This window comes from Myotis yumanensis, unplaced genomic scaffold (genome assembly GCF_028538775.1).
Source record: "Myotis yumanensis isolate MYYU_CA2020_CCGP unplaced genomic scaffold, mMyoYum1.0.hap1 SCAF_8, whole genome shotgun sequence".
NCBI classification, from domain to species: Eukaryota; Metazoa; Chordata; class Mammalia; order Chiroptera; family Vespertilionidae; genus Myotis; species Myotis yumanensis.
In genome coordinates, this window is record NW_027223759.1 from 91,970,442 (window position 1) to 92,234,246 (window position 263,805).

Below are 263,805 nucleotides of genomic sequence, written 5' to 3' on the forward strand. Positions count from 1 at the left end.
GCACTCCCCCCCCACCGGCGCCCCGACCCGGCCACGCACTCCCCCGCCAGCCCCGACCCGCCCGCACTCCCCCCGCCAGCCCTGACCCGGCCCCGCACTCCCCCCCACCGGGCCCCGACCCGGCCCCGCACTCCCCCCCACCGGGCCCCGACCCGGCCCCGCACTCCCCCCCACCTGGCCCCGACCCGGCCCCGCACTCCCCCCCACCTGGCCCCGACCCGGCCCTGCACTCCCCCCCACCGGCGCCCCGACTCGGCCCCGCACTCCCCCCCACCTGGCCCCGACCCGGCCCCGCACTCCCCCGCCAGCCCCGACCCGGCCCCGCACTCCCCCCCCACCGGCGCCCCGACCCGGCCCCGCACTCCCCCCCGCCAGCCCCGACCCGGCCCCGCACTCCCCGCGCCAGCCCCGACCCGGCCCCGCACTCCCCCCCACCGGGCCCCGACCCGGCCCCGCACTCCCCCCCACCTGGCCCCGACCCGGCCCCGCACTCCCCCCCCACCGGCGCCCCGACTCGGCCCCGCACTCCCCCCGCCAACCCCGACCCGGCCCCGCACTCCCCGCGCCAGCCCCGACCCGGCCCCGCACTCCCCCCCCACCTGGCCCCGACTCGGCCCCGCACTCCCCCCGCCAACCCCGACCCGGCCCCGCACTCCCCCCGCCAGCCCCGACCCCGCCCCGCACTCCCCCCCACCGGGCCCCGACCCGGCCCCGCACTCCCCGCGCCAGCCCCGACCCGGCCCCGCACTCCCCCCGCCAGCCCCGACCCGGCCCCGCACTCCCCCCGCCAGCCCCGACCCGGCCCCGCACTCCCCCCCACCGGCGCCCCGACCCGGCCCCGCACTCCCCCCGCCAGCCCCGACCCCGCCCCGCACTCCCCCCCACCGGGCCCCGACCCGGCCCCGCACTCCCCGCGCCAGCCCCGACCCGGCCCCGCACTCCCCCCGCCAGCCCCGACCCGGCCCCGCACTCCCCCCGCCAGCCCCGACCCGGCCCCGCACTCCCCGCGCCAGCCCCGACCCGGCCCCGCACTCCCCGCCACCTGGCCCCGACTCGGCCCCGCACTCCCCCCGCCAACCCCGACCCGGCCCCGCACTCCCCCCGCCAGCCCCGACCCCGCCCCGCACTCCCCCCCACCGGGCCCCGACCCGGCCCCGCACTCCCCCCCACCGGCGCCCCGACTCGGCCCCGCACTCCCCCCGCCAACCCCGACCCGGCCCCGCACTCCCCCCGCCAGCCCCGACCCGGCCCCGCACTCCCCCCCCACCGGCGCCCCGACCCGGCCCCGCACTCCCCCGCCGGCACCCAAGGGGGAAGCTCACCGCGCTCCGCCCGGTCCCGCTTGCCCATGGCGCGCACTGGGTACGCGCGGCCTCCCGGGGCTGCTCCCCGGGAACTTCCGGTTCACCCGGAAATCCTCGGCGACAACACAGGAAGTCCCGCCTCCGGGCCGTGGTGGCGACGGCGTGCGGTGACCGCGGTGTTTCCTCCGTCCCGCGCCGCCACGGAAGCCCCCTGGGCGCCTGGGAGGGTCTCGGCGGCTTCGGCCGCGCTCAGGGCGGCGAGCAAAGCCAGGCCGGCCGCCGCCCCGAGGTCCACGGAGGCCGCGGGCGCACGTAGGTGTTCGGCGCGGAGGCGACCGCTCCCCCGGGGCGGGTGTCGGGGCCCAGAGCTAAAGGAGGGAGGGCGAGTGTCAGCGTCACCGTCGGGCGGGGCCTGTCGCCAGGAATCCCCGCCTGGAGGGGGGGGGGGGTGCGCAGTCTCAAAGCGCCCGCTGGGGGCGACCCGGTGGCTGTGGGGCTCAGCCAGCGGGCCCTGGCCTGTCTCTGCCCTGCCCTGTCTCTGCCCTGCCCTGTCTCTGCCCTGTCTCTTCCCTGTCTCTGCCCTGTCTCTGCCCTGTCTCTGCCCTGCCCTGCCCTGTCTCTGCCCTGCCCTGCCCTGTCTCTGCCCTGCCCTGTCTCTGCCCTGTCTCTTCCCTGTCTCTGCCCTGTCCTGCCCTGTCTCTGTCCTGTCCTGCCCTGTCTCTGCCCTGCCCTGTCTCTGCCCTGTCTCTGCCCTGACCTGCCCTGTCTCTGCCCTGTCTCTGCCCTGTCTCTGTCCTGTCTCTGCCCTGCCCTGCCCTGCCCTGCCCTGTCTCTGCCCTGCCCTGTCTCTGCCCTGCCCTGCCCTGTCTCTGCCCTGCCCTGTCTCTGCCCTGTCTCTTCCCTGTCTCTGCCCTGTCCTGCCCTGTCTCTGTCCTGTCCTGCCCTGTCTCTGCCCTGCCCTGCCCTGTCTCTGCCCTGCCCTGTCTCTGCCCTGTCTCTTCCCTGTCTCTGCCCTGTCCTGCCCTGTCTCTGTCCTGTCCTGCCCTGTCTCTTCCCTGTCTCTGCCCTGTCCTGCCCTGTCTCTGTCCTGTCCTGCCCTGTCTCTGCCCTGTCTCTGCCCTGCCCTGTCCTGCCCTGTCTCTGCCCTGTCTCTGCCCTGCCCTGCCCTGTCTCTGCCCTGCCCTGTCTCTGCCCTGTCTCTTCCCTGTCTCTGCCCTGCCTTGCCCTGTCTCTGCCCTGCCCTGTCTCTGCCCTGCCCTGTCTCTGCCCTGCCCTGCCCTGTCTCTGCCTTGCCCTGTCTCTGCCCTGTCTCTTCCCTGTCCTGCCCTGTCTCTGCCCTGCCCTGCCCTGCCCTGCCCTGTCTCTGCCCTGCCCTGTCTCTGCCTTGCCCTGCCCTGTCTCTGCCTTGCCCTGTCTCTGTCCTGTCTCTGCCCTGTCTCTGTCCTGCCCTGTCTCTGTCCTGTCTCTGCCCTGTCTCTGTCCTGTCCTGCCCTGTCTCTGTCCTGTCCTGCCCTGTCTCTGCCCTGCCCTGCCCTGCCTGTCTCTGTCCTGTCCTTCCCTGTCTCTGTCCTGTCCTGCCCTGTCCTGTCCTGCCCTGTCTCTGCCCTGTCTCTGCCCTGCCCTGTCCTGCCCTGTCTCTGCCCTGTCTCTGCCCTGCCCTGCCCTGTCTCTGCCCTGTCTCTTCCCTGTCTCTGCCCTGCCTTGCCCTGTCTCTGCCCTGCCCTGTCTCTGCCCTGCCCTGTCTCTGCCCTGCCCTGCCCTGTCTCTGCCTTGCCCTGTCTCTGCCCTGTCTCTTCCCTGTCCTGCCTTGCCCTGCCCTGTCTCTGCCTTGCCCTGTCTCTGTCCTGTCTCTGCCCTGTCTCTGTCCTGCCCTGTCTCTGTCCTGTCTCTGCCCTGTCTCTGTCCTGTCCTGCCCTGTCTCTGTCCTGCCCTGTCCTGTCCTGCCCTGTCTCTGTCCTGTCCTTCCCTGTCTCTGCCCTGCCCTGCCCTGTCCTGCCCTGCCCTGTCCTGCCCTGTCTCTGTCCTGTCCTGCCCTGTCTCTGCCCTGTCCTTAGAGCAGAAGTCCTTAGAGTTGCTGCTCAGCTGGAGGAGCACAGGCCAGCGGGCAGCTCAGTGCAGAGGCAGGAAGTTCTATGCGGGCTTCTCCCTGGAGCGGGGCTTGCAATGAGAGGCCCGTCTGGAAAGGGCTGCTGGGCTCTGTGTTGCTGGTTTTTTCATTTGAGCCTTTTTAATAGGTGTCTCCTTTCTCAGGGTCCACACAGGTTTGCCAGTTAAGAGTATGGACCAGAATGGGGCTCTCTAATAAACCTGACAAATCCAGTGAGGAAGAGGAACCTCACGGGGTGATCTGATTACAGATTCCTGACGGCAGTCATGGTGGGCAGTGACGTCGTAAGCCAGGGATGGCGAACCTTTTGAGCTCGGCGTGTCAGCATTTTGAAAAACCCTAACTTAACTCTGGTGCCGTGTCACATACAGAAATTTTTTGATATTTGCAGCCATAGTAAAACAAAGATTTATATTTTTGAGATTTATTATATATATTTAAATGCCATTTAACAAAGAAAAATCAACCAAAAAAATGAGTTCGCATGTCACCTCTGACATGCGTGTCATAGGTTCGCCATCACTGTCCTAGGCCTTTAGCATTCTTAGCAAAGCTCAGTATTTACCTTAAGTTGGTCCTGTCCATTGTTATGCATCTAGTTTCACACACCTTTGAAATGCCTCTTTTTGCAGCACTCCAGTTGAGAAATGGCTGGCTTATGAACCCAAAGAGGCCCACAGCAAGACATAATAGTTAAAATACAGGACAAAGACAAAGAGAGAATCTTAAAAACAGCAAGAGGCCCTAACCCAGTGGTTCTCAACCTTGGCTGCACATTAGAATCACCTGGTAATCTTTTTAAAATCCTATTTTCTGGGCCTCTGATCAGGATTTCAAAAAGATTCCCAGGTGATTCTAATGTGCAGCCAAGATTGAGAACTACTGCCCTAACCGGTTTGGCTCAGTGGATAGAGTGTCGGCCTGAGGACTGAAAGGTCCCAGGTTCGATTCTGGTCAAGGGCATCTTGGTTGTAGGCACATCCCCAGTAGGAGGTGTGTAGGAGGCAGCTGATGGATGTTTCTCTCGCATCAATGTTTCTAACTCTCTATCCCTCTCACTTTCTCTCTGTAAAATATCAATAAAATATATACTTTTTAAAAATAAAACGAGAAAGGCAAGGGGACTCCCATGAGACTATCAGCTGATTTCTCAACAGAAACTCTGCAGGCCAGAGGGGTGGGCACGAAATATTCTATCAATGTAAGAAATGTCCAAACCTGTAGAGAACTTTTATATTTGAGCCAAACTGATGACATATGTTGGGGAGCAGGCTCTGAAGTGCTTCAAAGAATAATAGTTTTGCAGCATCTTTTATACATTTGAAATGAAGGCGGGAACTAAGGAAGATAACATGAAGGTGAGAGAAAGCAGGTTGGAAATTGAGTAACAAGAGACACTCGAAGATGGCGGCGTAGGGAGCGGACCTGTGTGTGCTGCTCTCTCACAGCATCATTGAAACTATCAACTATGAAGTAAACAACCGCCACTCAGAACCATGGGGAAGTTGGCCCAGTGGGAGATCTACAACTGGAGGAAAAGAAAGAAGCGCAGTGAGACTGAGTGGGAGCTACGGAGGCACCAAAACCAGAGGTACGCAGTCACACGCCACGCGGGCTGCAAATGGATTCTCGGTTTTTTACGAACCCTCGAATCCTCTGAGCTTGCTCAGGGCGGGTCTCTGAGGCCCCAGATCCCACAGGGAGAGGCGGCCACGGCCTTGCAGTGGTCGGAGAGCGAGGGAAGCTCTGACACGCGGCTGCTCGCCGGCACTGAGGGACAAGAAGTCCTGGTGTCCCGGGGAGGCGAGGGGCGCGGAGACGCCGCCATCGCTATTTCCTCCACGCTGGCGACTCCCTGTGACCCCGCCCTATCCTCCGGGCTGTGCCAGAGGCATAAGAGGGAATGACTGTGCTTTTACAAACTCTCAAATCCACTGAGCTGGTTCGGGCGGGTCTCTGAGGCCCCAGGCCCCAAGGCGAGAGACGGCACGGCCTTCCAGCGGTCAGAAAGCGAGGGAGGCTCTGGCGCTCGGCTGCTCGCCGGCACTGGGGGACGCAAAGTCCTGGAGTCCTGGATAGGCAAGGGGCCGCTGAGTCTCCGCCCCGGCGACTCCCTGTGACCCCGCCCTACGCAATTTACATTCCCATCTGGGCTGTGCCAGACTCACAAGTAGAAACGCCTTTGCTTCTGCAAACTTTCAAATCCACTGAGCTGGTTCAGGCGGGATCATGAGGCACCAGACCCTACGGGGAGAGGCAGCACGGCCTTGCAGCCATCAGAAAGCGAGGGAGACTCTGTTGCACAGCTGCTCGCCGGCACTGGGGGACACAAAACCCTGGCAGAGATTCAAGGGGCCGCGGAGACTCAGCCAGTGCTATTTGCTCCGCCATGGCGACTCCCTGAGTCTCAGCCCTAATCAATTTACATCCCCATCCAAGCTGTGCCAGGTGCACAAAAAGACCCACCTGCGCTTTTGCAGCCTATCCCAACAAATTGCAGACTTCAACTGCTCGCAGCCATGAGAGACACACTCAAGAAGCAGACCCAGGAGAACCAGGATGGCGGCATAAGGAAGAGACCTGTGCGTGCTACCTCACACAACAACATCGAAACTACCAAATATCAGACAAACACCTATCATACAGAACCATGGGAAAGTTGGCCCAGTGGAAGCTCTACAACTGGAAGGAGAGAAAGAACATTGAGACTGAGTAGGATGTGACACCAAGTACAGAGCCCAACCCAACAAACTGCAGATTTCAACTCCTCGCATAGAAAGAAGCGCATTGAGACTGAGTAGGATGTGCAGAGGCACCAAGTACAGAGCCCATCCCAGCAGGCTGCAGATTTCAGCTCCTTGCATCTGGGAGGGACGCAATCAGAGGGCGGAGTCGGGCCGGGGCAGGCCAGGGCTGGGCCTGACTGGGCCGGCACTGTGGAACTGCTGTACCAGCAAGCGCACAAACATGCCCACTGGTCCCAGTCTCTTGTGGGGCGCTGGGGGACAGCAGACAAGCAGTCTGTGCACTTGGTGGAGTGCAGGAGTGCTGGATGTTCAATCACCAGGAACGCCTGGAGATTTTGTCTAGTGGGGAGCCGCCGGCAGGGGACAGAGGGCCAAACTTCCTGTTTCCCCGGTAAGGCTGGGATGGCCCCGGTGAGGTCGGGATGGCCCCGGTGAGGTTGAAACGGTCCCGGTGTGGTAGGGACGACCCCGGTGAGGTTGAAACAGCCCCCGTGAGGTAGGGACGACCCCAGTCAGGTCAAAACGGCCCCGGTGTGGTAGGGACGACCCCGGTGAGGTTGAAACAGCCCCGGTGTGGTAGGGACAACCCCGGTGAGGTTGAAACGGCCCCGGTGTGGTAGGGACGACCCCAGTCAGGTCGAAACGGCCCCCGTGAGGTAGGGACAACCCCGGTGAGGTTGAAACGGCCCCCGTGAGGTAGGGACGACCCCGGTGAGGTTGAAACGGCCCCCGTGAGGTAGGGACGACCCTGGTCAGGTCGAAACGGCCCCGGTGTGGTAGGGACGACCCCGGTGAGGTTGAAACAGCCCCGGTCAGGTCGAAATGGCCCCGGTGTGGTAGGGACAACCCCGGTGAGGTTGAAACGGCCCCCGTGAGGTAGGGACGACCCCGGTGAGGTTGAAACGGCCCCCGTGAGGTAGGGACGACCCTGGTCAGGTCGAAACGGCCCCGGTGTGGTAGGGACGACCCCGGTGAGGTTGAAACAGCCCCGGTCAGGTCGAAACGGCCCCGGTGTGGTAGGGATGACCCCGGTGAGGTTGAAACAGCCCCCGTGAGGTAGGGACGACCCCAGTCAGGTCGAAACGGCCCCAGTGTGGTAGGGACAACCCCAGTCAGGTTGAAACGGCCCCGGTGTGGTAGGGACAACCCCAGTCAGGTTGAAACGGCCCCGGTGTGGTAGGGACAATCCCAGTCAGGTTGAAACAGCCCCGGTCAGGTCAAAACGGCCCCGGTGTGGTAGGGACAACCCCAGTCAGGTTGAAACGGCCCCGGTGTGGTAGGGACAACCCCAGTCAGGTTGAAACAGCCCCGGTCAGGTCGAAACGGCCCCGGTGTGGTAGGGACAACCCCAGTCAGGTTGAAACGGCCCCGGTGTGGTAGGGACAACCCCAGTCAGGTTGAAACAGCCCCAGTCAGGTTGAAACGGCCCCGGTGTGGTAGGGACAACCCCAGTCAGGTTGAAACGGCCCCGGTGTGGTAGGGACAACCCCAGTCAGGTTGAAACAGCCCCGGTCAGGTCGAAACGGCCCCGGTGTGGTAGGGACAACCCCAGTCAGGTTGAAACGGCCCCGGTGTGGTAGGGACAACCCCGGTCAGGTTGAAACGGCCCCGGTGTGGTAGGGACGACCCCGGTGAGGTTGAAACAGCCCCCGTGAGGTAGGGACGACCCCGGTCAGGTCGAAACGGCCCCGGTGTGGTAGGGACGACCCGGGTGAGGTTGAAACGGCCCCCCGTGAGGTAGGGACAACCCTGGTCAGGTCAAAACGGCCCCGGTGTGGTAGGGACGACCCCGGTGAGGTTGAAACGGCCCCCGTGAGGTAGGGACGACCCTGGTCAGGTCGAAATGGCCCCGGTGTGGTAGGGACAACCCCGGTGAGGTTGAAACGGCCCCCGTGAGGTAGGGACGACCCCGGTGAGGTTGAAACGGCCCCCGTGAGGTAGGGATGACCCCGGTCAGGTTGAAACGGCCCCCGTGAGGTAGGGACGACCCCGGTCAGGTTGAAACGGCCCCCGTGAGGTAGGGACGACCCTGGTCAGGTCGAAACGGCCCCGGTGTGGTAGGGACAACCTCTGTCAGGTTGAAACAGCCTCCGTGAGGTAGGGACGACCTCGGTGAGGTTGAAACGGCCCCCGTGAGGTAGGGACGACCCTGGTCAGGTCGAAACGGCCCCGGTGTGGTAGGGACGACCCCGGTGAGGTTGAAACGGCCCCCGTGAGGTAGGGACGACCCCGGTGAGGTTGAAACGGCCCCGGTGTGGTAGGGACGACCCCGGTCAGGTCGAAACGGCCCCGGTGTGGTAGGGACGACCCCGGTGAGGTTGAAACGGCCCCCGTGAGGTAGTGACGACCCTGGTCAGGTCGAAACGGCCCCGGTGTGGTAGGGACAACCCCGGTCAGGTTGAAACGGCCCCGGTGGGGTAGGGACGACCCCGGTGAGGTTGAAACGGCCCCCGTGAGGTAGGGACGACCCCGGTGAGGTTGAAACGGCCCCCGTGAGGTAGGGACGGCCCCGGTGAGGTTGAAACGGCCCTGGTGAGGCTCAGACGGCCCTGGTGAGGTTGAGACTACTCCAGTGAGGTTGGGACAAATAAAGGGGACCAGTATGGACTGATGAACAGGGGTAGATACAGAAGCAGAGCAACATTGAACAGAATGTTAAACTACAGTGGGAAGCCTGGGGAGGGTTGGGGCGGGGGAGATTAAGAGACCAACTGAAGGACTTATATGCATGCATATAAGATTAACCAATGGACACAAGACTCGGGGCCGGGGGGGGAGGGGCGGGGGGGGAGGGGCCAGGGGAATATCAAGGGGGGGGAAAAAGGAGACATATGTAATACTCTTTGTAATACTTTAAGAAATAAAAATTATTAAAATTAAAAAAAAAAAAAAAGAAATTGAGTAACAAGACAGTTAACAAGATTCTGTGCTCTCTTGAGAGTGGCTGCAGATTATTTCAAAACTGTTCCCCTAGATGCACAGAAACAACGGCCAGGGCTTGCATGAGGCAAAGACAAACCTTTTACTACAAAGTCATATGCCTGGGCGTGACTACCCACCGTGACCGGCCCAATTAGGCCTTTGTGATCAGATCACCCTGTGAGATGACTTTCCATGGGAACCCCCCCTTTTTTTGTTCACAATTCAGAGTGATGAAAAGCAAGGACCTACAACCAAGATGACTCTATTCAGAAAGGCTGTAATTCAGAATCGAAGGAGAAATAAAGAGCTTCCCAGATAAGAAAATCTAAAGCTCATCACCACTAAACCAGCATTATAAGATGTTAAAGGGACTTAACAGTAATGGAGAAAGGGGGAGAAGGAGAGGAATAAAAAATATGAATAAGAGAATATTTCGGAAAAAAAATTCTCACAGGCAAAGGCAAACTATAAAAGCAATGGATCAACCAACACTAAAGGAAGATCATGTGTAATTACAACAGTAAATTAAGGGATACACACATACACAAAAGAAGTAAAAAATGACAAGCCCTAGCTGGTTTGGCTCAATGGATAGAGCATCAGCCTGCAGACTGAAGGGTCCCAGGTTCGATTCTGGGTCTGGGTTGCGGGCTTGATCCCCTGTAGGGGACATGCAGGAGGCAGCCAATCAATGATTCTCATCATGGATGTTTCTATCTCTTTTTCCCTCTCCCTCTCTGAAATCAATAAAGATACATTTTTTAAAAAATAATGACAAAAACAAATGTGGAGAGTAAAAATGATAGTGATGTTAGAATGTGTTTGAACTTAAACCATCATCAACTTAAAATAGACTGCTATAAACATAGTTTGATATATATGAAGCATATAGTAACCACAAATCAGAGAGATACAAGAAATAAAGAGAAAGGAATCCAAATACATTATAGAAAGTCAATATACAAGAGAGAGAACAGAGCAAGAAAATAAGAAAGGAACAGAGAAAAACTACAAAAACAATCAGAAAACCATAAAATGGCAATAACTATATACCTGTCAATAATTACTTCAAATGTAAATGTGTTAAATGCTCTAGTCCAGTAGTCAGCAAACTGCGGCCCCTTGAGTGTGGCTCTTCCACAAAATACCACGTGCGGGTGCGCACGTACAGTGCAATTGAAACTTCGTGGCCACACTCAAGGGGCCGAAGAGCCGCACGTGGTTCGTGAGCCGCAGTTTGCCGACCACTGCTCTAGTCAAAAGACCAAAGGATAAAGATGTGGTGCATATACACAATGAAGTATATCTCAGCCATAAAAATCATGACATCTTAGCATTTGTGACAATATTGTAGACCTAAGGATATGATGCTGAGTGAAATAAGTCAGAGAAAAACAAATATGTGATTTTACTAATGTGTGGAATCTAAAAGACAAAATAAAACAGAAACATGTTCATAGACACAGAACAAATTGATGGTTGCCAGATGGGAGGGGCTTGGAGTACTGGGTGAAAAAAGTGAAGGGATTAAGAAGTACAAAAAGGCAATTACAAATAGTCATGAGGATGTAAAAGTACAGCTTAGGGAATCTACACTAATAAAAGAGAAACATGGTAATTAGCGTACGACCGCTACCCTTCCCATTGGCTAATCAGCATATCCTTATGCAAATTAACTGTCAGCCAATATGGCGGCCGGCAGCCATGCACTGAAGCGAACAGGGAGGCTTGCTTGCTCCAGTGACTGCGGACTCCAACGTTCCCCGCCTGAGTTGCCGGCCTCTCAGCTGCAACTCTAAGCAACTATGTTGCAAATATATAAGCTAAACAAAACCCCAGAAACCTGCGTTAGTCAGCCAGGCTTCAGCCAGCCGGACCACAACATTGTATCAAATACAGAAGGTAAAGGCCAGAAACCTGCTTTCAGCAGCAAGGCCTCAGAGCTAAAGCTGGCCCAGAATAAAAAAAAGAAAAAAAAAAGGAGCGGTTGGGAGCTTCAGTCAACCCACCAGCGGGAAAACGGCCCTCAGCCCCTCAGCCAGACTGGCCAGGCACCCCAGTGGGGACCCCCACCCTGATCCAGGACACCCTTCAGGGCAAACCAGCCGGCCCCCACCCATGCACCAGGACTCTATCCTATATAGTAAAAGGGTAATATGCCTCCCAGCACCGGGATCAGCGGAGCAACGAGGCCTCCTGGCACCAGGATCAGCGTGACAGGGGGCAGCGCCCAAACCCCCTGATCGCCCTGCGGCTCTGTGAGTGACAGGGGGCGGGGCCACAACCTCCCTATCTGCCCTGCTCATGACAGGGGAAGGCGCCCCAACCCCCTGATCAGCCCTGTCTGTGCCTGATAGGGGGGACCTCCCCAATCCCCTGATCGCCCTGTGGCTCTGTGTGACGGTGCGGCGCCCCAACCCCCTGATCGGCCCTGCTCTGTGTGTGACGGTGTGGTGCCCCAACCCGCCCCCTCCCAAGGGCCCTGCTCTGTGTGTGACAGGGTAGAGCCATAACCTCTCCATCAGCCCTGCCCTGAGTGTAACAGTGGCAGCGCCCCAACCCCCTGATCCACCCTGCTCTGTGGGTGATAGAGGGTGGTGCCCCAACCCCCCTCCACGGGCCTTGCTCTGTGTGTAATGGGGTAGAGCCATAACCTCCCCATTGGCCCTGTCCTGAGTGTGACAGGGTGCGGCGCCCCAACCCCCGATCCACCCTGCTCTGTGTGTGACTGGGCGGTGCCCCAACTCCCCTATCGGCCCTACTCTTTGCATGACAGGGGGGAGCTCCTCAACCCCCTGATGGGCCCTGCTCTGTGTGTGACAGGGTATGGAGCCCCAACCCCCTGATGGGCCCTGCTCTGTGAGTGACAGGGGGCAGCGCCCCAACCCCCTGATCGGCCCTGCTCTGTGCGTGACGGGGGGGGGCGCCGCAACCTCCCCATTGACCCTGCCTTGAGTGTGACAGGGGGCGGTGCCCCAACCCCCCAATCGGCCCTACACTGAGTGTGACTGAGGGTGGCATTGAAACCTCTCCATCCACCCTGCTCTGTGCATGACAGGGGGCGGCGCCCCAACTCCCCAATCGGCCCTGCTCTGAGCCTGACCAGGGGCTGCACCTAGGGATTGGGCGTGCCCTCTGCCACCCGGGAGCAGGCCTAAGCCAGCAGGTCGTTCTCTCCCGAGGGGTCCCAGACTGCGAGAGGGCACAGGCCGGGCTGGGGGACCCCCCTAACCCTCCCCCCCCCCCCCGCGAGAGCACAAATTTTTGTGCACCGGGCCTCTACTCTATACTAATAAAAGGGTAATATGCTAATTAGACTGGGTCAACCAGCCATCTTTCAGACATCTGACTTCCTTCTGGACAAAGCCATGGTGGTGGGGGCCGAGGCAGAGGCAGTTAGGGGCAAGATCAGGCTGGCAGGGGAGGGCAGTTGGGGGTGAGATCAGGCTGGCAAAGGGTTAGGGGCGAGATCAGGCTGGCAGGGGAGGGCAGTTGGGGGTGAGAGCAGGCCGGCAGAGGAGGGCAGTTGGGGGCATTAGGCAGGCAGGCAAGTGAGTGGTTAGGAGCCAGTGGTCCTGGATCATGTGGGATTGGGCCTAAACCGGCAGTCGGACATCCCTCGAGGGGTCCCAGATTGGAGAGGGTGCAGGCTGGGCTGAGGGACACCCCCCACCCCCATGCACAAATTTTGTGCACCAGGCCTCTAGTATAGTCAATAATATTGTAATAACAAATATGGTGTCAGGTGGGTGCTAGACTTATTGAGGGGATCACTTCATAGTTTATATGTCTAACTACTATGCTGTACACCTGAAACTAGTATAATACTGAATGTCAACTGTAATGGAAATTTTTAAAAAGTTGATTTTAAAAGAAATTGCTGGCTTTACCAGTGTAGTTGGTAGGGGTGAAGGCCCTGAACAGTGGCTCCTTTCTGAATAGATTTTGAAGATAGAGCTGGATTTGCTGACTGACTCGATATGGAAAGTGAGAGAGGAGTGAAAGATAAGTCTAAGACTTTGGGCCTGAGAAACTGCAAAAATGATGTTCTTAGGGAAAGTTCAAATTTGAAGGGTAGTTTTAGACATATTAAATGTGAGTAGCTGTATTAGTCTCCTCCAGCGTAACAACAAAATTCTGCAGACTGTATGATTCAAACAACAAAAATTTATTTTCTCAAAGTTCTGGGGACTGGAAATATATGCTCAAGGTTTTGCTCTCTTCCTGGCTTACAGATGATCACCTCTGACCCTCACATAGGGGTTGGGGAAAGGGCAAGCTCTTTGGTGTCCCTTACTCCTTACATAGGGTCATCAGCTTGGTTGGATTAGGGCCCCACCCTTATTACCTAACTTAACCTTTATCACCTCCTCACAGCCTCTGTTTCCAAATACAGTCCCATTGGGGTTTAGGGCTTTAAGAAATGAACTGTGGGAAGGGTGCAGTTCAGTCCATAGAGGTGGCCTATTAGACAATTAAATGCAGTGTCAAGAAAGCAGCTGCACAGCAGTCCGAAGCTCTGGGACCTAGAAATAGACGCTTGGGAACTGTCAACATGTCTGTGGTGCTGAAGCTGTTGACCTAATCGAGGTTGCCTGTGGGATGCCTGTGTGTGGAGGAAAGGTCTGAGGACACATCAGTGGAGAGGCTGGCAGATGAGGGAGGACTGGGCAACCCCAGCTGGGGAATAGTCAGTGAGGAAGGAAAAGCGGGGTCCTGGGAGTCCTGCTTTCAATTCGCTGTATTTCAAGGTGGAGGAACTATTGTGATTAGCTGAGCAAATTGAAGACAGATTCAGCCACAGGACTCGCACATCGAGATCGGTTCTCAGGAAGATGGTCTTCAGTAAATTGGTGTGTTGGTTCCTGCTTTACATAAATTTCACTGATTCAAGAGTGGAGGAGCCAAACCTTTAAAACCGGCTTTTGCATTTTAATATTTTCTCTGCTTAAAGTAATACATGTCATGCAAAATCCTGGAAAACAAAGGAAGGCATAGCACCTCTAACTATCTGCATTTTGGCTTATTTTCTTCCAGGATTTGTTATTATTATTATTATTATTATTATTGCCTGTAGGTGCTTTTTACACCATGAAGATATTACTTGGACATATACCATTTTATGTCCTCCTAACATAAGCTTTGTTCACCCTTCATTAAAATGAATGCTCAATGACTATTTTTCATTGTATGGCAATATTGCACTTTATTTACCCAAGCCATGATTTAAGAGTATTGGGATTGTTCCAGTTTATCTTATTATAAGTAGCTCTGTGATGAATATCACTGCATATAAATCTTTAACTGCATTTTGGGTTGTTTTCTTAAAAGCAAATTCTGAGAAATAGAAATGTTAAACATATGTCCTTTTTAAAACTTTTTAAAATCCTCATCTGAGGATATGTGTGTTTTTTTAATATATTTTATTGATTTTTTACAGAGAGGAAGGGAGAGAGATAGAGAGTCAGAAACATCGATGAGAGAGAAACATCGACCAGCCGCCTCCTGCACATCTCCCACTGGGGATGTGCCCGCAACCCAGGCACACGCCCCCGACCGGAATCGAACCTGGGACCTTTCAGTCCACAGGCCGACGCTCTATCCACTGAGCCAAACCGGTTTCGGCTGAGGATATGTTTTTATTGATTTTTAGAAAGAGAGGAAGGAGGAGAGAGAGAGAGAGAGAGAGAGAGAGAGAGAGAGAGAGAGAGAAACATTGACATGAGAAACATTGATTGGTTGCATCCCATACATGTCTCGACCTGGGACCTGAAACTTCGGCATGTGCCCTGACCAGGAATCAAACCCACAGCCTTTTGGTGTACAGGATGATGCTACCACCAACTGAGCCACATGGCTGGGACCAAACATATGTCCTTTTAAAAGCTCTTACTGACAAATCTTCAATTTTACTGAAAGAGATGATGAGGAAGAGTGACTAATATAACATTTTCATAATTAAGAAAATATTTCGTGAACTAATATTTGATAATAATACTCAATGGGTAAAAGACAGTCTCTTCAATAAATGTATTAGGAAAACTGGACAACTACATGCAGAAGAATAAAATTAGATGCCTATCTTACACTACTCACAAAGGTTAACTCAAAATGGATTAAAGACTAAAACATAAGACCTGGAAATGTGTAACTCCTAAAGGAAAATAATAGGGAAAAGAATTCTTGACATTGATCTTAGCAACATTTTTTGGATATGACAACAAAGCAATGAAGGCAAAACTAAGTGGGACTATATGAAAATTGAAAGGTTCTGCACAACAGCAAAAGATCAACAAAATGAAAAGACAACCTCAAAATGGGGAAAATATCTGCAAACCATACATCTGATAAGGGGTTAATATCCAAAACATATTGAAAACTCATATAACTCAATGCAAAAAACAATCCAACCAAAAATTGGGCAAAGGAACAAAATAGACATTTTTCCAAAGAAGACATACAAATGGCAAGCAGGCACATGAAAAGGTGCTCAACATCAGTAATCATCAGGGAAATGCAAATCAAAACCACAGTGAGATACCACCTCATACCTGTTAGAATGGCTGTCATAAGAAAGATAAGAGGTAAGAAATGTTGGTGAGGATGTGGAGAAAAGGGAACCCTTGTGCACTGTTGGTGGGAATGTAAATTGGTATAACCTCTATGGAAAACAGTATAAAGTCCTCAAAAACTGAAAAATAGATCTAGTATATGACCCAGGATATCTACTTCTGGGTATATATCCAAAGGAGATGAAAACAGAATCCTGAAAAGATAGCTGCACTCATGTTTATTGCAGCATTATTCACAGTAGCCAATATGTGGAAACAACACACACACACACACACACACACACACACACACGCACGCAATGGAATAGTATTCAGCCACGGGAAAGAAGGAAATCCTGTTATTTGTAACAACATGAATGGACTTTGAGGGCATTATGCGAAGTGAAATGAGCCAGGCAGAGAAAGACAAATACTACATGCTATCACATACATGTGAAATCTAAAAGATAATCTGACCTCATAGAAACAGAGTTGAGTGGTGGTTATGTGGGTCTAAGGGGTGGAGGAAATGGGAAGATGTTGGTGAAAGAGTAGAACTTCCGTTTAAAAGAGGAGTGAGGAAAAACCAAGATGGCGGCATAGGTTAACGCCGGAGTTTGCTGCCTCGAACAACCACTTCAAAAATACAACTAAAAGATGGAACAGACATCATCCAGAACCACAGGAAGGCTGGCTGAGTGGAAGTTCTACAACTAGGAGGAACCGAGAATCAGAGGAGGCGCAGTGCTGAAGTAAAATACTAAGGTGCGGAGTGTGCGTGGCGCGGGCTGGTGGCTGAGGGCGTGGTTGTCTGTTTCAATCCGGAGGGAGCCTCAGACTCAGAGCTCCAGATCTGGGCGAGTCTCTAGGGACCCAGACTCAAACGGGAGAAGCAGGACTGTCTGGCTACGGTCCCTCCGAGGTTTGCAGCTGTTGCTGAGACAGAGAGGCAGAACCCCTGGGCACAGACTGAGAGCAGCCATAACTGCTCCCTCCTCCGCCCTGTTGATCTCGTGGGACCCGCCGGGCCCAAGCCCTGCACAGAGGCATTTGCCGGATAGCCGCAGGCAAAGGCTAGATTAGCACCTCCCTAGAGGACACAAGTTCTTCCACTTCAGACACAGCTGATTATCACAGCCAGTCGGCCTGGAGGTCAAATCCCTCTAGTATTAACTATAACAATCAAGGCTTAACTACAACAAGACTGCGCACAAAGACCACTAGGGGGTGTACCAAGAAAGTGTAAAAAATGCGGAGACAAAGAAACAGGACAAAACTATCAAGGGAGGATATTGAATTCAGAACCACACTTTTGAGGTCTCTCAAGAGGCTTCTAGAGTCTGTCGATAAACTTGATGAGATGTACAGGAAATCTAATGAGACCCTCGATGTTGTGATAAAGGACCATCTAGAAAGTAAGCATACACTGACTGAAATAAAGAATATTATACAGACTCCCAACAGCACACCAGAGGAGCACAAGAATCAAGTCAAAGATTTGAAATGCGAGGAAGCAAAAAACACCCAACTGGAAAAGCAAAATGAAAAAAGAATCCGAAAGTGTGAAGATAGTGTAAGGAGCCTCTGGGACAGCTTCAAACGTACCAACATCAGAATTATAGGGGTACCAGAAGATGAGAGAGAGCAAGATATTGAAAACCTATTTGAAGAAATAATGACAGAAAACTTCCCCCACCTGGTGAAAGAAATAGACTTCCAAGTCCAGGAAGCTCAGAGAACCCCAAACAAAAGGAATCCAAAGAGGACCACACCAAGACACATCATAATTAAAATGCCAAGAGCAAAAGACAAAGAGAGAATCTTAAAAGCAGCAAGAGAAAGAAACTCAGTTACTTACAAGGGAATACCCATACGACTGTCAGCTGATTTCTCAACAGAAACTTTGCAGGCCAGAAGGGAGTGGCAAGAAATATTCAAAGTGATGAAGACCAAGAACCTACAACCAAGATTACTTTATCCAGCAAAGCTATCATTCAGAATTGAAGGTCAGATAAAGAGCTTCACAGATAAGGAAAAGCTAAAAGAGTTCATCACCACTAAACCAGTATTATACAAAATGCTGAACGGTATCCTTTAAGAAGAGGAAGAAGAAAAAGGTAAAGATACAAATTGTGAACAACAAATATGCATCTATCAACAAGTGAATCTAAGAATCAAGTGAATAGATAATCTGATGTACAGAATGAACTGGTGATTATAATGAATCAGGGACATAGAAAGGGAATGGACTGACTATTCTTGGGGGGGAAAGGGGAGTGGGAGATGCAGGAAGAGACTGGATAAAAATCGTGCACCTATGGATGAGGACAGTGGGTGGGGAGTGAGGGCGGAGGGTGGGGCAGGAACTGGGAGGAGGGGAGTTATGGGGGGGGGGGGAAGAGGAACAAATGTAATAATCTGAACAATAAAGATTTAATTAAAAAAAAAAAAGATTGTTCCTAATAGGAGAAAGACATAAATAATTGTCTTCATTAGGCATGGGAATGGACTAGACAGCAAATTGATCTGCTTGTGTTGGTTCTCTAAGGAGAGATTTGGAGCATTCTAAGTTTTCTTTTAAAAACAAGAGTATCTTTAATGATTCTTTCATGTCATTAAACTGCTAAAATAGGGAAAATAAATAAATAAATAAAAATAAAAATAAAAGAGGAGTGAGTTCTGGGGATGTAATTTACAAGATGGTGATAATAGTTAATGCTGTATTGTACTTGAAAGTTGCTGAGAGTGTACATCTTAATGTTCTCACCACAAAAAAAGAGATGGCAATTATGTGCTATGGTAGTAATATTGCAGTATCTGTGTATCAAATCAACGCATTGTACACCTTGAACTTACACAATATTGTATGTCACTTATATCTCAATAAAGCTGAGAAAAAGAAGAAAATATTTTGTAGTAAGCAAAAACATGCACATTTATCATACAAGTTTAAGATTACAGATAAGCAAAAATAATCAAACTCCTCCAACCACTTGAGTAACACCCAATATTTTTTCTATTCTTAAACGAAAAATGAGATCATAGTATATATCTCATGTAACTTGCTCTCTTTTAATCAATAATGTAAGAGTTCCATTATGTGGATCTCCTACAGTTTACTTGCTTAATCCATTAAGGTCAATGTGACTAGGCTACGGTGTTCAGTTGTTTTGTCAAACACCAATCGTGATATTACTCTTAAGGCATTTTTAAGATATAATTAACATTTACAATTAGTACGCTTTAAGTAAAGAACACCCTCAATAACGTGACTGGGCCTCATCCAATCAGTTGAAGGCCTTAAGAGCAAAGACAAGTTTCCCAAGAAAAACAACAATTATGCCTCTAGAGTGCAGCTCAGAAGTTCTGCCTCTCTGGAGAGCGCTGAGACAGACTTTGTTAAATGAAAGGGAGATGCTGCTGTAACAAACACCTAAAAATGTGGGAGTGCCTTAGAAATTGGGTAATGGGAAGAGGATGGGAGAATTTTGAGTTGCATGATAGGAAAAGCCTATATTGCCTTGAAGAGACTTGCTAGAAACATGGATATCAAAGGTGATTCTGCTGAGTGCTCAGATGGAAATGAGAAATGTTATTGGAAACTGGAGGAAAGTGATCCTTGCTTTAAAGTGGTAGATGACTTAAGTAAACTGTGTTCTGTTGTGTGGCAAGAACTTGTAAGTGATGGAACTGGTTATTTAGCTGAAAACTTTGAAGCACAAGTTGAAGGTTTAGCCTTGCTACTAATAGTAATGTGAGGGAAGAGATCAGTTGAAGAAGGAATTGTTAAGCAAAAAGGAACCAGAATTTGAAGATTTGGGAAATTCTCATCCTAATCATAATACAAATAATGAGAAAGCATGCTCTGGAAAAAACACCAGGGTGTGTGGCTGAACAACTATTGGTAAAGAGATCAGGCTTGGGGGGATTCAGAAGATGGCTGCCGACGGGAAGGCAGACTGCAAGACAGTGTGAGAGTGAGAGAATGAAAGGAGAGTGTGTGGATGTACCGAGAGTGTAAATTTGTGGGTGAGCGGTAGCTATACTCCAGGGGACTGTTGGAGACTGCCGGATCGGGCTCCCCTAACCAGGCAGCCTCCACTACTGCTGAAATCTCTCCCAGAGCGTCCGGCTCATCCGCGGAGACAGCGCCATCGTGAATGACTGATATCGGAAGCGTATACATCCAGAGACCCTGCAACCACAGCATCCAGGGTCCATCTACGAACTCTAAAAATCAGCCCATAGCTGGACTGGCTGCAAAAAGGCAGCCTCGGATTTTGCCAGTGTGCTGGCTGCTTTGTGCCAGGGGAGAGAGGACGTGCGGAAGAGACTTTGGGAGAATTGCGAACCCTGGCTCTTTTTTTTTCCCCTCCTTTTCTCCTTAAATCTTTGCTTTTGATTATTAAAGCCAATACATAGGATTGCCCAGTTGGGGTCACTCATAGAGACTGCAGGGGAAAGTTGTTTTTGTGGAACCTGGGAATCAGAGTGGGGAGTAACGATCAAGGAACCAGCTCTAGGGCAGCCGACTCTCCCATAGGGAAAACAAAAACTAAATACTGGCTAGAGAGGACTTGTAGCCTCGGAGGTCAATCCAGAAACACTGCCACCCAGGGGCTGAACCATGAACTGACTCTTCTGTAAACACAAATAAAGGCAGTCTGGGAAACAAATACGGCCTGCTTTAAAATCAGGACTGTGGTTTACAACACGGAGGAACAGTGTATCTAAGGGAACTTCAACAGTCTCCTGAATACCTGACAGGACTAAGGCATGCCAAACAGAAGAGTAGAGGAAATGAAGGACCTTCACTACTGCACATTTTTATTTTTTTCACCTTTTACTTAAGAAACTAAATTTTCTTTTCTTTTTCATCACCTGATTTTATCTTTTCAATTACTACACTTTTATGTTTAACCAGTATTATTACTACTACCATTTTACCTTTTTTTAAAGTATCATTTTATTTTCTCTTTTATTTTGGGATTAGTGTTCTACATTCTATTTTCATCTTTCCTTTAGGATCATTTTATTCTATCTCAACTTTACCTTTATGCCAAAACTCTCTCCCTCACTTTTCCCCTTTTGTTGTCCTGTTTCTCTTACCCTATTCATGCTTTAGATTTCCCCTATTCCTTCTTTTTACCCCCTGTTAAAATTTCACCCTACTTATATATCTAATTTCCAATCCCCTGCTCTAAGTACATATACACCCTCTCTCTTCTCTTTCTTCACTATCCAAATTTTTTTCTCTCTCTGTCATTTTATTGTTGTTTGCTTGATTGTTGATTACATTGGGGGTTTTTTATGCTTTTTTTGTGAGATTGTTTCACTTTTTCTTTTGTTGTTTTTTACTGTTATTTTTTGCTTCTGTTTTCCCTCGCCTCGCTTGATATTAGTTGTTTGTAGTTTGCAAACATCTCTAGGTATCTGTTGCTGGAATTTGTTGGGATTAGTGGCTGTTCTATTGGAGTTTTCTCCCCATATAGTTTCTTCCCCTCTTCTATTTCATTCTCTTTCTTTTCTCTCTTACTTCCCCCCCGCCCTTTTCCCAATTTCATTTTTGCACTCTTTTTTTTCTCTTTCTATTTTTTCTTTTCCTCTTCTTCTTTCTTCCTTATTCCCTAATTCTCTTTTCTCTGGTGGTCACCTTTATTTGGGGTTATTAGTATTGTGAATACATTTGTGTTCATTGCATTGTGCCTTGTTGTGTTGTATTTTAAAAAATATATACATATTTTATTGATTTTATACAGAGAGGAAGGGAGAAGGATAGAGAGTTAGAAACATCCATGAGAGAAAAACATCAATCAGCTGCCTCCTGCACACCCCCTACTGGGGATGTGCCCGCAACCAAGGTACATGCCCTTGACCAGAATCGAACCTGGGACCCTTCAGTTGGCAGGCTGATGCTCTATCCACTGAGCCAGACTGGTCAGGGCTGTATTTTGTGCCTTTAAATCAACGCAGCAGAGAGAAAACTACATAACCAAACACCTGGAGAAGAGAGATCATGGGGAGACAAAGAAACAGTCTGCATATGGAAGAAAAACAGGCATCACCAGAAAAGGAAGTAAACGAAATGGAGGCAATGACGGCAAGCAACCTGTCAGAGAAAGAATTCAGAGAAATGGTCATAAGGTGGATGAAAAGAATGGAAGACAAATTCAACAATATATGTAAGAACCAAGAAAAACTGAAGAACCAAGAAGAAATGAAAAATGACATCACTGCTATAAAGAACTCAATAGAAAGCATCAACAGTAGACTAGAAGCAGCAGAAGACTGCATCAGTGAGCTAGAAGACAAGGTAGGAAAAAATACCCAAGCAGAGCAGCTTCTAGAAAAAAAATTAAGAAGCAAGAGGAGAGCCTAAGAGAACTTTGGGACAACACCAAACGAAACAACATCTGCATAATAGATGTGCCATAAGGAGAGGAAAATGAGCAAGGAATAGGAAACCTGTTTGAAAAAATAATGACAGAAAACTTCCCTGATATAGGGAAGAAAAAACTCACACAAATCCAAGAAGCTCACAGAGTCCCAAACAAAATGAACCCCAAAAGACCGACTCCAAGGCAAACACCAACGACAAAGCAAGAATCTTAAAAGCGGCCAGAGAGAGACAAAAAGTTACCTACAAAGGATCCCCCATCAGACTAGCCACTGATTTCTCAACAGAAACACATCAGGCAAGAAGGGAATGGGATGAAATATACAAAGTCATGCAAAGGAAGGGTCTGAATCCAAGAATACTATACCCAGCAAGGCTATCAATCAAAATTGAGGGTGAAATCAGGAGCTTCACAGACAAAAAAGGACTATGGGAATTTATTACCACCAAACCAGCAATGCAAGAAATGCTAAAGGGTCTGCTGTAAAAAGAAAAAATAGGATATGAAGAAGGAACACGGGGGTAAAGAATAAAAATGACGACAAACAAGTTTCTATCAATAATAACTTTAAATATAAATGGATTAAATGCCCCAATCAAAAGACATGGGGTAACTGAGTGGATAAGAAAACATGACCCATATATCGGCTGTCTACAGGAAACCCACCTCAGAAAAGAAGACGCACACAGACTGATGGTGAAGGGATCGAAAAAGGTTCAGGCAAATGGAAATGAAAAAAAAGCTGGGGTAGCAATACTTATATCTGACAAATTAGATCTCAAAGTGAAGGACATAAAAAGAGATAAGGAAGGCCACTTCATAATACTAAAGGGAGCAATCCAACAAGAAGAAATAACTCTGGTAAACATATATGCACCCAATATAGGAGCACCCACATACATATGAAAACTTCTGGAGGGGATCAAGGGAGAGATTGACAGCAATACAATCATAGTAGGGGACTTTAACACCCCACTTTCACCATTGGACAAATCCTCTAAACAAAAAATCAGCAAAGAAACATCAATCCTAAATGACTCACTAGATCAGATGGAATTAATTGACATCTTCAGAACATTTCATCCCAAAGCCACAGAATATACATTCTTCTCAAGTGCACATGGGTCATTTTCAAAGATAGACCCTATATTGGGTCACAGGCAAAGTCTCTTCAAATTTAAGAAGATAGAAATCATATCAAGCATCTTCTCAGATCACAATGGCATAAAACTAGAAATCCACTACAATAAAAACAATCCAAAAAATCAAACACATGGAGACTAAATGGCACGCTATTAAACAGTGACTGGGTCACAAGAGAGATCAAAGAAGAAATAAAAAACATCATGGCAACAAATGACAATGAAAACACAACAATCCAAAACCTATGGGACACAACGAAAGCAGTCTTGAGAGGGAAGTTCATAGCTCTACAAGCCTACTGCAAAAAACAAGACACAATGATAATAAATTACCTAACCCTACAACTGAAAGAGTTAGAAAGAGAGCAACAAGAAAACCCCAGTGTAAGCAGAAGGAAGGAGATAATAAAGATCAGAGCGGAGATAAACGACATAGAGACCAAAAATACAATACAAAAGATCAACAAAACTAAGAGCTGGTTCTTTGAAAGGATAAACAAGATTGATGAACCTCTAGCTAGGCTCACCAAGAAGCAAAGAGAGAGGACCCAAATAAAATCAGAAACGAAAGAGGAGAAATAACAACAGACCACACAGAAATACAAAGGATTGTTAAAAAATACTATGAATGCTGTGGCCAGTTTGGCTCAGTGGATGGAGCATCGGCCTGCGGAGTGAGGGGTCCCGGGTTCGATTCCGGTCAGGGGCATGTACCGTGATTGCGGGCACATCTCCAGTGGGGGGTGTGCAGGAGGCAGCTGATCGATGTTTCTCTATCATTGATGTTTCTAACTCTCTATCCCTCTCCTTTCCTCTCTGTAAAAAATCAATAAAATATATTTAAAAAAATACTATGAACAACTTTACTCCAACAAATTAGACAACCTGGAGGATATAGACATATTCCTAGAAAAATACAACCTTCCAAAACTCAATCAGGAAGAATCTAAAAATCTCAATAGGCCAATAACTATGGAAGAAATTGAAGCAGTCATCAAAAAGCTTCCAGCAAACAAAAACCCAGGACCAGATGGCTTCACAGCGGAGTTTTACCAAACATTCAAGGAAGAACTAAAACCTATCCTCCTCAGACTATTCCAAAAAATTCAAGAGGAAGGAACACTTGCAAGCTCATTCTATGAAGCCAGCATCACCCTAATACCAAAACCAGTTAAAGACAACACAATGAAAGAGAATTACAGGCCAATATCCCTCATGAACATAGATGCCAAAATCCTCAACAAAATCTTAGCAAATCGGATCCAGCAGTACGTCAGAAAGATCATACACCATGACCAAGTAGGATTTATCCCAGGGATGCAAGGATGGTACAATATCCGCAAATCAATAAACGTGATACATCACATAAACAAATTGAGAGATAAAAACCACATAGTCATATCAATTGATGCAGAAAAAGCATTTGACAAAATCCAACACCCATTTTTGATAAAAACTCTCAGCAAAGTTGGAATAGAAGGATCATACCTCAACATAATAAAAGCCATATATGACAAACCCACAGCCAACATCATACTAAATGAGCAAAAACTAAAACCATTTCCCTTAAGGACAGGAACAAGACAGGGATGCCCACTCTCACCACTCCTGTTCAACATAGTACTGGAAGTATTAGCCATTGCGATTAGATAAGAAGAAATAAAAGGCATCCGAATTGGAAATGAAGAAGTAAAATTGTCCTTATTCCCAGATGACATGATATTATACATAAAAAGCTCTAAAGACTCCATCAAAATACTATTAGACTTAATAAATGAATTCAGCAATGTAGCAGGATACAAAATTAACGCCAAGAAATCTATGGCATTTCTATACACCAATAATGAACTTACAGAAAGAGAGACTAAAAAAGTAGTCCCATTTACCATCACATCCAAAAAAATTAAGATACCTAGGAATAAACTTAACTAAAGAGGTAAAAGACCTCTACTCAGAAAACTACAGGACGTTGAAAAAAGAGATAAAGACATAAACAGATGGAAGAACATACCATGTTCATGGATTGGTAGAATCAACATCATTAAAATGTCCATACTACCCAAAGCAATCTATAAATTCAATGCACTCCCCATTAAAATACCAACGACATATTTCACAGACCTAGAAAGAACTCTCCAAAAATTCATCTGGAATAAAAAAAGACCCTGAATAGCTGCAGTGATCCTGAGAAAGAAGAACAAAGTAGGTGGGATCTCAATACCAGATATCAAGCTGTATTACAAAGCCACTGTTCTCAAAACTGCCTGGTACTGGCACAAGAACAGACATATAGATCAATGGAATAGAATAGAGAACCCAGAAATCGGCCCGAACCAATATGCTCAATTAATATTTGACAAAGGAGGCAAGAACATGCAATGGAGTCAAGACAGTCTCTTCAATAAATGGTGTTGGGAAAATTGGACAGATACATGCAAAAAAATAAAACTAGACCACCAACTTACACCATACACAAAAATAAACTCAAAATGGATAAAGGACTTAAATGTAAGACGAGAAACCATAAAATACTAGAGGAATCCACAGGCAACAAAATCTCAGACATATGCCGAAGCAATTTCTTCACCGATACATCTCCTAGGACATTGGAAACTAAAGAGAAAATAAACAAATGGGATTACATCAAAATAAAAGGTTCTGCACAGCAAAAGAAACCATCAACAAAACAACAAGAAAGCCCACTGCATGGGAGAACATATTTGCCAATGTTTTCACTGATAAGGGTTTAATCTCCATCATTTATAGGGAACTCATACAACTTAACAAAAGGAAGATAAACAATCCAATCAAAAAATGGGCAAAGGACCTAAATAAACACTTTTCAAAAGAGAACATTCAGAAAGCCAAGAGACATATGAAAACATGCTCAAAGTCACTAATCATCCGAGAGATGCAAATCAAAACAACAATGAGGTACCATCTCACACCTGTCAGAATGGCTATCATCAACAAATCAACAAACGACAAGTGCTGGAGAGGATGCGGAGAAAAAGGAACACTTGTACACTGCTGGTGGGAATGCAGACTGGTGCAGCCACTGTGGAAGACAGTATGGAGTTTCCTCAAAAAGTTAAAAATGGAACTCCCTTTTGACCCAGTGATCCCACTTCTAGGACTATATCCCAAGAAACCAGAAACACCAATCAGAAAGGATCTATGCGTCCCTATGTTCATAGCAGCACAATTCACCATAGCTAAGATCTGGAAACAGCCTAAGTGCCCATCAGCAGATGAATGGATTAGAAAACTGTGGTACATCTACACGATGGAATACTATGCTGCTGTAAAAAAGAAGGAATTCTTACCATTTGCAACAGCATGGATGGAACTGGAGAGCATTATGCTAAGTGAAATAAACCAATGAAAGAAAAATACCACATGATCTCATTTATGGATAATAAAGACCATTATAAACTGATGAACAAAAATAGATACAGAGGCAGAGCAGCATCGAACAGACTGTCAAACTGCAGCGGGAAGGCCGGGGAGGGTTGGGGGGCAGGAGGGAGGGGGGTAAGAGATCAACCGAAGGACTTGTATGCATACATATAAGCATAACCAATGGACATAAGACACTGGGGAGTAGGGGAAGCCGGGGGGATGTCAAGGGGCGAAAAAAGGAGACATATGTAATACTCTTTGTAATACTTTAAGCAATAAAACAAACAAACAAAAAAAGATTACTTGGACAAAGTGGATTTAAGAGAAAAAGTAAAAAAAAAAAGATCAGGCTTGTGGTTTACGGGTGGGTACACGCAATGATGGCAGCAGAAACCCCGCCAGCTTCCAGAGAGAAGGGACTGAAGGAAGGAAGGCTGCCAGACCTGGACATCTGTGGGAGGAAAGGGACTGGTGGAGCTGTTCGGGTGCAAACATGTTCTACTTTAAGGAAAGGGAAGAGTGACTGGAAGGCAGTTCAAAGGCCAGCAGGCAGCTGCTGTCACAGGCTGGGAGGCACAGGCACGGGGGTGGGCCAGTGCCTTTGGGGCACCTCCTTGGTCCTGAGGGAGCAATGCCACCACCCAGTGGGCTCCTCAGGACAGAGCCAGGGGCCTATGAGGGTTTCCCTCAAGTCTTACCATCAAATGAAGTCTGTTGGCCCTGTTAGGTTTGACTTGCTTGGGACCTAGGCCCTTTCCTTCTGCTTTCTCCCTTCTGAAGTATAACTGTCTACCCTCCATCTGTCCCACCTGAAAGCAGAGTAGTCTGGTTTGATAGGTTCACAGATGAAAAGGACTTTTGCTCCAGCATGAACCATACACCAAGTCTAACCAATAATTGATTTGAATAAGTTAGATGATTTTGAGTTGTTTAGATGAATATTGGCCTTCGTGTGGATGCTGGAATTATTGACTGGTATATGGTGGGATGGGGTGAATGTATTTTGCATGTGAGTAGAATAGAATTTTTAGGGGCCACAGAACTGATTACAATGGATTTGCCTTTCCACCAAATGAGAGATTTTGAAGTCCTAACCTCGGGTACCTTGGAATGTGACCTTATTTGGAAACAGGGTTTTTCTACATAAGCAAGTTAAAATGAGGTCATCAGGGTGCGCCCTAATCCAATATGACTCTGGTGTCCTTATAAACATGGGACACACACACAGAGGGGTAGACACAAAGAGGGAGGACACCATGTGAAGACAGAAGGCAGAGAATGCAGCTGTCAGCACGAGCCACAGAGAACCTGGGGCCACCGAGAGCTGGAAGGAGCAGAGATTTCCCTGCGCTTCCACAGGAACATGGCCCTGCCGACACCTTGATTTTGAACTTCTAGCCTCCAGTTGACAAATTCCTGGTGTTATAAGCTACTAGCCCGATTGTGGTACTTCGTTACATAACCCCCACTGTTGAACATAGCCTCAATTTGGGGCTTGTATAGCTATACTAGAGGCCCAGTGCATGGACTTGTGCACTGGTGGGGCCCCTTGGCCTGGCTTGCGGGGATCGGGCCAAAACCAGCTCTCCAACATCCCCCGAGGGGTCCCAGATTGTGAGAGGGTGCAGGCCAGGCCGAGGGACCCCACTGGTGCATGAATCAATGCACTGGGCCTCTAGTATGCATATAAGATCTTTGGTTAATCTCTTCCCGCCCTCCCCTTTACCCCCTTCCCTCTGAGATCCATCAGTCTGTTCCATGTTTCCATGTCTGTGGTTTCTGCTCCTGCGTTGAGCATCTGCCCCCTGGTGGTCAGTGCATGTCATAGCTACCGGCCAGCCAGTCGCTTAGGCTTTTATATATATTAGCTATATCTTAAGCACAATTGCAATCATTGCCACAGAATTCATAGATACAGAATTGCTGGGTCAGAAATTGCTGGGGTCCAACCCCAACGGGTCCAGGGATCCCCAAAGGTGTGGACGGAGTCGGCGAAGAAGGAATGACACGGAGACAGGGTTCAGTTCATCAGCATAGCGAGGTTCTCCAGCGAGGATCTAGCCCGGATCTGTTGCCATGTTCTCTTGCCATGTTTTCTTGCTAGGTTCTGCCTCTAGGTTCTGTCTAGGATCTCCAGCCAAGTCCTGTCTCTTGGTTCTCTCTCTAGGTTCTCTGTCTTGTTGTCTTGTTACATCTGTATTTATACCAGTTGATTTTAATCCTGTCAATTTCTATTGCAAAGGTTAGGGCGTTTCTTATCTCCATTTCAGGGAGTAAAGATTATGTAGCTTAACTACCCGCCTGGCACTTAATTAAGGGGTTGTATCCCCTCCCTAACCTCAGGGAAAAATCCCCAACTGGGGAAACCACCTTTCTTGGAGAGGTGACCTTGGTTAAAACACATGGCGCTAAGGAGAGCAAACATATTAAGAACAGTATGCCATATACGCCAGGTCCCTTGAAACACATGCTGTGCAGACGTTTCTTCTCTGCAGCGACTGTGTCAAGCAGCAAGGATGGACCGGCTCTCGGCAAGAAAATAAAAAAGATTCTGAGGCTTTTATCTTGCATTGCTAAGTTGCCCTCTATATGAAAGTATTAATTTAAATGATCTCTTGGTAACAGAAGATTTAATTTTGGGTGGTGGGCACACGGTGTAACATACAGATCTTGTAACATAGAAACCCACACCTAAAACCTAAATGTTTATGTTGACCAATGTCACCCCATCAATTTAGTAAATAAACATAAAAAGAACAATTTAAATTTCTCCAATACTGTGGGAACACCCATTCCTTACACTTTGACTAAGTAGGCTTTGTTCATGCTATTTTTAAAAAGTGTACCTTGTTTTTAAAAGAGCAGTTCAGCTGAGTGCTGAAGAGCCCTTATAACAAGCCCTTGGACTCTACTCTGTTGCTTGGCTGTGAAGCTATGCCCAAGACCTGTGAGTTTCAAAGGCAGTGTTTATGCTATGCTTCATCACTGTTAATTTCTGACTTGGGTAATCAAAGTGTCCAGAAAAAGATATGCCAGAGCCTGGTGGGTAGGACTTCACAGATGTATACCCTGGCAAGATTTAGTTGCAATCTTTCTAGGTTAGTCTGTGCTTGGTCTCCTAGAAAGTGATCAACTCAGGCAAAGAAGGGACAAGTGGGAACACACTGCGTCCAAGAACAGATTTGGACAAACCAATCACAGTGGAAATAAATATTAGCTTTATTAACACTCAGAGTGCCTTTCATTTATATTCCATAACCCAGGTTACTTAGAGTAACCCTTTGCACCACAATCTTTCAAATGAATTAACATGTTAAAAAAAAAAGCAATTTTCATTGTGCTAATTATTGCAGCCTTCATGCATGATAAATCTAAAAAAAATGTGTGCCAACAATATACAAATTTCCATATAAACAAAGTCACTGATCACTAACAAAATATAAACATGGTTTCTTTCACATTAGATTTTTAAAAAGCTATTTATCAGGAAGAAAAACAAATACATAAAAACTCTGAAATTTTATACATTTTTACAAGCACAACTTTCAATGAACAACACAAAGTCAAAATATGCATGAAATGTGGCACATACCATGCTGTATCTGGCTTCTGGGAGGTTTTAATCATACTGGCTCTTGTAACATAAGCTTAGTGACATTCAACTTCAACAGTGGACTGTATTCCTAACACAAGTAATTTTAGATGGTACCGCATATTAAAAACAAGGATTTCCTTAAGTACAATAACATTGTCAGATTGGAAATTTAATTTCCAATTCTTTTTCTGCCAGTTACTTAGCATACACAGTACAGTACAAAGACATTCAATGTATGTTTGGACATTTCTAGACCAATTTATAGTCAACTGCAGAGAATCATAAATGGGGTCTGACCTTGCCCAGTGAGGAAAAAACCTAACTGTTAACATCTTTAGGGTAGGATAAAGGAAACAGTCAACAACAGTAGGACCTGCCAAGAGAGCCTGGAGACAGAAAAGTCTCCGCATCTTTTCAAGACGAGTTAGTTCTCAGTTTTTTCATAGCTGTGAGGACTCAAAGGCCATTTTAGTGGGCAGTGTGTTTTTGCTACTGCTTACGATCTCCTTTTTCCTCTGAATTTGCACTTCAGAGAATTCTCAAAAGAGAACCAATGCTCTTCCTCCCAGGAGTACTTTAACTTACATCTAAGTAAACTTGTGTCTAATTCTGGAAATACAAACGTGTTGTGAATAGTTAAAAACAAAATTTTAAAAATATTTTAGATCAGCCAGCTGAAAATATATTCATATAGTAAATAATCTCTCAGAAAGCTTTTACATATATTTAATTCTAACTAAACAGTACCCTTATAAAAAACAAGTTCATAAAAATGTAGAAACAAATGAAAACAAGAAATTACTGGAATATATAAATGTGCCTACAGACAGACAGACAGACAGACATCTCCACACACAACATCCCCTGATACATGGAGTTGCAAGCATACTTTCAACTTAGTCATGGATTTTAAGATACATGTAAAATCAGAAAGTGAGTTGAACTCCTGAGTTCTTCGACAAAGAGAGAACCAAGACGAGCATACACTGTAAAAGCAATAAGGTCCATGTAAGTCTGTGACAGCAGTGCAGTTACTGATGGCCACATGTTGAAAGAAGTTAAAACAGAGACACAGACAGTAGTTCAATGCACACATTCATGATGCTCATACACACATCAACAATTATTGGTCAAAGCAGTACATCAGTGTACAAATTAAAAACTTCCAAAAATGTGCAAAGTCAATCTTGATAGGAAAAAAACATTATTATTTGTACATTATTATAAACTGCCCAGCATTCAACTGAGATTAAAATTTTTTACAGAGAGAAACTAATAGGTTAAATATAAAGAATTTAATGGCTACATTAAAAAATGTACATTAGGCCAAAAGGTAAATTTACAAATTGATAATCATAGTTTGTAATAAAGTTTATTCTCAAACTTATCCAAGTTTACTTTTATTTATAATGATATTTGAATAAAAAGAACCATGTGAAATGTAAGAGATGTCAGACATTAAAAGTATTCTTGGTATTAACTATTTTATAATATTTCTGAATGCAGAGTAGCAAATTTTAAAACCAACAGCAATAGAAAAAATGTAAACCTTTTACTAATTAACATTGTATTAAAAACAATCATGCTTTTAAAGAAGCATTCTTACCCTTAGACACGGTGCTTTTGCTTGAATAGGGTATATTGCAAGGTTTGGCCCACTTTCCCACTTCCTTTCCCCATAAGCCTTTTCATCTCAGTGTTTCCGTTAGTCCTCCCTTCTTATTCCAGGTGGGGGGAAAAGTCTTTGGAAAAATTAGAATATGTCAAATGCCTTTTGGAGTCTAAGTATCTACTAGAGTTTAAGATGTAATTTTGTTACTTATCTCTCTCCTCTAAGTAATGCTAATGCTAAAATCACCACTAGTTACATATGCTTTTAAAATTTAAATTCTAAAAAAATTAATGAACATAAAAGTGCTTTCAGTACAATCACAAACTTTACTGTTCTCATCTGTCATTAAAGGACTCAGATATCCTTATTTGTGGACAAATGCTGCATGTAAACTGGAATGCAGACTCTTTTTTATGTTCCAAAGTGTCTATGGCACAAAGCAGACATCAGACTATAATTTGCATTTCTTCACAGCTTTCCTGATATGTCTCCCAATCAATCATAAGTTCCTAAATGTTAAGACACTAGAAGAAAGTACACTTCCAACCTCAGGCATCGCTAGTCAACGTATCTATGGCCAGCTGATGTTCAGGAGCTCGGCAGGTGTACAGGCTAAGTCTGCAATGCCTGTAGTTCTGTAACAGCTGAAGTAAATTCTGCTGCCTAAGTGCAAACACTGAGCGCCCCTCCTTTTACCTGAGGATAGACTGAGATGCAGATTCTACTAGTATCTACTTTGTCATTTTTATCCCATTAGCTTACAGGTGGGCAGAAGTAACGGTGCTAATCATTTTGGCAATGTGTGCAGGGAATAGAAAAGCTTTGGTTTAAAGTGATTCTGATATTGCAGATTGTGAATGCAAACAAGAGTAATCAGGCATAGGGAATAACAGGACTCACTAACTTAATGCCTTTGCTGTTTTATCAAACATATATTACTGTCAATTAAAATGCAGAATTATGAAAAACATGAAGAATTACATAAAAGACTGGGTGCAGGCAACAGGTACGATTCTACTCTTTTCTCTAGCTGACTCCTCCCTATACTCTGACATGACTCATGTCCACTCTCGCAATCACTGAGAGGAGTCTCCAGACTCTCCTGAGAGCGCATGAGGCGAGCGTGGGCACTGCTGGCTCTGACCTTCCTTCACCTGCTGTGGCATCCTGCTCAGATGGAGACCCTGTGAAGCAGGGCCAGTGGCTCCACAGCATGCGCTCCCTAGCCAACCAGGAGGAGGTGTAAGAGAATTTCCTTCCCAATGTTTCATAAACTAAGGAAGCTGGTTTTGATAAAGTCTGGCAGAATTTCTATCCCAAAGAGTTCATGAAGAACTATGCAAAATCAATTACTTTCTATTTAAGGGTTAAGTATAAGCTATTATACACACATACAAATTTAATTTTAATCTACTTTTAGCAACCAAGAGCTTGGCAATTTACAATAAATACCTGTATTAATTAAATAGTCATTTGTACTAGTTACTTGTGAAGAATGCTGGTATTCCTACCCAAGGGTGATTACTCATCCATCACCAGTAGGTCATACACGTTTGAGTTGTTCCTCCAAGAACAGAAACTAATCTAACTGAACATTCATACCTTTCCTCTCTTTCCATCCCTGCTCCACTACACACACACACACACACACACACACACACACACACACACACTTCACAGAAATGTAAGTTAGAGTTTTCATTACAATGTTAGATTAGAAATTTGCTATCCCTGGATTTCTTGCTCATTGCCCTACGTCTCATTGCCTGAACATTTGTAAACCATTTAAACAACCTTGTCAGGGCAAAAACAACCATTCTAGCTCTGCTATGATCATCAGAACTGAACCATGATATACAGAGACTGTGGACAGTGTCCATCTGACTGAAAATCAAGCGCCCACCGGAAGACACCTTCCTGCCTGCCTTTAGAAGGAGGACACTCTCTCCTATCTCAGCAGTCCACGTCTCGCGGAGACTGTGCTGTGTCTGTGCAGATTAGTGCCGATGTTTGTCTTCTAACATTAAAAAGAAGAGGTAGAAAAGGGTAGGAGGAGGAAGCAGGAAGTAAGAAATATTTAAGGGCTAATACACAGTCTAAGGCCAAATCAATTCTTGAAACTACTGATTTTGGAAAAAAAACTTCATTTTGGTGGGTCACATGAATTATTCATATAAAATAAAATTAAGGCATACAGAGAAAAAGGCACTACCAAAAATGAACAGTTAAATTGCTTTTCATTAACATTTAACCAATCTTAAAATTCAAATAAATATGAACATTACATTCGTAACAAAGGTCAAACCCAATATAAAACAGGAAGGTTTTAAGAAATTGTCTGGATCTTAGTATAAATAACACTGTTGATAGAATTCAATTCCTATAAAATTTCTAGACAATTTAGACCAAAATAAAGTTTTTTTTTCTTTAAAAGAAACAGAAGGAAAAAGCACTATTTATGGGATAAATGCCCTTCATGGCGGAACTGTCTGAGCAGAGGCTGGGTTGTGGGAGGGAGTCCTGAGAGAGCGGCTGCTGAACAACGGAGGTCCCTCTAATTTGGGGCTACTTTTAATTCATGTTGTTAATGACATTTTGGTTTGTAACAGCCAATAATTACCCAAAACTGCTATTTCCTTACATCACAAGAAACCGTAAAACTTTAAACATCATTGCTGAGCTCTCAGAGTGAGGGTACTGTTTGCCCATGTCTCCTCCTAGGCTGGGATCTCCTTAAGGGTAAGTGAATTAGTACTGACACAGTAGCCACAATTACTGAGTGAGCAAATAAAAAAAGATTCACCTTATTTAAAAAAACTGATTACTATACTTGACTGACACCAGATGATTTTATATCAAGCTATTGGTCCCCAGACCCCAAATGAAACCCCTGGCTCGGAACGCTGCCATGGGCCAAGGAGTTGGCATGTGGCAAACATCTTGGCTTTTGAGCCCAAGCATGGTCGTCCCTATAAACTATTCAGATTTGATTTTCTCAATGACTTCACATATCTTATCCAAACTCCACCTCAGAAATACTAGAGATCAGACCTGACACATGTAAGAGGTAAAGTAGCAGAAAGCTGCTCTAAACAAATAATTTTTCTTTTTAACATAGTTTCTAAAGAATAAGATAGAATCTCAAGTGAAAGCCAATTCAATTTACTCTAAAATAAGCTTTAATTTTTTTGTAGCTCATTCAACCTGTGCGTTTCAATTTCATATAAATATGGGAGGTTGACGATGCCTCTGAAAACTTTCTAAGGCAACAGTCTTTAACCATTTTTTCAAGTTAGAAACATGTTTTGTAAATGAGGAAAATGGAAAAAATTGTAAGATATTCATACAGAAAATTTCAAATACATTTGAAAGAATTACTAACCATTACTAAATTTCCATTAGTCATTCTATTTTTCAACCCTTTTACTCAATGCGTTTTGTTTGCGATGTAAAATCTTCTACTTGGCCAAAACCTAGGTCCTGCCATTGTGACTCCCGCAAGGCCCAAGTGGAAAGACACTTCCGGAAAAGCACGGTCAGACTGCCCGGGGACCTTTCCAGCACCAGAGTCCGCCACAGCCTGAGCGCGGCATCGTGAAGGCACAGTCAGCAGTCTGACCCTTTCCAGACTCAGCAAAGAAGCACTATCTATAGAAGAATGAGTTGTGCAGCTAAAAAACAAAACACATTTGGAGTCATCTTAAAAAGTTCAAATTTCATTTGTTGATCCATACCATTATTAGAAAAAAAAAGGGGGTGGAGTGTTATATCTAATTGCCCCTTATAAAGGTGTTTTATCTCAAAAATTTCTTTTTAAAATTTACTTTTGCTCTTCCATACGTCATCCCACTTCAAGCTTTTTTGTTCTAGTAGCTTTTATATATATTTTTTCTTGTGGTTTTGGTACCTTTACAACTTATTTAAAATAAATTCACATCACATTTTATATAATAACTCTGTAAACTATTAGTCTATTTTTAAGTCTTTACATAAAGAACAGTACTCTCCCATAGCTAATAATATTTTTCCTATAAAACAAAGGTCTTCTGCAGCAGTGTTAAAGTAGAAGTTTCTTTCAGGTGATTTGTTTTCTATGCATTTAAAAGTAAAAGGGAGACTGAAAAAAGCAAACAATTTTGCTTTGGGTGTCAGAGTCTCCCAGGATCTCTTTTCTCTAAAGAGTGTTAGTCTCAGATTCTGCACCACTGGTTACCCTGACAGACAACAAGAGTCAGAAGGAAATCACAGCCACAGAGACAAAGAACAAAGGAAAAGCCCCTTGGCCCAGACACTGTGGTCTCGCTCCAGCACAAGTGATGCTTCACCCATGAGAAGATGAGAAACGGGACAGCTCCTTGTCCTTGGGGATGGCTCCCAGCACAGGGTGCCGCTGACCTCCAGGGAGACCACTGATTCATATTCTTCCTGGTGAGCCGCTTCCGTGGATTACAGGGTATGAGAATCTTGGTGTTCTGACTTCTTCTCAGACTAGCTAGTAGAACTTCAAATTTCCTACAGGGAATGACAGATAGGACCTGATACAGTAAACCACAATCTAATGAACTTCAGAAACAGCTGAATCCCTAAAAATCATACTTTTTAGCAGAAAATGAAATATCTGCATCCCCTATGAATCCCATAAAAGGCATCACATATGGGGCCTCCAGGAAGACTACTACTTTCTAGATCTTTAAACATAAAGCACTTCGCACTTGCTTTAATAAACTGGGAAATATTGCAAGTGGCCACATCACTGATATCGTTCATATTTTTCAGTAGCTCCAGTCCATCAGGGATCATGGCTTCTCCTAGGTCTCCTTCCATTCAAAGTCCTTGCTCTTAGTGGATACATTGTACTAGAAATACCTGGCGGTTTTAACTTTCCTATAAAGTAGTTAAACCTTGTTTTGATATGCTTTGCTTTTCCCACGACTGTAAGCTGAGTTGAGGAAAGAATATATGCAGACAGCGGAGTTCAATGAGCTCTGTGTTTGAAGCCATTCTGTCTCTAGCAGGGAGTTCCAGCTTTGGGTGCGATGTGCAGCTGGGAAGGAATGGGTTGCTACTGGTGTTGAGGTCGTTCACCCTGACTTGAAGCAGTGGTATTTGCTCTTGTAAAACACTCACTATGCATCCTATCACCTTCTCTCTGAAATGACTGTTTGCAAGGAGCCTGCTTTGTAAAGGGCTGCCAGCAGTCTGTAACTGGGCTGGTCTTCACCACAGGGCTCCTGAACTTTGGCACTTTGGACATTTTGAGCAGGATGGTTCTGTCTGGAGCAGGTGTGGTCCTCATAGACCGTGGTTTGTTTAGCAGCATCCCTGGCCTCGACTCACTAGATGCCACTGGCATCCTCCTAAGCTGTGAAGCCAAAGCTGTCTCCAGGCCTTGCAGGTGCCAAGGGAAACAGCCCTACCCCTGGAGAGCCACTATCTTACTATGTTTGAGGTGGCTCAGTATTCTGTGATCCCAAGAACAAGGGTTTATCTCCCAACACTAGCTTCATGGAAACTCCAGGTGAAACTCTTAGTTCCTAAGAAATGTTACCCTATAGGGAATCAGGAGCTAGAAATAGGAAGATAGAATATACATTATTTTGATTATTTATTCTTTCTCTTAATTTTGGGATTTTCTCCCTCAGGTAAAGATCACACTTTAAAATACACTAAACAACACATACTTCTGCTTCTCATTATTTCTCTTGATTGGCAAACGTGGTCTTTTCTACTGTGCACACATTAAGTAAACAATCTGCTTTTGTCTTTTAATTTGGATTTGCTCATTGACTTCCATATCTGTTTTAAAATAAAATAGTATCTTTAAAAAAAAAAAAAAAAACCAGAAAACTATCCCACAAGGTTTTTAGATCCCCTGTAACATGGATCTTCTATAGTGTATTTGCTTATTATACTGGTTAGGATTAACAAATAAACATAGTTCTTAGAGATTCATATTTTCTATCATGATTCCTACTGAGCAAGAAGCTTGGTATACAGAGGTTAGGATCTAAAGAATACAAATATAAGGAGGAACCTATATTCTTTAAGTTGAGTACCCACTCTAGACTTAAGTTTAGGGCTCAAACCCACAAATGAGGATCTATTTTAAGTACTGTCATTAAAAACTACAAAGCAGATATCATTTTCTTCTCCTTGTTTCCATGTCTATCAGCACCGATTTGCCGGTAGCACAGAGAAAGACCCTCTAGTCCCAGGTATTCCAAATGATCTGTTTGTACTAGAAAGAGCGACCACATACTAAAGTGCTTTAAATGTCTGAACCACATCAGTACACTATAAAAATTTTTAAAAAAAGTTTCAAGTTCTTGTAAGGGAAAAAAACGATTAAATATAAAAAATTTAGGTTACTATTATTAAACAAATTTAACCAAGAATCAAGAGAAACACTTTCCCTCTTGTCTTTTTCCTCCCATCTCTCGTTTTTATAAAAAAGAAAAGTGCAGTCAGAGAGGAGGTGCAGGCAGATGGGCGCCGGGGGCAGGGGGCTGGCTGCTAGTGACAGTGCACGAACAGGTGCCTCAGCAGCTCCTCCGCCGACGGCCTCAGCTTGGCCTCGGTGAAGATGCGCTGGAGGAAATCCCGGGTGTAGTCAGAGACGTGAGGGGGCAGCTTGGGGTTTGTGGGCTGAGTGGCGATTTTAAAGATGGCAGCCATTGCTTCATATTCCGCCCACGGAGGCTTTTCAGTTAGCATTTCTACCACAGTACAGCCCACACTCCTGAAAAGGAATTTAAAAGTTACATTTACACAAACAAGATCATCATAAAGAAGGATAGTTACTACAAAATGAGAAACAGGAGTGAAGTCAATATACATTAAGTGTGATTGATTTCAAGTTTAGTTTCATTAAAAGGTTGTAACTATATATAACATAGTTTAAAGATAAAAATCAGTGAAAATAAACCACAATGTAAGGACTGACTCAAATGGTTAAGCACAAAGTATTACTTTAAGAATAGCTAAATTATAAGAGACTAACAGTAAAAATTGATTACTTCTAAGTTCTTAGGGAAATGAAAAATAGTTTTCTAGTGCTGAAGATGCTTAAGATAAAACCCTTCGTCAAGAATGGAAGTCAGTGATTAAGCTTCAATGAGGCATAATTAAAATATTCACCCTTGCAACCCTGACATCCTATTTCAAAAGCACGAAAGACCCCTGACACCTGGCCAGGCATTTCTACCTGCGGAGACAGGCCGCAGCAGACCTACCAGATGTCCGCTTTGCGGCCGTAGCCTTCCCCGCTGATCACCTCGGGGCTCATCCAGTAGGGCGTGCCTGTGACAGACTTCATTCCTGTTCCCGAAAGGCAGATTGTTTGAAGCCGTTTGCTGGCCCCGAAATCTCCTAGCTTGACGTTGCCTGTTGAATCTCGCAGAATATTCGCACCTAAAAATAAGAAACATCCTCCTTGCATTCTTCCTGTCGGCAGTTTGGAGCGTATAAAAGGACAACAGCAGAGAAGTAAAGGGAACAGACTCTTCGATCTGTCTCCAAACTGCCGCTCGCACCACCAGTCAGGACAGTGCCCATGAAGGGCTCACTCACACACTGAAGATTCGAACCAGGGAGTGCATGAAGGCCACGTGGGGACGGGGTGGGCGGAGGAGGGGCAGCACAGCAGGCTCTGGGCCCAGTGTGTCTGTCCTAAAGCAAGAGGCTGCAGCTAAAGCTCATTTCCCTGAGGAGGGATGTCCCGGGGGACCCTCATCATGAAAACTTCCAGCACTTTCCTCTCCTGCTCTAACTTGGTATTAGTTATTTTATATTTTATAGTTTCTCTAAATATTGGGTTTTGCTTTATATTGATGTTTCTTCTCAATTTCTACATATTTAAAATCTCTTCTAAGCAAGCTTCCAGCTTTGTTTTTAAATTTCATTTACTTTTATAATAAACTTGTTATAAACTGACTTTGATTGCCTAGCTTGAGGTGGTTGAATTCTCTACGGTGAAGTGCCCCTCTCCCTCGCCATGCTGTCCCGAGAGGCTGGCACACAGCCCATGAAGGAGTCGGCTGCGCTCCAGGCGGAGCGAAGACAGGAATTACTGGGAATCATTCTGCACAGGAGCTTGTCTCCTCTCTCACCGGTTTCTTTGCCCATTTGTTTGTATCACTATGAACACAAGGGTATTTATTTTATACTTTGGGTTATAAACTAATGTGCCTTTTCGTTGCTCAGATTGTTCCAGCTTTGGCCAGTGGGAACTCTTTCTCTTGGCTCCTGTGTCCCTTTGTCATAACCCCATCATTGTGTTCCTGTTTTTGGTTTGGGGTTGGTTTTTAGCATCTTCTTACTTTCAGGCACTATTCGATGCTCAAGGCCTAGAATCAGCCCTCTCTCCAAAGAGCCCTAGTTACTTTTTTTTTTTAATTTATTTTTATTGTTTCAGAGAGGAAGGGAGAGAGAGAAAGAGAGAGAGAGAGAAACATCAATGATGACAGAATCATCGATCAGGTGCTTCCTGCACACCCCACCCTGGGGATCGAGCTCACAACCCGGGCATGTACCCTGAGCGGGAATCTAACTGTGACTTCCTGGTTCATAGGTCAATGCTCAACCATTGAGCAACACCGGCTGGGACCTAGTTACTTTTAATGGTATCAGAAATCAAGATCCAGGGGCTAGGTTCATTTATTTGTTATTCTCTATTTTCCCCTTTATTTATCATTTTAAAACTCAATTTTTTCTTCTGAAATTACAAGTCTTGTTTCTGTCTTAGGTAAATTATTTCTATTCTCATTTTTAGCTTTACCTATAAACTACCAGTTTTTAAATAAGCAATTTATTTTAACTTATCCAATTTTGAAACTGTTATTTAAAAAAAATATTTTTATTGATTTTGAATGAGAGGAAGGGAGAGGGAGAAAGAAAAACACTGATGTGAGAGCAGAACACGGATTGGCTGCCTCCTGCATGCCCTCCGAGCCTGCAACCCGGGCATGTGCCCTGACCAGGAACTGAACCAGCAACCCTTTGGTGCACTGGAAAACAATCAACTGAGCCACAGTGGCCAGGGCTACTTTGTTCTTTTTAAGTCTCCTATAACCATAACCACGTATTTTTTTAAGTGGGGGGAAATGATGAAAGGTCTTTTAAATATTTTATTTTTATTGATTTTAGAGAGAGGAGAGAGGGAGAGAGAAACATCGATCAGTTGGAGGTCCACTGATCCCCACAGGACAGGCCGAGGGACCCCACCGGTGCACCAATCTGTGCACTGGGCCTCTAGTATTTTATATTTTTAAAAATCCTTTTCTTCTTCCTTTTTTTTTTTTTAATGGCCTCTAAGGAGAGTGAGTAGTGGAGAAAAGCTACATTATAGACGGGAAAGAATGCATACTGTCCAGTCCCACTGTGAACTTCCGTACTTGTCTCTGTTCTCCCAGCAAACCCCAGCCTGGTGGTGGTGGCTCTCCGCAGCTCTGCCAGTACCAGATGCCCTCCCAGCGAGCCACAGGCCTGAGGGAGGCACACACCAGTAGTCCGGCAGAACAGCACTGTCTACCCTGTTCAACATCTCCCTGTTCATCACGCAAAAAGGACTCTGTAAAAAAAAAGAGCCACTATCTCTAAAATATTTAGCCAGGGAAGGGCAAAAACAAGCCAGATTTTACTGGCTACAGCAGGGAAGGCACAGTCCCAGGCAGACCACAGACAGGCAGAGCTAACTATGGGGAGGAATCACCAATGTGGCATCAATGCCCATCCATACGAAGGGCTGAGTGAAAAATGTGTAACCAGGTTCCCAATATAGACTCCTACGTTTTCAACTTACTTTGGATACCTTAAAAGCAAACTATGAAGGAGATTTTTCAAACAAATATAAAAGCAGGTAGAATAGTATATGTATCCATGCCCCAGCCCCACCTGTGCTGCCAGCCTCTCCCTCTTCCCCCCTCATATTATTTGAAACAAAGGCAAGACTTCATGATTGATAGTTCATTAGCTTTAAAAGATAATGGCTCTTATTACACCAAACAGGATGGACAATACCTCCTTAATAATGTTAAATATATACTCAGGGGTTTTTACATTTTTATAAAAAACCAGAATCCAAATAAGGTCCATACATTGAGACTCAATGATTCATATGTTAAGCCTTTACTGATCTAAAGGTCCTTGTGATCTTTCCCATGGCACTTTAGGAGGAACCTGAGTTGTCTGCCCGTGGCTTTCCTAGTGACTAGGTCTTCGGACTCCATCCCAAGGCACCCTATTGGCCATGTTCGTCTGCTGATATGTATAGTCTACAATTCTAAAATTTGGTAGCTGAATCTAAAGGCTTGATCAGATTCAGATTATTATTATTACTTTTTGCAAAACTACTTCATAGATATGATGATGTCATCTAAAGATAGGAAGTATGTCATGCTGTTTTAGATGTCAGCACCTGTTAATCTTTAATGCTTATACCTATTAATTCATTAGTGGTTGTAAAATGGCACTATTCCATAACTCCTTCTTCATTTGTTAGTCAAAATATTGCTATAAAGACAAGTTTTCTTTCAACCACTATGTTGTCCTCAATGGTACAGTCAGTAAAAGAAAGGCAGAATAAAGGGACCCTGTTATGAAATAATGAGTTAATTGCCTAGCAACAATGATCAATTAGTTTTTCCTAGGTTTCATCAACTATCGTTCTTTTTCCCTCACAGTTTAAAAATTTCTCACCATAAAGTTTGGGAAATATAGAAAAAGTGAAAACTGTGTCAAAGAAAACAACTATCACTCATCCTGCCATTTGGAAGTAACCACTGTCAATCATATGAACACTTTTCTTCTAGGCCATACTCTCACTTTACAGACGGTATTGCATCTCTAACTTACACCTTACTTTCCTCCTATCCCTGTATTTGTACTATTAGGATTTTAAGTCAGCTTGCTTCCAGCCTCATCTGACTAGTGTGGTTCAACACTCCTGGTAAGGCCCCTCTGGGGTAGCTCCCCTTGGTCCCTGTACCTCGTCTCACTATGAGTGCTAAAGAGAAACCAGCTTGAATAGAGATCATTCCTAAAAGAATAATTCCCCAGTGTGGTTCTTCAAGCTATCAGCTGTCCTTGACACCTGAGGCCTGCCTAAGCTGGGCAGATCTTGACATGAAAGACAGGCTCCTCCCTCTTCAGGTCATGAGCCACACCCTCCTTCTCTTGTATGCTTCATTCTGGGGCGATGGTCTGGCTCAATGTTCTGTAGCAGAGTCCACTATATCACTAGACACTGGTTAGCAGCACTCTCTTTAGCCTGAATATGGCCACATTCGGGATGTGGCTCACCACAGGAAGGCAGTAAATGCCTGGGTAGCTCAACCCCTCAGTAAGACCAATAAAAAATGTATTTTTTTTATTTTTATTCATATACTAGAGGCCTGATGCACGAAATCTGTGCAACAGTAGGCCTTCCTTTCCCTGGCTGCCGGCACTGGCTTCCCTCTAGCACCCGGGACCTGGGCTTCCCTCCGGCCACTGGCCCCAGCTTCATCCGGAAGGTCGTCAGAAGGATGTCTGGTCTAATTAGCATATTGTGCTTTTATTATTATAGACTAGAGGCCTGGTGCAAGAAATTAATGCACGAGGTGGGCAGGGGGGTGTCCCTCAGCCTGACCTGCACCCTCTCCAATCTGGGACATCCCTCTCACAATCCGGGTCCATTGGCTCCTAACCGCTCTCCTGCCTGCCTGCCTGATCGCCCCTAACCACCTCTGCCTGCCTGCCTGATTGCCCCTAACTTCCCCCCTGCCCTCGCTGGTCTGGTCACCCCTTACTGCCCTCCCTGCCAGCCTGGTCACCCCACACAGCCTGCTGTTCAGTCATTTGGTCGTCCCTCACTAACCCTCCTGCCGGCCTGGTCACCCCATGCAACCTGATGTTCAGTTGTTTGGCTGTCCCTCACTAACCCCCCTGCCAGCCTGGTCGCCCCACACAGCCTGCTGTTCAGTCGTCTGGTCATCCCTCACTAACCCAGCTGCCGGCCTTGTTGCCCCAGACAGCCTGCTGGTCATTACTGTTACTGTGACAGCGTCCCGGACAATTTGCATATTCCTCTATTATTAGTATAGATTGGTTGACTGAATAGTCATCTTTTAATTTGGGGTCACAACCCAATTTTTCTAGAACCAAGCTTCAGTTTTTATAGACTCACACCTGCAGGTATGCTTTGCAGTACAGAATTTAAGCACTCTCAAATTTTACATATCTCCTCCACTCACTTTTACCTCACTTCATGCATTTACCTTACATACCTGATCCCTGAAAACAGCTGAATTTAAAAAATAGCTTAACTGAGTTGAAGTTCATCCGAGCTCAATCTCAGGCTCCCTTCCTCCTTCTTATTTCCTCCCTAGATAATAACACCCACTCCAAAGGCTTAAATTAATGATCTCAACATGAAGTACATCATCACCATAGCTATCTGAATGCTTTCTAGACACCAGACATGGTTTTAAGCATATTATATGTGTCATCTCATTTAATCCTTACAGGAACCTTATGAGTTGGACATTATCACCCTCGCTAAACACAAGGCATGGAGGCATAGAGGGACTGTGCGTGTGTGCAAGGTCACACGATTAATCACGGATAAAGCCTGAATTTGAACCAAGCCATCAATCTAGTGCCAGACTTCTCCGAACCATTATATTCTAATGCCTATGCCCTAACATGAAACATGGTCTCACTCTTTACGGTCATTTGAACTTTACTAATTCTGTGAAGCCCATAGGGGAGCGGCCTACCGTGGAGACCTGGACACCAGAACTTGCCAGAATATGACTGAGTCCTACAGTATTTTAAAGGCAGCTGTACTGATTTAAACGTTAAATTTCTTAAGTGTATTACTCTTCTTATTCACACACAAAGAAAACTGTGTATTTAAAATGAAAAGACCTCATTCCTTACCTTTGATGTCTCTATGAACAATCATATTACTATGTAAATAGTAGACACCTTCCAGAATCTGACGGGTGTATTTCCTGGTCACATTCTCAGTAAGAGCTCCATATGCTTTTAATTGGTCCTTAATTGAACCCTAAATGAAAACAAAAGAAAACTATGGTATGGTTTGAAATGAACCACCACTATATTACATCTTTATTTTTTAAAGAATCCTAGCTGAGTAGGAAAGCATGGGAATTCTCAGTAAGAGCGTATATGCCATCTCGTTTACATACAATTCAATTATATACTAGTATTCCCTGACAAGAGCTGTGTAAGAGCATGGGTCACCACTAAAGGAAGCCTTTACAATGATTCTTGATCCTCGTTTGTATTACTATCTTGGTTTTAACTGTCTCATATTCCTTGCAACTGTGTTTCTAAAAATTCTCTTGTATTTTTATATCGTTTTGCCCAGAATATATTTTTGCTTTTCCTACTTGTTCTATATATGTCCTACTTAATTATTTATTTTTTTCTTTCTCTGTTTTTAGAAGCATTTTATTATTATTATTATTATTTTATTTAGAAGTGTTTTATTGATATCTGCCAATTTATTTCTCAGGAGAAAGAATGGGTATGATTAGAAAATCAGAACACATTAAATTTTAAAGTTTTTCCTTTATATACTTAACATGCTAGTTTAAAACATGAGAAAACATATTAAAGCGGAATTTCAAATTGTCTAAGTGTTTTTAATGCAGGACAAGGTGCCATCTTGGAGAATGCTGAGTCAGTCTGAGGTGAGACAGACACGTGAATTTTACAAGAGCTGCCCTACTGGTTCCAATGTGCAAATCTGATGAATAACAAACACTTTAAAAGATGGAAAGAAAATGCTTCCTGAGGAACAGATCTTCTCTTTTAAGATTTATTGTGCCGACGGCACTAACGATCCATTGGTGTAGCTGTTTATCTTTGTGTACCTTCTTCAGCAGGAACAACTGGAATGGGTTGGGAAGCACTGTGTCAGCTAAAAATTGCATGTGGGTAGCCCTAACCGGTTTGGCTCAGTGGATAGAGCGTCGGCCTGCAGACTGAAGGGTCCCAGGTTCGATTCTGGCCAAGGGCATGTACCTGGGTTGCGGGCACATCCCCAGTAGGAGGTGTGCAGGAGGCAGCTGATCGATGTTTCTCTCTCATCGATGTTTCTAACTCTCTATTCCTCTCCCTTCCTCTCTGTAAAAAATCAATAAAATATATTTAAAAAAATTGCATGTGTGTATGTAAAATTAACAGAGATTAAAAACGACTGCTAGTCCAGGTACTGAAAATAAAAGTAGTTATAGTTCTAGTCTGAAAGTAGTTGTAGCCGGGACCGGTTTGGCTCAGTGGATAGAGCGTCGGCCTGCGGACTGAAAGGTGCCAGGTTCGATTCCGGTCAAGGGCATGTACCTGGGTTGTGGGCACATCCCCAGTAGGAGATGTGCAGGAGGCAGCTGGTTGATGTTTCTCTCTCATCGATGTTTCTGGCTCTCTGTCTCTCTCCCTTCCTCTCTGTGAAAAATCAATAAAATATATTTAAAAAAAAAAAAAGAAAAAGAAAGTAGTTGTAGATACACTAAGGAATGGGGTGCTGTGCTTGAGAAAATGGAAGAAGAGATGACAATTTTGGCAAATCTTGAATCCAGCATACTTAATTTACTGAGAAAAATTATATAGCATCATTCATAAACTTGGAGATTCAGGAAAGTCTAGGAACATGTACCGTATCCCATTGATGCCATGGGCTTACCATATTTACAATTCATTCAGATTGTCAATTAACTATAACTAATTTGGTAATGAGCTTTTCAAATTTAAGGAACTGAAATCTATACTTTGATAAGACGGCTGCTTTTACGTGATCTAACACCTCTTCCTGAATAATCCTGGTTTATCCTAAGATTGCTAACTATATAAAGATTATCCATCTCTATTTGTGAGATAAATCAGTTTTAACCAATTAATCATTTTAATTAATTGTATCTTCAACAATCTGAGTCTCTATTCACTGTTATTCATAATTATTTTCTATCTTAATTTAAATATTACACAAATAGTAATGGAAATCTGAATAAAAGAAAAAAGACAAATCACAATCCCAACATAACTCATTTTTCTAAGTTTCTCTGTCCTTGTCCAAATACAGATACTTTTAAAATATCATAATCATTATTTAAAAGCACTTTTTATTATTTTTTTCTTTCTTATGTAAATACTTCCTTCAACTTTGCCACAATTTTAATTTTTAACATTATTCTCTTGGACAATGCCATCATAATTTACTTCCACCACGGGCAATGAATTTCCATTTTTTCCATCACAGATCATACTAAAATAAATATATGCAGCTTTTTCCTTCTTTTGGATTACTTCTGTAGAATAAATTTCTGTGAGATGCCCTTGTGAGACTGAGTATGGTTAAGACCACTACTATCAGAATCTGGTCCAATTTTATGATCCATAAGCTTACCCTGCAACCTTGTACATTCTACATATAATTCTAACAAACTATTCCCTTAAAGACCCATAAATCAAACCTTTTTTCTATCATATATGACTTATTAAACTATGAGAATGCATGTATTTTTTAAATAATTTTTTATTGATTTCAGAGAGGAAGGGAGAGGGAGAGAGATAGAAACAGCAATGAAGAGAAGCACTGATTGGCTGCCTCCTGCATTCCCTACTGGGGATTGAGTCCCCAACCCAGGCATGTGCCCTGGCCAGGAATCAAACCATGACCTACTGGTTGATAGGTCGATCAATGCTCAACCACTGAGCGACACTGGCTGGACTGCATGTATTTTTAAATGCGTAAACAGACCATCTTGAAAATCATTAGTATTAGAATGCACTCTACATATTATAAAAATAACATAGAGGGATGGCTCTCTGAATGACGTTTTGCAGCTCCTAATGAAATTATTTACTGAGACGATTATTATCAAACTGTGCTATAAACATTAGGTGATGGCTGAAAAGGAACTGTGAGTCATTGCTTTAGCTCATTACTTTCTGGTCTTCAGGAAAAAACAAAACTTGACAATGGAAGAATCAGGGTATCAAGCACCTTAACCTAGCCATCAATCTTAGCATCACTAACAATGAAACAACCAAAAACTGTATCTAATGGGATGCAACATAAAGTACACAGCATGATCTATGGCGCATTCTAACAAAAAATGTTAAATTTGAATCTAACTTAGACTTTAGATCTAACCTGGAGTTTATAGAAAATAAGGGGATAAAGGAACAAATTATAAAATGCCATGAGGTGAGACTGTCAACAGAACAATAGCCTGTTAAATCTATGTCACATAAAACTGCTCTGGATTAAAAGAGGAGTGCCCGGTCAGCATGGCTCAGTGGTTGAGCGTCGACCTATGAACCAGGAGGTCTCGGTTTGATTCCTGGTCAGGGCACATGGCCAGTTGTGGGCTTGATCCCCAGTGTGGGGTGTGTAGGAGGCAGCCAATCAATGATTCTCTCTCATTATTGATGCTTCTCTCTCTCTCTCCCTCTCCCTATCTCTCTGAAATCAATAAAAACTTATTAAAAATAAATGTACTATGTGGTCCTGAACTGGATCCTGGTTTGGACAAACCAGCTATTATGAATATTTTTAAGGCTCTTAGAGAAATCTCAGTATGGACTATGATGCTTGTAACCTATTTTAGTATATATTAGAATTTTTAAAATGAGTTAAAAATACAAAGATAGATGAAGAAGATAGAATATACATTATTCATTAACCACTGAGCAACGCTGGCCGAAAATATGCTATTTTCAAAGGATATACTAACTTACCCCTGGCATATATTCCATAAATATGGAAAGTTTTTTTTCCTGGAGATCCCTCAAACAGCCATAATATTGAACAATTCGTTCATGCAGTAAATTTTTCAACAACTGAATTTCACACTCAAGTGCATTTACTTCCTGAAAGACAGAACTCATTGTTAAATCTATACAGCATTGTTAGTAAAAGTAAAAAATTAGAATTTCATTGACCATCAAGGTGATTTAATTCTGAAATTTTTACTTCCTAAGGAATAAACATTTTTAAGTCTGTAAATAATAACTGTCCTTGAAGGTATGCTAAAGCAACACTAAATCAAAATGTAACTGAGCATTAAAAGAGAAAAATCCACAGTACAAAGTAGATAAACATATTAAATTATTGATTTTGCAAATAATTTGTGTTAGGAAAAATAAACATTCTATCATGTGTTACATTTATTTTATTAAAAACACGTGTTTTCTGTGTGCAGCGAGTCTTACCTTGCTGGTCTCAGGTCTCTCGGGGTCAAACTGAACTTGCTTAACAGCCAACTCTCTTCCTGTATCGACATCATAACAGAGGTAGACCCTGCCAAAGGCTCCCTGGCCAAGCAGTTTGCCCAATCTCCAGTTTATTGGAGCACGAGGTGCTAAAAAAGAACACTTTCTTAAAATGGAATATCTAGATTGCACAAAAATGGTTAAGGACTAAATGAGTATGCTGCATTAGTAACATTCTTGATTGAATATGCTTGGATGTGAGGAAAAATCATGGTGATCCAAGTTCATAATGATCATCATGGTTTGGGTTTTTTAAACATTTTCTTTATTGATTTTTAGAGAGAGAGAGAAATGTCGATTGGCCACCTCCTGCACACCCCTACCTGGGCATGTGTCTTGACCGGGAATTGAATCAACGACCTTTCAGTGCACAGAACAACACTCAACGGAACCACATAGGCCAGTGCAAGATCACCAGCTTTGAAAAACTGCCTCTTCAGTCAATTTTCTAAGAATTCTAAACCCAAACAAGGTTCATAATCCCATAACTCATTTTTTCCAATGCAATAAGATTATTTTCTTTCTTGGTTATACATGTAATAGTATTATTTCACTCAATCTAAGATGCCACTGCTTGTAAGATAAACTACTTATGATCTTTACTGCAGCAATATTTATTGTCAGTTTTCCATCTGCCTATGATATAGAAAGCTGGAAAGAGCCCTACTCTAATTCTAACAAAAGAAAATCTTGAAAACAGCCCGAGGGAAAAAAGCAAACTACAGGCAAAGGAACAAAGACACAAACTACAGAACACTTCTCCTCAGAAAATATAAAAGCCAAAAAACTAGGGAGAAATATTTTTAAAGTGCTGAAAGGGAAAAAAACCTGCTTAGAATTCTACACCCAGAAAATAAAATCTTTCAAAAAGAAAGGAGAAACAAAGACCTTTTTCAAAAAAACAAAAGCTGAAAGAACTTATTACCAGCAGACTTGTATTAGAAGAAAGGTTAAAGTAATTATTCAAGCAGAAGAAATTTAATACCTGACAGAATCTTGGATCTACATAAAGATCTACATAAATAAACCGAAGGTATATATAAAAGGCTTTTTTTCTCTTATTTTTTAATCCTTTAAAATACAGCTGTCTAAGGCAAATGTAGTGTGAGGGCATAGATGTAAAAGTAAAACATGATGACACCAGCACAAAAGGGAGGAATTCAGAGAATGCAAATATGAACTGCAATCTTTGAGCGTGCATCTTTGTATGCACCGATTACATGATAAAGTTCAGATACTTCACAATCTGGCCTGAGTTACCATTCTAGTCCTATTTCTACTCTTCCAAGTAAGATATCCTCCACTTCAGCCAAAAACAAACTCTTCCACACCTTCAGAATATGCCATGGCCTCTGCACATGTCACCGCCTTACTGGTGAATTCTTACTCACACGTAAGATCTAGACCAGGGGTGGGCAAACTTTTTGACTCGAGGGCCACAATGGGTTCTTAAACTGGACCGGAGGGCCGGAACAAAAGCATGGATGGAGTGTTTGTGTGAACTAATATAAATTCAAAGTAAACATCACTACATAAAAGGGTACGGTCTTTTTTTTTTTTTTAGTTTTATTCATTTCAAACGGGCCGGATCCGGCCCGCGGGCCGTATTTTGCCCACGGCTGATCTAGACTAAATGTTACACTATAATTACTGCTCCAGATATCATTCTCCTTATTAGGCTATATCTGAGAGGGTGTATTTGAAATCTCAGTGCAGGAACTCAACACAGAAATGTGAAATGAATGAACGGATGACTAATAGATGACACTTCTCCCAATGAAAGAGGACAGAATCATCTAAAGTAAATCAGCAGTGATAACATGCTTTACCTGCCATTCCAATCACCTTTAGAAATACAACTTTGTTGAGAAGTTGGTCTCACTCTTGAGGACTGGCTTGATATTTATTCCTTTTAATACTATAAAATTCTGCAAAGGTTCTATTATACATTTCACTATGCCAATGACTATTACTTACAGCGGCTAGGTGGGCTGATGTCCATTACAGTTAAAGTAGGATTATCTATGTCACTTCCCCTTCTTCTTATTCGACTATCATCATACTCTGGGGTAAAGATACTGCTTCCACTACTAGTGCTTAAGGAGTGGTCAGTAGGACTGAAATTCACAGGAGACCGGAAGCTGGTCCCCTGGGTCCTTCTAGCTCTTGGAAAAGTTTTACGACCTACAAAACAAAAATATAATCACCTTAAAACTTTTATTAATATGTTGTAATTGAATGTTTTTAAAATTTGTAATGTAAGGAACAGAAATTTGTCTCATGACTAGGCTAAGAAACTGAAATAGCAATGATTATTTAATTATATGTTTTAAACCTAAAGTTAGTATTTTTTAAAGAGTTCAAGGAAAAATCCTTGTTAACAGTAAATCATAAAGTCAGTAACAAAAATACAAGGAAAAAGGTGAAAGCAGAAATGAAAAGTAGGAGAAAAACAAACAAGATATGAATACAAATTCAAATAATCTCTCATGTCAACACATATATACAGACATTCATAAAAATCATAGAACTCTCATTTTGGGGTAAAAAGTAGAAAAAATATAATTTAGTCTCATTTCTAATCACGATTTAAAATATTAAAAAAAAAAAATTGGAAAGTTAAAGATAGCAATATTTTTTTCCCTTAAAAGGGCCATGCAAGTATGAATATTATGAAGGAGTAACTTTCTGAATAATATTTTTAATTATTCCCTTCCTTCTAAGGGAAAGATAAATACTATGAGGTAAGTTGGCATAAAACTAAGATGGTATTATAATTTTAGTTATGACCCAATTTAAAAAATTTTTAGGCAGAAAGCTAAATGATTGAGAAACAAGTTTATTTATAAAAGTATTACTTAAATATGACATTTTTATTTTTATTATTTTTGAGAATTTTCACAAACTGTTCTTATCTGAATGCCAGCAACGTACCATCATTATAGTCTTGATGGTGATATGAAATATGATACCTCCTTGGATAGGTTCCTCCTTTTCCAAATTTCTCAAAGATAGGGTTATCGTAGTCTATTGAGACACATAAGAAACTTATGTTATTAAGAAAGCCAAGTACTTCTTTCAAATAATGAAAAACATATTTACATGTTTTGATTTTTTAAAAAATTCCCCTCACCTTTCCCGCTAAACCATTACTTAATAGCATAAACATTAAACATTTAGAATGTGGATAATCTAACCTGAAAATTCCTGATGATTATCTGGGTAGCTCTGTGCCCTAGGCATTCGTGATTTTGGATAGCTGTCTCTAAAAGTAGAAAATGTCACATTAAATTGAGAGAATGTAAATAAAACATTAAAAAAACTGTATGCAATATCAATAGCTGTACGTATGTGTGGAGATCATATCTATATATATAAAACCTGAATATGCAAATAGACCAAATGGCAGCACAACCGAACAACCAGTCGCTATGACGTGTGCTGACCACCAGGGGGCACGCATGGAACATGGCGGGCATCAGCAGCAGGCGGGATGGTGGAGCAGGTAAGCAGGGACGCCAGACCAAGGCAGGGCGCCAGTCGCTGTCATCGGGGCGAGCCTCTGGTGATACCTGAAAATTCTTTGCTCCCACGCGCCACATCCCACCCGGCGCTCACACCTGCTGCCGGCGCCAGCCTCAGCCCCATTTGCACCTGCTGCCAGTGCTAGAGCCACCACTCGCATCCACTGCTGGTGACTGGCGCCGGTCCCAATTGCTTGGCGCCGTCAGCGGGTGTGAGTGGTGGCTCCCAGCCCCGATCGCCCCTCAGTGCTTCTTCACCTCCCTCTGCTCCTGAGGAGCGAACGGGGCAGCAGCCGCAACTCGCACCCGCTGCTGGCGTTGGCCCTAATCACTCCACACCATCAGCGGGTGCAAGCGGGGCTGGCGCCATCAGCGCATGGGAACAGCGGTGGCGGGAGCGGGAGTGCTGGGAGATAGGGGACCGGGGGCCACGGCAGGAGGGGCCAGGTAGGGGTGCGGAGGGTGGGCCGAGACCTGCCCCTGTGCCCACCGCAGCCTCATGGCCCACAGTTCCTTTCAAGGTGCACGAATTCATGCACTGGGCCCCTAGTGTACATATAAAGAAGCTCATTCTGAAATGTTAACATAACTCAAAAAAGAGAAACTTTTCCTTAAACTCTTATTTGGTCCATGCAGACACGAAGTGTGGCTTTAAAGATGAACCCATGGAGTTCAGTGATCCGATGATGTGCTTAGGAATCACAGGTGCTCGGGGATGCCTGTGCTTTATCCTCGCTCTGTCACTTCACTAGCTGTTGTAACCTTGGAATCACCTTTCTGAGACTGTTTCCACATCTATAAAAAAAGAGGTAATATGCCCTAACCGGTTTGGCTCAGTGGATAGAGCGGCGGCCTGTGGACTGAAGGGTCCCAGGTTCGATTCCAGTCAAGGGCATGTACCTTGGTTGCGGGCACATTCCCAGTAGGAAGTGTGCAGGAGGCAGCTGATTGATGTTTCTCTCTCATCGATGTTTCTAACTCTCTATCCCTCTCCCTTCCTCTCTGTAAAAAATCAATTAAAAAAAAAAAACCCCAAAAAATAAACCACGCCATAGACACCTCATTAAAAAAAAAAGGAAGTAATTTCTAACTTATCAAGTATATATATTTTAATTACTATTTCCCTAAATTTCTTAAATGTTTTAAATGGCTGTCTTGATGTAGATGCAAGCAAAGACAAAGGCTTCATGTACACAGGTAACAGAAAATTAAATGTCTATTCCCTTACAACATTAGTTATATTTTTACAATAATGATTTTAATAAGACACTGACTCTGTGTGTCGTAATTGAGACCAGGAGAGAGGGAGCACTTGTAACAAAAAATTCACTTGATCTGCCTTATATTCTTGAACAGCTATTTTACAAAACAATAGGATTTCAATTTTACATCACAATCAACATACTGGGCCACAACTACCAAGACTGTTAAGTTATTTATAATTTGGTGCCAGAACAAACATAATTCTAAACAGGTGAAACAAAACTCACAAAATCTCCAAAACATTAATACAAAATTTGATAGCAGTTTTGCCAATACAGTTTTAAAAGTAAATGTACATAAATTCTAAGTTTGCATTTAACTTCAAAACACTATTTTGGCAAGCAGGAATACTCAAAATATTATAATAAGGTGTCAGTTTTAACGAATAATGATACTGAGTCCCATGAGGTTAAGGGATTTGTCTACACTATACAAAAATTAATTTGCCATAAGTATGTATAGACAGTATCAATTACGTTCCTCTGAATGTAGCACAAAAGTACTGATAACTCAACATACTGTACATGTATATATATGCATATTTACCCACATATGTTAAAAAACAAAAAATACAATCAACATTACCCATCCAAAGGACTATCAAGTGATGGACAACTTCCTGAGCCAGAATTTTCAGGGCTGCTTAAAAATAATGGGTCCAGCATCTAGAAAAATAGAGTTCCACCATTTGATGTGAAATAACCAGAAGTTACTGTTTTTTAAGAAACAGCTTTATTGAGATATAAGTCATGTAACATAAAATTCACTCATTTCAAGTGTACAATTTAATGGTTTTTAGCAAGTATACTGAAAGTTGTGAGACCTCCTGACAATCTCAGAACACCGTCAGTACCTAAAAAAGAAACCTACCCAATAGCAGTCACCCTCAGACCTACTCATTTTTAAATGTTTAAAATGTAGTTGTCCCTTATAGGTAGGCTACAAATTCAAAACATCCTAAGAGAAAAATGTTGTTTCTCTATGGACTAAATAATGAAAAGCTAAAAGATTTCACATAATTTTTCTTACTGTAAACCAAACAAAGGCCCCACCCAAATGAGACTAAACACCATGAGTGCTGCATTATTAGAAAATGAAACTGCAATAGAAGCAGCCAATGTAACTTACAGAAACTGCAGGAACTCCACAGAAATATTTCAGTACTACACAACTTTTCGTAACATTTTTTCTATTTTGTTCATTAGATTCCACAAAAATATGGAACGCCCCACGAGTTTGGGTGTCATCCTTGAGCAGGGGACATGCTAATCTTTTCTGTATGGTTCATTTATAGGTACGTACTGCTGGAGTGAGCACTTAGTAACTTTTTTTTTACATGTGCTTTTTAAAAAGATATATTTTTACTGATTTCAGAGAAGGAAAGGGAGAGAAACATGAATAATGAGAGAGAATCATCGATTGGCTGCCTCCTACACACCCCTTTCCAGGGATCAAGACAGAAACCCAGGCATGTACCCTGACCAGGAATCAAACCATGACCTCCTGGTTCATAGGCTGATGATCAGCTGAGCTACAGCAGCCTGGCAGCATTTAGAAACATTTAAAAATGTTTTAGAAAGTTGATAAACCTCACCTTCACAAAGTTAAATGTTTGTCGTTTTGACTATATCTTTTAAATATTAATTTAAAAATCTGAATATTAACCCCAGGATTACAAATACTGCAATCATTTATTTATGGATGGGCAATATAAAATAATCCACCTTATTGTAACTTTCTTTATGCATGAATGCACACAGGCACACATAGTGTAGGGAAATTAGGCATTTTCCTACACTTTTTACCATTTTGTTCACTTAAGGAAGATATGGGATTAAGAGGTGTAATACACACACACACACCTGCCAAACCACACTGACCTAGGCAATATCCTTTTAATAAAATAAGAAACCACATCCAACTCCTTACTTGGTCCATGCTCTCTGGAATGAACTCCCCTTCACTGTGGATGCTGGTGAAGGACCCGTTCCTGGCAACCTGATGCAGTTCATCTGGAATGTATCCTGGGGGAGGGGAGCTTTGATCTCTACTAGTGGAACCTCAAACAAGAAAATTATAGGATTTTATAAAGATCAGCATGGAATCAATTTTTGTTTTAATTAAATATACATAGAACTTCTGGTCTATATTAGCAATAATGTTAGCAACTAAAACCCATTTTTATTAAAGCTTATCAAAACATTCCTGTCTGTAAAACTTCAAATATTTTTATACCTTTCTAACTCCCACCCTACTATAATTATTGTCTCACTGTAATATTCATTCACACATATTAGGTGGTGCATTCTTCTGGCTGCTGACAAAGCACTGTGGGGTTGCTAATACAAGAAAGCTTTGTAGATGAGTGCCACTGCTCCCAAACTCCCAGAGGCCACTTGTGCCCAGGTGCTCCCCCGCGTAATGCACGGAAGGCATCCTGATGTAGTGGAGAGAACATGGCTTTAGAGTCAGACCTTGTTTTGATGGGGAAAATATTTTTTGGGGGGAATAGCACTCTGAACTTGTGCCAGTAACCTAATGTACATTCTTGATAACCTATAATTAAGTCACTGCCCCTTTCCCAGAATCTGGTCTTGCAAGACCTGAGGCCATAAACCATGAACAGCACACAGCCCCCAGAGGGGGGATTATCAGCGCTGGCGCCAGGCCAGGCCCTTAGGTATGGTCTCAAGACCCCCAACACCTGGGGCTTTTTGCAAAGCTCATGAAAGGTCCGGACGGATAATCCATATTTGGGGGACAAAGACACCAAAAGGGGATAAAAGAAGGGCTTCCACCATATTGGTTTGCTCAGAATTTGAGAGGCAACCTCCTCTGAGTCTGCCGGCGTAAGAAAGCTGTGTAACTCCATTTCTCTAAGCATTGCTTGGTTTTTCTCTGGTCTTCTACAACAGTTTAAATCCCAGTTATAGCTATTTGTCAGCTCTGTGTCTTTGGGAAAGTGATCCAATCCCCAGAAACCTGTTCCTCACTGGCAAACATGGGACTAAATCCCTTCTCTGCAAGAGTACTGTGACTATAAAATTACTCATAATGAGCATATGCCTGCACATTTGGCTCCACAGTTTTCCTTCCATTCCCTCTCTTTAATCTTTAGAAACCGAAAGTGAGATGACTTCTTAACCATTTAGTTTGTATTAGAGTGTTTTCAATTTGGAGTCCTGAATTTTATTATTGGGGACTTAAAATTAGGCTGTTGTTTTTGTGGCAAGCCATGTTCCTGAAATGTACATTTCTTTATAATTTAGAAAACTGGAGAATCTAATATAGTTTATCTAATTAATCACTTAATTTCTTATTAGACAATAATCCACTTTATTCTTACCTGGATGTACAGAAACAATGTCATGTTTATTAACACAGTTTCTCTCTGCTCCTAATTTTTTGAACTTAAACTTTAAAAAAACATATGGGGAAGTTATATGAGTATTAAAAGCTCTGGTCAGATTTAAAAACAAAATAGGTTTTACCTTACGTAAAGGGGTCATTGTAAGTATATGTCAGTATTTGTTGGTGATGAGACCCGGGAAAAGAGTGTGAAATGATTACCAAGAGATGTGCACAAAAGACGTAATTTTCTAAACTGGACTCTAAAATGAGTAGGGTCTCACCTCTAAGCCAGAGGCTGACTCAGGCTTTGTAACCACTATGATCTCATTGCCCCTAATGTTCTCATGCCTTCCATATGCCCTTGATTCTAGAAGAAGACCAATATACTCGTTACTAAAAGGAGATGGGGAAGAAAAAAAGACTGTAAAAGTGGCTTCATCTCCTTACTTAATAACCCATTTTTCTTAACTTTTGTTAGTAATGGGTGTGCCAATGCAATCGTGGTCAAGACCTCCGCACCAGTATACAATTCCATCCCAAAGGAAGTTTTTCCTCTAGCTAGCTTTTATGAAAATAATTAAAGAGAATAATTGTTAGTAAATAAGGAAAGAAGATAATGATCATATCTATCAAAGCCATTCTGAGTTTAAAGAAGTAGCAAATGGAAGACCAGTAATTTTTTAATTTTAATTTACAATTTCTTATCTAGCAATGAAATCAAACAAGAATGTTTATTACAAGAACAACAGTGAGACATTCAGTACAATTTTAATTAAAAATGAATTGAAAATGTCAAATTAACTAATGCATTTAGCTTGTTCTGTCTAATGCAACTAAAATAAATTGGCAATGTTTGCCCTGGCTGGCACAGCTCAGCTGGTTGGAGCTTCATCCTGTACATCAAAAGATAGCAGGTTCAATCCTGGTCAGGACACATGCCCAGGTTGTGGGTTTGATCCCTGGTCAGGGTGCGTACAGGAGGCAACCGATTAATGCTTCTCTCACATCAGTATTTCTCTCTCTCCCCCTAAAATCAATTAAAAAATAATTATAGATAAAAATAAATTGGGAATATTTTACTTTAAAATGATAGGTACTAAAATGTGATAAGGAACGGGAATAAAGAAAGAAATGTATAATTACTATTAGTCATGCTTCCTAGTTTGAAAAGCAAAATGTACTTGAAAGGTGCTTTCTCAATTTAATGCTATAACAATCCCATAATTTAAAGTGGACAAAGTTACCAATCTCAGATTAATCAGAGAAATGGAAGTGAAATGCAGGTATCCCTAATGTTCTTTCAACAGACTTTTAAATTACATAAAAATATAGCCAAATGAAGACAAACAATTTTTATTTTACTTGTATATTTTCTTTGTTGCTCACATTTTCAGCATTTCTGAACAGCAGAATTTATGTAAGATGATACTCAGAAGGACCAAAACAGAAGATAAATAACCGCTATTTTTGGTGATTCACATGCTAATTTAATCTCTTCTCTCGTTATTAACAAATGTCTTCTGTTACCAGTCTTAGATTCCCAATCACATCTCTTATTTTGTCATACTCTCCTGCTTCCTCCATATTCATCTGTTTTTCCTCCTCTTCTACGTCTTCCCTTCAAAACCTTCGCTCAAATATGTTTTCGTGCTATCTTTAATGACCAGTCACTGCCCAATCTGCTAAACACATTTACACCAGTGGTTTCTGAGCAATGTAATGCTCCTACAATATAAAAACGTAGCTTATCACTGTTCCACACAAAGAGAAGACTGGGGCGCTCTGAGCACCTCTGCCCACCCCATGCCCCGCTAACAGGCCTCCTGTAAAGCACGGCACACAACATCCATTTCTCTTTGCACCACAGCTTAATTGTAACAGTCTATCATTACTGAGAAATAAAAACTGAATACTACTCCTATAGGATAAAGAGCTAATATGCTAATTAGACCAAACAGCAGAACGACCCTCCAGAGGAAGCCGGGCCTGCAAGGGCCAAGCCCCTTGCACAAATTTCATGCATTGGGCCTCCAGTAAAGTAATAATAAAGCATAATCTAGAAACTCTTTATTTTGATAACATTCTTGACATTAACTAAAACTCAGAGAAAGGCTTATGAACGTAGTCCATCCATTAATTTTATTTTTTAATCCTCACACAAGGTCATGCTTTTAGAGAAGAAGGGAGGGAGGGAGGGAGGAGAAGTAGAGGACGAGGACGAGGACAAGGACGAGGACGAGGACAAGGATGAGGACGAGAAAGAGGGAAGGGAAGGGAAGGGAAGGGAAGGGAAGGGAAGAGAGAGAGAGAGAGAGAGAGAGAGAGAGAGAGAGAAAAGAGAAGGATCAAAGTGAGAGAGAAACATTGATCAGTTGCCTTCCGCATGCTCCCCGATTGGGGACCAAACCCACAACCCAGGAATGTGCCCTGACAGGGAATTGAACCAGCAACCTTTCAAGTGCAGGGACGATTCTCAACCAAGTGAGCCCCTCTGGATGGGCCATCTATTAATTTTAATACATGAAAATACTTCTTTTAATTTTTCCCTCCAGTTTATTTATATAGTTAAAATTTCTTTGAGTAATTTGAATTTGTTCAACATTAAAATACCCTGGGGGTATATAAAGAAAGAGAATGTGTAAATGGGAGACTGCTAATCCTGTAACACTTGACATAATTTTTCAAGAAATATCAGATACTAGAATATAGTTAACTTAGATAAATTACAGAGAGTTAGAGATAGCCTGCTATTTATCAGGGTTATGTTTAGGATATATAAAAGGTAAGAGGAAAAAACTGAGAAATCACCCATTTCACGATTCGGATACTAGCTCTCTTACCTATTACAGAAAGCCGTTTTTTCCTCTCTGCTTCAAATACTGTGTTATCCAAATCATCTAGTGATGGCAATGGTTCTACATTAGTAGCCTACAGAAGAAAAAGGATGATTAATGCGATTCTTCCCCTTTAAGGCTTAAACAGAATCCTAGATATTCTATATTGTTTGTGGGTCTTATCAAATCTACTCTTTAACATTTTAACATAATTCTTCCCAAGTTCTCAGTTTCTGCTAGTTTCATATATACAATATATTACACTTGTAATATTGGCTATAGAGTTTTGAGGAGTAAAGACATGAAATGATAGCAGTTACAATGTGTACGTTTTCATTTAATCATATTGAAAATATATCAATAATTATAGACTGTAACTATGTTTCATATATTAATTCACAGGCACAAATCCTATAGTCCTTACTGACAAACAATCCCAACTCATACCTGTGTACTTCCATTTACCACAAGTAATATCTTGAGGCTCTTCATATGAACACTGCGATCCAGCAGCTCCACAGCTTTGTCCAAGTCATCTTGAGTAGTTAATGGGATCACCAACTACACAAAAAGGAACATCAGGAATCATGCAGCCATCAAGTCCTTCCAGGACCATCTCATTCCTATGGGATTATAACTCAGAGCTCTCAGAATACCTGCCTCTTTGATTTGTCAATATAATGGAATTCTGAATGAATACATGTATCCAGACTGCTTTGCTCTTCCAATCTTACTACCACTAAAATCACAGAAAAAATATAAACACTTTTTTTGCTTTATGAATCATTAAATTATCCTAGAAACACATTTAAAATTAATTATCTAGGATATTTCCATAATATTGCTAAACTTAAGTTATAGTACCTTCACTCCAAAACAGCATTAAAGAGTACACACAAAAACTATCCTATCCTATGTAATAAAATCCTAATATGCAAATCGACCGAACGGTGGAACGGGGCACCTCCTGTGTTGAGCGTCTGTCCCCCGAGTGGGAGGTAACTGGCGGTGGGGCAGGCTATCCAGCGAGCGCCCTGCCGGTCGCCTCCACAGAGCAAGGCAACCAGCGGCAGTGCTAAGGGGGGTGGGGCCGGCCAGCAGGCGGTACCAGGCCCCCAGCCAAGGCAGGTGCCAGTGGCCCTTCCCCCCCATCTCCCTGCCCGCTGGTCGCCACACAGATTGGCCCTGACCGCCAGCCAGGCCTAGGGACCCTACCTTATATATTGGGAACAGTCTTAGATTTGAAAATTAAAACCTGGCAAGGCTACTCTAACATTGAAAAAAAAACAGGATGATGCAGCGATGACATGCATGGACTGTGGCTTGCACGTTTTGTGGTCAGCCCTGATTCTGACACTTATAACTGTGTGACAAAGACAATTACTTAACTTCTCTCCGCTTCAGTTTTTCCACCCATAGGATGGGGAAAATGGTACTACTGCCTCAGAAGGATCATGTTATGCACTACTTTTTATAATCAGGGCAAAAAAATGTAGCTGCCCATACAACAGCAAGATGCCTTTGACCTGTATGAAAAGTATGGTCACTGGTGCATGCAGCATCCCAGATTGCAAGAGGGATGTTCAATTGCCAGTTTAGGCCCAACATCCCCTGAGGGGTCCCAGATTGCGAGAGGACGCATGTGGGGCTGAGGGACCACTCCCTTCCCCCCATGCACGAATTTCATGCATCGGGCCTCTAGTTCTATATAATAAAGAGCTAATATGCTAATTAGACCAAACAGCCGAATGACCTTCTGGGCTGCGAAGGGCTGTGACGGCTGGCCGAGGCTGTGAGGGGCTGCGAGGGCTGGCTGAGGTTGCGAGGGCTGAGCCCCTTGCACGAATTTCGTGCATCGGGCCTCTAGTATAAAATAAAAGGTACTATTATCTTTCACTGATGAAACTTTTAATTGTTTCTTTTTAATAGGAACGATGGATTTGCATTCTCACTGGCTGTGCTTATCTACATCCCAACACAAAGAGTATCTGTGACAGCTGCAATGGAGGGGCTCATCTCCCTAACCCTGGAGACTTGAACACTACACTCTAAACCAGTGGTTCTCAACCTTCCTAATGCCACGACCCTTTAATACAGTTCCTCATGTTGTGGTGACCCCCAATTTCATTGTTACAAATTGAACATAATTAAAGCATAGTGATTAATCACAAAAACAATATGTAATTATATATGTGTTTTGCGATGGTCTTAGGCGACCCCTGTGAAAGGTCGTTCGACCCCCAAAGGGGTCGCGACCCACAGGTTGAGAACCGCTGCTCTAAACAAATGTAAGCTAAATAGTGAATCCTGAATGTGTAAATCGGCTTTCATTGGTCTTCTCCTGGATTGGATATTATACGAGACAAAAGCCCCTGGGAGTTTCTGAGAACAAGCATGACACAATTAAACAAAATCAAAATACCTTTTTCTTTTTAAAACACATTGCAAACTTAGCATAAGATGACTCTTTCAATAACCTTCAAAGTATATCCCATTTCATTAAAAGGACAGAATAAAAACTGTGAACATATCCCACACTTAGCCTGCTTTAACTAGCACAGTATATAAGCTACTCAAATGTAAAGTCCTAGTTAATTTTGGGTCCTATCCTATATAATAAAAGCCTAATATGCAAATTGACCGAATGGCAGAACAACCGGTTGCTATGACACACACTGACCACCAGGAGGCTCAACTCAGGAGCTGCCCCCAGCCCACAGGCCCCAGGCCAGCCAAGGCAGGTGCCAGCCCCCCTCCCCCCCCCCCGCCAAATCGCACCACTGGTCACCCCGCAGAGGGGGAAGGCGGCGGCGGCGGCAGGGGACAGGGCCAGCTGGCGAGTGGGCGGGGCCGGCCGGCAAGCAGGCTGGCACTGCCCTCCGATCGCCCTGCCCGTCACCTTTAAGGCAGGTGCTAGCGGCGGCTCTCCCCCCACCCACCCCCCCCCCGATCGCCCCGCCAGTCACCCCACAGATCGGCCCTGATTGCTGGCCAGGCCTAGGGACCCTACCTATGCATGAATTTCGTGCACCGGGCCTCTAGTACAGTATAAATTCCTTGAAGACAAGGATGCCGCTCCGCCCCCTCCCCCCACAAACACACACACCGCCAGTTAACATGGAGCACACAGAAGAGAGCAAACACTTGCTAAGTGTTGTTTAATAAGTATCACAGAATGAAAGCTTCATCTGCACCCAAACCCACTAGCTGATACGGTGTGCATTCATTCTCTACAGATTTATGAAAAAAATTCCTTGTTTTAAGAAAGGCTGCCAGACACAAATACACAGGTCCTGATGTGCAGGAATGTAACTCTTGTTTATATCAATTAGCCTGTGGCAAAACTGGTTTCATTATAAGTTGTTTTGCTTAAAGTCACAGAACCTGTCGATGCTATTAAGTGAGGACTCACTGGACTAATAAGAAAGAATTCACCAGGCCAGCATGGCTCAGTGGTTGAGCGTCAACCTATGAACCAGGAAGTCATGGTTCCACTCCCAGTCAGGGCTCATGCCTGACTTGCGGGCTCAATCCCCAGTGGGGGACCGTGCAGGAGGCAGCCAATCGATGATTTTCTCTCATCACTGATGTTTCTCTCTCTCTCTCTCCCTCTCACTTCCTCTCCAAAATCAATAAAAATATTTTTTTAAAAAGAAAAGAAATTCCATCATACAATCTGTTTATGTTTACTTAATCTGTGCTTGAAATTATATTCCCAATTTCTGTGTGTAGCTAATTTTATACATTACAACTTATCAACTAGCCTGACCCTTTTTTTTCTATGAGAAATTTTTTTCTAATAATAAAAAAAAATTAACTGTTTGGTATTATAGAAGGAGCCTAATCTCCTTAAATTATTTTTATTATCTATCAACTATGAACCATATTGGTACATCTTGTTCCTATCTTTAATATTCTTTTTTTATTATATGTTAAGCACTAGAAAACATTTTAAAGAAATGATGAAGATTGTTTTGGCAATTTTTCATTTGAGGGGAAAACCTGAATATTTACTTTTACTATACATTTAATTATAATTGGAATTATTTACTTCTCCATGATATTGTTGCTTTGAGGGAAAACACTGGTTTAAATTACAGTACCAAAATATTAAGGAAAATGATTTTGCTCTTCTGTTTACAAACGTGAGATGTGGACATTCTGTAGCAGGTGCCTGGAGTGCAGCCTGGACTGCTGCCTGTAGTTCTGATGGGTTCCTTGTATGTTCTAAGGCCACCTGTTACAAATTTTACAAGTCTCTGCTTGTCTAAATTATATTAAATAAATCACCCAGTATTTTCCTGCTTCATGAATTCAATTTAGGCTCATTTATGAAATCTATTTCCTTCTTGCTTCTTATTGATAAACCAGTTGTGTGTTAATATTAAACACTTCTGGAAAGGAAACTAAAAACTGAGCTTAAAAACCCACTAAATAGAAACTAAATTTGAAAGAAGTGAATTATTTTCCTGACTTTACATAGTGAAACATGAAAACAGTCCATAAAAAAGGTTTCCAAATGGAAATGATCTTAAAAATCCATTTGCTTTCTTTTTTTCCTCCTCTTTTAATCCTCACCTAAGGATATATTTTTATTGATTTTCAGAGAGAGAGGAATGGGGGGAGAGAGAAACATTGATTGGTTGCTTCCTGTACTGTCCTGATCAGGGATCAAACCAGCAATCGAACCCCCAACCTTTTGGTGTACAGGACAGGACAACGCTCCAACCAACTGAGCCAACCGGCCAGGGCAGAATATCCACTTACTTTATTTCAATGCACACCTCACATTTAGCCCAAGGCAGAGCACACAGAGACACAGAGACACCTGACACATTTGACATACGCAGGAGCCCAACTAATAAATCCAATCATTGGCTTAAAGTTACTGGTTGTTTCGATTCTGGCAAGCTAGAAGTTTATAGAATAACTAGAGGCCTGGTGCACAAAAATTTGTGCACTCGGGGGTCCCTCAGCCCAGCCTGTGCCCTCTCGCAGTCTGGGACCCCTTGGGGGATGTCCACCTGCTGGCTTAGGCCTGCTCCCCGGGGGATTGTGCCTAAGCTGGCAGTGATACATCCCTTGGGGGATGTCCACTTGCCAGTGGGCCTAAGCTGCAGTTGAACATCCACAGAGCTGCTGAGGAGGCAGGAGAGGCTCCCACCATCGCCGCTGTGATGCCGTCAGCCTGGCTTGTGGCTGAGCAGAGCTCCCCCTGTGGGAGTGCACTGACTGCCAGGGGGCAGCTCCTGCATTGAGCATCTGCCCCCTGGTGGTCAGTGTGTGTCATAGTTACCAGTCATTCCCAGTCGTTCTGCTGTTAGGGTCAATTTGCACATTACTGCCCTAACAGGTTTGGCTCAATGGATAGAGCGTCGGCCTGCGGACTGAAGGGTCCCAGGTTCGATTCTCGTCAAGGGCATGTACTCTGGTTGTGTACACATCCCCAGTAGGGGGTGTGCAGGAGGCAGCTGATCGAAGTTTCGCTCTCATCGATGTTTCTAACTCTCCATCCCTCTCCCTTCCTCTCTGTAAAAAATCAATAAAATATATTTGGAAAAAAAAAATTGCATGTGCACATTACCCTTTTATTATATAGGATAGAAGCCTGGTGCACGGGTGGGAGCCAGCTGGTTTGCCCTGAAGGGTGTCCCGGATCAGGGTGGGCAGGGGATCCCCAGCTCCCTACGATCGCCCACGCCGCCCCTGCTCACGATCTCTGGCTCTGCCCATGCTCAGGACTAACACCTCTGGCCAAGGCATTAGGCCTGGGCAAGGGACCCCCAGCACCCCACTATCACCAACTCAGCCCCTGTTCCCTGCGATTGACGGCTCTGCCCTAATGCCTCTCACCCAGGCATTAGGCCTGGGCAGGGGACCCACAGCTCTCCAAGGGACCTCCTGCTCCACCCCTTCCCAGGCCTAACACCTGTGGCCGAGGCATTAGGCCCGGGCAGCAAGGACCCCCAGCTGCAGCCGGCCCCCAATCGTGGGCTCTGCCAATGCCCGGACCTAACGCCTCTGGCCAGAGGCGTAAGGCCCGGGCAGTGGGGACCCTCAGCTGCAGCCGCCCCCCAATCGTGGGCTCCGCCCCTGCCCGGACCTAACACCTCTGGCCGAGGCGTTAGGCCTGGGCAGGGGACCCTCGCAGCTGCAGCCGCCCCTGCCCGGCTGTAGCTGTCCCCCCATCGTGGGCTCTGCCCCTGCCCAGGACCCCCAGCTGCAGCCGCCCCCTGATCATGGGCTCCGCCCCTGCCCGGGCCTTACGCCTCTGGCCGAGGCGTTAGGCCGGGGCAGGGGACCCCCCCAGCTGCAGCCACCCCCCTATCGTGGGCTCCGCCCCTGCCCAGCTCCCATCACTGGCTCCACCCCTACTTCCCGCTATCACTGGCCAGTGCGGCAAAGGCGCAGGATTCTCCGATCATGGCTGGGGGGCAGGGCAAAGGCGGCCCTGAGGGCCGCCTTTGCCCTGCCCCCCACTCTTAGCTCCCCCCTGGGTTTCCGATCACTGTCAGTGCCAGGGGGCTTCTTCCGTGCTTTCCTGCATTGTGCCTACATATGCAAATTAACCGCCATCTTTGTTGGCAGTTAACCGCCATCTTGGCTGGTGATTAATTTGCATATCTCGCTAATTAGCCAATGAAAAGGGTAGCGGTCATATGCTAATTACCATGTTTCTCTTTTATTAGTGTAGATGGCCCTTTTGGAAAAAAAATTTATATTGCACTAGAAAAAAAATATTTATAGAACTGGAATAACAACCGTATAAATGGGTTTTTGCTTATCCACAGGCCAACAAAACTAACATTCCTTTTAAGTTCTTTCCTAGTGCCCCCAATGTTCAAGGAGGGGCACTGAGTTGGTCATGATGTAAATGATGACATGGCTTATTACAGAATCACAGATTCTCACAGAATCTGAGCTGCAAGAAAATTTTAAACAATGTAATTTCATCCTAATGCCTTCTCTACCACATTCCACCCTGAGATAATGGCAGAACCACTCCCAAAAATCCTTCAGAAAGGGGGGAAGTTTTTCTATTTTTAGAACATGGAAGAGGGTTCCTAAAACAATAGATCAATTAGCTTGATGTCAGTCCTCAAGAAAACCCTACAAAAATTTATACATAAACAAATTTGGAGAACTCAGAAAAGAAACAGTAATTCTAGGAACAAGAACAAGTACAATATGAAAAAATAATGCCAAACTAACATCATTTTTCTTGATAGACCTACTTGCCTGGTAGATCAAGACAATATTGTAGTTTTAATGTACTTGACATCTGAAAATTTCCCATGAAACCATTTTAGAACAAACAAAAACAAAGATGCATCTGGGTTCCCCTAGAATCATACCATGAGATAAAGACTCAAGTTTAAGGCTGTTTACACGGTAAGATGAACTTGGAAACACTGCAGGGAAATGGGGAAGGCCAGAAAGAGAAGGAGACCCACAAGGTGTGTATTATTCAGCAAGTTATCGCTGTGGGCAAGTGGAGCCTGCCCCTCCCCACTGCCCATTCGTCCCTGTACTTCAGCCTAGACCTATAGCCATGCCCCTGAAAAGCTCGCAGTCCCAGGGGCTGGCAGCTGGACATCAGGCCAGCACAAACAGAAATAAGTGCCAAGACAGGGCAAGGCAACAAGGTGTTCATGGCTAATAAAAAGCCAAAAAGTATCTGAAAAATAAAAATTTAAGGTGTTCCAATATTGTAGTACTCATCATTTTGTTCAGGTATATTATTTCTTTGAAAAGGGATTTTTTAATCAAAATACTTTGTTTTCAGTTGTTTCTTTTTTTTTAAAAATATATTTTATTGATTTTTCACAGAGAGGAAGGGAGAGAGATAGAGAGTCAGAAACATCGATGAGAGAGAAACATCGACCAGCTGCCTCCTGCACATCTCCCACCGGGGATGTGCCCACAACCCAGGCACATGCCCTCGACCGGAATCGAACCCGGGACCTTTCAGTCCGCAGGCCGACGCTCTATCCACTGAGCCAAACCGGCCTCGGCTTCAGTTGTTTCTTTAGAAACATATTAGTATATTCTTTTGCTTTAAATTAATTCATTTGAAAACATATTTTCAAATGTTTTTATTTGCAGAATGTTTCATATGTTTTCTAAAATTAATTTTTACTAAGCTTCCTGTAGGAACCCTGTCCCAAGACAACCGGATGTTTAAGGCCACTCTGAGCGTGGGAATCCTAATCAGGGTGTTCAAGGCTAACTTACTATAAGCAGGTGCAAAAGGACGCAGCAAGCTATACACTACGCAGGCGTGCCTGCCTGTAGCCCAAATACTGAGGTCATTATTTGGCATAAAGCCTCTTTTGTTTGAGCTTATTTAAGCTGTATATAAGTTGCTCTGACCAGCCAGTACGGGGCTGTGTTATAGGCAAGATGTATTACTGACCAGTAGGTGTGTGGCTGCTTGGTCAGGCTACTTTGTTAGCAATGGTTCCTGTGTTTGCTACTATATTAGCAAGGGTTACTGGGTCTAAAATAAAGTCTCTTATACGCCTATGACTGCTCATATCTTTTCCATCCGGTACCTGACATCCAAGGAGGTCCAGTCCCTGGCCTAGGGACTCGGACCCAACACCTCCCCTGTCACTCCATTCCCACTGGGACTTCTATCCCTGGAGCACAGAAGTCTTTTCCATATTAGGGCCTTCCACTGCTCACAAACTGCTTTCTCTACCAAGAATGTTCTTTCTCTCAAACTCTTTGCAGGGTTGTCTTTTCCTACCTCAATTTTCAGTAATTAAACATTAGCACCTCAGTCAGGTCTTCCTTAGTACTATCTAAATAGAATACCTACTGCCCTTGCCTTTATTCTTTGTCACAATATTTTATGCATACCCTTCAAAGAACTTAATATATTTAAACAATTCATTTATTAACTGTCTGCTTCTCTTACTATAAGTCTATAAATTCCATAAGGGGCTGTAATTCCTAACTCATAGCATTATGCCTGGCAAATTCAACAAGTATTTTCTGAGGGGGTAAACAAACAAACAAAAAAGGTACAAATTAACCGGTAAACTACATTGTCCCTGAAAATTTTAAGGTCTCAAGATCCTGAGATCTCTTCATAGGACCTGGAAGAAACCTCAGAGATCATCAGATCGAATCCAAATTTTACAGAAGTTTCAAAAGGGGTTCCCCAGAACACAGAGCTCCTCAGGGCCACAACAAGCCCTTAAGATCATGTACCACTCCCAAATGTAAACATGATCTAATCATGTCTTAACCACCATGAAAATAATCCTGTAAGTTTTCACTAAACTCACTACCAAAGCTCTACTGCCTCTTTAGTAAGTATAGAGCATGAGAAAAGATAATTTATCAATAAAGTACACAGAGTAAAAATAAAATATAAATAAGCAGCAAATGTTTAAATAATATATATATATGTATATATATATACATATATATATATATATATATATATATACATATATATATATATATATATATATATATATATTTCCTCCTTTAATAGATTCTCATTCTATTATTCTCACAGTAGTACCTTTTAATATTTTTGACAATGGAAAAATCCATTTTAATTAAATTTACAAATTTGTGCTCTTATCATTCCTCTAACATACCATATCTGCATCAATCCCTGAATAAAAACACAACAGTCCTAAAACAATCTCTGAAATGAATACACTACTTTCCAAAACAAGAACAACTTAAAGTGAAACTTTCCATTTACCTCGTTATTGGTGTAATGGAGCTCCATGGACTGTCCAAAGGCAGTTTTAGCTTTCGACCTCAGATGTTCCAGTCTAACTGGTCTGGGGAACTGAAGGATTCTGTATAAATGGAATTTTAAAACATCTTATTTTCTGAGGAAGAATTAGCATGCCTCAACAGTTACCTTTCGGATAAACTGAAATTAAGTAAAGATATAAACGCCCACTGTACATGAGCACCACAATGGCTTGTTTTGGATCAAGTGCACTAATTCTCAACACAAAGTTCAAAAACTCTGAAGTCTGTTCTATTCTAATACAAATTACAAACAGGAAATCCTCACAAAGCTCTGCAGTTTGTAATTTGCACTGAAACTGTTATATGAGTATTAAAGGGAAGTGTAAAATGTTCGCTGAAGAAAATAATTAAACTTAACTATGTGATATCCATACTATGAAATGGAAGAAAACTGTTAAAAAGAATAAAGTCATTCTTTGGGGGTTCAAATTTTGATTTCTCATACCTTATCAACTCAACATTTAAATATAAATATTTTTAAGGAATTAAAAAAAATTAATTCTAGTATTTCTTCCTGTGTCGCAATGGATTAGCCTGTGCTGCTCCCGGGAACATGCTTCTAAGCCTGGAAACCACTCTACTAGCCTGTAAGCTCTGTCAGGCAGGGACCATCTGCCACTGACTGGTCCCTCAGGGCCCAGCAGACAACAAGCACTCAATAAATTGTGCCCCACGAAGGAAAAAAACACACTGAAAATACCCATAAAAGAACTGTAAGTAGAAAAAGCAGAATGGACGACACTTATAGAGTATATCTAGCATATCGCATTTTTAAAAACCATATCTCTGTGTAAAGCATTTTACATCTCAGGTTATATGATTTATGAGCCTTTTTAAAGTCTTTAAAATGAATAGATCTTTCATTAAATTAATGAGACACGAATAACAAACATGAAATCCCATATTCTCCAACTCCAAATAGTCTTGTTAATAATTCTGTTGTTAACCATCACCACCCACCTCTGCTACTGTAAGAAGATACAGACCCGGAAGAAGACTAGGCTTACCCCACTCCTAAATAATTCACAGCCACCATTCCAACTCATTTCCCTCAATGTTACTATTTAAGTACATGTCGTATGTTGAGAATAATCAAAATTGTGAATGTTGCCAGCTGGTGTGGCTGAGTGGTTGAGTGTCGACCTATGAACCAAGAGGTCACGGTTCGATTCCCAGTTTGGGCACATGATTGGGTTGCAGGCTAGATCTCCAGGGTGGGGGGTGCAGGAGGCAGGCGATCAATGGTACTCTCTCATCATTGATGTTTCTCTCTCTCTCTCTCTCTCTCCCCCCCTGTCCCTCTCCCTTTCTCTCTGAAATCAATAAAAAATATATATATTTTTTAAATTGTGAATGTTAAGTCCACATACATAATTCTGTAGAGTATAATATGATAAGGAGATTTATAAGGAGACTAGAGGCCCGGTGCACAAAAATTTGTGCACTCGGGGGGGAAGGGGGGGTCCCTCAGCCCGGCCTGTGCCCTCTCGCAGTCTGGGACCCCTCGGGAGATAACGACCTGCTGGCTTAGGCCTGCTCCTGGGTGGCAGAGGGCAGGCCCAATCCCTAGGTGCAGCCCCTGGTCGGGCTCAGAGCAGGGCTGACTGGGGAGTTGGGGCGCCGCCCCCTATCATGCACAGAGCAGGGCGGATCGGGAGGTTGTGATGCCACCCTCAGTCACGCTCAGGGTAGGGCTGATTGGGGGGTTGGGGCACCGCCCCCTATTACACTCAAGGCAGGGTCAATGGGGAGGTTGCGGCGCCACACCCTGTGATGCACAGAGCAGGGCCAATCAGGGGGTTGGGGCACTGCCCCCTGTCACTCACAGAGCAGGGCCAATCAGGGGGTTGGGGCACTGCCCCCCCGCCCCTGTCACGCACAGAGCAGGGCCCATCAGGGGGTTGGGGAGCTCCCCCCTCTCATGCACAGAGCAGGGCCCATCAGGGGGTTGGGGAGCTCCCCCGTCATGCACAGAGTAGGGCTGATAGGGGAGTTAGGGCACCGCCCCCTGTCACACACAGAGCAGGACGGATCAGGGGGTTGGGGAGCTACCACTGTCACACTCAGGGCAGGGCCGATGGGGAGGTTATGGCTCTACCCCGTCACAGACAGAGCAGGGCCCGTGGAGGGGGGGTGGGGGGTTGGGGCGCCACCCCCTGTCACACACAGAGCAGGGCCGATCAGGGGGTTGGGATGCCACACCCTGTCACACACAGAGCCGCAGGGCGATCAGGGGGTTTGGGCGCTGCACCCTGTCATGCTGATCTGGTGCCAGGAGACCTCTCGGCTCCGCTGATCCCGGTGCTGGGAGGCATATTACCCTTTTACTATATAGGATAGAGGCCTGGGGGCTGGCTGGTTTGCCCTGAAGGGTGTCCTGGATCAGGGTGGGGGTCCCCACTGGGGTGCCTGCCTGGCCAGTCTGGGTGAGGGGCTGAGGGCTGCTTTCAGGCTGGCGGTTTTGACTGAAGCTCCCAACCACTCCTTTTTTTCTTTTTTTCTTTTTTCTTCTGGGCCAGCTTTAGCTCTGGCTCTAGCTCTGAGGCTTCCACTGCTGGTTTGTTTGCCGTTCTATAATCGAAACAATGTATAACTTCAGCTCTGAGATCCCAGCTGGCTATATTTGTTACAAAGTTTCAAACTGCCAGCCCAGAGGCCGGCAAGGCAGGCGGGGAACGCAGGCGGGGAACGTTGGAGTCTGCAGTCACGGGAGCAAGCAAGCCTCATGTTTGCTTCCAGCTGCCTGGCTGCCGGCTGCCATCTTGGCTGACAGTTAATTTGCATAAGGATATGCTGATTAGCCAATGGGAAGGGTAGCGGTCGTACGCCAATTACCATGTTTCTCTTTTATTAGTGTAGATAATATGATTATGATAAGTAAAAATAAAAGAAAATGGTAATATTCAAAGGCTGCATTATGTAATGATCTTATTTACTTCCGAATACTGCAAAGTAAAAACATTTATCTTTCTAATGTTTAGCCTGAATTTTGATAGTTTCTATCTTAAGTTTAAATACATGTTAGACGTTATCAAGGACTATTCCATTCTCAATTTGTAAGCCACGAGCCTTCATTAAAATATAGGAAGAACCTTTAATGGCTTTAACTAGAACATGCATTTAATTAAGTTGATAATCTAAATTGTAATGTTTCTTTCCTTACCTTTTTTCTCCTCTATGTTCAAATTTGACTCGGACATCATTCTGTAATGAAATGATAAATCATTTCAGAAATCAAATAAAACTTTTTTTTTCCTTAGTCATGCATTTAAAACAGAGCAGAGGGGCCCTAGCTGGTTTGGCTCAGTGGATAGAGCATTGGCCTGCAGACAAAAGGGCCCCAGGTTCGATTCTGGTCAAGGGCATGTACCTTGTTTGCAGGCTCAATCCCCAGGAGGGGCCATGCAGGAGGCAGTCAATCGATGATGGTCCTCTCTCATAAATGTTTCTATCCCTCTATCCCACGCCCTTCCACTACTGTCTAAAAATCTAATAATAATAATAATAATAATAATAAAAACCAGAGCTGACGGGGAAGGTTTCATTTCAGTATCAACTCCAATAAATTGATAGGGTCTGCCAAAAAGCCAGGTTGAGAATTATGTTGCTGAATTTGGGGTCAAGAGGGAAGATCAACAGGATCTGTTAATGTGGCATCATGGGCATGAGACATTTGCTAATCCTGTTAGAGGGAAATTTAGCATACTGTATTTCTATTTTTTAGGGCAACATCCCAAACAAATTTTATCTATAAGAATCAAAATGGCCCTGGCTGGTGTTGCTAAATGGTTAGAGCCTTGGCCCCAACACCGAAGGGTTTTGAATTCGATTCCTGGTCAAGGGCACATAGCTGGGTTGTGGGTTCAATCCCCACCCCCTGGTCAGGGCACATGCGAAAGGCAACTGGGGATGTGTCTCTCTCACATCAATCTCTCTCTCTCCCGCTCCTTTCTCCCTCCCTTCCACTCTCTGAAAATCAATGAAAAAAATATTCTCTGTTGAGAATTAACAAAAAGAATCAAAATGATCCTCATTTGTAAATATACAGAATAGATGACTTTAAATTAAAAAAATTGCTTATCTTATGTGCTTTAAGAATGGATGAAACAACTTCAGAGAGCAGTTACCACATTAAATGTAATTCTATCATTTTTTAAACACTCACTTATAAAAAATGTTTAACAAAATATTTGATTCAAAAGTATAAAAGCTAAATACTTTAAGCAAAACCTCTATAAGATCAAGATATTCAAGAAAAATAATTCACAGAACAATATAAATTTATTAAAATATTATTGAAACAAATACCTGTTTTTTTGGTGATAAAGATTTTGTTTTTCTGTTTTCTTGTAAGGATAATGCTGGCCGACTGGCCTTATGAAGAACAGCCAAATCTTGCATGATTGAGTTCAAAGCTTGCTGATCATCTAGGTATTTTTAAAATAACATAGTCAGACTTGTAATTTCAATATGTATTTACTACTGACATCAAACACAAAATTTATAATAAAATTTAATGCAAAAATCTAGAACATTTTCAATGCCTATGCTTGTTATTTTGGTGAAATAAAATTTCCATTTAGAAACTGAAGAGCAGTAATGTTAGAATAGCACTGGACATGCGCACTAGCATCATACTGGGTGTCCATACATGAGATTTTTACAGGCAAAATAAAGTCATTCTGATTCTTCTAATGATGTAACATCCTAGAATATGGGTCGAAACAGCTTTATTATGACAAGTTCTTTTCTATGACACCTAAACAAAACATCACAAGACATCTAAAATCTTAAATAAAACAAGTGGCGGGGGGGGGGGGGGGGGGATAACTTTCTATAAATACCATCATTACTTAGCATTTCTATTCAAAGTACAGAATTCCTTTTAGAGTTTTTCTCTTTCATCAGACTTCAAGTCAGAAACAACAAAAGCTTTGCCTACTGATTTTATGACGTGTTTTCTTGAACTTCTTCTCCATAAGGTTCAATAAGATTACAAACATTTAAAGACTCTTTAATGATCTCAACCTGGAATAATTCAAAAGGTAACAATACAAGAAAAATCCATTCCCAAGGGAAAAAAACACTAAACCCATAAAACTGAGTGAAAGAATCATGAACCATAAATTTTTAATTTTTTCCAAACAGATCAAAGATTTCTTCCTAAGACTATGAGCATGAACCTCCTAGTAATGCCAATTATATACTCTGGAAAACTTCAGGGACAATATAATTGATTTTCACTAGTAAATCAATTCCACTAATAATAACCAACAATTGGTTAAAAAAAAAAAAAAAGTAATTGAGAGACTTTACAGCTTACATTTTAAAATGTAACCATTTTGGCCTGGCCAGTGTGGCTCAGTGGTTGAGCATTGACCTGTGAACCAGGAGGTCACAGTTGAATTCCCAGTCAGGGCACATGCCTGGGTTGCAGGCTCAATTCCTATTAGGGAGCATGCAAGAGGCAGCCAATCTACGATTCTCTTTCATCATTGATGTTTCTATCTCTCCCTCCCTCTCCCTTTCTCTCTGAAATCAATACAAATATATTTTTTAAAAAGTAACCATTTTGGTGAGTAATAATTTATGTTCCAAAATAGTAATAATAAAACATGCTTTATCTTGTAATGAAAAATCGTTTAAATGAATGTGCCAATTCAATGGCTTCATCGTCTTTCAAACACACAAATACCTGACTTCTCTAATGCGTTAATTTTTGTAACATTCAATATATTGTTTTGTAGTGAAAATATTTGCACATTAAAATGAAAATTAATGGCTCCAAGGGTTTTATTAATAAATTCCAGGTTTAGAGAAAATTTTATAAGTAACCTTTGTAAAATAAAATCTCATCAAAATGTTAGCTTAGCCCAAGAGTAACTGAGCCCATGGGTATAATATAATCACAACATGTGTACTGTCCATAGGTCCAAGTCAGACTATGTCATTTATTGATAATAATAAATCTTTCCTTAGAAAAATATTAGCTGAGAATGACCTCAACTGAAATGAAATTATATGATATAACCTTCTTGAGAAAGGTAAGATCCTTAATTCTGTACTGGGTGAGGGGAATTCTAATACTTAAACATATCTATGTTTTAATTACTTTCTTCATTAGAAAAAAACTTAAACACTTGAATTTAGGTATTTTTACATGTTTCATATCATAATACCAAAATAAACAAGTGACTGGGGAGGCTTTGGCTTAAATCTCTTATCACACTTACATACACTAATTTCCTGGTTTTGTTTTTTAAAAAGTACTGTTTTCTATCATACGTGTACAAAAATAAAGAGGGCTATTTGAATATAACTAACTTCTTAGAGCAGTGGTTCTCAACCTTCCTAATGCCGTGACCCTTTAATATAGTTCCTCATGTTGTGGTGACCCCAAACCATAATATTATTTTCGTTGCTACTTCATAACTGTAATTTTGCTACTGTTATGAATTGTAATGTAAATATCTGATCTGCAGGATGTATTTTCATTGTTACAAATTGAACATAATTAAAGCATAGTGATTAATCACAAAAACAATATGTAATTATATATGTATTTTGCGATGGTCTTAGGCGACCCCTGTGAAAGGGTCGTTCGACCCCCAAAGGGGTTGTGACCCAGAGGTTGAGAACCGCTGTCTTAGAGAGATGACATACTAATAAAGAGCAACTTAATTGAGTTCCTTCTTTTTCTGGCTTGAAGAAGTATCACATGGTAGATAAATACCTGATAGGCAACTTACTTTGAGGAAGCTGACAAGATGTAAGCTAACAAATCCACAAAAGATCAAGCAAAGTGTGAGCAGAAATACACCACGAGCACTTTTCTAACAATTCTTAGACTGTTTTCCTCAAGAACCTCTGTGGTGGTGATCAGTACTAGACAGATTAAGACAGGCTGTAACTATCATAAAGATCATGAGTTGATCAATAGGCAGTAAGGATAGCCAGAGGGCCCCACGGTTGACCGACAGTCACACAGACGAAGCAGTGTGTTTCTGACACATGTTGAAAGGACATTTAGTTGAGCACAAAACCAGAATATATTTGGGAAATCATTTCAAGTAAAATATTTTATTAGGCATGTTTAATTAGATACCTTATATGCTTACTCATTATATTTAAAATAATTATAGGAGAATATCCTCAATAAAAAATTCAAATATCTGTGAATCATACTTTAAAATATTCATGTTTTTCTATGACTACTTTGGTATATGTTCTTAAGCAATGGCTGTTCTTTGTTTTGTTGTTTTCTATAGTACAGTATTATTTGAGAAGGTAGAAATCAATTTGATTAACACACAGCCCAGATTGCAAGTATGACCAACCAAAATGAAAAGTTGATAGGAGTTCAGAAAAAGGATATCCAATTTAAAGCTGACAAAACTGGAGAATTTGGACCACACGATGGCACTGCACTCATGGTTACAGAGAGAAACCTCCATATTGTTTTCCATAGTGGCTACAAGTTTATCATGAATACAGAAACAAAAAAAATTTCTCCCCTATTTTAGCCTTCAATTGTAGACAAAAAATCTTTAGTTTGAACTTACCCATCATGACAACCAGCTCAACAATCTGAAAATTAGGGAAATGGTTCTCCCATCAGAATTCTTTATTGCCTTAGGAGGTAAAAGACAAACATTAATAATAAGAAACAGAAGAGGCAGACACACATACACAAAAATACCAGTATTAAAACCACTAATGAGAAACATACAATATTAATACTTTATACATTTTGCTGAAAACAAGGATTTTTATTTTTCCTAGACGCTCAATTATTGAGAACAAAAAATCATTATTATTTTAAATTAAGTTTAACTCAGTGTTTTTCAGGCTCCTGGCTTTTTAAGCTAAAAACAAAACCCAGAGTTTTTGAGAATCAAAAATTATCTTAAAGAGATAATCTAATAAACTCAAATTCCTACAGGACAATGGCAGGCATGAAGATGAGTAAAATGGGTCATGCTTAGAGATGAAGAGAACCAAAAAGCGAGGACATCAACAAACACAGTAAAGACCTACAAAAATGCTCTCTTGTGTAAAAGAAAACATTGTCAGGATGTTTCAGAACTCTGAAATTAACCAAAGGCTTGCAGCAATCTAGGCAGCAATCAAGTATCTTAATAAAAAGAGAGAGATGGCGCTGGCTGGATAGCTCAGTGTGTTGGAGCATCGTTCTGAGGCACCAAGGTTGAGGGTTTGGTCCCTGGTCAGGACACATACAAGAAACAATCAGTGAACAAATAAATAAATGGAACAAGAAATCTCTCTCCTCTCTCTCGCTCTCTCTCTCTCTCTCTCCCTCCCTCCCTCCCTCCCTCCCTCCCTCCCTCCTTCAGAGCGAACATGCAAGAGACCACCTAGTGGTGTTCTGACCCTCCCTACTCCTATCTCCCTGCCCTCTACTCCAGCGCCAAAGTAGCAATGTACACCAGCAGCCCTCAGTCCGCCTGTAAGCCACAGGAGAGGACAGAATGGGGAGGAGTGCCTTCAAAGTCCGATTCTCCCCCAAATGTCATTATGTGACCTCTCTAGTGGTTGGATGGTGAGCACCACTTGAAAGGCTGTCTATTTAACCTGACTCAGAGCTCTTTCAATGCAAAAAGCTTAGGGTGCTTGTTAAAATCAATTAGGCAATTAGTGCAATATTTTAACTGTCTGAGAAAGGGGAAAACAGTTGTGGGCAAACGAATAGTTAAGAAAAATAAAGTTCTTTAAAAGAAAAGCTAAGGAACAAATTGGACAGCATGGTTCCATATACAGGAAAAAAAGATCAACAGAAAATGACCCTTAGGAAACCTAAGTTAGAGTTAGACTAACAAAACAAAGACATTAAATCAACTATTTTAAATATGTTCAAAGAACTAAGGAAGCCATGTCTAAGGAGCTAAGGATGTCTGAGAATGATTTCTCAGCAAACAGAATATCAACAAAGAAACAAAAATTATACAAAGGAACCAGATAGAAATTTTGGAGTTAGAAAGTACAATAACTAAAACCATCAAGCATGCCAACAAATGCATAATAGGAATCCCAGAAGGAGAGGAGGAAAAGAAGGGGGCAGATATCGTATTTTAAGAGCCAAAACCTCCAAATTTTATTAAAACAATGTGTACATCCCAAACACTCAACAAAATCCAAGTAGAAAAAAAAATCAAAGTGATTCACACCTAGAAATGTCATAATCACACTGTTGAAAGACAAAGAATCTTAAGAGCAGCAACAGAGAAGAAACTCATCATGTACAAGAGATACTCAACTGATTGCTCACTGGTAACCTAGGAGACCAGAAGGCAAGAAAATGACATCTGAAGCGCTAAAGAAAAAACTGTGAAACAAGAATTCTGTATACAGCAACACCATCCTGCAAAACTGAAGCCAATATTAAGATATTCCAAGATAAACAAGCACAGAGAATTCATTACAACCAGACTTGCCTTACAAGAAATATAAAAGAAGCCCTTCAGGCTGTAATGCAAGGACACTAGGCAGAAAATCCAATCCACAGGCAAAAAGAACATCAGTAAGGATAATTATATAAGTAAAGATAAATGCCGGGAGCCGGTCCATCCTTGCTGCTTGACACAATCGCTGCAGGAAAGAAACATCTGCACAGCATATGTTTCAATGGACCTGGCATATATAGCATACCGTTCTTAATATGTTTGCTCCCTTTAGCGCCATGTGTTTTAACCAAGGTCACCTCTCCGAGAAAGGTTGTTTCCCCAGGTGGGGATCTTTCCCTGAGGTTAGGGAGGGGATACAACCCCTTAATTAAGTGCCAGGCGGGTAGTTAAGCTACATAATCTTTACTCCCTGGAATGGAGATAAGAAACGCCCTAACCTTTGTAATAGAAATTGACAGGATTAAAATCGGCTGGTATAAATACGGATGTAACTAGACAATAAACATCAGAACCTCTTCAGATCCTAACCAGAACCTAGCCAGAGAACATGGCAAAAGATCCTGAACAGATCTTGGCTAGAGAACCTATGCTGATCAACTGAACGCTGACCCCATGCCATTCCTTCTTCGCCGACTCCGTCCACACCTTTGAGGACCCCTGGACCCGCTGGGGTTGGACCCCAGCAACCAGCTTATGGCGCATCAGAACCTCATCAGTTCCTAACCAGAACTCCGACCAGAACTTTGGCTGGAAATCCTGGCTATAGGTCCTGACTAGGCTGCTGATCAACTGAAGGCTGTCTCCATGTCATTCCTTCTTCGCCGACTCCGTCCTCACCTTTGGGAACCCCTGGAACAGGATTCCCCTAGGTAAGCCCCTCCCCCCATTGAGAACCCCCACACTCGGGACGGATAGGACTCCACCAGGGTGCTACAGACCCCCCTATAGAGGATAAGTAGGGTAAGAAGGTGGATAGTACAGAACTTAGATTGAGAAGATGTGCCATACTGAGTCCAAAGAAAGAAGACTCTGTATTGATCTTTAGATTAAGAAGATGTGCCATACTGAGTCTAAAGAAAAAAAGACTCTGTATTGATCTTTTAACACATATGCTTGCTAGCAGAGGAGTTAAGGTTACGTCCAGTCAGACGGAATGTTTTATACAAGAAGTATGTCCATGCTTTTCTGAGGAAGGAAAGGTGCCAGAAAGGTAAATGTAGAGGCATGGGAGAAGGTAGGCCCAAGGAGCCTTATCCTTAACCCCACTGCAGCCTTTCCACCCCGGGAAAGTGCAGGATTGGAAAGCTCTCCCTGGGGTGATAGATCAGGACTCAGGTAATAGCAAAAAGTGCCAATCCTACTCTTAAAATGGATACAAGAGAGCATTTGGGATTTTTCTTTTTAATGCCTACTTTGGATTGAGTAAATGCATTATGTGCGTCACCACAATGGACCCAGAGAAGCTCCTTGTCTCATCGTTCCAAAGACTTAGAGTTGCCCCGATGACAGAAAAGCGGAAAAAAAGAAGAAAAGGACGGCTATGCAAGGGACTGAGGTGCCAACATAGGGTCAGCTGAAGAAGTTAACAACTGAGGCCCAACAGATGGTAGAAAAGCAAGAAGTGGAAGCTACTCTCTCAGCCAAGTCCAAGGACTCTGAGTAAATCAGCAAAAGAAACTTTCATTTAGCAGAAACTCACTTATTTCGTCAAATGGAAAGACTTACTTACATAAGCCTGGAAGGGACCTGATGTACTTTTAACCTAGGGGAGAGGAGATGCTTGTATATTTCCACAGGATGCAGACTCACCTGTGTGGATTCCAGACCGTCTAATCCGACCTTATGTCACACGACCCTCCATCTCCTCCTCATCCTCCTCCTCCCCGGTATCATCCATATCGTCCGACCCAGAGGGCACAGCTGACTCCTCCCCGGACACCGACACCACCATCAAGCATGGCCCTGATGGACCCTTTGATGCAGCCCTTCGACTCACTGACGCTTCGGGGAAGCCCGTCGCCAATGACGCTGCCCGCTAGCCAGATCAACAAGGACAACCAAACCACCAACTTGAGGACAGCTGAAATCCCTTGACTAAAGAGGCCAGCAACCTTCTACAGGAACAAGGCTCCATGTGCGTTCCATCCACTATGTTTATAGCTATGCTCGCTATCATTGCTTGTCAGTCTTCTTCCGAGTCTTAAGCAACCCAATCAGAGAGGTGGCCGCTGATTTATATGCGCTATCATTTAAAAAATAAAAAAGGGGGAATTTGCCGGGAGCCGGTCCATCCTTGCTGCTTGACACAATCGCTGCAGGAAAGAAACATCTGCACAGCATATGTTTCAATGGACCTGGCATATATAGCATACTGTTCTTAATATGTTTGCTCCCTTTAGCGCCATGTGTTTTAACCAAGGTCACCTCTCCGAGAAAGGTTGTTTCCCCAGGTGGGGATCTTTCCCTGAGGTTAGGGAGGGGATACAACCCCTTAATTAAGTGCCAGGCGGGTAGTTAAGCTACATAATCTTTACTCCCTGGAATGGAGATAAGAAACGCCCTAACCTTTGTAATAGAAATTGACAGGATTAAAATTGGCTGGTATAAATACGGATATAACTAGACAATAAACATCAGATCCTCATCAGTTCCTAACCAGAACTCCAACCAGAACTTTGGCTGGAGATCCTGGCTATAGGTCCTGACTAGGCTGCTGATCAACTGAAGGCTGTCTTCGTGTCATTCCTTCTTCGCCAACTCCGTCCACACCTTTGGGGACCCCTGGACCTGCTGGGATTGGACCCCAGCAGATAAAAGGCAAAATCAGCATACCTTTTGTTTCTAACTCTTCATTTCTCCTGACTGTGGTAAGTACAAAACTGATCCACCCTAAAGATTTCCAAGCACCAATTCCTAGAATTTCTGCATATAATCACTTTACATGACAAAGGGGACTTTTAAAATATGATAAATTAAGAAACTTTAAATGGGAAGATTATTTGGTTGGACTCCACATAAGCACAGTGGTCCTTTGACAGGAAAAGCCCTGGCTGGCTTGGCTCAGTGGATAGAGCGTCAGCCTGAGGACTGAAGGGTCCCAGGTTCGGTTCCAGCCAAAGGGCACATGCCTGGGTTGCGGGCTTGATCCCCAGTAGGGGGTGTGCAGGAGGCAGCCGATCAATGATTCTCTCTCATCATTGATGATTCTATCTCTCGCTCCCTTTCCCTTCCTCTCTGAAAACAATAAAGAAATAAATTTTAAAAAAAATGACAGGAAAAGCAGCAAAGTGAGTGTCAGTGATGCTGCATAAGAAAGGCGTGACTAGTCATTGTTAGCTTTGCACATGGAATGGGGGGGTGGGGTGGTGGTGATAATTCCATGGAGTGGATGGATGCAGGAAGCTTCTAGAAAGTGGAAAAGGCAAGAAAATGGATTCTCCTCTAGAACCTTCAGAAGGAACACAGCAATGCTGACACTTTGATTTTAGCCCAGAGAAACTAATTACAGATTTTTACTTCCAAAACTGTAAGATAATAAACTGAAGTTGTTTTAAGCCACCAAATTTGTGGGATTTTGTTATAGCAGTATGTAGGGAGTATTTAAGACCACCCCAGTTTCCTATCATCAACAAATCAATAAATGATAACTGCTGGAGAGGATGTGGAGGAAAGGGAACCCTAGTGCACTGCCGGTAGGAATGCAGACTGGTGCAGCCACTATGGAAAACAGTATGGAGTTTCCTCAAAAAATTAAATGTGGAACAGCCATTTGACCCAGTGATCCCACTTCTAGGAATGTACCCTAAGAAACCCGAAACACCAATCAGAAAGAATGTATGCACCCCTGTGTTTATAGCAGCACAATTTACAATAGCTAAAATCTGGAAACAGTCCAAGTGTCCATCAGTAGAAGAGTGAATAAAGAAGCTGTGGTACATTTACACCATGAACTACTATGCAGCAGTAAAAAAGAAGAATCTCTTACCCTTTGAGACAGCATGGAGGAGCCTGGAGAGTGTTATGCTAAGTGAAATAAGTCAGTCAGAGAAAGACAAGTATCACATGATCTCACTCATATATGGAATCTAATGAACAAAATAAACTGATGAACGGAGTGGATCCAGAGACATGGAAGCATCTCAGAGAGAACGTGGGGGGGAATCAACCAAAGACCTTGTATTCATATATGTATAAGCCATGGACACAGAGAGTGGAGTGGTGAGGGCAGGGGTGGTTTGGAGGGGGTCGATGGGGGAAAAAAGGGGACATATGTAAAACTTTCAACAATAAAGTTTTAAAAGGCCACCCCAGTTTCAATGAATTGCTAGAGGGACTCACAGGATTCAACAATGTTAGGGCTGATCATACAGACACATGATCTACCTAGCACATACCAAAATTTCCGATTCCCAGAATAAAAGCAGGTGTTCAGCATAAACTATATTGTTTGTAAGCAATTTAGGCATAGTAAGCCATTCTTATTAGTTAGGCAGGTGGGAACCCTTCTGAAATTCAAGTTCTCAGATGTCAGCCACGGGTGGACATAAGCAGTTCTTTCTAACGATAAGCAGTGAGGCCTGCTATGTTAACTCCTTCCTACACTAGCAGCAACAGGAAACTAATACGCACACAAATTTAAAGAAACTGCATAAAGTAATCATCGTAAGTGTGTTACTGGATATACAATATAAAAAATGTAATTTGTATAAAAGCAACACCAAGAAAAGGGAAAAGATGAAGTTTTATTAAACATGTTTGTATACCACTGCAATTAAGTTGATATTAATTCAATCTACACTGTTTTAATTGAGATATTAATTTTAATCACAAGGTTCAAACATTAAAAACTAAATGTAAAAAGAAGTAAAAGAAACAAGAGAATTAAAATAGCACACTAAAAATATCTAACCCAGCTGGCGTGGCTCAGTGGTTGGGCATTGACCAGAAGATCACGGTTCAATTCTCGGTCAGAGTACATGATTCCAGTCAGGACACATGCCCGGGTTGTGGGCTTGATCCCCAGTAGGGGGCATGCAGGAGGCAGCAGATCCATGATTCTCTCTCATCACTGATGTTTCTATCTTTCTCTTCCTCTCTCTTCCTCTCTGAAATCAATAAAAATATATTTTAAAAGATCTAACACAAAAGAAGGTAGCAATAAAGAAATGAGGAACAAAAAGAGACATAATACACATAAGACACAAATATAAAATGGCAGGTGTAATCCTACCTTATGCGTAATTACATTGAATATACATGGAATGAACAAACCAGTTAAAAGGCAGACATCAGCAGAATAGATTTTAAAAAGCATGGTCCAACTATATGCCATCTACAACACTTTATTTTTTTAAATATATTTTATTGATTTTTTACAGAGAGGAAGGGAGAGGGATAGAGAGTTAGAAACATCGAGAGAGAAACATCGATCAGCTGCCTTCTGCACACTCCCTACTGGGGATGTGCCCACAACTAAGGTACATGCCCTTGACCGGAATCGAGCCTGGGACCATTCAGTCCACAGGCTGATGCTCTATCCACTGAGCCAAACCGGTTAGGGCATACAACACTTAAGATTCAAAGGCAAAATAGGTTGAAAGTAAAAGAATGAGAAAAGATATACCATGCAAATAGTACCAAAAGGTATCGGGAGTGGTTATACTAAGCGCAGACAAAATAGAATCTACTATATGTAACTGGGTGGCTCAGTTGGTTGGAGTACTGTCCTGTACACCAAAAGGTTGCAGGTTCAATCTCCAGATTGGGGCAAGTACAGGACGCAACAGATTGGTTTCCCTCTCACATTGACATTTCTCTCTCTCTCTCAATCAATAAATATATCCTCGAGTGAGGATTAAAATAAAAAAAGAATATAGTATAAAAAATTTTTTGAGCCCTAGCCAGTTTGGCTCAGTGGATAGAGCGTTGAACTGCAGACTGAAGAGTCCCAGGTTCAATTCCAGTCAAGGGCACATGCCGGGATTGTGGGCTCAATCCCCCGTGGGGGGCATGCAGGAGGCAGCCGATCAATGATTATCTCTCATCATTGATGTTTCTCTCTCTCCCTCTCCCTTCCTCTCTGAAATCAATATTTAAAAAAAAATTTTGTTTTGAGGCAAAGAAGAATATTTATAATTAAAAAGACCAACTCATCAAGACAGTAATTATAAACATGTATGCACATAACCACAGACTCAAAATACATGAAGAAAAAAATGATAAACCTGAAAGTAGAAAATTCAAAAATAATAGTTAAAGATTTTAAAGCTTCTTTTCAATAATGAATAAAACAAACTGACAGAAAATCAATGAGAATACAGAAGACTTGAATAACACTATAAACTACTAGACTTAGTAGACATCTATAGAACACTCAAGTCCAAAACAGCAGAACACACATTCCTTTCAAATGCAAGTAGAACATTTTCCCCAGAGAGATCATATGTTAATACAATAAAACTAATCACAGTAAGTATACATGAAGTCATGTGAAGTATGTTCCCTGACAACAATGTAATGAAATTAGAAATTAATAACAGAAGGAATTTTGGGGAATTCATGAATACGTGAAAATTAAAAACACACTCCTAAAGAACCAATGGGTCAAAAAAAAAAAAAGTCTCGAGAGAAATTAGAAAATACTTTGAGATAAATAAAAATAAAAACAAAACATACTGAAACTTATTGAATGCACCTAAAGTACAATTTAGAGAGAAATTTATAACTATAATTGTTTATTAAAAAACAAGATCTCAAATCAGCAGCCTAACTTTCTACCTTAAGACACTGAACAAAGAAGAGCATTTTGAACCAAAAGCAAACTGAAGGAAGGAAACAGTAAGAATTAGAATGGAAATAAATAAACTATAAAGTAAAAACACAATACAATTTTTAAAGATTAATGAAACAAAAAAACAATGGTTCTTTGAAAAAATCAATAAAATCGACAAACTTTTAACCTGACTAATGAAGAAAAAAAGAGAAAAGTCACACAAATAACTAAACTCTGGGATTAAAGAAGGGGCATTACTACAACCTTAGAGAAATAAAAAAGTATAAGAGAATAGTATAAATAACTATATGTCAACAAATTAGGTCATCTAGATGAAACAGAGAAATTACTAGAAAGAAACTACAGAACTATAAAAAACAAAGAGATTGAGCCCTGGCCAGTGTGGCCCATAGAGCGCTGGCCTGCGCACCAAAGGGTTGTGGGTTCAATCCCGGTCCAGGGCATGTACTAGTACCTGGGTTGCAGGTTTGATCCCCAGCCCTGGTCAGGGCCCATGCAGAACAAAACCAATTGATTTGTCTCTCTCACATCGATGTTTTGTTTTCTCTCTCTCTCTCTCTCTCTCTCTCTCTCTCTCTAAAAATTAATGGAAAAAATATCCTCAGGTGAGGATTAACAAAACAAAAAAGCAAAGAGACTAAAGTAAAATTTTTTTTAAAGTTTCCATATATAAGTCCCTGACCAGATGGCTTCAAACATTTAAGAATTACCACCAATTATCATTATTATTTTTAAAAAAGAGAATACTGAAGCCAGTATTATTCTGATAGCCAAACCAAACAGACATTACAAGAGAAAACTACAGTTCAATACCTTTGTGACTATAGATAGAAAAATCCCTAACAAAATACTAGCAAATCTAATCCAGAACATAAAAAAAAAGTTGCCCTAACCGGTTTGGCTCAGTGGATAGAGCGGCGGCCTGTGGACTGAAAGGTCCCAGGTTCGATTCTGGTCAAGGGCATGTACCTTGGTTGTGGGCACATCCCCAATAGGAGGTGTGCTGGAGGCAGCTGATCGATGTTTCTCTCTCATCGATGTTTCTTACTCTCTATCCCTCTCCCTTCCTCTCTGTAAAAAACCAATAAAACATATTTTGGAAAAAAAAGTGGATTATGCATAATGCTTATGGGATATATCCCACAAAAGCAAGGTAGGTTCAGCATACAAAAATCAATCATTGTAAAATAAAAAGCAAAAACCATATGATTATCTCAACAGACACAGAAAATGCAGGTGCCTAAATCCAACTGCTTTTAATACTCAAAGTCTATGAATAGAAGAAATTTCCTCAAATTGGTAAAGGACATCCACTCACATTTAATATACTTAATGGTGAAAGACTGGATAAATGCCCTTAAGATCAGGAACAGACAAGGCTGTCCAATCTTGCCACTCCTATTTTGAAACATATCTAAATATATGGGAAGACATCCCATGCTCATGGACTGAAAGACAATATTTTAAAGATGGAAATACTCTCAAAGTGATCTACAGATTCAATACAATATCAAAATTCCAATGGCCTTTTTTTTGTTTTTCAGAAATGGAAAAGCTGATCCTTAATATACATGGAAATACAAGGGACCCTGAAAAGCCAAAACAATATTGGAGGGGGGAAAAGTTGGAAAATTCATACTTCCTAATTTCAAAACCTACTACAAAGCTACAGCAATCAAAACAGTGTGGGTACTGACATAAAGATAGAGACTGGTAGAACAGACTTGAGAGTCCAAAAATAAACCCCAACATCTATGGTCAAATGATTTTTCATAAGGGTGCCAAGACAATGGAGAAATAAGTCTTCAATAGTGCTTGACAAGTAGATATTCACATACCAAAACATATAGTTGGACCCTGACCTCACACAATATGTGAAAACTAATTCAAAATGGATCCAAGATCTAAATAGAAATACTAAACTTATAAAATTCTTAGAAGGGATCAGAGGTATAACTCTTCATGACCTTGGATTAGGCAATAATTTCTTAAAAGTAACATCAAAAGCACAGCCAACTGTGGACCCTGAGAAAGAAGATACCAAGACAGACTCCTGATAGCTAACTGGGCTCAAATTTTAAAAAGAACCTAGTAACCATTTCTAAACAGGGTCCTCTCACACAAACCACACTTCAGGGAGAAGCCTGCAGTGAACTGCCTTCCTTCCTGCACTATTTTTTTGCCACCTGAGCCAGCCCTTATAAAGGAGTTCCTGGAATTGTATTTCAACCAACAGGACTGAGGCTTTCCTCATCCAATTAGAGCTGCTCATCTATATTCCCACCCCATCAGCATCTCCACTGACCAATTAGAGCGGCTCCATTCTGACCAATTAGGATAGTGCTATTTGAACCAAACTATGGGGATTTGGTGAGGACTTGGTGGTGTGATCTGCAAGAAGAGGGACCAGGAGCAGGGACTTGTGTCTATTTAAGTCAGTTCCCCTCTGGCTCTGGGAGTGCACTTTCCTTTCTCCGGACTACTACCGATTGTTTCCCAGGCTGAAGATAGAGCTGAAGCAGCAAAGACATCTCTCCAGGGCACCAAGAAACAGACCTGAGCAGGTGAAACAGACCAGGGCTGTCGAGCCACACAGGGGCCTGGCCACAGAGGCTGCATCACAACCCTGCTGTTCCACAGCAATGTGTCCTCATAACTGAACGGTAACACAACTGAACTGTTCTCACGGCTGTTCTGTATCACAACTGAGTTGTCAGCAATGAATAAAATTTCCTTTATCACCACAACCCAAATTAAGAATTTCTGTTACATTGAAAAAAGAGATAGAGGAAGACATAAAGAGATGGAAGAACATACCATGTTCTTGGATTGGTAGAATCAACATCATTAAAATGTCCATACTACCCCAAACAATCTATAAATTCAACGCACTTCCCATTAAAATACCAATGGCCTACTTCAAAGATCTAGAACGAACTCTCCAAAAATTCATCTGGAATAAAAAAAGACCCCGAATAGTTGCAGTGATCCTGAGAAAGAACAAAGTAGGTGGGATCTCAATGCCAGATATCAAGCTGTATTACAAAGCCACTGTTCTCAAAACTGCCTGGTACTGGCACAAGAACAGACATATAGATCAATGGAATAGAATAGAGAGTCCAGAAATTAGCCCGAACCAATATGCTCAATTAATATTTGACAAAGGAGGCAAGAACATACAATGGAGCCAAGATAGTCTCTTCAATAAATGGTGTTGGGAAAATTGAACAGATATATGCAAGAAAATGAAACTAGACCACCAACTTATACCATACACAAGAATAAACTCAAAATGGATAAAGGACTTAAATGTACGACAGGAAACCATAAAAATTCTAGAAGAATCCAAAGGCAACAAAATCTCAGACGTATGCCGAAGCAATTTCTTCACTGATACAGCTCCTAGGGCAGTTGAAACTAAAGAGAAAATGAACAAATGGGACTACATCAAAATAAAGAGCTTCTGCACAGTAAAAGAAACCATCAACAAAACAACAAGAAAACCCACTGTGTGGGAAAACATATTTGCCAATGTCATATCTGATAAGGGCCTAATCTCCAAAATTTATAGGGAACTCATACAACTTAACAAAAAGAAGATAAACAATCCAATCAAAAAATGGGCAAAGGACCTAAATAGACACCTTTCAAAAGAGGACATTCAGAAAGCCAAGAGACATATGAAAACATGCTCAAAGTCACTAATCATCCGAGAGATGCAAATCAAAACAACAATGAGGTACCATCTCACACCTGTCAGACTGGCTATCATCAACAAATCAACAAACGACAAGTGCTGGAGAGGATGTGGAGAAAAAGGAACACTTGTGCACTGCTGGTGGGAATGCAGACTGGTGCAGCCACTATGGAAGACAGTATGGAGTTTCCTCAAAAAACTAAAAATGGAACTCCCATTTGACCCTGTGATCCCACTTCAAGGAATATATCCCAAGAAACCAGAAACACCATTCAGAAAGGATATGTGCACCCATATGTTCATAGCAGCACAATTCACCATAGCTAAGATCTGGAAACAGCCTAAGTGCCCATCAGCAGATGAGGGGATTAGAAAACTGTGGTACATCTACACGATGGAATACTATGCTGCTGTAAAAAAGAAGGAACTCTTACCATTTGCAACAGCATGGATGGAATTGGAGAGCATTATGCTAAGTGAAATGAGCCAGTCAATGAAGGAAAAATACCACATGATCTCACTCATTCATGGATAATAAAGACCATTACAAACTTTTGAACAATAATAGATACAGAGGCAGAGCTGCCTCAAACTGATTGTCAAACTGCAGCGGGAAGGCCAGGGAGGGTTGGGGGGCAGGAAGGAGGCGGGTAAGAGATCAACGGAAGGACTTGTATGCATCCATATAAGCATAAGTAATGGACATAAGACACTGGGGGGCAAGGGAGGCCAGGGGATTGTCAAGGGTGGGGGGGGGGGGGGAGGACACATATGTAATACCCTTTGTAATACTTTTAGCAATAAAAAAAATAATAAAATAAATTTAAAAAAAAGGAATTTCTGTTAGCACTGAATTGGCCCCAATGACCATCAGTTGATACACAAATGAAAAAAATAAACCAGACTTCATCACAATTAAACAAAAATAGTAAAAAGACAACCTACAGAATGAGAAAAGTATTTGCAAATCACACCTCTGATAAGGGTCTAGTATATAGAACACACAAAGAACTACTACAACCCAACAAGATAACTATGCCAATTATAAAATGGGCAAAGGATTTCAATAGACATTTCTCCAAAGAAGATATAAAAATGGCCAATTCAACTGAGTTTTTAAAAGGACAGCATCTGGGGAGCAAAAAAAGGACAATGATATAAGAAGGGGGAACAAAAAGGCTACAGGGAAATGATAGATGGCAGAAGCGGGTAAGTGGAGAATTACTAGAAACGGTTGGGCAAGGTGGTTTGGGACAGTGTCCACTCTGGTTTGGCAGCATTGCTTTTTTTCAGCAAAGACTCAGCACTGGGGCTGGGGCCACCTTTAGGGACTGCAGGGAGAAGCCAAGCTAAGGTTTAGGAAATCTCTTAGCACAAGGGTCAGACAGGCCTTCGGTGCGCCTGCGGCGTGGAGTTCACAGTTCTCTGTAACTTGCCTAAGCAAGGCCGGCAGCTAGCAAAGTCGGGAAGGGAAGCGCAAGGTGTGATGGAGTTCAGAAACACAGTCCTACACTGCCTCTACAGACGGTTTCTACTGTCCGTCCTTCCTTGTTTCAGAGCTTACACTCCTGTCTTCCCTACCTGTCAAGGTCAGCTCAATCTGTGGTTCCCAACCTGCAGGGTCAGAAATCTGACCTAATAACAAGGGTTCCCGCAGCCTGGCCTCCTCCTTTTCGGTGATCACAGCCCTGCCAGGTCAGAAATGCCCTTGGTCCTGGGTGGTCCCTCTCTCCGCACCTTCACCCCTACCTCACTCCAGGGTACCCTACGTGTTCATACCGAGTTGGGAGAAGAACATGTTTGATCTCTATCAAGGGCCCCAATGGCAGCAGGACACCCTCATTTGGCGAGGTTGTGTCAACCTTAGGAAAATGCCCCATCCGTTGATAGCAGCTGGCCTTCCCTGCCCTCACACAGAATGCAGCCCAGGCTCCTGGAAAAAAGAGATTCTCGGTGGAGAATCTGTGCAGTTAAAACCAGGCCATTTATCTCACAAGCAGTACATTGTACTTGCTTTTTTAATTTCATTTTTAGACATTTATATAATTTACAAAGCGATCCCTCCAATAAGTCTAGTACCCATCAGGCACCATACACAGTCATTACAATATTATTGACTCTATCCCCTGTGCTATAATGTACATCACTGTAAAAAACATAAAAAATATAAAATAAGAATGACCGCCGAAACCGATTTGGCTCAGTGGATAGAGCGTCGGCCTGCGGACTGAAGGGTCCCGGGTTCAATCCCGGTCGGGGGCATGTACCTTGGTTGCGGGCACATCCCCAGTGGGAGATGTGCAGGAGGCAGCTGATCGATGTTTCTAACTCTCTATCTCTCTCCCTTCCTCTCTGTAAAAAATCGATAAAATATATTTTTAAAAAAAGAATGGCCAATTAGCACTTGATAAGATGCTTAATACCATCAGTCATTAGGGGAATGCAAATTAAAACACAATGATATACCACTTCACATCCACTAGGATGGCTATAATCAAAATGACAATGAGAAATGTTAGTGAAGATGTGGAGAAACTGGTAGAATCTGAATCAATATTTCCACTGCTAGGTATATACCAAAGAGAACTGAAAATATATAAATACACAAAAAATGTGTGCACTAACATTGGATGTGGCATTATTTGTAAGAGCTAAAAAGTAAAAACTCGCCTTAGCTGGTTTGGCTCAGTGGATAGAGCTTCAGTCCACAGACTGAAGGGTCACGGGTTTGATTCCAGTCAAGGACACATACCTCGGGTACAGGCTTGATCCCTGGCCTCGGTCGGGGTGCATGGGGGAGGTAACCAATCAATGTGTCACTCTCACATCAATGTCTGTCTGTCTGTCTGTCTCTCTCTCTTTCCCCCTCCCTTCCACTATCCCTAAAAATCAATGAAAAATATCCTTGGATGAGGATTAACAACAACAACGAAAGTAAAAACTTCAACATTACAACTGCTTGAATTTCTTTTTTTTTAAATTAAATCTTTATTGTTCAGATTATTACATTGGTTCCTCTTTTTTCCCCCCATAGCTCCCCTCCACCCGGTTACCCTCCCACCCTCCTCCCTCACCGCCCCCCCACAACTGTCCTCATTCATAGGTGCACGATTTTTGTCCAGTCTCTTCCCGCATCCCCCACACCCTTTCCCCCCCACAAAGAATAGTCAATCCACTCCCTTTCTGTGCCCCTGATTCTATTATAATCACCAGTTTATTCTGTTCATCAGATTATTTATTCACTTGATTTTTAGATTCACTTGTTGATAGATATGTATTTGTTGTTCATAATTTGTATCTTGACCTTTTTCTTCTTCTTCCTCTTCTTAAAGGATACCTTTCAGCATTTCATATAATACTGGTTTGGTGGTGATGAACTCCTTTAGCTTTTCCTTATCTGTGAAGCTCTTTATCTGACCTTCAATTCTGAATGATAGCTTTGCTGGATAAAGTAATCTTGGTTGTAGGTTCTTGCTATTCATCACTTTGAATATTTCTTGCCACTCCCTTCTGGCCTACAAGGTTTCTGTTGAGAAATCAGCTGACAGTTGTATGGGTACACCCTTGTAGGTAACTGACTCTTTCTCTTGCTGCTTTTAAGATTCTCTCTTTGTCTTTTGCTCTTGGCATTTTAATTATGATGTGTCTTGGTGTGGTCCTCTTTGGATTTCTTTTGTTTGGGGTTCTCTGCGCTTCCTGGACTTGTAAGTCTATTTCTTTCACCAGGTAGGGGAAGTTTTCTGTCATTATTTCTTCAAGTAGGTTTTCAATATCTTGCTCTCTCTCTTCTTCTGGCACCCCTATAATTCGGATGTTGGTACACTTGAAGCTGTCCCAGAGGCTCCTTACACTATCTTCGTATTTTTGGATTCTTTTTTCTTCTTGCTTTTCCAGTTGGGTGTTTTTTGCTTCTTCGTATTTCAAATCTTTGATTTGATTCTTGTGATCCTCTGGTCTGCTGTTGGGAGTCTGTATAATATCCTTTATTTCAGTCAGTGTATGCTTAATTTCTAGTTGGTCCTTTATCACAACCTTGAGGGTCTCACTAGATTTCTTGAGGGTCTCATTAAGTTTATCGGCAGTTTCTAGAAAATTCTTGAAAAACCTTAAAAGTGTGGTTTTTAACTCTATATCCAGTAGTTTGCTTTCCTCCACTTCTGTCATTTGTGTCCTGTTTCTTTGTCTCAGCATTTTTTATGCTTCGCTGTGTCGATAGAGTGGCTTTCTGTGCTATAGGGCCTAGTGGCTCAGCCTCCCCAATTACCTGAGGTGGACACTCTTGGTGCACCCCCTTGTGCATTCTACTCACCTGAGAGCACAGTATCAACATCGTACTTTATTGATACCTAGCACTCTGCTATTTCCTTTGACCCTATGGTTGTAAGATTAGATAGCTTAAGATTTTTCTTGTTTCTTGAGGTAGGCTTCTATTGTGATGAATTTCCCTCTTAGAACTACTTTAGTTGTATCCCATAGATTTGAGGTCATAGTGTTCTCATTTTCATTTGTATCAAAGTATCCTTTGATTTCTTCCTTGATCACACTGCCAACTCATTCATTGTTTACTAACCTATTATTTTCCCTCCATGTATTTGTGTATTTTCCCATTGTTTTTTGTTATAGTGGTGGCGGCTATAATTGATTTCTAGTTTTACCACTGTGGTCAGAAAAGATGCTAGGTATGATTTCAATCTTCTAAAATTTATTGAGACTTGTCTTGTGGCCTAATGTAGTCAATCCTGGAAAATGTTCCATGTGCACTTGAAAAAAAACGTGTCTTTTGCTGCTTTGGGGTAAAAGGTTCTAAACATATCAATTAAATCCATCTGCTCTAATGTGTAATTTAAGGCCACTGTTTCCTTGCTAATTTTCTATCTGAAAAAAGCTATCCATTGATGTCAATGCAGTGTTAAAGTCCCCTTCTATGAGGGGTAGGGGAGGTAGAGGAAGGTAATGGGAGGTTAAATCGTGATGAAAGGAAACTTGACATGGGATGGTGAACATACAATACAATATAGAGATAATGTATTAAGAACTATACATCTGAAACCTATATAATTTTAATAACTAACTAGAGGCCTGGTGCACAAATCAGCAGTTGGATATCCCTCTCACAATCCTGGACCGCTGGCTCCTAATCGCTCACCTGCCTGCCTGCCTGGTGGCCCCTAAATACGCCCCGGCCAGCCTGATCACCCCTCACTGCTTCTGTGTGCCAACCTGATCACCCCTAACTGTCCCTCCTGCTGGCCTGGTAGCCCCCAACTGCCCCCCTCCCTGCCGGCCTGATCGCTTCCAACTGCCCCCCTCCCTGCCAGCCTGATTGCTCCTAACTGCCTCCCCCCAGCCGGCCTGGTCACCCCTTACTGTCCCCCCCTGACGGCCTGGTTGCCCCCAACTGCCTCCCCTGCAGGCCTAGTCACCCCTCATTGCCTTTGCGTACCGACCTGATCATCCCTAACTGCCCCTCCTGCTGGCCTGGTAGCCCCCAACTGCACCCTCCCTGCTGGCCTGATTGCTCCTAACTGCCCCCCACACCGGCCTGGACACACATTACTCCCCCTCCACCCCCCGCCGCCGGCCTGGTCACCCCCAACTGCCGGAAGCTGGTCCATCCTTGCTGCTTGACACAGTCGCTGCAGGGAAGAAACATCTGCACAGTATATGTTTCAAGGGAACTGGCGTATATGGCATACTGTTCATAATATGTTTGCTCCCTTTCTTAGCGCTATGTGTTTTAACCAAGGTCACCTCTCTGAGAAAGGTTGTTTCCCCAGGTGGGGATTTTTCCCTGGAGTTAGGGATTAACAGGACTAAGAAAGAGAATTAATCAGTAAAACCCCTTAACTAAGTGCCAGGTGAGTAGTTAATCACTTTAACTACGAACAATCATGCTTAAGCTACATAATCTTTACTTAGGATAATCTCCTTCAGTTACTTCCTTGTAGCTTAACAGAACAATAGAGTAGTGACCTTGGAATGCAGATAACAAACGCCCTAACCTTTGGAATAGAATGGATAGGATTAAAATCAACTGGTATAAATACAGATGTAACAGGAGAATAAAGAGAGAACCTGGCTGGAGAACCTGGAGAGAACCTGGCTGGAGAATCTGGCTAGGCTGCTGATCAACTGAACGCTGTCTCCGTGTCATTTCTTCTTCGCCAACTCGGTCCACACCTTTGGGAACCCCTGGACCTGCTGGGGTTGGACCCCAACACCCAACTGCCTCCCCTGCCGGACTAGTCACCCCTCACTGCCCCCTCTTCCAGCCTAATTGCCCCAAACTGCTCCCCCTGCAGGCCTGGTCGCCCCCAACTGCATCCCCCTGCCAGCCTGGTTGCCCCTAACTGCCCCCCACCCCCGCTGACTTGGTTGCCTCTACTGTCCCCCTCTGCTGGCCTGGTCGCCCCTAACTTTCCCTACTGCCGGCCTGGTTGCCCCCAACTACCCCCCCCCCCCCCATCCTGGTTGCCCTCACGGCCTCCCTGCTGGCCTGGTCACCCCACACAGCCTGCTGTTCAGTTGTTTGGTCATCCCTCACTAACCCCCCTGCCGACCTGGTCACCCCATGTAGCCTGCTGTTTAGTCGTTTTGTCGTCCCTCACTAACCTGCCTGGTCACCACACATAGCCCACTGTTCAGTCATTTGGTCATCCCTCACTAACTACCTGCCAGCCTGGTCATAGGCAGCCATCTTTGTGAGGGCGTGAGGGTTGATTTGCATATTATCTCTTTATTATATAGGCTATCACACCAACAAACTCAATTAAAAATAATAAAATCCCCTTCTATGATTGTATTATTCCCATCAATATTGGCTTTGTATTAGGTGCTCCTATTATCAGTGGTTCTCAATCTTCCTAATGCCGCGACCCTTTAATACAGTTCCTCATGTTGTGGTGACCCCCAATTTCATTGTTACAAATTGAACATAATTAAAGCATAGTGATTAATCACAAAAGCAATATATAATTATATATGTGTTCTGCGATGGTCTTAGGCGACCCCTGTGAATGGGTTGTTCCACCCCCAAAGGGGTCATGACCCACAGGTTGAGAACCACTGTCCTATATCAAATGCAATTGCTTACAATTATGCATTTGCTTGTTAAACTGATCCTTTTGCCATTATGTAGTGACCTTCTTTGTCTACCATTGTAGCCTTTGTTATAAAGTCTATTTTGTCTGATATAAGTTTTCCTACCCAAGGTTTTATGTTTGTTTGCATTTGCATGACATATACTTTAACATCTCTTTACTTTCAATTTGTGTGCCTTTCATTCTGAGGTAGGTCTCTTGTAGACAACATATACATGGGTCTTGTTTTCTTATCCATTCAGCTACCCTACATATTTTTTTAAAAATATTTTTATTGATTCCAGAGAGGAAAGGAGAGGAAGAGATAGAAACATCAATGATGAAAATCATTGATCAGCTGCCTCCTGCATGTCCCCTACTGGGGATCAAGCCTGCAACTAGGGCATGTGCCTGACCAGATATTGAACCCTAACCTCCTGGTTCATAGGTTGAAGCTCATCCACTAAGCCACAATGGCCTATTCTACATATTTTGACAACACTGAATCCATTTACATTTAAAGTGATTATTGATAGAATGTAGTTATTGCCATTTTATTATTGACTAGAGGCCTGGTGCACGAAATTTGTGCGGGGGGGGGGGGGGTGTCCCTCAGCCCAGCCTGCACCCTCTCCAATCTTCCAATCTGGGATCCCTCTCACAATCCAGGACTGCTGGTTCCCAACCACTTGCCTGCCTGCCAGCCTGATCACCCCTACCCACTCCCCTGCTGGTCCGATCGACACCTAACTGCTCCCCTGCCGGCCCGATTGCCCCCAACTGCCCTCCCCTGCTGGCCTGGTTGCCCCTAACTACCATCCCCTGCTGGCCTGGTCGCCTCCAACTGCCCTCCCCTGCAGGCCTGGTCCCCCGTAACTGCCCTCCCCTGCAGGCCTGGTCACCCCAACTGCCCTCCCCTGCAGGCCTGGTTGCCCCCAACTGCCCTCCTCTGCTGGCCCAGTCACCCCTAACTGCCCTCCCTTGCAGGCCTGATCACCCACAACTGCCCTCCCCTGTCGGCCATCTTGTGGCGGCCATCTTGTGTGTTGGGTCAATTTGCATATTACCTCTTTATTAGATAGGATACTAGGGGCATGGCCTGTGGGGATTAGCTCACTGTGGGAGCACCACTCATGCTGAATGAGAAAATTAGTCTGAGCTGATATTTTGGGGGTAATGTCTTGGGTAAAGGTGTGTTCTGTGTCCTGGAGGAACCTGGCAGAGAACTTTGCACCCCAAAGCCACTTGGTGAATGTACTTGATGTGTGATGCCAGGTCGATGACATCATCGGGGATGTTCAGGGCAGCCATGCTCCAGGATCCTCAGTCATCAGGACAGCCTCCTCGGGGTGGCCACAGTCACATCCTCTCTTGCCATCTGCTTATGCCAGCTCCCTGAGCTCTTTCTAGAACACACCTTAGAGGGCCTGCATCAGCTGGTGTGGTCAGGCCAGAGTCTGACTGTCTCAGGTATTTGATAGGTTCAGAGACTCAGCCTCACCCTGGGCCTACTAGCGGCCACTGTGTGAGTGCACTGACCACCAAGGGGAAGCTCCTGCGTTGAGCATATACCCCCTGGTGGTCAGTGTGCATCATAGCGACTGGTTGATCTAGTCATTCCACCATTCAGTTGCTGGACTTTTATATATAGACTAGAGGCCCGGTGCACAAAAATTTGTGCACTGGGGGGGGGGGGGGGGGGCCCTCAGCCCGGCCTGTGCCCTCTTGCAGTCTGGGACCCCTCGGGAGATAACGACCTGCTGGCTTAGGCCTGCTCCCGGGTGGCAGAGGGCAGGCCCAATCCCTAGGTGCAGCCCCCTGTCATGCACAGAGCAGGGCGGATTGGGAGGTTGCGATGCCACCCTCAGTCACACTCAGGGTGGGGCCGATTGGGGGGTTGGGGCACCGCCCCCTGTCACACTCAAGGCAGGATCGATGGGGAGGTTGCGGCGCCACCCCCTGTCATGCACAGAGCAGGGCCCATCAGGGGGTTGGGGCACTGCCCCCTATCATGCACAGAGCAGGGCCCATCAGGGGGGTTGGGGCTCCGTACCCTGTCACACTCAAGGCAGGGTCGATGGGGAGGTTGCGGTGCCACCCCCTGTCACTCACAGAGCAGGGCCCATCAGGGGGTTGAGGAGCTCCCCCCAGTCACCCACAGAGTAGGGCTGATAGGGGAGTTAGGGCACCGCCCCCTGTCACACACAGAGCAGGGCGGATCAGGGGGTTGGAGCCCGCCCTCTATCACCCACAGAGCAGGGCCGATCAGGGGGTTGGGGCGCCGCCACTGTCACACTCAGGGCAGGGCCAATGGGGAGGTTATGGCTCTACCCCATCACACACAGAGCAGGGCCCGTGGGGGGGGGGGGGGGGGTTGGGGCGCTGCCCTCTATCACCCACAGAGCAGGGCCGATCAGGGGGTTGGGGCGCCGCCACTGTCACACTCAGGGCAGGGCCAATGGGGAGGTTATGGCTCTACCCCATCACACACAGAGCAGGGTCTGTGGGGGGGTGGGGAGGGTTAGGGCACCACACCCTGTCACACACAGAGCAGGGCCGATCAGGGGGTTGGGACGCCCCACCCTGTCACGCACAGAGCCGCAGGGCGATCAGGGGGTTTGGGCGCTGCCCCCTGTCATGCTGATCCGGTGCCAGGAGGCCTTGCGGCTCCGCTGATCCCGGTGCTGGAAGGCATATTACCCTTTTACTATATAGGATAGAGGCCTGGGGGCCGGCTGGTTTGCCCTGAAGGGTGTCCTGGATCAGGGTGGGGGTCCCCACTGGGGTGCCTGGCCAGCCTGGATGAGGGGATGATGGCTGTTTGCAGCTGGTCACACACCCTTCAGGGTGGGGGTCCCCACTGGGGTGCCTGGCCAGTCTGGGTGAGGGGCTGAGGGCTGCCTTAAGGCTGGTGATTGACTGAAGCTCCCAACCGCTCCTTTTTTTCTTTTTTTATTCTGGGCCAGCTTTAGCTCTGGCTCTAGCTCTGAGGCTTCCGCTGCTGGTTTGTTTGCGTTCTATAATCGAAACAATGTATAACTCCAGCTCTGAGATCCCTGCGGTTTTGTTTAGCTTCTATATTTGTTACAAAGTTTCAAACTGCCAGCTCAGAGGCCGGCAGCGCAAGCGGGGAACCTTGGAGTCCTCCTTCACTGAAGCAAGCAAGCCTCATGTTCGCTTCCAGCTGCCTGGCTGCTGGCCGCCATCTTGGCTGACAGTTAATTTGCACATACTCACTGATTAGCCAATGAAAAGGGTAGCAGTCGTACGCTAATTACCATGTTTCTCTTTTATTAGTGGAGATTTATGTTCCTTTCCTTTTACTTTTTCTTAAAGAAGTCCCTTTAACATTTCTGTAATATTGATTTGGTGGTTATGAACTTCTTTAATCTTTTCTTGTCTGGAAGCTTTATTTCTCTTTCACTTTTACATGGCAGCCTTTATCGTCAAGTAGTTTTGATTATAGGACCTTTATTTTCATCACTTTTGACATTTATTTCCAATCTCTTCTGGCCTGAAATGTTTCTGTTGAGAAATCAGCTGACAGTCTTATGGGAGCTTCCTTGTAGGGAAATGTCTTACTCTTGCTGCTTTTAAGGTTCTCACTTTGTCTTCAACCTTTGCCATTTTAATTTATTTTTAAAATTTATTTTAATTTATTTTAACCCTCAACCAAGGATATTTTTCCACTGATTTTCAGAGAGAATGGAAGAAGAGAGAAGAGGGGAAAGTAAGGGGGGCGGAGGGGAGAGGCGAGAGAGAGATAGAAAGAGAGGAAGAAAGAGAAAGGAAGAGAGAGAGAGAGAAACATCAATGTAAGAGAGACACAACTGGTTGCTGGGAACCAAGGCACATGCCCTTGACCGAGAATTGAACCCATGATGACGCTTCAGTGCATGGGCCCATGCTCTAACCAGCCAGGGCAATTATGATGTGTCTTGGGGCCTTTTGAGGTTCAAACTGTTTGAGACTCCCTGTGATTCCTGGACTTGTGTTTTTCCTTAACCAGGTTAAGGAAGTTTTCAGTCATTATTTCTTCAAATAGGTTCATAATCCTTTGCTCTCTTCTCCTTCTGTTACTCCTCTGATGTGAATGTTGTTATGTTTAATGTTCTAGAGGTCCCTAAAATTATCCTCATTTTTTAAAATATTTGCTTTTTGCTCTCTGGTTGGGTGTTTTCTGCTACCTTGTCTTCCAAATCACTGAGTCAATCCTCTGCTTCATCTAATGTAATGCTAATTCCCCCCAGAGTATTCATTTCAATTCTTTTATTCTTCATTTCTGATTGTTCTTTTTTATGGTTTCTTATGCTTACTACCTTGAAGTTCTCACTGAGTTCATCTATTCTTCCCTTAAGTTCTTTGAATATCCTTACTACCAGTATTTTGAACTCTGTCTCTGGTAGATTGCTTGCCAACATTTTATTTAGTTCTTTGTCTGGAAATTTCTCATTTGGCCATGTTTCTTTGTCTCCCCAATCTGGCTGTCTCTCGATGTTTGTTTCTATGTATTAGATCTGTTATGTCTGCCAGTCTTGGAAGAGGGGCATTACGTAGTAGGTGTCCTGTGGGGCCCAGTGATGCAGTCTCCCTGATCACCTGATTTGGGTGTTCCAGAAGTGTCCTTTGTATGGATTGTGTATGCTCTCATGTTTTAGTTGAGCCCTGATTGCTGTTGGCACATCAGTGGGAGAGACTGACCCTAGGGTTGGCTGGGTGTGTCCACAAGCAGAGAATATGAGCTGCTCTGCAGGGGCTGGCCCCATGAAGCAGATTCATCCCAGTGGAGTCTGGTGTCTACTGAGATCAACCCTTTGGGTGTGCCACTTGTGGAGCTAATCAGTGGTGCTCTGTTGTCTGAAGCCGACCACTAGGTGTGTTGATTCTGGGGCTTCTCGGAAGGGTCTTCGTTGCAGGTCAATGTTAAGATGCTACCTGTGACTGGCCTGGGGCTACCTGTTCTTAGCTACAAAGTGGTCTGCTGTTGGTAGCTGGCTGTGCTGGGCACAGACACTCATGGCAAGGGCCATACTAAGAACTGAGGCTTCCGGTGTGGTAGGGACAACCCCGGTCAGGTTGAAACGGCCCCGGTGTGGTAGGGACAACCCCGGTCAGGTCGAAATGGCCCCGGTGTGGTAGGGACAACCCCGGTGAGGTTGAAACGGCCCCGGTGTGGTAGGGACAACCCCGGTCAGGTTGAAACGGCCCCGGTGTGGTAGGGACGACCCCGGTGAGGTTGAAACGGCCCCCGTGAGGTAGGGACGACCCCGGTGAGGTTGAAACGGCCCCCGTGAGGTAGGGACGGCCCCGGTGAGGTTGAAACGGCCCTGGTGAGGCTCAGACGGCCCTGGTGAGGTTGAGACTACTCCAGTGAGGTTGGGACAAATAAAGGGGACCAGTATGGACTGATGAACAGGGGTAGATACAGAAGCAGAGCAACATTGAACAGAATGTTAAACTACAGTGGGAAGCCTGGGGAGGGTTTGGGGGGGGGATTAAGAGACCAACTGAAGGACTTATATGCATGCATATAAGATTAACCAATGGACACAAGACTCGGGGCTGGGGGGGGCGGGGGGGTAGGGGCCGGGGGAATGTCAAGGGGGGGGAAAAAAGGAGACATATGTAATACTCTTTGTAATACTTTAAGAAATAAAAATTAAAAAAAAAAAAAAAGAACTGAGGCTGGCTGCCACTATCACTGGGCCTTGGGAAGGTCAGCAGAAGGCCAAGGCACCTGAGATCCGCTGCCACCTGCTGGCTGCCCATAAGGCTCAGCCGCTGACAGAGCCTCAGGCAGTATGCAAGTTGGGTTAGGCAGGTCTTAGGGAGTCTAAAGAGTAGAATGAGTGGTATCACCAGGTTAATACAGATTCAGATTTGGAACCAGTGCTGGGCATGAGGCTACTTCACAAAAGTCTCAGGGTACACCGAGGCTGACAGCCATCCACCTGTTGGGGAGCACACGAGACTTGGTTGGAAAGTTCAAGGAATAATTAGGGGTGCCGCCTTTGACACTCCCCGAAGTCAGAATTCCCATAAACAGGGCAGGTGGCCTTCCACACACTTCCCTTTTCTCAGAATATCCTCCTTACAAACTTTCCAACCAAGTCTCGTGTGCTCCCCAACATCCGCCTGGTGCCTGTGGAACTTTGCAGTGGGATGGCCTCTTAGGGAGTCATCAGGGTACAGCTAGTAGAGTTCACCAAGATAATGTAGATTCAGATTTGGTCTCTTGGGGGGAGGGCTCAACACAGGGAATATGGTGGTATTTTGAACTTTATCTGGTAGATCCCTCTACCCCTTGCCCTGAAGCCAAACAACTCTGTATGTCTCCGGCACTCCTCCCCCACCCGAGCTTGACAAAATCCATCTAGACTTTTTAAAGAAAGACTGTAACATGGGCCCAGGCTGGCTGTCACCAAAAGAGCTTCATGCTGGGTTGGGTAGGGATAGATATAAGGGAGTCACCAGGGTGGAGCTAGTAGAGTTCACTAGGCTAATGCAGATCCAGATTTGGCTATGTGTGGGGGAGGCTCAACACAAAAAAAATGGTATCTGTCAGCCGTGCAGGAAGAAAGCCAATGCTGGTCATCCCTCCAGCCCTTGCTCTGAAGCCACACAGAGCAATTTCTCCGTGTATGTCTCTGGTGACCCCAAGTCACTGTCGTCTACTGGAATCCAAGGTGACTGCCTGCAAGTGAGAGTTTATATGCTGGTCCTTTAAAAGAACACCTGGGCCTGGCTGGTGTGGCTCAGTGGTTGAGCGTTGACCTATGAACCAGGAGGTCAGTGTTTGATTCCTGGTCAGGGCACATGCCCAGGATGCAGGCTCAATCCCCAGTGTGGAGTGCGGGAGGCAGCCAATCAGTGAGTCTCATCATTGATATTTCTATCTCTCTCTCTCCCTCTCCCTTCCTCTTTGAAATCAGTAAAATATATATATTTTATATATATATTATATATATATATATAAAGACTTTTTTATATATATATAAAGACTTCTGGGTTTTAGTCTTACCAGGACAAACAGAAGCCCCACTAATTTTCATAGCTAGATGTCATGTGGGCTCCTTTTCCTGGCACTGGTGTTCTGAGCTGGGGAGCCCAGCGTGGGGCTAAGACACGCTCACTCCTTAGGGCAACCTCTGCAGCTGAAATATCCCTCCAATTTCTTTTTTTTTTTTAATATATTTTATTGATTTTTTTACAGAGAGGAAGGGAGAGAGATAGTTAGAAACATCGATCAGCTGCCTCCTGCACATCTCCTACTGGGTATGTGCCTGCAACCCAGGTATATGCCCCTGACCGGAATCGAACCTAGGACCCTCCAGTCCGCAGGCCGACGCTCTATCCACTGAGCCAAACCGGTTTTGGACCTCCAATTTCTTAACCACCACCTATGGGTGTGGGACCAGCCCATTTCACATCTCTGCTCCTCCTATCAATCTCAACATGGCCTCTTTATATTTTTAGTGATAGGACTTCTGTTCAATAAGTCTTCAAATGATTATCTAGGTTGATTGTTCTATAATTTAATTGTAATTTTGATGTGGTCATAGGACTAAAAAAAAATACAAAAAAAATTTATGAAACCAAGAGCTGGTTCTTTGAAAAGATAAATAAGATTGATAAACCATTAGCCAGACTCATCAAGAAACAAAGAGAGAAGACACAAGTAATTAAAATCAGAAACAAAAGAGGTGAGGTAACAACTTTCACCACAGAAATACAAAAGATCATAAGAAAATACTATGAACCACTATCTGCCAACAAACTGGACAATGTGGATGAAATGCACCAATTCCTAGAAAAATACAATCTCCTGAAACTGAAAAAGGAAGAATCAGAAAACCTGAATAGGCTAATAACAATTGATGAAATTAAAGCAGTAATAAAAAAAAACTCGCCGAAACCGGTTCGGCTCAGTGGATAGAGCGTCGGCCTGCGGACTCAAGGGTCCCGGGTTCAGTTCCGGTCAGGGGCATGTGCCTGGGTTGCGGGCACATCCCCAGTGGGGTGTGTGCAGGGGGCAGCTGATCGATGTTTCTCTCTCATCGATGTTTCTAACTCTCTATCTCTCTCCCTTCCTCTCTGTAAAAAAATCAATAAAATATATTTAAAAAAAAAACAAAAAAAAAAACTCCCATAAAACAAAAGCCCTCATCCAACACCGCCTTATTAAAAAAAATAAAAACTCTCGCCCTAACTGGTATGGCTCAGTGGATAGAGCGGCGGCCTGCGGACTGAGGGATCCCTGGTTCAATTCCGGTCAAGGGCAGGTACCTTGGTTGCGGGCACATCCCCAGTAGGGGGTGTGCAGGAGGAGCTGATCAATGTTTCTCTCTCATCGATGTTTCTAACTCTCTATCCCTCTCCCTTCCTCTCTGTAAAAAAATCAATAAAATATATTTTAAAAAAATAAAATAAATAAATAAATAAAAAATAAATAACTCAGCAAAGTGGAAATAGAGGGATCATATCTCAACATAATAAAAGCCATATGTGACAAACTTACAGTTAACATCATACTCAATGGGCAAAAACTAAAACCATTTCCCCTAAGAACAAGAACAAGACAGAGATGTCCACTTTCACCACTCTTGTTCAACATAATCCTGGAAGTCCTAGCCACAGCAATCAGACAAGAAAAAATAAAAGGAATCCAAATTGGAAAGGAGGAAGTAAAACTCATTATTTGCAGATGACAAGATACTGTACACAGAAAACCCTAAAGACTCCATAAAAAAATACTATATTTAATAAATGAATTCAGGAACACAGCAGTATACAAAATTAACAGCCAGAAATCTATGGCATTTTTATACACCAATAATAAATTATCAGAAAAAGAAACTAAACAAATAATCCCATTTGCCATTGTAACAAAAAAAATTATGATACTTAGGAATAAACTTAACCAAGGAGGTAAAAGACCTATACTCAAAAAACTATAGGATGTTGAAAAAAGAGATATAGGAAGATATAAATAAATAAAAGAATATACTGTGTTCATGGGTTGGTAGAATCAACATCATAAAATGTCCACACTACCCAAAGTAATCTATAGATTTAATGCAATCACTATTAAAATACCAAAGGCACCCTAACCGGTGTGGCTCACTGGATAGAGCATTGGCCTGCGGACTCAAGGATCCCGGGTTTGATTCCGGTCAAGGGCATGTACCTTGGTTGCAGGCACATCCCCAGTGGGGAGTGTGCAGGAGGCAGCTGATCGATGTTTCTCTCTCATCGATGTTTCTAACTCTATCCCTCTCCCTTCCTCTCTGTAAAAAATCAATAAAATGTATATTAAAAAAATAAAAAGTAAATAAAATACCAAAGGCATATTTCAAAGATCTAGAACAAAAACTCCTAAAATTTTTATGAAACCAAAAAAGACCCCTAATAGCTGCAGCAATCTTGATAAAGAAGAACAAAGATGGGGGGATCACAATACCAGATATGAAGTTATGCTACAAAACCACTAAACTCAAACAACCTGGTGCTGGCACAAGAACAGGCAGATAGATCAATGGAACAGAACAGGACAATAGAGCCCAATGCATGGGAGACCATATTTGCCAATGATACATCCAATAAGGGGTTAATTTCAAAAATATATAAGGAATTCATACAACTTAACAAAAGACAATCTGATTTAAAAATAGACAAAGGACCTAAAGAGACACTTCTCCAAGGTGAACATACAGAAGGCCAAGAGACATATGAAAAAATGCCCAAAGTCACTAATCATCCAAGAGATGCAAATCAAATAGACAGTAAAGTATCACCTCACACCTGTCAGAATGGCTATCATCAACAAATCAACAAATGACAAGTGCTGGCGAGGATGTGGAGAAAAAGGCACCCTCATACATCGCTGGTGGGAATGCAGACTGGTGCAGCCATTGTGGAAAACAGTATGGAGTTTCCTCAAAAAATTAAAAATGGAACTCCTATTTGACCCAGTGATCCCACTTCTAGGAATATATCCTAAGAAACCTGAAACATCAATCAGAATGAATATATGCACTCCTATGTTCACAGCACCACAACTTACAATAGCTAAGATCTGGAAACAGCCCAGGTGTCCATCAACAAATGAGAGGATAAAACACCTGTGGTACATTTACACGATGGAATATTATGCAGCTATAAAAAGAAAGAAACTCTTACTATTTGCAACAACATGGATTTACCCGAAAAGCATTATGCTAAGCGAAATAACCCAGAGAAAGATAAGTATAACATGATCTCATTCATATGTGGAATCTAATGAAATAAATTGATGAAAAAAAATAGATCCAGAGACACAGAAGCACAGAACAGACTGTAGAACCTCAGAGGGAAGAGATTTAAAAAGAAAAATGATGGCAGCATAGGTAAAGAAGCATTCACACTCTCCATCAACCACATCAAAATTACAATTAAACCACAAAACAACCATCATTCAGAACTGCCTGAAATCTGGCTGAACAGAAGTCCTACAACTAGAGAATTAAAGAAGCCACATTAAGACAGGTAGGAGGGGTAGAGGCATGAAATGGGCTGGTTTGATACCCAGATATAGTGTGGTTTTTTTAATTGGGAGGCATATCTTGGTTGTGGAGGTCCATGTAAGCAGCGAGGGGTCCCAGTCCTACATCAGACCCCTCAACCCAGGTTCCAGTGCCAGGAAGAAAGTCCCCATAACTTTGGGTTGTAAAAAGAAGCGGAGATTATGGCTGAGTGACATGTAGGCTGCTGGAGATCCAGGCAGTTCCCCTTAAAGGGCTGGCACATGGACTTACTTGGACTGAATCCCTCTGGGCTCCAGAGCTGGGGCTGAGGCTTGAAAGGATCCAGGGACATATGGGGAGGAACTAAATTGTCTGGCATCAGGGGTGGGAGGGTGACAGCCTTCTCCTAGACAAAAGTGAAAGCAGAGGTCATTGTTCCTATGTTGAGACCTCCCCCACCAAAGAGCTGACTGACAGGCGCCATATCTGAGTTTCCATTAGCCTGGCTGACACTGTTCACCTGGTCCTGGTGACTCTCTGATACCCAGACTCACCCAATTTTAAACGCCACCCAAGCTGTTTGCAGTGGTCTTTCCATTTGAATAGACTGTCCTGGCTCATCTAAAATCTTTCAAACAAGCAACAGCTGACCTCAGCATGCCCCATACCTCTCCATAAGATGCCCCAGGCTCGGTACTAGCAGCTTGCCTTAGTTCACAACTTGGCCTCTCCTGGGCACCTCCAAACCCAACACAAGTAGCAGCCATCTGCAGATCACTCTGCAGCTTGTGCCGGGTGGCCCCAGGGAGGGCACAAGCAGTAGGTGACTTTGCACCACCCTGGAGGTCACAGAGCCAGTGCACCCAGTGGTCAGCTTCAGACCATGCCAGATTACAAACCTACCATATCCACAAGAAACACACTCAAGGGGAAGACTTGGAGAGCACCAAAGCCCCACTGAAGCAAGTCCTGCCCCATAGTGGTGTCTCCTGCACAGCAGCTCTTCCCCTGTAGTCACAACTGAACCACACAGCCCATTGATCTGAGGTCAATCCCTCCCAGTGATGCCAATAACAAGAAAGGCTCAAATACAACAGGACAGTGCATAGAGGCCACATATGCGTGCACCTAGAGTGCCCAGCACAGGTGACAGGGGAAGCTGAGCAACTGGACCCTAGAGGACACCTACAACACAAGGCCATTCCACCAATTCCAGGAGCTATAGCAGTTCTACCTAATACAGAGGAACAACCAAAGGAAAGTAGCCAAAATGCATACACAAAGAAACATGTCACAAATGAAAGAACAGAAGAAATCTCCAGAAAAAGAACTAAATGAAATGGAAGCAAACAAACTACCAGATACTGACTTCAAAACAATGATTACAAGGATGTTCAAGGAACTTAATGAGATATTCAAGGAAGTTAGTGACAACTTCAAGGAACTTAGAATATCAACGACATAAAAAGGACCAGACAGAAATGAAGGATACACTAATTTAAATGAAGAATAATTTATAGGAAATCAACAGTAGAGTAGAGGACACAGAGAATCAAATCAGTAATTTGAAATATGAGGAAGCAAAAAACACCGAATCAGAACAGCAAAAAGAATAAAAAAATATGAATATAGCCCTAGCTAATTTGGCACAGTGGATAGAGTATTGGCCTTCGGACTGAAGGGTCCCGGGTTCAATTCTAGTCAAGGTCACATGCCCAGGTTGCAGGCTTGATCAATAGTGTGGGACATGCAGGAGGCAGCCAATCAATGATTCTCTTTCATCATTGATGTTCCTATCTCCCTCTACCTCTCCCTTCCTCTCTGAAATCAATTTTTAAAAGAAGTATTTAAAAAATAAACAGTGTAAGGAGCCTCTGGAACAACTTCAAGTGTACCAACATTCGCATCATAGGGGTGCCATAAGAAGAGAGGGAACAAGAAACTGAAAACCTAGTTGAAAAAATAATGAATAAAGTAAACTTTCCCTGCCTGGTGAAAAAAATAGATTTACAAGTCCAGGAAGCACAGAGACCCAAACAAGAGAACCTAAAGAAGACCACACCAAGACACATCATAATTAAACTGCCAAAGGTTAAAGACAAAGAGAGAATCTTAAAAGCAGCAAGAGAAAAACAGTTAGTTGCCTACAAGGGAGTGCCCATACAACTGTCAGCTGATTTCTCAACAAAAACTTTACAGGCTAAAAGAAAGTGGCAAGAAATAGTCAACGTGATGGAGAGCAAGGACATATACCCAAGATTACTCTACCCAGCAAAGCTATCATTTAGAATTGAGAGTCAGATAAAGAGCTTCACAGACCAGAAAAAGCTAAAGGAGTTCATCACCACCAAATTTGTATGACATGAAGTGTTAAAATGTCTTCTTTAAGAAGATAAAAATATGAACAATAAAATGGCAAGAAATACATATCTATCAACAACTAAATCTAAATATCAAAATAAACAAACAAGGAATCTAATGAACAAAATAAACTGATTAATAAAATAGAACCAGAGGCATGGAAACATGGAACAGACTGATGAATCTCAGAGGGAAGGGGGGAGGGAGGATGGGGAGAGATTATCCAAAGATCTTATATGCATACTAGAGGACCGATGCATGAAACTTGTGCAAGGGGCTCGGCCCTCACAACCCCAGCTTGGTCCAGAAGATCGTCCGGAAAGTTGTCCAGACGGCTGTTCTGCTGTTCAGTCTACTTAGCATATTAGCTCTTTATTACATAGGATAGGCATTACCTATGGGGCAGTGCACCCAGGGGCGGGAACCAGGTGGGGAGAGACCATGGGGGGGAAACAGGAGAACATCTGTAATACTCTCAACAATAAAGAAAAAAAAAGAACCATTGAAAGTAAATTAGGGATCACCCAGGGCTGGGAAGATAGAAGGATAGGGGGGTGGGTGGAGAAAGGAGAGAGATGGGAGAATTTGGGGCCGATGGCAAAGTATTCGAGGCATCTTTCTGATATAATGAAAATGTTCTAAAATTGACTGCAATGATGGTTGCATAACTCTATAAATATTACTAAAAACTACCAGAATTATACACTACAACTGGTAAAATATCTACATATTTATAAAGAGTCTGTAACATCCAAAACGAACAAAGGGATGACCAAACGCCAGGCTGCGTGCACAGCAGACACGGGTGGGCAGGGACTGGAGAGCAGGCTGAACTGCTGACTTCTCGGAGACAGAGAGAGGTGGGGCTGGCCAGGAGCTGCCGCGGCTGCTGGCAAGGCCCAGAGAGAGAAGCAGGGTCTGATCCGCAGCCTCCGTGGCAGCTGCTGATCAGCCCTTGCCTCTCTCTCTTTCCAGGCCTCACCAGCAGCCACGCCTCTCTCTCTCTCCAAGAGGTCAGCAGTTCCCGCGGCTGCTGATCAGCCCCACCTCTCTGATCAGGCCTAGAGATAGGCCTGGAGACACTGAGTGGCATAGAAACTGACCAATCAGAATCAAATCTGGGTGAACTGTGAGGAGCCAATGACTGCCTAGGAGGTGGAGCTTTTGACGCTGACTGGCATAGAAACCAATCAATCAGAACCTAACCTGGGTGAACTGTGAAGGCAGAACCTAAAGTGGGAGCTGAGGAGGGATTTTAAGGGCAACAACTGCTTGGTGAAAGGTGTAAGAAAGCAGTTCAATTTTTTAATGACCGGTTTGGCAGTATAGTGCATATGGCTGGCTATCAGTCCAGATATAGGGATTATGTATTTTTGTCTGCCAAGAGCATCTCCTCCTGCTGAAAAAGGCTCCCCCCGCCATTTAACACTACGGTGTCGGGTGAATTTCCCGCCAAAATATAAGATGGCGCGGGCAATTATTTAGGTTTCCCGCGCAAAATCAGGGATTTTTATGATACCTATTACCCCAATGGGTATGAAACGGTTCGCATACGCAGGTAGGTATCTTTGTGAACGGCAAACAAACAAATATTTGGTAATACGCAGTTACAATCGGCCCGAGTTTACACGTTTCCCGCACTCCACCGCAAATCTATATGAACCGAGTTAAGACGGCTCCCGCGGAGTACGCGCAATTCACGCGAGCCGACTTAACTCGTTTCCCGCACTCCAAGTGTTAAGTAATCGTATCCTATATAATCTATCTATACTAATAAAAGGGTAATATGCTAATTAGACCGGGTCGACTGGCCATCTTCCAGACATCCAACTTCCTTCAGACAAAGCTATGGTGGTGGGGGCCAAGGCAGAGGCAGTTAGGGGCTATCAGGCTGGCAGGGGAGGGCAGTTGGGGGTGAGATCAGGTCGGCAGGAGAGGGCAGTTGGGGATGACCAGGCCAACAGAGGAGGGCACTTGGATGCCACAATCAGGCCGGCAGGGGAGGGCAGTTAGGGGCGATCAGGCAGGCAGGCAGAGAGGTTAGGGGCGATCAGGCAGGCAGGTAGAGGCAGTTAGGGGTGATCAGGCAGGCAGGCAGGCAGGTGAGCGGTTAGGAGCCAGCGGTCCCAGATTGTGAGAGGAATGTCTGACTGCCGGTTATCCCCCAAGGGGTCCCCGATTGGAGAGAGTGTGGGCTGGGCTTAGCCCTCCCCCCCGCCGCCCGCTACCGTGCACAAGTTTTGTGCACCGGGCCACTAAAAAATTGTAGGTCAATGACAAGGTGCTAGAGTTATGGGGAAAGACAAATATTTTCTATAAGTGGTGGCAGAACAATTGGAAACCTCAGTCCTTACTTCATAACATACGAAAATTAACTCATATACATCACAGATCTGAATATAAAAAACTAAAATGATAAAACTACTGAAAAAAAATGTGGTAACTTTGGGTCTGGCAAAGATTTCATTTTCTTGGTGTCTTTTGAAGAGCAACAGTATAAATTTTAAAAGAAAAATGCATTCTACTTCATCAAAATTAGTAACTTAGCCCAGCCGGAGTGGCTCAATGGTTGAGCACTGACCTATGAATCAGGAGGTCAGGATTCGATTCCCAGTCAGGGCACATGCCTGGGCCTGCAGAAAGCACTGATTAATGATTTTCTTTTATCATTGATGTTTCTATTTCTTTCTCTCTCCCTCTCCCTTCCTCTCTGAAGTCAATTAAAAAAAAATTAGTAACTTACGTTCTTCAAAAAACACTATGAAAAAAATAAAAATGCAAGCCACACACTAGGAGAAAATATATACAAAACATATATTTAACAAGGAATTTGTATCTAAAATTTGTAAAATATTCTTACAATCTAATTAAAAATACAAACAACCTAATAAAGAAAGGGCAGAAGATTTGGATATACATTTCACACACAAAAAAGATACATAAATGACAAATAAACATATGAAAGATGCTCATCATCATTAGTCATTTTGGAAATGCAAATCAAAACCACAATGCGATTCCAAAAGATTGGCTATCCAGTGTTGGCAAGGATGCTATGCAACTAAAATGCTCATACACTGCTGCTGAGAATGTCAAATGGTACAATCACTTTGGAACACAGTCTCTCTCTTTGTCCTGAACATTTGCCATGGTAATTATGATGTGTCTTGGTGTGGGTCTTTTCGGGTTCACCTTGTTTGGGACTCTCTGGGCTTGTGTGACTTTTTTCTTCCCCACCTCAGGGAAGTTTTCTGATATTATTTCTTCAAATAGGTTTTCTAATCCTTATTCCTCTTTCTGTTGTTCTGGCACCCCTATTATTCATATGTTGTTTCGTTTCATGTTTTCCCAAAGCTCCCTTAGGCTTTCCTCCTGTCTTTTAATTTTTTTCTCCAATTGCAGTTCAGTTTGGGTGTGTTTTGCTTCCTTGTCTTCTAATTCGCTAATTCTGTCCTCCGCTTCTCCTAGTCTACTGTTGAAACTTTCAATGGTGTTTTTTATTGCAGCTATATCGCTCTTCATTTCTTCTTGGTTCTTACATAAGTTATTGATTTTTTCATCTGTTTCTTCTTGCTTCTTGCATATGTTGTTGATTTTTTCCTCCATCTGGTTTATGCACTCTAGGACCCTTAATCACAATTCTTTTTCTGTCATGTTGCATGCCTCTGTATCACTTAGCTGCTTTTGTGGCGAGGCCTCCTTTTCTTTCCTTTGGGCGTTTCTTTGTCTACCCATGTTTGATCGTACCCCCATATCTAGATGTTCAGTCGTTCAGTGGCTGCTCCCTGGGTGGCAGTGGCTCCTCGGGCTGTGGTTGCTCCTCGGGCGGTTGTGGTTGCAGCTGCTCCTCATTTGGCAGCAGCTCCTCTGGTGGGTGCTGTTCACAGCTGTGGTGGCTCTTCTGGCTGGTGGGGGGAGGTTTCATGTACAGCTGCTGTTCCTCAGTCAGAGGGTGTGGTCATCAGGAGGCTGCTGTTGCTTGGATCTGCTGCGTTGATTCAAAGGCACAAAATACAACACAACAAGGCACAACGTACCAGGCACTGAACACAAATGTATTCACGATATTAATAACCCCAAATAAAGGTGACCACCCGAGCTAAGAGAATTAGGGGATAAGGAAGAAAGAAGAGAAAAAGAGAAAAGAGAAAAAAGAAAAAAAAAGGAGTGCAAAAATGAAATTGGGAAAAAGGAGGGAAAAAAAAGTAAGAGCGAAAAGAGAGAATGAAGTAGAAGAGGGGAAGAGACTATTTATATGAGGAGAAAACTCTGATAGAACTGCCACTAATCCCAACAAATTCCAGCAACAGATCCCTGGAGATGAATGCAAACTACAAATAACCAATAATATTAAGCGAGGCAAGGGAAAACAGAAGCACAAAAATAACCGGGGGGGGGGGGGGGGGGGGGGCGGGACCAGCAGAAAAAGAAAAAGAAAAACAACCTCACAATCCTAAAAAAAAAACACCCAATATACTCAACAATCAAGCAAACAACAACAAAACAATAGAAAGAGAAAAGAAAAAAAAATTTGGATAGTGAAGAAAGATAAGGGAGAGGTGTATAAGGATTTAGAGCAGGGGATTGGAAATAGGATATATAAGTAGAGTGAAATTTTGACAGGGGGTAAAAAGAAGGAGTAGGGAAAATCTAAAGCAGGAATAGGGTAAGAGAAACAGAACAAAAGGGGAAAAGTGAGGAAGAGGGTTTTAGCATAGAGGTAAAATTGAGGTAGAGAAAAATGATGCTAAAGGAACGATGAAAATAGAATGTAGAACACTAATCCCTAAACAAAATAAAGAGAAAATAAAATGACACTTTAAAAAATGGTACAATGGTAGCAGTAATAATAGTGGTTAAAAATAAAAATGTAGCAAGTAAAAGGTTAAATCAGGTGATGGAAAAAGAAAAAAATTGGTTTCTTAGTTAAAAGGTGAAAAAAGAGTAAAAATAAATAAATAAAAATTTGCAATGTGAAGGTCCTTCGGTTCTTCTACTCTTCAGTCTGGCAAGCCTTAGTCCTGCCAGGTATTCAAGAGAATGTTGAATTTCCCTGTGATACGCTGTTCCTCCTTGTTTGAAACCACAGTCCTGATTTTAAAGCCGGCCATATTTGTTTCCCAGACTGCCTTAATTTGTGTTTACCTAAGAGTCAGTTTGTGGCTCAGCTCCTGGGTGGCAGTGTTTCTGGATTGACCTCCGAGGCTATACGGCCTCTCTATCCAGTAGTTAGGGTTTATTTTCTCTATTGCACTTAAAACTGGTTTGGGGAAGTCCCCTGTCCAGAGCTGGTTCTTTAATCGTTACCCCGCTCTGTGTTGTTGCTGGGACTCTATATGCCTATTCTTGTGCCGGTCCAGGCTGTTTTGATTATGGTGATATCTTATAATATAACTTGAAATCTGGTATTGTGATTCCCACAACTTTGTTTTCCTTTCTCAAAATTGCTGCAGCTATTCGGGGTCTTTTCTGACTCCATATAAATTCTTGGAATATTTGTTCTAGCTCTGTGAAATATATAGTTGGTATTTTAATAGGGATTACATTGAATCTGTAGTTTTCCTTGGGTAGTATGGACATTTTAATGATGTTGATTCTACAAAACCATGAACACGGTATTCTTCCACTTTTTTTTATCTTCTTCTATTTCTTTCTTCAACGTCCTGTAGTTTTCTGAGTACAGGTCCTTTGCCACCCAAAAGGAGAAGATTCTGAGCAAGGACAGAAAACTTTCCTAACGTGGTAAAGGAAAAAATCACTCAACTTCAGGAAACACAGAGTCCCAATCAAGATGAACCCAAAAAGACTAACACCTAGACACATCATAATTAAAATGGCAAACATTAAAGACAAAGACAGAACCTTAAGGGCTGCAAGAGAGAAACAGAAAGTTACCTACAAGGGAACTCCCATTAGCCTGTCAGCTGATTTCTCAATAGAAACACTTCAGGCCAAAAGGGAATGGCATGAAGTATACAAAGTTCCACAGGTTGAGAACTGCTGTGCTAAACTGATTGATACAACATGAGGATATATCCCTGATAAACATATATGCACCCAACAAAGGAGCACCCAAATATGTAAAAAATCTTCTGGAAGATTTTAAGGGAGAGATCGACAGCAATATAATCATAGTAAGGGACTTTAACACCCACTGACATCACTAGAGAGATCTTCTAGACAAAAAAAATCAACAAGGGCCGAACCGGTTTGGCTCAGTGGATAGGGCGTCAGCCTGCGGACTCAAGGGTCCCGGGTTCGATTCCGGTTAAGGGCATGTACCCTGGTTGCGGGCACATCCCCAGTGGGGGGTGTGCAGGAGGCAGCTGATCGATCTGATCTCTCTCATCGATGTTTCTAACTCTCTATCCCTCTCCCTTCTTCTCTGTAAAAAATCAATAAAATATATTTTAAAAAAAAATCAACAAGGAAATTGCAATACTAAACAACATATGGATTTAATTGACATTCACAGAATATTTCATCCCAAAGCTGCAAAATACACATTCCTCTCAAGTGCACATGGGATAGTCTCACACACAGACCACATGTTAGGACACAAACTCTCTACAAAAGCAAGATTGAAATCATATAAAGCATCTTCTCAAACCATAATGGCATAAAACTAGAAATTAACCACAATAAAAACAACCCAACTTACAAACCTATGGAGGCTAAATAGCATGTTATTAAACAATGAATGGGTTACCAATGAGATCAAGGAAGAAATAAAAAAACATCTTGGAAACAAATGAAAATGAACACACAACCCCAAATCTATGGGACACAGCAAAGACAGCCCTGAGAGGGAAGTTCATAGCACTACAGGCCTACCTCAAGAAATAAGAAAAAATTTCTAATGAACAATCTAACCCTACAACTTAAATAACTAGAAAGAGAACAACAAGAAAAGCCCAGAGTAAATAGAAGGAAGGAAATAATAAAGATCAGAGCAAAAATAAATGGCATAGAAACTAAAAAAAATAAAATAATACAAAAGAGCAATGAAACCAAGAACTGGTTCTCTGAAAAGATAAACAAGATTGATGAACCTCTAGCCAGACTCATCAAGAAATAAACAGGATTCAAATAAACAAATCAGAAATGATAGAGGTGAAATAACAACTGACACCACAGAAATACAAAGGACTGTAAAAAAAAATACCATGAGCAACTCTAAGCTGACAAGCTGGACAAAATAGAGAAATAGCTAGAAAAATACAATCTTCCAAAACTGAATCAGGAAGAAGCAGAAAATCTCAATAGGCCGGTAACAATTGATGAAACTGAAGCAGAAAAACAAAACAAAACTCCCAGAAAACAAAAGCCCTGGTCCGGATGGCTTCACAGGGGAGTTTTATCAAACATTCAAAGAACTAACACCTACACTCCTCAGACTATTCCAAAAGATCCAAGAGGAAGGAACATGTCCAAGCTCTTTTCATAAGGGCAGCATTACCCTAATTCCAAAACCAGATAAAGACACTACGAAGAAAAAGAATTACAGGCCAATATCTCTGATGAAACAGATGATAAAATCCTCAACAAAATATTAGCCAATCGGATCCAGCAATATATTAAAAAGATCAAATCCCTATGACCAAGCAGGATTTATTCTGGGGATGCAAAGTTGGTACATTATTTGCAAATCAATAAACATGATACATTACATAAACAAATTGAAAGGCAAAAATCAAAAGATCATATCAATTGATGCAGAAAAAGTATTTGACAAAATCCAACACCCTTTTTGGATAAAAACTCTCAGCAAAGTGGGAATAGAGGGATCAGACCTCAACATAATAAAGGCCATGTATGACAACCTACAGTCAACATCATACTCAATGGGCAAAAACTAATACCATTTCCCCTGAGAACAGGAACAAGACAGGGTTGTCTGCTTTCACCACTTTTATTCAATATATTACTGGAAGTACTAGCCACAGCGATCAGACAAGAAGAAGAACTAAAAAGCAACCAAATTGGAAAGGGGAAAGTAAAACTGTCATTATTCACAGATGACATGATACTGTACATAGAAAACCCTAAAGACTCCACCAAAAAACTACTAGGTTTAATAATTTGGCAATGTAGCAGTATACAAAATTAACACCCAGAAATCCATGGCATTTTCCTATACCAATAGTGAACTCTCAGAAAGAGAAACTAAACAAACAATCCCATTTACCATTGTAACAAACAAATTAAGATACTTAGGAATAAACTTAACCAAGGAGGTAAAAGACCTGGACTCTGAAAACTACAGGACATTGAAAAAAGAGATAGAAGACATAAACAAGTGGAAGAGTATATTGTATTCATGGATTGGTAGTATTAATATAATTAAAATGTTCATACTACCCAAAGCAATCTATAGATTCAATGCAATCCCTATAAAAAAACCAATGGCATATTTCACAGACCTAGAACAAATACTCCAAAAATTTATATGGATAAAAAAAAAAAAAAGATCCCAAATAGCAACCTTGAGAAAGAAGAACAAAGTTCGAGGGACCACAGTACCAAATATTAAGTTATACTACAAAGCCACTGTGCTCAAAACAGCCTGGTACTCGCACAAGAACAGGCATATAGATCAATGGAACAGAACAGAGAGCCCAGAAATCAACCCAAGCCATTATGCTCAATTAATATTTGAAAAAGGAGGCAAAAACATACAATGGGGTAAAGACAGTCTCTTCAATAAATGTGTTGGTTTAACACGTTAAGTGCCATGTCAGTTACCAGTGACTGAAACGAAAAGAAAGACAAAAAGGCTTGGCACTTAACATGTTAATTGGATAGGTACATGCAAAAAAATAAACTAGACCACCAACTTATGCCACACACAAGAATAAACTCAAAATGGATAAAAGACTTAAATGTAAGTCATGAAACCATAATATCCTAGAAGAAAACGTAGGCAGCAAAATATCGGACATCTCACAGAGCAGAATTGTCACCGATACAAGAGCAAGAGAAACAAAGGAAAAAATAAAGAAACAAGACTACATCAAAATAAAAAGCTTCTGCACAGCAAAAGAAACCATCAAGAAAATGAGGAGAGAACATATTTGGCAATGATATATCTGATAAGGGGTTGATTTCCAAAATATACAAAGTACTCATACAACTCAACAAAAGAAAGACAAACAACACAATTAAAAAATGTGTCTGATCCGCAGCCTCAGTGGCAGCTGTTGATCAGTAGTTGCCTGTCTCTTTCTCTCCCTCTTTCTTACGGAGCTTTGCCAGCAGCCGGGCCTTTCTTTCTCTCCCGGCCTACGCAGGGGCTGTTATTCAGCCCTGCCTCTCTGATCAGGCCCAGAGATAGGCCCGGAGATGCTGACTGGCATAGGAACCAACCAATCAGAACCAAATGTGGGTGCTGTGAAGAACCAATGGCCGTCTAGGAGGTGGAGCTTTTTAAAAATATATATATATTATTGATTTTTTACAGCAAGGAAGGGAGAGGGATAGAAAGTTAGAAACATTGATGAGAGAAACATTGATCAGCTGCCTCCTGCACACCCCCTACTAGGGATGTGCCCGCAACCAAGGTACATCCCCTTGACCAGAATCGAACCTGGGACCCTTCAGTCTGATGCTCTATCCACTGAGCCAAACCGGTTAGGGAAAGGAGGTGGAGCTTTTGACGCTGACTGGCATAGGAACTGACCAAGCAGAACCAAATGTGGGTGCTGTGAAGAACCAATGGCTGCCTAGGAGGTGGAGCTTCTGATGCTGACTGGCATAGAAACCAACCAATCAGAACCAAATCTGGGTGCTGTGGGGAGCCAATGGCTGCCTAGCAGGCGGAGCTTTTGACACTGGGATAGAAACTGACCAATCAGAACCAAATTGGCCAGCAGAGGAGGGCAGTTGGAGGCGAGATCAGGCTGGCAGGGGAGGGCCGTTGGGGGCAACCAGGCCGGCAGGGGAGGGCAGTTAGGAGCGATTAGGCAGGCAGACAGAGGCAGTTAGGGGTGATCAGGCAGGCAGACAGACAGGTGAGCAATTAGGAGCCAGCAGTCCCAGATTGCAAGAGGGATGTCCGATTGGAGAGGGTGTAGGCTGGGCTGAGGGAACCCCCCCCCCCCCCGTGCACGAATTTCATGCACCGGGCCTCTAGTTAACAATAAATCAACAAACAAGAGTGAAACCAAGATGGCGGCATAGGTAAACACGGGAGTTTGCTGCCTCGAACAACCACTTCAAAAATACAACTAAAAGACGGAACGGACATCATCCAGAACCACAGGAAAGCTGGCTGAGTGGATGTTCTACAACTAGGAGGAAAGAGAAAAGCATACCGAGGCTCAGAGGCGGTGCAGTGCTGAAGTAAAATACTAAGGTTCGGAGTGCATGTGGAGCGGGCTGGAGGCTGAGGGCGCGGTTGTTTTCAATCGGGAGGGAGTCTCAGGCTCTGAGCTCCAGTTCCGGGCGAGTCTCTAAGGACCCAGACTCATACGGGAGAAGCGGGACTGTCTGGCATCGCTCAGAACCCTAGGGCAGCTTTCTCTCCGTGGGGCTTGCAGCGACTACTGGGACACTGAGAAGCAGAGCCTCTGACGGCAAGACTGAGAGCAGCCATAATTGCTAACCCCGCCCTGTTGATCCCGTGGGACCCACCCCGCCCAAGCCCTGCAGGGAGGCTTTTGCTGGATAGCCTCAGGCAAAGGCTAGATTAGCACCTCCCTAGAGATCCAGGAGCCAGGAAGCCCAGAGGTCAGAGTGGGACCATCCAGCTTTAAGCTCTGTGGAACCATAAAAGACACACTCAGGAGGCAGACTCAGTGAGCACCAAAGCCCCATCGAAGCAAGTCTAGCCCCGGAGGGGTGTCTCCAGCACAGAAGTTCTCCCACCGCAGACACAGCTGATTCTCACAGCCAATTGACCTGGAGGTCAATTCCTCACAGTGATAACTACAACAATCAAGGCTTAACCACAACAAGATTGTGCACAAAGCCCACAAGGGGGTGCACCAAGAGTGTCTACCTTAGGTAATTGGGACACTTAGCACAGAAAGGCACTCTATCGACACAGCGAAGCATAAAAAAATGCCGAGACAAAGAAACAGACACAAACGACAGAATTGGAGGAAAGCAAACTGTTGGATATAGAGTTCAAAACCACACTTTTAAGGTCTTTAAAGAACTGTTTAGAAGCCCTCGAAAAGACTGGTAAGACCGCCGATAAATGTAGTGAGATCCTCAAGAAATCTAATGAGACCCTCGATGTTGCGATAAAGGACCAACTAGAAATTAAGCATACACTGACTGAAATAAAGAATATTATACAGACTCCCAACAGCAGACCAGAGGGTCACAAGGATCAAGTCAAAGATTTGAAATACGAAGAAGCAAAAAACACCCAACCGGAAAAGCAAAATGAAAAAAGAATCCGAAAATATGAAGATACTGTAAGGAGCCTCTGGGACAGCTTCAAGCGTACCAACATCCGAATTATAGGGGTGCCAGAAGATGAGAGAGAGCAAGATATTGAAAACCTATTTGAAGAAATAATGACAGAAAACTTCCCCTACCTGGTGAAAGAAATAGACTTACAGGTCCAGGAAGCGCAGAGAACCCCAAACAAAAGGAATCCAAAGAGGGCCACACCAAGACACATCATAATTAAAATGCCAAGAGCAAAAGACAAAGAGAGAATCCTAAAAGCAGCAAGAGAAAGAAAATCAGTTACCTACAAGGGAGTACCCATACGACTGTCAGCTGATTTCTCAACAGAAACTTTGCAGGCCAGAAGGGAATGGCAAGAAATATTCAAAGTGATGAATACCAAGAACCTACAACCAAGACTACTTTATCCAGCAAAGCTCTCATTCAGAAGTGAAGGCCAGATAAAGAGCTTCACAGATAAGAAAAAGCTAAAGGAGTTCATCACCACCAAACCAGTATTATATGAAATGCTGAAAGGTATCCTGTAAGAAGAGGAAGAAGAAGAAAAAGGTAAAGATACAAATTATGAACAACAAATACACATCTATCAACAAGTGAATCTAAAAATCAAGTGAATAAATAATCTGATGAACTGGTGATTGTAATAGAATCAGGGACATAGAAAGGGAATGGACTGACTATTCTTGGGGGGGGGAGTAAGGGGTGTGGGGGTGAGTGAAGAGATTAGACAACAATCGTGCACCTATGGATGAGCACAGTGGGTGGGGAGTGAGGGCAGTGGGTGGGGTTGGAACTGGGTGGAGGGGAGTTATGGTGGGAAAAAAGAGTAACTAATGTAATAATCTGAACAATAAAGATTTAATTAAAAAATAAAAAATAAAAAAATAAAAAGATTTCAAAAAAACAAAACAAAAAAACAAACAAGTGCTGGTGAAGATGTGGAGAAAAGGGGACCCTAGTACACCACTGATAAGAATGCAGACTGGTGCAGCCACTGTGGAAAAGTGTGAAGTAAGCTAGAAACACCAATCAGAAAGAATATATGCATCCCTGTGTCCATAGCAGCATTATTTACAATAGCTAAGATCTGGAAACAACCCAAGAGCCCATCAGTAGATGAATGGATTAAAAAACTGTGGTACATTTACATCATAGAGTACGATGCAGCAGTAAAAAAAAAAAAAAAAAAAAAAAAAAAAAAAAGAAGGATCTTTTACCATTTGAGACAGCATGGAGGGACCTGGAGAGTATTATACTAAGCAAAACAAGCCAGTCAGAGAAAAGACAAGTACCACATGATCTCATTTATATGTAGAATCTAATGAACAAAATATACTGATGAACAACAACAAAAAAAAATCCAGAGACATTGAAGCATGCAACAGACAAGTATTTCAGAGGAAGGGGAAGGAGGGGACAGAAAGAGATTAACCAACGAACTTATATGCATATGTGCATAGTCCATGGACAGATAATAGGGTGGGGACAGCCTGGGGAGGGGGCAGGAGTGGGATGTAGGGAATTAATGGGGGGGGGGGAGGACATCTGTAATACTTTCAACAATAAAGATAAATTCTTTTTTAAAAAGGAGTCAAGTTAAAATAATTGAATAAATTATTTCCAAAAAGGTAAAATACTAAAACATTAATTGTTAATAGTTCTACTTTGACTTCTTACAGAAAAACTGAAAGATAAATTTGGCTCTGTTATAGAAAACATTTTGTACTTTATTGGAAAAGCATGTTTCTAAAAAAGTATAAATATATTTGCCAGTAAAAGAACCTATATTTCTAGAGGATATGAAATGTATTCATAAATTTGTCAATCTAAGAATGATGACTGCTTGCTTTTTAGTTATCATTAGAAATTAAGGTTTCTAAGGTTTAAATATTCTAATTAATATGGCAGAAAATAATACGTGCTTTCAGTAAAAGAAGGCATAAGGCATGGAAATGCATTTTTGAAAGAATTCAAAGAAAATGGTTTATCCTAATTAAGTTGGTTATTTCCAAATAAGTAAGAAGAGACAAAGTCACCCTAGCTGGTTTGGCTCAGAGCGCCGGCCTGCGGACTGAAGAGTCCTGGGTTCGATTCTGGTCAAGGGCACATGCCTGGGTTGCGCACTCGATCACCAGTAGGGGGCATGCAGGAGGCAGTCGATCAATGATTCTCTCTCATCATTAATGTATTTATCTCTCTCTCCCTCTCCCTCTTCTCTGAAATAAAAATATTAAAAAAAGAAGAGACAAGAAAAGTTGTAAGTTTTGTGGGAAAAAATCTTTTCTTTATTCCGTTTTTTTTTTTTAGAAATGGGGGTAGGGGGGCAGAAGGGGGGGAGAGAAAGTGTGTGGTGTGTGTGTATGTGTGTGCGTGTGTGTGTGTGTGTGAGAGAGAGAGAGAGAGATTGATTTGTTGTTCTGCTTATTTATGCATTCATTGTTTAATTTTTTTATGTGCCCTTACTAGAGATCAAACCTGCAACCTTGGTATATTGAGACAACACTCTAACCAACTGAGCTACTGGCCAAGGCAGGAAAAGAAATCTGGAGAAAAAAGTTTGTGTTGTGAGAATAAACGAAGTAATATTTTCTGCCAGAGTAGGGAGTTTAGGCAACTGCCATTTTGAAACTGCAAAGGTCAGCCTCTCCCTTTTTCCTTTAAATTAGCCAATCACACAAGAATGAGAGCCTAAACTCTGGCCAATCAAGAGTGTCAGAAATAAAACCTCAAGCAGACCCCCTACTCAGTGTCGTGCATGCTTGCCCAGACCCTGTGTAGGCTGTGCACCCTCTGCAGAAGTAAAGATATTTGCCTTGCTGTCTGGCTCCCGAGTTGCCTTGGCATTTTACCAGGACCCCTGGCTTGGGGCTCGTCTTCTTTCTAACATGTGCGACCAGCAAAATATGATTAAAATGAATTAAAATATCAAAAGCTGATGCAAACTTAGAGTTTGGTTCTTTCTCTCTTCGTTAAAATGGCAGTTTTCCTGATCTATTAGTATGCTCTTAATAAGAAACTATTAAAAAGAGGTGTAATGTCTTACTAAAATTATTTCCTTTGCTCAGCACCATCCAGTCTTTTATTGCTTAGGTAAACCTTAATTTTAAAAGCTAAATTTTGCTTCTAACCATTTACATTTCTGGAACAATTAAACGGATAACTAAAGTAAGGGAATCTCTTTACAAAAGGGGAAGATGAAACTAATGGCTTGTGATTTGGAAAGTGGCTTTTAATCCAATTGCCCCCTTTTCAAGGAGAACAATGGACTAGTGATAGTTTGCATGTATTCTCACTGGGTAGAGCATCCCCATGTTGAAGGGCCACAGCTGCAGCAGTTACTATAATACCGCAAGAAAGCATTTTCCTGCTTGAAAAATCCCTCCAGAGCCTCACAGCAATTGGGGAGCCCACTTTATTTTAAAGTCTGGATTGCAAAGTATACTATTCACCATTGTCCCAATTTGTTTAATGTACCTCATTATCAAGCTGTTGTTCTGTATCACCAGGTGAATAAAACCCCCTATAAAGACTCAAGTTGATGGTCGCACTAAGAATGAAAATGATATACCAAGTCACTACCTCCTTTAATTTAGAATGGTTTGAACTCTTTTCCTGCTATAAATAAGTTGCCTGAATATATATCTGGATCAAGAAGATACAGGCTAGCCCCGACCAGGTGGCTCAGTTGGTTGGAGTGTCATCCTGTGTACCAAAAGGTGTGGGTTTGATTCCGGGTCAAGGCACATACCTAGGTTGCAGGTTCCATCCTCAGTCAGTAGCGTACAAGAGGCAACCGAGTGATGTTTCTCTCTCACCTCTTCTCTCTCTCTCTCTTTCTCTCTCTCATCAATAAACATATCCTTGGGTGAGGGGGTAAAAGAAAGATACAGGCTAACTAGACTCCTAAGTATAATTGTCTTTTGCCAATTGATTTACCCAATGTTTGCAGAATTAATGCCTGTACCTATTTTTCAACTCCTTTTTACACTATTTACTAGTGGCCGTTGCACGAAGATTCGCGCAAAAGGCCTTCCTTCCCCTGGCTGCTGGCACCCGGGACCCAGGCCTTTGGTCCGGCCACAGCAGCGAGGCTTGGCTTCTCCGCTTCGGCTTCTCACAGCCCCTCCTTTTTTTTTTTCCAGCTCCTCCAGCGGAGGCCAGGGCAGACTGGAAGCCTGGGTTGCCCCCTGCGACCCAGGCCCCCAGCCACTCCTTGAGCAGAGCCCAGGGCCAGCGGGAAGCTTGGCTTCCTCAACCCTCCTGTGAGCAGGCTGATGCTCTAACCATTGAGCTGCTGGCCACAGCCATATTATCTCATTTAAAACTCACAGAAGTCTATGAGTTAGGTATATTATCTCTATTTTACAGATAAGGAAAGTGAGGCTTAGAGAGATTAAACAGTAGAGCTGGGACTCACATTCAGATTTGACTCCCAAGTTCATACTCTTAACTGCTTATTACTTTTATTTTCTCCCCTATCTTTTCTCTATTTAAGGTGTGTTTTTTCAATAAACATTATAATCACAATCATTTAATATGTTTGCTAATTTAGTTCAACTCTTGTTTCATCTGCAAGGCCTTCTGAAAGTGCTCTTTCCACTCGAGTACATAGTAGGTACTCCATGCATGATATCATTACTTTGGTAAAGCAAATCCAGTTTTTGGTTGCCCTGATACAGCATGGTACAACTGCTCAGAGCCTAGATTCTGGAGCCGGACTGCCTGCCTTCAAGTCGCAGCTCCATCACACACAAGCAGTGTGAGCATGGCCAAGTGACTTCCTGCCTCAGTGTCTCAGTTCCCTCTTCTGTAATATGGGTGCAGTAACAGCAACAATGATGTAAGTAATAATTCACTGGGTTGCTGACAAGGATTAAACGAATATCTTTAAAGTAGTACTTAAAACAGTGTCTAGAATGTAGAAATTGTTTTACGTTTGCTAAATAAAATGAATATTACCGAGAGAGAACAAAGAAAACCAGTAAATTAAAAAAAAAAACTTTTGTAAATCATCAGTTGATTTGGTAGGCATCACCTTTTTAAAAAAAATTATCTTTATTGTTGAAAGTATTACAGATGTCCCCTTTTTTTTCCCATTGGCCCCCGCACGCCACACCCACCCCTCCCAGGCCTTCACTACACTTTTACCTGTGTCCATAGGTTATGCATATATGCATATACATTCCCCTGGTTCATCTCCCCAACCCGCCACCTTCCCTCTAAGATTCGTCAGTCTGTTCCATGCTTCTGTGTCTCTGGGTCTCTTTTGTTCATCAGTTTATTTTGTTCATTAGGTACCTTTTAAGAACCTTGAAACACTGTAAAGGATGGTCTCTTCTGTTTGCCAATACTCCATTTAATAAACATTTGGCTCCAAGCACTGTTCTCGGTGTTGGGGGACCAGCATTAACCAAACACTGCCTCTGTCCTTGAAGAGCCAACTTCTTAGTGGAGGACACAAAGATGATACAGAGTGCAATGTGGTGAGAACAATCTGAGAGGCAGAGTCAGCGCTCCAGGAGCATCTGGCCTGACGTGATGGCCATCAGGGGTCCTAATTTGGGAATTGTCAAAAGAACACTAATAAAATCACGCCTTAAACTATTTTTTGATTTGTCATTATTAAAGTCCACACCAAGTGATTACCTGCATAAACAGGAGAAAAAATACCTTTAGAAGAAACTTCTAATGTTTACAAACCACACAGTGATTTTTAAATTTATGGCCCTGAATCTCAAACAAAACACTCGAGCATGTTTAAGAAAGGCAATGTGCTAGTTATAGGAGGGACTCCAAAGATTCTATTCCTATCCTCCTGTCAATTGGGAAGGAAAAAAATAACCAAAAAATTAAGAAACAATCTAAGAGTCAAGTAACAACAAAGGCAACAATTCAAGATGTTATAAAGGAATCATGTAATTTTAACCACCACGAGAAAGGAAGTCAACCAATATTCCCAACAAATCTCAGGAATATCCAAAACAGAAGATCAAGTTATACAGACACATTTCTTCTACCTGTGTGGGTGTATATAGAGATATACCTCACACAACATTTCAGGATAAGAAGAAGGTTTTCTATCTCCACATAGACAGTTCATCCTGATTTACAAAAGATGTATGAAAAAATTCATGTGAACTGTCTCATTAATTAAATCACATTATTTGGAGAAACCAAGATGGCGGCATAGGTAAACACCAGAAATTGCTGCCTCACACAACCACTTCAAAGATACAACTAAAAGACAAAACGGACATCATCCAGAACCTCAGGAAGGCTGGCTGAGTGGAAATTCTACAACTAGAAGGAAAGAGAAAAGCACACTGAGACTCAGAGGAGGTGCGGAAGTAAAGTGCAGAGGTACCGAGGCGCACGTGGAAAGGGCTGACAACTGAGGATGCGGTTGTCTTTTTCAATCGGGAGGGAGTCTCAAGCTTCCGACTACTCTGAACTCCAGTTTTGGGAGAGTCTCTGGGGACCCAAACTCATATGGGGAGAAACTGGACTGTCTGGCAGTGGGTGGAACTCGAGGGCGGCTTTCTCTCAGAGGTGCTTGCAGCGATTACCGCGGGACACTGAGACCCGGGGCCTCTTAGGGCAGGGCTAAGGATCAGCCATAGCTGTTTGCTCCGCCCTATTGATTCCCTGAGACCCCGCCCCACCCAAGCTGTGCACAGAAGCTTCTGCATATGAAAGGCCTGGCCCTTTGCAAACTGAAAATTACCTAACAAACTGCAGCTTGGTCAGAGACACCCAGAACTTCCAAAAGAAGGCCCAAGGCCCCACAGCAGCTTGCATTGCTGCACAGCTGGGCCTCATCTGGGCACCTCCAAACCCCAAACAAAGAAGAGGAATCTGCAGATCTCTCCATAGCTCCTGCTGGGTAGCCTCAGGCAGAGGCTAAATTAGCACCTCCTTAGAGATCCAAGAGCCAATGTACCCAGTGGTCAGAGTGGGACCATTCAGATTACAACTCCTCAGATCCATAAGGGACACACTCAGGGGGCAGACTCAGTGAGCACCAAAGCCCCACTGAAGCAAGTCTTGCCCCAGAAGGGTGTCTCACAGAAGTTCTCCCACTGTAGACACAGCTGATTCTCACAGACAATTGGCGTGGAGGTAAATTCCTCCCAGTGATACCAACTACAATCAAGGCTTAACTACAACAAGACTGTACACAAAGCCCACAAAGGGGTGCACCAAGAGTGTCCACCTCAGGTAATTGGGGAGGCTGAGCCACTGGGCCCTATAGGACACCTAGCACACAAAGCCACTCTATCAACACAGGGAAGCATAAAAAATGCGGAGACAAAGAAACAGGTCACATATGACAGAAATGAAGGAAAGCAAACTACTGGATATAGAGTTCAAAACCACACTTTTAAGGTTTTTCAAGAATTTTCTAGAAACCGCCGATAAACTTAATGAGACCCTCAATAAATCTAGTGAGACCCTCGAGGTTATGAATAAGGACCAATTAGAAATTAAGCATACACTGACTGAAATAAAGAATATTATACAGCGTTCCAACAGCACACTACAGGATCCGAAGAATCAAGTCAAATATTTGAAATACGAAGAAGCAAAAAACACCAACCAGAAAAACAAAAAGAAAAAAGAATTCAAAAATATGAAGATAGTGTAAGGAGCCTCTGGGACAACTTCAAGCATACCAACATCCGAACTATGAGAGAGAGCAAGATATTGAAAACCTATCTGAAGAAACAATGACAGAAAACTTCCCCTACCTGGTGAAAGAAATAGACTTACAAGTCCAGGAAGCACAGAGAACCCCCCAAAAAATGAATCCAAAGAGGACCACACTAAGATGCATCATAATTAAAATGCCAAAAGCAAAAGACAAAGAGAGAATCTTAAAAGCAGCAAGAGAAAAACAGTTAGTTACCTACAAGGAAGTACCCATACGACTGTCAGCTGATTTCTCAACAGAAACTATGCAGGCCAGAAGGGAGTGGCAAGAAATATTCAAAGTGATAAATAGCAAGAACCTACAACCTAGATTACTTTACCCAGCAAAGCTATCATTCAGAATTGAAGGTCCGATAAAGAGCTTCACAGATAAGCCGAAACCGGTTTGGCTCAGTGGATAGAGCGTCGGCCTGCGGACTCAAGGGTCCCAGGTTCGATTCCGGTCAAGGGCATGTACCTGGGTTGCGGGCACATCCCCAGTGGGAGATGTGCAGGAGGCAGCTGATCGATGTTTCTCTCTCATCGATGTTTCTGACTCTCTATCTCTCTCCCTTCCTCTCTGTAAAAAATCAATAAAAATATATTTAAAAAAAAAAAAAAAAAGAGCTTCACAGATAAGAAAAACCTAAAGGAGTTCATCACCACCAAACCAGTATTATATGAAATGCTGAAAGGTATCCTTTAAGAGGAAGAAGAAAAAGGTAAAGATACAAATTATGAAGAAATACACATCTATCAACAAGTGAATCTAAAAATCAAGTGAATAAACAATCTGATGAACAGAATAAACTGGTGAATATAATAGAATCAGGGGCATAGAAAGGGAGTAGAATGACTATTCTCAGGGGGTGGGGGAAGGAGTGTGGGGGTGTGGGAAGAGACTGGACAAAAATCGTACAACTATGGACGAGGACAGTGGGGGGAGGTGTAAGGGCAAAGGGTGGGTTGGAACCGAGTGGAGGAAAGCTATGGGAGGAAAAAAGAGGAACAACTGTAATAATCTGAACAATAAAGGTTTAATAATAATTTAAAAATTCACATTATTAATGAGAGAACATGTTAGTTAAGTAAACCCTATTATAAACCCTTCTTTAAAACAATCACCTACCAAATGTCAGTTAATTAGTTGGAAAATAAATTCAACTTTATATTACATGTATTTGATTTACTTCTATCTTGCTTAATTAAAATGAGGTTCACCTCTAAATGTAATCAACACATTTCATAATCAGAAATTCTGATAATGATAATTCTGAAAATGTTTACTAATTTAACCATTATGAAATGAGAACAGAGTGAAGTTTAAAATAACTTATAAATCTTTAACTTCACATAGTGGTAGAATTAGGACAATTTAGATCTTCTAACTCTTAATCTTGTGCTTCTTCCATTACACCAGAAAATGGAGCATTTTCTCAAAATGTTTTTTAGTAAATCCACTCTTCCTTTATTGTATTTTTGGCTATTCCTTTGCAACAAATATCGCCTAAGAAAAACTTAAAAGAAACACACTCCTTGAGGAAAATAACTGCATTTAATTTTTCCCATTTTTCTCATGCCAGTTTTTTAAAAATTTATGTATAACAGGAAACACTTTAAATTCATAATTTAAAATCCACAAAATCAGAATGTGCTTATTACATATAGCTGCACTGGATATTTTACGAAATCCTGTCATTTTGTTTCTATCTATAGACCAACAAATGATTGTTAACACTGAAATTCAAAAGCTAGCTGTACAAAGATCAGCAAGAAATGCTACAACTATTAGGTGAAAGATTAATGGACAGAGATTACAGTGCTAATTTATTATGCCACAGATTACGTGCTAATTGTAATAAAGAAAAAATACCTTACTCCAATAGCCAAGTGATCAAACTCAGCATTACAAATAATAGGACTTGATAGTTTATGTCTCCTGATGGGAAGTAATATGAAGTACACAGCATCACTTAGTAGTTATTCTTGTCCAAAAATACTTAATTTGAAAATAATCAACCCTTTAAACCTAGCTTACAGTTAGCTAATAAAGGAGGAAAGAGAGGAACACTGTAACTCAGCAGTTCTCAACCTGTGGGTCGCGACCCCTTTGGGGGTTGAATGACCCTTTCACAGGGGTCGCCCAAGACCATCAGAAAACACATATATAATTACATATTGTTTTTGTGATTAATCACTATGCTTTAATTATGTTCAATTTGTAACAATGAAAATACATCCTGCAGATCAGATATTTACATTACAATTCATAACAGTAGCAAAATTACAGTTATGAAGTAGCAACGAAAATAATTTTATGGTTGGGGGTCACCACAACATGAGGAACTGTATTAAAGGGTAGCGGCATTAGGAAGGTTGAGAACCACTGCTCTAAGTGATACCATGAAGGGGGGAAAAAAATCAGACAAATCAAGAATGTGATTCATTCTAGATTAGAAGAGATCAGAGATTTAACAAATCCTGGTTTGGTGGGGTTGGGGGTAAAAAGCCATAATAGACCTTTTAGTACAAATGAGGAGATTTAAATATGGATGAATATTAGATTATATTAAGGAATTAGCAATAAGTGACTATTAACTATCCTATACAATAAAGAGCTAATATGCTAATTAGACCTTCTGGAACGACCTTCCTGAACGACCAGTGGGGGGGAGGGGCCCAAGGCTGCAGGGGCTGCGAAGACCAAGCCCCTTGCATGAATTTCGTGCATTGGGCCTCTAGTCAATAATATTAACTAAGAAAATTAACATAATGGTATTTTGTATATGTAAGAAATGTTTCAAATAATTCAGTCAAAAATAATATACACATCTTTATAGATGCAGCAAATATGGCAAGATGTCAACAAATACTGAATCTAGAGGGTCATCATATATGGATGTTCACTGTAACCAATTTTCTGTATGCCTGAAATTGTTTCATAATAAAAGGGGGAGGCTAAAGAGTGCCAATTTTACAAAGGGAAGAAAGAAGGAAAAATCCTGAAACCAAAGCTGTGGGAACTGTGAAGAGCCAAACATGACTTCATTTTTAGCATCTGTTAAATACAGTTTATCCCTTTGGTAGCAATAAGGTTAACAAGGAATGAAAGCTCCACCTAAAACATTGCTTAAAAGATTGAGTCTACAATGTAATCCAATTATTTGAGATAAACCTTTAACTGCTAGTAGTTCTCTCAAAAGACACATGGAGCGCATGACCAGAAAACCATTCTTTAATGGTATCATATTCAACAAAATTTAACAAGGCTCAACATGTTTATATTTTAATCAAACAACAAGTTAATCTGTGAGACATCCACTTGTTAACTTTATAATTTGATATTCCATTCAACTACAAATTTTCTCAAACCTGGTAATATACTAGAGAAAATTATACAGTACTATAATTGTGCATTAGATTAAGCATTTGTAACTATGCAGAAAGCTTCAATTACTGAAATAAATTTATCAACACTTTTTACTATAAAAAGAAAAGGCTCTTTACTTTTTCACTAACCATAATCAAAGAAAATAATACAGGCCAATGCCAAAATGAGAATTGGTAGTTTATAAACATTGATTGGTGGCCACACACAAATGAAAGAAAAAAATCACGCCATTAAAATGTAACTTTCTTCAATATTCTATACTGTAAATTTTTGACACTCAACTCAGAAATATTGCATAAGACTACACAAATGACAAGTGTGTCGCCATTGCCACATAACCCAGCAACAAATTTTGCAATAAGGAAATATCAAGCAAATAACCCATCTGCAAGTTCCCTGCATGCTCCAATAATAAACTGCACAACTACAATTGTAACTTTTCTTTTTGTTAATCCTCATATGGGATTTTTTTCCCATTGCTATTCAGAGAGAGTGAAGTGGGAGGAGAGGCGGGGGGAGACATATCGATGTGAGAGAGACACATCGACTGGTTGCCTACTGCATGGAGAGCGAACCGCAACCCAGGTACGGGCCCAGGACTGAAATCGAACCCCGACCCTCACGGTGCACGGGATGACGCTCCAATGAACTCGAGCCACACCGGCCAGGGCATAGTATTTTTTTTTTTCCAAGCCAAGAAAATGACTTGTCTAGGCTGCAGCAAAACACATCAAATAGTCTATGATGGGGCAAATAAGCTACATCTACCTATATATTAAGAATTTACTCCCAGGAAGAAACTCTCCAGCTATATACTTATTTTTGCAAGACGCAGAAATACAGTTCTGCAGAAAAGTCATCGTATTCCAATCAAGGCTTCCCAGATTATCAGCTGCATGACCTCGGTCCAATGCCTGGGTCTAAGCCTCAAGCTGTTTATCTGTAAAATGGGAAACACGTACCCACCTCCCCGGCAGAGAAGACGAGGGAGACGCTGCACGACAGCTCCCAGCGCCCGGGAGGCTGGGTGCTGGCTGAACGCTCCGCCAAGAGAAGCGGACTCAACCCTGCTCTAGAGGTGACCACAAAGTGGGGCGCAAAGACAGGCCCTTCGCTCACTGCAGGGGACGTCCCGGCTCCTCCCAGGGACCCCGCTCCCCGCTCCTCCCAGGGACCCCGCAGAGCACAGCCCAGCAGCCCGCTTCTCGCGGGCGCGCGCGCGCACACACGTACACACAAACACACACACACACGTACACACTCACACACACACACACACACACACACAGGCACGTACCGGCCGCTCCGCGGGACGTGGGGAGCCGCAGGCCCGAAGAGTGGCTCCGCCGGCCTCTGCACCCGCCCCTCGGCCCCGTGCGGCCTGTCACCGCGCCCCCGTCGGGGAGGCCGCGGGCCGGGGCAGGAGAGGCGCGCGAGGAGCCGGGCGCGGGCCGGGGGGCCGGGCCGTCTCTCCTTCACATGGAGTCCGGGCTGAGCCGGGCGGCGGGCGCGCGGAGATCCGGGCCGCTCGGCGCCCCTCGGCCCGCGGGAAGCGGGGCCGGAAAGAAGGAAGCCGCGGGCCGGACGCCGCCAGAAGCGGAGAAGGGGCGGGAGGGTCCGCTCCTCGGCCGTGGGCGCCGGGCCTCCGGGTCCCCGTCCTCGTGGTCGCCGGGCGCCCCCGAACGCGCAGTCCGCGGCCACACCGCCCAGCCAGGCGCCGCCGCGGAGGGCAGCCCGGCCGCCGCTACACACGCACCCGTGACGTCGGCGTAGCGCGGCCCACGTCACGACCGGCCGCGGGGAGCGGGCCGAGCCCGCGCCTGCGCACGCCCGCCGCTCCCGGCAGCCTTTTCGGCCGGAGTCCGCCGGTCCGCGGCCTGGCCGGCGCCCCGCCTCGCAGCCAGTCCCGGGGAGCTTCCGCGTGGGGCGCGGGCGTCGCGGGGAGCCCGGCGCCGGCGGGAGGGGTCGACGGGGTGGCCTCGGCCCAGAGGGGGCGCCCCCGGGCTGGTGGCGGAGCTCGCCCGTCGCCCGCTGGAGGCCTCTGTGCTGGGGCTCCCTGCGCTCCATGTTGGCACCCCATCCCCTCTCACCCCCAAACTACAGCACCTTCCCCGCCACAGGCCCCGTCCTCACCCCCGGCGTCTCCCCGGGGCCTCGGTTCCCTCGCTCAGCGCGCATTTGGACCCACCCCATCCTGCCCGCTCCAGCCCCAACGGGAGGCGGAGGAGCGGGGTTGGCCTCGCGGGGCCGGGCCGGGCCTCCTTCCTGGGTTTATTGCAGGCCCCGCGGCGGAGGCGGCGGAGGCGCGGGGCCAGTGCTCGTCGCCGGGAAAGCCCGCGCGCAGCTCCAGGACTGTCGGACCCGCTGGCGGGTCTGCTCCGCCGGAAACGGCAGCGCAGAGACGGGCAGATGCCGATCCCGCGGCCTCGTAACTGCGGAGCTCAATAGAAACCCCTGTTTGGAAAGTGGGGCCGTTAGGGTCTCTGGACACATAGAATCAAGGTCCTTAAGATGCCTCTGGGCCCCACCATTCTAGGCCCGAAACGGGTGGGGTTCCCACTGAGCCCCCGCTCCCCACGCCCCCGCCGGCCGGCCGGGGGTCCACAGTTGCTGGCTGAGTGACCTCCAGGGGTCCCCTCCCCAACCGGACTCTCACCACTGGCTCCTGAGAAACTCCCCTCCCGTCGTGTATATTTAAAATAGTCTCTCTCCTTTTCATTCTTTTTCCTTTGGTGAGTTTTCCTCCTCGTTAGACATTAAATCCCCAGCATCCTTGGCTATTTTAGTATATATGACTACAAATTAGTGATCTTGGGTATTTTTTTCTTGACGAAACTCTCAGTCGATAGGTTTTGCCTTCCTGCTCTGCCTGGTGCAGTGACAACACGGTAGTGCGGCTACCTCCCTCCCGGAAGCGCAGAGCTGAGGACAGGAGGCTGGTGAGTGGATGGAGGTCGTGCCTCGCGCAGCAGGTGCGTGGAAGTGGTAAGGAGATGCCACAGGCGTGCCTGGGGACAGAGGGAAGACCTCAGAGAGGCAGCTGCATTCGTTTTCCAGGCTGCATAAGACTGCCACCGGCTCGGTGCCTAAAACAGCACCTCCTTGTTCGCTCATAGTTCTGTAGGTCAGAAGTTTGCAGGCATCATGGCTGAAGTCAAGGTGTCAGCTGGGCTGAGTTCTCACCTGGAGGCCCTAGGAAAGATCTGCTCCCAGCCTATTTTTGTTGTTGGCAGAATCCAGTTTCTATGGTTGGGTTTAGATGCCCATTTTCTTGTGGGCAGTCAGCTGTTGACTTCGAGACCCACCGTCTTCAAAGCAGGCAACAGATAATTTCTTCTACTTCAAATCCCTCTCACACACTGAATTTCTGACTTACTCTTTTACTACCAGCTGGAGAATACTCTGCTTTTACCCTTGGTTGCGCAGGCCGCCACTCTAACCACTGATCACACCAGCCAGGGCTACCCTCTGCTTTTTTTTTTTTTTTTAATATATTTTATTGATTTTTTACAGAGAGGAAGGGAGAGAGAGAGTTACAAACATCAATGAGAGAGAAACATCAATCAGCTGCCTCCTGCACACCTCTTATTGGGGATGTGCCCGCAACCAAGGTACATGCCCTTGACCAGAATCGAACCTGGGACCCTTCAGTCAGCAGGCTGCTGCTCTATCCACTGAGCCAAACCAGTTAGGGCTACCCTCTCCTTTTAAAGCAGTGGTTCTCAACCTTCCTAATGCCGCTACCCTTTAATACAGTTCCTCATGTTGTGGTGACCCCCAACCATAAAATTATTTTCATTGCTACTTTATAACTGTAATTTTGCTACTGTTATGAATCATAATGTAAATATCTGATATGCAGGATGTAATTTCATTGTTACAAATTGAAGATAATTAAAGCATAGTGATTAATCACAAAAACAATATGTAATTATATATGTGTTTTCTGATGGTCTTGGGCGACCCCTGTGAAAGGGTCGTTCGACCCCCAATGGGGTCATGACCCACAGGTTGAGAACCCCTGTTTTAAAGAGTTCATATGATTAAATTAGGCCTGCACAGATAATCTGTTCTTAAAGTCAACTGTGTTTTGCTAAATAATGTAATTATTGAGTACCATCCTATATAATAAAAGCCCAGCGACCCAACAGCAGAACAACCAGTCGACCAGTCGCTATGACATGCACTGACCACCAGGGGGGCAGACACTCAACGCAGGAGCTTCCCCCTGGTATCAGTGCGCTCCAGCTGTGGGAGTGCTGCTAGCCCCGAGCTCCCACAACAGGCCGATCCCGGCAGGCCACGCCCCCCCCACCAGTGCCCAAATCTGTGCACAGGGCCTCTAGTTTACTATATTTACAGTACCTACAGTTATGCAGGCTATGTTCAACAGTGGCTAGGGATCTCCAGGGAAATGAGAATCCTTCATACCACACATGGTAAGCTGAAACTTGATTCAGAGCTAGTTATTTGCTGGGAGAAATAAGGATGGAGGAGTGGACATCCAGGAAGAGGGAATCAAGTGTGCACAAGTTTGGAAGTGTGAGAGAACATGCCCTGTCCTGGAAGTGATAAGAGTTGCTGGCCTCCAGGTAGCTGGAGAAATGCAGGCAGTGGGTAAAGCCAGAGAAGGAAGACAGCAGCCAGATTAGGATGAAGGGAGTGTTGGAGTAGGCTAAAGAGCTTGGTTAAGAAATGAAGGTCTAAACAACCATACTGGCCAGGAAAGTGATAGATATAAGGAGTGTTGGTTGAGATGCATTCAGCTGCAAGGAATAAGACCCCTGGCCCCAAACAGCTTAAACTGAACTTTATTTTCACAAATAACAAAAATCCAGCACATGAATTTAAAATTGGTAAGGGTTGTGAATTGTCATCTCTGCAGTCAGGAGATGGCTGCCTCAGCTCTGAACACTATGACCTCCCACACAGGAAAGGGGAAGGATTCATTCATTCTCATTCTCCCTCTCCATCTCTCTCTTCCAAACTTTTCATTTTAGACCAGTTTTAGGTTTATTAAAAAAATTGAGAAGCTAGTACAGAAAGTTCCTATATACTTCATACCTAGTTTCCCCTATTATTAACATTCTACATTAGCATGGTACATTTGTCATAATTAGGGAACCAATATTGATTCATAGTCATTAACTAAAGTCCATACCTTATTCAGATTTTCTTAGTTTTAACCTAATGTCCTTTTTCTGTTTCAGAATCCCATCCATGATATCACATTATATTTAGTCATTGTGTCTCCTTAGGCTTCTCTTGGCTGTGAATTTCCTTGTTGTTTCTTATTATTGTTGTTTTGTTTTACTTATTAATTTTTAGATTTGTTGTTCCACTTATTTATGAATTCATTGGTTGCTTCTTGTATGTGCCCTGACCAGAGATTGAACCCACAACCTTGGCACATTAGCACAACACTCTAACCAACTGAGCAACCCCTCCAGGGCAGACTTTCCTTGTTTTTGATGACCTTGACAGTTCTTTTTCAGAATATTTTTATTTTTAAATTAGAGTTGACATGCAATATTATATTAGTTTCAGGTGTACAACCCCATTATTAGACATTTATATACTTACTAAGTTATCACCATGATAAATCTAGTAACCATCTGACACCATACATTTATTACAATACTAGAGGCCCAGTGCATGAAATTCGTGCACCCGGGGCCGGGGGTGGGGGTGGAGGGGAGTCCCTAAGCCCTACCTGCGCCCTCTCGTAGTCCGGAAGCCTTCGGGGGATGTCAAACGGACCACTTAGGCCCGCTTTCCTAGGGAGCGGGCCTAAGTCAGCAGTCGGACATCCTTGGCGCTGCCCCGGAGGTGGGAGAGGCTCCTGCCATCACCACTGCACTCGCCAGCTGCTAGCTCAGCTCAGGGCTTCTGGCTGAGCGGCACTCCCCCTGTGGGAGCACACTGACCACCAGGGGGCAGCTCCTGCATTGAGCATCTGCCCCTAGTGGCCAGTACACGTCATAGTGACCAGTTGTTCTGCCATTCAGTCGATTTGCATATTAGCCTTTTATTATAGATGATTATTGACTATATATTCCCTGTGCTGTACTTTATATCCCCATGACTATTTTGTAACTACCAATTTGTACTTAATCCCTTCAATTTTTTCATCCATCCCCCCTCAACACCTCTTCAATCTGGCAACTATCAAAATGTTCTCTGTGTTTCTGTTCTGCTTGTTCATGTATTTTGTTTTATAGATTCCACATATAAGTGAAATCATGTCATTTGTCTTTCCCTGTCTGACTTCTTTCACTCAGCACAATACCCTCTAGGTCTATCCATGCTGTTGCAGATGCAAGATTTCATTCTTTTTTATGTCTGAGTCCTATTCCACTGTATATATGCACCACTTTTTCTTTATAAATTCATCTATTGATGGACACTTAGGTTACTTTCATTCTTGGCTATTGTAAATAATGCTGTAATAAACACTTGGATGTATGTTTTTTCTATTTAATGTTTTGGGTTTCTTCGGATAAATACCCAGAAATGGAGTTGCTGGATCCTTCTTCATTGTTGTAGTCTTTGTTTTAAAATCTCTTTTGTCTGGTAGAGGTATTACTATCTCAGCCTTTTTTTTTTCTGTTTCCATTTTTAAAAATTAATTTCAGAGAGGAAGAGAGAGGGAGAGATAAGAAACATCAATGATGAGAGAGAATCATTGATCGGCTGCCTCCTGCATGCCCCCTACCAGAGAACAAGTCCACCACCCAGGTATGTGCCCTGACTGGGAATCAAACAGTGACCTTCTGGTTCATAGGTTGATGCTCAATCACTGAGCCATGCCCCACCAGGCTCCATTTTTTAAAATATTTTTTTAATTGATTTCAGAGAGAAAAGGAGAGGGAGAGAGAGATATTAGTCAACCCCTGAGCCACACCAGTTGGCCTTCTGTTTCCATTTTTTTTCATTTTCATTAGATATATTTTTCCATTCCTTTACTTTCAGTCTGTATGTGTCTTTCAATCTGAAGTGGGTCTCTTATAGACAGCATATGTAAGGATCTTGTTTTGTTATCCCTTCAGCCACCATATGTCCTTTGATTTGACCATTTAATCCATTTGCATTTAAAATAATTATTGATAGATACTAGTATGTATTTATTGACATTTTTAATTCATAGTTTTGGTCTTTTTCTACTTCTAAAAGATTTGCTCTTTGTCTTTAACCTTTGGTATTTTAATTAGGATGTGTCTTGGTGTGGGCCTCTTTGGGTTGGTTGTGTTTGAGACTCTGAGCTTCCTGGACTTGTATGTCTATTTACTTCACCATGTTGGAGAAGTTTTTGGTCATCATTTTTTCACATTGGTTTCCAATTTCTTGCTCTCTTTCTTCTCCTTCAGGCATCCCCATAATGTGAATGTTGGTACACTTAAAGTTATACCATAGGCTCCTTACACTATCCTCATTTGGGAGGGGGGAGTTCTTTGTGCTGTTCTGATTAGGTGTATTCTACTTCCTTATCTTCCAAAATGCTCATTTGAGCCTCTGCTTTACCTATTCTACTATTGATTCTGTGTAATGTATGCTTCATTTCAGATATTGTATTCTTCATTTCTGACTGGTTCTTTTTATGTTTTCTATCTCCATTTTTGTTTCCTACTTCTTTGTTGAAATTCTCACTGTTTCTATATTCTTCCCCTAAGTTCATTGAGCATCCTTATAACCAGTGTTTTGAAGTCTGCATATGGTAGATTGATTATCTCCATTTAGTTTAGTTCTTTTTCTGGAGTTTTGTTCTGTTCTTTTATCTGGGACTTGTTTCTTTGTCTCCTCACTTTGGCTGCCTTCTTGGTGTTTGTTTCTGTGTATTACATAGAACTGCTGTATCTCCTGGATGTGGTAGAGTGGCCTAAAGTAGTAGTGTCCTGTACAGCCTCCTGATCACCTACCAGTACAGCTGGGAACTCCAGGTGCACCCCCTATGTGGGCTGTGTGCACCTTCTTGTTCTAGTTGAGCCTTGGTTGATGCTGGCACATTCATGGGAGAGATTTAATCCCAGGCCAATCAACTGCGAGGACTGGCCATGACAACAGTGGAGGATCTTCTATCAGGAGCTGACCCCATGGAGCAGCACTCACTTCAGCATGGCTCATGTACCTGACAAGTCCACACCTTGAGTGTGTCACTTGTAGAGGTGGTTGGGAAGTGTTTCCGTGTGATACGTAGCTGTCCAAAGAGTACGCTGTCTCTGGGGCCTCCTGGGAGGTACAGACCAAGGTCACCTGCTGCCTGTGCTTTGCCCAGGGTCAGCCAGCATGAGCTACAAAGTAATCTGCAGATGGCTGCTACTTGTGCTGGGATTGGAAATGCCCAGGAGAGGCCAAGCTTAGAACAAAGGCCCGATGCCACTAGTGCTGGCCCATGGCCATTTAGCAAGAGGTAGGGGTATGCAGATGCCAGATGCTGCTTGTTTTAAAGATTTTAGAAAAGTGAAAAGCATGAGCCAAGACAGGCAATTTATATGAAAAAAAAAAACAACAACAACAACACTGGAAATGGCTTGTGTGGGCCTGAAACAGTGTAAGGAAGGGGCAAACAGTAAGCCAGATTCAGATATGGTGCCTGCCTGCTGGCTCTGTGGATGGAGAGCTCAGAAAAGGAACAATGGTTTCCACCAGCACTTCTGTCTGTGAGAAAGCTGCCCCTCCAGCTCTTGCCCTGCTGCCAAACAATTCACCTTCCCTTATGTCCCTGGTGAGTAAGTCTGTGCACTGGCCCTTTAAGAGGAAAGTCTGGGTCTCCAGCAGCCTCCATGTCACTCAGCCACAATCCCCCTGGTTTTTACTGCAGAAGTTATGGGGACTTCTCTTCATGGCACTGGAACCCTGGGCTGGGGTTGCTGGTGTGGGGCTGGGATTCTTTGCTCCTCAGGAGAGACCTCTACAGCCAAGATATTTCTCCCCATTTCTGTCTGCCACTCATGGGTGTGGGGCCAGCCCGGTTCACATCTCAGCCTCTGCTCTCGGTCTCAATGTGGCTTCTTCAGTATAACCTTCACTATAGGACTTGTGTTCAGCTAGATTTCAGGACATTCTGAATGATGGTTGTTCTGTAGTTTGCTGTGATTTTGCTGTGTTTGCTGGAGGTTCTGAGTACCAAATTTATGCTGCCATCTTGATTGGAGACCTGACAGTGAGGGGTACTAGTCAAGTGCTTGGTAGAATATTCTTCTATTGTTGCTTGTCTGATATTGTTCTCATGATTAGACTAGAGTTATGGGTATGGAGGATGAAGAGCACAGAGGTAAAGTGCCATTCAAGGGTACATTCTATCAACATGGTTTAGGACTGTTAAGGTTGACCTTCACTGCCTGTTTGAGGTATTGTTTTTCAGGGTTTTCCAGCCTTTCCCCCCTTTTCTGTACTATACTTTCCCCCAAAAAACTCCCTGTGCTCACAGCTAAGGATTGGGGAGTTATGCTTCACTTTCTTGAATGAAAAATGTCCACATAAATTTCTAAGAATTCTTCTACATGGGAGACTTGCCTCTTCTCCCTCATTTAAGTATTTTAATATGTTTTTTTACTTGATTTCAGAGAGAGGAAGGGAAAGGGAGAGAGAGATAAAAACATCAATGATGAGAGAGAATCATTGATTACCTGCCTCCAGCATGACCCCAGTGGGGATCAAGCCCAAAACCTGGGCATGTGCCCTGACCAGGAATGAAACCACAACCTCCTGGTTCATGGGTCAATGTTCAACCACTGAGCCACACCAGCTGGGCTCCCTCATTTACTTATTATGCAATCATTGATTTAAATTAAAATGGATTAACATTTATTTTATACTTTGGGTTATAATCCAATACTATATAAATGTATGTATGTGTGTGTGTGTGTGTGTGTGTGTGTGTGTATGTATGTATTAGAGGCCCAGTGCATGAAATTTGTGCACTTGGTGGGGGTCCCTCAGCCTGGCCTGTGCCCTCTCGCAGTCCAGGAGCCCTCGGGGGATGTCCGCCTGCTGGCTTAGGCCCGCTCCCTAGCTGTCAGTCGGACATCCTTAGCGCTGCCGTGGAGGTGGGAGAGGCTCCCGCCACTGCTACTGCACACGCCAACTGTGAGCCCAGCTTCTGGCTGAGCAGTGCTCCCCCTGTGGGAGCGCACTGACCACCAGGGGAGCTCCTGCATTGAGCGTCTGCCCCCTGGTGGTCAGTGCATGTCATAGCGACCAGTCATTCTGCCATTAGGTCTATTTGCATATTAGCCTTTTATTATATAGGATATGAATAGTTTAAGAAAATGCTATTGATTTTTTTTGAGAGAGAGAAGGGGGAGAGAGAGAGAAACATTGGTGTAATTGCAGAGTATGGATGGCCTGACTCCTGCACAACCCCTACCGGGGATTGAGGCTACAACCCAGGCACATGCCCTTGACTGGGACTCAAATCAGCAACCTCCTGGTGCACAGGGTTACACATAACGAACTGAGCCACACTGGCCAAGGCTACCTTATTAATATTTTTGTCCAAATTTTTTCAGGTTTGACCATAGGCACTCTTTCCATTGATACCTGTGACCCTTTGCCATACCCTATCATGTGGGTTTTTTATTTTTATTATTAATTTTTTTTTTTTTTTACTTTTGAGCACTTGCTTTCTTTCTGGCACTACCAGATGTGCTAGACTCATCTTGAATATTTCCTGCCTCAGTCCTAGAATCAGCCATTTCTTCAAGGAGCCCTGCTTCCTTTTATTGGAGAACTAGAGGCCCGGTGCACAAAATTCTTGCATGGGGGGGAGGTCCCTCAGCCTGGCCTGCTCCCTCTAGCAATCTGAGACCCCTTGGGGGATGTCCAACTGCCAGTTTACGGGCCTAAACCGGCAGTCGGACATCCCTCTTGCCATCCTGGATGCTGCATGCACCAGTGACTATACTTTTCATACAGGTGGAAGGCATCTTGCTGTTGTATGGGCAGCTACATTTTTTGCCCTGATTATAAAAAGTAGTACATATTTTTTGGCTTTGTCACACAGTTATAAGTGTCACAATCAGGGCTGACCACAAAATGTGCAAGCCACAGTCCATGCATGTCATCGCTGCATCATCCTGTCTTTTCAGTGTTAGAGTAGCCTTGCCAGGTTTTAATTTTTAAATCTAAGACTGTTCCCAATATATAGGGTCGGGTCCCTACACCTGGCTGGTGATCAGGGCCGATCTGTGGGGCAACTGGTGAGCGGGGCAATTGGGGGGCTCCCGCAGGCTCCCACCTTGGCTGGTGGCCTGGTGCCACCTGCTGGCTGGCCCGGCCCTGCCCCCCCACCGACCAGTCATTCCTCCATTTGGTCAATTTGCATATTAGGGTTTTATATAGTAGTAGATAGATGACATTAGAAACCAAGATCTCAGGTTAGGTATGCTTCGGATTCTCCTTTCATTAAGGACAGTCTCAAGTCACCCCTCAGCAGACTTCCCTTTTGTTTTTGCAGCAGAGTCTGCTAATAGTACCCCCAAGTCCATTCTCTTCTTCCCATAATAATCAAATTTTAGCTGAGCACATAGCCCCACTCCCCATAACGAAGAGTTCATTTTCCACTCTGGCCAGGTAGCTCACTTGATTAGAGTGTTAACCCCATACACCAAGATTGCAGATTTAATTCCCAGTCAGGGCACATAAAAGAATCAACCAACAAATGCATAAATAAGTAGAGCAACAAATTGATTTCTCTCAAAACAAAACAAAAAAAGAGTTAATTTCCCAGCCTCCCTTGCAGCTAAATATGGCCATGTGACTAAGTCCTGGCAAAAGGAGAATCAGTAGAAGTGTCCATCCAGGAACCTTCCTGAGAGACCCTTGCTCAAGAGACCACTGCTTTTACCCCTCTGTTTTTATCTCTTCCTCCATCCTGAAATACCTACAGGCTAATTGGAAAAGTGAGGACAAGGGACAACCCCCTTCCTAGTCTGGCCCAGAGGGCTCCCTACTTTCACATGAGAGAGAAGTAGATCTGTGTTACTGGTAGCTGAACCTACTACTAAGCATCTTATTGGCTGGAGCTGTTCCTGGAAAGGAGTTAGCATTCCCATGATGGCTTCAGCCTACAGGAGGTTGCCTCCGGGTTGGCACACTGCCAGGCCATGTCTAGCTAGAAACTGAGGCTAGGTGACAAGGAAGATGGGGGGTGGAGTGACCCCCCCTGAGAAGCACATGGAGAAGCAGGAAGTGGGGAACCAGAGCAGGACCCCTCAGGTGGACAGGGCTGTATAAATGATCTTTGGCAAATCTATTATGCTTTTACTCCCAGGGGAGTTGAGTAGAAACTCACTTTACTGTTTCAAAAACCAAAGATAAAAAGTGCTTCCACAATCAAAGAAAAGTCGCATCTGGGATTTCTGCTGTTTGAAATGGCCCAGGAAGTACTCTGCGTGTGGGAAGAGTCCTTATGACAAGATTTCCAACAGAGAATTCATAGTCTTGAGTTTTCTATGATCTTGATCATCTCTAATTTTTTCATCAGTTGCCAGTATGTATATTTTTAAATAGTTTGTTACATATTGTACTTTATGTTATACATATTAATAATAGAATATGTGGAGAAACTTCTCACTCCTTCTGTAGCTCTGTTTCCATCCAATCTTTGCTGTATGCATACTAGTAGATCTTGGTTGTGCTGGTATTTTTACTTTTAGATACATTTTTTAATTTTTTTAGGTAGCTTTAATCATCCTATGAATGCATTTTGCATCCTGCTTTTTCACTTACACAGAACAAATAGTTTTACTTTGTTTTCTCTTATAAACAAATTTGAATATCTTATATATATTCTTAAAATTTTAACTTTATTCTAATTTTTTATTAAAGATATTCATAAAACAGATACAGAGTTCATGGCAGTTTCTGGGTGCTGGGGGATGCAATGGAGAGATTTTTTTGCCCTTAGTGTTTGCAGCAAAATTAGAATGACCATGTGAGACACCAAAGCTAACTTAAATCTGAGAAGTGAAACTCACATAGGGAATGACAGTCCCGTTCACCCTCCGGAGTGCTGGTCCCAGTGCTGGCTGGTTCTCTCTCTTTCCTGATACAAGGCAGAAGGAGTATTACAGACTACGGTTGGGGGAAAGGACTTAAAGGTGCTTAAATCATATGGGTTATATAAGTTAGTGCATTCTAAGACTTTATACTAAAAGATATGCTTTTAAAACATCAAACTGCTAATATTTTTTTAATATTGTATTTTTTTTTAACTTGGCTGTTAACTTGGGGCCCCTGGTGGTTCCCACTACTGCAGCATCACCCTGCTGGTCAGCCTTTTGCTTCTGTCATGTGTCTTATCGTTCTCCTGTTTATATTGTCTGTTTATTCTCTTCTTGTTCCTCTTTTTTCTTCTCTCTCTACCTCATCTCCAGTCTCTTTAATTTACCATATTTTATTAGTTTTCACAAACATCCTGAAAAATGAGTCAGCAGAATTACTATTCTCATTTGCATAAGAGGAAAAAGTGGCAGAGAAAGGTTGGGTGGCTGTCGCCAGGCCCCTGGGACACCTAGTGGAGCAGCCTTGAAGGGGTCCATCAGTCTGGCCCTCCTAGTGCCTGAGGTCTCAGGGTTTCTCCCTGAAGCCAGGTCCCACATCTCCTCACTGGCTGCCTAAGGCCCCAGGGCACCACTCCCTGCCTGCCCCCTCCAGCTGCCCTCAGTCCCTGGGCCTCTCCCCTCGAGGCTCTGCTTACCTTTCTTGAAACCACTGGTTTTCTTCACTCTCAGCCCTCCCATCCCCCTCTAGGGCTGGTTTGCAGCCCCCTAAACCCCCTCAATATGCCATCAGGGGGATGGCACCAGCAGAGAAGAGTAAAGAGTTAAGTCATTCTCATACTTATGACTCATTCTACCCCTCACCGGATGTGAGGTGGCACCTTTTACTGTGGTTTCTAGAAGTCAAGTCACAGGATTGGTGTCCTTTCTTCATCATAGGTCAGCCTGGCTGAAGTGGGCGGAGCCGGGCTCAGTACCCTGTGAGGGAGCAATGCCAGGAGCCCTCAGCCCACAGGCTGCTCAGGCCAGCCTCGGAGTGAAGGGGGAAAATAAGACATGTGGGGGACTAGCTATCTGAATCTGTGCCCGTAACCTGCCTTCTGACGAACACCCTTGCTTGCTGATAAACTCCATTCTTATCTGTGATGCCTGTCCTGCCTTAAGAACCTGTTTCCTGGAATACTCCCATTTTACAGAGGCCATAAACCATGAACCATATACAGCCCCTGGAGGGGCTGGTGCCAGTGCTGGCAGGCCTCTGGGTGTGGTCTCACTTCCCCCATCCCAACTCCCGGGGCAGGGGGCAAGGAGGGGGGGCTGCAAAGCCTACTAAGGGTCCAGAAGCCTGATCCATATTTGGGGGACAAAGGAACTAAAGGGTATAAAGGGAAAGCTTCGCCCATATCCATCACTCAGGATTTGGAGACTGACTCCCCTGAGTCAGGGCACTAGGGCAATCTGTAATAAAGGCTACTTTTCTGAATATCCTCCGAGTGCCCAGCTGATTAATTCTCCCACGCCACCTGGCAGCTTATCTGCAACAAGAGAGTGGGACTGCCTGTGCCTCAAACAGTGGCTGCCCTGCTGTGGCAAGGCCTGAGCCCTCGCCAGGCTGGACTGAGAGCACTAGAGTCAGCAGAGACGGGTACCTGCCCTTCTCGGCCTCGCTCTCCTCAGCATCTTCATCTGGAAGACAAGGCCTGCTGCCCTGGGACTGTGGTGGACACCAGTGGGCTAAGCATGTGAAACCTGTGGAAACACATGACACTGGTCCCCATCTGCTGCCTGCAGGGGCCCAGCACTGCCCTGCCCAGCAGCCCGCAGAGCTGACTGGCCCTTCAGAATGCAGGTGCCCAAGCATGACTGGAAGGCAGTTATTTTCAGGGAAACCAGCTCTGTAATTGTGGCCCCACATTATGAATCACACCTTTAATTCCTGGAGTTCCTTCCAATGATCAGGCTCCCATTAGCCAGCCGGCCAGTCAGCCTTGAACACAGTGCAGGATCTGTGCCAGGAAAAATCCATGCAATTTTCTGTTGCTATGGAGACACACTCTCCTACTGAAGCCCCTGAGGCCACCTTTCCCCTGCTGTACCTGCCCCTCCTTCCCCCCTCCACCGCTGTCCATGAGAACCAGCCTCCCTCCGTCCTCCGCTCTGGAAGAGATTCATATCAAAGCAAGAAGAGCTGAGAGATGTTACCCCCGTGGATGAAACACGGGAAGGAGTTCCACGGAAAGTAACTTCACGGGTGATCTGATCATGCATTCATGGTGGGTGGTCATGCCCCAGGCCTATGACTTATTTAGTGAACAGTTTTAAGCAGTCCTACCCATTGTCCTTGTGCATCTAGGTTAACACACCTGCGAAAAGGAAAACCATCCCCAGGAGAGCACATAATCTTGCTAACTATCCTGTCTTCCACCTCCATGAAGGTCCTCTCTAATTTCAAATGCATGAGAAAAGCTGCAAAACGGTTTTTCTCTGGAGCAGTTGAGATCTTGCTCCCTGATATGTCATCAGTTTAGTTCAAATTAACTCATTAAAATTATCTACAGGTTTGGACTTTCTTACATTGATACCCCCCCCCCCCAGGAGTTTTATGAATTTGTGAAATTTGTGGAGACTTCTGAGCAGAGAAACTGCACTGCCTGGTTGGCCTGGCCTAGGTCCCCGACCCAGAGAACTTGCTCTAAGTTCTCTATAGTCTTCAAAGATCACTTGCTGAGCCTCACAAGTTCTGTGTCTTGGCCTTACCTTCCCCTTAACCCTTTGAGTGCCAACCAATATCCTAGGAACTGTGCTAAAATTGCCAAGGCATTTTTGCTGATTTTACAGCAGTTTAGGAAGAAAATTATGAATCGCAAGTAAATGAAGTTACATATTCAAAAACGTAAGGAAACCTTTACTACATTGACATATTTAGCAATATCATCATCACTAATAAAAGCAGACTTAGAACTGGACGCCATTTCGAAGCTTTGATAGCGCTCCCGGCACTTTTGGCGAAAGACAGGAGGAGCGCGATCGTGCTCCCCAGCAATCTAGGGGTTAAACCCCTGTCAGTTAAGGGAGCCGGAAGCCAGGACGCACCCCAGGAACAAGGAGTACAGCCAGGGCCCCCATCGGGTTCTGAATCCCACTCTCCAGCCCAGCGGAAGGACCAGGTGCTTCAGAAGTACCAGAGCCGGGAGCATCTTGGTCACAGAGTGAGCCCATGCTCTGGGCAGCGGGCGGGGTGGGGGAGAGCGGCTGGCGGTGGAGGGGTGCAGGGTCAGCCCCAGGAGACTGCCTCTGGCCGGCTGGAGAGGGGGCGCTGGTGGGTATGCATATAGAAAGCAATCCCCGAGGCACGCTAATCTAAACAAGGAGGAGGAGAAGGCTCTCCCTGGTGGGAAAAGGCCAGTAGAGGAATGGTGGGGTTAGGACATTGACCCCACCAGGAAGCCCAGTGGTGAAGCTGGATGGGGAACCGGATACTTAAAAAGTCTCTGCTCTCTGCCTGACTGGTTTGGCTTAGTGGATAGAACGTCGGCCTGTGGACTGAAGGGTCCTGGGTTCGATTCCAGTCAAGGGCATGTACCTTGGTTGTGGACATGTCCCCAGTGGGGGGTGTGCAGGAGGCAGCTGATCAATGTTTCTCTCTCATCGATGTTTCTAAATCTCTATCCCTCTCCCTTCCTCTCTGTAAAAAATGAATAAAATATATTTTTTAAAAAAGCCTCTGCTTTCAAGAACTAATCACGAAGGGAAAACTGAAACTTTCGAGAGGAGCAGTGGTTCTCAACCTTCCTAATGCCGCGACCCTTTATACCAGTGATGGCGAACCTTTTGAGCTCGGCGTGTCAGCATTTTGAAAAACCCTGACTTAACTCTGGTGCTGTGTCACATATATAAATTTTTTCATATTTGCAACCATAGTAAAACAAAGACATATTTTTGATATTTATTTTATATATTTAAATGCCATTTAACAAAAAGAAAAATCAACCAAAAAAGTGAGTTCGTGTGTCACCTCTGGCACACGTGTCATAGGTTCACCATCACTGCTTTATACAGTTCCTCATGTTGTGGTGACCCCCAACCATAAGATTATTTTCGTTGCTACTTCATAACTGTAATTTTGCTACTGTTATGAATCGTAATGTAAATATCTGATCTGCAGGATGTATTTTCATTGTTACAAATTGAACAGAATTAAAACATAGTGATTAATCACAAAAACAATATGTAATTATATATGTGTTTTCCAATGGTCTTGGGCGACCCCTGTGAAAGGGTCGTTCGACCCCCAAAGGAGTCCCGACCCACAGGTTGAGAACCGTTGGAGTGGAGAAACCTGGCAAACACCACCTTCACAAAGGGAAACAGACCCTACAGCCTGCCTGCGCTGAGGCTTCCAGAAGTCACCCACTGCCCGCGGCCCGCCTGCCTGCCCGGGGAGTGACTGGGCACAGCCGGCTGCCGCCTGTGCTCCCAGCCCGCCTGCTGCTGCAGCCACGGCCTGGACACCGCTGGGCTCAGCGTGGACGCATCCCTGCAGTCATCACCGACCAGAGAGGACTTTTAACTCCCAAAGTGCCCATCTCCTGGGGGCGACCCCTGGCATAAAGGTCAGCTTGGCTGTGACTTCCTGCCGTGCTGTGTGAACTCAGGCGAGCTGCTTAGCCTCTCCGAGCGTCAATCCTTCGCCAATGAAACGGAGAGAGTGACACCTTCTTCACGAAGCAGCAGTTCCACTGCTAGAAGTTTCCTCAGGAGAAGTGAAAACACTTGCACACAGACTCACTCACCTGTGTTCATGGCGGCCTCTTTCCTCAGAACCCCATACTGAAAACAACCCAAATATCTATCACCTGGTTATCAGAGAAGGTAACAAATGCACGATAACAGAGTGAGTTTGAAAAGCCAGGTGAAGGTCTCCATAGCATGACTGCAGATGGTGTGTGTGGAAGTCTAGGAGAGGGGGAGGGCTGTCCACAGGGGCACACAGTGGGGGGAAGACTGTATACTTTTGTCAAAACTCATCAAATTGTACAACTAAAACTGGTGATTTTATTGCCTGTAAATTAAGCCCAATGAAGCAGATAAAAAGATGATACCTACATCACAGTGTCATTTTGAGAATTACTGGGATGATATGCATGTGGCCCAAGTTCGGCGCCTGCTCACAAAGAGGGTCCTGCAGGAACAGCTTAGTGCAGTGGTTCTCAACCTTCCCAATGCCGCGACCCTTTAATACAGCTCCTCATGTTGTGGTGACCCCAACCATAAAATTATTTTCGTTGCTACTTCATAACTGTAATTTTGCTACTGTTATGAATTGTAATGTAAATATCTGATCTGCAGGATGTATTTTCATTGTTACAAATTGAACATAATTAAAGCATAGTGATTAATCACAAAACAATATGTAATTATATATGTGTTTTCTGATGGTCTTAGGCGACTCCTGTGAAAGGGTCGTTCGACCCCAAAGGGGTCGCGACCCACAGGTTGAGAACCGCTGGCTTAGTGAGTGGCTGGCGACAGTTCTGCATTTCCATTTGCCCAAGTTAAATCACAGGGAATTCCCCAACTGGACGAGCAGGCAGGCGTGCAGGCCAGCGGCTGCCCAGGGCGCCCTTGTGACGCTCTCGGCTGCACGGAGGGACCAGGCCATGGGGGAGAAGGCTCCCGAGCAGCCTCAGCGCCGGCGGGCAGCGGAGCCCCCTGTCCCCGGAGCGGACGTGTCCTCTCCTCAGCAGAGCCTTTCTCCCTCCTGTTTCCGAGGCCCGCCCACCGATGGTGGAAGTCCAGGCGGTGAGCGGCGGCCCCACGCCTCCAGCTCCCGCCCGGCCCTGCCTCCTGGCCCCAAACCTCCACGCAGAGCGGCACCGGCGCCCCTGCCTGGAGCTCTGGGCGCAGGAGGAGCAGCCCTGCGGCCAGGAGCAGCTGGGGAAGCTGAAGCCGCGGGGAGACGCAGGGGAAACAGCGGCGGAGAAGCACGCCTCCGGCCCGCAGGGGGCTGCGTGTGTTTGCAGATGTTTGTCTCGTTGCTGGGCAACGGGTCACCGCCGCGGCGGGGGAGGCGGGGCTCCGGGTGAGCGGTCAGGTGCTGCGCGGCGCCGCCCCGGGGCTGGGAGCGGCCCGAGGTCTCCGGTGCCGTCCGCGCTCTCCGTGCTGTGTGGGCGCCGAGGCCGGCAGCTCCCCGAGGGGACACGGGCTGCAGGAGTCAGACCTCCGCTGGGCTCCGGGGCGCAGGCAGCCTCGCAGAACATGCTTCCTACACACACGCCCCCCTCTGACCAGGGAGCGAGGGCCCAGGGCAGAGGTAACTTCCTAAGGCACCGATTTGCAGTGGCAGAGACCGGCCACCTCCTTCTCGGAGCCACAGGGCGAGTGTGTCCTTCTCATCACGCCCTGCTCTCCAGCCCAGGCCCGGGTCTCTTCACGCGGCCTTCCCTCTCCCCCACGCCCTCTCCAGGCCTCCGGGGCGCTCCCGGAGCCCGCCCTGCCTGGCTGTGCTGGGTGCTGCCCAGCAATATGACTCAGAGGCCGGCCTCACCCTTCCCCGTTTGGCAGGCTCGGGAAGAAGACTCTCCCAGGTTTCACTCCCAGGCGCCGACTGAGAGCCCCCCGCCCCCTCCCCAGCTCTGTTAACTGCAATGTCCTCTGCGGGCGACACTGAAAGCGCCCGCAGGCAGGGCCCGCACACCTCACTCCCACCTGCGCCCGCCCGCACCACCTAGCGTGCTTCTGAGTAAGTGGATGATGGACAGGGGAAAGCAGAAGATTCACTCTATTCAGGCCTCTAATATGAGGCATTCGGGACTGTTGAGTAAGGGCAGGAGATCTCTGGTTCAAGACTCTTAGCCTAATTTCTACCAGCTCTTAAAACTTAAAAATATCTTATTATTCGGACCCATTTCTTCCCAGTAGCTACGAAAATGTCGCATTGATTTAAAGGTCAGAAGTGACTGTATCCTGAAAGCCACGGCACTGTGAGCACTCCCTCCCTTCGAATGAGTGTCCCTGTTTGTAGGAGATTGGCCCAAACGGGTGTTTTACAAACGGCAGGTCCTGATCTGCCTGTTAGCATGTTGTGAAATCAAACTAGCAGGAAATCAACAGCAGTGGATAGAAAGTAGAATGTGTCAACATACTGAGTGAATATGGTGATGTGGAGGTTTGAGTTGAATATGTGTATGTATGGCAGGTCATGTTGTAAAACATATTGTTTACTGTGGGTGACAAGCAGGAGAGGCCTCTCCCTCTGAGCCGGAGGGGTCTGTCACTCAGGAGTGCGGCTGGACCCTGCCCAAAGGCCCTGTAGGCTGAGCCCACCACAGCCGCCCTTCCCCATCTCCACTGTTCATCAGTTGGAGAAAGGAAAACAATAAATGTAGACATTGTTAAAGAAAAAATTGACAAGTAGACCTTATCTGTGCTACTTTAAAATGAATAGAGGCTATGTGTGTGTTCTTTAAATAATCATACAGTACTAATGCAAGGTAGAAAATAAAACTCGTCCATATGGGGGAAAAAAAGAACATCTGTAATAATCTGAACAATAAAGATTTATTAATAAAAAATAAAATACTTGACTTTGGAAATGGGAAAAAAATAAAAATAATAATAATAAAAAATATTTCTACCAAAAAAAACAACAACTCGTCTTCTTGCTCCTAAATTCAGGGCATACCTCCGAGGCAGGGTCTGCTGGATCCCAGCGGCCCACGGGCGCTGCTGCCCTGAGCCCATTCTTTTATTTGCACAGACACCTCGCTTTCCACAGTCCGAACCCAGCTGCCCTCCTATGGGCTCCCTCAGTGTCCGAACCTGTTTGTCCCCCTAACTCCCTGTCAACCCCATGCTACCCCAAGGTCAGGCCAGTTCTGCACTTCCATTTGCCCAAGTTAAATCACAGGGAATTCCCCAACTGGCAATTATTTTTTTCTAATAAAACTCCACCTGCCATTAAGGCTACTGCTGTCCTGCAAGGGAATGCCTCCCCCAGCGAGAGGACCGACACACCATAGCTAACACATATTTGCAGACTTGAGGTGGGGGCATGTAGATAAAATCCAGTGGCCATACCTCAGATGGACCTACAAAGGGTGGGAAGTGTCCCTGGGACCCGGGAAGTGGTTTTCCAGGCCATCCTTGGGCAGACAGGACTTCTGCTGTACATTCCACGCCCTGCAGTGGAGAAGGGTTCCTGCAATGTTTACTCCACTAAATCATCTTTTTAGAACCCCAATATTAACATTGGAGGTTAGATTGATTTCTCAGTGGGTCCAAGCCATATATCTGCTTGTCTGGATCGAAGGCCCCCCTCTTTGTTAGCATATCTCCTTTTCTTCTTCTGCAGCTGGGACTGTAAAGGGAGTCTCCTATTGATCTAGCGAGGGGCAAAGAACCTTCTCAGATCTGGGTAATTTGATTGCTCAATTCTTCCTATTTATCTGCAGCATCACTAAATGATTTCCCTTTGCTTCCATGATGGCAGCTTTAGAATATTCTGGAATTTTGATACCTGTCAATTGTCTCAGTTACTGTGGTGTCTAATAATTCTACAACCAGTTTCCTTCCAAAGTCATGAGCTACACCAAATGCATAGTGACCATCAGTGTAAATATTGGCTACTTGATCTTTGGCCAATTGACAAGCCTGAGTTAGAGTTAGTTCAGCTTGCTGGGTGGATCTTATTTCAGGTAGATAAGAACGTTCAGTTACGTCCACCATGGAAGTTTCTGCGTGTCCAGCTCGGTAATTTCCCTGTTCACCTTTCAGATCAGATCCGTCTGGGAACCACAGTAAGTCAGCATTATCAACAGGAGTTTCCTGTAAGTCATTCCTAGGAGCAAGAAGGTGGTCAGTAAGTAAAATGCAATCAAGGGTCTTCATCCTGTAAAGAAGGTAACAAAGTTGCTAGGTTAAGACTGTTACATCCAGTCAAAGTAATATTAGGTGCAGGAAGCAGGAATACTCTATAATAAAAGCATAATAATGCTAAGTGTCTGACTGATCCGTCTGCCACTTGACCATTCACTATAACGCACACTTGACCACCAGGGGGCAGACGCTCCGACCGGTAGGTTAGCTTGCTGCTGGGGTCCAGCAGATGAGGACTGGGCGAAATGGGCCAGACACTCCCTGGAGCCCTCCCGAGGTCCCTCCGAGTACCGGGTCTCTAGTACCCTATAAGAAACTAGTCACTGACTGAGTAATGCTGAGCATGGGGGGATTTTATCAAAGATTCAACAGAATGAGGAACCTAAATGGTTAAAGAAAAACCCACAACTATCTCGTCTGTTTGGTTGTATATCATGGCTATAGCATGCAGGGAGAGAGCCCTTTGCCACTGAGTCTAGTTGCTGACTATAATATCCTGTAGGTCTGTGATGGCCTCCATGGTTCTGAGTTAGAACTCCTTTTCTCCCATGCATGAAAAGGAAGAAAGTAAGTTCATAACTAGGGTGCCCCATGGTTGGAGCTTTCAATACTCTTCTGTTAGAGCTCTACAGCTTGTTTGCCTTCAGAGTTCCACTGGGCGGGATCAGGTCGATCTGATTGTAATAGGACATATAGAGGCTGAGCCATTAATGAAAATTTGGAACCCAGTTGTGACAGTATCCAGTCAACCATACAAAACCTCTAAGTTTCCTCTGAGTTCTTGGGAGAGGATAGGATAGGATTCCTCTGAGTCTTTCAGGATTAATCAGTAGCCCATCTGTAGGTATAAGATGACCAAGGCGTTTTCCTTGGGGCAAACAGAATTGAAGCGTGTCCTTTGGGACCTTATACCCCTTCATAGCTAGCCATCGTAATAGGTAAATTATGTGCCCTTGGGAATCTAATGATGCCCTGGAGCAGCGTTTCTCAACCTGTGGGTCGCGACCCCTTTGGGGCTCAAACGACCCTTTCACAGGGGTCACCTAAGACCATCGGAAAACACATATATAATTACATATTGTTTTTGTGATTAATCACTATGCTTTAATTATGTTCAATTTGTAATAATGAAATTGGGGGTCACCACAACATGAGGAACTGTATTAAAGGGATGTGGCATTAGGAAGGTTGAGAACCACTGCCCTGGAGCATAAAAGTAAATCATCCACATACTGGACTAGAGTGGAATTGCTGGGAAATTTAACATCATTCAACTCAGCCTTTAGTATCAGAGAGAAATAGGTGGGCTCTCTGTATATCCTTGGGGCATTACTGTCCAGGTAAATTTGCAATCTTCCAAGGTGAAAGCAAAATGCATTGACTGCCTTTTTCTATAGGAATGCTGGGAAAGGCACGACATAAATCTATCACTGATAAATATTGACAGTTCACAGGCATGGCTGATAATGGTTTCTGTGGATTTGGAACCACAGGATGTCTGGGAATAACTATCCTATTCATAGCTCTGAGATCCCGTACAAATCTCCATCCTTTCCATCTGGTTTCTTTACTGAAAGGATAGGAGAATTACAGGGGCTTGTACATGGAATTATAAGTCCCCCTTTTAAGTAATCAATATATATAAAAGGCTAATATGCTAAGTGTCCGACTGTCCTGGTGACGATGTCACGTAGCAAATGCCAACTTCCTCTCCCTAGCGACTAGCTTCCTTGCAGTTTCCTCAGCCCAGGAACACGACTTGCTTTATAGCCAGGTGGAAACATTTCACACAGTAACCAAATGTCTGTGAGGCATTTTCCCCATGCCTCATCTCATTTGACCCTCACAGAAATCCTGGAGTAGGTAGATAGGAGACTCAGTGGAATCCTATTTTCTTTTCATTAGCCAGAAAACGAAGATTTAGAAAGCTTAGAAACTTGACCCGACTAAAAAGAAGTAAGAAATGGTGGACCTTGAAAATGACTTCAGGTTTTCTCACTGTACAGAATATAGTCAAACACTGCTGCAGTTAAATATTTCACCCTTTGTTCTCCCTGTGTGATCTACAATAATAATCTGCTTCATGTTGATATTTACTGCTGTGTTGCTGACAATTACCTGAAAGAGAAGTTGGGGTGCTTCACTAGGCTTGAAAAAGTTCAGCTAATCAGAAAGCAGGTCTAATTAAGCAAGTTTATTTTATATCTATAAAAGGCTAAGTTGACTTGCACATGCACAATACATATAAAGCTCTCGCTGGTGCTACTCACATGCATGTGTTTCGACCTGTCATTGTCAATCATGATTTTGGCTGACACTTCTATTATAGAAAAAGGGCGAATAGCGATATTAAAATATTTCTTCTAATTAATTTCCATTCAATGTGCACAAATTCATTCACTGGGTCACTAGTCTTGTGTGATGGGCTTCATTCCAGCTAGTGCAGCAGATCTTAGAGGATATTAGCGAATATTGGGTAGAGGTGAAATATTACTAATAGTTATTGTAATGGGAGTGGCTGACTCGATCTTTCCAATATCTGTCCTGGGAAGGGCCCAGACCTCTTTAGAAACACACAACAGCCCTGACCAGTGAGGCTCAGTGGATAAAGCATCAGCCTGCAGACTGAAGGGTACCGGGTTTGATTCCAGTCAAGGGCACATGCTCCATCCCTAGTAGGGGCCATGCAGAAGGCAGCTGATCAATGACTCTCTCTCATCACTGATGTTTCTGTCTCTCTCTCCCTCTCCCTTCCTCTCTAAAATCAATAAAAATATATTTTAAAAAATACGCTGCAGCAAATGTTCAGTCTCAATATTAGTTTCCTTTTTGGAGGTTACTTTAAAATCATTACTTTTTCAATCAGTTCAGCATCCAATTCATTTAGTTCTACATACATTTCACCCTTCTAAGAAAAAAATATGTGGCATCATGGATTTCAATAAAGTCCCTCCCAGTCAGGTGAATTGGGGCAGATTTGATGAGCAAAAATAGACCTTGCTCTATAATATTCCCTAGTTGACAATGAATGGGTTCTGATTAGAAACTGGATGTTGGTTGATTAGCAATCCCTACCACTTATATAGGAATTTTAACCTGAGGGAGAGGGTAGGATTAAGAACAGATAGAGTCTTCAAGGGCCTTAGTAGTTTCCCCTTCTATGGTAACTTCAGTTTCTCTTAAAGCAGCGGTTCTCAACCTGTGGGTCGCGACCCCTTTGTCGGTCGAATGACCCTTTCACAGGGGTTGCCTAAGACCATCCTGTATATTAGATATTTACATTACGATTCATAACAGTAACAACATTACAGTATGAAGTAGCAACGAAAATAATGTTATGGTTGGGTCACAACATGAGGAACTGTATTTAAAGGGCCAGAAGGTTGAGAACCACTGTTAAAGTATGGGTCAGGATGCCCTCACCACCCTGGGAGCAGCCCTGTGCTCTCTCTCTCCCTCTCTCTGTTTCTGTCTCTTTTTGCTAGAGTGGGCAGTAGGTTGATATCAAGAAGAGAGGAGGGAGCGAATGGAACCAGACACCTGATTAAGTAGGAAAAAAGAGCTTTACAGGCACCCTAGGGGATAACCCACATCCTTCTGCCAAAGGGAGCAAACAGGAAGGGTGGCTTTCGGTCACCCGGGAAGTGTGTTGACTAGCGGGTGGGGAGGGAGAGACTGCAGAGAGGGGCCTGCACAGTAGGAACCATAATGGTGACCATAAACTCGGGAGGGCACAGGCCTGGGAAGATCTGGGGGGAAAGATTAAATAGGGATGGGGCACAAGCCCGGGAAAATCCAGCAAAGAGATCGGATGGTTTGAAAGAAAGCCTGCTCTTTCCCAAATCCAAGGAAATGTGAGGAAGCTTCACCAAGACCCCGGGCTGCCCTCCAGCCGCCAGTGCTGTCTCCCCGGGTGCACTTCACTTTCCCTGCAGTAACCTCGCCAGTCGCTTAAAACCCCTCCAATGCGTGTCCCTGAACGTTTTTCTGCGACCTGGCCGACATGGCCGGAGAACCGATTTCCTCTGGTCGCCTTCCTTTTTCTAAGTCCTGTTTGTGTTTTCTGCAGTCTTTCCTAAGATGACCTGCTTCTGCAGTAAGAGAGGCCCTCCTTCCCTCATGGGACAGGCTTCTGCGAGGGCTGCCCTCATTGCTCAGATCTGGAGCTGCAAATTCATAATGTTAGTAGCTTATTCCTTTTCTTCATTTTGAATCGTTTTAAATAGTTGACCAGCAGAGTTTCTAGCTTATCAGCATGTGTAGTCGGACAGTTTAATCCATGTTGTTCAAACAGAGTTAAAGTTCCTCACCTAACCCTTCCATCGATGCCGAAGAACACTGCCTGCGTAATTGTGATCATCCTTAAAACTGTCCAGAGACGATCCTGAGTATTGTTTGAAAGTTTTCTCAAAACGTTCAATGGAAGCAAGTACAGTTCCATGAGGATTTCATCTCCGTCGCTGGGTTTTTGTAGCCTATTTTCCAGGGAAAGCACGTAGGGGGTGGCTTGGTGAAGCCTGTGGCTAATTCCATGCATGTCCTGGTCTCTCTTTGTTCTCAAAAGTTCTCTGCAGAAGTTTTCCAGCCGACCGCGCCGAGGCATGCTGCTGCTTTGCCTTCAGAAACCAGTCGGTGTATCAGTTGGAGCAGGTCAACATATCAAGAGCATATATTTTAACTATTAAATCGGATTCCTTGGTAAACCCATCAGGGTCCTGGAGAGGATCCCAAAAAAGTCTTCAGTGAGAGTCCTTGGTTCTGTTTTAGTCCAAGGACAGGAGATGATTGCTAGTCCCCTTGTCCTGAGACGGGCTCTCCTCTAAAAGGAGCTGCCAGAATTCCTGGTTCTTCTAGCCCAAGCGTGTCAGACTCACACGCTAACGGGCCAAATAAACAAGGTTAAGTGTGTGTGGCTGCAAAAAACAAAAGCTTCAATTTTCATAGAAACGGAGGTTTATTTTGATAGAGACATGCTGAATACGAAGGGCTGAAATAAATAAGTCATCGTTCACATAAAATAATATAACATTTTAAAAAATATTAATATTTTTCCTTGAACATTAACTTACCAGACACTGAATAACTGCACAAATTAATAAGCGTAATGCAAATAAATCTATTTTTCTTGTTCTCCAAAAGCGAAATATTTCCTGTTGTGCACACCAAACAAGTCAGTCCAAGACTAATGATGTGGCCATCGGCTGCTGAAATATTTGTTGCTGGTATTAGTGGAGAGAAATGGTGCGCCTGCGTGTAAGGTGCCACGATTATAGAAATCAGTCATTAGCGAAAGTTGTAGTTCATCATTAATAATTATGTATAACAGGATATTGCAAAATTAAGTTACGAAATTTTTATTAAAACGTTTCTTACATACCATTATATTGGCTGGGCTGCAAAAATATTTATTGTGGACGGAAACCAAGATGGCGGCATAGGTAAACACCAGAAATTGCTGCCTCGCACAGCAACTTCAAAAATACAACTAAAAGACAAAACGGACATCATTCAGAACTGCAGGAAGCTGGCTGAGTGGAATTCTACAACTAGAAGAAAAGAGAAAAGCACACTGAGACTCAGAGGAGGTGCGGAAGTAAAGAGCAGAGGTACGGAGGCACACGTGGAAAGGGCTGGCAACTGAGGATGTGGTTGTCTTTTTCAATCGGGTGGGAGTCTCAAGCTCCCGACTGCTCTGAACTCCAGTTCTGGGCGAGTCTCTGGGGACCCAGACTCATACGGGGAGAAACTGGACTGTCTGGCAGTGGGTGGAACTCGAGGGTGGCTTTCTCTCAGAGGTGCTTGCAGCGATTACCGCGGGACACTGAGACCCGGGGCCTCTTAGGGCAGGGCTAAGGATCAGCCATAGCTGTTTGCTCCGCCCTGTTGATTCCCTGAGACCCTGCCCCACCCAAGCTGTGCACAGAGGTTTTTGCATATGAATGCCCTGGCCCTTTGCAAACTGAAAATTACCTAACAAACTGCAGCTGGGTCAGAGAGACCCAGAACTTCCAAAAGAAGGCCCAAGGCCCCACAGCAGCTTGCATTGCTTTACAGCTGGGCCTCATTTGGGCACTTCCAAATCCCAAACAAAGAAGAGGAATCTGCAAATCTCTCTGTAGTTCCTGCTGGGTAGCCTCAGGCAGAGGCTAAATTAACACCTCCTTAGAGATCCAAGAGCCAGTGTACCCAGTGGTCAGAGTGGGACCATCCAGATTACAACTCCTTAGATCCATAAGGGACACGCTCAGTGGGCAGACTGAGTGAGCACCAAAGCCCCACTGAAGCAAGTCTTGCCCCAGAAGGGTGTCTCCAGCACAGAAGTTCTCCCACTGAAGACACAGCTGATTCTCACAGACAATTGGCCTGGAGGTAAATTCCTCCCAGTGATACCAACTACAATCAAGGCTTAACTACAACAAGACTGTGTACAAAGCCCACAAGGGGGTGCACCAAGAGTGTCCACCTCAGGTAATTGGGGAGGCTGAGCCACTGGGCCCTATAGGACACCTAGCACACAAAGCCACTCTATCAACACAGGGAAGCAGCCAAAATGTGGAGACAAAGAAGCAGCTCACAAATGACAGAAATGGAAGAAAGCAAACTACTGGATATAGAGTTCAAAACCACACTTTTAAGGTTTTTCAAGAATTTTCTAGAAACCGCTGATGAATTTAGTGAGACCCTCGATAAATCTAGTGAGACCCTCGAGGATATGAAAAAGGACCAACTAGAAATTAAGCATACACTGACTGAAATAAAGAGTATTATACAGAGATCCAACAGCAGACCAGAGGATCGCAAGAGTCAAGTCAAAGATTTGAAATATGAAGAAGTAAAAGACACCCATCTGGAAAAGCAAAAAGAAAAAAGAATCCAAAAGTATGAAGATAGTGCAAGGAGCCTCTGGGACAACTTCAAGCATACCAACATTAGAATTATGGGGGTGCCAGAAGAAGAGAGAGAGCAAGATATTGAAAACCTATTTGAAGAAATAATGACAGAAAACTTTCCCTACCTGGTGAAAGAAATAGACTTACAAGTCCAGGAAGCGCAGAGAACCCCAAACAAAAGGAATCCAAAGAGGACCACACCAAGACACATCATAATTAAAATGCCAAGAGCAAAAGACAAAGAGAGAATCTTAAAAGCAGCAAGAGAAAAACAGTTACCTACAAGGGAGTACACATAAGATTGCCGGCTGATTTCCTTCTTTTTTATTAATATATTTTATTGATTTTTTACAGAGGCCAAGGGAGATGGATGGAGAGTTAGAAACATCGATGAGAGAGAAACATTGATTAGCTGTCTTTTGCACACCCCCTACTGGGGATGTGCCTGCAACCAAGGTACACGCCCTTGACTGGAATCGAACCCGGGACCCTTCAGTCCCCAGGCCCGACACTCTATCCACTGAGCCAAACCGATCAGGGCTGTCAGCTGATTTCTCAACAGAAACTTTGCAGGCCAGAAGGGAGTGGCAAGAAATATTCAAAGTGATGAATAGCAAGAACCTACAACCAAGATTACTTTACCCAGCAAAGCTATCATTTAGAATTGAAGGTCAGATAAAGAGCTTCACAGATAAGAAAAGGCTAAAGGAGTTCATCACCACCAAACCAGTATTATATGAAATGCTGAAAGGTATTCTTTAAGAAGAGGAAGAAGAAGGAAAAGGTAAAAATAAAAATTATGAACAAAAAAGTGACAACAAATACATATCTATCAACAAGTGAATCTAAAAATCAAGTGAATAAAAACTCTGATGAACAGAATAACTGGTGAATATAATAGAATCAGGGGCATAGAAAGGGAGTGGACTGACAATTCTTGGGGGGGGAAGGGGTGTGAGGGGTGTGGGAAGGGACTGGACAAAAATCATACACCTATGGATGAGGACAGTGGAGGGAGGTAAGGGCAGAGGGTGGGGTGGGAACCGGGTGGAGGGCAGCTATGGGGGGAAAAAAGAGAAACAATTGTAATAATCTGAACAATAAAGATTTAATTAAAAAAATAAATAAAAGGCAGTTTCTTAGGGAAAAAAACAATTATTGTGGGCTGCATGCGGCCTGCGGGCTGGCTGCGAGTTTGACGTGCTTGCTCCAGCCTATCTGTTCTAGCCTATCGCGGCCTGGCTCTCTAGCCTCCGTCTCCCCTAAGCCAGGAGGGGGCAGTGGTGGAGAAGGGAGAGCCGAGGGAGGGGAGAAAGGCCGGCAAGTCAGGAAAACAGAGCTCAAAAGCAGTGGTCCGGTTGGAGAAAGCGGGGAGTGGGATGTTGGCGCTGAGCAGTTTTAGAAGCCGCCTGTAGTTCAGACACAGTCTCTCAAAGTTTATTAACGTCCTGAAGCAAGGAAGTTTGATCTGAGAGTTCAGAAACAGTCTTCAAATTTTTCTTAAGAGACAAAAGTTTGTCTGTGTTCCTTTTAGAGGCTTCTATTTTCAATCAAGGTCAGTGTTAGGTCTGATCAAATAACTGAATCGATGCCCCTCCCCCGGGAACTGACCTTCAGGCCATTTCACTACGGATGTTCCCTTTTGCTGGGACCACATCCCATTATCTCTCCCCTCCGGACCTGCGCAGACAATTCTCCGCCTAGAAGAAGCCGCCCAAAGTCCTTTAAAAACCACCGACCCCTGTCACCGGGGGCTGGAGCCTTCCTGGCTCAGCCACCTGGTGTGCAGATGACCGAATAAAATCGTAATCCCTCACCACTCTGGCCTCGTGCGTTCCTCCTTCAGCGACCTAACATTTGGTGCCGAGACCTGGGAAGGTTCCGCGAGAATGGGGAGCCATCGCCCTGGCTTCGGTCACCCCGAGTTTGCTACTCGGAGAGCAGTAGGCAGCAGCAGTTTGACCTGGGCTTACCTCTGCATCCCGCTTGGGTAACTCGATTGCCGGCCTCGATTAGGCCTCCCTCCCTTACGGGGTCTCCCCCCAGCCAGCCAAGGAGGACGCTGGAGCGGGACTCTCTCCTCCATCGCTGACCCTCCGTCCCACACGGGCCAGGCTTCTCCAGGTGAGTGACGTTCCACTGTGCCCCTCATGCTGAGTCTTCTGCCCACTTTCTCTCACTGACTTCTCAACAGTCCTAGCGCTGGGCCAGAAGCCTCCTCAGCCGTTCGGCTAGGGTCCTTCTGGATGGGGGACACCCAGTCCAGGGGCTCGCCTCTCGTTTCTCGTGGTGGTTTGTTAGCAGCAGGGACGCCTGCCCTAAGCAGTCCCCTTTGGATCTGTGGTCTGTCACTCACCCTTCCTCCCTCGTGGGCCACGCCCACTCCCTCTGCTCACTCGCGGGGGAGATCACGCCCAACCACCTCACTTTATTCTGTAACACTGTTTGGCCACAACATAAACTAGATACTAAGTCTCAATGGCCTGAAAACAGCGCTTCCCATTTTAACACACTGAGCAACTTAGATCATTGCTGTCACCTCAATGGAGAATGGTCAGAGATTCCCCACAACCAGGCCTTTTTCACCCTCAGTCCCAACTCTCTCTCTGTCAATCCTGCTCTACCCATCAGATCTTTCTCCTTCACACAAAACATCATATCCCTAGACAAGACTGGCGAATTGACTTCACTCACATGCCCCATACTAAAAAACACACAAATATCTCTTAACCCTCGTAGGGCTGGGCAGAAGCATTCCCCACTGCGTCTGAAAAATCCTCTGAGGTGACACAGCTCCCATTCAGCACATCATTCCCAGATTCAGCCTCCCCACCTCACTGCAATCAGATAATGGACCTGCTTTCATATCTCAAATGACTCAACAGGTCTCCTCCACTCTGAACATCCAGTGGAACTTACACCCCGCTACCAGCCCCAATCTTCAGGCAAAATAGAAAAGGCAAATTCCTTAAGTCTCACCTAACTAAATTAACTCTCAAAACTAAAGAACCTTAAACTACTCTCCTACCTCTAGCTCTTATGCACATCAGGGCAACCCCCCACGCACCCTCCTTTCTTAGTCCCTTTGAACTCATGTATGGAAGACCCTTCTTATTAAGAAACTTCCCTCCACAGAGACCCCTCTTGGAGACTAAGTCCTCATTTTAAATCTCATCATACAATTACTGAAGAACAGTTCGACCTGGGCTTACCTCTGCATCCCACTTGGGTAACTCGATTGCCGGCCTCGATTAGGCCTCCCTCCCTTACGGGAGGGACCTCGACCTTTTACAGAGACATCCCCCTACTCCTCCTAAAGGAAATCCATCAATAATTTACAGCCCTGATGGCAAGGCCCTTATCAGGTACTCTTAACCGCCCCAATTGCAGCTAAACTATCAAGGCATACCCCATGGTTCCACCTTTCCAGACTAAAACCCACCTCAGGAACACCTCCATCACAGGAACTGGAGTCCCCTAAGTATCATAGCCACCAGGTCGGGCCCACCAGACCCCGCCTTGCCCACATCCCAGAGGAAGACGCATGAGTGAGCACCCCTGCACGTGCCCCCTGTCTACTGACCCTACAAACCCTGCCTTCCCTGGAAGCCCTGCTCCTCTCCCAGGACAAATCCTACTACTGCCCCCTCCCCCTTCGCATCAAGACTCTCACCTTCCTATGGAACTCCCTTCTCCAAGGGACTTTTCTTACCTATGGGACAAGATTTCCTTCTTTCTAGATCCTAAACATACCCTTTCCCCCCTTGGGACCATCCCTGCCCTGGAAGTGGGGCTTAGCTCTCCTTCTCACCCTATCCCAGCCCTCCTCTCCTACTCCCATAAGGAACTTTCTCACCTCCATTCATCTCCAACGAACACTTAACCTCGCCCATTCCCTCCTAAGCCAGACCAATCCAGCCTTAGCCAGGGCTGCTGGCTCTGCCTTTCCCTCTCCTCTTCAGCGCACACCACCATCCCGATACCAATCCAGAGATGGAATCGGGCAAAAATCGCTCTTGCTTATAAAAAGGAAAAGGGAACTATGTTTCTCGAAAAGGCAGACACCCTTCTAGGTAATTATCCTGCAGCCCCGGCATCAAGCTTCCCTTCTTTTCCGTTCTTATTTCAATCTCTTGCTAAGATAGCTCCTTCCTCCACCCCAGTCACAGGTCCTATCACCCTACACACCCCACTAATCGCCCAAGCCCCTTTATGCTTTACAAGGTCACAGGGCAATATACTGGTATCAATGGACCACCTCCCACCATCAGCTTGTAGCCCCACAGTTAACCTAGAACTACCAAACGGCATTGGTCCCAACGGGTTGACTACCAGGTCTCCCCGGAAGCCAATGGTTATTTCCTACAGCCAGTCTTTTTACATCTTATCCAACCATGCAGGTCCCAGGCTTCAACTGCTCCCTTCCTTCCCTTTCTCTTTTCCCTTAGATAACAGCCCATCCTAGAATTCCCTCCCACTTTCACTGCAATAGACTCTCAACCACTCATCTGTCACCCCTTATCAGTAGTGCCATGGTGACGACCTCTCACCTTGGAGCAAGGAACCAGGAAAAGGAACCTCATACCCTTTAGTCACCTCTTCTCCCTACACCTTTCAGCTTGTCTCCATGATCAGGGATTCTTCTTCATCTGCCTCCCACCAGCTGGACAGGGACCTGTACTCTCATCTATCTCTCACCCAGTGTAGATGTGGCCCCCAACAATCAGTCTTTACCTGTCCCTATAACCCACCATGTCTGACACCAAAGGGCAATCCAGATAATCCCTCTCCTCATAACCCTCGGCATCACAGCAGGGGTTGGAACTGGCATAGGGAGCTTAACCACTGCTCAACCTATTTTGAAACCCTGTCTCAGGACCTACAAGAAAGCCCTAGATGCCTAGCAAGGGGCAAAACTGGAAAAATAAAAACCTCACCTCCAGGGTAACCTATCCTCCCCTTTCATATCACTAGTCAAGCAACTTACTAGTAGACCCCTGATCTTTTCCTTCCTAAAGATAACATCTAGTGTTGTAATGTCCCACGAGTGACACACAGGACGCAAGATCAAATCAATGAGTCATTTAATCAATAAAGCCGGCGGCGACTGTGAGGGAGAAGCGGCTCCAAATCTCACAGTGCCCTCTTGGCCGAAACATCAGACTTATATAGGCAATTATCACAAAGGTATTGATTACATCTTGAGGTTTGGCATGAGGAACCTGGTTTGCAAAAAGCAGTTTGTTACAGAAGTTAGATTGAGCAAGTTAGTTATCTACAAAGATTAATTATAGTTTCAGGTCTTAGGACCACTGAGTCAACGGAAACACATTATCTCGAGCCACTGAGGCAATTTAAAGTAATCGTACTGTCCTGGTCTCCAGGTGCAGAGGAATGTGTTTTGAAAGACCAGTAAGACCACAATCAATGGGGTATTCAAACCACAATCAATGGAGTATTCAATCGAATGGGATAAGTTATATAAGTTCAGAAAATCAAAATAACTTTTCTATTATTTTAGCAAGCAAATAATTACAGAAGCCAAATCAGCAGGGTTAAAATATTAAACAGCAATTTTTACCCAAGATGGTTGCTACCATGCTTCACTAGGCCTCAGTTGTATTTCAGCTCCAGGCCCAGAAAAGCAGCAAAACCAGACAAGTGACGCTGTGGCAGCCTCAGGGCCAGCTTTTACCTCCCAAGTCACTCAACAGGATGCTCTCAAGACTTCACCAGCCAGTCTCTGGGGGAAATCATGCTGCTGCGACCCCTCATCCAGCTGACTACTATCACAGTCCATCCATCTATGATCTCCATGTCCCCTCTTCGCAGGAAGTAAGTACGGAAGACATGACCTTTGTCCCTATTCTATAAAACAAAAAGGCTGGAATGCTAGGTCTGATCAAATAATTGAATTGACACTCCCTCCCCTGGGAACTGACCTTTAGGCCATTTCACTATGGACATTCCCTTTTGCTGAGACCACATCCCACTATCTTACCCTCCTGACCTGCACAGAGAATTCTCTGCCTAGAAAAAGCCACCCAAAGTCCTTTAAAAGCCACTGACTCCCATCACTGGATGCTAGAGCCATCCAGGCTCAGCCACCTGGTGTGCAGATGATCGAATAAATTCGTAATCCCTCACCATTCTGGCCTTGTGTGTTCCTCCTTCAGCGACCTAACAGTTAGCATTCCCATTCATTCAGTTCAGTTTTAGAGCCTGCTTTTTCCTAATTGAGTTTACACAAAAAATAATTTAGAGGTATCAAACTGATACTATTGTAATTAACTAGTTATTAATAAGGAGTTATTAATAAGGCAAGGGAGAGGCCAGGTATTATAGGCATTCATTTAGGCAGCTTCACCAGGAAGCTGCAACTTTACACTCCCCAGCGGTCCAACAAAGGGAAGATAGAAACAGGCCCAGTAAAGTTGGGAAGACTAGGGAAGGTGCTTTCTGTCTACCACACCGGAAACAGAGGTCATTGGCCAGAATGGGCATGGCCACTGCAAGTGCACACACATTTGGGATACTCAATTCCCTGAACAAAGAAGCTTGCTCTCTTGAGTTCTCTTGGGCTCTCTTGGTTCCCCTTGGCTTGCTTGGCTCATGGCTCACACTTGGCTTCCTGGCATGTGCCCACATGGCATACAGCCTTGTGGACCTCACACGCAATGGACTAATGGACTGCAGCTGGCCTCATGCTCAACTGGACCTGGTTCCAAAGTGGGGAAAAACTCTGGACACTGGCTCTGATTTTAGCTCCACCGAAACCCCAGCTACATGTCTATGACTGGACTAAGGGAAATTGAACTTTAGAAACCCAGAGGTGTAATTCCATGGAAGTAAAGCTTTCCGCCATATTTCATCGTCCTGTGGGGGACTCTGGAAATGCTTATTCCAGGGGTACCCCAAGAACCCCATTTCCAACCAAAACAAAAAGAGCCCCATTTCATCCACCGTAAGCTGATATCACTTTTTATTAAATCTTACATTTCTCTAGATACTCCCACGCTGAGGCTCTACATGATTTGTACATAAAAACTCACGAGTACTAAAGGGAGGCTGACTGCTGTGGAGCTTTTTGGCCTTGGCTGCACAACTTTCCGTGTTAATTTTAATTTTTCTTTTGAGTCAATTTTTTTTTATATTAAATCTTTATTGTTCAGATTACATTTGTTCCTCTTTTTTCCCCCCCATAACTCCCCTCCTCCCAGTTCCTGCCCCACCCTCCACCCTCACTCCCCACCCACTGTCCTCGTCCATAGGTGCACGATTTTTGTCCAGTCTCTTCCCGCATCTCCCATTCCCCTTTCCCCCCCAAGAATAGTCAGTCCACTCCCTTTCTATGTCCCTGATTCATTATAATCACCAGTTCATTCTGTACATCAGATTATTTATTCACTTGATTCTTAGATTCACTTGTTGATAGATGCATGTTTGTTGTTCATAATTTGTATCTTTACCTTTTTCTTCTTCGTCCTCTTCTTAAAGGATACCTTTCAGCATTTCGTATAATACTGGTTTGGTGGTGATGAACTCCTTTAGCTTTTCCTTATCTGTGAAGCTCTTTATCTGACCTTCAATTCTGAATGATAGCTTTGCTGGATAAAGTAATCTTGGTTGTAGGTTCTTGGTATTCAGCACTTTGAATATTTCTTGCCATTCCCTTCTGGCCTGCAAAGTTTCTGTTGAGAAATCAGCTGACAGTCGTATGGGTACTCCCTTGTAGGTAACTGAGACTCTTTCTCTTGCTGCTTTTAAGATTCTCTCTTTGTCTTTTGCTCTTGGCATTTTAATGATGATGTGTCTTGGTGTGGTCCTCTTTGGATTCCTTTTGTTTGGGGTTCTCTGCGCTTCTTGGACCTGTAAGTTCATTTCTTTCACCAGGTGGGGGAAGTTTTCTGCCATTATCTCTTCAAATAGGTTTTCAATATCTTGCTGTCTCTCATCTTCTGGCACCCCTATTATTCTGATATTAGTGCACTTGAAGCTGTCCCAGAGGCTCCTTACACTATCTTCGTATTTTCGGATTCTTTTTTCATTTTGCTTTTCCGGTTGGGTGTTTTTAGCTTCTTCCCATTTCAAATCTTTGACTTGATTCTTGCGCTCCTCTGGTCTGCTATTGGGTATAATATTCTTTATTTCAGTCAGTGTATGCTTAATTTCTAGTTGTTTTTTTATCATAGCATCGAGGGTCTCATTAGTTTTTGTGAGGCTCTCATAAAGTTTATTGGCAGCTTGTAGCACATTATTGCAAGCCCTCAAAATTGCGTTTTTTAGCTCTATATCCTCCATTTCTGTCATTTTTTTTGTCTCCGCATTTTTTATGCTTTCTTGGTGCACCCCCTTGTGGTCTTTGTGTGCAGTCTTGTTCTAGTTGAGCCTGGATTGTTGTAGTTAATACTAGAGGGATTTGACCACCAGGCTGACTGGCTGTGAGAATCAGCTGTGTGGAAAACTTCTGTCCTCTGGGGAGGTGCTAATCTAGCCTTTGCCTGAGGTGACCCGGCAAATGGCTCTGCACAGGGCTTGGGCGGGGCGGGATCAACAGGGCGGGCGGAAGGAGCAGTATGGCTGCTCTCAGTCCCGTTCCCAGAGGCTCTGCTTCTCAGAACCCCGGCAGCCGCTGCAAACCTCGGAGAGAAAGCTGCCCTCAGATTCCAACTGATGCCGGACAATCCCGCTTCTCCCGTCTGAGTCTGAGTCCCTAGAGACTCGCCCGGATCTGGAGCCCAGAGTCTGAGACTCACTCCCGACCTAAAACGACAACCGCACCCTCAGCCACCAGCCCGCTTTGCACTCGCACCTCGGTACCTTTATATTTTCCATACTGTGCCTCCTCTGAGCCTCGGTATGCTGTTCTCTTTCCTTCTAGTTGAAGAGTCTCTCCTCAGCCAGCCTTCCTGTGGTTCTGGGTGATGTCCGTTCCGTCTTTTAGTTGTATTTTTGAAGTGGTTGTTTGCGGCTGCAGTCTCCGGTGTTTACCTATGCCGCCATCTTGTTGATCCTCCTTGAGTCAATTTTTAAAAAGCAATTAAAAGCAGCCACATAAGAATAGCTCAAATAAAGTCAGGAACCTCTACCAAAAGGTAGGTTTGGGATTCCCAGAAAAAGACCCACCCAAGTTCACCTAATGCAAAGTGGTGAGTTAGGGAGCACTGGGTCCCTGTGTACTTAGCACTGGGTCTGGCTCCATGGGGTGGTCCCAGTGTGAGAATGAACAAGTCTACTTTTCTGTCAAAGAGCAGTTTAGGCAGCCGCCATATTTGCCGCATGACTTGCAGCTCCCTGGGGGCTGCCATCCAGAAATGGCAAAGGCCAACCCCTCCCTTTGAATTAGCCAATTGCGAAAGACTGTGCACCTGAGCTCCAATCAAGAGTGAGGGACAGGTCACGTGCGTCAGGGTTAAAAAGCCAAACAAACTGCCTGCTCGGAGTGTGTGTGCTCCCAGACCATGTGCATGAACCTTCCTGTGGGAGGAAAGATGTTTACCTGTGGCTTGGCTCCTGAGTATGCTTTGTGTTCCACCAGGCCCCCTGGATTTGAGGGCTCGCCTTATTTCTTACAACGTGGGGGCTTGTCCGGGATATTGTTTGTCTTCACGGGGAAACTGGACCCTCTCTCCTGAGGAGGTGTGCTCGCTGCCACGTCGCAGCGGCCTCGGTGAGAAGGGACAGCCATCACCCCTGGGCCGACTATGAGCTTGGGATTGAAAGTTAGCGAGCAACGTGAAGGGCCCAAGCAAGACCCGTGGCAATCAGGTAAACCTCATGCATGAGCCAAGGTGGGAAATGGACTGAGTACTACTTTGGTGATTGGGTATCCTCAGAGGTCAGGTGTATGTGACTGGGATGTGTCTTGGACATAAAGCGAGTGTGGAGTTCTTATCTGCGGTTCCGTTCTCCTGTGAGGGAAGTGGCCAGAGAGGGATGAAGCAGATCTCAGAAGTATGAGAAACCTCCAACATCGGGGCTTGAGTACATGGTCACAAAGGACATGCTGAGGGTGGGAAACAGAAATTCTAGCCCTAGAGAATATATTCCCCCGAAATAGTCCATTGGGAAGAATGCTGAGATTCTGGGAAGGGGCAGTTCCCAAACCAGGGACAGAAGACATTGCTCAGCTTTAGTGGTTCTTAATGTAGGGAATTCTGTGGTGTAAACTTTTAGTGTGTTGCGCACCTGTATAAGAGTTTTTCTGTTGATGTTGTATGTCTCTTTGTTGTTTGTTTAATTTGTTTAAAGATAGGGCAAGTCCCACTTTGGGGAAACCCAGTTATGTGTGGTGAGGCTGAACACATGAAAGAGACTGCAGGAAAGTCCCAGCAGCTGCCAAGACTTTTAAAAAAATTTTTTTTATTGCTTAAAGTATTACAAAGGGTATTACATATGTGTCCTTTTTTTCCCCGCCCTTGACAATCCCCTGGCCTCCCTTACCCCCCAGTGTCTTATGTCCATTACTTATGCTTATATGCATGCATACAAGTCCTTCTGTTGATCTCTTACCCCCCTCTCTCCTGCCCTGCAACCCTCCCCGGCCTTCCCGCTGCAGTTTGACAATCTGTTTGAGGCAGCTCTGCCTCTGTATCTATTATTGTTCAAAAGTTTATAATGGTCTCTATTATCCATGAATGAGTGAGATCTTGTGGTATTTTTCCTTCATTGACTGGCTTATTTCACTTATCATAATGCTCTCCAGTTCCATCCATGCCGTTGCAAATAGTAAGAGTTCCTTCTTTTTTACAGCAGCATAGTATTCCATCGTGTAGATGTACCACAGTTTTCTAATCCATTCATCTACTGATGGGCACTTAGGCTGTTTCCAAATCTTAGCTATGGTGAATTGTGCTGCTATGAACATATGGGTGCACATATCCTTTCTGATTTGTGTTTCTGGTTTCTTGGGATATATTCCTAGAAGTGGGATCACTGGGTCAAATGGGAGTTCCATTTTTAGTTTTTTGAGGAAACTCCATACTGTCTTCCATAGTGGCTGCACCAGTCTGCATTCCCACCAGCAGTGCACAAGTGTTCCTTTTTCTCCACATCCTCTCCAGCACTTGTCGTTTGTTGATTTGTTGATGATAGCCATTCTGACAGGTGTGAGATGGTACCTCATTGTTGTTTTGATTTGCATCTCTCGGATGATTAGTGACTTTGAGCATGTTTTCACATGTCTCTTGGCTTTCTGAATGTCCTCTTTTGAAAGGTGTCTATTTAGGTCCTTTGCCCATTTTTTGATTGGATTGTTTATCTTCCTTTTGTTAAGTTGTATGAGTTCCCTATAAATTTTGGAGATTAGGCCCTTATCAGATATGACATTGGCAAATATGTTTTCCCATGCAGTGGGTTTTCTCGTTGTTTTGTTGATGGTTTCTTTTGCTGTGCAAAAGCTTTTTATTTTGATGTAGTCCCATTTGTTCATTTTCTCTTTAGTTTCAACTGCCCTAGGAGCTGTATCGGTGAAGAAATTGCTTCGGCATATGTCTGAGATTTTGTTGCCTTTGGATTCTTCTAGAATTTTTATGGTTTCCTGTCGTACATTTAAGTCCTTTATCCATTTTGAGTTTATTTTTGTGTATGGTATTAGTTGGTGGTCTAGTTTCATTTTCTTGCATATATCTGTCCAATTTTACCAACACCACTTATTGAAGAGACTATCATGGCTCCATTGAATGTTCTTTCCTCCTTTGTCAAATATTAATTGAGCATATTGGTTCGGGCCGATTTCTGGGTTCTCTATTCTATTCCATTGATCTATATGCCTGTACTTGTGCCAGTACCAGACAGTTTTGAGAACAGTGGCTTTGTAATACATCTTGATATCTGGTATTGAGATCCCACCTACTTTCTTCATTTCAGGATCACTGCAGCTATTCGGGGTCTTTTTTTTTATTCCAGATGAATTTTTGGAGAGTTCGTTCTAGATCTGTGAAGTATGCCATTGGTATTTTAATGGGAAGTGCGTTGAATGTATAGATTGCTTTGGGTAGTATGGACATTTTAATGATGTTGATTCTACCAATCCATGAACATGGTATGTTCTTCCATCTGTTTATGTCTTCCTCTATCTCTTTTTTCAAAGTCCTATAGTTTTCTGAGTAGAGGTCTTTTATCTCTTTAGTTAAGTTTATTCCTAGGTAGCTTAATTTTTTTGGTGCAATGGTAAATGGGATTGTTCTTATAATCTCTCTTTCTGAAAGTTCACTATTGTTGTATAGAAATACCTCAGATTTCTTGGGGTTAATTTTGTATCCTGCTACATTGCCAAATTCATGTATTAAGTCTAGTAGCTTTTTGATGGAGTCTCTAGGGTTTTGTATGTATAATATCATGTCTTCTGCAAATAAGGACAGTTTTACTTCCTCTTTCCCAATTTGGATGCCTTTTATTTCTTCTTCTTGCCTAATTGCAATGGCTAATACTTCCAGTACTATGTTGAACAGGAGTGGTGAGAGTGGGCATCCCTGTCTTGTTCCTGTTCTTAGGGGAAATGGTGTTAGTTTTTTTCCATTGAGTATGATGTTGGCTGTGGGCCTGTCATATATGGCTTTTATTATGTTGAGGTATGATCCTTCTACTCCCACCTTGCTGAGAGTTTTTATCAAAAATGGGTGTTGGATTTTGTCAAATGCTTTTTCTGCATCAATTGATATGACCATGTTGTTTTTTTCTTTCAATTTGTTTATGTGATGTATCACGTTTATTGATTTGCGGATATTGTACCATCCTTGCATCCCTGGGATAAATCCTACTTGGTCATGGTGTATGATCTTTCTGATGTACTGCTGGATCCGATTTGCTAAGATTTTGTTGAGGATTTTGACATCTATGTTCATGAGGGATATTGGCCTGTAATTCTCTTTTATTGTGTTGTCTTTAACTGGTTTTGGTATTAGGGTGATGCTGGCTTCATAGAATGAGCTTGGAAGTGTTTCTTCCTCTTGAATTTTTTGTAGTAGTCTGAGGAGGATAGGTTTTAGTTCTTCCTTGAATGTTTGGTAAAACTCCCCTGTGAAGCCGTCTGGTCCTGGGCTTTTGTTTGCTGGAAGCTTTTTGATGACTGCTTCAATTTCTTCCATAGTTATTGGCCTGTTGAGATTTTTAGATTCTTCCTGATTGAGTTTTGGAATGTTGTATTTTTCTAGGAATTTGTCCATTTCCTTCAGGTTGTCTAGTTTGTTGGAGTAGAGCTGTCCATAGTATTTTTAACAATCATTTGTATTTCTGTGGGGTCTGTTGTTATTTCGCCTCTATCATTTCTGATTTTGTTTATTTGGGTCCTCTCTCTTTGTTTCTTGGTGAGCCTGGCTAGAGATTCATCAATCTTGTTTATCCTTTCAAAGAACCAGCTCTTGGTTTCATTGATTTTATGTATTTTTTTTTTTGGTCTCTAGGTCATTTATTTCTTCTCTAATCTTTATTATCTCCTTCCTTCTGTTCACCCTGGGGTTTTCTTGTTGCTCTCTTTCTAATTCTTTGAGTTGTAGAGTTAGATGATTTACTACCATTTTTTCTTGTTTTTTGAGGTAGGCCTGTAGAGTTATAAACTTCCCTCTCAGGACTGCTTTCATTGTGTCCCATAGGTTTTGGATTGTTGTGTTTTCATTGTCATTAGTTTCCAGGATGTTTTTAATTTCTTCTTTGATCTCATTGGTAACCCCATCAATATTGAATAAGATGCTATTCAGCTTCCAAGTGTTTGAGTATTTTAGGTTGTTTTTATTGTAGTTTATTTCTAATATTTTGCCATCGTGGTCTGAGAAGATGCTTGGTATGATTTCAATCTTCTTGAATTTGGGGAGACTTTGCTTGTGACCCAATATGTGGTCTATTTTTGAATCCGTCCCATGAGCACTTGAGTAGAATGTATATTCCGTGGCTTTGGGGTGAAGTGTTCTGAAGATGTCTATTAAGTCCATCTGATCTAGTGAGTCATTTAGGATTGTCGTTTCTTTGCTGATTGTTTGTCTAGAGAACTTATCCAGTGATGTCAGTGGTGTATTAAAGTCCCCTACTATGATTGTATTGTTGTCGATCTCTCCTTTGATATCTTCCAGGAGTTTTTTTTATGTATTTGGGTGCTCCTGCATTGGGTGCATAAATGTTTACCAGGGTTATATCTTCTTGTTGTATTGATCCCTTTAGTATTATGAAGTGGCCTTCCTTATCTCTTGTTATGGCCTTCACTTTGAGGTCTCTTTTGTCCGATATAAGTATTGCTACCCCAGCTTTCTTTTCCTTTCCATTTGCCTGAAAGATATTTTTCCACCCCTTCACTTTCAGTCTGTGTGAGTCCCTTCTAATGAGGTTGGTCTCTTGTAGACAGCAGATGTATGGGTCATGTTTCTTTATCCATTCAGCCACTCGATGTCTTTTGGTTGGAGCATTTAGCCCATTTACATTTAAAGTTATTATTGAAAGGTACTTGTTTGTAGCCATTTCCTTTTTTTGTGTGGCTGTTTTCTTTCTGAGCTTTTTATTTCTTCTTTTTACACAAGTCCCTTTAGCATTTCTTGCATTGATGGCTTGGTGGTGATAAACTCCCTTAGCCTTTTTTTGTCTGTGAAGCTTCTTATTTCCCCTTCAAATTTGAATGATAGCCTTGCTGGATAGAGTATTGTTGGATTCAGTCCTTTGCTTTGCATCACTTTGTAGATTTCCGTCCATTCTTTTCTGGCCTGATGTGTTTCTGTTGAGAAATCATTTCATAATCTAATGGGAGATCCCCTGAATGTAACTTTCCGTCTCTCTCTTGCAGCCTGTAAGATTCTCTCTTTGTCCTGAACATTTGCCATGGTAATTATGATGTGTCTTGGTGTGGGTCTTTTCGGGTTCACCTTGTTTGGGACTCTCTGTGCTTGTGTGACTTTTTTCTTCCCCACCTCAGGGAAGTTTTCTGATATTATTTCTTCGAGTAGGTTTTCTAATCCTTGTTCCTCTTTCTGTTGTTCTGGCACCCCTATTATTTGTATGTTGTTTCGTTTCATGTTGTCCCAAAGCTCCCTTAGGCTCTCCTCCTGTCTTTTAATTTTTTTCTCCAATTGCAGTACAGTTTGGGAGTGTTTTGCTTCCTTGTCTTCTAATTCACTAATTCGGTTCTCCACTTCTCCTAGTCTTCTGTTGATGCTTTCAATGGTGTTTTTTATTGCAGCTATATCACTCTTCATTTCTTCTTGGGTCTTGCAAAAGTTATTGATTTTTTCATCTGTTTCTTCTTGCTTCTTACATAGGTAGTTGATTTTTTCATCTGTTTCTTCTTGCTTCTTGCATATGTTGTTGATTTTTTCCTTCATCCGGTTTATGCACGCTAGGACCCTTATTCTGAATTCTTTTTCTGTCATGTTGCATGCCTCTGTCTCACTTAGCTGCTTTTCTGGCGAGTCCTCCTTTTCTTTCCTTTGGGGGTTTCTTTGCCTACCCATGTTTGGTCTCACTGACATATCTAGATGTTCAGTCGTTCAGTGGCTGCTCCCTGGGTGGCAGTGGCTCCTTGGGCTGTGGTTGCTCCTTGGGTGGTTGTGGTTGCAGCTGCTCCTCAGTTGACAGCAGCTCCTCTGGTGGGTGCTGTTCACAGCTGTGGTGGCTCTTCTGGCTAGTGGGGGGAGGCTTCATGTACAGCTGCTGTTTCTCAGACAGAGGGTGTGGTGATCAGGAGGCTGCTGTTGCTTGGATCTGCTGCGTTGATTTAAAGGCACAAAATACAACACAACAAGGCACAACGTACCAGGCACTGAACACAAATATATTCACGATAGTAATAACCCCAAATAAAGGTGACCACCCGAGCTAAGAGAATTAGGGGATAAGGAAGAAAGAAGAGAAAAAGATAAAAGAGAAAAAAGAAAGGAAAAGAAAAATAAGAAAAACAAAAACCAAAAAGAAGTGCAAAAATGAAATTGGGGAAAAAAAGAGGGGGAAAAAAAAGAAAAAAGAAAAAAAGAGCGAAAAGAGAGAATGAAGTAGAAGAGGGGAAGAGACTCTTTGTATGAGGAGAAAACTCTGATAGAACTGCCACTAATCCCAACAAATTCCAGCAACCGATCCCTGGAGATGAATGCAATCTACAAACAACCAATGATATCAAGAGAGGCAAGGGAAAACAGAAGCACAAAAATAGCTGAGGGGTGGGGGAGGGGAGGGAGGGGAAAAACCAGCAGAAAAAAAGTAAAAAGCAAAAGCAAAACAACCTCACAAAACAAGCAAAAAACAAACAAACAAAACCAAAAAAACCCAATATACTCAACGATCAAGCAAACAGCAAGAAAACAATAGAAAGATAAGAGAAAAAAATGTTTGGTAGTGAAGAAGGATAAGGGTTAGGTGTATAAGGATTTAGAGCAGTGGATTGGAAATAGGATATATAACTAGGGTGAAATTAGACAGGGGGTAAAAAGACGGAATAGGGAAAATCTAAAGCAGGAATAGGGTAAGAGAAACAGGACACCAAAAGGGGAAAAGTGAGGAAGAGGGTTTTAGCATAGAGGTAAAATTGAGGTAGGGAAAATTGATGCTAAAGGAATGATGAAAATAGAATGGAGAATAGTACTCCCAAAATAAAATAAAGAGAAAATAAAATGGCACTTTAAAAAATGGTAAAATGGGGGGAGACCAAGATGGCGGCATAGGTAAACACTGGAGATTGCTGCCGCAAACAACCGCTTCAAAAATACAACTAAAAGACGGAACGGACATCACCCAGAACCACAGGAAGGCTGGCTGAGGAGAGACTCTTCAACTAGAAGGAAATACAACAGCATACCGAGGCTCAGAGGAGGCGCAGTGTGGAAAATAAAAAGGTGCGGAGGTGCGCGCACAAAGCGGGCTGGTGGCTGAGGGCGCGGTTGTCGTTTTCAATCAGGAGGGAGTCTCAGACTCTGAGCTCCAGATCCGGGCGAGTCTCTAGGGACTCAGACTCAAACGGGAGAGGCGGGATTGTCTGGCATCAGTTGGAACGTGAGGGCAGCTTTCTCTCCAAGGTTTGCAGCGGTTGCTGGGGTTCTGAGAAGTAGAGCCTCTGGAAACGGGACTGAGAGCAGCCAATACCACTCTCTCCGCCCACACTGTTGATCCCTTGCGACCCGCCCCGCCCAAGCCCTGTGCAGAGCCATTTGCCGGATAGCCTTAGGCTAAGGCTAGATTAGCACCTCTCCAGAGGACAGAAGTTTTCCCACTGCAGGTACAGTTGATTCTCACAGCCAGTTGGCCTGGTGGCCAAATCCCTCTAGTACTAACTACAACAATCAAGGCTTAACTAGAACAAGACTGCGCACAAAGACCACAAGGGGGTGCACCAAGAAAGCATAAAAAATGCAGAGACAAAAAAACATGACAGAAATGGAGGATATAGAGCTAAAAAACGCAATTTTGAGGGCTTGCAATAATGTGCTACAAGCTGCCAATAAACTTGATGAGAGCCTCACGAAATCTAATGCGACCCTCGATGCTGTGATAAAGAACCAACTAGAAATTAAGCATACACTGACTGAAATAAAGAATATTATACAGACACCCAATAGCAGACCAGAGGAGCGCAAGAATCAAGTCAAAGATTTGAAATGGGAAGAAGCAAAAAACACCCAACCGGAAAAGCAAAATGAAAAAAGAAACCGAAAATACGAAGATAGTGTGAGGAGCCTCTGGGACAGCTTCAAGCATACAAACATCAGAATTATAGGGGTGCCAGAAGAAGAGAGAGAGCAAGATATTGAAAACCTATTTGAAGAAATAATGACAGAAAACTTCCCCCACCTGGTGAAAGAAATGGACTTACAGGTCCAAGAAGCACAGAGAACCCCAAACAAAAGGAATCCAAAGAGGACCACACCAAGACACATCATCATTAAAATGCCAAGAGCAAAAGACAAAGAGAGAATCTTAAAAGCAGCAAGAGAAAGAGACTTAGTTACCTTCAAGGGAGTACCCATACGACTGTCAGCTGATTTCTCAACAGAAACTTTGCAGGCCAGAAGGGAATGGCAAGAAATATTCAAAATGATGAATACCAAGAACCTACGACCAAGATTACTTTATCCAGCAAAACTATCATTCAGAAGTGAAGATCAGATAAAGAGCTTCACAGATAAGGAAAAGCTAAAGGAGTTCATCACCACTAAACCAGTATTATATGAAATGCTGAAAGGTATCCTTTAAGAAGAGGACGAAGAAGAAAAAGGTAAAGATACAAATTATGAACAACAAACATGCATCTATCAACAAGTGAATCTAAGAATCAAGTGAATAAATAATCTGATGTACAGAATGAACTGGTGATTATAATGAATCAGGGGCATAGAAAGGGAATGGACAGACTATTCTTGGGGGGGGAAAGGGGAATGGGAGATGCGGGAAGAGACTGGGCAAAAATCGTGCACCTATGAATGAGGACAGTGGGTGAGGAGTGAGGGCGGAGGGTGGGGTGGGAACTGGGAGGAGGGGAGTTATGGGGGGGAAAAAAAGAGGAACAAATGTAATCTGAACAATAAAGATTTAATTTAAAAAAATGGCAAAATGGTAGCAGTAATAATACTAGTTAAAAATAAAAATGTAGTAATTAAAAGGGTAAAATCAGGTGATGGAAAAAGAAGAAAAAGAAAAAAAATTGGTTTCTTAGTTAAAAGGCGAAAAAAGAAAAAATTTGCAGTAGTGAAGGTCTTTTGGTTTTTCTACCGTTCAGCCTGGCTCGCCTTAGTCCTGCCAGGTATTCAGGAGAGTGTTGAATTCCCCTGCGATACACTGTTCCTCCGTGTTGTAAATCACAGTCCTGATTTTAAAGCAGGCGGTATTTGTGATCCAGACTGCTTTAATTTGTGTTCACCTAAGAGTCAGTTTGTGGCTCAGCCTCTGAGTGGCAGTGTTTGGGGGTTGGCCTCTGAGGCTATATGGCTTCTCTATCCAGGAGCAAGGGTTTATTTTCTCTATTGCACTTAAAACTGGTTTGGGGAGGTCAACTGCCCAGAGCTGGTTCTTAAATAATCGTTACCCTGCTCTGTGTTGTTGGTGGGACTGAAAGTCCCTCTATAGGCCAGACCCTGGTATCTCCCAGGGACTAATCAGATTATTTTAATCCTTTATCTCGTACAGGGTGGAGTCTGTGTGTGGCTGTGCTCCTTGCTTGGGGGCTGGGGGGAGGAATTCCACCCTCCGGAGAGAATGGCTGCCCCATTCCTGGGCCCAGGGGTGTCTCAGCACTCAATTCACTGCCACCTCTCCCGGCACCCCCTCTCTCCTCAGCATCTCCCCAGATTCCACTCGTCCGCACCTTCTCCCTCTCTTCAGCACAGGTGAGTGTCTGTATCTGAACTGTCTTTTGAGCAGGGTTCAGTGAAAACAAAGAAACAAAGAAACGCCGGCCTCTCTTACCGGCACTGCATGATCTGGTCAGCTCCTCAGGCTGCCCCCTTTAGGCTCAGTCCTCCATAATCACAGAATCCAAATCTCAAATCTCCCGGCGCCCGCAAACCCGCGGAACTCCTTACCCCAGTCAGGGTCTGTGTCTGTCCCAAGAGATGCAGCTGTCTGCCACCCGGTCTCCCTCCGACCCTCTGGGCTCAGAGGTCTGGCAAACTTTCCTGCCCAGATCCCTGGTTTTTTACCTTTCCAGGGGAGCTCTGCCCTTCCCGGCTGCAAACCGTCTCACCAGCTGAGTAATTTTGCCAATTCGGGGTGGGTGTTATTAGTTTCAGCTGCTTACTCCATTTGGTCCGGGACAAGACCTGGGGTGCGTCTGCCTATATCGCCGCCATCTTGCTTCCTCTGCCAAGACTTTTTAATCTTGGGGTCTCTTCCTGCTCTCCCTCTCAGGGTGTTAGCCACCAGAAACTCTTAGCTAGTGAGATTTCTGTCTGTGTGTCTGTAATGTAATGTTGGCTTTCTATCTTTTAGGGACTTTAGTTTGCTCTTCTCTGGTTTATGGATATGAGGAAGTAAGCTATGCAGGCTGGGTTGGGCAACAAGATTAATGCTTTTATGATAATGGGCAGTTTTTGAATGAGGATGGACCGCATTCCAAGGGTGACTCCCAGGTTCCAGGGGCATGGGACTCCCAGCCAGGTTGGCATGTCCTTTCTTTGAACAGAAAGGGCAATCATAGTTAACAGCATAATTAATATTTCCCATAACCATAACTTGTCCCCATTGTTCTGTTTTTCCCCGTTACCCTGGGAGGAACAGATCTGTGGAAGTACCCTCTAGCAGTGAAGTGGGGCACTCCTGTTTTTATAAAGAAAAATAAAATAGTACTTTCACATTGAGTTATCCCTCTTACAAAATTGGTCAAGAAAATGCTTTAGGTAATAATTGGCTTTAAAATCCCAAAGTTGTTAAGATATAATAAATAGATGTAACTAAAATGAAAGATTTATGATAAAACTTTTCAGTAATAATTATAAATATCCTCCTATATAATAAAAGGCTAATATGCAAATCGGCTGAACGGCAGAAGGACCAGTCGCTATAATGCACACTAACCACCAGGGGGCAGATGCTCAATGCAGGAGCTTCCCCCTGGTGGTCAGTGCGCTCTGTTTAGCCAGAAGCCAGGGCTCATGCTGGCGAGCGCAGCGGTGGTGTTGGGAGTGCTAAGGATGTCCAACTGAGGAATAAGCTGGCAGTCAGACATCCCCTGAGGGCTCCCAGGCTGGGATAGGCACAGACCGTGCTGAGGGACCCCCCACCTTGAGTGCACGAATTTTGTGCACCAGGCCTCTAGTGTTAATAATAAAAGTCCAGTCACTGAAGAGGAGATTGACTATGCTCCCTGTTGGAGGAAGGGGCCAGTTGTCCTTCTCCCTGTAAAAGTAGAGAAGCCTAAAAGAGGACAAGGGCAGACAGAGAAATGAGATCCCTTGTCCTGCCTTCCCCTCCCTGTGTGACCAGGGGACAATCTGAGGGAACAGCCAAGATGGTGATTTGCAGTCCCATCCTCCCCATCAGGAGGAGGGCTGTCCTGATAAGGCTCCAACCGGCCCTGAGGCCTCTGTGCCACCAGAAACCAGCTTTTCTAGGTTGTGAAAGGGGTTGGAGCAGTAAAAAAAAGTTAAAACCTCTGATGGAAGACCCATGTGGCTTAGCTGACCAGCCAAACCCATTTTGGGGCCCACACGGGTATACATAGATCCGAGTTAATGTCTATCTTGGGAATACTATTCTCAGGAAAACAGAGGAAAAGGAAGAGACCCCTCACTGAGCCTTTAGATCCTAAGGCCTCATTCTCACCTCCTTTTCAAAGAACAGTTTCTTTAGTTAACAGTCCGGCTGCTATCAGAGGCTGAACTCATCACCGAAACCTTAGCCTGTGGTCTCTAAGGGAAAATGTGGCGGTTTTGAATCCAAGCAGCTAGAGGCCTGGGAACAGGCTGCGGGGCCTGCTCCCCCCTCCCCCTGCCTTTTCTCCTGCCTCATAGGCCTATACACAATTTTCCAAGGTTTTTGATAACTTAAAGGCTTTGGAGCATTGCTGAGTTAAATGATAAACATCTAAATATTTTGAAATAACAGGATACTGAAACATTAATTAATTTGAGTTTGCCTCTTAGGAAAAATATAGGGGATCGATTTGAATCTATTAATGAATAAATCTTATATTTTATTTAAAATATCTCTTAAAATGTGAATGTATTGCTAATCTGAGGAATATTAATTACTTACACATGACCTAAAAATTAAGGTTTCTAAGGGTTGAGAATTCTAAAATTATGGTTTTGATATAATAGAGAAAACATAAGGCATGAAAACACATTTTGAAGGAGAAAGAAAGTGGTTTTTAAAGTTGGTTATTTCTGAAAGTTGTAAGGTTTCTGAAGAAAGATTTGTGAAAGTTATAGAGTGTTTGTAAAAAAAAAATGTTGAAAAGAAGTTGAATAAATGACACAGGCCAGTAAGCCAGGATAAGTAGAATAGGGAAATTGAAATAGTTAAACAGCAATTTGGAACCATCTTGTAAATCCTATCGTACCTAAACCAAGGACACTTAAGAGTAAGTGATTTGCATTTTGCCTCCCTAAACAGAGAGTAAATAGCTTATATCAATGTACTCAGGGAGACTGATAGCAAAAATCCAATTAGTGTCATTTGCTGACCACACCCAAGGACAAACGAAGTTAGAAAATAAACCTTATTTTGGTTAGTCCTTTTCTGAAGCAAAAGTTCTATAAATTATTATATGTTATATTAATCATATATTAAAAAAGTAATCTTAGTTATGGGAACGAAAGTTTTACTAGCTTGTGTTTGTGTTTAATACCCTCTCGTCGCTTTGAATGCTACATAATCTTTCGGTAGGTGGGTTTGACAACCTTCCTAGTGTTTAAATTTTAAGAAATGCTTTGTTTGTTTTTAACCTAGAGTTGGCTGTAGGTGATTTCAATAGGCTCTGGAATGACTCAGGATCTTCCTACAATGAAAACTAGGGTCCAGTTTGTTAAGCACTGTGTACTGGGTATCTCTTCTACTTTAATCTCTCAGGTTCGAAGGCCTCCTGACCCAAGGCCCTCTTGAGTTTTCGGTTCGTCGCCATCAACTGTAATACTACGTTTGTTCTAATCAAGACTTGGAAGGGAAGCAAGTTGGATCTTTCCCGGGAAGGACCCTTCCTGTCTTGCTTACCACAGAGACTGCTGTTTGGACTGCAGAGCGAGGTTGGACCCATCACACACGGTTAAGGGTGGACACACCTCAACTTGAACAGCCATACCAGGACATGTTAACTTGAAAGTGACACTAAAAACTGTGAGCTGTCTTAATAATCATCATGTACTGAGCTCTATTTGCTTTAGGGCTCTGGCAAATTGCAGAGGCTTACAATGTGGGCTGGGGAAAGGTGTACAATCTGGATCATGCTTACCCAGTTAAGTTATTGGTTATAGATAACTTGAATGACTTGGATATTTCAGCCTTTAAGTCAAAAGATTGGCTGGACTAGATTTAGGCGTAGATGTCACAGGACAAGATCCCCTAGGCCACTGCCAAGGAGTAGATTTCATAGGACAAGATCCCCTACCAGTGGTCGGCAAACTGCGGCTCGTGAGTCACATGCGGCTCTTTGGCCCCTTGAGTGTGGCTCTTCCTAAGCCTTAGGAGTACCCTAATTAAGTTAATAACAATGTACCTACCTATATAGTTTAGGTTTTAAAAATTTGGCTCTCAAAAGAAATTTCAATTGTTGTACGGTTGATATTTGGCTCTGTTGACTAATGAGTTTGCCGACCACGGCCCTAGGCCACTGCCACCACCATGCAAATAGAAGTAGGGTATAAGGCAGGGGTGGGCAAACTTTTTGACTCGAGGGCCACAATGGGTTCTTAAACTGGACCAGAGGGCCGGAACAAAAGCATGGATGGAGTGTTTGTGTGAACTAATATAAATTCAAAGTAAACATCATTACATAAAAGGGTACGGTCTTTTTTTTTTTTTCTTTATTCATTTTAAACGGGCTCCGGCCCGCAGGCCGTAGTTTGCCCACGGCTGGTATAAGGGAATGAATGCCTGGGTGGAATGGATTAACTATTCTGTACAGCGCCCTGAATAAAAGCGACTGCTAACACTTGCGCGGCATGAAGGCTAGAGGCCCAAGTGGTCCCATTCCCATTCGGATGGACCTCAGGCAGTAACGGGATGGAATGTGTGCCTGCCTTGTACCAGGAGGAGACCGCCTGGGAAACGCTTCCTGTAAGACTCTGCCCTGTTGTTCCCATTCAACAGAGGTAAAGAGCAAGGACCCCCCAAAATGATCAGGCCCCGTCCTCCGACGTAAACTATACCTCCTGCCTCTCAAGGGGGGGAACAGTGCTTGGAGTTTATGAGAAATTTATCCGGATGCGTAAATGGCCGAGCATCCTCAGAAGCCCATCGTGCTGCACTGTCGGTACCCGTGCTGATGTCTGGTGGTGTCATGGGGACCCTGACTTGGGCCTTGCCCAGCAGTTGGAGTGGACCGTGCGCTCTGATACAATGGCTATCCCTTTCACGTTGGCACATCCTAAACCTTTTTCAATGGACAGACAGACTAGGAAGAGGAGAGAGGGTCCAGGGGGCTCCTTTGATCCCCATATACACTCAGATCCCATTGGGGTTCCAGGAGGGGCGCCAAGGAGTTTAAGGCTAGAAGTCAGATTGCCACAGGGTTTGAGTCTGTCCTGTGCTGGTGGCCACTGTGAACAAGAATGTGGTGGATTGTATTTACTATCACCAGCAAAGGCTTGTTAACTACACTAGAGACGCAGCTAAAGGGAGAGTGAGCAGCTAGGTGCCAGCAGCAGGGTGACCTGGGAGAACAGGTTGGCCTTGGATCTGATTCTGGCAGAAGGAGGAGGAAGGTGTGTCATGTTGGGGCCAGTGCTGCTCATTCATCCCTGACAACATGGCACACGGACCGTCGCTGAGCCTAAGGCACCGGCAGCTTTAGTGACGAGTGAGCAGGAGCCTGGGACCGAGGCTCCTTCTCTGATTCCCTGGAGCGATGGTTGGGAAGGGAAAGGGAGTGCTGGTGTCCACGTCACCCCTTTGATTGGGAGCTGCAGTGATGGGTGTCACAGCATCCCGTATGTGGAGGTCTTATCCAAGGGCTAATCGGAACCGCATTGACCCAACAGCAGTTAGTCTCCTCCTGGACACTGCAGAGCAGGAAAGTCAATGGATGTCAGCGAGTTCGAAGACAGAGTTTAAATAAAGAAAAGGGGGAATTGTGAGAATAAACTAGTTGTTATGCTCAGAGTTCGGGATCCCCAATAATCCACCACCAGGGAGCCTTTTCCGATGCAAGAGCAAAGCGTCTTTTATTCAAGCCCGGAACTTGCCCCCATCCCCCCCCCCCCCCCCCCCCCCCCGCCTCCATTACTGGATGCAAGAGAGAGCCCCGAGTTCCAAGAGAACAAAGAATTTATAGGGCTTGGGGTTGGGGGGTGGGGGCACACTCTGACCACTGATTTGGTCGATTCCGGTTGGTTGAGTGAGGGCCGGGGGCTAGTGACGCAAGGGCAGGGTGCGGCTAGGGTCTGGTTACACAAAGACAGGGGGTGGCTAGCATGCCCTTGGCCTTGGGCTAGTTTTCCCCACTTTCCCATTGGCCAAGATAAGGGCAGGCTGAGTAACTGATACATTCTGCGGCTTTTTCTTGGAAGAGGGGTTAAGGACACAGCTATCAGTCCTGTTCTGTCCTTTCACTAGTCATCTTTTCTGTCAAAAAATAGTTTAGCAGCTGTCAGTTTGGCCCCATGACCTGCAGCTCCCTGGGGCCACCATCTTGAACGGCAAAGGCCAACCCCTCCCTTTGAATTAGCCAATCACGAAAGACTGTGCACCTGAACTTCAGTCAGGAGTGAGGGACAGGTCACGTGCGTCAGGATGAGAAGCCAGGGACCGCCTGCTCGGTGTGTGCTCCAGCAGGAGGAACAAGTGTGCCTGCTGCCTGGCTCCCTGCGCTTCGCGTTCCACCAGGCCCCCTGGGTTGGGGGCGTGCCGGACTTCTCACCCGGGTGGGCATCTGCAGAATCCTGCCCTTCTGCACCAAGTACATGCTGAAATAATCCCAAACCTATAGAGAATTTTTACAAAAATTTATTTGAGCCAAGCAGAGAATATACCTAGAAGCAAGATCTCAACAGACTGAGATAAATGCTTCTGAGAATGCGTTTACAGTCTCTTTTATGCATTGAAGTTGAAGGAGGGAAGGTAAGAAAGCTCACCTGAAGGTGGGAGAAAGCAGGAGAGGCATCAGCCTGCCTCTTTAGGGAGGAGTCTGAAAAGGGGAGTGACAAAGGTGTGTTGACCTGGAGCCAGAAAAACAGTGGGCAGGGCTTGCTTAAGAAAAAGATAAGCCTTTTACTGAAGAAGTGAGGCCTGGGCGTGACCACCCGCCATGGCCGGCCCTGCGGGACCAGCTGATCAGAGCCACAGAACCCCTTTTCCATCCAGTGCGGTTCTATGAGATGTGAACATTAGGAGAATCTGACTGAAGGGGGTATATTGGCAACATTTTTTGTAAGTCTAAATTTTCAAAATAAAAAGACTGGTGCTGGTGGACAGTGTCAGGAGGGGACAGTCTACAGCAGGGATGGCGGACCTTCTGAGCTCGGCGTGTCAGCATTTTGAAGAACCCTAACTTAACTCTGGTGCCGTGTCACACATAAAAAATGTTGATATTTGCAACCATAGTAAAACAAAGATTTATATTTTTGATATTTATTTTATATATTTAAATGCCATTTAACAAAGAAAAATCAACCAAAAAAATGAGTTCGCGTGTCACCTCTGACACGTGTGTCATAGGTTCGCCATCACTGGTCTACAGGATAGTAAATAACTTTCAATTCGAGTTTTTTTAAAAAATATATTTTATTGATTTTTTTACAGAGAGGAAGGGAGAGGGATAGAGAGTTGGAAACATCGATGAGAGAGAAACATCGATCAGCTGCCTCCTGCACACCCCCCACTGGGGATGTGCCTGCAACCAAGGTACATGCCCTTGACCGGAATCGAACCTGCGACCTTTCAGTCCGCAGGTTGACGCTCTACCCACTGAGCCAAACTGGCCAGGGCCAATTTGAGTTTTTAAAAAAAATTTTTTTATTGATTTCAGAGAGAGGAAGGGAGAGGGAAAGAGGGATAGAAACATCCATGACGAGAGAGAATCATCGACCAACTGCATCCTGCACACCCCCTCCTGGGGATCGAGCCCACAACCTGGCATGTGCCCTGACCAGAACTGAGCCGTGAACTCCTGGTTCTTGGTCGACGCTCCGCCACTGAGCCACACTGGCTGGGCTCAGTTCAAGTCTTTACGTGACCAATTGGCAGAATGTTGAGAATGTGCAGGCTTCACCCACTTCCCGGGGGAAGTGCAGAGGCTGGTGGGAGAGTCCGCGGGGAGCGTGGTGCAGAACGCAGAGTGCATGAACTTGGTGGTGGTACAGGACTGTTACATTTGCTTCTGACACCTATTTGCAAGTTTGAAATGTTTTTAAATACAAAATTTAAAGTGCTATATATGCCACAAAATGCAAACAGTACCTAAGCACAGTGAAACAAAATCCTCTTTCCTCCCCCAGTCCTGCCCTCCCCCTCAGGGCGTCGCAGTTGCCAAGTTTCAGTGCACATCAGGCATGGACAGACAAGTATGAGTGTGCATTGCTCATGGAGGCGGAAGTCAGGTGAACCATGGAGACTGAGAGGCAGGAAGCTTCTTGCCGACACACCAAGGGGCCCTTTCCTGCTGTGCTGTGATTGGAAAAGAGAAGACAGATGTCTGGGACCAGCAAACACAGTTTCATACCACAGGTTGCAACCTGTTAGTAGGTCATAAAATAAATTTGGTGTTTCATGATCATCATTAAAAAAAAAAAAAAAAGAGCCCTGGCCAGTGTTCCAAGTGGTTAGAGCGTTGGCCACACGCACAAAAGGGTGGCAGGTTCAATTCTCAATCAAGGGCACACACCTGGGTTGCGGGTTTGTTCTCTGTCCCTGGACTGGGGCTAGTGCGGGAGGCAACCGGTGGATGTGTCTCTCTCACATTGATGTTTCACTCTCTATCCCTCTCCTACTCTCTCTGAAAAAGCAATGGGGCAAAATATCCTCAGGTGAGGATTAACAAAAAAAGAAAGAAAGAAATGGAATAGACAATGGCAAGAGTACAATCACCAGCAATAGGGGTGGTCTTGTGAAATCAATAAAAGTATTTTTTACAAAGCTTTGAGATGTAAACTGTATTTCTTACTGAGGGGTAAGGTTTTTAAAAAAAAAATGGTTTGAAAAGTACTGAGCCGAGCTGGCTGGTGTGGCTCAATTGGTAGGAGCGTCGTCCCACACCCCGAAGGGCGACAGGTTTGGTGCCTCTCAGGGCACGTTGGGGGTTCAGTCCTGATCGGGCTGAGTAAGGGAGACAGCCAATTGATGTCTCTCTCTCTCTCTCAAATCAGTGAAAACGTATCCTCAGGTGAGGATTAAAATAAATAAACCCACGAATATTTTTTTTAAAAATGAACACTGAGTCAAGCCACAACTGTCATAAGGCCCAGATGCCAAGACAGTTTGTCCAGGCTGCAGGTGATGGGGCATGTCTGTCCCTGGGAGCCTCCAGGCAATATGCGTGCAGGCCTGACTTCCTTGAACTTTGTGTGAGGATTAGCTGGGGACCCTTCCACACCACATAGTGGAGGGCTCCCAGAGATGGTGTGGGACAAAACTGGATCCCCACGGTGCAGCCAGGGCCACTGCCCCAGAGCCCAGGCCAGCCAGTCACGCCCGAAAGGGTAGCGCCAGGGAGCTGGTGAGGAGGGCTCTCCTGCCAGCGGACAAACCTTGGGAAGCTTAGCAGGGCTGGAATGGCTTCCCAGGGTGGGAGTCCCCGCAGGCCACAGGCCCCCTCAGCCCAGGGTGTACTATCCCCAGGCAGAACTGCCTCCTGAACAGCTGGGCCCAAGCACCGTCGGACTGCAGCAGGGGCCACGCAGTCTCACCTGCTCAGCTCTGCGCTGTCCTGCGAGGCTAGCATCAGCATGGGCACGCTTCACCAGTGAGCACTGACTTCCAAGAAACCTTTCTGTGAACACTGAGTTCACACACACACACACACACACTATTGATTTCAGACAGGAAGGGAGAGAGACAGAAACATCAATGGTGAGAGAGAATCATGGGTCGGCTGCCTCCTGCACGCCCCTACTGGGGATCGAACCTGCAACCCAGACATGTGCCCTGTCCAGGAATCAAACCGTGACCTCCTGTTTCATAGGTCGACACTCAACCGCTGAGCCATGCCAGCTGGGCTGAAATTTGAATTTTATACAGTTTTCACTTACTACAAAATACTCATCGTTCAGTATTTTTCAACAATTAAAAAATGGAAAAACGCTTTGTTAGACCGCCAGAGCAAGGACGGTGGGCCAGGCAAGGAAACTGCCCAGGGCAGGAAGCCCCGGGTGCCCAGCCAGGGGCAAAACTGGGGAACAAGAACCTCGCCCCCAGGGTGACCTACCTCCCTAGCACATCGCTGGTCATGCGGTCTGCACCCCGATCTTTCATGTCGCTGGCCAGGTGGGGTGGACCCCTGACCTTTCCTCCCTGACGATAACAGCTAGGCCTCAGCTGCTGACCCCTGCCCCGCTCCGACCAACCAGTGGAGTCCACGGCCCTAAAGAGCACGCCTTGAAGCTGATGGAAATTCTATAGAGACCCTCCCCTGAGGCCTCCCCTAACATTCCCACCTGCAAGAGAGATAGGAACATTCAGGACAAAAGAACACACCAAAAACAAAAGCCCGCTCAGGACAAAGGACCCAGTGGGAACTCTCCCTCCAAGGAGCACGACCTTGTCATCCCCCCACAGGCACATACCCCCAACCTCTAAGGGACCCCAGGAGACTTGTAACCCGGGGAGCAATGGGCAGCAGCAGCTCGTCCAAGGCTCATCCCTGAACCTGCCTCCAGGGCCCCCTTTTCTCTGTGCAGCCCTCCCCTTTGCCTGGCCCCTTTCCACCCCTTCCTTTAAATAAATTCAGTTTTCTCTGTATCTTCCCCTTAATTTTGCTGTGAACCTAAAACTGCTCTACAAAAGTAAGCTCTTCTTTTTTAAAAGATAGATAGATTATATATATATTACATGTAAGGCTTTTTAAAAGAAGACTGTAAATACAATAGCACTAATTAAACAGATATTACCAGTATTTAATAAAAATATCAATGACATTTTAATCCTATGGTACAGAGCATATTTTTACCTCTTTTTGTTTCCTTGCCTGTAAGCCTTTAAGAAATTTTTTCTTTCTTTCTTTCTTTCTTCCTTTCTTTCTTTCTTTCTTTCTTTCTTTCTTTCTTTCTTTCTTTCTTCCTTTCTTTCTTTCTTTCTTTTCTATTAATCCTCATCTGATGATGTTTTCCTTTTGATTTTTTTAGGGACAGTGGAAGAGAGAGGGAAAGACAGAGAGAAATATCGATGTGAAAGAAACACATCAATTGGTTGCCTCCTGCATGAGACCCGACCAGGGCCCTGGCCGGGGAGGAGCCTGCAACCAAGGTATGTGCCCTTTATCAGAATCGAACCCAGGACCCTTTGATTCACAGGCCGAAGCTCTATCCGCTGAGCCAAACCGACGAGGGCTAAGAAATCTTTTTAAAATGTAGTGGTCCAACTAAAGGTGGTCAAATGTAAAATTCTTCAACTTGCAGCCCTGCTCTTATTAAGCCCACATTACACTGATTTCTGCTGTCAGTCCAATGTGATGGCATCAGGCTAACAATCCTCTCAGCAACAGCATTTGGGCATGGAATCCTCATTGGGCAGGGAAAAGCGGACAAGAGCAGGCTTTTCGACTTGTAGTGCAGGCTGGATTTGGTAGACCAGTGCTTGGCCAGTCAGCAGCTTTGCATCTATAAATTCATCGCGGAGGGTATCCACGTCTAAAGCGTCCATTCTTCCTACTTAACCATTTTGAAGTCACTGAGGTAGAAGAAGTGAGCCATAGAAAAAATGGGCTCAGGAAACAAGATACAGAGGCACAAGAAAGGCCCTTGGAGCTTAGGAGAGAAAGAGATATGCGCCTTAGAGACAAACAGGGAGGAGAGGTTTTTGTTTGCTCCTGAAAAAGAGAGAGCAAGTGAGGGGTCCCTGCCTTAAGGGCCTTACGTGACCGATCTCAATAGAATAGTCATCAACTTTCAAGGTGTGCCCCCTCAGGCTCACGGTCTCCATTGATTGGTCGAGCCAGGCAGGGGCTCATCAGTCGTTACAGCTCTTCCTGATGTCAGCCAAGGCGTTGCTCCACCTGATTTTGCTGCTTCTCTGGGCCTGGAGCTGAAACAAGCTGAGGCCTAGATGTCACCTCCAGGGGTTGATGCTTAAGGGATGGTGTGCAAGGGCTTGCATCTGGGCCCTGGTGGCCCACTGTACCTGACCTATCGTTCCTACTCTGCTCATGCCGATCCACTGATCTACTACAGAATTATGATTCTGTACATCTAAAATGAATACAATGTTATGTCAACTATATCTCAGTAGAACTGAAAAAAGAAATATCTTAATGTAAAAAAATCAAATGTATTTCTGTATACTAGTGATGCATTGTAATTACCTAGTTATTCATAATAGGAGAAGAGCAAAGGGGGGCAGACATTATCGGCATGTCATCTGGGCGGCTTCACCAGGAAGCTGCATTTCACACTCTCCGAGGAACCACCAGCCCATCCCCTGCAGATCCCTGGGGGGAGGGGTCTAACAAAGGCGAAAAGGACACATGTGCAGTGAAGTTGGGGTGACTATTACACCTGGGAACAAAGATCATTAGCCAGGATGGGTGTGGCCACTGCAAGCCCAAGAAAATTTGGGAATACTTAATCCCCTAAAAAAGGGAGTTTGCTTCCTTGTTGCTCTTGGCTCTCTTGCCTTTGCCCATATAGTCCATGGGCATGCGGATCACATGCACAGTAGACAAATGGACTACAACTGGAAAAACACAGGCCAAGTTACCCTGACGCTGGACTGGACTCAGCTCCAACATGGGATGGGAACTCTGGACACTGGCTCTGGTTCTAGCTCTGCTGAAGCCCCAGCTGCACTTCTTCCTTGGCGGGCCTGAGGGAGATGAGACCTTTGGAACCCAGGGCTGTAATTCCGCAGAAATGAAGCTCTCTATCATACCTCACCCTCCAGTGCGAGGCTCGGACAATTCCTTTCCTCGGGACATCGCAAGACCTCCACCCCCATGAGCAACAGGTGGAAACAAGGGCCTCTTCGCACCAATAAGACTAGCAACAAACAATTGTGTGGAGAGCGGCTACAGGGTTCCGACAGGATCAAGCCTTGGACTGACTGTGGCAAAGCCACATACAAGCCCCAGCTTGGAGGGCAAAGCCCTCCCAGCACAATTATAGCCAAAAGTCTATGGTTGTAAGCTTGACCTTATAGTCTGACTCTGCAGTCCTAGGTAGCTAAGGGCTGTGGGCTGTGGGAGGTGCAGCAAGTGCTGCCTAAACAAGGCCTGATAGAGTTCAGAGAAACAGATTTGAAATTCGCAAGAACATTGTAAACATCTTGCCCTTGTTTTGCTTTGTGTGATCTGACTATAAAATAAAGATCCTGTTTATAGGAAGGGTCACTGCTCCTTCATCCAGGCATAGTGGTCCACCTGGCCCCAACTATATTCTCTTGTCTGTCTTCTTTAATCCTTCACTGCCCCTCGTCAGGTTCACCCCTGGCCGTGCTGGATGCGGTTCACAATTGTAAATTGAAATCTTTAAAGTGCCATTTACAGTAGCAATTTATTTTATTTTATTTATTTTTCTTTTTTCTTTTTTTAAATTTTATTTTGTTGTTTAAAATGTTACAGATAGTAGTACATATGTCTCCTTTTTTTTCTCCCATTGACCTTCCCCCAGCCTCCCCTACTCCACCCCCCCAGCACGTGCCCTCACCCCACCCCCGCATTGTCTTGTGTCCATTGGTTATGCTTATATGCTTGCATACAAGTCCTTCGATTGATCTCTTAACTCCCTCCACCAAAACTCCCCAGCCTTCTGACAGTAATTTGACAGTTTGTTCAATGCTTCTCTGCCTCTGTATCTATCTTTTTGTTCACCAGGTTATAATGTTCTTTATTATCCATAAATGAGTGAGATCATGTGGTAACCTTTTTTTGTAACAGGAACCCCAATCAAGAATTTAGAATCATAGCAGAAAAATTATTTTTTCCTCATTTACAGAGAAATATTTCCATGCCTCTTCCAGCTTCTAGTGCATCTAGATGGTTTTTGACTTGTGGAAACATAACTCCAATATACCTCCATCTTAACATCAATCTTCACATGGTCTTCTTCCCTTCTATCTCTTATAAGGATACTGTACATTGGGTTTTGTTAGGTCACCAAAGGAGGAATGCAGGAGGCCAGAATGGTGAGGGATTATGAATTTATTCAATCATCCACACACCAGGTGGCTGAGCCTGGATGGCTCCAGCATCCAGTGACATGATGGGAGTCAGCGGCTTTTAAAGGACTTTTGGTGGGCTTTTCTGGGTGGAGACTTCTTTATGCATACCAGTAGAGGAGATAATGCAATGTGATCACCGCAAGTAAAATGTGGTCAAAGGGAATGTCCATAGTAAAATGACCTGAAAAGCCAGTTCCCAGGGGAGGGGTATCAATTCAATTGCTCCATCAAACCTAACATTCCAGCCTTTTGTTTTATGGAATAGGGAAGAAGGTCATATCTTCTGTAATTGCTTCCTGCTGAGGTGAGACGTCGAGACCACAGGGGAATGGACTTTGATAGTAGTGGGCTGGACAAGGGGTGCAGCAGCATGATTTCCCCAATAGACTGGTTGGTGAAGTCTTGAGAGTGATCATGTTGAGTGACTTGGGAGGTAAAAGCTGGTCCTGAGGCTGCCACAGCATCACTTGTCTAGTTTTGCTGCTTTTCTGGGCCTGGAGCTAGAGAAGATTGGCCGGTGTAAAATGGAGGGTCATCAGTGGAGAAGGAGAGATTCCTGGTCCAGCATCCTCCTTGGCTGACTGGCGGGGGGTGGGAGGGAAGGCAATAAGGGAGGGAAGCCTGATCAAAGCTGGTAATTGAGTCACCTGAGTAGGATTTGAAGGTAAGCCTAGGACCAGCTGCCACTGCCTACTGCTCTCCGAGTAGCAAACTCAGGGTGACCAAAGCCGGGGCGATGGCTCCCATCCCCGTGGAACTCTCCCAGGTTTTTGGCACCAAATGTTAGGTCGCAGAAGGAGGAATCTACAGTAGCATTTTAAAAACATGAAATAAGTAGGCATACGTTTAACAAAATATGTTCAAGACCTGTACACTGAAAATAGCAAGCATTGGTGAGAGAAATTAGCAAAGACCTAAATAAATGGAGAGAAATTCTATGGATCAGAACACTCAGTCTTAAGATGCCTCTTCTCCCCAAATTGTACTGTAGTGTCAGCTCAATCCCCAAAAAATCTCAGAAAGGATTTTTTGGTATAAATTGACAAGCTGATTCTAAAATGTGTATAGAAATGCAAAGGACCTAAATTAGCCAAAATAATTTTGCAAAAGAACAAAATTGGAGGAATTATACTACCTGATTTCACGACTTACTATCTACACTAATAAAAGAGAAACATGGTAATTGGCGTACGACCGCTACCCTTCCCATTGGCTAATCAGTGTATCCTTATGCAAATTAACTGTCAGCCAAGATGGCGGCCGGCAGCCATGAACTGAAGTGAGCAGGGAGGCTTGCTTCCTCCAGGAACTGCAGACTCCAACGTTTCCCGCCTGACTTGGCCTGACTTGCCGGACTCTCAACTGCAACTCTAAGCAACTATTACTATGTTGCAAATAAGAAGCTAAACAAAACGGCTGTCAGTCAGCCCCGGACCGCAACATTGTGTCCATGTTTTCAGCAGCGAGGCCTCAGAGCTAAAGCTGGCCCAGAATAAAAAAAAAAAAAGAAAACAAGGAGCGGTTGGGAGCTTTTAGTCAACTGCCAGCGGGAAAATAGCCCTCAGCCCCTCAGCCAGCCTGGCCAGGTACCCCAGTGGGGACCCCCACCCTGATCCAGGACACCCTTCAGGGCAAACCAGCCGGCCCCCACCCGTGCACCACGCCTCTATTCTATATAGTAAAAGGGTAATATGCCTTCCGGCACCGGGATTAGCGTGCCAGGGGGGAGCTCCCCAATCCCCTGATTGCCCTGCGGCTCTGTGTGTGACAGGGTGCAGCACACCAACCCCCTGATCGGCCCTGCTCTGTGTGTGACAGGGTAGAGCCATAACCTCTCCATCGGCCCTGCCCTGAGTGTGACAGTGGCGGTGCCCCAACCCCCTGATCCGCCCTGCTCTGTGTGTGACAGGGGGCGGTGCCCCAACTCCCCTATCGGCCCTACTCTGTGAGTGACAGGGGGGAGCTCCTCAACCCCCTGATGGGCCCTGCTCTGTGAGTGACAGGGGGCAGTGCCCCAACCCCCCTGATGGACCCTGCTCTGTTAGTGACAGGGGGCAGCGCCCCAACCCCCTGATCGGCCCTGCTCTGTGAGTGACAGGGAGCAGCGCCCCAACCCCCTGATTGGCCCTTGCTCTGTGAGTGACAAGGGGCAGTGCCCCAACCCCCTGATTGGCCCTGCTCTGTGCGTGACAGGGGGTGGCACCGCAACCTCCCCATCGACCCTGCCTTGAGTGTAACAGGGGGCGGTGCCCCAACCCCCCAATCAGTCTACCCTGAGCATGACTGAGGGTGGCATTGCAACCTCCCGATCCGCCCTGCTCTGTGCATGACGGGGCGGCGCCCCAACTCCCCAATCGGCCCTGCTCTGAGCCTGACCAGGGGCTGCACTTAGGGATTGGGCCTGCCCTCTGCCACCCGGGAGCAGGCCTAAGCCAGCAGGTCGTTATCTCCCGAGGGGTCCCAGACTGTGAGAGGGCACAGGCCGGGCTGGGGGAGCCCCCCCCCTCCGAGTGCACAAATTTTTGTGCATCGGGCCTCTAGTAGTATCATAACAGCAGTTAAGTGATTAAGACAGTATGATATAGGCATAAAGATGAACAGATAGATCAATAGAACAAAATAGGGTACAGAAGTGAGCAAGTACATACAGAGTCAATTGATTTTGACAAAGTACCGAGGTAATGCAATGAGGGAAGAGACCGTATTTTCAACAAATGGTGCTGGAACAATTAGCTATCCATGTTAGAAAAAAAAGTGAATTAATCCCTGCCTCATACCACATATAAAAATTAGTAAATTCAGCCTGGCCTGCATGGCTCAGTGGCTGAGCATCAACCTATGAACCAGGACATTGCAGCTCAATTCCTGGTCAGAGCACATGCCGGGTTGTGGGCGTACAGGAGGCAGTTGATCAATGATTCTCTCTCATCATTGATGTTTCTCTCTCTCTCTCTCTCTCTCTCTCTCTCTCTCTTCCTCCCTCTCCCTTCCTCTCTGAAATCAATAAAAATATATTTAAAAAAATAATAAATTCAAAATGGGTTGGAGATCTAACTGTCAAAGCTAAAACCATAAATGTTCTAGAAGAAAACATAGCAGAACCTTTGTGACCATGGGCAATGGTGTCATAGGCAGGACACTGAAGCACGAATCATAAGACATAGGACAATTGTATTTCATAAAAATTAAAAGCATTTACTCAACAAAATTTTTGCAAATACTTATGAAACAAAGGACTTGTTGCCAGAATATATAAAAACTCTCACAACTCAATAATAAAAAGGCTAAAGGTTTAAATAGCTACATCACCAAAGAAGAAATCTGTCCTGACTGGTAGCTCAGTTGGTTAGAGTGTCATCCTGACACATCAAGGTTTCAGGCACAGACAAGAATCAGCCAGTGAAGGCTTAAATAAGTGGAACAGCAAATAGATGCCTCTCTCCCTCTCGCTCTCTCCCCTTTCCTCTTTCTCTAAAATCAACAAATCCTATATAATAAAGAGCAAATATGCTAATTAGACCGAACAGCAGAATGACCATCCGGATGACCTTCCAGATGAAGCCAGGGCTGCGAGGGCCGAGCCCTTTGCATGAATTTCGTGCATCAGGCCTCTAGTAAAAAATAAAACATTTTCATCATAGAAGTTAAAATTTAAAAAAAAAGAAGATATCTGAAAGGCAAATAAGAACACAAAAAGATCCTTAACATCATGAGTGATTAGGGAAATGAAAATTAAAACTACAATGAGCTACTACCACACGCCTATTGAATAGCTAAAAATATTTAAAAACCAAAACCAAAACACTGACCACACCCAGCGACGGGAGCATGCACTTCAGTTGGAATGGGAGGTGGTACAGCCGCCTGGGATATCAGTTCTTTTATGTTTCTTTCATTTTTTTATAAAAGTAAACAAGTACTTACCGCATAAGCCAGCAATTCCATTCCTAGGTATTTGTCCATGAGCAATGAAGACATGCCCCCGCACCAGGACATGTGTATCGTGTCAGCAGCAGCTTTATTTCATAGCCAATTTGTGGTACATCCATGTGATGGAAACCGCGCAGCAACAGAAAACAAGCTGCTAATATACCATCAACTACATGACTCTCAACGCTCTATGCCGAGCGAAAGAAGCCAGTCCCAAAGGCTGTTTCCTGTAGAATTCCATTCATATGCCGTCTAGAAAAAGCCACAGAAATCAGAGCAGTTGTTGCCAGGGACTGGGGGTGGGGCCCAGGGAGACTTTAAGGGCGAGAAATGTCCTCTATCGTGATTGTGGGTGGAAACACCAATCAGACACAAATATATATTTGTGATTTCACTATATGTATATTATACCTCAATAAACCGGATTTTTAAAAAAGAACCGATGTGTCATTATGCCTTGACATCCATTTCCACTTCTTCTTTTTTGTAAATCCTCACCAGAAAATATTTTTCCATTGATTTTTAGAGAGGGGGTGGAGAGAGGGAAAGACAGAGAGGAATATTGATGTGAGAGAAACACATCGATGGGTTGCCTCCCGCATGCACCCTGACTAGGGCCTGTGCCTGGCCGGTGAGGAGCTTGCAACTGAGGTACATGCCCTTGACTGGAATCGAACCTGGGACCCTTCAGTCCGCAGGCCAGTGCTCTATCCACTGAGCCACACCAGCCAGGGCCACTCCCACTTCTTAAGGAAGATGCACCCTCCCCTCCTCACCCCACCTCTTTTGCCCCAAGGGCCTCCTGGTTTCTCTGCTCCTACCACACTGAGGGTGAGCCCTGAGCAGCATGGCTGCCCCCTGCATCACATGCATAACACACGGGGGAAGAGGACAAGGTGAGAGTGAGACAGGGCTGTGAGCTCCCCACACCAGCTTACCTCCAACCACTGGGGGTACAGGCAGCTCAAGGTGAGTTCTGGCATCTGTTACCAGAGTCGGGCCAACGCCAGGTAAGAACACCCGTTCCTGGTCCCAGGGTGAGTGGGGCTGACCGAAGAGGCGCTGTGTCTGCTGAGCTGGCAGACTGGGGGCAGCGTCCTCCCCCCCGCTCCCTTCAGGCCCAACTCCTCCCAACCTGCACAGATGCTCCTGAGGGCGCATCCAGTTCACAGGCTCCAACCCTCAGAGCCTCCTGTGGCCCTCGCTTCTCTCTAGGCTACTTGGGGAGCCAAGAGAGGGGATGGTTGTCCATCGATCATCCAACCGCAGAGGCTGCTTCACTTACTCCCCATAACGACCACCCGGTGCAGGCTACCGATAGCCTCGTTTTACAGAGATGGAAACTGAGGCCCGGGGACGTCACCCAGCCTGTGTGAGCCTGACCCCAAAGCTGAGGTTTGAGCACCCCCTGAGGGTGCCACCCGGTTTGTCTTTCTGTTTCCCCCTACACCTTTGCTCCTTGTTTCTCTGCCTGCACCCTCACAACTACACAACTGTTTGCACACAAGTGCCCTCCCGTCTGTAAGCCTCAGCTGGCAAGGGGCCCATGGGGGCAGGGGGACCAATGGAATATGTTCAACAATAAAGATTTATTAAAAACACAGCTGGCTCTGACACCAACGCCCTACTCTCCTCCGGATTCACTTGGGGAAGGAAACCTGCAGTCAGACAAGGCAAAGCAGCACCCCCACCGGCGGCTCCTGGCAGCACTCTGCAGGGGGTGCCAGCCTCTCAGAGCCACAGAGCTCAGGGGAGGTGGTGGGGCCCTTCCCTCTCGGGCCTGCCAGCCAGTGAGGGAGCCAGGCCGTAGGGTAGGTGGCCCCACCGCAGCCCAGCAGGCGCCGGGCACCAAGGCTCTGCTGGAGGCTCCTGACCGCTCGCAGCTCCCCAAGGCCTGGCAGCACAGTACTTCCTCCTCTGCCACCAGGCTGCCCTGCTCTTCTGGGGCCAGTGCTTGGGCATCTGGGCTGGTGCGGGGTGGGTGCCTCAGGCAGAGCCCCTCCTGCAGGCTCGGGGGGGGGGGGGGCAGGCGGACCCTGTGCAGACAGCACGGGCCTGCACCAGGCCTGCACCCGCCAGCACTCCTCCGGCCTCCTCCTCTCCTGCAGCTGCTGTCCTGGAGGTGCCGGTCTGCCAGGCCCTGGCCCTGAGGCTGCGGAGCAAGTGGCCTGTGAGGAGTTGGTGAGGGGAGGAGCGCTGGTGCACACAGGGCCTTGCACTTGGTCGGTGAGGCAGGGGGCAGGGGGACAGGAGGAGACGTGGAGCAGGGAGAGGCCAGAGCACTGACCGCCGGGGACTGAAGTGGGCAGGTACCTGGAGCAAAAGCATGGGCACAGGGGCATTTCCCAAGTTCCTCAGCTGGCAAGCTGCGCCTCACATGTGGTTGGCGTGTGGTCGCCATGCTTCCTGCCTCCTTTGCTAGACAGCTGCCACAGACCTTCACCAGCCCTGGCCAGTTTGGCTCAGTGGATAGAGCGTGGGCCTGTGGACTGACGGTCCTGGATTCAATTCCAGTCAAGAGGTGGCTGGAGCTTGGGGTAAAGGGAGATCAGGACTCTGGCACCGGCCAGGCCAAGGCACTGGTTGGCAGTCCTCAGGGTGGGCGCCCAGTTCCAGGGCCTGCTTCCCAGACTCTAAGTGGACATCAGCTGAGGGCCTGGGGGGCCAGGCCCAGTGCCAGAGGCAGCACCCTCCACCCCCCCCACCCCACCTGGAGCCTGGCACCCCCCACCCTCCCCCATCTGGAGCCTGCCCTCCCCCCCCACCTCTGGTTTAAAGAAATGTCAGAACCAGCCTCAGTTAGTGGAAACAGAGAGGGGTGGGGATTAACAACAAAAAACAAACATCGATGCCCAGACACTGGCTTCACATTCTTCTGAGTCCAGTGCTCAGTGTGGAAGGAGGGCTCTGAGGCCCCTCCTGGGCCCGGGGAGAGGATCTGAGTGACACTGGGACCCAGTGACTTCCCTGTGCAGCCACCACAGGAAGGGGGGCGGCCGGTCCTCCAGGGAGGCGGCCTGCAGGTGTCTGGTGAGTGCTGACAAGCTGCGGCCGGGCCAAAGCTCCCTCCGGCTCGGCCAGGAGCTGATCCATTCAGCCTTCCAGAGCCTGTTCATTTCTCTCACCTGTTCACAAAGGGGCCACGGGCGCTAGAGAGAACTGGGTTCTACGCCAGGCCTGCCACCTCCCCTCCATGAATGCGGGCAAGTGACAGGACTTCTGAGTGTCCTCCAGGCAGGTCATAGGGACTGCGGCAGCTGTGGGGTAGTTACAGGACGACTGCCGTTGCCTGGCACCCACGTGGCAGGGACCTGAGAGGCACATCTTCCAGGTTTTGCATCACAAAACGCAGTTTCCTTCATACAGGCTCCAGAAGCAGGGGCCTCCAGCGCGGGCGCCCCGTCGGTCGGGGAAGGCTGGCGTCATTGCCAGCGCCGCTCTGGGGCGCACTGCAGTGTCTCTGGGTGAAATGTCACATCTGCAAACGGGGACACTGTCCCTCCTTCTGTGAGACCCAGGAGGCTAACCTAAGTCCACATCTGTGCGCAGCGTCCAAGGGCCGTCCCTCACCCCCCTCCTGGTGGCACCGCTGGCAGCAAGGTGGGCTTCGGGCACAGGGCGCTGCTGAGCTGGGAGCTAGTTTGTTTAGCTGTGGAGAGGGCGGCCGGGCACTGAGGGCCAACAGGCAAATATTTGCAGTTACGGATTAACCAGAGGCCCAGGCTGTCATGGCGGCAGGAGGGCGGCCTTGCGGTCTCTCCACGGCCCACCCCAGTAAGTCCCCTTCCAGGCAAGTCTGTGGGGTGGGCTGGAGGAGGGCGGACAGGCTGAAGAAGTCCCTGAGCCGGGTTGGAGGGGTGGCTGGAGCTTGGGGTAAAGGGAGATCAGGACTCTGGCACCGGCCAGGCCAGGGCACTGGTTGGCAGTCCTCAGGGTGGGCGCCCAGTTCCACGGCCTTCTTCCCAGACTCTAAGTGGACATCAGCTGAGGGCCTGGGGGGCCAGGCCCAGTGCCAGAGGCAGCATGGAGCCTGCACCCTCCACCCCCCGCCCCACCGGGGGCCTCTGGTTTAAACAGATATCAGAACCAGCCTCAGGCGGTGGCAGTGGAATGGGCCCGGCAGGGGCAGCCTGGGCAGGGGCCTACCCCTTGGTCTCGGGGACAGGCAGGGTTCCCTGGCTCCCAGTGGGGCACCTGGTGGTTTGGGGCTTGGGCTTAAGTCCAGGCTCTGCCACCTCCTGATAGTGGGTTTTTAATACATTACTTCACTCTTCGGAGCCTCCGTGTCCTCCGTAAAATGGAGTGACGCCATAGCCTGCGTCTGGGGTGGCTGTGAGCCTTACCGGAGATAGTACTAGCTAATGTTTACCTAGCATTTGCTAAGTGCAAACCATATTTTAAGAGCTTTATGCGCGTTCACTCACTTAAGTCTCACAATAACTCTATAAGGCAAAAGTACAGTTTTCTATCCATTTTACAAATGACGAAAATGAGGCTTGGCGCCGTTCTGTCCCTGCCCAGTGTTGCTGCCCTGGAGGGCGCAGTCTGGCCTGGTGGCCTGCCCTCTGACCGGGACAGACGCCCGGAACACGCCGCTGGTGTCTGATAGGTGCTGGCGGTGACTCGGCCCAGCCGAGCAGCAGAAGCCCCCCTCTGAACTTTCACCCAGAATAGGGAGGGCATGAGCGTTCTGGGGGTGCCTGCCACGGTCTTCTGTGCGGAGTCCCCTTCCCACTTCCCCTCTCCCCTCAGAGTAGGTGGCATGCCCTTAGCCCATGCGGACAAGGCGTCAGGTGGCGTCTGCCTGGTGGCCGGGGAGCCCCACTTCTGCCTGACACCAGACAGTGGGAACTGCAGAGCAGGGCTGGTGGGCTGTGGGCTCAGAGGTCCTCCTCAGACAGGTGTCAGCAGTTCCAGAATGTGGCGGCTGGCCAGCCTCTTCCTGCTCCTGGCCGGGGGAATTTCCAGCTCACCCGTCAGTCCTGGTAAGACCACTCCCCCCTCCCCAGGACCCCGGGCCGTGAGCCTTCAGCCACCCACTGAGCGCAGGCAGATGAGCGGCTGCAGGCAGAGTGCTGGGGGCCCAGGGAGCCCCAGGTCAGGGTGCATCCTGGAGCTCCTTCCTCCACCTGGGACGTGGTCACAGCGTCTTCTGAGCCTTCCCCCTTCACTCCCCACTCGCGCAGCTGGGAAAGCCCTAGGCCCGGCCGGGGGGGTATCAGTCACACCCCCTCAGCCTGTCCTGAAACCCTGCCCCCCACCCCGGCCCCGTAGCCAACAGGAGGGGCAGGAGGCTGGGGGCCCAGGAAGGTCGGCTGCCTGCTCCTTGCATTTGAGCCTCTTTTTTTGGTTTTGTTAATCCCCACCCCAGGGTATTTTTCCACTGATTTTTTAGAGAATGGAAGGGAGGGAGGGAGTAGGGGGAGAGAGAAAGCGAGAGAGAGAGAGAGAGAGAGAGAGAGAGAGAGAGAGAGAGATCAATTGGCTCCTTCCCACATGTGACCAGGAATCAAACCTGAGACCCCCTGGTGCACAGGCCGACACACTAACCACTGAACACACTGGCCAGGGCTTTATGCCTCCCTTTGAGCTGCTTCTCTGCCTAGGGTGCCCTTCCTCCTCCCCCTCTCCCGCTGGCCTCACCCTTCAGCTCCCGCCTATAGCCACTTGGTCATCGGTCCAGACTCAACCCAGGCACACCTTTCTCTCCCGGCCTTTGCATTTTCTCTCAGCTTCTCCTCCACACGCCCCGGCCTCGATCCCCCACCCCAGCCGCCCTGTCCCCAAGACAGCCCCTCTCGGAGCCCAGGAGGCCTGCGGTGGTGCTCACTGGGTGCGGTCTGTCACCCACGGGGAGGAGCGTGGGCAATGCTCACGGAGGTGGTGTTGAGACAGGGTTGCACAGGTGAATTCCGAGAACAGCGAGACTGGTTTAACTTTGCCAGAGAACCGCATGTGGCATGTGGCGTCAGGTGCTCATTTCTGGACCAGTTTACCCAGCACAGTAAGACAGCCTCAGTTTGGAGGGAAAACAGGTCAGTGGGGAAAGACGCTGGCTCAAGGTCACACAGACGCCAGGGTGAGGTTCAAAGGGAGGTCTGAATGGTCAAGTCTCCTGTCCCCCAGCCTCCAGCCACCTCTTCAAGGGGGGAAGCAGAGGAGGGGAGAGAGTCATGACCTGGAATCATAAGTCCTTCCCAGGCTCACCCCAGCTTGGGCCCCCGATCCAAAGTGAGCCCCCCAACCAGACTCAGTGTTCTCCAGTGGTGAGCACCCCCTCCCCCAACCAGACTCAGTGTTCTCCAGTGGTGAGCACCCCCTCCCCCAACCAGACTCAGTGTTCTCCAGTGGTGAGCACCCCCCTCCCCCTACCAGACTCAGTGTTCTCCAGTGGTGAGCACCCCCCTCCCCCTACCAGACTCAGTGTTCTCCAGTGGTGAGCGCCCCCCTCCCCCTACCAGACTCAGTGTTCTCCAGTGGTGAGCGCCCCCCTCCCCCAACCAGACTCAGTGTTCTCCAGTGGTGAGCACCCCCCTCCCCCAACCAGACTCAGTGTTCTCCAGTGGTGAGCGCCCCCCCAACCAGACTCAGTGTTCTCCAGTGGTGAGCACCCCCCTCCCCCAACCAGACTCAGTGTTCTCCAGTGGTGAGCACCCCCCTCCCCCAACCAGACTCAGTGTTCTCCAGTGGTGAGCGCCCCCCCCAACCAGACTCAGTGTTCTCCAGTGGTGAGCACCCCCCTCCCCCAACCAGACTCAGTGTTCTCCAGTGGTGAGCGCCCCCCCAACCAGACTCAGTGTTCTCCAGTGGTGAGCACCCCCCTCCCCCAACCAGACTCAGTGTTCTCCAGTGGTGAGTGCCCCCCTCCCCCTACCAGACTCAGTGTTCTCCAGTGGTGAGCGCCCCCCCAACCAGACTCAGTGTTCTCCAGTGGTGAGCACCCCCCTCCCCCAACCAGACTCAGTGTTCTCCAGTGGTGAGCACCCCCCTCCCCCAACCAGACTCAGTGTTCTCCAGTGGTGAGCGCCCCCCCCAACCAGACTCAGTGTTCTCCAGTGGTGAGCACCCCCCTCCCCCAACCAGACTCAGTGTTCTCCAGTGGTGAGCGCCCCCCCAACCAGACTCAGTGTTCTCCAGTGGTGAGCACCCCCCTCCCCCAACCAGACTCAGTGTTCTCCAGTGGTGAGTGCCCCCCTCCCCCTACCAGACTCAGTGTTCTCCAGTGGTGAGCACCCCCCTCCCCCAACCAGACTCAGTGTTCTCCAGTGGTGAGCACCCCCCTCCCCCAACCAGACTCAGTGTTCTCCAGTGGTGAGCACCCCCCTCCCCCAACCAGACTCAGTGTTCTCCAGTGGTGAGCACCCCCCTCCCCCTACCAGACTCAGTGTTCTCCAGTGGTGAGCACCCCCCTCCCCCAACCAGACTCAGTGTTCTCCAGTGGTGAGCACCCCCCTCCCCCAACCAGACTCAGTGTTCTCCAGTGGTGAGCGGGCCCACCAGGTGCTGCGGATACGCAAGCGCGCCAACTCCTTCCTGGAGGAGCTGCGGGCAGGCAGCCTGGAGCGGGAGTGCATGGAAGAGAGCTGCGACCTGGAGGAGGCCCAGGAGATTTTTCAAAGTGTGGATGACACAGTGAGGACACCTGTGGACAGGCTGGGCGGTGGGCTGGTGGCTGGGTGGGGCCTGGAGAAGCAGGATGGGCTGCCTGCGAGGCCTCCTGGGGGTCTGGGGAGGCTGTGGGCACCAGCCCCTCCCCACCCCGTGGGGGGCTGGGGGCCTGGAATGAATGGTTTGCTGGAACTCTGCCGTTAGCTCCAGGAAGAAGGACCTGGGGGAAGCCTTGGGCTGGGGTGCCCACACACGTCCACGTTGGTGTCACCCTCTGCCATCAGCTGCCACCTCTCCCCCCCATTTTTTCTCCTTCCACCCACAAGCCTGCTGACAGGATGTGTGACCCAACCCTGGTGTCTGTCCACATCCGCTGACTCTGCCTCAGCTCCGGTCTCAGGGGCAGAACCTGCTGGCTCCGGGCTCCGTGTCCTCTCTGGCCCCGGCCGGGTGGTGGCCCTGAGGTGGAAGGCGGACTTGGCTTTCTGACACAGTCTCAGAACCCTCCACCCCATGCGCCACCTGGAGGGGCGTCCCCTCCACGCTGGGGGGTGCACTTCCTGTCCAGGATTCCGGACCGAGGGCAGCTCTGGTCTGCTCCCTCCTGCCTTCCGCTGCCTCTTTTCCCAAAGGGCAGGCTGCAGGCCCTCACGCCCCGTGGCTCCCCCCCTCAGGCCTCTGGGCAGCAGCGCCTGGTTAGAAAAGCAGCGACTGCCAGACCTGGAGCAGCAGCCTGTCCACCACGGAGGCCTGGGGGGGGCGGGGGGGGGGACATGGGAGGTAGGGGGGCGGGTGGAAGGGGCGGATGCCGGGGTGCTGCAGAAAAGCCAGGGGAGCGTGGCAGGCTGGGAGCGGGCAGAGCGTCCGGTCCCTTTGGTTGTAGAGGCCGCTGTGTTAGCAGATGGTCCAGGGAGCAGGCTCCCAGGTGCGGGGCCAGCAGGGGCAGGAAGGGCTGGCCTTCCTCTGGGTGCAGCTGTCCCAGCGCTGGCAACAAGCAGGGCTGACCCCTTTGTTTGGAAGCCCTCCTCTCCCCTGCCCGCTAGAGGCTGCCGAGCCCCACCTGGACCAGACCCGAGAGGCGCCCGTGGGCTCCCCACATACACAGCTGGGCTGGCAGCCCCTGATGTGAACCCTTCTCTCCACAGCTGGCCTTCTGGTCCAAGTACCTCGGTGAGTGCTCCCGACTCCTGGCTGGGTGCCCGTGCACCTGGGTCTCTCGGCCACTGTGGGGACAGAGATGGGGTTGGTGGCACCAGTGACATCTCCCAAACCCCATGTCACAGATGGGGACCAGTGCACGGTCCAGCCCCCCGAGGAGCACCCGTGCGACAGCCCCTGCTGCGGCCACGGCACGTGTATCGATGGCATGGGTGACTTCCGCTGTGACTGCAACCAGGGCTGGGAGGGCCGCTTCTGCAGGAACGGTGAGGTGCCCCCCAGGCGGGGTGGGCACAAAGCTGGGGAGCAGGGCGTGGGGGCAAGGAGGAGGGAGGAGCACCATGTGGGAGCAGGGAGGAGGCAGGAGCACCATGTGGGGGCGGGGAGGAGGCAGGAGCACCATGTGGGGGCGGGGAGGAGGCGGGAGCACCATGTGGGGGCGGGGAGGAGGCGGGAGCACCATGTGGGGGCGGGGAGGCGGTGGGAGCACCATGTGGGGGCGGGGAGGAGGCGGGAGCACCATGTGGGGGCGGGGAGGAGGCGGGAGCACCATGTGGGGGCGGGGAGGAGGCGGGAGCACCATGTTGGGGCGGGGAGGAGGCGGGAGCACCATGTGGGGGCGGGGAGGAGGCGGGAGCACCATGTGGGGGCGGGGAGGAGGCGGGAGCACCATGTGGGGTCGGGGCGGAGGCGAGAGCACCATGTGGGGGCGGGGAGGAGGTGGGAGCACCATGTTGGGGCGGGGAGGAGGTGGGAGCACCATGTGGGGGCGCGGAGGAGGCGGGAGCACAATGTGGGGGCGGGGAGCACCATGTGGAGGCGGGGAGGAGGCAGGAGCACCATGTGGGGGCGGGGAGAAGCGGGAGCACCATGTGGAGGCGGGGAGGAGGCGGGAGTACCATGTGGGGGCGGGGAGGAGGCGGGAGCACCATGTGGGGGCAGGGAGGAGGCGGGAGCACCATGTGGGGGCGGGGAGGAGGCGGGAGTACCATGTGGGGGCGGGGAGGAGGCGGGAGTACCATGTGGGGGCGGGGAGGAGGCGGGAGCACCATGTGGGGGCAGGGAGGAGGCGGGAGTACCATGTGGGGGCGGGGAGGCGGTGGGAGCACCATGTGGGGGCTCCGTGGGTCCGACTGCTTGCCCTCGCTCCAACGTGCCCTGTCTGACGCCCCAGAAGTGCGCTTCTCCAACTGCTCGCTGGACAATGGGGGCTGCGCGCACTACTGCCTGCAGGAGGCGGGCCGGCGCCGCTGCAGCTGCGCGCCCGGCTACCGGCTGGGGGACGACCACCTGCAGTGCGTGCCCACAGGTGAGCCCGGGCTGGACTGGGCGAGGCTCTGGGGTCAGGGCGGGCTGGGTGTGGGCGAGGAACCGCACCGAGACCCACTGAAGGGAGCTGGCCCGCAACCGGGCAGCCACCGGGCGCAGTCAGCCCACAAGGAGGCTGTGCCCTCCCAGCTTCCCGCCTGCTTTTTTCCTTGCATCTTGCAGACAACAACTGGAGTCTAAGCCGGTAGGTAGCTCATTTCCCCAAACCTGAGCCCTGAGCCGGTGGGCTGGGGGGCTGGGGGGCGGGGGGGGGGGGTTGGGGGGGGCAGTGCCTCCGGTCGTGGGTCCCTCTAGGTGGCTGTATTGCCTCTCAGCATCCTACTCCCGCTTCAACCCTGGCTGCTCTGTGGAGAGACAGGAGCCCACCATCTGCCTTGCCCCTGTTTTCTTTCCTAGATGCGCATTTTCATCACAGTCTGTATGTACTAAGAAGGCAGTCTTACAGCTCTGACCATGAGTGTCAGCAGGCTGCTCCTCCCGGGGCCTCTTCCCGTCCATTGTCCCGCGGGACCTGTGGGCGTCTCCCACCTCCAGGCACAGCTCTTTAGGGGCCTCTTTGATCGCCCCCCTCCCCCCCTTTTCTCTGTTCTCTTCTGGCACCTCCTATTCTCAGCTCTCTTCCTCTCGAAGATCTATTTTATTGTCTCTTCTGTTGTCCGAAGATCTATTTTATTGTCTCTTCTGTTGTCCATTTCTTAGACTTTGTGTTCTTTCAGGGAACGTTCCACAGCTTTGCATTCCAATCCTTTTACTGAAAAAAATCAATAGTTCCACCCTAGCCAGTTTGGCCCAGTGGATAGAGCATTGTCCTGCGGACCAACAGGTCCCGGGTTCGATTTTGGCCAAGGGCACATACCTTGGTTGCAGGCTCCTCCCCGGCCCTGGTCCTGGTCAGGGCTTGTGCTGGAGGCAACTCATCGATGTGTTTCTCTCACATCGATGTTTCTCTCTGTCTTTCCCTCTCTCTTCCACTCTCCATCAAGATCAATGGAAAAACATCCTTGAGTGAGGATTCACAAAACACAACGTCAGTCGTTCTGACTGGACTGGAGTTAATTACATTCCATCGGCAGTGGCACAGCCATCCTGAGCGCCTGCTGGCAGGCTCTCCTGGGGACCCTTCGAAGGCCAGGTCCCAGCAGAGCCCCGCCCGGGCCCAGGCTTCTCTCCTCTGCTTCCTGAGAGGGGTCTGTCCTCCCAGCTCCTGCCGATGGCCTGGCCTGGCTTCCTGCCCCTCGGAGCAGGATGGGGTGGGGCGCCGGCTCGCCCTGCAGGCCTCTGCTGACCCCTCTGGCCAGCCCTGGGGCACCCTGTCTGTGGCAGTTCCCGGTCACCCTCTGCAGGGAAGGTGTCTGCAGGTGCGCGGGCAGAGGAGGCCCAGGCCGGGGCAGGGTCTCGGCTTCGCTCTGGAACCGGCTGTCCTGTCGCAGGCCTGTCCCTGGCTCCCTGTCACTGACTGAGGGGCGTGCTTCCTCCTCAGTCAGTGTCCCTCTTTTGGCAGCTTCTGGGACTCCATTCCCTGTCGCTATTCGTCCCTGCGATGGTTCCCACTGCCCCGCATCTCTCCGCCCCCCAGTGGAGTGGCCCATCAGGCCCAGGCACACCTCGGGCCCTCAGCTCTGTCAGGCGCCCTCTTCTCGACAAGGCACCTCACAGCCGTGCCCGGAGCTGCTTGGGGCTCTCCAAGGGTGCCACCTCCTCCTCCCCACAATGTCTGGCCTGGGAGGAGCTGGGCAGCTCCCCACAGCGGGGGGTGGCGGGGGGGACTGAACCCTGAGGCGTTAGCCTCCCCAGGACACATGGCCGGGCGGTGATCCGCTTTCTGACTCTTGTTCGTTGACTGACTGACCCGAGAGGTGGACAAGGCGGGGCCTCCTGGGGGGAGTGCTGGGCAGGCCCTCACCGGCTCCCCCACCTCCAGTGAAATTCCCTTGTGGAAGGCCATGGAGCCCCGTGGAGAAGAAGGGCACGACCGTGAAATGCTGCACGGACCAAGCAGGCCAAGTGGACCCGCGGCTCGTCAACGGGAAGCTGACCCTGCAGGGAGAGAGCCCCTGGCAGGTGAGGGAGGGCAGCAGCCCGGGGCCCCTCGGGGTGCAGAAAAGGGAGGTGCTGCCTCTGCTGGGGGAGAGGGGAGGCGAGTGCTAAAGGCACCAAAGGGAGGAGCCGGGGACAGGCCCACTCTGTGAACTGTGCAGACAAAGAAGGTGCCAGAACAGGGCCAGAAGGGAAGGCTGGGTGTGCTTCCAGGCCTCCGGGCTGAGCCCGGGGTCTGTGCTGAGACGCAGCGGCCTGGCTCACCCCATTCCAGGTGGTCCTGCTGGACTCGAAGAAGAAGCTGGCCTGCGGGGCGGTGCTGGTGCACCCCTCCTGGGTGCTGACGGCCGCCCACTGCATGGAGGACTCCAAGAAGCTCACCGTCAGGCTTGGTGCGGGCTGGGGCTGGGGGATGACAGGGGGTGGGGGGGGTGTCGGGGGGGAGGGAGGTGTGGGGACCCGTCCCCAGGGGGTGCTCAGCCTCTACAGAAGGCGTTGGTCAGAGGCCTGCCCGCGCCCAGCCTCCTTCCTGTGGGGGGACTGCAGACAGGGGCGCCGGGGGGCGTGCAGGTAGGGTTCTCGGTGCCCTCTTCCCTTGGCCCAGGTGCTTTCTCACAAGTGTCTGCGTGTGAGGGTCACACACGCGCTTGCCTCCTCTGCACAGACCCACAGGCACCTGCCTGGCCTCAGGGCCACGCTGCTCGTGGGCAACTCACAGCAGCCAGCTGCTTCCCTGCCGCCGTGCAGGGCCCCCGGCCCCGGCCCCACTCTGTACCAACTTCTGGAGGCGCGCTTACTCCAGTCTTTATGCAAAAAGGACGGACAGGTGTATTGCCAAAGACCAGATCCGTATTCCCTGCAATCATCTGCAGCACAGCCTGAGGGCCTGTGGCCCCAGTGGGGCTCTGCTGGCAACGCCCAGGCGCCCCTGTCTCTGGTGTGGCCCAGACCTTGCTTCCCTGCAGCTCTGCTCCCCTCCGTCCTCCTCTCTGGGCCTCACTGCTCCTGCCCTGCCCCCACCATGGCATGTCCCTCTGGTGCCCAGGCTGGCACTGCTGCCATGTCTCGGCTGGCAGCCGTCTCGCTCTCCAGGGCTCTGTCTGTGAGTCTGAATCTCAGACCAGCATCCTGCCCCTTCACGATAGACACCATGGCTGCTGCCCTTCACGGGGAGTGAGGGGCCCCGTGTGCGGTGACTCGTGGGCTGTGGCCCCTGGCACCCTCCACCGGCCCTGCCCCCCGCCCCCCTGACCGCCCCTCTGCCCGCAGGGGAGTATGACCTGCGGCGCCGGGAGAAGGGGGAGGTGGACCTGGACATCGAGGAGGTTCTCATGCACCCCAACTACAGCAGGAGAACCACGGACAACGACATCGCCCTGCTCCGCCTGGCGCAGCCCGCCTCCCTCTCGCAGACCGTCGTGCCCATCTGCCTCCCGGACAGCGGCCTCGCCGAGCGCGAGCTCACCCAGGTCGGCCGGGAGACGGTGGTGACGGGCTGGGGCTTCCGCAGCGAGACCAAGAGGAACCGCACCTTCATCCTCAACTTCATTAAGATCCCAGTGGCCCCTCACGACGAGTGCGTCCAGGTCATGCACAACACGGTCTCGGAGAACATGCTGTGCGCGGGCATCCTCGGGGACCCACGGGACGCCTGCGAGGGCGACAGCGGGGGGCCCATGGTCACCTCCTTCCGTGGCACCTGGTTCCTCGTGGGCTTGGTGAGCTGGGGTGAGGGCTGCGGGCGCCTCCACAACTACGGCATTTACACCAAAGTCAGCCGCTACCTCGACTGGATCCACGGCCACGTCAGAGCCGCCGCAGCCCCCCCGGGCAGCCCGGGGCCCTAGCGCCCCCCACCCCGCCCCAGGCCTGGGCACTGGCTGTGCATGGCAACGTGTGGGTATTAAGGAGGCATGCAACAAGCACCCGCTGCTGTTCTGTCCATCTCTTTTCGGGGCGGTTCTAGACCAGGGGTGGGCAAACTTTTTGACTCGAGGGCCACAGTGGGTTCTTAAACTGGACCGGAGGCCGGAACAAAAGCATGGATGGAGTGTTTGTGTGAACTAATATAAATTCAAAGTAAACATCATTACATAAAAGGGTACGGTCTTTTTTTTTTTTAGTTTTATTCATTTCAAACGGGCCGGATCCGGCCCGCGGGCCTTAGCTTGCCCACGGCTGTTCTAGAGGGAAGTAATATTTATTGAGCATCTGTATATCCCAGATTCCTGAACGGAATCTTGTTTAGCACCACAGCAACCCCATGGGGTAGGGAAGAGCACATCTAAGTCCTGTGGGGTCTGAAGCTGGTCACATTTGGGGGACTCTCTTTATGAAAAAGAATAAAAAAATATGACTTCACAGCTGCAAGAGCCTCCCCGGGCCCTGGATGGACCGTGCGGGTCAGGGCTCTAACTCAGGACGCAGGAGGACAGGGTCCCGGGAGGTTTGGCGGTGCAGCCAGGACTCACATCTAGGTCTGTTTCCCACACCCAGGGCTCCTGTCCCTGGTCCCCAGACAGATACCAGCGCCTTGCTTGTGCATAGGGGGCCTCGCCAGCCCCACAGGGCCCTGCCCCTGCAGGGGAGCCGGGGCCTGCAGGTGTTGGTTGGGCCAGAAGTGCCTGGCAGTGCAGTGGGGCAGCCACTGGAGACAGTCAGAGAACCACAGGCTGAGGCGGCCCTGACCAGCTTTATCGGCAGAGACCAGTGATTCCGAGAGTGGTCAGGGTGTGCCTGACCATAAAGGGCAGTGGAGCCAAAGCCGTCCTGAGCCTAGTCTAAGTCTGCGAGGCCCGCAGGTCACTCCCCTTGGGTGGGAGCAGCGGCTCAGCCTGGCTGTCCACCTGCCCCCCGACAGAGCTTTCACAAAGACCCCTTCCGGCCCACCCTCAGATCCTGGCTGGGCCGATTCAGGGTCAGGGCCCAGACACGGACTTTTTAAAACTCCGCAGGGCTGACGCCACGGGGCCTCTTCTGCTTGGACAGGCAGGGTTCTCAGACTCAAGGCCAAGGAGCATAGAGACAGAGACTCCGAAAGTGACCAGGCCACCCTCTGCGGGCAATTGATCGGGGGCCTGGTCACCGGGGAACCGGGGTTGGGGGGAGGTGGAACCGGGGAACCGGGGGAACGGGGGGTGGGGGGGGGGAGGTGGCAGCGGGCAGCGGAAGGAAGGCCTACCCATGTACGAATTTCATGAATTGGGCCTCTAATTATAAAATAGCATGTACCTCTAAAAATATAGTTTCAAAATATGTGAACCAGCAAGTGACAGAAGGGCAGGGAGAAATAAACAATTGTACTTGGAGATTTTAAAAAGCTCCCTCAGAAACCAATAAATTAAACAGATTAAAAATTAAACAGGTATATGGAAGATTGGAGCAATGAAATCACTTATGAAAGTGGGCTGGGCCAAGGAAGCCTCAGTAATTTCCAGGGTCTCAAAATGTGATAGAGCCCGGCCAGCGGGGCTCAGTGGTTGGGTGTTGACCTATGAACCAGGAGGTCAGGGTTCAATTCCCCGTCAGGGAACAGGCCCGAGTTGCAGGCTTGATCCCCAGTGGGGCCATGCAGGAGACAGCTGATCAATGATTCTCTCATCATTCATGTTTCTAGCTCTCTCTCCCTCTTCCTTCCTCTCTGAAATCAATAAAAATATATATATTTAAAAACCATGTGATATAAACCATGTCCTCTCGCCAAAAGGCAGGAAAATGAAAATTAATAACAAGAAATAGTTTTTATATGTTCTCAAACTAACATAATGAAAAATCATAAGAGAAATTAAGAAACAGCAAGAACTGAGTTAAATTGTGGGACATAGAGCAATGCATCAAGGGAAATTATATCTTTAAATACACTAATCAAGAAACAAAAAAAGTTAAAAGCAACTGTGTATTAATCAGCGTCCTCCAGAGAAACAGAATTGACAGCATCTATGCATATGTATATGTATATCTATATCATTCATCTATCTATATCACACACACACACACACACACACACACACACACGCGAGCGAGATTTATATTAAGGAATTGGCTCATGCAGTTGGGGGGCTTGGCCAGTCCAAGATCTGATGGGATAGATTGACAGGCTGTAGACTTGGGAAAGAATTATGGTTTGAGTCCAAGGCCATCTGTTGGTGGAATTCTGCCAGGACTGACCAGCAGACCCTGAGCAACAGGTGAATGATGACTCTGACACACGTTTCTGTGAATGAGAGGCTAAGGGACTGCCTGGCTATAGGAACCAGATAGCCCTGTTCACCTGCCTCCTTAGGCTTTTATTGTAGCAACAGCTTGAACTAAAATTAACCTCTAGACACAATCAGCAGGGTGAGCATCCTTGAGAAAGCACATGCTTCTAAAGACTAAACATAGAGATTCCAGCAAAATACCTGGGGGCTCCGACTTGTTTGGAAAAGTCAATGCAGGGGCTGCCGCCTTCGGCAAGTTCCCCGCAAAAGCCCCCGACCTTTTGGAAAATACTCCTTACAGGCATTCCAACCAAGTCCCGTGCTTCCCCACAGAATTCCTTCTTGCTCAGGGAGGTCAGGCTCATTCCCTTCACGTCTTCAACTGATTGCCTAAGGCCTGTCCACATTATAGAGGAGGGTCATTTGCTTTGCTCAGTCTACCAATTAAAGTGTCAATTTCATCCAAAAATCTCCCAGCAGAAAACACCCAGAGCAGTGCCTGGCCCAGTCTGGCACTGTGGCCCAGCTGCCAATTTGCTGCATAAAATGAACCATCACGAAGCCTTATGGGTTGAACTGAATTCTCTTCTCTCAAGTTTATATGTTAGAGTCCTAACGCCTAGGCCCTAGGGCAGTGATGGTGAACCTTTTGAGCTCGGCGTGTCAGCATTCTTTTAAAAAATATATTTTATTGATTTTTTACAGAGAGGAAGGGAGAAAGATAGAGAGTTAGAAACATTGATCAGCTGCCTCCTGTGCACTCCCCACTGGGGTTGTGCCCACAACCAAGGTACATGCCCTTGACCGGAATCGAACCCGGGACCCTTGAGTCCGCAGGCCGATGCTCTATCCCAAACCAGTTAGGGCTACGTGTCGGCATTTTGAAAAACCCTAACTTAACTCTGGTGCCGTGTCACATATAGAAATTTTTTTATATTTGCAACCATAGTAAAACAAAGATGTATATTTTTGATATTTATTTTATATATTTAAATGCCATTTAACAAAGAGAAATCAACCAAAAAAAATGAGTTCGCTTGTCACCTCTGACACGCGTGTCATAGGTTCGCCATCACTGCCCTAAGGCCTCGGAGGTGGCCTCATTTGGAAATAGGGCCGTAGCAGATATAATCAGTTAAGATGAGCTAATAAGGAGCAGGGTGAACCTCTGCTATGACTGGTGTTCTTATAAAAGGAGGAATTTGAACATAGACACACCATGAATGGAGATGTGAACACAGAGAGAATGCCTGGCCGGCAAAGGATCTGGAATAGGTGGCTAAGTCCCAGGGGAGGCCAAGAGGGCCCAGGGATGAGACAGCTGGCGGCCAGGGCTGGGGCGTGCAGTCCTGAACCCCTTCGCTGCGTGGACCCCGGCTCAGGCTTCTCACAGCAGCCAGAGGGAAATGCAGACACTACCTTTTGATGAAGAGGACGGGGTCCAGAGGGGCCCTGAGTCACCCCCACTGGGGGAGTCCTTGTGGGAGTGAGGGACGCTCTGCAGCTCCTGCTCTGTCCTCTGTTGGTGAGCGAGAGGAGTCCTGCCCAGCGGGGCAGGGTCAGTATTTGGGATGGCTCCAGCATGAGCCAACGCCAGCCTGTCCTTTGGCAGGCTCCCCTCGGGCAGGTGCTGGGTGAGGGCAGGCCTGGCTCCAGCCCCCGGGGCCAGCTCTCTGACTCCCACCCTGCCTGCCTAATGGGGGCCCCTGGGTCTTCGCCAGAACTGGATGTGGAGGGCAGGCAGGTGGCAGCCCCTGACCTCTCTGCTCAGACTTCCCCACGGGAGAGGGTTTGTTGCCTATTAAGGTGCCGGCCAAACAAGCAAGCACTAAGACCCTAAAACAGTGGGGAAATGAGTTTTAAAAGAATCTGTCAAGAAAAAAAAAGGCATTGGAAGTAATCATCAATGAAAGTCAGAATTTTGATGGACTTTACTGCACTTATTTTTTAAAATATATTTTTTATTGATTTCAGAGAGGAATGGAGAGGGAGAGAGAGAGAAAGAGAAAGATCAATGATGAGAGAGTCACTGATCAGCTGCCTCCCGCATGTTCCACACGGGAATCGAGCCTGCAACCCCGGCACGTGCCCTGACTGGGAATGGAACCGTGACCTCCTGGTTCACAGGTTGGGCTTTATTGCACTTGTTTTTCGGTTTAGCATTATTTTTATTTTAGACCCTTTGGGGCCCATGATGAGCTTTGCTGGATTTAATCCTCCAAGCCGGCTGAGACACAGGCTGCTGACCTCCCATTTACCCAGTCAAGAAAACGGAGGCTCAGGAAGGCTAAACTACTCTGCAAACACACTGGGCGGGTATGGAGAGACTGAGGGTCTGCCTCCAGGGGAGGACCCTTCGTTAATGTGGGTCCGGGGAGACTTCAGCAGGGAGTCACTGGGCAGGTGGGGGCAGGAGCAGAGTCCCCAGTTGGGGCAGAGGCTGGAGCCGCATGGGGCCAACCCCGGAAGCCAGGATCTTAATGGCTGACAGGTGCCCGCTGTGGGGTCCGCACAGACAGAGTTCCGGTCCTATTCCCAAGTGAGGCCGCGGAGCGGAACCCTGCCGTGTGCTGGAACTGGGGAGTCACAGCCTAACTTGGCTCTAGAGACTCTGGGTTGTTTGGGGCCTGTCGTCTGGGAGGCAGGAAGACCCAGGCCCACAGCAAGTTGGTGGTGGAGCGAGGGCTAACCCCCAGGTCCCTGCCCCCGCCCACCACCCTGCAGAGGAGCACCAGGGCCAGAGCGAGGCAGCGAGGCAGTCCCAGGACTCCTCCTTAGAGGACCGTGCAGCACAGGTTGTAAAAATCAAAGCTGCACGTGCAAGTGGCTAAACAGTCAAATGGTACAGAGGGGTCACAGTGCCACCCTCCCCCGTTTATTCCCTCCTTTCTCTCTGTGCTGACTTAAGTCTTTCTATTGATTTTCCTTCAAGTTCACTAATTCTGTCTTCTCCTCTCTCCAATCCTTGTGAAACCTTACAATACATTATCAACTTCAGATGTCAAATTTTTAAGTTCTACAGTGTCCATATGACTTTTCTTTGCATATTCCATTTCTTTGTGAACACTCTCCATCTTTTTACCCATTTTGCCCATTTTTCATCTATTTTTTTTTGTTTTGCTTTGTTAATTCTCACCCAAGGATATTTTTTCCATTTATTTTTTTTCTATAGATTTTTATTTTATTTATTTTTAAAAATCTTTTATTGATGAAAATATTACATAGGTCCTCCTTTTTCCCATTAACCTCCTCTAGCCCCAGGCCCTAACCAACCCATTGTCTGTGTCCATGGGTTATGCGTATATGCATATGAGTTCATTGGTTGATCTCTTCCCACCCACCCTCCCCTGCCTTCCCTTTGAGGTTCAACAGTCTGTTCATGCTTCTATGATTCAAGGTCTATTTTTGATCATCAGTTTATTTGGTTCATTAAATTCCACATATGAGTGAGATCATGTGATACACTAACTGGCTTATTTCACTTAGCATAATGCTCTCCAGGTCCATCCATGCTGTTGCAAATGGTAAGAGTTCCTTCCTTTATACAGCAGCGTAGTATTCCATTGTGTAGATGTACCACAGTTTTTTAATCCACTCATCTGTTGATGGGCACTTAGGCTGTTTCCAAGTCTTAGCTATTGTAAATTGTGCTGCTATGAACATATGGGTACATATATCCTTTCTGATTGGTGTTTCTGGTTTCTTGGGATATATTCCTAGAAGTGGGATCACTGGGTCAAATGGGAGTTCCATTTTTAGTTTTTTGAGGAAACTCCATACTGTTCTCCAAAGTGGCTGCACCAGTCTGCATTCCCACCAGTAGTGAAGGAGGGTTCCTTTTTCTCCGCATCATTGCCGGCACTTGTTTGTTGATTTGTTGATGATAGCCATTCTGACAGGTGTGAGATGGTACTGCATTGTCATTTTGATTTGCATCTCTCCAATGATTAGTGACTTTAAGCATTTTTTTCATATGTCTCTTGGCCATCTGTATGTCCACTTTAGAGAAGTGTCTATTTAGGTCCTTTGCCTATTTTTTAATTGGATTGTTTATCTTCCTTTTGTTAAGTTGTATGAGTTCCCTATATATGTTGGAGATTAAACTCTTATTGGAGAGAACATTGGCAAATATGTTCTCCCATGAGGTGGGCTTTCTTGTTGTTTTGTTGATTGTTTCTTTTGCTGTGCAGAAACTTTTTATTTTGATGCAGTCCCATTTGTTTATTTTTTCCTTAGTTTCCATTGTCCTAGGAAACATATCGTAAAACATATTGCTACAAGAGATGTCTGAGATTTTGTTTTCTTCTAGGACTTTTATGGTTTCACATCTTACATTTAAGTCTTTTATCCATTTTGAGTTTATTCTTGTGTACAGTATAAGTTACTGGTCTAGTTTCTCTTTTTTTTTCTGCATGTACCTTTCCAATTTTCCCAGCACCATTTATTGAAGAGACTGTCTTGACTCCATTGTATGCTCTTGCCTCATTTGTCAAATATTAATTGAACATAATGGCTTGGATTGATTTCTGGGTTCTCTGTTCTGTTCCATTAGTCTATCTGTCTGTTCTTGTTCCAGTACCAGGCTGTTTTGAGTACAGTGGCTTTGTAGTATAACTTGATATCTGATATTGTGATTCCTCTAACTTTGTTCTTCTTCCTCAAGATTGCTGCGGATATTCATGGTCTTTTTTGGTTCCATATAAAATTTTGGAGTGTTTGTTCTAGGTCTGTGAAATGTGCCATTGGTATTTTAATAGGGATTGTACTGAATCTGTAGATTGCTTCGGATAGTATGAACATTTTAATGGTGTTGATTCTACCAATCCATGAACATAGTATATTCTTCCACTTGTTTATATCTTCCTCTATCTCTTTTTTCTGTGTCTTGTAGTTTTCAGAGTACAGGTCTTTTACCTCCTTAGTTAAGTTTATTCCTAAGTATCTTAATTTTTTGTAGCAATGGTAAATGGGATTTTTTTTCTTTTTTAGTTTCACTTTCTAAGAGTTCACTATTGGTTAATAAAAATGCTATGGATTTTTGAGTGTTAATTTTGTATCCTGCTGTTTCCAAATTCATTTATTAAATCTAGTCAATTTGATGGAGTCTTTAGGGTTTTCTGTGTACAGTATCATGTAATCTGTGAATAATGAGAGTTTTACTTCCTCCTTTCCAATTTGGATGCCTTTTATTTCTTCTTCTTGTCTGATCGCTATGGCCAGGACTTCCAGAACTACGTTGAACAAGAGTGGTGAAAGAGGGCATCCCTGTCTTGTTCCTGTTCTTAGGGGAAATGGTTTTAGTTTTTGCCCATTGAGTATGATTTTGGCTGTAGGTTTGTCATATATGGCCTTTATTATGTTGAGGTATGATCCCTCTATTCCAACTTTGCTGAGAGTTTATATATATATAAAAAAGGGTGTTAGATTTTGTTAAATACTTTTTCAGCATCAAGTGATATGATCATGTAATTTTTGTCTTGCAATCTGTTTATGTGCTGTATTACATGTATTGATTTGAAAATATTGTACAAGCCTTGTATCCCCAGAATAAATCCCTCTTGGTCATGATATATGATCTCTTTAATATATTGCTGGATCTGATTTGCTAAAATTTTGTTGAGGATTTTAGCATATATGTTCATCAGGGATATTGGTCTGTAGTTCTCTTTCTTTGTCATGTCTTTATCTGGTTTTGGAATTAGGGTAATGCTGGCCTCATAGAAAGTTTGGAAATGTTCCTTTCTCTTGAATTTTTTGTTAGTTCTTCTTTGAATATTTGGTAAAACTACCCTGTGAATCTGTCTAGACCAGGGCTTTTGTTTGCTAGGAGTTTTTTGATTACTGCTTCAATTTCCTCAGTAGTTATTGGCCTATTCAGGTTATCTGATTCTTCCTGATTGAGTTTTGGAAGGTTGTATTTTTCTAGGAATATGTCCATTTTGTCCAGGTTGACCTATTTGTTGGGATAAAGTTGTTTATAGTATTTTTTCATAATCCTTTTCTGTGGGGTCAGTTATTACTTAACCTCTTTTATTTCTGATTTTGGTTATTTGAGTCCTGTCTATTTCCTGGTGAGTATGGCTAGAAGTTCATCAATCTTGTTTATCCTTTTGAGGAACCAGCTCTTGGTTTTATTGATCTTTTGTATTGTTTTTTGGTCTCTATGTCATTTATTTCCACTCTGATCTTTAGTCTTTCCTTCCTTCCACATGTTGTGAGCTTTTCTTGTTCTCTTTTTACTTCTTTAAGTTGTAATGTTAGATAACTTATTACCAGTTTTTCTTGTTGTTGCTGTTGTGTGTGTGTGTGTGTTTGTTTGTTTTTTGGTTGTTGTTTTTTTGAGGTAGGCCTATAATGCTATGAACTTCCCTCTCAGGTCTGCTTTCACTGTGTCCCATAGATTTTGGATTGTTTTGTGTTCATATTCATTTATTTCCAGGATGCTTTTTATTTCTTCTTTGATCCCTTTGGTAATCCATTCAATGTTTAATAGCATGCTATTTAGCCTCCATGTATTTGATTGTTTTTGAGCATTTTTATTGTAGCTGATTTCTAATTTCATGCCATTGTGGTCCAAGAAGATGTTTCATATGATTTCCATCTTCTTAAATTTGTAGAAACTTAGCTTGTGTCCTAACATGTGGTCTATCTTTGAAAATGTCCCATGTGCATTTGAGAAGAATATATTCCATTGCTTTGGGGTGAAGTGTTCTGAAAATGTCAATTAGTTCCATCTGTTCTACAGTGTCATTTAGGATTGCTGTTTCCTTGTTGATTTTTTGTGTAGAAAATTTATCCAGTGATGTTAATGGGGTATTAAAGTCCCCTACTATGACTGTATTGCTGTTGATCTCTCCCTTGATATCCTCCAGAAGTGTGTGTGTATATATATGTGTGTGTGTGTGTGTGTGTGTGTGTGTGTGCGTGTGTATATATATTCCTGTATTGGGTGCATATATGTTTACCAGAGTTATATCCTCTTGTTGTATAGATCCCTTTAGTATTATCATGAATAGCCTTCCTTATCTCTTGTTATGGCCTTTACTTTAAGGTCTATTTTGTCAGATATAAGTATTGCTACCCCAGCTTTTTTTATTTCCATATTCCTGAAATTTTTTCCCCATCCCTTCACTTTCAGCCTCTGAATCCTTTGTTTTAAGGTGGGTCTCTTGTAGACAACGTATTTATGGGTCATGTTTTCTACCCATTCAAGTACCCTATGTGTTTTGATCAGAGCATTTAAGTGATTTACATTTAAAGTTATTATTGATAGGTACTTGTTTGTTGCCATTTTTATTCTTTATGCCTGTGTTTCTTCTTCCCTTTCTATTTCTTCTTTTTACAAGGGTCCCTTTAGCATTTCTTGCATTGCTGGTTTGGTGGTAATCATTTTTTGTTTGTTTGTTTGATTTTTGTCTGCAAATCTCCTGATTTCACCTTCAGTTTTGAATGATAGCCTTGCTGGATAGAGTATTCTTGGATTCAGTCCCTTACTTTTTTCACTTTGTATACTTCATTCCATTTCCTTCTGGCCTGATGTGTTTCTGTTGATAAATCTGTTGATAGTCTAATGCAGTGGTCCGCAAGCTGTGGCTCGGCAAACTGTGGCTCGCAAGCCACATGCAGCTCTTTGGCCCCTTGAGTGTGGCTCTTACACAAAAAACCAACTCTTCCACAAAATACCGACTTCTGCACATGGGCCACGAAGTTTCAATCGCACTGTAAGTGTGCGCCCACACGTCGTATTTTGTGGAAGAGCCACACTCAAGGGGCCAAAGAGCTGCATGTGGCTCGCGAGCTGCGGTTTGCCAACCACAGGTCTAATGGGAGCTCCTTTGTAATTAACTTTCTGTCTCTCTGTGGCAGCCTTTAAGATTCTTTCTTTGTGGTTGATGTTTGCCAATTTAATGATGATGTGTCTTGGTGTGGATCTTTTGGGGTTCATCTTGATTGGGACTTTCTGTGCTTCTTGGACTTGTGTGACTTTTTTCTTCCCAAAGTCAGGGAAGTTTTCTGTCATTATTTCTTCAAACAGGTTTTCTATTCCTTGCTCAGCTTCCTCTCCTTATAGCACCCCTATTATGCGAATATTGTTTCATTTCATGTTGTCTCAAAGCTCCCTTAAACTTTCTGGCTTTTTAATTTTTTTTCCAGTTGCTGCTCTGCCTGGGTATGTTTTTTTACCTTGTCCTCTAGCTCACTAATTCAGTCCTCAGCGTCTTCTAGTATACTGTTGAAAGCTTCCAGGGTGTTCTTTATTGTAGCTATGTAATTCTTCCTTTCCTCTTGATTCTTACTCATGTTAATGTATTTCTCATTCAGCTCCTTATAATTCTCATTGAGTTGCATGTATTTCTCATCCAGATGTTTGAGCATCCTTATAACCATTACTCTGAGTTCTTTCTCTGACAAATTACTTGCCTCCATTTCATTTATTTCCTTTTCTGGCGATTCCTCCTTTACTTTCATTTGGGGATTGTTTTTCTGTCTCCCCATTTTTGCTGTTCTTTTTTTTTTTAAAATAAATCTTTATTGTTCAGATTATTACAGTTGTTCCTCTTTTTTCTCCCCATAGATCCCCTCCATCCGGTTCTCACCCTACCCCATGCTCTTATCCCCTGCCACTGTCCTCATCCACAGGTGTTTGATTTTTGTCCAGTCTCTTCCCACACTCCCCACATCCCCTTCCCCTGAGAATTGTCAGTCATTTCCCTTTCTATGCCCCTGGTTCTATTATATTCACCAGTTTATCCTGTTCATCAGATTTTTTATTCACTTGATTTTTAGATTCACTTGTTGATAGATATGTATTTGTTGTCACTTTGTTGTTCATAATTTTTATCTTTACCTTTTTCTTCTTCTTCCTCTTCTTAAAGAATACCCTTCAGCATTTCATATAATACTGGTTTGGTGGTGATGAACTCCCTTAGCCTGTTCTTATCTGTGAAGCTCTTTATCTGACCTTCAATTCTAAATGATAGCTTTGCTGGGTAGAGTAATCTTGGTTGTAGGTTCTTGGTATTCATCACTTTGAATATTTCTTGCCACTCCCTTCTGGCCTGCATAGTTTCTGTTGAGAAATCAGCTGATAGTTGTATGGGTGCTCCCTTGTAGGTAACTGACTGTCTTTCTCTTGCTGCTTTTAAGATTCTCTCTTTGTCTTTTGCTCTTGGCATTTTAATTATGATGTGTCTTGGTGTGGTCTTCTTTGGATTCCTTTTGTTTGGGGTTCTCTGCGCTTCCTGGACTTGTAAGTCTATTTCTTTCACCAGGTAGGGGAAGTTTTCTGTCATTATTTCTTCAAATAGGTTTTTAATATCTTGCTCTCTTTCTTCTTCTGGCACCCCCATAATTTGAATGTTGGTACGCTTGAAGTTGTCCCAGAGGCTCCTTACACTATTTTCATATTTTTGGATTCTTTTTGCTTTTCCAGTTGGGTGTTTTTTTGCTTCTTCATATTTCAAATCTTTGACTTGATTCTTGGGATCCTCTAGTCTGCTGTTGGATCCCTGAATATTATTCTTTATTTCAGTCAGTGTATGCTTAATTTCTAATTGGTCCTTTTTCATATTCTTGAGGGTCTCACTAAATTTCTCGGAGGTTTCAAGAAGATTCTTGAGTAGGAAACATTAACTAAGTTAAAATTAGAGACTGGCGAAAACTGGGTAAGTCTCCTTCCTTTTGCTCTCCTCAGAGCTAGGTGCACCCCATATATAAAAGGACTCACCCCTTTTGAAATTATGTTTGGTAGGCCGCCACCTCTTCTTCCCCGCCTAAGGGAGGAAGAAATTGCCCGGCTGTCTACCCGAAATTTGCTTAAGTCCTTACAGGCTTTGCAGAGCAGTGCCACGTTGGCACAACGGGTGGTGAGAACCGTATGGGAGGAGGACGCACCGAGAACCAGTCCAACACAGCCTGCCTTCTCTCCGGGTGACCTCGTCTGGGTGAAGCGTCATGACCCTGGCAACCTGGAACCTAGATGGGATGGACCCTACCAGGTGGTGCTGAGCACTCCAACTGCCATCAAAGTCGCAGGAAAGAGGCACTAGAAATTGTAAGCCGTCCTCCTCATGCCTCACAGCCAGAGGGAGGGGGATGTATGAGGAAGAATTGTGTTGACAGGATATGAAGAAGGATTGTGTATGTGCTGGGAGGAGGGACTGATGTATGGAGGGGGGTTGCAAGGTTAGGAACCATGGAAGAAAAATTGCTAGATTGTCTTAGACCAGTCAGGTGTGACTCTGTTTACCCCCCCCCCTTTTGTGCTTATGAACTTTCTGTGAACTTCTAAGGTAACACTGTTTTGCTATAAAGGATCATACTGCACCCTTGATCTCTGCCACATGCTCCGAATCTCCCAGAGGGGGAGATAGGTGCTGTGGTCAGCTGGCCAGCTTAATAAAAAGGCTTTCAAATTTAAATTCTGAGTCGGTGGTCTATCTCGTTGAGCCAACCCATAACATTACTGGGGGAAACCAGAGGAAAACTGGACCATAGCAGTAAAGTTCTCTCTGAGTCTCCGTTCCTAGATGCTTTTATTTACTAGAATACAAAATTGCCTGTTAGAAATGCAAACAGAGATATCAATGGTAATGTTTAGTAAACAGTAAGATTGTCAGGTTTTGGGGGAGTTTGCTTTAGGCCACTGAGTCAGGAGCAAGTAATAAAATATAAATTTCACCCTGTGAATATCAAAAGGAGTACCAGCTAGCCTTCTGCCGGACTCCTCATATATATATATTTAAATTAAATCTTTATTCTTCAGATTATTATAGTTGTCCCTCTTCCCCCTCCCCCCCCATAGCAACCCTCCACCCGGTTCCGACCCCACCCTCCGCCCTTACCCTCCCCCGCACTGTCCTCATCCACAGGTGTACGATTTTTGTCCAGTCTCTTCCCCACACCCCTACACCCCTTCCCCCTCCCCCCCAGAATAGTCAGTCCACTCCCTTTCTATGCCCCTGATTCTATTATATTCACCAGTTTATTCTGTTCATCAGATTATTTATTCACTTGATTTTTAGATTCACTTGTTGATAGATGTGTATTTGTTGTTCATAATTTGTATCTTTACCTTTTTCTTCTTCTTCCTCTTCTTAAAGGATACCTTTCAGCATTTCATATAATACTGGTTTGGTGGTGATGAACTCCTTTAGCTTTTTCTTATCTGTGAAGCTCTTTATCTGACCTTCAATTCTGAATGATAGCTTTGCTGGATAAAGTAATCTTGGTTGTAGGTTCTTGGCATTCATCACTTTGAATATTTCTTGCCGCTCCCTTCTGGCCTGCATAGTTTCTGTTGAGAAATCAGCTGATAGTTGTATGGGTGCTCCCTTGTAGGTAACTGACTGTCTTTCTCTTGCTGCTTTTAAGATTCTCTCTTTGTCTTTTGCTCTTGGCATTTTAATTATGATGTGTCTTGGTGTGGTCCTCTTTGGATTCTTTTTGTTTGGGGTTCTCTGGGCTTCCTGGACTTGTAAGTCTATTTCTTTCACCAGGTGGGGGAAGTTTTCTGCCATTATTTCTTCAAATATGTTTTCAATATCTTGCTCTCTCTCTTCTTCTGGCACCCCCATAATTCGGATGTTGGTATGCTTGAAGTTGTCCCAGAGGCTCCTTACACTATCTTCATATTTTTGGATTCTTTTTTCTTCTTGCTTTTCTAGTTGGGTGTTTTTCGCTTCTTCGTATTTCAAATCTTTGACTTGATTCTTGCGATCCTCTAGTCTGCTGTTGGAACTCTGTATAATACTCTTTATTTCAGTCAGTGTATGCTTAATTTCTAGTTGGTCCTTTTTCATAACCTCGAGGGTCTCACTAGATTTCTTGAGGGTCTCACCAGGGTTTCTAGAAAATTCTTGAAAAACCTTAGAAGTGTGGTTTTGAACTCTATATCCAGTCGTTTGCTCTCCTCCATTTCTGTCATTTGTGACCTGTTTCTTTGTCTCCGAATTTTTTATGCTTCCCCCTATTGATTGAGTGGCTTTCTGTGCTAGGTGTCCTATAGGGCCCAGTGGCTCAGCCTCCCCAGTTATCTGAGATGGACAGTCTTGGTGCACCCCCTTGTGGGCTTTGTGCACAGTCTTGTTGTAGTTAAGCCTTGATTGTTGTAGATATCACTGGGAGGAATTGACCTCCAGGCCAATTGGCTGTGAGAATTAGCTGTGTCTACAGTGGGAGAACTTCTGTGCTGGAGACACCCTTCTGGGGCCAGACTTGCTTCAGTGGGGCTTCAGTGCTCACTGAGTCTGCCCCCTGAGTGTGTCCCTTATGGATCTAAGGAGTTGTAATCTGGATGGTCCCACTCTGAACACGGGGTACACTGGCTCTTGGATCTCTAAGGAGGTGCTAATTTAGCCTCTACCTGAGGCTACCCAGCAGGAGCTATGGAGAGTTCTGCAGATTCCTCTTCTTTGTTTGGGGTTTGGAGGTGCCAGGATGAGGCCCAGCTGTAAAACAATGCAAGCTGTTGTGGGGCGTTGGGCCTTCTTTTGGAAGTTCTGGGTCTCTCTGACCCAACTGCAGATTGTTAGTTAATGTTCAGATTGCAAAGGGCCAGGCCATTCATATGCAAAAGCCTCTGTGCACAGCTTGGGTGGGGCGGGGTCTCAGGGGAGCAACAGGGTGGAGCAAACAGCTATGGCTGATCCTCAGTCCTACCCTAAGAGGCCCCGGGTCTCAGTGTCCTGGTAATCGCTGCAAGCACCTCTGCGAGAAAGCCCCCCTCGAGTTCCGACCGATGCCAGACAGTCCAGTTTCTCCCCGTATGAGTCTGGGTCCCCAGAGACTCGCCCAGAACTGGAGTTCAGAGCTGTCGGGAGCTTGAGACTCCCTCCTGATTGAAAAAGACAACCGCGTCCTCAGCTGTCAGCCCTTTCCACGTGCGCCTCCGTACCTCTGTACTTTACTTCTGCACCTCCTCTGAGTCTCAGTGTGCTTTTCTCTTTCCTTCTAGTTGTAGAATTTCCACTCAGCCAGCCTTCCTCTGGTTCTGGATGATGTCTGTTTTGTCTTTTAGTTGTATTTTTGAAGTTGTTGTGCAAGGCAGCAATTTCCGGTGTTTACCTATGCCGCCATCTTGGTTTCTCCCTCCCTCACATTTATATTAATTACTCTTGATCTTGGTTTCCAACAGAAGTGTCATTTGCTTCAGCCTAGTTTTAATACCCCATGGGAGCTTGTTCAGGACCCCAATCTTCTGTCCTGTGAGGACTTAGGTGCTAACCACTGCCAGGCACTGTCTTTGGCTTTTAGCACCTGCTTGAAGCTCCAAGCATCCACAGTCCAACACTTGTGTCCATCTCCACAGGACTTGGCTGCAAGCAGGTGGGGCGAACCTGCCCTCTTTGCCTGTCCGCCAGCTGTCAATCTTAATCACTCAAGTGTCTGTTTCTGACAGGACTTTAGGTGGGGTTGGTGCTGTTTCACTTTCAGGGAATATGATGGGTATTTTTTCCTGTCCCAGAGCTACTCCTCTGAGAATGGCCAAAAATATTACTCTGTTCTTGGTTGGACAGAGATCTCTATATGGAGACCAATGGGGTCAGCTGGGGCCCTGCAGTTTTCATCAATCTAGTTTCTAGAACAGTGGGGTGGATGGCCCCTCCTCCAATCCAGTCTGTAAAGCTCAAAATTCAGAAAGTGGCAGGCACTATAACCTCCCTGAGGCTACCAGGAGGGCCTAGCTTCTCTGCAGAGAAATGGCCGTGTAGGTTTGGAAGGGACTGCTGGTTACTGCTTTTCAACGTCTCCTGGCCCTGCTTCCCTGTCCTGCCTCTCCTCAGGCACCTTGAGTCCGTGCCTCCCTCCCTGCACCAAAGCCTTGGGTGAGTGATTGCAATGGAAAAGTCCTGTGTTCGGTCTCCAGGCATTTTCTGTCCTTTCTTGCTATAAGTTGCCTCCTCAGCTGGGCTCATTTGTTAATTGTGGGTAGATTTTCTCCAATTTAGTTGTATTTCCCCTCTGGCCCTACGACAAGGTGCACTACAAGTCTGCCTATTTGGCCGCCATTTTTTTCTCCCCTCTTCATTGATTTATTTTTATTTTTTTAAAAATATTTTTATTGTGAAACCAAGATGGCGGCATAGGTAAACACTGGAAAGTGCTGCCTCCCACAACAACTTCAGAAATACAATGAAAAGACAAAATGGACATCATCCAGAACTACAGGAAGGCTGGCTGAGTGGAAACTCTACAACTAGAAGGAAAGAGAAAAGCACACTGAGACTCAGAGGAGGTGCGGAAGTAAAGTGCAGAGGTACGGAGGCGCACGTGGAAAGGGCTGACAACTGAGGATGCGGTTGTCTTTTTCAATCAGGAGGGAGTCTCAAGCTCCCGACTGCTCTGAACTCCGGTTCCAGGAAGTCTCTGGGGACCCAGGACTCATACGGGGAGAAACTGGACTGTCTGGCAGCAGGCAGAACTCGGAACTCGAGGGCGGCTTTCCCTCAGAGGTGCTTGCAGCGATTACCCGAGGATCAGCCATAGCTGCTTGCTCTGCCCTGTTGATTCCCTGAGACCCCACCCCACCCAGGCTGCGGCAGAGGCTTTTGCATATGAATGCCCTGGCCCTTTGCAATCTGGGATATGCCCACAATCAAGGCACATACCCTTGACCGGAATCGAACCTGGGACCCTTCAGTCTGCAGGCCGACGCTCTATTCACTGAGCCAAACCAGTTAGGGCTGTGATAGCTATTTTAAATCATTGTCATCTAATTTCAACATCTGGATCATCTTTGGGTCTACATATATTGAGAATTTTCTCTTTATTGTTGTTTACATTTTCCTGTTTGTCTATCTTATAATTTTTGCAATATGTTAAAACCTGTTTGTAAAGGAACGATAAACTTAAGAGTACATTTTTTCCTATCAGAAAGTGTTTTCTCTTTCTGGTTCAACCAAGAAATAAGTTGAGATGAAGCTGGACTGTAGACTTAGTTTGGTTTCAGATGCCTGCCGAGAGACATGCTCAGTGGGGGACTGAGTGCCTGACTGTCTGTCTGTCCACCCCAAAGACGCAGGGATTACCCTTCTCTTTGGCAGTTTTATTTTGTTGTTGTTAATCCTCATTCAAGGACATTTCTTCCATTGATACTTAGAGAGAGCGGACAGGAGGAAGGGAGAGAGACAGAGAGAAAAACATCAGTATCGATTGGTTGCCTCCAGCACGTGCCCTGTCCAGGCCAAGGATCAAGCCTGCAACTGGGCTATGTGCCCTTGACTGGAATCGAACCCACCACCCTTTAGTTCCCAGGCTGGTGCTCTAGCCACTGCGCAACTTATCAGGGCTCAAAATTTTTTATTTTTTATTTTTGTAAAGGTAAAACTGTCCTTAAAACATCCATTAAATTTTCAACTGTGGCAGCCATTCAGTGTGTGCCCATAGGGAGATGTTTGATGGTAGAGCTTAATCTAGTCTTAGGTATCCGGGAGACAAAGCTAAGCATGTGTGCAGCTTTTTTGAGTGAGCATAAGTTTTCAACTCCTGGTCACCTAGATATCTGGGAGTTCTCATTCAGAAAAACGGCCTGCCTCGAACACACTGCCACACTCCTTTTTAGGATATTTGCCAAATTTGGAAACAGCATGAGTGGGAAACTGAACAGCAGAGTTTAAAACTCTCTGAAAATAAAAATCAATGGGAAAAAATATCCTCTGATGAAGATTAACAAAAAAATATTTGAATGAAAGGTACAGAGAATTCCCATATATTCCCCCCACAACATTTCCCCCAATTTCCCCTATTATTAATCTCTTGAATTGGCATGGTACAGTAGTTATAACTGATGAGTCAATATCGATGCATTATGAACTAAAACCCATAATTTACATTAGGGCTCAGTCTTTGCGTTTTACATTGCATGGGTCTTGAAATACATATAATGACATGAATCCAACATTAAACTATCATGCAAAATAGCTTCACTGTCCTAAAAACCCCCTGTGGCTACCTATTCATCCCTCTCTCCCTCCCCTGGACCACTGACCTTTTACTGTCTCCATAGTTTTGCCTTTTTCAGAATGCCATATACTTGGAGTCATACAGTATATAGTTTTTTCAGATTGGGTTCTTTCACTTTGAAATATGCATTTACATTTTCTCCATATCTTTTTTAAAAAAATTGTTTTATTGCTTAAAGTATTACAAAGAGTATTACATATGTCTCCTTTTTTTTTTCTCCCCTTGACCTTCCCCTAACCTCCCATACCCCCCAGTGTCTTTTGTCCATTGGTTATGCTTATATGCATGCATACAAGTCCTTTGGTTGATCTCTTACCCACCCCTCCAACCCTCCCCGACCTTCCCACTGTAGTTTGACAGTCTGTTCGATGTTGCTCTGCCTCTGTATCTATTTTTGTTCATCAGTTTATAATGATCTTAATTATCCAAAAATGAGTGAGATCACGTGGTATTTTTCTTTCATTGACTGGCTTATTTCACTTAGCATAATGCTCTCCAGTTCCATCCATGCTGTTGCAAATGGTAAGAGTTCCTTCTTTTTTACAGCAGCATAGTATTCCATCGTGTAGATGTACCACAGTTTTCTAATCCATTCATCTACTGATGGGCACTTAGGCTGTTTCCAGATCTTAGCTATGGTGAATTGTGCTGCTATGTACATAGGGATGCATATATCCTTTCTGAATGGTGTTTCTGGTTTCTTGGGATATATTCCTAGAAGTGGGATCACTGGGTCAAATGGGAGTTCCATTTTTAACTTTTTGAGGAAACTCCATACTGTCTTCCATAGTGGCTGCACCAGTCTGCATTCCCACCAGCAGTGCACGAGTGTCCCCTTTTCTCCACATCCTCTCCAGCACTTGTCGTTTGTTGATTTGTTGATGATAGCCATTCTGACAGGTGTGAGATGGTACCTCATTGTTGTTTTGATTTGCATTTCTCGGATGATTAGTGACTTTGAGCATGTTTTCATATGTCTCTTGGCTTTCTGAATGTTCTCTTTTAAAAAGTGTCTATTTAGGTCCTTTGCCCATTTTTTTATCTTTAATTTCTTTATTGGTTAAGGTATTACAAATGGGTCCTCACCCCCCCATTAACCCCCAACCTCCCCCCGCACCCCACTCATGCTCTAATCCCCCTGTTGTCCGTGTCCAATGGTTTGGCTTATATGCATGCATACAAGTCCTTTGGTTGATCTCTTCCCCTTACCCCCACCCTCCCCTACTTTCCTTCTGGGGATTGATAGTCTGATCGCTGTTTCTCTGTCTTTGGGTCTGTCCCTGTTCATTAGTCTATGTTGTTCTCTATATTCCACAAATGAGTGAGATCATGTGGTATTTACCTTTCTCTGACTGGCTTATTTCACTTAGCATAATGCTCTCCATTCCATCCATGTTGTTGTAAATGGCAAGAATTCCTTCTTGGAAACCAAGATGGCGGCATAGGTAAACACCGGAGATTGCTGCCTCGCACAACCACTTCAAAAATAGAACTAAAAGACCTAACAGACATCATCCAGAACCACAGGAAGGCTGGCTGAGTGGAATTTCTACAACTAGAAGGAAAGAGAAAAGCATACTGAGACTCAGAGGAGGTGCGGTGCTGAAGTAAATACAAAGGTGCGGAGGTGCATGCGGAGAGGGCTGGCAGCTGAGGACACGATTGACTTTTTCAATCCGGAGGGAGTCCCAGGCTCTGAGCTCCAGTTCCAGGTGAGTCTCTGGGGACCCAGACTCATACAGGAGAAACAGGACTGTCTGGCATCGGTCAGAACTCAAGGGCAGCTTTCTCTCAGAGGCACTCTCGGTGATTGCCAGGACCTCTAAAGGCAGGACTGAGAGCAGCCATACTGCTCGCTTGCTCAGCCCGCCCTGTTGATCCCTTGGGACCCCACCCTGCCCAAGCCCAAGCACGGAGGCTTTTGCATATGAAAGGCCCGGCCCTTTGTAATCTGAAAATAACTTAACAAACTGCAGCTGCCCAAAGGCCCCAGGGCAACTTGCATTGCTTTACAGCTGGCTTCTGCTGGGTAGCCTCAGGAAAAGGCTAGATTAGCACCTCCTTAGATCCAAGAGCTAGTGTAACCAGTGGTCAGAGTGGGACCATCCAATTACAACTCCTCAATGCATAAGGGACACACTCAGGGGGCAGACTCAGTGAGCACCAAAGCCCCACTGAAGCAAGTCTTGCCCCATAAGGGTGTCTTCAGCACAGAAGTTCTCCCACTGTAGACACAGCCAATTCTCATAGCCCATTGGCCTGGAGGTCAATTCCTCCCAGTGATATCTACAACAATCAAGGCTTAACTACAAGACTGTGCACAAAGCCCACAAGGGGGTGCACCAAGAGTGTCTACCTCAGGAAATTGGGACACTTAGCACAGAAAGCAACTCTATTGACACAGTGAAGCATAAAAAATGCCGAGACAAAGAAACAGGACAGACATGACAGAAATGGAGGGAAGCAAACAACTGGATATAGAGTTCAAAACCGCACTTTTTAGGTTTTTCAAGAATTTTCTAGAAACCGCCCATAAATGTAGTGAGATCCTCAAGAAATCTAGTGAGACCCTCAAGGTTGTGATAAAGGACCAACTAGAAATTAAGCATACACTGACTGAAATAAAGAATATTATACAGACTCCCACAGTAGACCAGAGGATCGCAAGAATCAAGTCAAAGATTTGAAATACGAAGAAGCAAAAAACACCCAACCGGAAAAGCAAAATGAAAAAAGAATCCAAAAATATGAAGATAGTGTAAGGAGCCTCTGGGACAGCTTCAAACGTACCAACATCAGAATTATAGGGGTGCCAGAAGAAGAGAGAGAGCAAGATATTGAAAACATATTTGAAGAAATAATGACAGAAAACCTCCCCTACCTGGTGAAAGAAATAGACTTACAAGTCCAGGAAGCCCAGAGAACCCCAAACAAAAAGAATCCAAAGAGGACCACACCAAGACACATCATAATTAAAATGCCAAGAGCAAAAGACAAAGAGAGTATCCTAAAAGCAGCAAGAGAAAGACAGTCAGTTACCTACAAGGGAGCACCCATACAACTGTCAGCTGATTTCTCAACAGAGAATTTGCAGGCCAGAAGGGAGTGGCAAGAAATATTCAAAGTGATGAATACCAAGAACCTACAACCAAGATTACTTTATCCAGCAAAACTATCATTCAGAAGTGAAGGTCAGATAAAGAGCTTCACAGATAAGAAAAAGCTAAAGGAGTTCATCACCACCAAACCAGTATTATATGAAATGCTGAAAGGTATCCTTTAAGAAGAGGAAGAAGAAGAAAAAGGTAAAGATACAAATTATGAACAACAAATACACATCTATCAACAAGTGAATCTAAAAATCAAGTGAATAAATAATCTGATGAACAGTATGAACTGGTGATTATAATAGAATCAGGGACATAGAAAGAGAATGTACTGACTATTCTTGGGGGGGGGGGAGGGGTGTGGGGGGTACAGGAAAAGATTGGACAATAATGGTGCACCTATGGATTAGGACAGTGGGTGGGGAGTGAGGGCGGAGGGTGGGGTGGGAACTGGGTGGAGCGGAGTTATGGTGGGAAAAAAGAGGAACCAATGTAATAATCTGGACAATAAAGATTTGATTAAAAAAAAGAATTCCTTCTTTTTTACCGCAGCGTAGTATTCCATTGTGTAGATGTACCAGTTTTCTAATCCATTCATCTGCTGATGGGCACTTAGGCTATTTCCAAATCTTAGCTATGGTGAATTGTGCTGCTATGAACATAGGGGTGTATATAACCTTTCTGATTGGTGTTTCTGGTTTCTTGGGATATATTCCTAGAAGTGGGATCTCTGGGTCAAATGGGAGTTCCATTTTTAGTTTTTTGAGGAAACTCCATACTGTTCTCCAAAGTGGCTGCACAGTCTACATTCCCACCAGCAGTGCAGAAGGGTTCCTTTTTCTCCACATCCTCTCCAACACTTGTTGTTGATTTGTTGATGATAACCATTCTGACAGGTGTGAGATGATACTGCATTGTCCTTTTGATTTGCATTTCTCGTATAATTAGTGACTTTGAGCATGTTTTCATATGTCTTTTGGCCTTCTGTATGCCCTCTTTCGAAAAGTGTCTATTTAGGTCCGTTGCCCATTTTTGGATTGGATTGTTTATCTTCCTTTTGTTAAGTTGGATGAGTTCCATGTAAATGTTGGAGATTAAACCCTTATTGGTGATATCATTGGCAAATATGTTCTCCCATGCAGTGGGCTTTCTTGTTGTTTTGTTGATGGTTCCTTTGCTGTGCAAAAGCTTTTTATTTTGATGTAGTCCCATTTGTTTATTTTCTCATTAGTTTCCATTGCCCTAGGAGCAGTATCAGAGAAGAAATTCCTTCGGCATATGTTTGCGATTTTGCTGCCTGTGGATTCCTCTAGCATTTTTATGGTTTCCCGTCTTACGTTTAAGTCCTTTATCCATTTTGAGTTTATTTTTGTGTATGGTGTGAGTTGCTGGTCTAGTTTCATCTTTTTGCATGTATCTGTCCAATTTTCCCAACACCATTTATTGAAGAGACTGTCCTGACTCCTTTGTATGCTCTTGCCTCCATTGTAGATTATCAATTGGGCAGAGTGGTTTGGGTCGATTTCTGGGCTCTCTATTCTATTCCATTGATCTATATGTCTGTTCTTGTGCCAGTACCAAGCTGTTTTAAGAACAGTGGCTTTGTAATACAGCTTGATATCTGGTATTGAGATCCCACCTACTTTGTTCTTCTTTCTCAGGATTGCTGCAGCTATTCGGGGTCTTTTTTTATTCCAGATGAATTTTTGGAGAGTTTGTTCTAGGTCTGTGAAATATGCCGTTGGTATTTTAATGGGAAGTGTGTTGAATTTATAGATTGCTTTGGGTAGTATGGACATTTTAATGATGTTGATTCTACCAATCCAAGAACATGGTATGTTCTTCCATCTGTTTATGTCTTCCTCTATCTCTTTTTTCAATGTCCTGTAGTTTTCTGAGTAGAGGTCTTTTACCTCTTTAGTTAAGGTTATTCTTAGGTATCTTAATTTTTTTGGTGCGATGGTAAATGGGATTGCTTTTTTAGTCTCTCTTTCTATAAGTTCACTATTGGTGTATAGAGATGCCATAGATTTCTTGGTGTTAATTTTGAATCCTGCTACATTGCTGAATGCATTTATTAAGTCTAATAGTTTTTCTATGGAGTCTTTAGGGTTTTTTATGTACAATATCATGTCATCTGTGAATAAGGACAGTTTTACTTGTTGTTGCTCTCTTTCTAATTCTTTGAGATGTAGAATTAGATGATTTACTACCATTTTTTCTTGTTTTTTGACGTAGGCCTGTAGAGCTATAAACTTGCTTCTCAGGACTGATTTCATTGTGTCCCATGGGTTTTGGATTGTTGTGTTTTCATTGTCATTAGTTTCCAGGATGTTTTTAATTTCTTCTTTGATCTCATTAGTAACCCAATCAATATTTATTAACATGCTATTCAGCTTCCAAGTGTTTGAGTGTTTTTATTGTAGTTTATTTCTAATATGCCATCGTGGTCTGAGAAGATGCTTGGTATGATTTCAATCTTCTTGAATTTGGGGAGACTTTGCTTGTGACCCAATATGTGGTCTATTTTTGAAAATGTCCCATGTGCACTTGAGAAGAATGTATATTCCATGGCTTTGGGGTGAAATGTTCTGAAGATGTCAATTAAGTCCATCAGATCTAGTGAGTCATTTAGGATTGCTGTTTCTTTGCTGATTGTTTGTCTAGAGGATTTATCCAGTGATGTCAGTGGTGTATTAAAGTCCCCTACTATGATTGTATTGTTGTCGATCTCTCCTTTGATATCTTCCAGGAGTTTTTTTTTATGTATTTGGGTGCTCCTGCATTGGGTGCATATGTTTATCAGGGTTATATCCTCTTGTATTGATCCCTTTAGTATTATGAAGTGGCCTTCCTTATCTCTTGTTATGGCCTTCACTTTGAGGTCTCTTTTGTCCGATATAAGTATTGCTACCCCAGCTTTTTTTTTTATTTCCATTTGCTTGAAAGGTATTTTTCTATCCCTTCACTTTCAGTCTGTGTGAGTCCCTTATTCTGAGGTGGGTCTCTTGTAGACAGCAAATATGTGGGTCATGTTATTTTATCCATTCAGCCACTTGATGTCTTTTGATTGGAGCATTTATTCCATTTACATTTAAAGTTATTATTGAAAGGTACTTGTTTGTAGCCATTTCTATTTTTTGTGCCTGTTTTCTTTCTTAGCTTTTTATTTCTTCTTTTTACACCAGTCCCTTTAGCATTTCTTGCATTGCTGGCTTGGTGGTGATAAACTTCCTTAGCCTTTTTTTTTTTTTTTTATCTGTGAAGCTTCTTATTTCCCCTTCAATTTTGAATGATAGCCTTGCTGGATAGAGTATTGTTGGATTCAGTCCTTTGCTTTCCATCACTTTGTAAATTTCCATCCATTCTTTTCTGGCCTGATATGTTTCTGTGGAGAAATCATTTGATAATCTAATGGGAGATCCCCTGAATGTAACTTTCTGTCTCTCTCTTGCATTATTTAAGATTCTCTCTTTGTCCTGAACATTTGCCATGATAATTATGATGTGTCTTGGTGTGGGTCTTTTCGGGTTTATCTTGTTTGGGACTCTCTGTGCTTTGTGACTTTTTTCTTCCCCACCTCAGGGAAGTTTTCTGATATTATTTCTTCCAATAGGTTTTCTAACCCTTGTTCCTCTTTCTGTTGTTCTGGCACCCCTATTATTTGTATGTTGTTTCGTTTCATGTTGTCCCAAAGCTCCCTTAGGCTCTCCTCCTGTCTTTCAATTTTTTTCTCCAATTGCAGTTCAGTTTGGGTGTGTTTTGCTTCCCTGTCTTCTAATTCGCTAATTCTGTCCTCCACTTCTCCTAGTCTACTGTTGAAACTTTCCATGGTGTTTTTTATTGCAGCTATATCGTTCTTCATTTCTTCTGATTCTTACATAAGTTATTTATTTTTTCATCCATTTTTTCTTGATTCTTGCATAAGTTGTTGATTTTTTCCTCCATCCGGTTTATGCACTCTAGGACCCTTATTTTGAATTCTTTTTCTGACATGTTTCATGCCTCTGTTTCACTTAGCTGCTTTCTGGCGAGTCCTCCTTTTCTTTCCTTTGGGGGTTTCTTTGTCTACCCATGTTTGATCTCACCGACAGATCTAGATGTTGAGTCGTTCATGGGCTGCTCCTTGGGTGGCAGTGGCTTCTCGGGCTGTGGTTGCTCCTTGGTGGTTGTGGTAGCAGCTGCTCCTCAGTTGACAGCAGCTCCTCTGGTGGGTGCTGTTCACAGCCTTGGTGGCTCCTCTGGCTGGTGGGGGGAGGCTTCTCACACCAATGCTGTTTCTCAGACAGAGGGTGTGGTGATCAGGAGGCTGTTGTTCCTTGGATGGGGGCGGGCTACACACACGGCTGCTACTCCTTGAACTGGGGCAGACTGCTCACATGGCTGCTGATCCTTGGATGGGGGCTGGCTGCACGCTGCTGTTGTTCCTCTGATGTGGTGGACTGCTTGTGGGGCTACTGCTCCTTGGACATGGGCAGGTTGATTGCAAGGCTGCTGCTCCTCGGATGGAGGTGGGCTGCTTGCGTGGCTGCTCCTCTTCGGACGGGGACGGGCCACTCACCTGGCTGCTGCTCATCAGACAGGTGCAGGCTGTGTGTGGCTCTGCTCCTTAGACCAGTGCGTGCTGCGTAGGGCTACCACTCCTCAGACGTGGGCAGTCTGCTTGTGTGGCTGCTGCTCCTCAGACCAGCGTGGGCTGCTGCTGCTCCTCGAATGGGTTCGGGCTGCTCGCAGAACTGCTGCTCCTCAGATTGGTCAGGCTGCTCGTGTGGCTGCTGCTGCTTGGACAAGGGCAAGATGTTTGCGCATCTGCTGCTCCTCGGACTGGTGCAAGGTGCAGGCTGTACGCAGCTTTTTCTCCTTAGATGGGGGCGGGCTGCGCAGGGCTGCCGCTCCTCACATGTAGGCAGACTGCTCATGCAGCTGCTGCTCCTCAGATGGGTCAGGCTGCTTGCGTGGTTGCTGCTCCTCGATGGGGGAGTGGGTCGCTCACACAGCTGCTGCTCCTTGGAGTGGGGCAGGCCACATGAGGCTGCTGCTCTTAGGCCTGGGACAGGCTGCTTGTGGGGCTGATGCTCCTTGGACAGGAGTGTGCTGCTCACTTGTCAGCTGCTCACATGGTTGCAGTGCCCTGGACTTTCCAGGGGAACTCTGCCCTTCCCGGCTGCAAACTGTCTCACCAGTTGAGTCTCCTTCGCCAATTCGGGGTGGATGTTATTCGTTTCAGCTGCTCATTCTATTTGCTCCGGGACAAGCCTTGGGATGTGTCCACTTATTCCGCCACCATCTTATCAACAACCCTCTCCATATCTTTTTGTAGCTTGCTTGATAGGTCATTTATTTTAATCACTGAATAATATTCCATTGTCTGCATGTCGCACAGTTTGTTTATGCACTCACCTATTTGCTGGAAGCCGGTCCATCCTTGCTGCTTGACACAGTCGCTGCAGGGAAGAAACATCTGCACAGCATATGTTTCAAGGGACCTAGCGTATATGGCATACTGTTCTTAATATGTTTGCTCCCCTATTTAGCATGTGTTTTAACCAAGGTCACCTCTCTGAGAAAGGTTGTTTCCCCAGGTGGGGATTTTTCCCTGGAGTTAGGGATTAACAGAACTAAGGAAGGGAATGAATCAGTAAAACCCCTTAACTAAGTGCCAGGCGGGTAGTTAATCTCTTTAACTACGAACAATCATGCTTAAGCTACATAATCTTTACTTAGGATAATCTCCTTCAGTTACTTCCTTGTAGCTTAACAGAATAATAGAGTAGTGACCTTGGGATGGAGATAACAAAAGCCCTAACCTTTGGAATAGAATGGATAGGATTAAAATCAACTGGTATAAATACAGATGTAACAGGAGAATAAAGACAGAATCTGGCTGGAGAACCTGACTAGAGAACCTGGCTAGGCTGCTGATCAACTGAACGCTGTCTCCATGTCATTTCTTCTTCGCTGACTCCATCCACACCTTTGGGAACCCCTGGACCTGCTGGGGTTGGACCCCAACAGCTATTGAAGGACATCTTGGTTGTTTCCAAGTTGGCAATTATGAATAAACATGTGTGCATCTCTTTTGAATGAGCGTAAGTTTTCAACTCATGGTAACATAAATTAACATTTGGGTAAAGGCCAAGGAACATGACTGCTGCATAGTATGGTAAGACTGTTTCGTTGGTAAGAAACTGCCAAACTCTCTTCTAAGGTGGGTGACCCTGTTTGCATTTCCACCAGTGAGTGAGAGTTCCTGCTCCTCCACATTTTCACCAGCATTTGTTGTCACTGTTTTAGATTTTTGCTGTCCTGATAGATGTGTAATGCTATGCCACTTAATTTGTGACATATGATGTTGAGCATCTTTCATATGCTTATCTGCCATTTGTATATCTTCTTTGGTAGATGTCTGTTAAGATCTGAGACCCAATTTAAAATTCGGAGTGTTTGTTTTCTTATTTTCAGCTTTTATACAACAGGGATACAAAAACAGTTTCACTCAACAGTGTTTTGTTATAACATTGATAAGATACTGTAGGAACTTAACTCTTGTTTATATCATTGAGCCTAAGCTATAATTGTTATTGTTAAATGTTATTTAACTTAAAATTGTAGAACCTATCAATGACATTAAGTGAGGAAAAGTATTTTGGATATCAGTCCTTTATCAGATATGCATTTTGCAAAGATTTTCTTTCAGTCTGTGGTTGTCTTTTTTAAAAAAATATGTTTTTATTGATTTCAGAGAGAGGAGGGGGGAGAGAGATAGAAACATCAATAATGAGAATCTCAACTGGCTGTCTCCTGCATCCCCGCCCCCCCACAGGGGACTGAGCCCCCAACCCAGGCATGTGCCCTGACTGGGAATCGAACCGTGACTTCTGGTTTATAGGTCAACACTTAACTACCAAGTGTGACTTGTGTTTTCATGCTCTTTGCAGTGTCTTTTGCAGAGCAGCTTTTAATTTTAATGACGTCTAAATTTTTTTTTTATGAATTGTACTTTTGGTGTATTTTAGAAGTCATTGCCAAATCCAGAGTCACCTAGATTTTCTCCTAAATTATCTTTCATTTAGGTCTATGATCCATTTTTAGTTAATTTTTGTGAAAGATGTATGGTTGGTATGTGTGGAACAAAGGTGACTCCATCTTGAAACTAATGCCCCATCTTGACCTCTGCATGAACCTGGACTTTGGCTCCAGTCTGGTCTGGCCTGTACAGGAGAGCTCTGTGCAAGTCACCGAATTCCACTAGCTTTGCAGCTGGAGGGAGGGTCCTCAATGCCAGCTGCCTCTTAACCCACCCTGAGGCATGACATGGCCCAGCCCCTCCCAGCACCTGGCCCTCTGGTTGCCCCACGTTTCTTTCCCAGGACTTACGCCCACTGCTTTAGCTGTATAACTCATTGTGGAGTGGAAGGCACAAAGCTATGACCATCTTGCAGTCACCCAAGATGTGTTTCTGTTTGAAAGTCTCTTATTAAGTTCATTAACCAACCAGCTGGACTTGTCTGCCTCATTCTTTGGCCTCTCAGCTTCTTCAACATTTGGGAACCTCTGAATATATGGACCTTTCACAAAACCTCTGAGTCTGGATTAATTTGGTTTACATGTGGATGTCCAGTTGTTCCAGAAACATTTTTTAAGAAGACTATTCTTTATCCACTAAATGGCCTTTGCTCCTTTATTAAAGACTAGAGGCCCGGTGCATGAATTCGTGCATGGGTGGGGTCCCTCGGCCTGGCCGGCAATCAGGGCTGATAGGTGCAGTGGGAGGTTGGCCGGGGGGAAGGGCCACGGGAGGTTGGCCAGCTGGGGGGGATGGGGGAAGAGAGGCCTCGGGAGGTTGGCTGTGGGAGGGCACTGACCATCAGGGGACAGCTCCTGTGTTGAGCGTCGTTGGGTCGCTTAGGCTTTTATATAGACTAGAGGCCCGGTGCACAGAAATTTGTGAACTCCGGGGGAGGGGGGGTTCCTCAGCCTGGCCTGTGCCCTCTCACAGTCTGGGACCCCTCGGGGGATGACCATCTGCTGGCTGAGGCCTGCTCCCCAGGGGATTGGGCCTAAGATGACAATCAGACATCCCTCTGGCAGCCCGGCAGCCCTCGGGGGATGTCCACTTGCCAGAGGGGAGCAGACCTTAGCTGCAGTCGGACATCCTTAGCGCTGCTGAGGAGGCAGGAGAGGCTCCCACCACCACCGCTGTACTGGCAGCCATCAGCCTGGCTTGTGGCTGAGCAGAGCTCCTCCCATGTGAGAGCGCACTGAACACCAGAAGGCAGCTCCTGCATTGAGCGTCTGCCCCCTGGTGGTCAGTGTGTGTCATAGTGACCAGTCATTCCCAGTCTTTCTGCTGTTAGGGTCAGTTTGCATATTACCCTTTTACTATATAGAATAGAGGCCTGGTGCATGGGTGGGGTCCGGCTGGTTTGCTCTGAAGTCTGTCCCGGATCAGGGTGGGGGTCCCGCTTGGGTGCCTGGCCAGCCTGGATGATGGGCTGATGGCTGTTTGCAGCTGGTCACACCCCCTTCAGGGTGAGGGTCCCCACTGGGTTGCCTGGCCAGTCTGGGTGAGGGCCTGAGGACCGTTTTCAGGCTGGCGGGCGACTGAAGCTCCCAGCCTCTCCTTTTTTTCTTTCTTTCTTTTTTTATTCTGGGATTTATTTACCTTCTATAGCTGTCACTGGAGCTGAGAGCCGGCTCCAGCTCTGAGTCCCGGCTCCAGCTCTGAGGCTGCAGCTTGCTGAAAACAGGTATCTGGGTTTGTTTAGCTTCTATAATTGAAACATTGTTGCCATCACTGCCGCTCTAAGCTCTGAGGCTGAAGCTGGCTGAAAGCAGGTATCTGGAGCTTGTTTAGCTTTTATAATTGCAACTTTGTTGCTTAGAGTGTAGCTTAGAGCAGGCCGAGGCAGGCGGGGAACCTGGGTTTCCTCCATCACTGGAGCAAGCAAGCCTCCTGTTTGCTTCAGCTGCATGGATGCCGGCCGCCATCTTGTTGGCAGTTAATTTGCATATCCTGCTGATTAACCAATGGGAAGCGTAGCAGAGGTATGGTTAATTACCATGTTTGTTTATTATTAGATAGGACTAGAGGCCCGGTGCACAAAAATTTGTGCACTGGCGGAAGGTGGGGGTGGGTTGGGGGAGGTGTTCCTCAGCCAGACCTGTGCCCTCTCACAGTCTGGGACCCCTTGGGAGATAACCACCTGCTGGCTTAGGCTGGCCCCCTGGGTGGCAGATGGCAGGCCTGGATCCCGCACTGGGTAACATATGGCAGGCCCTCTGCCGTGCCGCCCCGCCCCACTGCCTGCCGCACACGGCAGGCCCAGTGGGCGGCAGGGCGGGGCTCAGGGCAGGCGGAATAGCACATGAACTGCAGGCCTGGCGGGCGGCGGGGTGGGGCGGGCCACTGGGCTGCGCACACAAACTGCAGGTCCCGCCGCCCGCCGGGCCGTGCACACGGACTGCAGGCCCCGCCGGCCACCAGGCCGCGCACACAGATGGCAGGCAGGCGGCTTCTGGGATCACACATGAGTACCTGGATGGCGGCTCGCGCTGTCCCGCCCTACCTGCAGTATGCAAATTAGCCGCCATCTTTGTTGGTGGTTAATTTGCATATCATGCTGATTAGCTAATGGGAGGTGTAGCGAAGGTACTGTCAATTACCACATTTGTCTATTATTAGATAGGATAGATTACTATATTTATATGGGTCTATTCCTGGGCTATTTATTCTGTTCAATTGATCTGTTTGTCTTTTTCTCCCCACTAATACTGTCTCGATTACTGTAGCTTTATAGTATGTACAGAAGTCAGATAGTGACAGTCTCCAATTTTGTTCTTATCCAATATTGTGTTGGCAATTATGGGTCTTTTGCCTCTATATAAACTTTAGATCCAGTTTGTCAATATTCATAAAATAATTTGCTGGGATTTAATTTAATCTATAATTCAAGTTGGTAAGAACTGACATCTTATCAATAATGAGTCTTCTTATTCATGTAATGGAACATCTCTCCATTTATTTAGGTCTTTGATTTCATTCATTAAATTTTTATATTTTTTCTCACATAAATTTTATACCTATCTATTATCTATATGTTAATGTATACTTCAGTATTTTTCATTTTAGGGGGCATTAATGTAAATGGTATTGTGTTTTAAATTTCAAATTTCAGTTATTTAGTGCTGGCATATAAGAAAGTAATTTGTATATTAAGTTTATATCCAGCAACCCTGCTATAATTCCTTATTCATTCCAGGAGGGTTTTGTTGTTGTGGTTTCTTGGGGATTTTCTACATAGGCAATCTTGTCATCTGTGAACAAAGAAAGTTTTACTTCCTTCCCATTTTTTCTTTCTTATCTTATTGCATTAACTAGGATTTCCAGTATAATGTTGAATAGGAGTAGTAAGAAGGGACAACTTACCTTGCTCCTGACTTTAGTGGGAAAGCATCTAGTTTCTCAACATTAAGTATAATGTAATCTTTAGGTTTTTTTTGTAAATGTTGTTTGTCAAGTTGAGAAAGTTCCCCCCAATTCCAGTTTGTTGACTTTTGTAAAATGCTCCTGTATTTATTGATATGTTCATGTGATTTTTCTTCTTTAGACTATTGATCAGATAAACTACATTATTTATTTTCAAATGTTGAACCAGACTTGCATACTTGGTCATGGTGTATAATTCTTTCTATGCATTATTATAGTTACCAGTAACTTAATATCTTCTCAAGAATTTTTGCATCTCTTTTATGAGAAACAGTGGTCTGTAGTTTTTTATTCTTGTAATTTCTTTGTCTAGTATTGGGGTGTTTCTGACCTCATAAAATGAGTTTAGAAAGTGTTCCCTCTGCTTTTATTTTCTTTTTAAAAAATATTTTTATTTATTTCAGAAAAAAAGGGAGAGGGAGATAGAAACATCAGTGATGAGAGGGACTCATTGATTGGCTACCTCCTGCATGCCCCCTACTGGGGATTGGGCCCACAACCCAGGCTTGTGCCCTTGACTGGAATCGAACCCAGGACCCCACTCTATCCACTGAGCCAAACCAGATAGAGCTGCTTTTATTTTTGGAGATTTCACAGAATGTTAGGTAGGATTTATAAGTGAACTCATCTGGGCCTGGAGCTTTCTGTTTTGGAAGGTTATTAGTTATTGACTCAATTTCTTCAGATATTGGCCTATTCAGATTATATATTATTGTGTGAGGTTTGGTGACTTATATCTTTCAAAGAATCGGCCCATTTCATTTAGACTATCAAATATGTGGGCGTAGAGTTGTTAATTATTCATGGTATTCCTTTATTATCTTTTTAATGTTCTTGGGGTCAATAATGGTGGCCTTACTTTCATTTTTTATATTAGTTATTTTGATGAGGAAAATAAGACATTGGGTTGGGAGGGGGGTGTGCTAGCAGCCTAACTCTGTATCCCTAATGCACATTCCTGTTAGCCTACAACCTAGTCACTGCCCCTTCCTTAATTATCTGGTCTTGCAAGACCTGTTTACCTAAATACTCCCATTTTACAGAGGCCATAAACCATGAACAATACACAACCCCTGGAGGGGGTTATAGGCACTGGCGCCAGGCCAGGTCTTTAGGCGTGGTCTCACAGGCCCATCCCAACACATGGGGCTTTTGCAAAGCCAGTGTAAGGTCCAGAAGTCTGATCCTTATTTGGGGGACAAAGGAACCAAAGGGTATAAAGAGAGGGCTTCATGGCTCCCTATTGGCTTGCTCAGGATTTGGGGGACTGACCCCCTGAGTCACTGTACTAGTACGTGTGAAACATCTGGAAATAAATGGGTTTTTCCTGAATCTCTGAGTACTCCTGTGTGTATATTTTCTGGTCGCCTGGTAAATTCTGTAACACTTTGTGTCTTTTTTCTTTTTTTTCTTAGTTAACCCGATCTTTCCAAGAACTAGCTTTAGTTTTTGTTAATTTCCTTTATTCATTTCCTGTTTTCAGTTTCATTAATTTCTGCTCTAATTTTATTTTTCTTTCCTCTGCTTACTTTGTATTTAATGCACTCTTATCTTTATAGTTTCCTAAGGTGGAAACTTAAATGATTGATTTTAGATCTTTTTATTTTCTATATAAATTTTATAAATTATGCATTCAGTGCTCTCAGTTTCCCTCTAACACTGGTTTTACCACATCTCACAAATTTTGATAAGTTGCCCAGCCAGCATGGCTCAGTGGTTGAGTGTCGACCTATGAACCAGGAGGTTGAGGTTCCATTCCCAGTCAGGGCACATACCAGGGTTGCGTGCTTGATCCCCAGTATGGGGCGTGCAGGAAGCAGCCAATCAGTGATTCTCTCTCATCATTGATGTTTCTATCTCTCTCTTCATCTCCCTTCCTCTCTGAAATCAATAAAAATATATTTTAAAATATTTTTTGATAAGTTGTCTTTTAATTTTTTAGTTGAAAATATTTTCAAATTTCCTGAGACTTGATATTTAACCACTCTGTTTTATTTGGGGGTTTCCCAGCTATCTCTGTTATTAATTTCAGTTTAATTTAATCATGGTCTGACAGCAGACATTGTTTGATTTCTATTCTTTTAAACTGAAGAGATGTTTTATGGCCAAGAGGTGGTTTATCTTAGAGAATGTTCCATGTGAGCTTGTGAGGAATGTACATTATGCTGTCATTGAATGAAATACTCTATGGATATCAATTTGGCTCACTTGATTAATAGTGTCATTCATTTCAACTATGCCCTTAATGATTTTCTGCACACGGCCACTGTCAATCACTGATAGAAGTGTTGAAATCTTCAACTATAACAATGGGTTCATCTATTTCTCCTGGCATTTCTATCAGATTTTGCCTCACATATTTTGACGCTCTGTTGTTAGGTGCAAACATATTAAGTATTGTTATGTCTTCTCAAAATAGACCCCTTTGTTATTATATAATGTCTCTCTATCCTTGATAATTTTCTAGCTCTGAAGTTGGCTTGGTCTGAAGTTAATACAACTATTCCAGCTTTCTTTTGATTAGTGTTAGCACAGTATGCTTTTCTCTATCATTTTACTTTTCATTTCATGTCTTGATATTTAAAGTAGATTTCAACGGGGTGGGAATGGCAGGGGGGGGGGGGGAGAGGTCAATCGGGGAAAAAGGAGACATGTGTAAAACTTTAGAAAATAAAACATTTATATTCATTGCCCTTATTCTTTATTTTTTTCTTCCAATATTTTTCTACCTTCTCTGGTTTTGAGCATCTTACATGATTTTTTTTCCTCCTCTCTTAGCACATTAATTACACTTTTAAAAAAATGTTTTAATCGTGTTTTTCTTGAGTTTGCAATATACCTTTATACCCAATCTGATCCTCTTTTAAATAAAACTATACCACCTTATGGACAGTGCAAATACCTTATAACAGAGTTCCCATGGGATTTCTGTTCCTGCATTCCTGGTACAATAAGTTCTATTTTCTGTATCTGCCTCCCTGTCTCTTTAATTCTGGAGAATAGCAGCTGTGATCTTGAAACTCTGATGGATGTAAGAATAGTTGTTTTTAGTTTATTCATCTTTTTTTTTTTTATTGTGAGATTGGCAGTGATGACTTGTGAAATGTCAGATGTGAAGCCGCATCCATTCGAGGCTAGGGTTCAAGGTCTGGAGAAGGGGCTGATGCACAAATGGATATATCAGACAAGAAATATAAATTTAGAAATTATGGGGGAGCCAGACGGAAACCTTTCTCTAGTGGAGTGGCTCCTGAATCTCCGGACCCATCAGCTTTTTATTTACTAGAATATACATTTGCCCTTTAGCAAAGCAAACAGACATATCAATGGTTAGGTTTGGTAAATGATAAAGGATTATCAGGTTAGGGCCATGGTTGGCAAACCGTGGCTCTCAAGCCACATGTGGCTCTTTGGCCCCTTGAGTGTGGCTCCTCCACAAAATACCACGTGCGGGAGCACATGTACAGTGTGATTGAAACTTCGTGGTCCATGTGCAAAAGTCGGTATTTTGTGGAAGAGCTGGTATTTTGTGGAAGAGCCACACTCAAGGGGCCAAAGAGCCGCATGTGGCTCGTGAGCTATGGTTTGCCGAGCCGCAGTTTGCCGACCACTGGGTTAGGGGATTGCCTTCATCCATTCAGCCAACAGCAATATTATGCTGATTCTCAGCCCTTGCTGAATATCAAAGTCCATTAGCCTCTGATGGACTTCTTGCATTTATATGTTAACTACTTGTTGGTCTTAGCCTCCAGCATTTTCCCATTTTTGTTTTCTTAATAAATTTAGAAAGGTGTATGCTGCTTGCAGGGCTTGAGTTAAGACTTTTAGATTTAATGAAAAGGATTGAGTTCTTTCATGTCCTTTCAAAATTGTTGTCAGGCATCTAAGGAACTAGTTTGCAGTTGGCTCCTTTATGGGTTCCCTTCTCAATCACTGTCCCCTGAGACATGACAGCAATGATATTCGAGTCCTGGATAGTGGGCAAACAGTGGGCAATGGTAATGCAGGTCCGACCTTTGGCTTTGTCCAGGGTAACATGCACCAACGCACAGCTGATGACTGCTAGCACAGCAAGGTGTCTTTACCATCCCCCATCTCTGGACTGTTTCTCCTCTGTCTCGTCAGCGTGTTGCTTGGGGCTACTGCTATCTGTGGTTGGAGTAGTTTGGTCAGTTCCTCTCTCAGATCCATTGTTGAAGTTTCCACAGGAGCTTGGAGGAGTTTTCTGGAAATATACAAGCATATCCTCGACCAAAGGTTAATAAAGGGACTCTTCCATAAACTAGTCTCGGGGTCATTCTTTTTAACCTGACCATTTTTCTTTGACTTATTCTGACACCAGTGTAATTCCATGGGTGTTTTGCCATAAGCATTATAAGTGAAAAAATATAAAGTGAAAAAAAATTTAAAGTAATTAAGGCTTGATGTTGTTTACTTACAGGATATTTCTCCACTATTCCCCCATTTTTGTTTTAACATGTAAGGGGGACATTTTTTGCTTGCTGTACAATATTTTGGCTTTTGAAAATCCTGCAATGCAGGAATAGGTTCTCTTCTAGTATAACTAAGTTCCCCTGAATATTCTCTTATTTCAATTTGCCAATTTAAATCAGTCTGAAATAAGGCTTATTTTCTAACTTCATTTGTCCTTGTGTGTGGACACTAAATGACACTAATTGGATTTCTGCTGAGTATACTGACATAAGCTTTGTTTAGGGAAGCAAAATGCAAATTATTTACTTTTCTTTTTGAAGTCTAATACATTGATTTTTAATTATAGTTTTCTAGATATTTGAAGGGAATTTCCTTCTGTTTTTTTCTCCCAGAGTAATTTCTAGATCACATTTAGGGTTTTCTTTTAAAAACCCTTTTCTTTCTTTTAAACAGAGCAACAAACTTGGTTGCTTTTCAGATGCTGGCTAATACTGTAATGCATACATATCAAGTAAAAGTAACTCTCTTTTTACTTATGGTGTCTTAAATGGTGAGTTTCAATGCTTGAATAATAACTTTTAGTTTACTTTGTAAATAGTAGCAAAAGAGATTTTAAAATTTTTCCTTTTTATTAAGCTTAAAATTTACTTTTAAACAGCATTCTTTTTGGCTAGTACTCATTTGCATACAAATGCAAATTTTTACTTTGGCCTTTACTAGAACCAGGTTGCTCATAAAATACTGGCTTCTCATATAAATGAGATTATATGAGACCTTGATTATCTTATAAAAAGCTAATTTATTAATTAAAGTAGGCAACTTTATTGAAAAAGCAAAGTAAGCAAAGTTATATAAAGAGCAGGCTGTCTGAGGCTTTTTGTCTTAAAATTTCGCTGATGAATAATCTGGTTTTGCTTAAGAAGTATTCAGTAACTTTGTCCTGTCCTCCCTTAGAGGTGGAAACTTTTATAACATTTAAAATATATGTATATAAATAGAAGTTATTAATTTTTATTTGAGAAAGCTTCCCACGTGATTTCAAGTATATTAGATCAGCCGAATTTAGTTCAAAAATATTTCTTTTAAGAGAGAATAAATCCTTGAATCATTCCAGGGCCCTTGAAATGTCCCAAGGCTATCTCTAGGTTAAAGTCTTGAAATCTAACTTGGAAAGACCATCAAATATACATAACCTAAAGATTATATTACTTTTTGTTATTATTCTAAAAGATATTAATTAAATTTAAACTGGTTTTTGTATTAAAAATTTGGTTGAGACCATAGAATCCTCTTTTTTAATCAGACCATATAAAATATTATATCCTAGGTTGAAATTTTACCACACATAGTACACATAAGGACTACAATCTACTTTGAACTACTAATTTCTTCAGAGAAAATGCAAGAATTATTTTTCTTAAAAAAATGTACTTCTAAACTATGCATTTTATTATCACAACCATATAATTTCTCCTAACTTAATTTGAACTTTAAACTCTTAGAAGCCTTAAATTTTAGGTGGCAAGAGAAATTCTTGGAATTTCTCGGATTGTTGTGGACCAACATTCGCAAGAGTAAGACCACCGACTCCAATTAGGTCTTAAGCAGTAACCGAGGATTTATTGAAACTGGCCAGTGACTACCATAGGCGTTCTCTCCTACGACAGCGTTGAACCTGGTTCTAGGCAAGCCTTTTATACACAGAAACTACAAAATGGTTGGCTAAACACACACAAAGTTACCTGGGATACAGACACAAAGTTACCAGGGCTACATTCATCAATACTGCCCCGTTAAGGTATTATTAATTAACTTTGCCCCGTTGCTCCAGCTACTAATATAAACTTGCCCCGTACCCTAGACTACCCTCGACCACAGTTGGTTCCATTTCCCCAGTACAAGGGGGGCTTAACTTAACACTCCCTACTGGTCTTTAAGGACGAATTTAGACCCTGGATTCGTCGCTAGTATCCACTAGCTGATAGTACTGGGTGTGCAGGTACCAGCTTCGCCTTCAGTGGGTCCTGGGTTGGTTTTACTTTCTACCTCCGGGGGCTGTCACCGCTGTCGCTGCCTTCACTTGGGTGCGATGGATTTAATGTCTCTTCCTGGCTACCTTGACTGCTGAGGGGGTGCTGAGGACTACAGTATACGGACCGTCCCAGCATGGCTTGAGCCCTCCGGGCTGGTGTCTTTTCACCTAGACTAAGTCACCAGGGGAAAACTGGCTGGCATCATCCACCCCCGGGACGTTAGCGTTTCGGTGAGCCTCTTGCACAATCCGCTGGGCTGATGAGGCAGCTTGCTGGAGTGCCTGCAAAGACTTAAGCAAATTACGGGTAGAGAGACGGGCAACCTCCTCCTCCCCCATCTTGGGCACCAATGGTGGCAGTCACCTAAACATTATTTCTTTCTTTTTTTTTTTTTAATATATTTTATTGATTTTTTACAGAGAGGAAGGGAGAGAGATAGAGAGTCAGAAACATCGATGAGAGAGAAACATCGACCAGCTGCCTCCTGCACATCTCCCACTGGGGATGTGCCCGCAACCCAGGTACATGCCCTTGACCGGAATCGAACCTGGGACCTTTCAGTCCGCAGGCCGACGCTCTATCCACTGAGCCAAACCGGTTTCAGCGCCTAAACATTATTTCAAAAGGGGTCAATCCTTGTACATATGGAGTGTACCTAGCTCTGAGGAGGGCAAAAGGAAGGAGACTTACCCAGTTTTCGCCAGTCTCTAATTTTAATTTAGTTAATGTTTCCTTTAAGGTCTAATTTATCCTCTCTACCTGTCCAGAACTCTGTGGTCTATAAACATAATGTAATTTCCAGGTAACCCTCAGGGCCTTAACTATGGATTGTAACTTTGGCGATAAACACCGGGCTATTGTCAGACCCCCTGTATAGTGGTAGGCCAAATCCGGGGACAATTTCAGTGAGGAGTTTCCTAACTACTACCTGTGCTGTCTCTGCCTTGGTTGGGTATGCCTCAGGCCAGCCAGAGAAGGTATCAATGAAAACCAGCAAGTATTTATACCCTCCTTGTCCTCCTGGTATCTTGGTGAAGTCCACTTCCCAGTGTTCTCCGGGGTTCTGACCTCGGAATCGCTGCCCTGGCGTGGCCACAACAGGGGGCCCTTGGTTCACTCAGGCACACACTTGGCACCTTCTAGCTAAGTCTTGGGACATTTTCTGGAGCCCTGGGATGTAAAATTCTCTTCCCGGTAGTTCTGATAGCTTCATTCCCCCAGGTGGGTGCTCTGGTGGGTCTGGGAAGCGATGGTCTGCCCCAGGGCTTCTGGCACTATAGGCCTCCCATCTGGCAGAATCAGCCATCCAGCCTCTCCTTCCCGGGCCCTTAGTTTCTCAGCTAGCCTCTGCTCCTCTGGCAGATGAGCAGGCTTCTCTGGGAGCCTTTGTGCTGGCAGGGCTATGAGAACTTCTAGGGGCCCTACTGGTCTTTTAGCCACTTCCTTGGCCCCTATATGGCTGCTAGGAGGTTGAGTATCTCAGGAGCATTTTTAATGTCCTTTCCTCCTGAGGTCAGGAGTCCTCTTTAAGGTGGCTCCTGTGTCCTCCTGTAAGGGCAGTGTGAGGAGATATATCCCTGCAGTCCCTGGGTAGGTCTGGCAGGGCGAGTGCCGGGGTGCTCACCAGGGCTTCTTTCTAATCCTGGCAGATTGTAGATCTCCCCTGGCTCCTCCTCATGTCACTACTGCCGCCCCTGCATACCGGGTACCTTCCTCTACGAAGCTGCTCCCGTCGTCCGTGTAGAGGGTCTCATCCGAATTCTGCAGGGGCTGGTCCATAAGGTCCTCGTGGAGGGAAGTGAAGGTAGTCAGTGTCTCCTCGTCAGGGAGGAGTGTGGCCGTGTTCAAGGCGGCTGTTTTCAGGAAGCTGAAATGTTCCTTTCCCCACCAGAGGGCCTGAGTGAGTGCTGAGTTCCACAAGGAAGTCCACCTTTTGGCCCCCCACTGTCAGGGTTATCCTGGGTTCCTGGGGGCCAGCTGAGCCCTGACAACCCTAATCCACCTCCTTCACCAGCATGGGAGTCGGTTCTCCCGCACGTTCAGGGCCCTCCCTTTTCCAATGTCCTTCCTTTCTGCAAAATGCACACTGATTTTTCCCAAGCCAGGGTTGGACTTCTTTTCTCCCACGAGGCTTTTCTTTGCCCTTCTTGTCTCTCCAGCCCCTTGGGCCTTTTTTTCCTTGCTTATGGCCAGGAGGACCTTTGCCATCCGGGTGTTTAAACCTGCCGTCGGGTCCTCCCAATTGTTAAAAACCTTCTGGGCCACCTCAACCAACTCAGAGATTGATTTCCCCTCAAAGCCCTCTAACTTCTTCAATTTTTCTAATATCTGGAGTCAACTGGGAAACAAATGCAACATTGACAGCCCTCCGATTTTCCGGGGCATTAGGGTTAGGCCCCTGGACTGTCTTTGTCACCTTAGAGAGGTTTGTGGGTCTCTGAGCAGCAGCTCGGATGCCCCTTAATAGAGTCTGGAGATACCGATCGAGAGCCTCCTTTCCCCTGTTACTATTGGGGTTCCAGTCGGGTCGCCTGAAAGGAAACACAGCCTCTAATCTGTCTTGGTCAGATGTAGGCTGTCCATCCGGACCCAGAACAAGTTTCCTCCCTTCTGCCCTGACCCTCTCTCTCTCTCTTCTGAAGTGAAAAGGGTTTGCAGTAGCTGCTGACAATTATAAAAAATCACGGACTCCAAAAGAGAGATTAACCCTGTGGGTTCTGGGAGAAAGAAGGACCCTGGCCCCTCTAACCGTACCGGCCACTGGTAGAAAATGGGACACAGACCACAAAAGGCTGCCTGTCTGGACCCAGGTCCAGACAGCCTGCCTGCCGCAGTGGCAACACAGGAGCGGGACCAGGGGACGCCCGCAGGGCCCCGCCGGCCCTCCCCCTCCGTGCCTGCATACGCTGTCCCCTGCCCAGTGCGAGGAGGGGAGAAAGCAGCCGGGCCCTGGACTGGTGTTTCCGGAGGAAAGGAAACGGGCTGTGGAGGAGGCAGGGCTCCGATCGGGGTCTTTTGCCACCGTGGGACCAGTGGGTGGAGGAGTATACGGGGGAGGCCTGACCCTGGGGAGTGCCTCCTCACCCAGACCTTGGAGAACAGGGGGTTTTGCCCTTCTGGGCCGAAGCCAAGAGGACTGTCTGTCTCTGTCCCAATTTATTTTCCTCATTCTGACAACTCTTTAACCACCTTTGTTTTTCAGTCAAAATATCGACCCACACTTGAATATAGGGAATTTGGTCAGGGTGACCCGGCCGGCAGTAGACAACATGGTGAACCTGAAAAGCGGTGGTTAAATCATAAGTCCCTACGTCCAGCCATCCCACCTGGAAAGTGGGCCACTCCCATTCAGAATTTCTGCAAATCAAAAGCATTAACATCTTAACCTTTAAATCTACCCTAGAACTTCAATTTAATACAGGAAATTTACAACCTAGGTAAGAGCAACTGATAGACAGAAATTTTTATTAGCTAAGTGGGCTGATTCCCCTTTAATAGTGAGCAAAAGACTCTGAGAAAAAGAATTCTTGTTGCTGCCAAGAGACTTTTGCAGACCATTACGGGTCCAGCCCAAACGTTCAGCCAGGCGTATCAACAGAAAAGCAGAATAAATTAAAGTAGCTTTCACTTCATACAGACCAGTTAATGAGAGTAAATTGGCTAGTCCCACACAAACCAACAGCTGTTTCCAACATGCAATTGAGAACAGTGGGTTCACTTTGTCCCGACCCCATGATGATCGGTGGTGAGAGACAGACAAGGGAGGGGGTGACCTGTTTTCACAGATCCTCATGCAGATGCCCGCCTGGCCGCATCCCTTAGGAGCTTAGATTCGTCGTAGCTAAGGTGCACCCGTATAAACCCCGGGCCTGGTCACCTCCACTTGGGGGTGAGTCACCATTATGCCATATGACGAATTGCGGAACCGCAGGTTGGGGCCCACTCGGACTCCGTAACCAAAGTCGTGGAGCCACATAAAGGAGAGGAGGGCAGGCCCCCTCCCTCCACACTCACACACTTTCGCCAGACATTCACTCAGAGTTTAAACAATCCACCCGATTCCTAATTCCCAATTCCTGAGGGAGCTCTATGGGTTCCCGGTGGGGTGATCAAGCTCCCCTTCCACTCACTCGGAGTGAGCCTGACTGACAGGGGGTCGACGAAGATGACTGACCCTAACCCATTTTGATAAAGACAAAGACAACAAAGAACAAAGACAAAACAAACCAGACAAATGCAACCTAAGGTTGCCCGGAACCTGCAGCTCGCTCCTTGAAGTCCTGAAAACACTGCAGTGGGGAGCACACAGAAGCAGATGACTTTTTGACAACAAACACCAGACAGACAAACCCAGTGCAACTGAAAGTCACACTTGCCAGATGCCGTGGCCACCGTCGTGGCCACCGGCTGGAGTCGGGAGGTAATGCTGCATCCAGCCCTCCACTTGACTCCCCTCTGTGAGATCTCACCTCAGGTGCCTCTAAGCCTTACCTCCTGCAGGGTTTTTCAATAAGTCCTCGCTGCATGCCCGGCAATAAATGGGGGAGAGCCTCCTGCCTTAAATAGGGGGTCCCTCTCACCCCTGCCAGGGGAGAGCCTCCTGCCCTAGACAGGGGGTCCCTCTCACACCTGCTGGGGATCTTGCTGAGGCCTCCAAATGTTGTGGACCAACTTTCGAGAGAGTAAGACCACCGACTCCAATTAGGACTTAAGCAGCAACTGAGGATTTATTGAAACTGGCCAGTGACTGCCATAGGCGTTCTCTCCTACGACAGCGTTGAACCTGGTTCTAGGCAAGCCTTTTATACACAGAAACTACAAAACGGTTGGCTAAACACACACAAAGTTACCTGGGATACAGACACAAAGTTACCAGTGAAGTATGGTACCTATTTGCTTTGTTTAACAATGGACAGGTTACTTTGATTTTCTAAATTGTATAAGTCATCCCATTCGATTGAATGCCGTATTGATTGAATGACCAAACCATTGATTGTGATCTTACTGGTTATCGAAGCACATTCTTCTGTACCTGGGAAACAGGACAGCACAATTACCCTAAATTGTTTTAGTGGCCACAGGTGGTGCGTTCCAGTTGACTCAGTGGTCCTAAGACCAGGACAGTGCAATTACTCTAAATTGCCTCGATGGCTCTAGATAATGTGTTTCTATCAACTCAGTGATCCGGAGACCCAGAACTATAATTTACACTTGGAGTGCGGGTGAATTTCCCGCCAAAATATAAGATGGCTCTGTCTTTTGGTTTTGTTCCATCCACCAAAAGGGTGGATTACAAACAAATATTTGGTAATACGCAGTTACAATCGGCCCGAGTTTACACGTTTCCCGCACTCCACCGCAAATCTATATGAACCGAGTTAAAGACGGCTCCCGCGGAGTACGCGCAATTCACGCGAGCCGACTTAACTCATTTCCCGCACTCCAAGTGTTTAGATAACATGCCTAAGTTTAACCCAGGTTACCCAAAGGCTCAAGATAATGTATTTCTGTCAATTCAATGACCCCGAGACCCGAAACTGTAATTAACATGCTTAATTCTGCTTCTGTAATCTGCTTTTTTGCGAGCCAGGTGCCTCATTCCAAACCCTGGGATGTAATCAATACCTTTGTGATTTTTGCCTATATAAGTCTGGTTTTGCCACCATCTTATGGCTATGAGATTTGGGAATGTCCCCTCATAGTCCCGGATTGCAATAAATGTGACTCTTTAATTCGACTTCTTGAGGCATTCTTCTGTGATTCGCGGGATACATTACAACATTTGGAGGCCCCAGCGAGATGCAGCCCCTTAGGGGTGCTGTTTTGGACGCAAAGGGAGGCAAAACCTCCCCTGAGCCGTTCCTGGAGACTGAGGGATCTCTAGGGGGTGCGCAGCCTGAGAAGTTCCAGGGCCCCGGAGAACTCCCTTCGGATCCAGCGAACGGGCAGGGGACGTTCGCCCGTCCCTAAAAAATTCATCGAGTCACCTGGAAAATCCTCTAGAGGTAAGCTCTGGAATTCTGGGACCGGTCACTGGTGGTGGACTCAAAAGAGGGCTGGACGCAGCGGAACCTCGGAGTCCAACTCCCTACGCGACGGCGTCTGGGGGTCCTGGTCTGGGCAACCTTAGGTTGCATTTCTCTGGTTTGTTTTGTCTTTGCTAGCCTTTTTGGTTTTGGATTTTTGTGAGTCTTTTTGGCTTTGGTTTTGGATTTGTTTGTAAGCCTTTTTGGCTTTGTTTGTGAGTCTTTTTGGTTTTATTTGTTAGCCTTTTTGGTTCTGGTTATTGTTTGTGAGTCCAATGTGTTCAGTCTGTCGATTTTGTCATTTCGCCGAAATCCTCTTAGAGGACATTGAATGGTTCTTTCCTTCCTCTTTAACTTTTGGGGAATTGTTAAATTGTTAAAGTCTAAGGGACTTGTCCTGTATCTGGAGGAATGGCTTCTAGACGGTATTCACCGTCTCTGGGACTTCCAGGAGGGAAGTCAAAACTCGGACTGGCAAAGGGTTCGAATCTGGCCTATCTTTTAAAAAAGGTAGAAGAGAAGCGTTCCTAGGCAGTTTTCTACTGCCTCTGTTCAGGGACTTGTTCTGTATCTCGGCACAATTGAAACTGATTTGTTGGTATTTTGTGGTGTAAATGTGGCATGCGCCTGTGTAAAAGTGTTTTTATGTTTGTTTCTGTTTTGTTTCCTTTGAAAAAACACCTTCTAAACATCTCCTGAGTTTCCAAGGTGATTCAAAGTTTTTAATGGGGAATGTTATCTGTCTTTATTGTTTAAATGTGTGTCTTTGTTGTTTAAAATTGTTTAGCTAATGAAATTTCTGTTTGTGTCTCTTAGAAAATATGAATGTATTGCTAATCTGAGGAATGTCAATTATTTACATGTCACCTAAAAATTAAGGTTAAGAGTTCTAACTAACTGGAAAGTATGGCTTTGGTGCCATGGGAGGAAGATAAAGAGAAATACTTAATGGAAGGTCTGAGGCATGGTTATGCATTTTGGAAGGACATAGAAAGAAAGTTTGAAGGCTAACTTGAAAGTGTAAAATTTATAAAGGTTTTGTATGTGATGAGAAGGAAAAGAGAAATGTTCAAAGAAAGTTGAATGCATGATAGGCCAGTAAGCTGGGACAAGTAAAATAGGGAAACTGAGCAGAAATCCTATCTTCCCTAAACAAAGGTTAAATAGATCATGTCAATCTGATTAGTGTCATTTGCTGTCCATACCCAAGGACAAATGAAGTTAGAAAATAAGCCTTATTTTGATTAGTTCTTTTATTCAGGTATTTTTTAAGGAGGAGCCAACCTGGTCCCTCCCTGCAACATGAGTGATAAAATATATGTTAAGGAATTTTAAAATTGCTCAAACCTTGCCGCCTTGGGTCCGGTTCTGCGTGTGTAAGAAGGGACAGAGTAAGGTTTAGTAGCAGGAGTGGAGAGGCAGGCAGGGCAGGAGCAGGCCAGAAGAAGCTGGCAAGGCCATCCAAACCACCCAGCCGCTATTGGCCAGAGCCGCCTGAGGCAGACCTCCTCGGACTGGCAACAGCTGACTCTGACTAGGACAGGCTGGGCTTTTTCCAACTGGGCCCCCATGAGCCCATGGTCAAAATGAAAATCGATGGCCAGACTGTGAACTTTATGGGTGATACAGGGGCAGAGCACTTGGTAGTTACTCAGACAGTAGCTCCCCTCTCAGGACAGGAAGTCACCATTATTGGAGCTACCGGGACCACAGCTGCAGACTGTCTGCTGGCCCCCACCATGCCACCATTGCTGGCTGGAGGCAAGCGCTTTTTCCCAGTGGGAACAGAGAGAAAAGGACTGCCAGATGAAAATGCTTTTCCCCCCATGCAGGAGCACCTCCACTAGGTCACCTGGGGACCTGCGCCGAGCTCCCTGCCTCCACCTATCGGGCTCCCATCTCCCGCACCCTCGGCTCACCGGGATTGTAATTGCCTCCCATCCCCCGAGGGGTCATTTTGAGTAGGCAGGAGGAGGAAATTTCCCTGTGCCTCCTTGTGCCTCCCTGCACCCCAATGAGACCCAAGGCCTCCTTGGACACTTTTCACCGTGTTCTGTTGGGGGTTTGGGGGTGGGGCTTAAAAGGCAGCAGTTAGAAAAGAAACTCTAACAATTAGAAGGATTTAAAGGAATGAATCGGTCACAGCTGGTAGAGGGTAGCCCAGAAAGTCGTTAACAGTAGGGACACCCCAGAGGAGAAACAGGGCTTAAGGAAAGAAAAGGCCGGCAGCAAACTAGGAAGGAATTAGTATGCCTATTGTAGGAAGTGGGGGCACTGGAAGATAAATAGGACCCCCAAGTTAGTTTCCTGGTGTGTTCTGGAGCAGCCTATTCAGTCTTGACAGAGCCAACGGGACCCGTAACATCTAAGAAGACATCGGTCCAGGAAGCCACTGGACAAACTGCCTTTTTCCTTGGACATCAAAGAGGACTGTGGACCCAAGGAACCCAGGCCCGGACCCAAGGAACCCAGGCCCGGACCCATTCTCCCCTGGCCGCATTCTTCCAACCTGTCCTCTCTCAGATAAATATCTCTTGCAGGAAAGGGCCAATGTGACTTTGCTTACTTGGGGAAATTACGTCTCTTTCCCATGGTTTGGGCAAAAAACACCCCCCCCCCCCCCCCCCCCGGGTTAGCAAGTCATCAAGCTCCTGTAGTAGTCCAATTGCAAGCCACTGCCACTCCAGCTCAGGTTCGGGAATTCTTAGGGGCAGTTGGATACTGGCGTTCGCGGAGATTGCTAAACTGGACTGAAGTGGAACAACGGACCTTTAAGAAGCTAAGGAAGGCTCTCGTCTCAGCACCTGCCCTAGCCTTGCCAGATGTCAGGAAGCCCTTCCACCTCTACGTGAGTGAGGTAAGGGGCATTGCCAAAGGGGTTCTCACCCAGACTCTAGGTCCCTGGAAGAGACCTGTGGCCTATCTGTCTAAGAGACTAGACCCCATGGCTGCAGGGTGGCCATCATGCCTCCGGGCAGTGGCCACCACAGCATTGCTGGTAAAGGAGGCAGATAAGCTGACTTTGGGCCAGGAACTAGCCCTGACAACACCCCATGCTGTGGAAGCCCTCCTTTGAGATGCTCTGAAGAGATGGATGTCAAACACCAGGGTGACCCAGTGCCAAGTTTTTCTCCTGGACCAGCCCTGCATCTGATTCCATACGACATTGGCAATCAACCCTGCCAGCCTGCTCCCAGATGATGATCCAGAGGAGCCATCCATGACTGCATAGAGGTAACAGACGCAGCTCGCCCAGACTTGACAGATGTACTGCTATCATCACCAGACAAGGTACTGTTATGTACAAGATGGGAGCAGTTATGTTCAGGATGAAATCTGGTATGCAGTAGGAGGTGGTAGTTACCCTAGACTGCTCAAGGAAACTGAGCTGCAGACCAAGCTGCCAAGGAAGCCGCCCAAAAACCAGTGGGGCCTTTACAAGAGGAGGAATTGGCAGAGCAGAAGCAAGCTACCAGAGGACCAAATGGTTGGTGGACTCTACCAGATGGCAGACTGTTGGTCCCAGAGGCTCTAGGTCAGACTTTAGTTGCCCAGTTACACCAGGCTGCCCACATAGGTGTCACCAAGACTTCTGAACTTTTGTGAGGCAGGTCACAGGTAAATGCTAAGCAAGGTAAGAGGGTCCCCCTAGGAATTCAGGCCTGGGGGAACTCCCCAGGAGAGCATTGGGAGGTGGATTTCACAGAGATTAAGCCACCGACATCAGGGTATATGTACCTGCTAGTTTTTTATAGAATCTTTCTCGGGATGGGTTTAAGCCTATGCCACCGGGACAGAAACTGCCTATGCCTAGATTGGGGCTGTCAGCAGTTATAGGGTCAGATAACAGCCCCGCCTTGTAGTCAAGGTATCTCAAAGTACAGCGAAGGTCTTAGGCTTAAACTGGAAACTCCACTGTGCATACCGGCCACAGATTCAGGGCAGGTATGAACAGGACTCTAAAAGGATTCTAACTAAATTTATCCCAGAAACTGGTGAAAACTGGACCAACCTCCCGCCTTTGCCTACTTACAGGCCAGGTGTACCCCCAACCGGGAGGGGTTCTCTCCCTTTGAAATCACGTTTGGTAAAACTCCCCCTATCCTGCCCAAAGTTAGGGGAGGAATTAAAAGCTAAAAGTCGTAACCGTTCCTTGCTCAAGTCCTTGCAGGCTCTGCAGTATACCCAGAGAGCCACCCATAAGCTTGTTCGAGACGCCCTGCCAGTGCCACCTCGGACACTGTACATCCTTTCCAGCCTGGGGACTCGGTGTGGGTAAAGAAGTTCACAACCCAAGGACTCACCCCAACTTGGAAAGGACTATACACTGTCGCCCTGCTGACAGCATCCAGACCTGGCTACACCACTCCCAGCTCCTGCACCAGGAAATGGCCTTGATCCTGGCAGCCAGCTGCTTCATCCGTGAGATCCCTAGCCTGGGCTCCACACAAGCCAGGAGGAGGCTCAACACCTGCAGGAGGGGAACTGGACTTCAGTGAGGACAGTACTGAGGGGACCGTGGCACTGGGGCACTTAGTAACTGTAAGAACATTTTTTCCTAGCCAGTGAGAAAGTCCAGGGCCAAGTGGGGCTATATGTGCTAGGGAACAGAAGAGCAGGAACAGAATAGAGAATGCCCCTAAAAGAACTGGGGTGAGTAAATGAAAATTAAATGTACCAAGCTGGCAGTTTAGAAAAATTAATTTGGTCAAACTACTTGTAGTTAGGGGGCAGTACAATCCCCTAACTAGTAAAAATGAGTCCATGATTTGACTCATGTACATAAAACCAGTGGGGAATGAAGTATGGTACCTATTTGCTTTGTTTAACAATGGACAGGTTACTTTGATTTTCTAAATTGTATAAGTCATCCCATTCGATTGAATGCTGTATTGATTGAATGACCAAACCACTGATTGTGATCTTACTGGTTATCGAAGCACATTCTTCTGTACCTGGGAAACAGGACAGCACAATTACCCTAAATTGTTTTAGTGGCCACAGGTGGTGCGTTCCAGTTGACTCAGTGGTCCTAAGACCAGGACAGTGCAATTACTCTAAATTGCCTCGATGGCTCTAGATAATGTGTTTCTATCAACTCAGTGATCCGGAGACCCAGAACTATAATTTAGATAACATGCCTAAGTTTAACCCAGGTTACCCAAAGGCTCAAGATAATGTATTTCTGTCAATTCAATGACCCCGAGACCCGAAACTGTAATTAACATGCTTAATTCTGCTTCTGTAATCTGCTTTTTTGCGAGCCAGGTGCCTCATTCCAAACCCTGGGATGTAATCAGTACCTTTGTGATTTTTGCCTATATAAGTCTGGTTTTGCCACCATCTTATGGCTATGAGATTTGGGAATGTCCCCTCATAGTCCCGGATTGCAATAAATGTGACTCTTTAATTCAACTTCTTGAGGCGTCCTTCTGTGATTCGCGGGGTACATTACAACACCAGGGCTACATTAATCAATACTGCCCCGTTAAGGTATTATTAATCAACTTTGCCCCGTTGCTCCAGCTACTAATATAAACTTGACCCGTACCCTAGACTACCCTCGACCACAGTTGGTTCCATTTCCCCAGTACAAGGGGGGCTTAACTGTAACAAGATTAGTAATATCTTCACATTTTTAAGGATATATTTCAAATAAAATATAAGACATATTTAATTAATAGATTCAAATCTATCCTTTAGATTTTTCATGAGGCAAACTCAGATTAATATTTCAGTATTGTTATTTCAAAATACTTGATATTTAATAATTTTTATTATGTAATTCAGCAAACTCCAGGGTCTTAAGTTACCAAAGGCTTTAGAAATAGAATGTTTAGAGGGGAAGGAGGGAAGCAGGCCTCCAGGCACCTTTGAATTTTAAAACTGTCACATTTTTCCTTAGAGATAACATCTAAGGTTGCTGCTGCGGGAAATGAGACCTGCCCCTTCTATAAAAAAGAGCACAACCAGTCTCCCCTGAGTGCCTGGACCCCCACTGCCAATATACCTATAATCATCACTGAGAAGCTCAACCACAAATCCTTCATTTTAGCTACATCTATTTATTTGTTTTAACAATTTTGAGATTTTGAAGCCGATTATTATTATCCAAGGCATTTTCTTTGGCAAATTCTGTAACAGAGATAACTTAACTTTCAGTGACTTTAATGTTAACCTTGGAATGTGGTCCATTATTATTCAAAAACTACCTATTATTATGGAAACACTAATTTTGTTGCCTAAACCCAGCCTGTATATTTTCCTTGTGTCATTTTTGCCATCTTTTAAAGAAAAACAGTCTTGGGTTTATTCTATAGCATCTGTAGAGATGGGGCTCATATTTAAGAGGCCACCCAAAATTGGGCAGGGGCGCGCCTTCTCTTAAGCTAGCCTTTTCTCTTCCCGGGTACAGAAATCCCAGACGGATCCCTAAATTCTGAGAAATGTCTCATCTACCCAAATTTCAAATGACGGACTGGGAAATAAAAACATGGTGAAAATGAGACTTTTAATGGCACTCTCGGGAGTGGGCGCCCATTTTACAAGACCACCAAAGACTAGGAATTCATGGGCTTGGGCCTTTTTAGTTATCTCTACCTCTCTCTGTCTCCTAGGACATGTACCATCGGCCACGTGTCTCCCCACCCCACATCATATTTGCTCTGGTGAAATTCAGTAAATGGCCTGGCCACCTAGGTTTCTTTTCTTATTAAGTTAAATTAAATTAAATTAAAGGCACGCTTAATAGACAAACAATAAGCAACAAAGACAGATAAAACAACAATCAACGGACAAGCACCCATAACATATAGACAAGACTTAATAAATCAGAGTTCTTTTCATGAATCTTTTCAGATGTTTTACATTTGCCTGGGACTTACAGCCAGAATGCAGCCCGGACAGTGTGGCTCAGTGGTTGAGCATTGACCTATGAACCAGGAGGTCGAGGTTCGATTCCCGATCAGGACACATGCCCAGGTTGTGGGCTGATCCCCAGTGGGCGTATAGAAGGCAGCCGATCATTGATGTTTCTATCTCTCCCTCTCTGAAATCAATAAATACTTTTAAAAATCAAAAGAATGAAAATTTCCCTGACAAGAGACTAAGAAACAAAATTTTGCTGGCAGGTTGTTTTAACTGCAACTAGGATACTGCAGCTCTGACACTAACAACCTGGAATTAGCACCAGACTTCCCAGGTTTAAGGGCCCAGTCCCCACAAGCCTGTGCATTCTAGATGCCAGCTGCTGGTGGAGCCCGTCCCCTCTGGCTGACTGCTTACAAGTATGAGGGTTCCCATGATGCCCTCAGGTTCAAGAATTCACTAAAATGACTCACAGAAATCAGAAAAGCACTGTCTCTATAGTTTTATTATAAAGGATTCAAGTTAGGAGGACCAGACAAATGCTGACACACAGAGGGCGAGGTCTGGGAGGAAACAGCTTCCACACCCTTTCTTGGTGAGATCAAGGCACTTCGCCATCTCAGCACATCAGTACGCTCACCAATCGGAAAGCTCCGCTGCGCTTTGGTGGCTGGGGCCATTTAGGCACGATGGTCAAGATCAACCAATGCGACTGAACGGCTACTCAGAATTCAGCACCTTGCAGGTCAGGCCTGCCCGAAGTCC

At 45.2% G+C, this 263,805-nt stretch overlaps 3 protein-coding genes and 2 non-coding genes across 7 annotated transcripts in view; 1 reads left to right on the plus strand and 4 right to left on the minus strand.

The window, feature by feature from the left end:
- The window catches only part of ERCC3 (ERCC excision repair 3, TFIIH core complex helicase subunit), a 65,804-nt gene extending 64,402 nt beyond the window's left edge, over positions 1 to 1,402 (minus strand). Inside the window, exon 1 of the mRNA XM_070423179.1 lies at positions 1,323 to 1,402. Coding sequence (XP_070279280.1) covers positions 1,323 to 1,350 — 28 coding nt within the window. The 5' untranslated portion in view covers positions 1,351 to 1,402. The remainder of the gene's footprint in view (positions 1 to 1,322) is intronic.
- A 28,009-nt stretch (positions 1,403 to 29,411) lies between these two features.
- Positions 29,412 to 29,542, minus strand: LOC139015897 (small nucleolar RNA SNORA50). The gene has a single exon (XR_011472545.1). It is a non-coding gene; the product is annotated as a small nucleolar RNA SNORA50 (small nucleolar RNA).
- A 6,665-nt stretch (positions 29,543 to 36,207) lies between these two features.
- Positions 36,208 to 133,919, minus strand: MAP3K2 (mitogen-activated protein kinase kinase kinase 2). Its single transcript, XM_070423165.1, has 17 exons — positions 133,471 to 133,919; positions 77,381 to 77,449; positions 74,127 to 74,245; positions 72,982 to 73,022; positions 69,760 to 69,859; positions 60,480 to 60,593; positions 60,039 to 60,126; positions 55,777 to 55,907; positions 54,433 to 54,512; positions 52,258 to 52,325; positions 51,995 to 52,087; positions 51,038 to 51,244; positions 49,001 to 49,149; positions 48,527 to 48,658; positions 44,699 to 44,828; positions 39,013 to 39,190; positions 36,208 to 38,519 (listed from the first exon to the last, which is right to left on the minus strand). Exons 2-17 carry the CDS (start codon positions 77,385 to 77,387, stop codon positions 38,294 to 38,296), a joined length of 1,863 nt encoding a protein of 620 aa, XP_070279266.1. The 5' UTR covers positions 77,388 to 77,449; positions 133,471 to 133,919; the 3' UTR covers positions 36,208 to 38,293.
- On the minus strand, positions 55,060 to 55,164 carry LOC139015859 (U6 spliceosomal RNA). Its single transcript, XR_011472514.1, has one exon. It is a non-coding gene; the product is annotated as a U6 spliceosomal RNA (small nuclear RNA).
- A 67,596-nt stretch (positions 133,920 to 201,515) lies between the features above and the next one.
- PROC (protein C, inactivator of coagulation factors Va and VIIIa) lies at positions 201,516 to 212,016 on the plus strand. 3 transcript variants are annotated; one of them, XM_070423491.1, is made up of 9 exons: positions 201,516 to 201,564; positions 202,688 to 202,775; positions 205,256 to 205,422; positions 206,544 to 206,568; positions 206,682 to 206,822; positions 207,731 to 207,865; positions 209,807 to 209,946; positions 210,197 to 210,314; positions 211,192 to 212,016. In XM_070423491.1, exons 2-9 carry the CDS (start codon positions 202,709 to 202,711, stop codon positions 211,767 to 211,769), a joined length of 1,371 nt encoding a protein of 456 aa, XP_070279592.1. In that variant the 5' UTR covers positions 201,516 to 201,564; positions 202,688 to 202,708; the 3' UTR covers positions 211,770 to 212,016. The 3 variants fall into 3 exon arrangements, with proteins under 3 accessions (XP_070279592.1, XP_070279590.1, XP_070279591.1); XM_070423489.1 differs by having other exon boundaries at positions 202,692 to 202,775; XM_070423490.1 differs by having other exon boundaries at positions 202,692 to 202,775; positions 207,734 to 207,865.
- The last annotated feature ends 51,789 nt before the right edge of the window (positions 212,017 to 263,805 follow it).

Bases quoted from the DNA above. Each gene is read 5' to 3' on its own strand.
- MAP3K2 (XM_070423165.1), bottom strand. The intron at 39,191-44,698 runs GTAAGGAATGAG...TCTTATTTTTAG, and splicing joins TGTTCATAGAGACATCAAAG to GTGCGAATATTCTGCGAGAT. The intron at 38,520-39,012 runs GTAGGTCTGCTG...ATTCCTTTTCAG, and splicing joins GGCCGCAAAGCGGACATCTG to GAGTGTGGGCTGTACTGTGG.
- PROC (XM_070423489.1), top strand. From the start codon at position 201,519: ATGGCGGCAGGAGGGCGGCCTTGCGGTCTCTCCACGGCCCACCCCA. The intron at 201,565-202,691 runs GTAAGTCCCCTT...CTCCTCAGACAG, and splicing joins TCTCTCCACGGCCCACCCCA to GTGTCAGCAGTTCCAGAATG. The intron at 207,866-209,806 runs GTGAGCCCGGGC...CCCCACCTCCAG, and splicing joins CCTGCAGTGCGTGCCCACAG to TGAAATTCCCTTGTGGAAGG.